The sequence below is a fragment of the Phodopus roborovskii genome, unplaced genomic scaffold, assembly GCF_943737965.1.
Source record: "Phodopus roborovskii unplaced genomic scaffold, PHOROB, whole genome shotgun sequence".
In the NCBI taxonomy this organism is placed as follows: Eukaryota; Metazoa; Chordata; class Mammalia; order Rodentia; family Cricetidae; genus Phodopus; species Phodopus roborovskii.
In genome coordinates, this window is record NW_026126540.1 from 9,642,069 (window position 1) to 9,930,426 (window position 288,358).

At 36.7% G+C, this 288,358-nt stretch overlaps 2 protein-coding genes across 2 annotated transcripts in view; both read right to left on the reverse strand.

The window, feature by feature from the left end:
• Nucleotides 1-111,477: 111,477 nt before the first annotated feature.
• Nucleotides 111,478-232,861, reverse strand: Zbbx (zinc finger B-box domain containing). The gene is made up of 21 exons (XM_051199271.1): nt 232,800-232,861; nt 230,570-230,659; nt 216,827-216,949; nt 213,261-213,374; nt 210,592-210,682; nt 204,035-204,083; nt 203,564-203,673; nt 200,584-200,679; nt 178,585-178,737; nt 175,445-175,619; nt 167,682-167,802; nt 157,786-157,895; nt 157,340-157,440; nt 156,283-156,362; nt 154,380-154,519; nt 150,032-150,339; nt 143,150-143,303; nt 139,250-139,366; nt 131,621-131,881; nt 113,269-113,404; nt 111,478-111,635 (listed from the first exon to the last, which is right to left on the reverse strand). The coding sequence occupies exons 3-21, from the start codon at nt 216,895-216,897 to the stop codon at nt 111,509-111,511; spliced, it is 2,514 nt and encodes an 837-aa protein (XP_051055228.1). The 5' UTR covers nt 216,898-216,949; nt 230,570-230,659; nt 232,800-232,861; the 3' UTR covers nt 111,478-111,508.
• Nucleotides 232,862-284,827: 51,966 nt separating this feature from the next.
• The window catches only part of Serpini2 (serpin family I member 2), a 33,621-nt gene continuing 30,090 nt past the window's right edge, over nt 284,828-288,358 (reverse strand). The window contains exon 8 of the mRNA XM_051199189.1: nt 284,828-284,904. Within this exon, the coding sequence (XP_051055146.1) occupies nt 284,828-284,904 (77 nt within the window). The remainder of the gene's footprint in view (nt 284,905-288,358) is intronic.

A 288,358-nucleotide genomic window follows, 5' to 3' on the forward strand; every position in this document is an offset into this window, starting at 1 on the left:
AAACCTGATCTCTTTTATTGCTTACTATAACATTTAAAACCCACTTAAAATTAATTTGAGACTCCTTTTCTAGAGGCTTGGACAATGGTTCACCCAGAAAATTCTTTGTATTTTTCATCTATGAAGGAAGACCTGAGTTCAATCCCCAGAATTCATGGATATATATATATATATATATATATATATATATATATATGTATATATGTATGTATGTATGTATGTATGTATGTATATATGTATATATGTATATATGTATATATGTATATATGTATATATGTATATATGTATATTTGTATATATGTATATATGTATATATATATGTTTTTTCTTTCATTGTTTTTATTTTAAAAATGTTTTCATGAAATATAGTTTGTTCCTATGTTCCTCCTCTAATTTACTTAGATGCCCCTCACCTCCATATCCACCAAACTGTATATTCTTTTTATAAACTATATTCTTTTTAAAGAAACAAGAAACACAAGCTTGCCTGGCTTAATGCTGTACAGGTTTGTGAACACTGTCACAGACTTTGTGTTCATATGTGCATTTATCTTGTCATGTCCATAAGACACTGTTTCCTTGGAATCATCCATAACCTCTGGCTATTATAATCATCTCTCCTCCTTTTCTGAGACTGGATGGGAGTGTTTTGATGATGATGTACTACTTAGGACTGAATGCTCCAAAATTTCTCACAGTCTTCACATTGTCCAATTATTGGTCACCATGTTAATTAATTACCATCTACAGCAAGAAGCACCTCTGATGTTGGTCGACTGAGGCACTGATCCATGGTCATAGCAGCAAAATATCATTAGGTAACACTGTATACCTATGTTTCTATAGCCAAATAATAACTTTATGTTTTCTCCTAGGTCAATGATCTACCCACTCTCAGGTTCTTGGTTACTTTATCAGTGTCAAGTATAAGTTCAAGATCATGTAGTGGTTCTTAAGTCAATTCAAACAGTGTTTTTGTTACTCCTAAAACATTTGTGCCACTAATGTAGTGCAGATACATATATACTAAAGGTTACCTTCCTCTTCTGGTAACATGTACATATATTTATATGTGATCATGTGTTTGCCATGCATACAGGATCCACATTTACATATCTATTTTATGATGAGGTCTTTCACTGGCCTAAAACTTATGGAGTAGATTTATGGCATATGCACATAAATCCATGCACACACACACACAAATCCTGTTCTAAGACTACAAAATAGTGAGTTCACATTTTATAGCTTATTTTAACATGTAAAATGGAAACAGGCAGATCATTCAGAAATTACTGTTGTGATTAGAATTGTGTTTTAAGCATTGTCATATATAATTATGAAAATCTGCCGTATTGTGTTGCTATATTCTTCAGCATGTCTGTTTCTCACAGTTGTGATATCCATTAAGACTTCCATTAATTCAATGAACATGATACTTCAGACACAAGACACAGAGAGAGGCCCCTGACCTGGAAATGATCTTAATGCTTTCTCTCTGAATACTAACTTTTATGATACTGCAAGCAAGCTTCATCCTACCAACAGCCTTACCTATATATAATTCGTGTGAATCACATTAACTGTTATCGTAACACCTTAACCCTAAGGACACAGTAGTTACATATATACCTATCATAACCAATGACTTTCTAATTTGACTTAAGACCCACTACTAGAGGGTATTGATAATCTGGCACATTACTCAGGGCTGATGAAATCATGGATCTTGAAGGAGAATCTACAACAACAACTACTACTACTACTACTATGTTACTAAACCAGCATAATCCCTAACTATATGCTAGGTATTTGTCCTCATACTCACTTCCCACAGATAAATGCAGTTCTCACTATTCATCAAGGAAACTTCTCTTTGCAATAGGTACAAATCATTACAGAAAAACACAAACAATCAAATGCCGAGTTATGAAGCCCAGAACCATCGGATACATCTATAAAATAACCTCTATATCTAATATTCAGAGAAGATTGCATAAAAATTGTACCAGTGAGAAGATCAGGAGTTTTCTATGAAACCATGTCTATTAGAAATGTCAGAAGCTGCATCCATTAAGCCTCACCAATATGAATATCCAAACATAAGATGAACAAAGAAAAGAACAATAGACATGCTAAAGTGAGTAGGTAAGCCCATGAATCCTCTAGCCTATACAGAGAAATAGTCACCTAAGGAATGTGCATTGCAATTGGTTATCCAGTCCTAAACATTCAGTTTTGAAAACCAACATCCAAATAATTTAGTACAGGTGAACAGGTTATATTTAGGAATATGTACATATGTTTTTATATATAAGTATATCAGTGGTTCTCAACCTTCCTGATGCTGTGACCCTTTTAAAAAGTTCCTCATATTGTGGTGAGCCACAACAATAAAATTATTATTGCTACTTCATAACTATAATTTGGCTGCTGTTATGAATTGTAATGTAAATATCTGTGATTCACAGTGGTATTAGAAGACCACTATGAAAAAGTTTATTTGACTTCCTAAGAAGTTACAATCCACAAGTTGAAAAACAATGACATATATGCTTATAACAATAATCAATGAAAAGAGAGGATGTGAATTGAAAAAATAACAAAGAGAGGTATTCAGGTATGTTTGGAGAAAAGAAAGGGAAGGGGGAAGACATAATTATACTATAATCTCAAAAATACACTATATAATAATAATTTATAAAATTAAAACATCCCAAACCTGCACATGCCTAACTTTTTTCCTCTTGGCTGTGTCCAGATCTCTTACTGAAATCTGTCTATCTTTAATTCCAATGGATAGATTCATTTGATTTTGTAGTCTTCTGATGGAAGATGTCATTCTGTAAATATGTTTCTCTTATTCACTAATGAATAAAACACTGTTGGAAAATAGGAAAGCAAGATAGGTAGGACTAGGAGACAAGGGCATTCTGTGAGATGTAGTAGACAGGAGTCAAGATGTAGGCCATGGGAGGAATAAGCAGTGCGGACCCTCTTTCCAGTAAGATAAGACCATGTGGAAACACTTAGATTAATATAAATAGGTTAGTAGTTATGACAGAGCTAGCCAATAAGAAGCTCTAGTCAATGGCCAACAGCTTTATAACTTAGAGACTCTCTGTATTTTATTTTGGGACTGATGCATCTCTGGAAGCAGGCTGGCAGGAAAATGCTCATAACAATCCTATTTGCTTTCTAACTGTGAGTTTGAGTTTGCAACCCTGCCTCTTGCTCAGGTTTGCACTTTCCTGAGTGTTTCTGGGGTCTGGTCTGGCATTTCTCCGATATAATGTCCTGCATTCTGGGTGTGCCAATCCTACCTCAGAGAATGGTGAAAGTGTGAGGCCCAAGCCGCCTTACAAAATTAGTTTATAAAGAAAATAAGGTGGCAAAAAAAGGAAGTCTGGAAACATATTTCCCATCTCCTACACTTCATGGAGAAGACCTACCAAAACCAGATGGGGCCACTGGCCCAATTGCAGAGTCAATCCAGATAGTCCAGGGTAATACATGATTTACCTACCCTACAGCTTACAACTTTGGTTGGATATTTGAGGCGCTGAAACATACGGTTTTGAAGTTGTACATAGAATTACATATAACAGATAAAACATGAGTACACAGGCTTTTACTGCACAAATGATACAAAAAATACAAAAACCTATGTGCAGGGGCTAGAATGAGATGCATAAGCAGTTAAGAGTACTTTATTAGAGAATCAAGGTTAAATTTTCTGCATCCACATCAAGATGTACAGCTTATAGGAGAAAATGTAGGTATGACTTATCAATGTAGACTCTCCACTATTACTTAACTTCTCAGTTGTTGCCATCCTTTTGTATCCCTGGAGGTTTCCCTAGTGGCAGATTTCTGATTAAGCCCATAACGGCTCCCTCTATTAAGGTATCTCTTTCCTTGTGCTCCTCTAAATAAGAGGCATGGCACACCTCACCTCAGAAGTCAGAACAATGAACTCTGAAGTAACATGAGTAGCCTGCAGCTGCAGATAAGTCAGCATGTTCCATGTGTCCTTAGAGGTGTTTGACCTGCCTAAAGACTCTGGCAGGTCTAGAGACCTCACTATCCAATCCAAGGTAATGTGCTTACCAATCACAGCTGATAGGGTTCCACTATGTAAGTGGCTGCTCAACTACATTAAAGCAGATGCTGCTTGTTCCCTGAAACCACCTCTGGAGTAGTTTCCCCTGCATCATTTACTGACCCTCAGGCATTGTTGTCTTGGCAAAGCACTCAAATGTGGGGCACATGAATATATAGGGTAAAGAAACCCCATGGAAGAAAAAAATCCAAAAAAACAAACAAAAAAAAACCAACCAAACAAACAAAAAAAAAAAAAAAAAAAAAAAAAAAAAAACAGGTCTCACAGCACAAGTGCATGGGTACATAAGTACATAGGGAAGTGGTAAAGCGCCTGCTAAGAAAGAAATGAATTCTGGATGGGGCCTGGGGTATGGAAGGTGGGAAGAGAAGGGGAAAAGGAGGGTATGTTGGAACTGTAATTGGTATGTAAAATGAGATAAGACAAATGCTGATAAAACCTTGGTTTTCTTTGATCCTGAGCTGTGGCCAAGAGCTTTGAATAATGCACACAAGGACAAGTTACAACTGGACATTCCTAGTCTGAATCTTTTTACCATACTATTATGGCTATAATGAGCTGTCTACAGTGGTATGGGTGTAGCTGAAGCACCTCAAGTTTTTTTTTTCTAGTAGCAGATAGAGAGGACAGTGTAAAAGAACAGGGAGGAAGTCATGATGGTGCTAATAGAAGTTCTTCTGGCAAGGAGGAGGAAGTCACAGTAAGGCATGTTCTATGTTCTTTAGATGCCTCCTTGAGCACTGTAGCTTAGAACATGTAGAATCTTACCCACCACCATATATAGATCCTTTTCATAGCTTTGTGGTAATCATGATGATTGCTGACTGAATGAACAACTTAAAGTTGCTTTACCCTTGAATTTAAATCCTACCATGCAAAGATTTTAGCATGATATAAGCATGACCTTAAACCATCCAGTAGTTGTGGACTGCTTGCCTAGATAGAGGGTGTCTGTCTCCATGTGTACATCAATTAATAGAGTCCATAGATTTGAATGCAAACACATTGGAGAATTATAAGCAGCTGGCCCAGGAATGTATGATGAGCCCTCAAGACTTTTTGATTTAGAAGGCACATTATTAGGACCAATGTGAACTTCGGGCTAAGAGAAAAAGCACTAAATGAGGAATTCCAGGAGGAAGGAGCATTCTCATAACCTACTGAGAAGTCCCCTGAACCTCCTCAGCATTTTGACCTAAGAACTTTGTAGGCCATGCTCTCTTCAGAGGACACAGCAACTTTCAAAGATTTAAGACCAAGACTAGCTGAGTATTTTACTAAATTTCTGGCCCAAGTACAGTTTCTTGGAGCAGAAAGTGCAACACACCCAGGCAGCTGACATACTACGCACCAGCTTGCTTATAATGGAGCCACATAGAGATACAGGGGGTAAGGTTCAATAAAGGATGCCCCTTTGGATGACTGGAGCCTGGCATGTCAAGGAACAAGGACTCAGACATGCTGCCACTGTCTTTGCATAGGCTTTCACAGCATCCCTAAAGTCTAATGTTCCAATATTGAACATCAGTTATTAAAACCTAAAAGAGGGGAAACACCAAGGGATATCCTCGCACTTCTCTTATTTACTCTTAATTTTCAAAATTTGTCTCAAGGCGATATATGTTCAAGGGCACAAAAACATTTCTCTAAAGAATATTATGAACTACCTCAAAACAATGTTCTGTCCAATGGAAAATTGAACATGTTACTGTGATTCCCATTAATCTCTGAGATCAAGCTGCAGGGAAGAGATCACACAAACAACTCAAAGAACAAACTGATAAATACAAAGGGGTGAATATAGGTCTGAATAAGCTCACTTTCAACAAATTATTAATAAGGCATTATTTAATTTATGTTTTTGTAAAAAGATGATATAGGAAATACAGCAGCTCATAAACATATAGCAACTCTGTCAAAGCCTACAAAGTTATCTCTAATGAACTGGAAAAATGTGATAACAGGTAAATGGCAATCACCAACCTCAATACTTACCATAGGGAGAGGCAGTAGCCCATCTGGATCCTGGCCCAGCTCTTCAGATCCTGGACAGTTGAGACCAGCAATGAAACAGATGAAACTAAGCAGATACAAAAGATGGCAGGAAGCAACTACCCTGCTCTTGTGTTTGTTTATACACTAGTCAAAATAATGCCAATGCTAAAATTATTGGGCATTGATACTTATTCCTCCCTTGTTATCAGGAATGTAGGGCAGAGGACACTTTACTAAGCTGTTAGATGTTTACTTATGATTCCAATCCTATTTCCTATTATAAGACCTATAAAAAAGAGATAATTCTAAAATTTGGAATGATACTTTTCCCCATGCCCAGAAACCTTCTTTACTTTCAAAACCCTTATAATCTATTTACCTAAGCTATTGTCTTTTTAGTTGCAATATATTAGTTGGCATACTTTGCTTTTCAAGAAGTCTTGATCTCAGGAAAACAAAATGATAAAAAGGGTGAAACTGTAGAAGAAAATGCAGGCATGACTGCATTGACACACCATACTTTGAAGTAGCATGAGTACCTGATAGCTGGTCTGCATTCACTGTGTCTCCTTTACTGTGCTTCTTCCACATAGAAACCCTGGTAGTGTGAGCACTCACTATTAAATCCAAGGTAATGTACTCAGGAATCACAGTTGATAGACTTCCTGTATATAAGTGGTGACTCAATGTGCAATAAAGTGGATGCTGTTCCATGAAACTGTCACCTGAGTAGTTTACCTCCACACCCTTTACTGACCCAAGGGCACTGCTATCTTAGCAGTGGATGCCCAGTAGCAACAAGTGTCTACAACTGCAGCTCTAAGGGATTGCCACTCTCTTCTAGACTCCACAAGAATCAAGCATGCTCATAGTGTGTAGATATACTAAACACTCAACACACAAAATATCATTTAAAATTATGCTTAGGTAATGTAGAAGCCATTCTCATCCTATTCCTCATGATACCCTTAGGTTGTTGAACCTCTTGTCCATTCCACTAGGATCCTTCCTTGGAATTTTGTCTTATTATATTATACTGTCCCTGGTTCTACAACATAATTGCTGTAGAACCAGAAGTAAGAGCTAAAGAGAGATGATCTCCACCTACGAACTGATGATCTTCTTGGAAATGTTAGAAATTGACTCTATTAGAAAGTCCCTGATATTTCACAAAAACAAACAAACAAAAATACAAAATAAAATCAGACACAAACAACAGTAGACATTGTGTAGGTCACTGCAGAACTAAAAGCTTTTGTTTGATATGTGTAATGGTTGTGCTTTATTCTGTGTTCATTTTACACTTAAAATATCTAATGACATATAGCTAGAAAGAACTAATGTACTAAGATATAGTTTGCAGATTCCATAGCTTAAACTTTGGAAGTAGTGTATCCTTTAATTCAAATGCTATAGGATGGATTACAGGAATCTTGAGCCAAATATGCAGGGACCCTGCCTTACCTTCATGTTCTGTTCAGTGAACAGAAAATAGAGTATGATAAGATTACATGAATATGTAAAATTAAGAACTATAAAGGAAAATTGCATAGAACTATTGACATAGCATAAGGAAAATTGATCTTCTGAGGTTATACAGAAAGGAAATAAGGGTAAATAACAATTTTCTGATATTTTAAAATGAAGTTGAAATTAAGGAGTAAGAATATTTATGGGTAGGAGACTTCCACAAAAGGTCAATTAGCTTGTGCCATATCACTTAAGGAATAATATGTCTTGGTGAAACTTAAAGAAAACTTCTGGGGTTCATCCTTGTTGATTGGCAGGTCCCAGAGAGGAGACAAGGAGTGGGCAAGGGAAGGATTGAGCCAGGCCATGGTGGTGCTGAGAATCTTGAAGTCAGAATGCTTCTTTATTTATACATAATTCAGTAAGCAATGGTACATTCATGTTCCAAGGCAGATATATTATGATTTTTGTTATCTGGACACGTGTTTCACCTTTTGTCTTGAACATCTGGTGTCATAAGTTTAGTGATCATTGATAAACCATGTCAGAACAGAGACTGAGTTATCTTTTCAATAGTTTTAATTCATCAACCTCATAACCCATATTTTAAGGATCTAGAGGTATATCACAGCCACTTCTCAGGCTGCCAGCTTTTGCTGCTTCAAGGACTGTATACATAAAGAAAATCTCCAGCCAGCCTGGGAAGATTGCCATGTCCACAGCAGTGTAGTATTAACTCTTAGTGGTCAGAGTACCCAGGAAAAATTTCCAGGACAAAGCTGCAGCAGATACTATTCAGTTTAAATTCTGGCATAATATAGTGTTTGAATTTTATATCTTCATAGAATTTATTATTACATCTAATCCTGGCATTCTTTTGTCTCTTGGTCTTAAGACATCACGGTGGCATTGCATGAGCTAGATTTTCTAAGAAGGAAGTGCCTGATACTTCATTCCTTAATCATGTTTCCACATTATTCTTTGCCCACCAATATAAATCTCTGTTTAGGGGAAAGGTAACTGCAGCTAATCTAACTTTATTTCTGTATATGCCACATAATTAGTGAGTGTGTAGTGGGAAGTGGCTTGTAATCTCATCTGTGGCAATTTCTAGCCCACCAAATTTTATTGACCTTTTTAAGTTTTCTTTGTTTTGATTATTTTGTTCCTGAGTGGGAGCAGGGGTAGATGTTTCAAAGAATATAGAAGAGGCTCATAAAGAGATCACTGGAGTCTTTATGTGTGTCGCAAGCTCCAAGGGAAGAAGATGATGGTATCTTATAAAAGCGGGAGGGGTAGTGTGTTCAGGACCTTCCTGGGGAAGCTGAGAGCAATACTCCTAAGGGGAGTCTTAAATGATTCATTAAAATTTTTACATATAAAATATCCCCAAGTTGTACCAATATTAAAAGCCCCTCCAATAATGCAGCATGTCAAGATCAAAGGCAAAAGTAGCATAGCAGCCATCATGTGGCTCAACACTGTTGGATCTTTGACAAGCAGCTGTGTTGGCTTTATACATTTATGGATATGGCTGACCCAGAACACTACAATACCTAGGACTGCAAAAGCAATGAAAGTATCTCTGTTGACCACCAGTGATGAACAAAAATGACTGATCTAGAAAGGACACTGTATGTGACACTGCTGCCTAAATATAGTTATTAAATACTTTTTTCTATTTTTATTTAAAATAGAAACAAGCTTGTTTTACATGTCAATCCCAGTTCCCTCTCCCTCCCCTCCTCCCCAGAACCTTGCAAACCCCCTATCCTATCCCCCTTTTTATTCCCAGGGAGGGTGAGGACTTCTTTGGGGATTCTTCAATGTCTATCATATCATTTGGAGAAGGTCCTAGGCCCTCCCCCATTTGCCTAGGCTGAGAGAGTATCCCTCTATGTGGGATGGGTTCCCAAAGTCCACTTTTACACTGGAGATAAATACCAGAGACCCCATAGATTGCCCAGTCCTCCTAATTGACACCCACATTCAGGGGTCTGAGTCAGTCCCATGCTGGTTTTCCAGATATCAGGCTGGATTCCATATACCAATCCTATCTAAATAGTGGCATCTTGCTTTGCCAGTGAACTTCATCTATTTAGCAGAGTAAATTATATCATCTAATTTAATTTGCCTCTAAGTGAAATAATTTTCCTCCATTTTATTAATTTTTTTCAGTCACATTAAAGTGGTTGTAGAATGCTTCATGTTTACTAGTTTATAACAAGTTATATTCCTATAGTTGTCATGACTCATCACTACCCACTGATTACTCATAAATTATTTGATGTATTGACAATAAATAAATCATTCATTGCAGAAGTTTTCATTATAGAGATACAAGGTGGCATAATAATAATATACTTATACATTTATTAGTTGCTGTCCTGAAGGTGGTACATTGTCAATATCACCTTCTTAAACTCTAGAATCTAAAGGAATAGGGATAATAATTCAATTAACTAAATTATCATGCAAGCAAATAAGTCAGTGGCTAAAGAGATGGTTCATTGATTAAGAGCATGTGCTGCTACATCTGAGGACCTAAGTTCATTTTCACCACCCAAGTCAGATGTCTTACAACCACATGTAATTGCAGCCTTAAGGGATCGAACACCCTCTTCAGGTCTCTGTGGGTACTTATACACATGTGGTGTACAAACAAACATATATTCAAGCATACACATATGGACATATAAATAAATTAATCAAAAATGATCAAGTCATATCAATTATAAGCATTTCCAGATATGAAAACCAAGTCTTCAAAAAAAAGTAGTTGATTGGGTATAGGGTAAAATATTTCTATGAATGAAACAGTCAATAAGAAAATCCTGAGGAGAGAAAACTGAAGGCAATTATCAAAAACCCAAAATCAAAGGGTTTGGAATGAAAAAAAGAGAAGTAAATGTGGAAAAGATGAGACAGAGCTGTGGATGGAGATGAAGGCAGAAGGAAAGACTACACAGGACTTGTATTCCAAGACAATAGGATTAAATGCACCCATAGGAAGCAGGGTAACAATGTCTGCTCCTTTGAACACTCCCTATCTTCATGTATAATATAGATAAGGAACAAAACTGATGCAGCGGAGCAGCTAAAGCATGGACTAGAGTAGTTATTACTGTGCTGAAACAATGAACAACGAAACTGTTGTGGTTGCTTAAGAATATGTATATCTTCTTATATTCAACAAAGAAACTATCAACAACTGACCTCTTAGGAAGTCAGGAAAGACTTCCTCAGCATGCCTTAGCTGGTCTACACTGGCACTCAGCCCAAAGAGGGCATTTCTATGAGGACAGATTTTCTCAGACAGTCTCAGCTGGAACTGTGTGCTTCAACCTGTGAGTGTTATCAACAGTGTGTTCAGTCTGTGGTTTTACTATCAAAGCTGTTCTTAGCCTTTGACTACTAAGTTGTTGCAGTTCTTCAAACAGACTTAAACTAATTACTTCTCACATATAAAACTATAATATACTTTAAAGACAAAATCTAGTTATTAGTCACTCGAATACTACTATGTTTATTGAATTCAATACAGAGAAATTTATAACAGGTCTTAAGGAAAAAAATACTGAGAAAGGTAAGAATAGTGTTAAAAGTAAGCTGGTAAAATTTGTACTTTGCTTATTAGATGTTTTAAATTATTTTTCCATATTTCAAAATAAGATGTAGTGGAATCTTTAAGTAGCTTGTATTATTTTGATGTATTTTTCTCTCCACTTTACAAATGTGATGAATTGCTATTTTTATCTGGTTATTTGGCTACTAAAGGAAGTTGTTGGCTTAAAAATATTAAAGTATCAGTAATATTCAAAAATGCATATTTTCTTCTCAAACTGTTACTGGGCAAATAATAATAATAATAGAAAATTTATTTGCTCAAACCACTTATACATTCTTCATAGAGCTTTGTGGACCTAGTAAAGATTCTGTCTCCATCTGGTTCTGTGACTTTGAGAAAACATGTCAATTGTATCAACATAGCTGATAGCTAAGTGGAAAAAGAGTATTATTCAGAACAGTAGCTTGCTTTTTGCCATGTGGAGCATGATAACATTTGATGACTCAAACAAAAGGCATCTTGAAATTCATGTGAATATCCAGTGTACATGATTTTGCTTTCTTTCCTGGTTTTATCTACTGGACATTCCAGTGTGATTACTTACTGAGTTTCTGACACTAGCCATTAGTGATGGCAAATCATTAATCAACTTAGTAAAGCCTGAGAAGAGGAAAGTCCCACTGAAGTGTTGTTTTATAATATTTACCTTTGGGAATAGATTTTGGGAATTTTCTTGACTGCTAATTGATGTAGGAGGGCACATCCCACTGTGGGCAGCACCACCCCTAGGTAAGTAGGACTGGGCTGAACATGAGCCAAGGATCGATCACTTAAGTGAGCAACATTCATTTATGATTTCTGCTTCAATTTTTACCTTGGGCTTATACCTTAGCTTCCCTGGATGATAGACTATAACTGGTAAGTGGAAGCAAACACTTTCCACTCCAGATTTCTATTGATCATTGTATTCAACCCAGAAACAGAAAGTAAAGTAGGACACATTTTGTGCCTCAGTCACTCAGGAACCATGTTTGTCCTTGCCATTTACTCAATAATTAAAAATTCTTTTATGTGTTGCTAAGAACAATTTTTATTCTGATTTTTTTCCTTTATTCCTTTGTTGTGTAATTTATTCCTCAATGATTTCTACCACATAATTCATTAAATGAAGTTCTAAATATATGAGCACAACATGCAAAATATCTCTACAAGAGGCATTTTCTCACAACACAGTTACTAGTCTCCAAAAAAGAGTTATTAAAGCTTACTTTTGTCATTAGAGAATCCAGTAGATGAAAGTATAAATCTCTATGAGTTCTAGACCATTAAATACAAATCACTTTGGTAGAGAATTGGCAGCCTGTTATTTTCTTTATCATGAGACAAGAGTATGTTTTTCTAAGATACTCCAAATGCACAACTGTTGAAAAATGTTTTGTAATTCATTTACTCAGGAAATCACAATTCAGATATAGCATCTGCTTTTTCATGAATTTTGGCTTTCCCCTTGTTTTATCCATCTGTATTGATTGAGGCTTAAGTCAATAAACTGCATAACCAGAGGTCTCACGGCCAGACAGTGTCTGGTCCAAGAATAAAATCCAAGAGCTCTCTTTATATGGAATGTATTTTTTACCTTTTTAAAAAGAGACATCTTTGAATTGTGTATTATTTCTGCACTGTCATTGTTAAAATATCACTTTGACAAAAGATTGCTGTCATAATAGCTATTATTTTAGAGCTTCTGCTACATGTTCAAGTAAGCATCTTTAATATTCAGCAGCATGGTTGTCTTTGGTAGGCAAGCATCCCATTTGGAAGAGGTTGCTATATAATCTACCATTCAAAATAATCTTCTGGCTGCTTGTTACTTTTGCAAAGTAATATGCTACCAGTAAACACAGGATTTTGAGGAAGAATCCTTAGGTTACAACCCAATCCTGTCACTCCATAGTTTTATTAATCGACCTGTATCTTGAACTCTGGCAAGCTTGTTTAATATTTGCAAAATATTTAAAATAAATTTTAAAACTATCCAACTCAAAGATTTCTGCACAATAACTGACATGAACACATTTGGCTATATGCAGACAGTAAGGGTCCTTAAAAAACATTAGCTTCATGGACTTGCTGCAAACTGTGGAAAAATAAATCACCAACTGAAGAACAAGTCCTACTTAAACAATTGGTATGGATTTAATACAGGACCATGAATATTTCCATCTTTGATTCCATGTGTATCATGCTTTCTTGTTTCTTACTTGCAGAGAAAAGAGCTAATTCCAAATAATATGTGGTTTCTTTCCCATGCCCTAGCATCCTTGCAATTAGATAGACTTTGCTATATGGTTCAGGGAAGGGGGGCTTTTGAAAAAGGCAGACATGATCTTAGATATTTCTAGATATAAAGATTTGAGGCCTGAAAATCAACATTTCACTGATTTTTTCTCTTACAATGTTAATCATCAAGTTTTATGTAGTAAATCATCCCACATTTAGCAGTTTAAAGCACTGCATATTTGTCTATGAACTTCTGAAGACATGAATCCCCATGAGGCACATTGCTCTACGTCATGGTTCTAGATAATGCTGTAGTAAAGGTATCAGTGGAGCCAGGAATCCTATCTGAAAGTTCATTTGTCAATAGATTAATTTATAATTCCACTTACAAATCTAGCAGCTAAATTCTATGTCTTAGAAGTTAAAACTTAATCTTCACTTTTTTTTCTGGTTCTTGGATAGAAGCCACCCTCCTTTATTGAACTTGAAAATAGCAACAAATATTATTAGTTTAATCTAGAGAGGAAAAAACAATACTTGAAACAACAAATCTTTAACTCTATTTCTATTTTGTTAAAAAAAAAGTCAAGTTACATTCAGTGGTATTTGATTAAGGCTAAGATCCATCTATCACTGAGAAGATGCTTTGAAAGTTTAATTAGTCTGTTTTTAAGTAGAATCATATCATTAAAAACATTAAATGGCCACACTTATTCTTTTAAAAACTTGGTTCATTTCATTAGCCTATTTGCTTGTTTTTTTTTTTTTTTTGATTTTTATTTCTTTATTCTTCATGTATTCTAAATATCACATAATTGTCTGATAAAAAAGGATTCAATATTCACTTACCAACAAACATATGAAAAAATGTTTACTATTATTATCTGTGAGGAAAAAACAAATAAAAACTATATCAGAATGAAATCATTAGGAAAATAAATGATGGTAAGGCAAGGGGAAGGAAACATTTATACACAGCTTATGGAATGTAACTCGTTAAGCCTGTATGGAACTCAGCATGGAGTTTGCCCCAAAAAGTAAAATGAGAAAAAATATTAACCATACAACCCAACATACTTCTGAATATTTATCTAACAGGTATTAATTCAATATATCAAAGAAATACTTGCATACTGATATTTATGGCAGTACTGTTCACAATGGCTAGATTATGGGATCAGCATACGTATCTGTCAACAGAGGAATAAATAAAGTCTCTTATAGATCAGTGATAAAATGCCATGCTCTTATAAATAAAGAAGAAAAAGTAATATAATTTGCATAAAATGCAAATAGAGATCATCATAGAAAACAAATTATGTCATGCTAAATTGGATATACATTGCATGTTTTCTCTTGTTTCTAGGTCCTAGGTCCTATATAGATACATGAATGTATGTATCCATAACTTTTTGGAAAGTAGAAATGAAACATTCTACAGGAAAAAAAGAGGACTAATTACAAGGATGGAGGAAGAGAAACTGAATGCTAGAGTATATAGAGTAAGAACATGATCAAAGTACATTATATGTGTGTACAAAAATGTCTTTGGAACAGCAAGATGGCTCAGCAGACCATGTCAATTACCTTGCAAGGCTGACAACATGAGTTCAATCACTTGGCCCTACATAGTAAAGAAGAAAACTGAATTCTCAAGTTGTCCTCTCACATACACACATTTTCCATACAGTATACACCCATACAAACAAAACAAACAAAAAATTAAACAAACAAATGTATCTATGTTTCTTAAATAGTAGAAATAGAAATTTTTAGCACCAAGATATGTTCTCTAGTGACTATTGCTCACTAAATAAAATAAGCTTCCCCTGACTGAAACTGAAAGAATCCTAGGTGTATAGATATAAATATTTAAATGAGAATATGACAACATGACTATTTGGTTGGTTGGTTTGGTCCTAGCTTGGTTTCTATTACTATGATAAAACACCGTGACCAAAAGCAATGTGGAAGGAAAGAGTCATTTCTCCTCACAGTTTGGTCTATCATTAAGAGATGTCAGGGCAAAAACTCAGAGAAGGGTCCTACAGTCAAGGTCAGAAGCAGAGACTGTAGAAGAAAGTTGCCTACTGGCTTGTTCTTCATAGATTTCTCAGTTTGATTATTTTAGATAATTTTCTGAGAGTTAACATCACAACCAAAGGGTGGGGCCCTATAGGTGTTTATGTAGGGAGATTTTATCCTGAAACCGATATTGGTACCATGAGTCAATTCTTCTTTGTTTGAAGATTCTGGATAGCCAACCTTTCTTCTTTAGATGTTTGCATGTCCGATGTCTTTTGACTTCTAGAAGATGGATATTTTCAGTTTTCCTGTAAAGATAAGAACAGAACACTCCCTAGACCTTTATGAGGTCTCCACAACTTGTGGGAATTACCTTGGTGGATGTCCTGTCACTTCTCCTCAGCAAGATATTTCACCTGTTCAATCAGATCTTAATGAACTTTGATGGTGTCCACAGCTTTTGTTCTCCTGTAGAAACAAAGGTGAAATGCCTATCCCAATATAACACATATCCTGGTTTCCATACTGAGGTCAACACACCCTTGAATTACACCAGCTGATTTAGCTCCATTTTTTCTATGGCCCAATGTCTTTCTGTTGTTGTTTTGCCTTTCTAACTAGTATTAAGAAAGTTTAAGGTTAGTAAAGCATTATGTAAGCTGGTTTTTTTGGGGGGGTGTCTTGATTCCCCTGCCTGTTTATAGAGCATACAGGTGGGAAAATTTCAAATTTACTACTTTACGAAGAAGTGTATCAGACACACTATGGTCTATGGGCTGATGATTAATGCTCCAACATCATCGAGGAACTTTGGGTGTCTGTCCAGAAATGAGATGTTCCTGTCAGAGTATATGTATTATCCTTCTGAGAACTTTGATGGAGTTGAAGACAGCTATTATGGTTATGATTTTCCTTGATTATGATAGATAAGTTACATATAAACCTTTTGACTCAAAAATGTAGGATACAAGATGTAATATTTGCTTTAATTTTTGCCAAATGTTAATGGAATAAATATTGTTAACTATAGTTCTTACTTGATAACTGTTTTTAATATATAATTTTACAATGTTAAAGTTAAAACCCATCTTTTATTTAGACAGAAAAGAGGAGATGATGGGGGATGAAGATTGAAGAATAAATCACTGTTTGGCTAATGAGGCATGAAGATAGGTGAGATGATGAGACAAGGAGAACTCTGAAAAAGGTAGGCAGAGGAAGACTGTGAAACAGATACTATATATACAAAGGTAGCAGGACTTGGCATTCTCCGATAAGCCAAGACCATGTGGAAATATATAGATTAATAAAAATTGCTTAATAATGAAGACAGAGCTAGCCAATATGAAGCCCTAGTAATCGGCCAATGGTGTAATAATTAATAAAAGTCTCTGTGTGTTCATTTAGGACTAAAACAGCACAGAGACCTGGCATGAAAAGAACCTCCACAACAGTCTTTTCTTATTTTCCTTTAATTTTTTTTTTCTTACATGTCAATTCCAGTTCCCTCTCCCTCCCTCCTTCTCTTCTTTCCTCTGACCTTCTCTACCCCTCACATACCACTCCCATCCCCCTACGCATATTCCACATGTATAGCTATGCTATCCAGGTGGGGTCATATACTTCTGTCAAGTCGTTTGAAGTAGGGACTAGAACTTCTCTACTGTCTCTAGGTTAAGAGAGTATCTCTCCATGGGGGATGTGTTAACAAGGTCCTTTTGTGCAACAGAGATACATCCTGGGTCCATTGTCTGAGGTTCCTTAGACTGTACAGTCCTTCTAGCTGAGACCCATATTCAGGGGGTCTGAGTCAGTCCCATGCTGGATTCTCAGCTATTAGCCTGGGGGGCCATTAGTTCCTCCTTGTTCAGATCAGCTGTCTCTATGTGTTTCTGCAATCTGGTCTTGTCCTCTCTCTCTGCATCTGGATTCTAGTTTGACTCAGTATTTAGTTATGGTTTCATGTGGAGCAGAGAAAAAGGTATATTCTTTTTTTGTTTGTATGGAATGTTCTATAGATGTCTGTTAAACCCAGTTGAGACATAACTTCTGTTAGTTCTTTTGTTTCTTTGTTGAGTTTCTGATTGTTAGTCCTGTCCAGTGGTGAAAGTGGTGTGCTGACTTCTCCCACTATACATGTGAGGTTTTATGTGAGGTTTGAGTTTTAGTAGCATTTCTTTTATGAATCTGGGTGCCTTGGTATTTGGGGGATAGGTGTTCAAATTGATACTTTGTGTTGATGGATTTCTCCTATGAGTCTTCATCTCATTTGATTGAAGTCTAACTTGTCAGATATTAGTATATCCATACCTGCTTGCTTCTTGGGTCCATTTGATTGGAAGATCTTTTCCCAGCCCTTTACCCTGAGGTAATGTCTCTCTTTGAAGATTAAATGTGTTTCTTGTGTTTCTTGTATGTAGTAGAAGGACGGATTCTGTCTTCCTATCCATTCTGTTAGCCTGTGTCTTTTTTTATGGGTGAGTTAAGACCATTAATGTTGAGGGAGAGTAAGGACCACTGATTGTTAATTCTTGTTTGTTTTAGGTTTGTTGTTGGCAGTGGTATTGTGAATATGTCTTCCTTTGCCCTGGGGTTCAGGTGAAGTGGGATTAACTGTTGTCTATGCCTTTGTGAGCATAATTAACTTCCTTGGGTTTGAGTTTTCCTTCCAAAACTTTCTGTAGGGCTGGATTTGTAGACACATAGTGTGAAAATCTGGCTTTGTCATTAATATCTCATTTTCTTCATCTATAGTGATTGAGAGTTTTGCTAGGTATAGTAGCCTGGGCTGGCATCTGTGGACTCTTAATACTTATAGAACGTCTATCGAGAACCTTCTGGCTGTGATGGTTTCCATGGAGAAGTCAGGTGTAATTTTGATAGGTCTGCCTTTATATGTTATCTGTCCTTTTTCCTTCGCTGCTCTTAATATTCTTTCTTTATTCTGTATGTTAGGTGTTTTGATTATTATATGTTGAGGGGTTTTTTTCCCTTTGGTCCAGTCTATTTGGTGTTTGGTATGCATCTTGTACTTTCATGGGCATGTCCTTCTTCAGATTGGGATAGTTTTCTTCAATGATTTTTGTTGAATATGTTTTCGGCACCTTTGAGCTGGGCTTCCTCACCTTCCTCTATGCCTATTATTCTTAGGTTTGTCCTTTTCAAGATGTCCCACACTTCCTGGATGTTTTGTGTTAAGGATTTGTTGGATTTATGATTTTCTTTGGTCAATGAATCTATTTTCTCTAGTTTATCTTCAGCGCCTGAGATTCTCTCTTCCATTTCTTGAATTCTGTTGGTTAATATTGTGTCTGTAATTCCCAGTTGTTTGCCCCGTTTTTCTATTTTCAGCATTCCTTTGGTTTGGGTTTCCTTTATTGTCTCTATATCAGTTTTCATGTCTTGAACCATTTCCTTCAGCAGTTGAATTGTTTTTCTTGAATTTCTGTACTTTATTTTCTTTAAGAAATTTGTTCATTTCTTCCAATTTTTTGTTTGTTTTTTTCTTCCAATTCTTTAAGGGATTTTCTCACATCTTCTTTGAGGGCCTCTATCATTTTTATGATGATAAATTTTAAGTTGTTCTCTTCTGCTTCATCTGCTTTGTTGTTTTCTGATCTAATTAGTGTAGATTACCTAGATTCTTGTTTTGTTAGGCTTATCATTCTGTTGTTAGGTGTTTTCTTGTATTGCCATCTTCCCATAGCTTCTTCCAGTAGGTGTTGATGGGGTCTCTCCCTCTCTCTATGGTACTTCCACGGTTGGCTTAGGTGGGTCAGAGGTTCGATGCCTGTAGCTCTGGGTGGTCCAAGCTCACTAGGAGGTCTCTCCACAGGCAGGGTCCTATCATTGGTGGTCAAAGATCAGGCTCCAGCAGAAGACTGGCAACAGGAGTCAAAGATCTTGAAGGCTGGGACTCAGGTTGTTCCTTAAGCTTATAGGCAGATGTAGCCTGGGTCTAGCACTCTCCAGATGAAGCTTCTTTGGCAGTGTCCCAGTAATGGGAGTCAAGGATCCAGCCTGCAGGAACTCAGAGTGGTCTGCAGAGTCCAGGCAGGTGGAAATTACGGGTAGTCCTGAATGGATAGGCAGTTCTAGTATGCTCCACAACAGTGTTTAATCAAGAAAATATCTTCGTAATTTGCCTACAGGACAATTTAGTTGAGACATCTTCTCAGTTAAGACTTCTGTTCCCAAATGAGTCTATATTGTATCAAGTTGACATAAACAAAAATAAAACCCACTAACCATCAAGCTCTATATTATGGCCTATGACTTCTCCAACCATGGGGTTTGGGCCATGATTGTACAATATATAAATTGCCTTCTTCAGGAGTATGCCTCGAATTTTAGTCAGAACGTGATTAGTTACTCCACATCTTGACATTATTGCATCAGTACGTACATATTGCCTGGCAGGTTGATACTGTAGCATGAGTATTCAACATAGGTAAGACCATTGATGTTTTTCTCCCAGAAGCCTCCATAAAGCCTTCTGGCACTATGAAAGATAGCCAAGAGAAGTTTCCTGTTGGTTTGAGATTACTTTCTTTATGCCTTGCAGACAAGGTGTGGTATCTGCAACAACAAGGTAGCCATGATAAGTTATGAAGGACAATGGTGATAGCCTAAGACATCTCTGAGCAGTAACTCTAAGGAAGGTATGTTATATCTGCTGCAAGTTTCATAGGATAGCCCATATCTTTTGTTTCCTACATTATCTACTTTTGCAAGCTAATTGTGATTTGAATTCTCTCTCTCTCTCTCTCTCTCTCTCTGTTGTAATTTGAAATTAACTTACTAACTAGTGTGATTTTTTGAAATTTTTTTCATATATAGTTTAAGTTGGCACACCCACTAGCCCCTGCCAACCTTTTTTCCCTTTATTTTTACCCTTTTATTTTATGTCACATGTATCCTACTAGCCATCTAACTAATTTTTTAAATTGTGCTGTGAGATAGCTTCCTCATGGAGTTTCATATATTCTTCCTTTGAGTGAGCTCTCCACTCTACCACATGTTCTACAAACTTACAGGTATCTTTTCCATGTACATCTTTTTAACACCATTATTCTACATCTCAATATTTCTTTTATCTGTAACTTGTACCCCATTCTTTTAATATGCTACCCAAAGCCAACAAAAGGCCCCATTCTAGTTTTCTGGCTTCTGCTTATGTTCCTGATTAAAGACACAAAATAACAGATTTGAAGCTAAGATTCACATGTTAGAGAAAAGAATACAGTGTCTATCTTTCTGTGACTGTTGCTTCCTTCACTCAGTACAATTTTCTGGCTCTATCTATTTAACTGTGAATTTCATGATTTCATTTTTTCTTTCAGGTAGGTAGCATTCCATCTGTTGATGGTCATCTAGGTTGATTCCATTTACAAGCTATTATGAATGGACCAGCATTTTGCATAGATGTGCAAGTGTCTTTGTAGAATACTAAAAGTTCTATTGGATATGTACCCACTATTTAGAGTTGACTGGTCAGAAAAAGACACTGGGAATAAAATACTATGTATATATAACATACAAGCACATCTATAGTAACCCCCTTGGGAGTGGGGGAAATGTGTAGAAGAAAAAATGGAAATAATTAAAAACCAAAGGATGAAAAAGGGATGATAACATGGCTACTTTAATCCTAAACTCACAGCAGCTGTTGTTTGAGAGAGAGAGAGAGAGAGAGAGAGAGAGAGAGAGAGAGAGAGAAAATACAAGATAAAAAGTAATCAAAAGCTAAAGAGAGGCAGATGATCTCTAGGCCCAACTCCTTCCTGAGGAGCTATTGCTAGTGAATAATAAATATAAAATAAAATTATAATGTCTCTGTGATATCATGTAATATGTACAATTAACATAAACCAATAAAATAAATCAAAAGTACATACTGAATGGCAATCACCTTGAAGATGAGATTCCTTTTCCTTAAAACTTTCTTTCATACTTAACTGTTTTTGGATTCAAAACTGCTGAAATGAGGGTTTATGATTTCCCTAACAATTCTTTAAAACTTAACAATGATGGACTGAGTACAACCAGTCCATAACATTCTTTCATATATGATGAGGTAAAAATAAACTAGAAATTAAAAGTTGCCTACTTTAATAAATAGTCACTGTTTGACAGTAACTATACAAAGAACTTTACAGGAGTTCTCTATATGTATTCTGAAGATAGCCGGTTCCCTGTTGTCTTCCAAATAGAAACTTCCAGAATGAGGGAGACTAAGTTACTTGCTAAAGGTAAAATATCTTTCTTAGGTGAGATTTTTTTTTGCCAGGCTTACCTGGAACTCAGACATTCAACTATCTCTTTCTCCTGAGTGCTGGGGACCAAAGGTGTGCACCACCTTGCTTGGCCTTTAAGTGAGATAATCATTATTCTCAGATTCTAGTGTCAATACTTAAATAATGTGTTATTTTTTTTACTAAAATGCATATTTTCAATTTGTAATCTTCCCAAACACTTAAAGTTCTAATAATTTTGTAAGTTACAGAAGATCACACTAAAGGGGGAAAAATGATATTCAACTAGGTGTGTTCTCACCTTCTTCACTGTCAATCTACCTTTTGTTTTCTCTAGCCCTCTGCTGGAGTGTTACCTACACATATGCTTAGTCTTGCCATTCATCTCTCAAGTACTTCCAATGTGTTTTTTAGAAAAAGGTCCATAAAGTCCTCACAAGTGTCCTATAGTGGTCAATTCTTACTGCCCCCACCTCAACTCAACCTCTTTGCCATCTTTCTCCTCATCCCTCCCCCACACATACACACACTGCAGAGCATCCCTGTACACCTTGCTGTCCCTTGAGCACTCTGCTCAGGGATTTTCAGCCTGATATTCCATCTTCATGATCCCCTTCCTTGATCTTCCAACTCTCTGAAGATTTTGCTTAAATACCATTTTCTCAATGAGACAGTCTCTAAGCCACCTCTAACTTTTCTTGACACCTGCATCTATTGCAGCCATTTCACATATCATATTTCATTTATTACCCATCTCTTTCTGTAAGAAGATCCATTCTATAAAAGATTATGTATGTCTATTTCATTTGATATTAAATTTCTAGTGCCTAGAACATTGTACTATAAGCATTAGGTGCTAAATCAACCCTTAAATAAAGAAGTTTAAATGAAAAGCTGCTAAGATCTTAATGTCCGTGATAATATTCTGATTTACGTTATTTTATCAACAAATAGGGAAAACATGCATTTGAACTATAAGTAAGAAGTTTATCTGAGAACATATACAAAAATGATAATAAATACAGGGTAATGCTAAATAAATAAAAATGACAAGAAGATTTCATACATATGTGCACATTCTAAAATTGTCATCAGGAAAGAGGTACAAGAACAACCACCAAGATTATCTCAAATGTAAAGTGCCAGAAATAGAGTAACTAATAAAGTTACCAACACAAAATGTCATGTTCAGAACAATGAAAACTACAGAATCTGGGCTTCATTGTTCTTGTCAGCTGAGAACTAGAGGAAATGAAGTAAAATTTAACTGGTGACACTGATGAACAAAGTGACAAGGAGACAGGGGAATAATAGCTCACAGTAATAAGTTATTCATGTTTGAATTCACATTCACTCTTTAGCAGCTTCACATTAAAATATGATGCAGAGAGATGAGGCAGTGAAATGGAGTCACGTAAGGCCTTTATGAGATTTTAACATGAAGCTCAGAGAAATCTGGAGACAGAAAGAAGAGTGATCCTTTCATAATTTGAATTTCTCAAGTTGCCAGAAATAGAAAAGAAGGCAAGCACACAGGGTGAACTGGGCTTGACAGAAGGTGATTGAAGAAGTTTTTGTTCCTTAAAACACTCACATACTTGCTTTTAACTACCATTCCTTAGCTTCCATACCAACCAATGTTCAGGAATGTGTCTTCTACCCTATTGGGAGGGCTTTTTTCCTCCTGTCTAGTTGAGAACCGAGGAAAGCCGTTTCTAAAGATTCCAGTAGTACAACGAAGGGAAGCATCCATCCTATTTTGGGAGGACTGCATGGCTTCTTGGCAGGCAAGGCAGTGAGTTAACACAGTGAGCACTTTGCAATAGCCTGTGACTTTTGTCCTGCCTTTAAGCTGATTAGCCCCTTGGGTGATTTTGGCTCCCAAAGTGGTATTTCTTTTGACAGCTTACTGTGGGGACAGATGTCTGGACAACAGATAAACTTCTTAGCCCTTACTTCTCTTTGGTTTCCCCTGACCTATCTTAAAAATGTCTTGCTGACTTTTAAGCATAAGGTCCTGGAATATAAGGTTTTCGAGATGTTCATTTTGGGACTAACCACCACTGGTCAACAGGAAGCAGGGACTGCACATTTGCCCCTCTCCCATCTCTCTGGTCTTGTGATAAACTCTTCAGAGTCCATCTCCACAATCTTAAATTTGCTGTAGCCTTTTTACATCTATAGCTCTTCTCCTTCCTCACCCTGTATTATTCAGACCTGAAAACAGAAGCATCTTACCTGTTCCTTCTTGATCTGAATTTGCCTTCAGCTTTAGTCTATAATTCCCTTTTACATATTCAAAGGCTCACTCAAATTAAGTGTTTGATTCCTGGTTCCTCCCAGTGAATAGCACGTTCTAGGCCTTGACTTGTGATTCACTAATGACACTCTATAATTGTATATAATCTCCTATTCAAAATTAATATTTTACAACTCTTAGTCATTGTGATATACAGATCATTTATCCTCACAATTTCATCAATTTTGATTTAGTAACAGTATTTCCTATATTTGTCAAATATAGAAATTTGTAATTTGCTAACAAAATTCACCTTCTAATGAGTATAGTGTCAAATTCCTATAATAGAACTCAAAAGACTGAGGGAGCAGTATATTGCAAGTTGGAGGTTTACATGCTTTAAACAAGGAGACTGTTCTATCTGAAGGACTGAAAGAAAATTATTGACAAACTAATCCAATCACAAGGTTCATTCTCATATTTCGTAGTCACTATTACTAGTAATCTGTTTCCTGATAAGCATTGTTGATGTACTATTCAAAGTCCAGAAACATATACCTTTCACTTTAATTATGATATATTTCATATATCATATATCTTTTATACAAAAACTTTCCAAGCAAATAAAAGTGTTGGTATTGCATAATGCTCCATTGTAAGTGGAAAAATCAAAACTGATTTGGGTATCCACCGTTAATATGAGAGTAATGTTATTTTGAAATAATCTTATACCTCTGGATTCAACACATCCCTCAAAAATATGTGCGTGCCCATGAGTGGCACTTATATAACACTTTGTCAATAAATATAAACAACAACTAGCAATTACTGAATATATATTATGTACTTAATTAAAATGAACTCATTGGAAAGTCTAGAAGTAACTGGTATACCTTAAAATTCCTTAGGCAGGAAATGTATTTGCGCAACACAAACAAAGGAATTTATTCTATGTATTTATTTTACCTTACTATTTTTAAGAAAGAAGTCTTTCAAGAAAGAATATATTTATATTTTATCTACTTATTATAAACAATATCTGTCACACACTGTGTTGTGTGATGCAAACTGATGTTTTATAAATTATGTTTTATAATTTATAAACCATATCAGATATATCAGATGAAATAGTTTTAAAATTCCCCTAGGATGCTGATATATTTTATACTGGTGGCATAATTAGATCTGGTCTAGGTAGTATCTGTATGAGTCCCATCTAGGGTCTAAGACTCAGTTTGGAGTACCATATTCCATGACAGATATCAATCATCTTTATAACTCAGGAGGGGAATAATTGGAATTTAAATTCTATATGTTAATAGACATCAACAACAAACAAAATAAGAAAAGGTGATGATTTGCTTCTCAGACAAGCCAAAAATCATGGAATTACCAAGGCAGGTGCTTTTAGGATGTGTTACTGTGACTAGGACAAGAGTTTTTCCCTTATATTTACATTATGTACATTCATGGAACTATGAAAAGGAAGGAGGAAGCATAGCTTCCATCTGTCTGTCAATCACTTTGAAAAAGAAATTGTAACATCATACAAACCAACAACATCTCTAATCTATCCCAACCCTGGGTACGATGGTAACCATGGACCTGCATAAATGACATTCATTCACACAAGGAAGTAGGAAGTAGCCATCCAGTACTATTTCAAATGAAATATAGTTATGTTTAAAAAGTTAAAGTCCATTTGTTTCTAGCTAGGAAAAAAATCTGATTATATATAATCACAGAATTTAACAACCTACCTACAATAGTCGTGGTGTTATACACAAGATAAATAAAAATAACTCATTTTATTTCCATTCTCCAGCTATTGTGAATAAGGTGGGAAAGAACATGTCTGACAAGTAACTGTATAAATGTAATTTGGAAACCAGAGAAGTACTAAGCCTTCCCTGTATGACCTTTCCCTTATAAATTATAAGAGACTAATCAAAATGTGCTTAATTAATACTCTGAGATGCACAGTATATACTTGAAGAAAGAAAAACAATTTAGAATGAACAAAACATGAAACCTACGACTACCAATTTGTATGTGCAAGTGTCCTGTAGTTAACTATCAGTATAGTACTGTACAGTCCATTCCTAGAATGTATTTTTCTTCCTATTATTTCAGATTCTCATCTTTACAATTAAGTTCCTAATTCTGCTGCTCCTCTCTGTGCTCAGCAATTCTTTACTGCCACAATTATCTACTAAGTCTCCTCAGCATATGGGGCTCATTTATTCACATCCACTGAAAGGATGGATTTAGGAACTGGTGATTATACCATAGTGATTTATAAAGGTCTTCTTAGAATTAGACCATTTTACATGTTCTAATTGCCAGTCCACTGTTAGGACACCTTCTTCTTAATGATAAGGGAGAGGAAATGCAAACATTCATTTATAAAGTTTCAATATCCAGCTTATTTTAGAAGTCGTAAATACTGACCATCACATTGACACACTACCCTTCACTTTACCAAACTGGCAAAGCTATTATGGTTTCTTCACTATTTGTTAATGCAGTTAACAATGCAATCATTAGGATTATACTCTTTTGTCATCATCTCTTAGAGCTAAAGTACCAAGCTTACTTTTCTCCTCCGTGTTGATGCATGCACTATCTACCAGCTTTAAAATGTTAGGAAAGCTCCTTATACATTTGCTATGACTTTTCATCACTTTCCTGTTAAAATACAGAAATGTGATCCATACTTCAGACAGTAACCCCCAACAAATATAGAACAATAAGGTTTAAATGAATGAGACATTTAAATGACACATGGAAAACTCATTATGAAAACTTCCTTTAAATGAGAAACATTTCTTTATATCTAATTAAAGTCTTTCAAAATGTGATTCCTGACACCATTTAATTTTCTCAAAACTCAAAGTAATTTTGTTCAATTTTAATTTTTTTTTAATAAAAACCCCTTGTTGAGAACCTACCACTGCTTTTGAGTTTTCTCTGTTAAAGTTAGTATCAGGACATGCAAGGATTTAGAACAGTTATTATTTTTGCTTATTCATGTGGGGACAGAGGCGATGGGAGATGTCATTCTGTGAATATGTTTCTCTTATTGGTTAATGAAAGATAAGTGGGACTAGGAGACGAGGTGGAGAAAGGAAGTAGTAGGGAGGAAAGTCAAGATGGAGGATGGAGAGAGAACACCAGTACCTCTCTCCCGTAAGATAAAACCATGTGGAAGTACTTAGATTAATAGAAATGGGTTAATATTTAAGACAGAGCTAGCTGATAAGAAATTAGTAACTGGCCAACAGCATTATATCAAATACAGTTTCTCTGTGTGTTATTTAGGGCTAGTACATCTGTGGGTCCAGGCTGGCGAAAAACCTTACTCATACATAATGGCGCCTTCAATGTGGCTAATAAGAATTTCCACTTAAACTTTAAGAAAAGCTTAAAAAGGGGTTTTAGAAACAAAAGAACAGAGACAAGCTAGGTTTCTTGGTAACAGATTTTTTCAGTTGTACTCTGTTTTGCTAGAGAAAAGCATAAATTTGCACAGTTCCTTTAAGGGAGGTTTCCTGACTCAGCATAGTGGCAAAAAAAACCTCAAGGCTTTTAAAGAGCTCAGCTAACAACTGAATGGTGTGTACGAGAACTGGCAATGGCAGTGACCACATTTCCAAGCCAGCAGCATGCTGTCAGATGGCTGCGCAGATCAAGGCAGTGAACAGAGCTCTCAGTTCTGGCGGTAAAGGTACCCACCACCATCTTTGATAGACAGAGGCTACTAAAGCTGTGGCTTTCATTTTAGCAATGTTGTTTACCAGATAAAAGACTCGTGGCCAGAAAAAGAAAGATGTACAGTAAAGATAGATTCAGGATTCAGGTACAATGTGGGTAGGCAAAATCCTATCAAATAGTACTTGGGGTGGAGGAGTTACTCTACTCTTTCTACCATGTGGCTCTGGGCAACAAATAGGTCAGCAGAATTGGAAGAAAACATCTTAACCAATTCAGTCATCTTGGTTTTTATGGTTTTATTTATTTTTGTTGTTGTTGCTGCTGCTGTTTTGTTTGTTTTCATATGAATTACTCAAAAATATGCTGCATGTTACATGGTGAGGGCAAAGTCCTATAACATGTTGCTTCAGATATTAAATACAAGTTTGGGGTTCTCCAAGCTATCTTTATTTCCTCCATGCTGACTGCAAATCCAGTGATTGCTACTACCTGTTGTGTTTCAAAAATGCCCTATAACAACTCACAGAGTTCAGCTAATCTCTATAATCCAAGACTTCATTTGTATTACTTAAAAGTATAGAAACTAAAGCCCCAAACAGAATGAGATACATTAAGTCTAAGGAGCTCCTATACCCAGGCTTTTAGTAGTCTTTCAGACCCTGTCCTGACCTACACATTCTTGACCTAACTGAATTTCCACCCTACCATATGTTTACTTATATCTGGGGATAGGATACTTGTGGGACAGCAGTTGTTCTTCCTATGGAAAGGCATCCATCTCATTTGCATAATCTGCCATGTGTCCTTTCAATAGTTATACCCTCATGTGTGTAACATAGAGCCTTTCAGGAATTATAAAGGTGTGACTGTCAGAATATTTTATGGATTTAGGTAAGTCTTTGATGAACTGTGATAAATTTCTGCAATATTCTTTATTTGATGTAGGCATGTCCAACACACAGCCAGAGGCTGCAAGAATCTCATATTAGCTGTGAACATGGCCCTCTACAAAATCTTAAACATACTTAAAATGTATGATTTTTCTTTTGCAACTCATTTGTGTGGTTCTTGAGTATGAACTTTGTAGGTGACAATATTATGTTGCAAGTGTTAGGCAAATCTAATAAAAGTTTTTTGTTTGTTTGAATATTTTCCTGTCTACCTATTTTTTTTTGAGAACCAGAGAAATAACCAGTGAATTACAGAATCATTGAGAATCTATTACTATTAAAAAATAACTAAAAATTAGTTATGTAATATTTCTCTGATTCATTTCAAATTTAAGAAATCTTGAGCCCATGAAGGAAAATATCAGCACAGTTTAGGGCAAGTATTAAAACAGGCTTGATGACTATTTTTCCTATATCACCCATGCCCAACAAGGAATACTTTAAACCAGAGTGAAAAAAATGAAGGACTCTGTTTTTCAATATTATTCATTAGTAGAGAAGTCACATATACAAGTGACACATTCCCTTCTACTGAGTTAGTCATAGCACTTTGCATTTTATATATGGGTGAAATGGAGGGTTTTCTTATTGCATTGGAAGACTTCTTAATTTGGTTTGTTATTTGTACTGTACTTCATTTATTTTCTTGCAAATATTTAACATGTCTACCTTAAATATAACAGCCCCTTTCTTAACTATCTTTCAGCCATTTTAGATTCCTCCATTGAGAATCCTCTGTACAGTTCTCTACCCCATTTTTAAATTGGATTATCTGGTGTTTTGGTAACTAGCTTTTTGAGTTCTTTCTGAGTTCTTCATATATTTTGGAAAACAGCACTTCCCTTTAACCCAGAGGAAAAGTCCTGAAGAAACATCATAAATAAAATGGTGTTAACAAAAATATCTAGAAAAAAGTTTCTATTCACAATGAAAATACAATTTTACAAAAAAGATACTTATATGAGCTTTTTTTTTTTCCAGAAGCAGTACGGATCTCTGTTATATGCATGCTGCATGATTCCATACAAGTGCATCCCATGTGTTAAGACAGGTACTAAAAACTCCAGAGCTTATTTTGACAAATGTTCCTAATAGCTACACTGAATGACTTTACAGGCATATTATTCTATATAATTCCAAGTATTAGAAACACAAAGAGTCAAAAGGTAAAATATGTTTTCCAATGAAATGCAAACATTTTGAAACCAGAGATAGATCATACAGACTTACACCTTGCTAATATATTGTGCTACCTATAAAAAATTAAGAAAAATAAACTTTGTTAAATGGGATTTCTCATAAATTCAGTTATATCTTTTTCTTACACATTAAAATTGAATATTGAAAGTACACAAAAATAGCCCTACTGATCATGAGGTCCCTCTTCTATCATGCAAGTAGCAATGGGTTTAAATGATATGCTGAACAGTGTTTTGGTATTATACATGTCATAGCTACCATAGCTAATACCTTTCTTTACTTATTTATGTAATTCTTTAAGCAAAGATAATTCCAAATAAAATCGTGAGTTCATATAAATTTGAAATTAACATAATACTCTGCACTCTCCTTTGAGTGCAATTTTTCTCATCTATATCAAACAGACTGCTCGTGATAGATAAGAGTAGTGATGTGTTTTTACATAAGCAGTATTTCTATACTCTCACTTTTAATGTTATTTTACATTCCACCCACACACAAAACACTGAATGTGGTACAAATTTATATATAAAATGTGTAAATGATAAGATTACTTGATGAATTCTGATAACAGAAGAAATAATCATCTAAATATGGTCAATCTCAATTGTTATGAGTATGCTTTCCACCAGCCTGGTCCCTCAGCCACACCATCCCCAAATAGCATACAGAGATATTGTATTAGATATAAAGTTATTGGCCAGTTACTAAATATTAACCCATTTCTATTAATCTAAATATTTCCATGTGGTCTTATCTTACCGGAGAGAGGGGCCAGCATTCTGTTTTCTCTGTCCTCCATGTTGAATTTTCTCCTACCTCTGCCCTAAACTTCCTTGTCTCCTTGTCTCACCTATCTTGCTTCCCTACTGGCCAACAGTGCTTTATTCACTAAACAATGTGAAAATGCATTTATAGAATGACATATCCCATCACTCAATAATCTCATATTATTTTTTTCAGGTAGATAAAACTTAGCATTTATAATGTAGTAAAGTTGTTCTGACTTTCTGGAAAGACATGAACTTCAGAATATAAAATTTAAGTTGGTGTTCTTATCTCTTACATTTAGAATGATTGTTTTGATGATATTCATTTTAGTTTATATTAAAACCATGTATCAAAACAAGCTTGTCCATTCAGGTCTTGCAAATCATAGTTCCCATTTAAAATGTAAGAAATGTACTTTTTAACAACTAAGAAGGGTAATGTGCAACAATAAATGTTGTCCAACACTTTGATCAGATATTTATCATATTTCTTCATAGTTATCCGTCATCAAAACAGCCTTGGATAAAGATGAAATATATGCTCAGTTCATGGCATTCACATTTGCCAGGAAACATGAAAACATTTGGTTCATTTATGTATCTTAATATACCATGTTTGAGATGATATTCATGATTTATTTCCTGTAGTGTCACTAAAGAAATATATATGTACATTTCTTGGTGATTAACTTACATTTTCCAACAAAAACTTTCAATTGCACATAAAAATAGGTAATTATATAACAGAAAATGTTTTGTCATGTTTCCAAGTCACTTTATATGTGCTATGTTGTTGCAACTGGGTCAGCTGGAATACTGATTTCTTTTATGTCCCTTTTTCTCATTTTCTTCCCTTTGAGTTTCTGAAATAATTATAGGATTTCTCCCTTCCCTTTCCTCCATATACCCATCCATGTTCACCCTCAAATTTATGGCCTATTTTTCCCTAATTATTATTGCACGCACATATGTGTATATGTGATTTTCTTTTGATTAAAAAGTAGTTTCATTTCTTTCATAAATTATTATAAGTAAATATGAAGGAGAAACACACCTGCAAATTTCCAAGTGAAACTGATAAGAAAATATTGAAGAAATGTTTATAAAGATAAGTTATGATCAGAAACAATTGATTTTGTGTAACATAAAATTTAAGCGGCTTTATAAAAAATTAGGCTAAAAATTACAATAATAGGAAACATCTGGCCTAAGAAGGAGTTTATGAGAGAATCTCAACTTTAAGATTCTTTACTTTCATGCTAAATTATCTACATTAAAAACATATCCATATGTTGCTTTTAAAAGAAGTAAAATAACACTAAATCTGCATAAAAATTTTCCATTATATTTCAACAGAATAAAAATTTAGAATTAGGACTAATGAAAATGACACAGCTGGAAATGTAGAGGGTAAGCCTAAAGTTCTGAGTTTAAGTCCCAGAATTCAGATAAAGGCAAAAGGAAAAAATGTTAACTTTTCCTTTGATATGTGTTAGGTACCCCCATCCAAACAGATGTAATCATTGTAATACAATATTTATTTTAAAAAAAATCAAATTAATGTGTAAATGTACCACATTTTCTCCATCCAATTTTTAGGTGAGGGGCATTAAAGTTGCTTCCTAGGTCTGGCTATTACAAATAATGCTGCTCTAAACATAGTTGAACAGATGTCCTTGTGTGAATTTGCATCTTTTGGGTATATGCGTAAGAGTGGAATTACTGGAGCTTGTGTTTGACTGATTCCAATTTTCCTGAAGAAACTCCATCCTGATTTTCAAAGTGGCTGTACAGATTTTCACACCCACCAGCAGTAGAGGAGTGTACCTCTTTCTCCACATCATCTCCAGCATAAACTGCAACTTGTGTTTTTTATTTTAGCCATTCTGACAGGAGTAAGATGGAATCTCAGAGCTGTTTGATTTGCTTTACCCTGGTGGCTAAGGATTTTGAGCATTTTCATAAGTGTCGTTCAGCCATTTTACATTCTTCTATTGAGAATTCCCTACTTAGTTCTATAGTCTACTTTTTAATTGGATTACTTGGAATTTTGGAAACTAGCTTTTTGAGTTCTTTGTATATTTTGGAGATCAACCCTCTGTAAGATGTGGAGTTGGTGAAGATCTTTCCGCAGTCTGTGGGCTGCCATGTTGTCTTGTTGGCTGTGTCCTTTGCCTTACAAAAGTTTTTCAATTTCAGGAGGTCCCATTAAATTTCTGATCTCAATTTTTGTGCTACTGGTGTTCTGTTCAGGAAGTAGCCTCCTATACAAATTCATTCAAGGGTGCCTCTAACTTTCTCTTCCAAAATGTACAGTGTGGCTGGATTTATGTTGAGGTCTTGAATGCCTGTCAACTGGAAAATGGATAAAGAAAATGATGTGGTACATTTACACAATGGAGTACTACTCAGCAGGGAAAACACTGGAATCTTGAAATTCAGGCAAATGGATGGAACTAGAAGGAACCATCCTGAGTGAGGTAACCCAGTCACAAAAAGACAAACATAGTATGTACTCACTCTTAAATGGTTTTTAGATATAGAGCAGAAGATTACTAGCCTACAATCCATACTGTCAGAAAAGCTAGGGAAACTAGAAAGACCCTAAAAGAGACATATATGGCCCCTTGGAGAAGAGAAAAGGGACAAGATCTTCCAAGGAAATTGGGAGCATGGGGGGAATGGAGCGGAAGTTAAGAGGAAGAGGAGGGGAGAGGTGGGCATTAAGAAGCAGAAAGATTGAGTCAAGGAAAGAATAGAGGACAACAAGAAAACAGGTAACATAATAGATGGAGACATGATAGGTTTTAAGAAGAATCTGGAACTAGGGAAATGTCCAGAGATCTACAAGGATGAACCCAAGTAAGAATCTAAGCAACACTGGAGAGGCTACTTCAAAAATGTCCTTCTCTGATAATGAGATCGATGACTGCCTTATATGCCATCCTAGAGCCTTCATCTAGTAGCTGATGGAAGCAGAAGCAGAAACCCACAGCTAAACACTAAGCTGAACTCCTGGAATCCGGTTGCAGGCAGGGAGGAGTGATGAGCAAAGGGGTCAAAACCAGGCTGGAGAAACCCACAGAAACTTCTGACCTGAACAAGGGGGAACTCATGCACTCTAGTCTGATAGGTGGGAAACAAGCACAGAACCAACCCAGATTCCATGGACATGGGTGTTAGGAGGACTGGAAAGTCTATAGGGCCTCTGGTAGTGGATCCGTATTCATCCTTAGAATATTAATGGACTTTGGGAGCCCATTTCACATAGAGTGAGACTCTCAGCCTAGACACATGAAGAGAGGGCCTGGACCCTGCTCCAAAGGATTTTGACAGACTTTGAAGACTCCCCATGGAAGACCTTACTCTCCCTGGGGAGCAGAAAGGTGATGGGATGGGGGTTGGTGGGAGGGGGGCCTGGAACTAGGTTTGACATGTAAAACAAGCTTGTTTCAAATTTAAATAAAAAAATTAAAACAGAATAAAATGTCAAACTATTTCAAAATAATAATTGAGCAACTACCAGAGAAAGTGGTGAAAACCATCTTATTCTGAGTTGAAACATTTTACAGTATTAAAATAAACCTAACCACCCTCTTCTCTTTCAACATCTTAAGATAAGGGAAGACCAAGTCCCAACTGTTCTTGACTGTTGTTTCTTTTGTTTTAAGCACAGTCAAGGAAATTTAATTTCTACTAACCCTCTCATGTGTCAATGACCTGATCATATATTAAAGTCTGCGTTAAATAAATTTAACACTTTCGTAGAAATAAATCAGAATTTTTTAGAGCTAACAAAACAATCTAATTATACTTTCTTTTTCATTGACTTTACTATTGGGAAATGAATCTAACTTTTCATGTGTTTATTGTGAATAAAATTTGAGAAGTTATGTGCAAGTCATTTGACATTTGAGAGATTACAAAGCAGTTTATTGCAAGTTATTCCATTTAATACTGTCCATTTTCTCTAGATAATTTGATCTCAACTATGTTATTATGTACAACTGACTAGAGCACATTAGATATGACTCAGTGTTGGTATGTATGATAAGGTCATGTATCAATTGTGTGTGTGTGTGTGAAAGAGAGAGAGACAGAGAGTGTGTGTGTGTGTGTGTGAGAGAGAGAGAGAGAGAGAGAGAGAGAGAGAGAGAGAGAGAGAGTGTAATATTGGCTGTGGTTAAAGATAGTATGGCTAGTAATCCTTTGCTCTATGTCCGAGTATGAGTGAGTACATACCATGTTTATCTTCCTCTGACTACATTACCTCGCTCAAGATGGTTTCTTCTAGTTTCATTCATTTGCATGGGAATTTTAAGATATCATTGTTTTTTTTTGTTGTTGTTGTTGTTGTTGTTTGGTTTGGTTTCATTTTGTTTTGTGTTGTTATTGTTGTTGTTTTCTTTTTTTGATTTTCGCTTTTTTTTTTCCATTGAGTATAATCCATTGTGTAAATGTACCACATTTTCTTTATCCATTCTTTGGTTAAGGGTGCATCTAGGTTGCATCTAGGTTCTGGCTTTTTACAAATAATGCTGCCATGCACATAGTTGAACAATGTACTTGTTGTATGTATGTGCATCCTTTGGGTATATGCCTAAGAGTAGAATTGCTGGATCTTGAAGTGGACTGATTTCCATTTTCCTGAGAAACCACCATAAAGGTTTCAAAAGCAGATATATGAGCTGCACTCCCAACATCAAGGGAAAAGCCTTCCCCTTTCTCCACATAGTATCCAGGATAAACTCTCATTGGTGTTTTTAATTTTAACCATTCTTACAAGATTACAATGGCATCTCAGAGTTTTTGTGGTTTGCATTTCCCTGATGGCTAAACCTACAATCCATACCTCCAGAAAAGCTAGGAAACAAAGAGGACTGTAAGAGAGACATACATGGTTCCTCAGAGAAGTGAAAATGGACAAGAGATCCTAAACTAATTGGAAGCACATGGGAGGGGAGAAGAGAATGAGGGAGGAGAACATAAGGGATCAGAAAAATTGAGTTTGGGATGAATAGAGGAGAGCAAGAAAAGAGATACCTTGGTAGAGGGAGCTATTATATGTTTAAAAAGAAATCTGGCATTAGGTAAATGTCCAGGGATCCATAAGGATGAACCCAACTAAAAATGTAAGCAATAGTGGAGATGCTACCTTAAATACCTCCCCTGATAATGAAATTGATGTCTACCTTAAATACCATCCTAGAATCTTCATCTAGTAGCTGATGGAAGCAGAAGAGATTCACAGCTCAGCACTGAGCTGAAAGAACACCTGGAATCCAGGTGTATAGAGGCTGGACTGATAAGCAAAGGGGTTAAGACTATGCTGGAGAAACCCACACAAACAGCTGACTTGAGCAAGTTGGAGCTTATGGACACCATGCAGACAGCTGGGGAACCAGCATAGGACCGAACTAAGCCCCCTGTACTTGGGTGACAGGAGTCCTGAGTAGTCTATGGAACCACTGATGGTGGAATCGGTATTTATTCCTAGTGCAAGAATGGACTTTTGGAGCCTATTCCTCCACGAAGGGACACTCTCTCATCCTAGATATGTGGGGGAAAGCCTAGGCCTTGCTCCAAATTATGTGACATATTTTGATGATCCCCCATGGAAGGGAGCACTCTACCTGGAGGGTGGGAGGAGGGGATTCATTGGTGGGGGGCACAGGAGGGTGGGATAGGGAACTGGGATTAATATGTAAAATAAGATTATTTCCGATTTAAATAAAAATAAAAAAATAAAATACACAACAAAAGAAAAAGATAATACTGTCAAATAGAATAATTTGAAAGTCAAATTTAAGAGAAAATGGGATAATCCTGACACTTTTGTCATATTCTGGAGGAAATCAGAAAAACTTGTGACATCATCTAGAGATTCAAAAAGTTTGAAAAAATATTATATCATTGTTCTCAACACTAAAACTGAGGTATCAAAAAAAATGTGTACTTCAATACCTTGGATACAATCTAATTTTAGTCTTAGAATATTATATAAAGCCTCAGCCCCCTCACCACAGGCATGCAGCTCAACTGGGCTTCATACTTACAGCTGACCATGTGGGAAGGGGCTCAGTTGAGCTAGAAGGCTTGAGAGCAAGAGGGTTTACCCTACTGCCCCTAATGCTCTCTGCATCTTTGAATATGAAGGCTCATCCCTTCTCATGCTCCAACACTTCATAGATGAGGTAGGTGCTGTGGTGGGCTAACTCACAGCCTGGGTTCAGGGTCTGGATGATAGCTGAGTGGGTCAAACAGCCAACTTTCCCTCATTGTCACTTCCCAGGTAATCTCTCTAGTACTGGCCTAGGCTAGCTCAGCTAATGAAGTCTGAAGCAAAGAGTTGGACCATTTCTCCTACTCTCAGACCCTAGAGTCTGGCTCATATTCACACCACCAGAACCAGCTGTACTATTTTGCTCAGGCCAGGTGCAGGGCCTTTTCTTCCAATTGTCCTAGGGGATATATGGTGTGAGAGAGTAGGGGATGGCCAGCTCTCCTGCTCTCCTGCCCTCAGGCCAGCATACCTTAATCATGGTCAACAGGGTCAACTCTAGTGTGCTACCAAACTGGGTGTGGTGCCTGTTCTCTTGAATGTTGTATCTGGTGAGGGTCAGGGCTCCCTCTCCACCCCTAGTGATTCTGAGAGTAGTTCTCTCAACTGATGCAGGTGAAAAGGGTTGGGGTAGAGAGCTTTCTCTCATTCATGCCACACAGGACCACAACAGTATATCCAAGAGGAACCCCAATGAGAGTCCATTATCCATAGTATAGCAGAAACCAAAAGCCATGACTCATTGCAATGAACACTTACAAAAGGGTAAACTGTCTGACTCATTGGGACACACTACAGCTTCCAGGATGAGATTCTCTTCCCCCTCCCTTTTTTTTTTTTTTTTTTTTTTTTTTTTTTTTTTTGGATTTGGTTTTTGGCTTTTCTTTTAAATTCTGTTTTGCTTTCAGAGGATGTTTGCAAGGGAAGAGGCTAGATTTCAAGGGCCATGGAGATAAGTAGAACCAGGATGCCTGATGTGAAATCCACAAAGAATTAATAAAAGTTAAAAGAATTAATAAAGAAAATAAAAGGTAAGAGTCACCAGGAAGCACAGGCTATTGTAAGGAATGCTGAACCATAGACCACTGTGGTTTAGTGCTCAGAAAGGACTATGTGATGGAAGATGTCATTCTGTATATGTTTCTCATACTGGTTAATGAATAAAGCACTGTTGGCCAATAGGAAAGCTAGATAGGCGGGACTAGGGGACAAGGAGGAAAGAGGAAGTAGGAAGGAGAATCAAGATGGGGAGCCTGGAGAGAACAGAACCACAATTCCTCCACTCTCGGTAAGACCACATGGAAATACATAGAAATGGGTTAATCCTTAAGACAGAGCTAGCCAATAAGAAACAAGTAACGGGCCAACAGAATTGTATCTAATACATAGTCTCTGTGTGTTAATTTGGGCTGGCATGGCAGTGGGACAAGACCAGCAGCGGGAGGAAAAATTCTACTCCTTGAAAATGGCACCCTCGTGGCTAATAAGAACCTTCACTTAAAATTTAACAAAAGCTCAAAAAAAGGGTTTTAGAAACAAAAGAACAGAGACAAGCAAGGTTTCTTGGTAACAGCATTTTTCTGGGTTGCACTCTGTTTTGTGTGAGACAAGCAAAAATTTCCACGGCTCCTTTAAGGGAAGATTCCTGACTCAGCATAAGCGGCAAAAAACTGCATGGCTATAAAAAAGCACTGCTAATAATTTATTGGTGTGTATGAGAGATGGCGATGGCAGTGACCACATCTCCAAGCTGGCAGCATGCCTGCTGGATGGCAGCATTGACCAGGGCAGTGACCACAGCTTTCACTGTGGGCAGTAAAAGTACATGCTGCCATCTTTGGTAAACCACAGCAGGAACAAATATGACTTTCATTTCAGCAATGTTGTTTTTTACCAGATAAAAGACTCGTGGCCAGAAAAAAAATAAAAATTTACAGTAAAGACAGATTCATATTAAGAAAAACCTCTAAAGGTTTACTGTGTGTTTTAAAAAATATGTAGGCTTGAAAAAAGAATAGTTTTAAAAAGACAGAGAACAGCTGGGTATGGCGGCACACGCCTTTAATCCCAGCACTTGAGAAGCAAGCAGATCTTGTGATTTCATAGTAAACCTTGTTTGCAGAGTAAATTCAGGACAGATAAAATTTACACAGAGATACTCTGTTTCAAAAAATGAAAAAATAGAAGAAAGAGAGTAATAATAAAGCCACTTAAAGATGGAAAGCTCAGAGAGAATCTGGATACTGTACAGTATTATATTGTCTTTGTATTGTTTGACTGCTGAGGAAACAACAACTGTTAAAGGAAATGCTGCTGGATTAATTCAAGTTCTATATTTTAAAAATGTTTTGACTCAAAAATTTAAGTCTAAGGACAAGTTACTTGGGAAAAGAATTTCTAATTTTGTTTCCACAGAAATTAAAATCTGTGGATTTTTCCCAGACTAATGTGGTTTGATCAAGCCAGACCCCCTGAAACAGCATTCCTGGTGATCCAACATTCAAAACAGCTTGAACAAGGCAGCCTTGCAGACTACAGCCAGGATTTCTGCATCTTCTTAGGATCCCCCATAACAGCGACCCCTACCAGCAGGAAGCAGTTTGGAAGGAATGACGCCCAAATTCCCAAATATTGTTTATACATGTTTGTTTTCATTTAAATGGGGTTGGTTATAAATGGTTAATGATCACAACCAATGTGTTTTCAAAGGTTAAAAGGGGATTATGGTATAGATATGAATACTTTGTTTTGGAATGGATTTTCATTTTATTGATACAAATTTAAGGTCAATTTTGTGATATATATATATATATCTCCTCTTGTTTAGGTATTGTGTTTATATAACTCATTTAGAAATGTAATATATAATGTAGTACAGATTATACATAATTACCTATGATAGTCAAAGCTTAGAGTTAAGTTAGGTTTTTCAAAATACACAGAGATGTATTTGAGATGGATAGGTATTCTTCAATCCTTTCAAAGAACTACAGAATATGGCATTTAAAATGGTTTAGGGTTTTTTTTCTTGACAGTGAGACATAACTGCTCCTGGCAATGCCACCTGCATCAGAAAGTAAGATGGTTATTAAACACGTTATGGAGTTTGCCTCCAATATGGCAAGTCTAGCCATTTGGACAAGATACTGCTCTTGTCTGGACTGTGCTATATAAACTGGACATGCAGGACACACAGAAAAGTGACTACTGATTCAAGATGGACATTGCTACAGAGTTCCTGCTTCATGGAAGAGTCTGCCAGACAGTCTACAGGACACAAAGAAAAGTGATTGACAAACTGCCAATACAAGAAGACAGTTTAAAGTTTCCCGCTTTGCTGAAGAGTCTGCCAAACACACTATGGCCTATGGGCTGAGGATGGAAGATTACAGAAGAACTTCAGGTGATTGACAGGCAAGATGTCTCTGTCATTTCTAGAGTTTATATATTTTCCTCATGTGGTCTTTGAGGGAGTTGAAGACAGATAATTATGGTTATAGTTTTCCTTAGTTAAAGAAAAGTTACATATAGGACTTTAGACTCACAAAGATAAAACAGATGATGGAATATTTTCTTCAAATCTTGCTAAATGTTAATGGACTAAATAGTGTTAACTGTGATTCTTATTTTATAACTGTTATGTGATATATTTTGCTATGTTAAGGTTAAAACCCTTCTTTTTATTTTAGACAGAAAAGAGGAGATGATGGGAGATGTCATTCTCTATATATGTTTCTCATACTGGTTAATGAATAAAGCACTGTTGGTCAATAGGATAGCTATATAGGCAGGACTAGGAGACAAGGAGGAAAGAAGAAGTAGGAAGGAGAGTCAAGATGGGGAGCCTGGAGAGAACAGAACCGCCATTCCTCCACTCTCGGTAAGACCACATGGAAATACATAGAAATGGGTTAATACTTAAGACAGAACTAGCCGATTAGAAACAAGTAATGGGCCAATAGAATTGTATCTAATACATAGTCTCTGTGTGTTAATTGGGGCTGGCGCGGCAGTGGGACAAGACCAGCAGTGGGAGGAAAAACCGTACTCCTTACAACTATGTGTTAAATGTTTGGTCTTCAGTCTGTAACATAACAGGGAAGCAGCAGAAATTTGAAGATATAAGACATCATTGGAAGCCATCCAGACTTGTGAAGAAATGCCAGTGACATGAATCTTGGAGCTCTGCTAACTTCTGTTTCTGTCTCTACTCAGTTCCTTTGAGGTGAGCATCTTCTTCTACCATGTGCTAAATATACCCTAAATATTTCCTAATATAAATACATGGATGTGTGTTTATATATCTGTTTCTCACTCTATCTAGATGACTTTAGATGACACTATGTAGGCAGAAATAATGATGAGTATGCTTCTATTGGAAGCAATTTTTGTGTATATAAAAAAGCAGAACATGAACATATGTTTACATATTTTATATGTTTTAAAATATAGAGAACATATTTTAATACATGAGTGTGGATAAAATGTTTCTCTATAATTATTGCTTAAGCCTCCCTGAAACATTTTTGCTTACCTTTATTCACCTAATAGAAATTTCAACAGTTTCACAATCCCACTCATATACTGGCATATAAATGTTATACAACAGAAAGTAACTTTACCTAATTTTATGTGATTTGGATTTCATCTATATTTCTGGTCAGGTTATTTCAATACTTTGTTTCTAATTTCATGTCTGCTGGAGATGTTGTCTCCTTTCATTGGCCCATAGACCATTTCAGATGGTAAATAATACAGACTCTTTTGTATACATATTGTCTTCCTAAATGATCTTTTCCAGATTTATGATAATTTGCCTTTAAAAATATCATTTACAGTAAATGGAAGCTAGTTACATAAATTATTCATTAACAACCAACATGGTGATCCCCACACAATAACAGTACTGAGATAGCTCAGGAAATATTGTTGAGGAAGCAATTGAAGGAAGGTAGAGATGAAAGGATAGAGGGGTAAGGGAAAGAAAGGGAGGGAGGAAAGAGGAAGAGGAAGAAAGTGGCAGGAAAGTGAAGAAGGAAATATTATATTTGAGTATCTGCACTTAAGTCTGAAGGCATTAGGATTGCCACTGTTTGTGTATGTTGCATAAAGGTAAAAGTGTTAAAGTAGAGAAGGTTTGCTGCAAAATTCCAAACTGCTCAGCTTAATTTCCATTGTATTTTCACTCTCCTCATCTTCTGTCATTGCATTATGACAGACATAAACATTCAAATTAGAACATTTTGCTTGCCAAGTGAAAATGCTAAAGAAACAAATGCACTTCTGGACTATGGTGTGAATAGTGAGCAGTCCATTTCTGACAAGGAATAACTAAACCATAGATCCACATCTTACATGTGGTCTCGCATGAGAATTCTAGTAAACAAAGATCTCTTCACAACCTTATCCCTGACAGAATAACTTGCAGGATAGTGCTGCCCCATCTGGGAGGTTCGGAGACTATCCTATTAATGCTAGATAATAGGCTGTGCATCAGAGCAAAGCTGAAATAATCCGGACCAAGGTGTGAAGTTATAAGTGGTACCACTATAAAGATTTTTAAGGAGGCTAGCACTGAAAACAGATTTCCACTCCCTGTGAAGGACAGAGCTCTATATCCTATCTTCACACTAAATTTCTCTGGGCAGTGACTTAGTAAATTGAAAGCAAACATTATTCAGAACATTATCTGTAAGTCATGCAAAATTTGGCAGTTCCAATTAGTATGTGAGTAATTCATTGAAAGGAGCCCCATGAATAGCCTGTCTAAAGACCATTAACAAGAGAACATCAATTCTTAAGAATGTAGAATCCATGCTGGCAACTGATTCAAATATCTATTAGAGGTAAGCATGAAACTGCCCAATATTTGTCATCAATATTTATGGAAACTTATAAATATCTTATGATTTCTGTTCCCTGAAGTTGAACAGGAACTTCCTCAGAAAACTCACTAATATTGTTAACAAATTTTCTTGTTATAAATGTGGATAAAAGGGTTATAAAAGTAAAGGTCAATCTTAAACATCTCAGCAGTAACATATTTTCTAAAGTTAAAGAAAAAAAAGCATCAGAATTATAAGGAAGAAGTCAAAAGAGAAAAAACACCTGATTGAAAGCTAAAATCAATGTTGCACAAGTCTATTCAGTGGAATTATCATTAAACAAGTAAGTGGAGAATAAACAATGAAGGTGAAATAAGAAAACACCTCACCCAAGTTTGAGTGTACAATATTTCCAGTATGTTCATTTTGATGTTCTGGTTCTGTAGCTGGTTATATTATTTGAGAATGTTCTGGAAACTTTGTAAAATGTGCCCAGCTCTAGGAAGTAGGCCTTGGGATACAGATTCTTTAAAGTATGTTATCCTTGTCAGCTTCCTGTCACTGTCTGTAGTGATGTACATAGCTGTCCCCCACCACAAGAAATTATCTTTTACTCAAGACAATCAACTAAATCCATGGATGTAAACCAAAATAAATCCTTTCTCCTAAGATGTTCTTTCAATTCCTTAGTGATATCACAGTGATAACTAATACAATGAGAAAATTGTCAACTCAGACTTTGGGGTGCATAATTGCATTAAAAATAATCAGAAATCAAAGCTTTGAGGAATGAATGGGTGTGGGGTGGGGGGCAGTGGTTGGATGGAAGGGAGGGGGAACTGAGATTGATATGTAAACTAAAAACAGATTGTTTTAAAAAATAAATTAATAAAGATATCAATATCAATTTGTAAATACAGTCTTTTAAAAATATACTTGAAAACAATTTTTTAATGCAATGGGGAACAGATAACTGAGTTATGAAATCTCCCTTAAAGGAGACTAACAAGTCCCTGATTGTCTCTGGCAAAACAGAGTCCAACCCAGAAAAATGGTGCTAGCAAGACCTTGCTTGTCTTTGTTCTTTTGTTTCTAAAACCCTTTTTTAAGCTTTTGTTAAATTTTAAGTGGAAGTTCTTATTAACCACATTGGGATGCCATATATTATGAGTAAGGATTCCCACCCCCACCTCACTGGTCAGGTAACATGCAAAGAGGCTGTATTAGATATAATTCTGTTGGCCAGGTACTTGTTTCTTATTGGCTAGCTCTGTCTTAAATATCAACCCATTTCAATTAATCTAAGTATTTCCATGTGGTTTCATCTTACCAGAGAGAGGGGCAGGTGTTCTATTCTCTCCAGTCTCTCCATGCTGACACCTCCTTGCTACAACCTCTCATCCTCCTTGTCTCCGAGTCCCACCTATTTTGCTTTCCTATTGGCCAACAATGCTTTATTCATTAACCAGTGTGAGAAACATATTTACAGAATGACATCTCCCATCACCATGGTGCCTAACAATTTTCAATTATCAACAAATGTTATAATTATTTCTTTCTGCCATCTGTATAAAAAAATCTCCACAACATAGTATATGCAGACTCACACTTAATATGATGATCATATTAGAACTAACACACATATAATTTCTTTTCCTATGCTTTTCTCTAAATACCTGCTATGGTGGACTGACAATTTCACTACATAGTCATTTCCTTTGCTCGTTGGTTGTTTGTTCTTGTGTTAGAATGCAGCACAAACAAGTTTGATTCTTGACCTGGTCTGTAAAAAAATGCCTAGGTAAACAAGACCACGGGGGTAGAGGTAAAAGTCACTAATGTCTGGATCATTATACAAGAATGATGAGGTTAGACAAGATCTACCTAGGTTGTTGCTGATGAAACTCCTTGATACAAAAAAAAAAAAAAATTTACAAGGCTATAGGTTGCTGTTTTGCTTTTATACTCACCTAATCTTTTACTTTTTCTTATTTTTTTCATATTTTACATATCCACCCCAGTTCCCTCTCCCTTACACCCTCCCATTCCCCCAAATCCCCCTCCCATCCCATGATCCACCTACTCCACAGAGAGGGCATTCTCCCAATCTTATCAAGGAGATCTATTACTTTAGAAGATAAACAGATTATATTGAATAAGTGGTGAAGAAAATGGAAAATATTATAGTTTTGGAGACAAAATATTTGAAACTAGTGACTAAAACAGCAAATAACCCTATTAAAAAGTGGGGTACAGAACTGAATAGAGAATTATCAATGGAGGAATCCAAAATGGCTGAACGACACTTAAGAAAGTGCTCAACATCCTTAGCCATCATGGAAATGCAAATCAAAACAACTCTGAGGCTGTTTATGATGCCACTGGCATTAGGTACAGGATCTATCCCTAATACATGAACTTGCTTTTTGGAGTCCATTTGCTATGAAGAGATATGTTGCTGAGCCTAGACAAGAGGGAGGGCCTTGCTCAGGCCTTATCATGATGATGGAGCAGAATTCATTGACTCTTTTTGGGAGTCTATACTCTCTCTGATGAGTGGATAGGGGGTGAGCAGAAAATAGGGTGGGCATAGTGGGATGAGAAGAGGAAGAGAGAACTGGAATTTGTATGTAAAATAAAAAAATAAAAAAGTTATTATATAAAAACAATAAAACAAGCAAACGGAAACTTGATGACTCCTTTTCTCCTCAGTATCTACTATGAAACTTAGCATTACATTTTAATTACAGTTTTGGTTAAAAATAAAGCTCATCAATGTCATTGTCTACAAATACATGACTAACTCTTCCTTGGACTCCAGCTATAAAAAAAAACTGATATAATTTTCTGTAAATTGGGGTATTGGGATTTTTCTTTTTAATATAGAATAAAACAAGAACATCAAAAACAATTAAGAACTTTTTTAATAAACAAGACATAAATGTGCCAAACTAGCATTTTCAAAAGAATATTTAAAAAGAAATTAAAGATGTGCAATTGTATTGAAACTATACATTTAGTCAGCAATAGCCCTTATTCAACTGTAAGTCAATAAAACAATTTTCTCTTCCTTGCAAATTGAATTAGTCGGATATTACAGAGTCACACCATCTGTTGTGACATTAACATTTTCAGTGTTTCTTAGAGAACATATTTACAAAATAGCAATATATGCTGTAAGACTGAAACCAATAATAATCATTGGATGAATGGATATTTCTGTGTATAATGGCCCAGAGAAAGCCCCAAGCCATCTTCACATGCATCAAAATATAAATCCATTGTTCCTAATATAAACTAATCAAAAGCTGTCACAACAGCAGTGCCATATGTCACCCCCAAACCCAAGTCTCTGCTTAAGGTTGAAACTCAGACATTTCATGAAATTTAATGAAATTGTCTTTGGAGACTGAAATAAACAAAGTAAGTACCTACATCGTAACACATAGGGCATGTGTGAAATCAGTGAAGCTGATTACTCTATTAATTATCAAAGTTACTATGATTGCTTAAAATTCTCCTGTATAATACCAATCATTTGTGTCACTGATGACTCTAAAAAGGAGGGTTGCTATCTTAACTTGCTTTTTTGCTACTGGGATAAAAAAAAAAAATCTGGAAAAAACTTTTAGGGTGAAAAGGTTGATTAGCACAGAGTTCCAAATTTCAGTGCACTGTGGCAAGGCATCACAGTGACAAGAGAGAGGAGGAGCTGACCACATTACATACATGAACAGGAACAAGGCCATGAACTAATGCATGTGCAAGTGTTCAGTTTGGTCTCTTCACTCACATAAAGTACAGGTTCTTTTGCATAAGAACCTTCTGATGTTCTATGGGGCCTCTAGAAGTGAAACAGAATTTATACCTAGTGTATGAATGGACATTGGGAGCCTATTCTCGATACAAGGATATTGCTGTTAAATAAGGATCAGGATAAACAAATAGGCTGAATAGATGTTTATTCAGGGAGAAATAACTTAAAACCTAGACAGATGAACACCAGCAAGTTCCACCGGATGCTCTCCTGTCCAAGTCCCACCAGCAAGAGGGCTTTTTCCAGCTCTTCCTCAGACCTCCTTCCACAGGTCACTTCTGCCCATGGCTCAACACCCCAATGGGCGTGGTCAGTGCCACAGAAGGACTATCTCACTACAATTCCCCTTTTAGTCTAAAGAAAAGATTTAGGCTTAAGACAAAACTATATACAAAACAGTGAATAACAAGTGTGCTCTAAGAAAAGGAAAATCGAGAACAAAATGACCTACATATCTAGTCCTAGGGTGAAGGCATAACGGAGTTTACAATAGAGTTGTCCTAAGCTGGAAAACGTAAGGCTAGTACCATATATCTAACTAGGAAGAGAGAATAATAGTTGTGATAATTGAATCTTCAACCTCATCAAGACCTGAGAAGGAAAATAACGATACTAGGGTAGACAGGAAGTGCGGATGGGCAACTTCCAAAAGGTGCAGCAAGGACAGAAACAGCAATCTACCTGGACAGTCACCCTAGTTCTCACAGCAATGTTGGTAAACCCAGTTTTGCCTAAGGCCAAGAAAACTTGACAGACCGCAACAACAGCAGGGCGGTAGAATGGCTGTCTTAACCTGACATGGCAAGGTCCAGCAGTCTTCTATATTTGTCTCCTGTAAGCACATAGGACCGCATGTCCAAATCAGCGGTAAAGGGGTCAAGGTGGGGGCAGTTCTTTTCCCAAGAGGCCATTAGCCAAAACAAGGATGGACTCCAGAAGGAGAAACAACAGTGTCCAACATATTTTCGGGTAAGTGCATGGTGCTGTCAGGAGCAACAGTATCTTATATCAACGGAGTACTAATATTAAAACATTTAAATGTCATGTTCTGCATGTCTATGAAGTGATTGAAGATTAAGCATCTGTATCTGACTAATCTCATAGGTACAGGAAACATGAGTGAAGATAATCTGTAATACTCAGGAACTTAGCTAAAAACTGATTAAAACTTCCCTGATTAAAGCAGTAACAAATACTTAAACAATATAACTAAATACATATACATACATATAAATACCTAAAATACAGGTAGAGTACAAATGTCAAGACAAGAAGTAGAACTATAAATGGAAGCATGATAAATATCCCAAATTGTATCAATATACAAAATGTCTTGAATACAAGGAAAGTATATATACACAGAATATGACAAGAATAAATGTGCATAAATTGTATCAATATGTGAAATGTCTTGAACATAAGTAAAAGTATACATACATAGAATATGGTAAAAGTAATGTGCATAAAACTTCATAAGTGGAAAGATTTCACACAATATAACAAAATATAAACTTAATTTTACATAGCTTACCACAACAAAGAATATATAACAATGTAAGCTGTAAAATACTAAAATACTATCTCATTCTTACTGAAATTCACAAGAAAATGGGCTAATCTACCTATATCCCATCTAAAACATACCTTTCCCAACCATTCCCTATTCCTGTCTAAAAGATAAACCCAAGTGTAAGCATCACCTTCCATACGCAATCCTAAATTACTAAAACCAACCCAAAGAAGATGACTATTATCCCAAAAATTCCAAGGGTAGAGAAAGGAGGCATCATTATCTTAAGGTGATGATTGCCCCAATGGATCCTGTAGGAAGAAAATTTTTAGCAACCAAATTTCTCAACAGAACTGGCTGTGACATATGTAGCTAGTCACTGTGTGGCAGAAAATGCTTGAATTCACTGTAGTTTTATTTGAAATTCTGGCCAGGGTGTAATAAGAATGTGCACCATTACAGCTAGCTAGTCATGAATTGTCTTGAGCAACACAGTCTCAAACCGGTTTTAGGGTGAAGTTTGTATTTCAGATGTATCAGGTTGAGTCAAGTGGAAACGAAGATGTGGGGCCCCATTTCTTTCCAGAGAGTTCAAAGACTGCTGTTAGGAATTCCTTGTGGAAAAGTTACACATCAATATTAAAGTAAAATTTTCAAGTTTTAATGTATGCATTAGGGAAAGACAACAATAAGCATTAAAACGTATGTGAAAAAATTAGGATTTCAGAGAGAAAACTGCATATAAGAAATTAGTCCCCAGATTTTGTTTTCTTCAGCCTTACACCAATTGGCTTCTTGATTTAAGGCACAAATCATAAATTTAATCTTAACAACATGCTTGAATTTAGAGAAGGAAAGCCAAATCCAACTCCAAAGCCAGCATTGGTTTACATGAATTGGGACTTCAGGAATACTAGATAGTAGAGAGAAATAGATTTCTGTATAGAAATAGTTTACTACAATTAAATATTTTTACCATATATCAGATTCTGCTTCATTAAGTGATTGTTCCTGAAGAGCTGTCTTTTCTTCTGTGGGTACCTATATGTTCAGTGTCTTTTGGCTGTTTGATGATAGGTTTTTTTCTGTTTTCCTGTAAGAAAAAGAACAGAACACTTCCCCTACATTTGACAGGTATCCACACACCTCATGGGACCTAATTTTTTGGATGAATTGTCATTTCTCTTCATTAAGATATTTCTCTTATTCAACTCGGATCTTGATTAACTTAGATGGTATCCATAGTTTTTCTTCTCCTGTAGATTCAAATGCAAATCCCCTACCCCAACGTAACACATATCCTGCTTTCCATCCTGAGGTCAATACATCCTTGAAGTACACTGGCTGATTTAGTTCAGATGTTTTTTCTATTGTCCAGTGTATTTCTGCAGCTGTTTTTCCTTTTTCATCAGCATTAAGAAAGTTTAATGTTAATAAAGCATTATGTAACCTGTGTTTGGGTGTCTTGGTTCCTCCTGCCTGTTTATGGAACATTTCTTTTAAAGTACGATTGGATCTCTCAACCACTGCTTGTCCTGTAGGATTATGTGCTATACCAGCTATGTGCTTTATGTTATAATACTCAAAAAACTGTTTCAATTTGCAGGAGACATATGCTGGAGCACTGTCAGTTTTTATTTGTGCAGGTATGCCCATAATGGCCATTACCTCTAATAGGTGTGTGATAACAGAATCAGGCTTTTCAGAGCTCAGAGCAGTGGCCCATTGAAACCCTGAAAATGTATCTATAGTGTGATGTACATATTTTAATTTTCCAAATTCTGCAAAATGAAACACATGCATTTGCCATATTTCATTCGTATTTATACCTTTAGGGTTATTGTCTGGTGGTAAAGGAGTTTGGTTATAGAATGAGCAAGTAGGACATTTCCTTACTATTTCCTTGGCTTGTTCCCAAGTGATAGAAAAATCCTTTTTTAAACCTTTGCTGTTCACGTGGTCTTTCTTATGAAACTCTGAGGCTTCTAGCACACTTCCTATCAATAACCGATCAATTTCATCATTGCCTTGTGCTAGAGGACCTGGCAGACCCTTATGGGATCTGATGTGTGTTATATATATATAGGATGAGTCGTCTTTCTAATACTGTATAAACAATGAATTTAATTCTGTATTGTCAGGAATAAATTCTGCAGTCTCAATGTGTAAAACGACTCTCTCTGCGTATTGAGAGTCAGTAACTATATTTAGGGGTTCTGTAAAATCCACAAGTACCATGAGAATGGTATACAATTCTGCCTTTTGTACAGAATTGTAAGAGCTTTGAACCACTTTGCTAATTTTTCCTGATTTATATACTGCCTTACCTGATTTGTTTGCATCAGTGTAGAATGTATGAACTCCAGAAATAGGTGTTTTTCTTATAATGCGTGGAAGGATCCAAATCATTTTCTTTTTTTTAAATATTTTTAATTTATTTTATATAACAAAGTCCATTTAAATGAAAACAAACATTTATAGACAATATTTGGGAATTTGGGCGTTGTTCTTTCCAAACTACTTCCTGCTGGTAAGGGGTGCTGTCATGGGGGATTCGAAGAAGATTCAGAAATCCTGGCTGTAGTATGTAGGGCTGCTTTGTCCAGCTGTTTTGAATATAGGATCACCTTGTAGTATTGTTTCAGGCGGTCTGGCTTGATAAACCACATTAGTCTGGAAGGAATCCATATCTTTTTATTTTCTGTGGAAAAAAAATAGAAATCCTTTTCCCCAGTAACTTGTCCTTGAACTTAAATTTTGGAATCAAAGCATTTTTTTTTTTAATTTTCTTTATGAATTTGATTCACTCAATTTTGAGATAGTTGTTGCTAATCATTCACAAAAAGTTACTCCTTATCTCTTTTTAGGGCCATTTTCAAGTTTTTCAAATCATGTCCCTCTACTCCAATAATTGTTTGCAGTTGAGAAATCTCTCCTAGTAATTTTTGAAGATCATTAAGAGTCTGGTAGTGATCTCTTCTGATCTGTACTTTTTGTGGTCTAATTTTCTATAGACCTATTTTTATATCCTAAGTAGTTGATAGACTCTCCTTTTTGTATTTTTTCAGGTGCAATTTGTAATACCCAGTGAGGTAAAACTTCCTTTACTTTCTCAAACATTTTTTCTAATATTTCTCCTTTAGAGTCAGCTAACAATACATCCTCCATGTAATGATAGATTATGGATTGTGGAAACTGTTTATGAATTATTTCTAGCAGTTTTTGTACAAAATATTGACCCAGGGTGGGGCTATTTAACATTCTCCGTGGCCAAACCTTCCATTGATATCTCTTTACCCGTTGAGAATTATTGTAATTAGGTACCATGAAGGCAAATTTCTCTTTATCTTTTTATTGAAAAGGTATAGTGAAGAAGTAGTCCTTTAAATAAATAACTATAATAGGCCATTCTTTGGGTATCAAAGAAGGCAAGGGCATTCCAGGCTTTAGAGAGACCATTGGCTGGATAACTTTATTGATGGCTCTCAAGTCTGTAAGCATCTCCATTTACCAGATTTCTTTTTGATCACAAATACAGGAGAATTCCAAAGGCTGGTTGATTCCTCGATGTGTCCAGCACATACCTGTTCCTGAACCAGGCTTTCTAAAGAGTCTAACTTCTCAGAGGTCATAGGCCATTGTCCTACCCAGACATGTTCCTCTGTTAGCCATTTTAAAGGTAGGGCTTTTGGCTCCTCTGTTTGTTCAGCACTTGTATTCTGTTTTTGTACAGCCTGAATATTTGGTATCTGTCTTGTATAGTACTTTATAATATTTTTTCCACAATCATGAGGTTGTTTTTGGTTCCTATCTAATACTGGAGGAATGTTAAACTGTGTATTCCATTGCTGTAATAGATCACGACCCCATAAATTTATCACTACATCAGCCACATATGGTCTCAACCTTCCTCTATGTCCTTCTGGTCCTATACATTCAATCCATCTCATGCTTTGTTTTACCTGAGACAGGGTTCCAATCCCTAAGAATTGAACATTTACCTCATGCAGGGGCCATCTTTGAGGCCAAGATTTATTAGATATGATAGTTATATCTGCCCCTGTGTCCAGTAAACTGTCAAACAGTCTATTATTCATCTTAACTATCAATCTAGGCCTATGACTATTTACAATGGTACGCCAAAACATACGTTTTTTTTATTTCCTTCTGTCATGTTTGATTCAACTTCCATCACTAGTTTGTCATCCAGAGCAGTATGAGTTTTTTTATAATAGGCACAGAATTTTCTAATTGTCCTGTGGGAAATTGTCTTCCACTGTGACTGGGAATGTTTGGACCACCTGTGACATGGGGGCCTTCGAGAGGCCCTCCAAGGAGTTTCCTGAAGGTAAAGGGTTTTCTTGCTTGTCCCTGGTTGATCTACACTCATTTGTTCAGTGTCTGCCTTTGTCACACCTTCTACATAACACAGGAGGCTGAGGCCTTCTGTTTGATTCATTCCTGGGAGTGTTATTTCTAGGGAAGCTTTGCCTACAATTTCCTTTTAGATGTCTTATCTTACCACAGTCATAACATCTGACATGTTGATATCTCTTCAAACCTTTTGAGATGGCTTCTCCTACCTAAGCTTCAGTCTTATTGTCATTATACTCAATGTTGCCTGTATATGGGACCCATTCATCCAAGGGTGATGATTGCATTTTTAAAGGCCAAAACACCTGTTTGCATTGAAGATTCGTATTCACATAAGCTAACGTTTCTATGAGTATTCACCTAGAATCTATGTCTGCTACCTCTAATTGTACTGCCCTAGATAATCTTTCTAGAAAGACACTAAAGTGTTCTCTAGGTCTTTGCCTTATCTTGGTATAGGGTTCTATCCTCTCTCCTAATTCATGAACCTTATCCCAAGCATTCAGAACTGCTGTACTGCATAGAGACAAGATATGTTCATCATAGGCAGCTTGGATTTCTGGGTCAGCATAAAGATGATCACCAAGAATTTTATCTTGGAGAGCTTTATAACCTTTCTTTAAGCCGTGAAGTTCAAGAGATTTTGCTTCCTCTCTCCATAAAGCCCTCCATTCTAATTGAGAGGAGTTTTCAAGGACAGCTGATATTAATTGATCCCAATCCTTAGGTGTTACCTTGTTATTCCTTGCCCAAGATTCTACTAATTGCTTCACATATGGTAAGTGCATGCCTTAAGAGACTACTGCTTCCTTTATACCTTTTAAATCTTTCATACGTATTGGTTCCCACTGATATGCAATGACACCTTTTGGGTGTTTTTTCATTGCTGGTTTTTCATTAATAGATACAGGGAAAGCCCCCCCTGACCCTAAATGTTGTGGAAAATTTTAAGTCTTTTTCATGCCCTGTTACCTGTAGTTCTTCTTCTGTTGTATGAGACTGAAGGTCTTCTAAAGCCTGAAATCTATTCACCATTGTTTCTTTGAGTGTCTGAACTTCTTGAATCAAATAACTTTCTAGAGACTTCATTGCATCAGTCAGTTTCTTACTCTCTCCAACTACAAATGATTCCATGTTTTTAATCTTCTCATCCTGAGATATTATCTGAATGGCATGTAAACTGCCTTCCAGAAACAATGTTCTATCTGCCAGCTTGCCATTATCCTCATACATGGAAGAGATTCTATCATCTAGTCTTTCTATCTGATGTTCCAGTTTTTAAAACTTATTAGTAGCTTCCACCAACCAGGAATGAGCTGTTTCTGCTAGTGTGTTAATGCATTGCATTGTTTCTGTTCTGGTTATTGAGGTATCTGACATGAAACAAATTCTGTTTTTTACTTGGTCATTTTCATGTTCCACGGTTTGTATTCTACCTTTCAGCTCTCCAATGCCATCTTCAATATTCTGAACCTTTCTTTCTATATTTTCTATGCTTTGAATTCTATCATTTTCAATGTTTCGAATCCTTGTCTCTAAGTCTCCTATGGTTTGTACAAGTTCCTTATTGTTTGCTGTAATCTCAAACCATTTCTTTAAGAATATCATGTTAATAATGAAAAGAGCATGTTGGTCCAGTCATAAGTTTCTTATGCTAAAATCCCTTCTATATATGAAGAAAAATAATTCCTAAAGTCCTGCATTGTAAAATTATCTGCCATAGTTATGGAACAATTGATCTCAGATATTATATCAGCTTAAATTGCAAAGGATGTTACAATTACCTTAGGTATAATTCTGCTATCCTGGAACTTTGATGCTTTTAGTTGTAGATCTCAGCTTGTGGTAGTTACGCCTGGAGGTGTACCACCAAATAGCATCCAGCCACAGAGGACCTGTCTGATCCTGGTTCTGCCCGGAAGTGTACTGCCAAATATCGTCCAGCAGCAGATGATCCTTCTGATTCCGGTCCCTGTAGAATAGCTCTTAACAAACTTTGGCAAGCAAAATTTTGTTAGACAAATGAGTAAAAGGAGTCTTGTGGGATTGCTGGAACCGCAGGGCTAAAGGCAGGAAAACGCACAAGCAGGGCTGGTGCCAAGCGGCTCTGTGCGAATGCAAAGTGCAATGCAGAAATGGGCCAAAAAGGAGAAGCAGTGAGTGCCTTCTCAGGCCCGCTTTGGTGGCAAAGATCTCCTTTGCAATAAGGAAGAGGCAAATGTCCCAAAGCTGTGGTGAGTCCACCGGGTTAGGCAAGGGACCCTGCCCCTTGGGGGTGGTGGGGGAGGGGAGCAGCATCTGCCACCTGGGTGAAACCCAGGTCCCCTAAAAATCCTAATCCCACTTCTGACACCAGATATTACTGTTAAATAAGGATCAGGATAAACAAATAGGCCGAATAGATGTTTATTCAGGGAGAAATAACTTACAACCTAGACAGATGAATACCAGCAAGTTCCACCGGATGCTCTCCTGTCCGAGGCCCACCAGAAAGAGAGCTTTTTCTGGCTCTTCATCAGACCTCCTTCCACAGGTCACTTCTGCCCATGGCTCCACCCCCCAATGGGCATGGTCAGTACACATGTATAATCTCTCACCTTAGACACACCACACAGAGGAGGGGCTAGGCCCTGCCCCACACGATATGGCAGACATCGATGAGCCCCCCACCATGGAAAGCCTCACACTTTCTATGGAGCAGAAGAGGGATGAGATGGGGTTTGGTGCAAGGGGTCATGGGAGGGTGGGAGGGAGAGGGAACTGGGATTGATACATGAAGTAAAATTACTTCTAATTTACATTTTAAAAATGCAAAAGAGAGAAACTTCTGCTGCAATTAACCAATCTCCCCACCTTCATGTAACCAAGATGATACCCCATAGACATATCCAGCAGCCCATCTCTCAGACAATTATAATTTTTGTGAAGTTGGCAATTACTACTAACCATCACCATTGACTTCCCACAACTGACTTAGCTATGACAGGTGTAACAGAGTCCAAAACACTAGCACAGAGTCAATAAACAGAAATTCAATCTTTAAACTGTGTTTTATTCAGAGAGCCAACAGTCTGAGAACACAGAAACTTACAATCCTGAAGACATGTCGCCCTGTCATCTGTAGCCAGCATATTATTTAGGTAGGAGAAGCAACGGCAGTCAGTCATTCCCAAGCCTAATCTTGCATCTCTGTTAAGGTAGTCTTTTTTGACTCTAAGATTTATGATATTTGTGATTTTTTCCTCCTCATCTTCTCTTTTAACAGATTTGGGGCGGGTGCTTCATAAACACCAAGTTCTTTGTGTATTGCACATGCATATTCGTTCCTGCAGATTGAAGTACAAGTGCATTCTGACAATATAACTAAATAGTCCCAAATGAAACTATTTCCTTATTGTCTGTGATATCATGAAGAAAATCATTAAAATAAAGTTTCTTAGTTTATCAAAATTTCAGATAATCCGTGAACTTATTTGACAACTCAGTTCTATTCCATCAAGCATCAGATATTACAATGATTATGAAATTAATGAACTAAATCTCTAGATCAAAAAAAGAAAATTTTAAGCAAACAAAACTAGTGATTATCTTGCAACTTTTCTATATAAAATTAAACATGCCAATTTGTTAGAATTAGAGGCAGTGTTTAAATATGAACCTGAGATGATCATATGTTATGAGTAGGTTTCCTGGACCCACCCCTGAGCCAGCCCCAATTAATACACAGAGACATTTGATTTCATTCTCTAGGCCAGTTACTAGTTTCTTATCAGCTAGTGTTGTCTTAAATATTAACCCATTTCTAGTAAACTTCCACATGGTCTTATCTTACCAGACAGGCTGGTATTATTCTCTCTCTGCCCTCCATCTTGGATCTCCCTACCACTTCCTCTCTTCTGCTAGTCTCCTCCTCCCACCTGTCTTGCTTTCCTATTGGCCAACAGTGCTTTATTCATTAACCAATAAGAGAAACACATTTACAGAATGGCATCCCCCATCATCTCCTCTTTTCTGTCTAAAATAAAAGGAATGGTTTTAACCTTAACATAGCAAAATATATAACAAAACAGTATGAAATAAGAATCAGAGTTAACAATATTAGTTCATTATCATTTAGCAAGATTTAAGAAAATATTCCATCATCTATACTATCTTTGTGAGTCTAAAGTATTATATGTAACTTATCTTTAATCCTAACTAAGGAAAACGATAACCATAACTATCTGTCTTTAACTCCTTCAAAGACCACAGAAGAATAATGTATAAACTCTAGAAATGAGTATATTTATAATATATTATATTATATAATTATATACATATAATTATATAATATAATATATTATAAATATAAAACTTCTGGTGACTGGTCAGTTGCCCGAAGTTCTTCTGTAATGTTCCATCTTCAGCCCATAGGCCATAGTGTGTCTGGTAGACTCCTTAGCAAAGCAGGAAACTTTAAACTGTCCCAACTATGTTGGAAGTTTTTCAGTCACTTTTTTTTCTGTGTCCTGCAGAATGTCTGACAGATTTATCCATGAAGCAGGAACCATGTAGCAATGTCTATCTTGTATCAGCAGTCACTTTTCTGTGAATCCTGCATGTCCAGTTTATACAGCATAAAGTCAAACAGTCCAGACAAGAGTAATATCTTGCCCAAAAGCTAGTCTTGCTGTATTGAAAGCAAACTTCCTAATATGTTTCTTCAATGTCCATCTTCCTTTCTGATGCAGATGGTGTTGCCAAAAGCATTTATGTCTCATTGCCAAGAAAAACCATAAACCATTTTAAATGTCATATTCTGTAGGCCTTTGAAAGGTTTGAAGAATATTTATCCATCTCAAATTATCGCTGTATATCTAGAAAACCTAACTAACTTAACTCTGAATTTTGACTATCATAGGTAAAAATCTGTAATCTGTGTTAAATTATACATTACATTTATAAATGAGATATATAAACACAATGCCTAAACAATAGGAGAAATAAACATATCACAAAGTTGACCTTAAGTTTGTATCAATAAAAGAAAACCTATTCCCAAACAAAGTCTATATTTCTATGCCATAATCCCTTTTTTATCTTTAAACAGATTGGTTGTGGTCATTAACCATTTATAACTAAGCCCATTTAAATGAAAACAAACATTTATAAATAATATTTTGGCGTTTGGGTGTCATTCTTTCCAAACTGCTTCCTGGTGGTAGGTGTAGGTGCTGTCATAGGGATCCTAAGAAGATACATAAATCCTGGCTGTAGTGTGCAAGGCTGCCTTGTCCCAGCTGTTTTAAATGTTGGACCACCTGTGATCCAGTTTCAGTGGGTCTTGCTTGATCAAACCATTTTAATCTGGAAGGAATCCATAGCTTTTCATTTTCTGTGGAAACAAAACTAGAAATCCTTTTCTCCAGTAACCTGTCCTTAGATTTAAATTTGGAAGTCAAAGCATTTTTAAAATATATAATTTGAATTAATCCAGCAGCATTTTTTTGACTTCTTCCTTTCCTATTTTTTTATTTACTTTATAACATTTCTTTTAACAGTTGTTGCTATTTCCTCAGAAGTAAAATAAAGATAACAAAACAGAATATATTATCCAAACTGTTTGTGCTTTCCATTATTATGAGGCTTCTTTACTCTATTTCTTTTATTTTTATTTTTTTTCATTTTGAGAGACAGGGTTTCTCTGTGTAACTTTTATCTGTCCTGGAATTAACTCTGTATACCTGGTTACTTTGAAATCACAGGGATCTGCTTGCTTCTGCTTCCCAAATGCTGGAAATAAAGGTGTGTTCCCCCACATCTAGCTACTCTCTTTTTAAAACCATTTTATCCTGTTTCTTTTTGTAACCCAAGCCTACATATATTTTAAAACATATATTTTAGAGGTTTTTCTTAATCTGAATTTGTCGTTACTGTAAATATTTATCTTTTTGTAACCAGGAGTGTTTTATTTGGTAAACAGCAACATTGTTAAAATGAAAGCCATAGCTGTATTAGCCAAGGTCTATCAAAGATGGCAGTGAGTACTTTTACCACCAGAAATGAGAGCTGCCCCCACCTTGACCACTGTTTTGGACATGGGATACTATGTGCTTGCAGGAGACAATCATAGAAGACTGCTGAAGCTTGCCAAGTCAGGGTAAGACAGCCTTTCTACCTCCCTGATTTTGTTGGGGTCTCTCAAGTACTCTCAGCCTTAGCCAAAACAGGGTGTACCAACGTTGCTTGAGAACTTGAGTGACTGTCCAGGTAGCCTGATGTTTCTGTCCTCACTGCACCTTTTGGAAGTTGCCCATCTGCACTTCCTGTCTACACTACTATTATTATTTTCCTTCTCAGGTCTTGATGAGGTTTAAGATCAAACTATCACAACTATTATTCTCTCTTCCAAGTTAGATATATTAGGTACTAGACTTAAGTTTTCCAGTTGAGGACAACTCTATTGTAAACTCTGTTACGCCTTCTCTCTAGGACTAGATATGTAGGTCATTTTGTTCTCAATTTTCTTTTTCTTAGAGCACATTTGTTATTCACTGTTTTGCATAAAGTTTTGTATCAAGATTTTGTATCTTGTTTTTAGACTAAAAGGGGAATTGTAGTGAGATATTCACTTTGTCTGCTTCTGTGGCACTGACCATACCAATTGTGGGGATGGAGCCAGGGGCAGAAGTGACCTATTGAACTAGGTCTGAGGAGGAGCCCAGGAAAGCTCTCTTGCTGGTAGGATGCGGAGAGGAGAACATCCTGTAGAATCTGCTGGTGTTCATCTATCTAGGTTGTAAGTTATTTCTCCCTGAATAAACATCTGTTTGGCCTATTTGTTTATCCTGATCTTTATTAAACCATGATAATTCTATGTTTTAGTTATTGTTTTGTGTAAATTGACTCCTAGCTAAATACATTCTATTGTCAGGAGGGTCTTTTTTCATATATTATTTCATAATTTCATGCAAATATACCATGTATTTTTGTACATATCAAGCCTCACTCTCCAAGTATCCCCAGACATTCTGCCACTCCTCCCAACTTCATATACTCTTTTTCTATAGCTCAATGACTTTTATCAGTGATGTTCTTGTGTGTCCAAATGTCTGTGTTTCCATGTGGTGCTAGTCTTAGCTACTGAATATTGAGCAAAGTGCCATGGTGACTTTCCTAGACAAAAATGACTATCTTTAACCCAGAATTCTGCCAAATTTTTTAATCTAGGGAATAGAACTTTGTATGCTTTTCTTCCATTCATACTGGATTTTTGACTGCTTGATATTGGTAGTGAAAGACCCCCAAGAGACCCCAAGAGTTTGGAGCCTGTCGGGGGGGGAGGCCCTTGCCCCTCAAGAGACGAGTTAGACCACTGGATGCAAGTGCAAGAGGTTATTTATTGTTTACACAGGTACCTGTGGACACTTCAGTCTTTCGGGGGACTGAGCGTGCCAAGGTTAAAACTCAGGCAGTTTATATAGGGTTGGGGTGGCAAGAAGCAGGCTTACAGAAGCAGAAGCATGGTTACAGGGATTTCATTGTTTCATCTAAATGTAGCAGTTGTAGTTAACCAAGTACAGTTGGTTATTCAGGTTGGGCACAAGGAATACAAAGAATTCAGTTATGACTCTCTCAGCATCCCAGATACTGTCCTGCTGACCTTGCTTTGGTCCAAGCTGCAGACCACAGATATCTGGTTGGCATTGGATGGGAGCAGCACCTGGTTCCCTCCTGTACTTTTCTCATAAGTTGACCTTGGCAAATTAGCAAAAGCAATTCAAACAGGCAATAAGCATAGTGGGGGTCTTTCAGTAGGTTTTGTGCAGCTGTGAGTTTGTGAACTCAAAGGCAGTGTCCTATCTTAGGTCTATAGAAACTCATTCTTTAAAGATTGACCAATTCCTATTCTCTGTATTAAACAATGTGTGTGCTAAAAGAAGCTTCTCAAATAATAGTTGAATTACATACTAAGCTATGTCTAGAGATTTATATTTAGAAGGAAGTTTGGTACTACATAACCTCATGAAAATAATAGTAATATATTTCCCTAGGGTTTATGAGCTTCTCAGCCTACAGTTCATGATCAGATTTGCAGTATTGGCTATGATTTCCATTTTGTAGATTGAGCCATAAATGCAATCAGAAAGTGGTTGTTTTCCTTCATACATTATCCTACTATAGCACTGATGGTTGTGTCTAGACAGGCTGTCATTATTGTTGCTCAGAGTCCATAGTTGCATTCTTAGTTGCGTAAAATTCTACCTGACTTTTCTTCCTCAGAAGTCAGTATAGTATTTTCTGACACTGTGAAAGCTAGACAACAGAGAGAACACTTCCCAATCAATTTGATCTTGAAGTCTCTATGTTCTGTGTCCCAAATATCTGTGCTTCCTTCAGCAAGAGGGACTGACTGTTCTAGTGGGGAAAAAAAAAGAGTAGTGACATTAGCCTACTTTTTGTCAGAGGTCTATGTGACCCCTGTCTGTTTCAAAAAATATATAAAAACTTTCTAATTTAGATAGAAATTCCAAAAATATATGAGCAACTCAAATGGACCCGTGTCTAAGGTCAGCATAATAAGTAGAGGTTGTGAGTAGGATAAAATCAATGTAGATGGTAAAATTATCTTCATTCATTCTCCTTCACCTATTTGATAATGTTATTGACAACAGAAGATGTTGGGTTATCAAAATTCTAAGCATATGCTAAAATGGTTTTATTATTTGCTTTATAAAGGAAACATGACTGAAAATCTTACATTGAAAAAAGCTGCACTTGGCTTTGTTTATTACCCATTCAGACTCTCTTCTGAAGATAAGTCATATATAAAATCAGACTGAACTGAAACAATATTTTTTTCTTGTTTTTATTTAACATATCTTCTTATTTTACATATCAATCCCAGGTCCATCTCCCTCCTACCCTCCCATGCCCCTGCACCGAACCCCTATTCCATCCTATATCCACTCCGCAGGATAGGTAAGCCCTTCCATGAGAGATCATCAAAGTCTGTCAAGTCTGCCTAGGCCCTACCCCATGTCCCTAGGCTAAGGAAGTATTCCTCCATAGGGAATGGGCTCCTAATGTCTGTTTGCACTGATTTCACTGCCAGAGGTCTAATAGACTATCCAGTCCTCCTAGCTGACAACCATATTCAGGTGGCCTGGTATGGTCCTATATTGGTTTCCCAGATCTCAGACTAGGGTCCATGAGTTCCCATTAGCTCAGGTCAGCTGTTTCTATGGGTTGACCTCTTTGCTCATCACTCCTCCCTGTCTGCAACTGGATTCCAGTAGTTTGGTTCAGTGCTTATCTGTTGGTGTCTGCTTCTGCTTCCATCAGGTACTGGATGAAGGTTTTGGGGTGTTTAAGGTAATACTCATTCACATTATAGGGGAAGGGAATTTTTAAAAGCCTCCCCGCTACTGCTTAAATTCCTAATTGTGGTATTTCCCTAGTGCCAGATTTCTCTTTAAACCTATAACAGCTCCCTCCATTAAGGTACTTCTTTTCTTACATTCCTCTATTCATCTCTCCATTCAATCTTCCCAATCTCTTATGTTTTCCTTCCCCATAGTTTCCATTCCTCTTTCTCTTACCTCATTTTCTCAATGTCCCCATGCTCCCAATTTGTTCAGGGGCCTTTGTCCATTTCCTCTTCATCAGGGAACCAAGTATATCTCTCTTACAGTCCTCCGTGTTTCCTAACTTCCCTGGAAGTATGGATTGTATTCTGCAAAATATTTGTTCTATGTTTAATATCTATATATGAGTGAATACATACCATTTTTGTCTTTCTGTGAATAGGTTACCTCACAATGATTTCTTCTAGTTCTATCCATTTGCCTGTGAAACTCAAGATTCTGTTGTTTTTTTTTTCCCCACTGAGCAGTACCCCATTATATAAATGTACCACATGTTCTGTATCAGTTCTACAGTTGAGAGGAACCAAGGTTGCTTCCAAGTTCTGGCTATTACAAATAATGCTGCTATGAACATAGTTGAGCAGATGTCCTTGTTGTATGAATGTTATGCATCCTGTGGGTATATGCCTGAGTGTGGAACTTGAGGTGACTGGTTCCCTTTTTCTAGAGGAACTGTCATACTGATTTCCAAAGTGGCTGGGAAAATAGTATTTTATGAAAAGTTCCAAAATGAGGGTGTTAATTATAAACTTCCTTAAAGTAACACAATTCCTGTATAGATTGTCATGCTTTGGAGACTTGTAGTGCAAAGCTTCATTGATTATGGTTGTGAGACAAATGGACATACTCATCTAGAAGAGAGAAATCTCATGAAGCCTCAGTCCTATAAAGGATACAAAATGGATACAAAAATGAAACAAAAAAGAATGCTGAGAGCAAGAGCAATACCAACTGGTTATCAAATACCAAATGTTCAGACCTGAAAACACATACATATAAATAACATTACACAGATTGCATTAGTTGTTTTTGTATATTTAAGAATACATATATAAAAACAACTACAAAAGGAGATCAAGGGCATCCAAATTGGAAAGGAAGAAGTCAAACTGTCTCTATTTGCAGATGATATGATAGTTTACATAAGCGACCCAATAAACTCTACCAGGGAACTCCTACAGCTGATAAACACCTTCAGCAAACTAGCAGGATACAAGATAAACTCAAAAAAATCAGTAGCCCTATTTTTTTCAGACGACAAAGAGGCAGAGAAAGAAATCAGAGAAACATCACCCTTTACAATAGCCACAAGCAACATAAAGTATCTTGGTGTAACGCTTACCAAACAAGTAAAAGATCTATATAATAAGAACTTTGTGACTCTAAAGAAAGAAATTAAAGAAGATACCAGAAAATGGAAAGACCTCCCATGCTCTTGGATAGGTAGGATAAACATAGTAAAAATGGCAATCTTACCAAAAGCAATCTACAGATTCAATGCAATCCCCATTAAAATCCCACCACAATTCTTCACCGACCTTGAAAGGATAATAATCAACTTTATATGGAAAAACAAAAGACCCAGGATAGCCAAAACAACCCTATACAATAAAAGAACATCAGGAGGCATCACCATTCCTGACTTTAAGCTCTACTACAGAGCTATAGTTCTGAAAACAGCCTGGTATTGGCATAAAAAGAGACAGGTAGACCAATGGAATCGAATTGAAAATCCTGATATTAATCCACGCACCTATGAACACCTGATTTTCGACAAAACAGCTAAAATTATACAATGGGGCAAAGACAGCATCTTCAACAAATGGTGCTGGCACAATTGGATGAGGGTGTGTAGAAGACTGCAGATAGACCCATGTCTGTCGCCATGCACAAAACTCAAGTCCAAATGGATCAAAGACCTCAACATCAATCCAGCCACATTGAACCTCTTAGAAGAGAAAGTAGGAGGTACCCTTGAACAAATTGGTATAGGAGACCACTTCTTGAACATAACTCCAGGGGCACAGACACTGAAAGAAACAATTAATAAATGGGACCTCTTCAAACTTAGAAGCTTCTGTAAGGCAAAGGACACAGTTGACAAGACCAAACAGCAGCCCACTGACTGGGAAAAGATTTTCACTAATCCTATATCCGACAAAGGGCTGATCTCCAAAATATACAAAGAACTCAAGAAACTAGTCAACAAAACACCAAATAACCCTATTAAAAAATGGGGTACAGAACTGAAGAAAGAATTCTCAATGGAGGAAATCAAAAAGGCTGAAAGACACTTAAGAAAATGCTCCACATCCTTAGCTATCAGGGAAATGCAAATCAAAACAACTTTGAGATACCATCTTACCCCTGCCAGAATGGCTAAAATTAGAAACACCAGTGATGACTTATGTTGGAGAGGATGTGGAGAAAGTGGAATACTCCTCCACTGCTGGTGGGAGTGCAAACTCATACAGCCACTTTGGAGATCAGTATGGCGGTTCCTCAGGAAAATGGGAATTAGTTTACCACAGGACCCGGCAATCCCCCTCTTAGGCATATACCCAAAGGATTCACATCAATGCAACAAAGACATCTGTTCAACTATGTTCATAGCAGCACTATTTGTAATAGCAAGAACCTGGAAGCAACCTAGATGCCCTTCAATTGAAGAATGGTTAATGAAGATGTGGCACATCTACACAATGGAATACTACTCTGCAGAAAAAAATAATGGTATCTTGAAATTCGCAGGCAAGTGGATGGCACTTGAAGAAACCATCCTGAATGAGGTAACCCAGTCACAAAAAGAGGAACACAGTATGTACTCACTCATATATGGATTTTAGACCTAGATCAAATGATCACCAGCCTATAATTCACATCACCAGAGGAACTAGGATACAAGTTGTATTCTAAGAGATTCATATAAAGTCCCTCACAGAACTGGGAAGGGACAAGTCCCCCAGACCTCAGGTATAGTGGGGGAGGACAGCTAATGGAGAGAGAAGTAGGAGAAAATGAGAGGGAGGAGAGGAAGTCATGTGCGACCAGGAGGATTGAGCCTGGTTAGGAATGGAAAATAGGAAAGAGAGAGAGAGACAGAGACAGAGAGAGAGAGAACATAAAAGAGGGAGCCAATATTGGTTTGAAGATAAAGTTGAACACAAAGAAAGGTCGAGGGAACTACAAGACTGCTCCCAACTAACAATCTCAGCTTCCGTGGAAAGGCTATCATAAATGCCCTTCCTGGAGAGTGAGATCAACAACTAACTTCTCCATGGAGCCCTCAACTAATGCCTGTTGAAAACAGGAACAAACACCCATACATAAACACTGAGTCAAACTAGAACCCAGAAGCAGATGGAGAGGACAAGACCATGCGGTAGAAGTACATAGAGACAGCTTACCTTAAGAAGGAGGAGCTAAGGGCCACTAGACTGATAGCTGGGAAGCCAACAGGGGTCTGACTCGGACCCCCCTGAATATGGGTCTCAGCCAGAAGGTCTGAGCAGTCTAAGAGACCTCAGACAGTGGAGCCAGGATGTATCCCTGGTGCACAAAAGGACTTTGCAAACATATCCCCCATGGAGGGATAACTGCCTTATTCTAGAGATAGGAGAGAAGCCCTAGTCCCTACTTCACAGGACCTGTCAGATCTACATGACCCCAACTGGATGGCATTCCCCTACATATTGTATTGTGGTGGGGGGTTGGGAGGGGAGGGTGTTTAGAGTACATGGGAGAGGGTAGAGAGGGAAAAAGGGAGGGAAGGAGGGAGGGAGGGCTTGGGGGGAGGGAGGGAGGGAGGGAGAGGGAACTGGGATCAACATGTAAAAAAAAAAAAAAAAAAAAAAAAAAAAACCGCTTTGACTCCAAAATTTAAGTTGAAGAACAAGTTACTGGGGAAAAGTATTTCTATTTTTGTTTCCACAGAAAATGAAAAGATGTGGATTCCTTCCAGACTAATGTGGTTTGATCACACCAGACCGCCTGAAACAGAGTACAAGCTGATCCTACATTCCAAACAGCTGGACAAAACAGCCCTACAGACTACAGCTAGGATATCTGAATCTTCTTCGAATCCCCCAAGACAGCACCCCTTACCAGCAGGAAGTAGTTTGGAAAGAACGACGCCCAAATTCCCAAATATTGTGTATAAATGTTTGTTTTCATTTAATTGGACTTTGTTATATAAAATTAAATAAAAAAATACTCTATATGCATAAAAAAAATAAAAACAACTACAGAAAAATATGCAAATAAATTTCAAATAGAATAGAATGGAGTATATGGGAGGGCTTGAAAGGAGAAAATTAAAGGGGGATGATGACATGTATATCATAATATCAAAAAATAAAAAAAATTGTAAATAACAAGCTATACAAATTCTTCAAATCTTGGCACACTTGTTATACTACTAAAAAAAATTGCATACTATTCTAGCATTATCAAAATAATGATGACATGAAGTAACATGGCCATGTAAAACCTGTACTTAATGGCCAGATGTAAGCAAGTTACATAGTTCCTGTTTCTATGCCTAAGATAGCTGTGTAAACAAAGAAAAATATTCACAGTAGTTTCAGAATACCACTTCAAAGAAAATAATTTTTTATTTGATTCATGATAAATTCTCAGATTTATTAGACAAGATTAAAGACATGATGTTACAAAAATTACTGTATATGTGAGAACATGAAAAATTTAGTCAGCGTTTTATAATATCATAATATATTTTAAAATACAAAAATAATATCACAGAATATAAATATATATGACAAAGCATGAAAAATATTTTTGAATACATCAAGATGACAATATATTGAAGTAGACTGTAAAATACAAAGCAGTTATATTAATGGGAAAAAAAACAAAATATAAGGTAGGATTGCCGAAAAGGTGACAATATTTAAAAAAAAATCATTCTAAATTTGAATTTATTCCATTTATAATATTTTTTCTTATTTTTACATATAAACCCCATTCTCTCTCCCACCCATCCACCATATCCCCCAACACAGACCTCACCCCACTCCATAGCCTATCCACTCCCCAGGGAGGGTGATGCCTTCAATGAAGGATCATCAAAGTCTTTCCAATCATTTGTGATTGAGCCTAGGCCCTCCTCTGTGTCTCTTGGATAAGGGAGTATACCCACCATGAGAAAGGAGCTCCTGGAGTCCATTCCTGTACTAGGGATACATCCTGGTTCCATTGTCAGAGGCACATTGTACATCCCAGGCCTCCAAACAGAGACCCACATTCAGGGTGTCTAGATTGGTTCTATGCTGGTTTCCCAGCTGTGAGTCTGAGGTCCATGCAGTCCCCTTGTTTGGGTTAGCTGATTCTGTGGTTTTTCCAGCCTGGATTTAACTCCTTTTCTCAGCCTTTCTCCCTCACTGCTACTGGATTCCAAGATTTCCTCTCAGAGTTTAACTCTGGGTGTCTGCTTCTGCTTCCATCAGCTGCTGGATGAAGGCTCTAGGGGGCACATAAGGTTTGCCATCAATCTCATTTTCAGAGAAGGGCATTTAAGGTAGCCTCTCCACTATTGCTTAGATTGTTACTTGAGATCATCCTGGTAGATCGCTGGACATTTCTCTAGGGGCAGATTTGTGTTAAAATCTATAATGGCTCCCTCTTATGCTATCTCTTTTCTTGCTCTTTTCTATTCTTTTCCCGACTCAATTTACCTGCTTCTTCATTTTCTGCTCTCCCCTTCACTTCTAACTTCTTCTCCGACCCCCTTGCCTATACCCTATTGCTCAGATCTCGTCCCTTTCCCCTTCTTTGAGGGACCATGTATGTCTGTCTCATGTTCCTCCTTTTTTCCTAGCTTGTCTGGCAGTGTGGATTGTAGGCTGGTGATCCATTGCTCTATGTTTAAAATCCATATATGAGTGAATACATACCATTTTCATCTTTTTGTGACTGGGTTACCTCACTCAGGATGGTTTCTCCTGGTTCCATCCATTTGCCTGTGATTTCAAGATTCTATTGTTTTGTTTTGTTTGTTTGTTTGTTTGTATTGTTTTGTTTTGTTTTCCCCACTGTAGTAATTCATTGGGTAAATGTATTACAATTTCCTTATTCATTCTTCAATCGACGGACATCTAGGTATTTTCCTCATTCTTGGTATTACAAATGATACTGTATGAACATAGTTGAACCGATGTCTTTGTTCAATGAATGTGCATCTTTTGGATATATGCCTAAGAGTGGAATTAGCACATTTTGTGGTAGACTGATTCCCATTTTCCTGAGGAGCCACCATACTGGTTTCCAAAGGGCCTGTACAAGTTGCACTCCCACCAATAGTGGAGGAGTGTCTCCTTTCCCCACATCCTCTCCAGCAAAAACTGTCTTTGGTGGTTTTTCTTTTAGCCATTCTGACATGAGTAAGATCTTATCTCAGAGTTGTTTTTATTTGCATTTCCCTGATGGCTAAGGATGTTGAACACTTTCTTAAGTGTCTTTTAGCCACTTTAGATTCCTCTATGGAGAATTCTCTATTCAGTTCTGTACCCCACTTTTTAAAGATTACTTGGTGCTTTGGAGAGTAGTTTCTTGAGTTCTTTGTATATTTTGGAGATCAATCCTCTATCAGAAATGGGGTTGGTGAAGATCTTTTCCCATTCTGTGTGCTGCCGTTTGGTCTTGTTGACTGTGTCCTTTGCCTTACAGAAGTGTCTCAGTTTCAAGAAGTCCCATTTATTAATTGTCTATTTCAGTGTCTGTGTCTGTGCAACTAGTGTTATGTTCAGAAAGTAGTCTCCTGTGCCGATTCCTTTATGGTTGACTCCCACTTTCTCTTCTAAAAGAAGTAATTTTTATACTTTTTTGTTGTTGTTTTTGTCAAATGTCCCATATATTATTCTCTTTAAAAATGTACTCTGTTTTAAATATCTTTTTAGTTTTTCTATATCAGAATTAGACTAGAATTTTTCCCAGTAATTAGTTCTGCCCTATTTTTCATATACCATTCTTAAGATCTTATTTTTAAATGTTGAATGTTTAACATTGTAACCACTAGGAAGTTTTCTAATCTCAGTTGTTTGAAATAAGCGCCTTCTGTTCTCAATTTCCCACTAAATAAAAATATTAATTGAAAAGTTTACAGAGTTACATTATAATTATAAAAAAATATAGACAAATGTAAGACACCAAAAAAGTTGTACAAAAAATCAAAGAAGCAAAAACATTTTTGAGATAAAACAATAGTTATGTAAGTAATAAAAGTATCTCAAGCTTTCTGAATGGAAATTTCAACAAATTTGTGCTAGGGTAGAATAGAAAAGCATATAAACTTGGGCAAAACACTAAAACGAGGAACATGGATTTGTATAGTCAGGTAAAATAACACTTTATAATATAGGAATCAGAGGATTTATGAAATTTTGGAAAGTAAATTCCATTCCCAATACTTTTTGAGTCTTATATTCTGTAGGATTTAAGCACTACTGTTTTTAAAAACATTACTTTATCAACAATCAACATAAATATCTTCTAAAGATGAAAATTATGTTTAACATCTCTTTATTCAGAGTTTACCTGAGTAATCTTTTCCTGGATGACTGGATATTGGAGACAGACAGACAGACAGACAGACAGACAGACACACACACACACACACACACACACACACACACACACACACTTGTTTTGCTGCCTTTTCACATTCACTTTTCACCAAAGTGTTAGTTTTCTTCCAGTGTGAGTACTGGGTCCAGAAACACATCTCTGTCCTTGATATACTTGCTATCCAACCTATAAATACCACATGCATTTCAGTATTATATCACACTACCTTGGAAATTCCTGTTGATTATCTGTGAATCAAATAGTTTTCAGATGCTTTCATTTTTCAGTCTTCTTTGAAGACATATGAAATTGTGTACATTTACTGTGCATAACATGATACTTTATAGTTCATGCACAGGACCAAATATAGTCAATAAATATCTACCACCATAGGGAGCTATTGTTATTATAGAAAGAACGTTAAATATCCATGTACTGATTTTCAAAAATACTACTTGTTTCTAAAATTATTTTGCACTTCAGTAAGCAATATAAATAAATAAATATATATATACATATATATATGTATATGTATATATATATGTATATGTATATATATATATTATCCCCAAAGAAATATAAGCATTCACCAAGTCTCCCAACCAAAAATAAAAAGCCCAACACAGGATTGTTTCAGTGCAGTATTCTACCAGAAATTCAAAGAAGAGCTAAGACCAATATTCCTCAAATTGTTCCACAACATAGAAGTACATGGGTCATTTACAAACTCTTTTACTGAGTCTACAATTGCCTTGGTACCCAAACCACACAAAGACACAACAAAGAAAGATAACTAAAGATCAATCTCCCTCATGAATATTGGGGCAAAAATACTCAGTAAAGTACCCTGCAAATCCAATCAAGTAACACATCTGAAAAGTTGCACACCATGATCAAGTAGCCTTCATTTCAGAGATGCATGGATGGTTGACCATAGGAAAGTCTGTCAATGTAATGCACCATATAAACAAACTGAAAAATAAAAACCACATGATACTCTCACTAGATGCTGAAAAAGCCTACAACAATTTCCAACACCCCTTCATGACAAAAGTTTTGAAGAGATCAAGGATAAAAGAAACATACTTAAAGAAAATAAAGGCAATAAACAGCAAGCCAACAGCCAAGATCAAACTGAATGGAAAGAAACTCAATTTGATTCCTCTAAAGTCAGGAACAATAAAAGGCTGTGCACAATCTCCATATCTCTTCAATATTGTACTTGACATTGTAGCTAGACCAATAAGACAACAAAAGGTATACAAATTAGTAAGTAAGATGAAAAACTTCCACCATTTGAAGATGATGATACGATAGTTTACATAAGTGAAAAAAATTCTACCTAGAAATTCCTACAGTAAAGTTGCAGGATACAAGGTTAACTAAACAAACAAACAAAAAAGGCAAAAAATCCATCAGTAGGTTCCTATATATAGATGATAAATAGGCTGTGGAAGAAATCACACAAATATAGCCACAAACAACATAAAATATCTTGGAGTAACTCTAACCAAACAAGTGAAAGACCTGTATGATGAAATCTTGAAGTCTTTAAAGAAGGAAAATAAACAAGATATTACAAAGCAGAAAGGTCTCCCATGATCTTGGGTAGGTAGGATCAGCATAGTAAAAGTAGCAATCTTACCAAAAGCAATCTATATATTCAATGCAATCCCCATCAAAATTACAGCACAATTCTTCACCTTGAAAGAACATAACTCAACTTTATAAGGGAAAAAGGAAAAATCTAGCATAGTCAAAAAAAAATCCTGTACAATAAAAGAACTTCTTGAGGCATTACCATTCCTGACTTCAAGTTCTACTATTGAGCTGTTGTAAAGAAAACAGCTTGATATTGGCACAAAATCAGACAGACCAAGGGACTCCAATAGAAGACTCTGATATTAATTCCATAAGCTTATGAACACCTGATATTTGACAAAGCTAAAATTATGTAGTGCAAAAAAGAAATCATCTGGTATAACTGGATGTTGACATGTAGAATATTGCAGATAGATCCATATCTATCCCCGTGCACAAAACTTAAGTACAAATGGATCAAAGATCTCGCTATAAGTCATGCCACACTGAGCCTATTAGCAGAGAAAGTTGGAGGAACCTTTGAAAATATTGACACAGGAGACCACTTCCTGAATATATCACCAGCATCACAACACTGAGCAACACAATATAAAAAAAATGGTACCTCCTAAAACTGAGAAGCTTCTACAAGGCAAAGGACACAGTCAACAAGACAAAATGGCAGCCCACAGAATGGGAAAACATCTTCATCCAATCCCACATCTGACAGATGGCTGATCTCAAAAATATACAAAGAACTCAAGAAGCTAGTCACCAAAACACCAAATAACCCAATTAAAAACTAAAAAGAAAGAAAGAAAGAAATGGGGCACAGATCTAGAGAGTTCTCAGTGGAGGAATCTCAAATGTCCAAAAGGCACTTAAGAAAATTTCAACATCCTTAGCCATCAGGGAAATGCAAATAAAAACAACTCTGAGATACCATCTTATACCTGTCAGAATGGCTAAAATCAAAAACACCAATGACAGTTTATGCTTGAGAGGATGGGAAGAAAGGTGACTGCTCCTCTAGTTCTATTGGTAGGGCAAATTTGTACAGCCACTTTCAAAATCAGTATGGTGGTTTCTCAGAAAAATGGAAATCAGTCTATCCCAAGACCCACTAATTCCACTCAGGCATATACCCAAAGGATGCACATTCACATAAGGACATCTGTTCATCTATGTCCATAAAAGCATTATCAGTAACACCGAGAACCTGGAAACAACCTATATGGCCCCTCATCCAAAGAATGGAAAGGAGGAAATGTGGTACATTTATACAGTGGAGTACTATTCAGTGGTTAAAAATGAATGACATCTTGAAATTTGCAGGCAAAATAATTTGAACTTAAAGAAACCATCCTGAGTGAGGTAACCCAGACACAGAAAGAAAAACATTGTATGTACTCACTAATAAGTGGGTACTATACATAGAGCAAGGGATAACCAGCCTAAAATCCACAACTCCAGAGAAGCTAGAAAACATGGAGGACTCTAGGAGAGACATACATGGACTCCCAGAGAAGAGGAAAGGGACACAAGCTCCTGAGTAAATAGGAATCACAGTGGGAGGGGAGGGATTGAGGAGAAAGAGGAGTGTATAAGTGGAGGAAGAGGAGAACATGAGGGATCATGAAGGTCCAATTGGGGGAAGAACAGAGGAGAGCAAGAAAAAAATATACCTTAATAGAGGGAGTGATTATAGGTGTAAAGAGAAATCTGGCACCAGGGAAATGTCCAGGGATTCACAAGGATGGCCCCAACTAATAATCTAAGCAATACTGGAGAGGCTACCTTAATGCCCTTCCCCTATAATGAGATTGATGACTACATGGTATCATAGAGCTTTCATCCAATAGCTTATGGAATCAGAAACAGAGATTCACAGCTTATCATTGAGCCAAACTCCTACAATCCATTTGTAGAGATGGAGGAATGATGAATAAAGGGATCAAGACCATGCTGGGGAAACCCACAGAAACAGTTGACATGAGTAAATGGGATCTCACAGACTCCAGAATAACCACTGCAGAACCAGCAGAAGACCAAAGCAGGCCCCCTGAATGTGAGTGTCAGTTGGGGGGACATGGATAGCCTTTGGGGCCTCTGGTGGTAGAAACAGTATTTATTCCCCACAACTAATAGAATGGAAGAGAAAACAAGATGTACCTTTCTGCTGCTTACAGGAAAGCGCTGAAACATTGAGGATAGAAATCACCTCAGGACAAAAGAATGGAAAAGGGTATTCTGAACATATGTACCTAAGAATCACCTGCAGTATCCATTTTAATATCTGGAAAAATGGATTTCAAATGGAAGTAAATCAAAAGATATTGGTAAAGACTACATTCTCATCAAAAGAAAAATCTATGAAGAAGACATTGTCATTCTTAACATTCATGCATCAAACAGAATGATGTAACATAAATGATACAAACCCAGAGGGAGACATTGCATGCTCAAACTGAAGATCAGAGAAGCAAAGCTGCCAAACTACCAGAAAGCTCTCACTTCTACCAATGCTCAGAGGGAATAGGTGATCCACTGAACCTCAGACTGCTCCAGAATGAACTGAACCTCACCAAATCTCAGACTGCTACTTGAGACTGCACTGAGCTCCTTTTATTCTTTCTAGTTCTTGGATTAAGGGCATGGGCTTTATTCCTATTTTAGACTGAATCACTGTCATGTAGCCTATGATTGCCTTGAACTCACAAAGGTCCATTTGTGGATCTGTCACTTGAGTCCTGGGATTAGAGGTGTGTGCCGTCATGGCTCAGCTTCTATGACCATGGATGGCTGTGAATTCTGATCCCCAGGCAAGGTTTATTAGATCATGAAAAATATATCACCACAGAAGGACACCCAAGTTCATAAAAGAAACACAGCTTAAATCACATGGTGGCACTCACAAAATGATAGCAGATGAATTCAACATCCCACCCTCTTCTAAAGAGATCATTTAGTCAAAAAACTAAACATATGAATGAGACAATTAACTTACATCATAAAATAAATTAATTAACCCAAACACATATTTACAGAGCATTCCTAGGCATCTTATGGAACTTTCTTCAAAGTCAACCACATACACAAACTCAGAGCCAGTCTCAACATATACAGAAATTGAAAGTGCATTTTGCTTTCTTTTGGACCACCATGGATTAGTTATATATAACAACAGAAATAATGGAAAACTAACAAATGAAGGGGAAGTAGAAAACTCAGTATTTGAAAATAAATAAGTCAATAAAGAAACTAAAACTTTATAAAATTAAATGAAAACAAAAATATATATTCCCTACCTTATGGGTCATAAGGAAGAAGTTCAAACTGGCAAATTCATAACAAAAAGTGACTACATAAAGAAAGTGGAGCAATCTCACACTAGTAACTTAATATCACACAGAAAATAATCTAGAACAAAAAGAAAAGAGTCACACCCCCCCAAAAAAAAAAGAGTATATGGAAAGAAATAATGAAACTCAGGCAGAAGTCAATAAAAGAGAACCAACCAAACAAAAACTTACTACAAAGAATCATTGAGAAAACAATTGGTTCTTTCAGATAAATCACTAACATTGGCAAACACCTGTCCAAATTAACTACTAATATGAAGAAAGAAAGGATTCTTACAAATGAAATTTGAGATGGAAATGGGGAAAGCTAGGAAATCCTTTGAGCCATAAGGAGATATTCTGAAACCATGAAATCTACCAAGTTGAAAATTGAAAAGCAATGAAAATTTTCTCAATATATACCACTTACAAAACTTAAATTAACATCAGATAAACAATTTAAATAGAGTGAGGATCCCTAGTGAATTAAAAGCAGTGATTAGAAGTCTACCAAGCAGAGAAAGCACAGGGCCAGATGCTGATAGCACAGAATTCTAGCCTAGCACAGTTTCAAATGAGAGTTTATGCCAATTATCTTCAAACTATCCAGAGACCACACTTACCCCAATACTTAAACCACATAAAGATCCAATAAAGAAACATATATGCAAATTTTCAATAAAACTTTTACAAACAGATTCCAACAAATAACCCAGGAGTTCATCCATCCAACTTGATCAATCAGACTTCATCCCAGAGATTCAGGGATGGTTTAACATACATTTATAAATAAATGTAACCCACCATACCATATTAACAATGTGAAAAGCAAAAACCACATTATCATCTCAATAGATGCAGAAAAGACATTTGACAAAATACAACACCCATTTTTAATAAAAGTTCTTAAGAGATTAGGGATACAAGAAACATATCCAAGCATAATAAAAGAAGTTTAAAGCAAGCCCATAGCCAACATAAACTTAAATGGAGAGAAACCTAAAATCAGGAAAATGATAAGGTGCACTCTCTCCATACCTAGTCAATATTAAACTTGATATCTTAACTAGAACAATAAAACTACTGAAGCAGATCAATGGTTATAAATTGGAAAGGATTATGTCAACATATCTTTTTTATAAATGATATGATAATTTGCATAAGTTTCCCTAAAATTAGGCTGCAAAACTCCTATAGCTGTAAATGCTTTCAGCAAAGTAACATAAAAGAAAATTAACTCAAAGTCTTTTTGTGCACCAGGGATACATCCTGGCTCCACTGTCTGAGGTCCCTTAGCCTGCTCAGTCCTTCTGGCTGAGACCCATATTCAGGGGGGCCTGAGTCAGTCCCATGCTGGCTTCCCAGCTATACGTCTAGTGGCAGTTAGCTCCTCCTTGTTCAGGTAAGCTGTCTCTATGTGCTTCTGCCAGATGGTATTGTCCTCTCCATCTGCTTCTGGGTTCTAGTTCGGCTCAGTGTTCATGTATGGGTGTTTGCTCCTATTTTCAACAGGCATTAGTTGAGGGCTCCAAGGAGATGTTAGTTGTTGATCTCACTCTCCAGGAATGGCATTTATGATAGCCTTTCCATGGAAGCTGAGATTGTTAGTTGGCAGCAGTCTTGTAGTTCTCTAGACCTTTCTTTGTGTTCAGTTTTATCTTCAAACCAATATTGGCTCCCTCTTTTATGTTCTCTCTCTCTGTCTGTGTGTGTGTCTCTCTCTCTTTCCTATCTTCTATTCCTAACCAGGCTCAATCTTCCTGGTCGCACATGTTTTCCTTTCCTCCCCCTCATTTTCTCCTACTTCTCTCTACATTTGCTGTCCTCCTCCACTTCACCTGAGCTCTGGGGGACTTGTCCCTTACCAGTTCTGTGAGAGACTTTATATTAATCTCTTAGAATACACCTTGTATCCTAGTTCCTCTGGTGATGTGAATTATAGGCTGGTGATCCTTTGATCTGGGTCTAAAATCCATATATGAGTGAGTACATACTGTGTTCCTCTTTTAGTGACTGGGTTACCTCATTCAGGGTGGTTTCTTCAAGTGCCATCCACTTGCCTGCGAATTTCAAGATACCATTATTTTTTTTCTGAAGAGTAGTATTCTGACTCCAAAATTTAAGTTGAAGGACAAGTTACTGGGGAAAAGGATTTCTATTTTTGTTTCCACAGAAAATGAAAAGATGTGGATTCCTTCCAGACTAATGTGGTTTGATCACGCCTGACTGCCTGAAACAGACTACAAGCTGATCCTACATTCAAAACAGCTGGACAAAACAGCCCTACAGACTACAGCCAGGATATCTGAATCTTCTTCGAATCCCCCCAAGACAGCGCCCCTTACCAGCAGGAAGTAGTTTGGAAAGAACGACGCCCAAATTCCCAAATATTGTGTATAAATGTTTGTTTTCATTTAATTGGACTTTGTTATATAAAATTAAATAAAATAAAAAAAGGAAAAAAAAAAGAAAATTAACTCTCCAAACCAGTAGCCTTCCTATTTGAAATTGAAAAACACATGAAGAAATCAGAGGAACAACACTTCAAAATAGCTGAAATACATAAAAAATATCTGTGGGAAATTCCAAAAAAAACAAAAGGGTTGTATGATAAAAATCTTAAGACATTAAAGAAGACATTATGAGGTTTTCTACAAACTCACCATATTGCTGAAGAAAACCCCACAGTTCACTGACCACAGAGAAGTCAAGCCAGTGACTACATAGAACCTTCCACTAGGTAGTAGAAGGAAGGTACTCTACAGACAACCATAGGAGAAAAGTAAATGCCAACCCATCTCCAAACCCTTTCACAACAGAGGTGTCCTGCATGCAAGATATACTAATGAAATGGTGGCACAAAGCTTATGGGAGTAATGAACCTGTATCTGATTTGATTTAAGGCCCACTACATGAGATGGAACACATATGCAACACTACTTGCTTGACCAAGAATCTGAGACTAGATAGCCCATTGACCCAGGGGAAAAACAAATGCTTCTGTTCTACAAAAGGAACACAGCAATAAAATTACTCCTATTGAAATTCTGCTATGTTCTTACATCAATGCCTTACATCACGAAAGTTTCCTCCTGTAGCAGATGAGAATAAGTACAGAGACACACAGCCAGATATTATGCAGAGTGTGAGAGACATTAGAATTTTCAACCTTACATGGGATGTCTCCATTAAATGCCTCCCCATTGGGCTCAATAAACCATGTGAAAAAGAGTTGGAAACAGTTTAAGAGCCAGAGGGAATCACAGACACCAAGAAAACAAGGCCATCATAGCACAGAAGAACAAAGGTACACACCAAGTTATGGAAACTCAAACAGCATGCCAAGGAAATACACCAGTCTGCACCAGTGGGAACACTAGAGATGAAAGGATATGTGAATACATGCCCCCATCCCTAACCTAGAAGCTATCTCCAATTGATAATTGATAATAACTTGCAAATAAAAATTAGTTTTGTTCAAGAGAGTCTCACTGAGGAAACGAAACTACCATTAAGTGTATGTAGTCTGCAAGTCCAGCAGTAAATGACCAACAGAAAAATTTAACAGCACCTTTGGCAATTTTTTTTTTTTTTTTGTCTCAGAATTTCACATCAGGATTTTCTCTCTTTTTTATTTTATTTTTATTTTAATTTTTGTTTTATATACTTATTTACTCACTTATATGGGATTTGTTTTGTTTTCTGCCCATATATGTTATAGCTTCCAATTTTGTATTTCTATGTGATTCCTGAATATGTGAATGAGGAGGTCTCCATTTCTACAACCATTTCTTGTGCTTTTTCTTGAGTTCTTTTCCTTGTGTTTGTTTAGTTATATTATTTGTTTGTTTTGTTTTCTTATGTTGTATTTATTTTATTAGTATCCCTTAAATGTCTGTTTGTTTTGGTTTCTGAAGAGAGACAGAAAAGAGTAAATCCAGACAGGAGGGGACATTTGGAGGAATTGGAAGATGTAGAGGAGAGGGAAACCATAAACAGAATATATTGTCTGAAAAACTCTATTTCAATTAAAAAGAAAAGTTTTATCTCATTTCTCTGGCTCTGTGTGTGTGTGTGGGTGGGGGGTGTATTGAAATATAAATTTCAAAACAACTGTCCTTTGAGAGTTATGGATAAAGTTCCATCCCATTTCCAGGACTTTGAGCATACTCTATGTTCTATGACTTATGCATGTGTCTTTTCTGTGTACTTCTCTCTTCATATGGCAGTCTGTGTCTTTTCTAAGGACATTATTCATTGGCTTTAATGCTTACATTCATATATACTGACCTTATTTGAAACTGATTACATCTGCTTACATATAGGAAATCCTTATTTTCAAATTAGAGTCATATTTACAGATTCTAGATAGCATAAATTAAAAAAAATGTGAGGGATGAGGACATATTTCAATGCAGACTTTTAGTTCAATTTAAATACAATTTAACTTTTAAAAAATGACTCAAATATTACATGAGACATACGCCTACTACATATTTTACTTGAAATTAAAATTTATTGTCCTGAGAAAGCATAACCCTCAAGGAAAATCCAAATTTTGGCATAACATTATTTGTTTATATAAGCCTGTTGAAGACTGGAAAAAAATCTGGAGCCTGAAATTAAGAAAAAGTGTGAAACCCTTGGAAGTGTCCTAGTACTTAAACTCAGAAACACCTTCTTTAAGTAACTGTCTGCATGCCCAATAAAACTTTCCTCCTCTTTCACCTCATTTATTCTTGGGAGTTAAGTCATCATTTGAGTTCTCCCTGGTAAATATTTATAGAATTACTCAAAATGTGCGGGAAAGTGAATAATGGTGGAAGAATAGAATTTAAATCACTTCATGACTTACTAAACAGGGTAGAGACCAAATGTTTGCTGAGCAACAGTGTGGTGATCACCAAATAACACAATAAAAGTAGGAAATAATTATTATCCAGTAATTTGTAAGATTTGGGTCAGATTTCATGAAGCAGGTTTGGAAGTGAGGATTGAAACTGGAAGTTGTTCTGGAGAAAATGAATGCTTTGCCCTAATGTTGTAGATGTTGTACAGATGTGCACCCTTTAAAAGATGAATGTGTCTCCTTAACTAATGGATTCCACAGTCTCTCTCTCTCTCTCTCTCTCTCTCTCTCTCTCTCTCTCTCTCTCTCTCTCTCTCTCTCTCTCTGTCTGTCTTTACTGTTGCATGTTTAAATAAAAATGTTCATTCCAAAGGATGTCAGTTCAGTAACTCAAGAAAGTTTCTTATGTTTATTTGTTTGTTTGTAAATGTTCTACAATGGATGACAAATCAATACATAGACTAAAAAGTATAGTGATTCAAATGCAGCTTAATTCTAGGTGCCCTTTATGTAACAGACCAAAGGTGATGAGTTAGACTGAGATTGCACTAGAAGTAGGCAAAGAAGGGAAATCAGCCTTGTGATCATCTATTACAAGTAATCTTTATCTGTATTCCTATCTGAGAATTGTTTATGAAAGAGGGTTATCATTAGTATAAGTCCCTTACAGTCTCCATTTCACAAACACCAAACTGTCTTTCTTGCTAATTATTTCTTATTGAACATTAAAAAGTTAGGGAGAAATTCCAAAATAATATCCACATGTTCCATATTTTTAATTAGTAAAGCAAAAAGGAAGATGGACTATCCATTGTTCTAAAAGATGATCAAATCTACTTATTTTAGGTTACTAATACAAATAAGTCAGGAACACATGAGGTAAATTGCACTTACCTAGAGGAATTACCTCACTTTTCATGTAAATTGCCTCAAAATGGTGTCTAAAATAACACTTTGAATGACTAAAAATAACAGTGTGAGTCAAGCTCCAGGAAATGTTGATTTAGATTGCCACTTGTTGTGTGTCTGCATTTCAAATAATGAAAGGGGGGAAACAATCACAAAATAGACAAAACAGCAATGTGAACTTTTGGGAGAAGTTCTTTGATGTGTGGAATGCTATTTAACAGGAAACATTCTTGTTCTCCATACGTGAGGGGAGGAGGTGAGTGGCAATTTTGACAACATATGCTAATGCTATCTTTGCCAAGGGGGAGGACTAGTGGCATATGCATAATCTGTTGACAAGGCCAAAACAGTTCTTACTGTTCTTCTTAGGTGGGGGCCTGTGACATGGGTTGGAATCAGCATCACCTTACAATTCTGATGATCAAGATCAATCTTATTACTGGGGATATCCAAAGTCGCCTAAATCTTAGCTTCAGACAAGGGCTTGAGGAAAATTTCTGTAGGAAATCCATGATCCTAAGATATCATGAATTTATTTAGTTTCAGTACAAGTGCATTCTTAATAAATACTACACCAGACAAAATTTTGGTAAGTCTTCACAGGTTTGTGAGGTTTTTCTCAAGATATAGATTCAGCTAGTTGAAAAATATCATTGAAGATATGTTGTAGGCTTTTTGTACACTGTGTGAAGATACATTGCTGTGATTGGTTTAATGAAGAACTGAACATTCAATAGCTAGGCAGTAGGTATATTTAGTTGGGAATTTTGGGGACACAGAAAGGAAACTGGAGATGAATCTTGGCTCAGAGATACCATTGAGATGTGGAAAAGTCAGACACACGGGATGGTAAAATCCATGTTAGAATGTAGATTAACAAAATATGGGTAAATTTAAGTTGTAAGAGCTAGTGGAGCAAGCCTAAGCTACTGGCTGAAGTTTCGTAATTAACCAGAAGTCAGTATTTGTGGACTGGTATTCCCAACAAGAAAGTAGAACTACAAAGATAGGCAACCACTTTTAAGGTTTAAGTGTTTTTCAACACTTTTAAGTGTTGTTTTTCAAATAACTTAGAAGGTTGAACTCACTGGCATGATCAAGTAATCACTATGGCATTCTATTTAAAGGTAATGCTGCCAATATTGAAGAATCCAAAGTCAAAATCAAAGCTAGTAAGTACCTTTTAGAGATCTTCATCATCACTTTAATAAAGCTCAAGTCAGTTCATAAGGAAAGTCCAGAAATGAAAGTAAGAAAAATGAAAATGATTCTTTGGAGCTCCATTTTAAATTATATCTTAATAGCTATTTTAAAATTTTGAGAAAGGATGTTCCTAATGGACAAGTTGACAGGCCTTAATCTGTCATAACACCATTGATGTGCCACTATGAAAAATGGTATTGGTTGTCATGGGAAAGGTTATGCCTGTATTAGTTTAAATCTACTGTGATCATGCTTATACCCCAAATAATCTTTCCCCAGCATCCTGATTCCAACATTATAAGAAACCCACAAATTCCTTAACTCTAAGTTTCAAAAGAGCCTCTACATATGAAAATGAAAGCTGAATGTCTTAAAATAGGGGATAATTAATTAAATTATGATGTTTCTATATAGTGGTATATTAACTTATGGAGGAGTTTTATTAATATGGATATATGATCTTGATCTGAAATTAAATGTGAGAAAAAAATATGATGACAATTGCATTAGTTTTCTAAGGCTGCTGAAGAAAATGGGGTTTTCACAATTGTGGAGAGTAGAAATTCAAAATATATGCATCAGTTCATCTGGTTTATGCTCAGACACCTCTAACTGGGGGGACAGGTGCCCCCTGATTGCTGTACCTTATGGACTGTCTTCTTTCTAGATAGATTCCAGTCAGATTAAAGAAGGGCCCTGCCTTAACAGGGCTTTCTTTTTGTCTCTCTAATAAAAATTTTGACTAAAAAGAGCTCTGTGAGGAAAGGGTTTATTTGGTTTCTGGGTTATATATAATCTATCATCAACAGAATCTAGGGTGGGAAATTGAGCAGGGACCTGGATACAGTCACTACAGAAGATTCTATAGAGCAAAGCTACTTACTATTTTGACTACATGACTTGCTCAGCCATCTACATAGCCCAGGCCTACCTGCCTAAGGATGGTACCATCAAGGGTGATCTGGTTGAAACTATAACAGTTAGCCATCAATATCATGTCCCAATGGATGCAATTCCTCAGATGAGATTTCAGTCTACCACATATGTCTTTTGTCAAATTGACAATAACTAACCAAAACTTAGGCTCATTTTAATTTATCCATATCTTAAAAAGAATACTAATCACAATTTAAAAATATCACCAAGTAGATATAATCTGATATACTAGGTGTTGTGATAGCCACATATAAATGTGACTTGGAAGAGTTTAGTTAGTTAATTGTAACAGTAATATACAGGCAGATATTTCTCTGACAATATATAAAAAGAGAGATCATGAAATATATTTAACAAATAAATGATGGATTAAAAAATATTTCATATAAGTAATACGATGACTTCCACACATGTATACTTCCATACATAGATTACATTAAATAATTATCTAAAGAAAAAAGAAGCAATACTATTTATAGCCATGAAAATTCAAAAATTATTGATAAAATACAGTCATGATAGAGAATTATTTAATCATATATATTAATTATTATATTTAAATTTTTGTTTTCTTTTTATTATAAATATTATTATTTTATTTTATATAACAAAGTCCAATTAAATGGTAACAAATATTTATACACAATATTCAGGAATTTGGGCATCGTTCTTTTTTTTATGCAAATAGAGTATTTTTTATTTAATTTTATATAACAAAGTCCAATTAAATGAAAACAAACATTTATACACAATATTTGGGAATTTGGGCGTCGTTCTTTCCAAACTACTTCCTGCTGGTAAGGGGCGCTGTCTTGGGGGATTCGAAGAAGATTCAGATATCCTAGCTGTAGTCTGTAGGGCTGTTTTGTCCAGCTGTTTGGAATGTAGGATCAGCTTGTACTCTGTTTCAGGCGGTCTGGTGTGATCAAACCACATTAGTCTGGAAGGAATCCACATCTTTTCATTTTCTGTGGAAACAAAAATAGAAATACTTTTCCGCAGTAACTTGTTCTTCAACTTAAATTTTGGAGTCAAAGCGTTTTGTTTTTTTTTTTTAATTTATTATTTTACATGTCGATCCCAGTTCCCTCTCCCTCCCTCCCTCCCTCCCCCCAAGGCCCCCCTCCCTCCTTCCCTCCCTTTTGCCCTCTCTACCCTCTCCCATGCACTCTAAACACCCTCCCCTCCCAACCCCCCACCACAATACCATATGTAGGGGAATGCCATCCAGTTGGCGTCATGTAGATCTGACAGGTCCTGTGAAGTAGGAACTAGGGCTTCTCTCCTATCTCTAGAATAAGGCAGTTATCCCTCCATGGGGGATATGTTTGCAAAGTCCTTTTGTGCACCGGGGATACATCCTGTCTCCACTGTCTGAGGTCTCTTAGACTGCTCAGACCTTCTGGCTGAGACCCATATTCAGGGGGGTCCGAGTCAGTCCCCTGTTGGCTTCCCAGTTATCAGTCTAGTGGCCCTTAGCTCCTCCTTCTTAAGGTAAGCTGTCTCTATGTACTTCTACCGCATGGTCTTGTCCTCTCCATCTGCTTCTGGGTTCTAGTTTGACTCAGTGTTTATGTATGGGTGTTTGCTCCTGTTTTCAACAGGCATTAGTTGGGGACTCCATGTAGAAGTTAGTTGTTGATCTCACTCTCCGGGAAGGGCATTTATGATAGCCTTTCCATGGAAGCTGAGATTGTTAGTTGGGAGCAGTCTTGTAGTTCCCTCGACCTTTCTTTGTGTTCAACTTTATCTTCAAACCAATATTGGCTCCCTCTTTTATGTTCTCTCTCTCTGTCTCTGTCTCTCTCTCTCTTTCCTATTTTCCATTCCTAACCAGGCACAATCCTCCTGGTCGCACATGCCTTCCTCTCCTTGGGCATCGTTCTTTCCAAACAACTTCCTGCTGGTACGGGGCACTGTCTTGGGGGATACGAAGAAGATTCATATATCCTGGCTGTAGTCTGTAGGGCTGTTTTGTCCAGCTGTTTTGTATGTAGGATCACCTTATACTCTCTTTCAGGCGGTCTGGCATTATCAAACCACATTATTCTGGAAGGAAACCACATCTTTTCATTTTCTGTGGAAACAAAAATGGAAATCCTTTTCCCCAGTAACTTGTCCTTCAACTTAAATTTTGGAGTCAAAGCTTTTTTTAAATTTAATTTATTATTTTACATGTTGATCCCAGTTCCCTCTCCTTCCCTTCCTCCATTCCTCCTTCCCTTCTCCCATCCTCCCTCCCTCCTTCCCTCCCTTTTACCCTCTCTGCCCTCTCACATGCAGTCTAACACCCTCCCTTCCCATCCCCCCACCCCAATTCCATATGTAGGGGAATGACATCCAGTTGGGGTCATGTAGGTCTCACAGGTCATGTGAAGTAGGGACTAGGGCTTCTCTCCTGTCTCTACGTTAAGGCAATTATCCCTCCATGGGGGATATGTTCCCAAAGTCCTTTTGTGCACCAGGGATACATCCTGGCTCCACTGTCTGAGGATCCTTAAACTGCTCAGTCCTTCTGGTTGAGACCCATATTCAGGGGGGCATGAGCCAGTCCCATGCTGGCTTGCCAGCTATCACTCTAGTGGCCTTTAGCTCCTCCTTGTTCAGGTAAGCTGTCTGTATGTGTTGCTGCCAGATGTTATTGTCCTCTCCATCTGCTTCTGGGTTCTAGTTCGACTCAGTGTTTATGTATGGGTGTTTGATCCTGTTTTCAATGGGCATTAGTTGAGGGCTCCATGGAGAAGTTAGTTGTTGATCTCACTCTCCAGGAAGGGCATTTATGATAGCCTTTCCACAGAAGCTCAAATTGTTAGTTGGCAGCAGTCTTGTAGTTCTCTTGACATTTCTTTGTGTTCAATTTTATCTTCAAACCAATATTGGCTCCCTATTTTATGTTCTCTCTCTGTCTGTGTCTCTCTCTCGCTCTCTTTCCTATCTTCTATTCCTAACCAGGCTAAATCTTCCTGGTCGCACATGTTTTCCTTTCCTCCCCCTCATTTTCTCCTACTTCTCTCTTCATTCGCTGCCCCCCCCACTTCACCTGAGCTCTGGGGGACTTGTCCCTTCCCAGTTCTGTGAGGGACTTTATATGAATCTCTTAGAGTACACCTTGTATCCTAGTTCCTCTGGTGATGTGAATTATAGGCTGGTGATCCTTTGATCTAGGTCTAAAATCCATATATGAGTGAGTACATACTGTGTTCCTCTTTTTGTGACTGGGTTACCTCATTCAAGATGGTTTCTTCAAGTGCCATCCACTTGCCTGCGAATTTCAAGATACCATTAGTTTTTTCTGCAGAATACTATTCCATTGTGTAGATGTGCCACATCTTCATTAACCATTCTTCAATTGAAGGGCATCTAGGTTGCTTCCAGGTTCTTGCTATTACAAATAGTGCTGCTATGAACATAGTTGAACAGATGTCTTTGTTGCATGGATGTGAATACTTTGGGTATATGCCTAAGAGGGGGATTGCCGGGTCCTATGGTAAACTAATTCCCATTTTCCTGAGGAACCGCCATACTGCTCTCAAAAATGGCTGTATGAGTTTGCACTCCGACCAGGAGTGGAGGAGTGTTCCACTTTCTCCACATCCTCTCCAACATAAGTCATCACTGGTGTTTCTAATTTTAGCCATTCTGGCAGGGGTAAGATGGTATCTCAAAGTTGTTTTGATTTGCATTTCCCTGATGGCTAAGGATGTGAAGGATTTTCTTAAGTGTCTTTCAGCCTTTTTGGTTTCCTTCATTGAGAATTCTTTCTTCAGTTCTGTATCCCATTTTTTAATAGGGTTATTTGGTGTTTTGTTGACTAGTTTCTTGAGTTCTTTGTGTATTTTGGAAATCAGCACTTTGTCGGATATAGGGTTGGTGAAAATCTTTTCCCAGTCTGTGGGCTGCCTTTTGGTCTTGTCGACTGTGTCCTTTGCCTTATGGAAGCTTCTAAGGTTGAAGAGGTCCCATTTATTAATTGTTTCTTTCAGTGTCTCTGCCCCTGGAGTTATGTTCAAGAAGCGGTCTCCTATAACAATTTGTTCAAGGGTACCTCCTACTTTCTCTTCTAAGAGGTTCAATGTGGCTGGATTGATGTTGAGGTCTTTGATCCATTTGGACTTGAGTTTTGTGCATGGCGACAGACATGGGTCTATCTGCAGTCTTCTATACACCCTTATCCAATAGTGCCAGCACCATTTGTTGAAGATGCTGTCCTTGCCCCATTATATAATTTTAGCTGTTTTGTTGAAAATCAGGTATTCATAGGTTGGTTTGCTGTATATTGCTCTTATTATGTTTAGGTATGTTCCTGTTATCCCTGACCTCTCCAAGACCTTTATCATGAAAGGGTGTTGAATTTTGTCAAAGCCTTTTTCTGCATCTGGGGAGATAATCATATGGTTTTTCTTTTTCTGTTTGTTTATATGGTGCATCACGTTGATTGATTTTCATATGTTAAACCATCCTTGCATTCCAGGGATGAAGCCTACTTGGTCATGGTGGATGTTTCTCTGACGTATTCTTGTATTCGGTTTGCCAGTATTTTATTGAGTATTCTTGCATCGATGTTCATCAGGGATATTGGTCTGTAGTTTTCTTTCTTAGTTGTATCTTTGTGAGGCTTGGGTACCAAGGTTATTGTGGCCTCATAAAAAGAGTTTGGCAATGAACCTTCTGTTTCTATCTTGTGGAACAGTTTGAGGAGTAGTGGTATTAGTTCTTCCTTGAATGTCTGGTAGAATTCTGCATTGAATCCATCTGGCCCTGGACTTTTTTTTGGTTGGAAGGCTTTCGATGACTGCTTCTTTTTCATTGCGGGTTATAGGTCTATTTAAGTTGTTTGTTCTTGATTTAATTTTGGTAAGTGATAGTTATCCAGAAACTTGTCCATTTCCTTTGAATTTTCAATTTTTTTGGAATACAGATTTTCAAAGTATGTCCTGAAAATTGTCTGGATTTCCTCTGTGTCTGTTGTTATGTTCCCCTTTTCATTTCTGATTTTGTTAATTTGTATGTTCTCTCTCTCTGCTTTTTCGTTAATTTGGATAAAGGTTTGTCTATCTTGTTGATTTTCTCAAAAAACAAACTCTTCGTTGCATCCATTTTTTTATTGCTTTCCTGGGTTCTATTTTGTTGATTTCAGCCCTCAAGTTGACTATTTCCTGGAGTCTACTCCTATGGGGTGAATTCGCTTCTCTCTGTTCTAAGGCTTTCCATTGTGCTGTTAATTCTTACCCTTCTGCTTCCTCTGCTTTGTTTTTGTGTTCCATTATTGTTGGTGTAGAGTCCCTAGATTCTGCTGGTGTCATGTTTGTCTTTCTGTTGTTAGGTGTTCTCTTGTATTGCCTTCTTTCCATAGCTTCTTCCAGTAGGTGTTGGTGGTGTCTCTCCCCCCCCTCTCTCTATGGTACTTCCCTGATGGGCTTATGTGGGTCTGAGATTCAATATCTGTAGCAATGTGTGGTCCAAGCTCACTAGGTGGTTTCTCTGCAGACAAGGATCCAGGGATGGGGTCAAGGATGAGGATCCAGAAGAAGATGCCAGCAGGTACTCACAATGGTCCTCTGGCCAATACCTCTGTCCAATATCTTTGGCCAATAGCTCTGGCCAATAGCTGGCAGAAGAGAACAAGGGCTGAGCTGGAACTTGAGAAGGTTTTGCAGTATAGTCGATCTCACTGGAAACTGGCGCTCTCCAGCGGAGACCTCATTCTTTGGCAGAGGCCAGGATTTGGGGGTCAAGGATCTTGCCTGCAGAAACTCCAAGTGGACCCACAGAGATAGGAGGATCTCTGGAAGGGACCCGGGACTCCAGCAGGGGACTGGAGGCGGGGTCAGAGACCAAGCCGGTAGAAATTATGTGTGGTCCCGTGTGGATAGTCAGGTCTCCTTTGTTCAGAGTTTCTCAGAGAAGTCTCCAAAGTAGGGTGGACTGTTGGCTCCACCCTCTGTCCCAGTGCTCAACGAGAGTGGCAGGACTGTGGGTGGGTAGGGCACAGGGTAGGGGGGTTAGGCTGGCAGTGGGGATGGGTGGGGGTGTACCAGAGCTCCAAGGGTGCTCTCGATGGGGACCGGAGACAGGAGCAGCAGGATCAGGGGCCCAATTTTTGTTTTCTTAACTATAAGGTATTTCAACAAAATTTTAGACCATAGCCCAAAATATCAGCAAGATCAGCACTTTTGTAGTTCATACAAGATTATTTGCCTTGTAACTTGGAAGAATTCAAATACCCCAGAAGTAAATTTCCAACTGGGAGTAGACTATGACTTAATTTTCTTTGTAATGTAATCTTTGCCATTTTTCTCTTACATAACACATGTTCATAAACTGAGTCAAAAGGCAAGACACTAAAATGCCTCAAAGTCTTTCCTCAGAAACAGGATAACAGAGTATACTGGGTTTGAGTTAAGGTACTTCTTTGAGCTCTGCATTAGATTTAATCACATACTTCATACTTATAATGCCAAGTTAGGAAAAACAAATCAAATTTCTTAATAGTTGTTCCAGGACCAAGGAGAGATTTATCTTTGGGAAAGTCAATGATGATAAAAAATTTAGGAAAAACAATTAACACTCACCTTACCCATACTTATAAATGCTTGGTCGATAGCTTAGGCTCATTTTTTAGCTAGCTCCTATAACTTTTTTTTCCTTTTTATTTAAATTTAAAACAAGCTAGTTTTACATGTCAATCCCAGTTCCCTCTCTCTCCTATCCTCCTATATTACCCCCACAAAACCCCTGCCCAGCTTCTTTCTGCTCACCCAGGAAGGGTGAGACCTTCCATGGGGAGTCTTGAAAGTCTGTCATTTGGAGCAGGCCCTAGGACCTCCCCCCATGTGTCTAGGATTAAGAAGTATGCCCCTATGTGGGATGTCCTCCCAAAGTCCATTCCTATGCTAGGGATAAATACTGATCCATTACTAGAGGAACCATAGACTTCCCAGTCCTTCTAACTTACACCCACATTCAGGGGATCTGGGTCAGTTCTGTGCTGGTTTCCCAGCTATCAGACTGGGGTGCATAGCTCCCCTTTGTTCAGGCCAGAAATTTCTGTCAGTTCCTCTAGCCTGGTCTTTACCCCTTTGCTCATCACTCCTCCCTCTCTGTAACTGGATTCCAGGAGTTTGACTAGTGCTTAGCAGTGGATGTCTGCTTCTGCTTCCATCAGCTACTAGATGAAGGCTCTAGGCTGGCATATAAAGTAGTCATCAATCTCATTATTGGGGAAAGGCATTTAAGGTAGACTCTCCAACATTGCTTTGATTGTTAGTTGGGGTTATCCTTGTAGATTTCTGGACATTTCCCTAGTTCCAGATTTCTCCTTAAATCTGCAATGGCTCCCTCTATTATGGTATCTCTTTCTTGTTCTCCTCTATCCTTTCCCTGTCTGTCTTCCTGTTCCTTCATGTCCACCTCTCCCCTCCTCTTCTCTCCTTCTCTTTCTCCCTCTCCCCTCCCTCCATGCTCCCCAATTTGCTCGGGAGATCTTGTCTTTTCCCCTTCTCCAGTGGACCATGTTTGTCTCTCTTAGGGTCATCCTTGTTTCCTAGCTTTTCTGGTGGTGTGAATTATTTATGTCATTAACTATCATGTAATTGAATATTATTTAGTGTTGCAAAAGCAGATCTTACCATTTGAACAAATGCACACATCCATATATTTTTGAAAATTTATTCACTGACAATTATAAATAATTCTGCAATGAATCTGAGAACAGAATTATCTCTTCAGGGTTGTGATTTATAGATTTCAATTAAAAAAAACTGAAGGGGAAGCAAATAAATAGAGGTGAAATTCAAGAATTAATGTTAAAATGTCCCCACTATCCAAAACAATATGCTGCATTCAATAAAATCATTATCAATTTTTCCATGACATATTAGGAAAAGATATTTTAAAATACAATAGTTCTATTAAGTACTCTGAATAGCTAAATAATCTAGTGAAGGAAAAACTAACATGGAGACATTATGCATCCCACTATCTAACTGCATTGTAACGCTGCAGTTGCCAAACAGCATGGTATGAACACTGAGTAGAACACAGAGACTAATGAAGCACACTGCACATATTAGAAACACACCTAAATACATGTACTAAGCTTATATTTGGTAAGACCATTGAAAAGGAAATGCAAAAACAAAACAAAAAAGTAAATATCTTCAGATGATTTTCAGAGAACTGGAAGTCTACATGCAAAGGGATACCGTAGGGCCTGATATTACACCAAATTGAACACTTAAAGTTTCTCTTTTTTGTTTTTCAATACAAGTCTTGCTTTGCAATAAAGGTTAACCTTGGGCTGATGATCATACTGCCCCTGATTCCTGAGTGCTGTGATTGTAGTCATTTGCCATCAAACAAACAAACAAATAAATAGCCTGTCGCAGGAAGAAAACACTGGGAAATATTCTGATATGTTAATTCCAAAAAATCAAGGAAAAAATGAATGGCCCGATTAAAATGAAAAAACAAAAACAAAAAAACATAAACCAAAAAAAAACCAAAAAACTGACACTTCATGTAACTATTGACCACTGAGATGGGATGGAAGGTTATGATATTTTCAAATGTGTTGCCTTAACTAGTATGTATCTGGTAATAAAGAATCATAATCATGGAATGGTTTCAATAGAAAGCTGATCTCCTTTGTCTTTGACACGAACCCATGTGACTATAGCTATGCAAAGGGAAGACCTACTTGAATTGTATGCTTCTTAAAATTTTGTAATGTGTTGTGAGTTTTGCTTTATGGCCTTACTTAGGCTGAGACCCCACCATCACCCAGCCCTTAAGCTCCTCACCCTCCCCAGATGCTGTCACCCTGCTTGAGCCACCCTTTATATATCCCACAAAGCCTTATATTATGGTACTCTCTTAAAGGCCAGGTCATTTGTTTTGTCATTTAAATGTTCTTTTAAAAAAAAAAAGCATAAAAAAGATGGATTTCATAGCAGCATTTTCTCATGCCTTGTTTTTGTTGGTCTGCCTCTTCCAACTGCCCAGATTTTTCTCGTTCATCTCTGCTAGTACCATCCTGCCTGCTTTTGTAGCACGGGGATGTTATTGCCCACTTTTATCTCTCTATCTTAATGACTCTTTTCTAATATACTCTTGTTTCATTAACTTATCAAATCCTCTAATGAATAAATAATAAACATATGCAAAAATAGAACTGGGGATTCCCTAAAGAATGTTTTTGTCTTTAAAGTATGAGTTTCATTAAATATAATGATTTTTCACTTTCATCTCTTTTTGGAAATGTCATGGATTTTACTTTGTTTATTGCTGTGTCAAGTTTTATTGTGTGCCTGTATCATGTTTGCTTTTATTCTTCATCTGCACAAGGTCTATTTCCTAACTGTTGTGAATAGAAAAGAAATAGGAAGGGATGTGGAGGTGTCTCTGTGGTGGGATGCAGAACCCATGGCTATATCTGCTCAGGATTATTGTATCCGTGTGCTCCATATTTATGTGTTTCTAGGAAACCTTCACTCTAATCCCACAATTGACACACCAATGCTCACTTATGTGTAAAATTGTAGGCATAGTGCTATAATACAGTATAGCCCCATGAGCATAATTTTGGCTTTGAATAGGGAAAAAAAGAACCATATTGTTTTGGAATAGACATTCCCAACTTTACATCCTTTTTTTAACAACTCACTATGTCCCAATAGTGTTGTCCTCTAACAGCAGGGATGAGAAACCCATGCATTGACCTTGCTAAGGTGGAACAGTGCTCCCCTCTGACAGCATGGATGTTAAACAATTCTCTGAAGCATAGTGAAACTTCTAGGATCCACAAATCCAAACAAAACAGACATTCCCTGCCCTAGCATCCCCCAGCTGTCAATAGCTCCTCAGTTATGCATGGAAATTTACATCTTTCTTCCCTAATGGTGGAATGGTGACTGACTTAATCTGGTACATGTCTTTTGCTGACAACTACAACTGATATGAGTTCATAACTCAGCCGAACCACTCCTGGACCTATGCCCAGAAGATTTTATTTCCTACCACAGAGCAACATGCACATCTATGTTTATCACTGCTATATTCACAATAGATAGACAATGGAAGCTGCCTAGATATCTGAGTGGGTAAATAAATAATAAAAACGTAATGGCTATATACAATGAAATTATACTTGACAGTAAAGAAAAATGAAATTGTGAAATTTGCAAGTAAATGAAAAAGTGTATCCTGGGTGAGGTGATTCCACTAACTTTTCCTCCATCAACTTCAGTGTGTCACCTCTATGGGTGACCTTCTCCTTCCCTAAGTGGTGTGAGAACTGCATCCTAGGCCCTGGATCATCTTTTCCTCTGCAGCTTCACCCCAAATTACCTTCAAACACAAGAATTTCTAAAATCTCCCTGATTTTTTCCGTCTCTTGTGAGTGAATGAAAATAGATTATAGAGTAACTTCAAACATTGAAGTGTTTCCTCTAATCCTTTCCCAGCAGAAGCTGAAGAGTTAAAGTGCTTCTTCAACTGATGAAAGTGTATCATCAGAACAATGAGTCAGCTGTGATTCAAGCTAAGTTCCTTCCCACACAAAGAGCTCTCCAGTCTGCTTCTGGCACTTGTGCATTATACTACACTAAGCATGTGCACAGTAAAATTCCATTCAACCAAAATCACAGCCATAATAAGGGCCCATTTCACATTAGCCTGGACTTAGAAAAGTGCTATTACTAGTTGATAAATCTTTACCAGGAAGACATCTTACACAAAAGAGTGACTTTTAAAAAAAAGCAAGAATGCTTCTGACTGAAAATTCGGTGAAAGGGTTCTCCCAGCTGCCCCACATCCTAAGAGGTTTTGGAATTCCAACTCTGTGCAGCACTGTTTGAAAAGCTTTGGCATGATGAATTTTGTTCTCCACTGAACTCCAATTTGCATATCATATGACAATGCAAAAAGTAAATATCTCAGTAACTGTTCAGCTGATGCTTCAGAACATGACCCCATCACTCATTTATTCTGGTTCCTGGTAATAATGGTTTTTTCAAAAATTTTAGAAGGCAAATAAGCTCATTGCTGTTATAGTGAATGACATGTACCTGCCACGTATAGCTGGCTTATGCCAGGGTGACATTAGAAACTTTATCTGCTCTGTTTTTTGTTTTCTTTCTTTCTTTTTAATTCTAATATTTTCTGCATCTCTAGGAAGAAACGTATCTCCTGAGCTAGACACACACACACACACACACACACACACACACACACACACACCTTCCAGAACATCTTTAGGTAGTCTTGTAATGTGAAAATTCAGAATATTTCCATCCTCAGGCTATAAACTGAGTAAATCAGAGCTAAATAATCAGCAATAATCATACAGATCCAGAGACATTTGCCACCCTCTGCAATTCGGTTGTTTCTACAGGTGCATTCTATAAGGAATGCTTTCTATTTCCACCCAACTAACTACTAAATATACAAATCCCAACTCATTTTAAGACCTAATTAAACATCATGCATTCTGTAAAGCTTTACTTAACATAAATACCACAAATATGATGGTATTCATTTTCATTAACCTTATTTACATGTTCATTCTCCCTATTTCACCACTAAAGGCAGAATTGAAATTTTATTCATTTTTGTTCCAAAGCCTACTTCAGGCCTTATCACATATGTTGTCAAAAATAGGTAACAATGGCAGTAGTTATAAATGAAGTACTTCCTAGAATTGTCTTGTAGGTAGGCATACTAAGACTACTTGATGATCAAATGCTACCTGACCTATTGTCAAGGACACAAAGGCTGAAATGCTTATACCACCCTGCTCATTAGAAATTTCCTCATGGGTTAGAATTCCACCCATTCTACTTTGAAAGAAGGGGGGATACTGTGAAGCTAAGAATATAAAACATTATCTTGTTTAACCAAAATTTGTTGATCAGATTTAACCATTTGATGCCTGAATTTCCTCACTTATCCTATGGGAACTAATAATACAGAACATTAGAGCCAGAAAATTATTATATATTATAGATGTTTAATGTGTTAGAAAATTACACAGGAAAGGCTTTCTGTCAGCCTCTGTCCCCATAGGTCTTCACAAAATTCACTTATTCAGTAATTATTCACTGAACACTCTCTGTGTGCCAGATGTATACTAATGAGATGGCTAGGAATAAGATAGCCTGTGCCACCATGAGGTTCATATTCTAATAAGTGATGTTTTTAAAAAGTGGACAAATGATTTCCAAAGCAAAATTTTAAAATGTGTTAATAACACATAGGAGTTTAAAGTAGAGATCTATTACTAGATAGATGTAGCCAGTGGAGATCTCTGAAACATGGATTGCAGATAACACATTGTATAAAACAAAAAAATATAAAAAAAATAAAAATAAAGTTCTTAAAGCTTAATCATTTGGGGCCAAAATATAGGAGCATGTCATTATTTCCAAATTAGGATGTGTTCATGAAAGGTATACAAAGAATGTGATCCTAAAGATAGGTGAAATCTCAACCACACCAGACTGGAAAAAGAGATTTAGTACCTACTACAATGCAAAGTCTATGTAGAATTTGTACTGGAAACTTTGGGATTTATTTCCATATTTTAAATGTAACTTGATACCTTTTGAGGTAAAGATGTTTGGCAAAGTGTTTGAAGAATAAAATTGGTTAGACAGGAAGGTTGATGGCAGTTTTCCCATTATAATTTAACAATTAGAGTGCACCTGGTCCTATGAGCAGTATGATTCAAAGATGATGCCTAGGTTACTCAATTCTAACAATAGACAAATGGCACTAAGTTTTATAAAATGGAATACTAAGGAATAGACAATTGATAATCAAAATCCATATTCTGGTGTTGCATATGCTAGTAAACTAATATATAGTCAAACACCAGTGTTTTAAAATTCCATACCTGAAGCTAAATGGAATAACATAGAAAAAAGTATAAAGCATAACTATACCAGAAGTAAATATTGCATAAGCAGAGCATATCAACATTCATAATACCTTTGTTATTTGTGTTTTGCATAGGCTTGTGGATACCATACTCTCCTGACTGGATTTTAACCTCTCTTGAATGTTTTTTTTAAAGTTGTTGAAATTTCAACAAAGATATTATGTATAGCAGATTATGCTGGAAACCTAAAAGTCTTCCTGAAAAACACAGAGGTCATTGAGGGGAAGGCTAGACTCAAGTAATGAGAGCACTTAACTTGTGTGGATCAAAAATAATTCATGAGATAAGAAAATAGGTCTGTGTCTACACAATCTATACAAGAATTTTACTAATTAGTGTAAACAGAAAAACAATTATATTGGAAAAAAGATAAAGATAATATGGACTGAAAAGTACTTGTAATGCTGGGCAGAACAGTATTCTCTCCCTTGTCTAGAAAGGACATTTGACAACTTACAGTAAGCCTCACTCACACACAGTAATTCTGCTTCAGTGAAGGATAATCCAAATCATGTTTATTTTAAAATACATGATTTTTCAAACCTGAGTTTTAACCTCATATATTTAAGACAGAAATAAAATGGTACAAACAGCATTTTAGTTTGACTAGCAGTATAGAAAAACAAACTAAGATTATTTTCCTAGGCAGCATTTTAAAATCTGAACAAGATTTAGTTCCACATTTCAGAGCAACAAGCACTACCTGTTGGAGACTCTACCATTAGCATGACGGTAGCCATTAGTTTTTGTTAATAAAAAAAAGTTTCATTCATTATGAAGCTTCAGTAAAATCATATGTATTAATGGTCAAAAAGCTACAGGCTGTCTTTTTTTTGAGATTAGTCAAAATTAAGCTGAGATTGAGTTTTTACTAGCTGTGTGACAACATTGCCTCTTGCATAACAGTGTAATGAAGTATGTATCAGTAATACCAAGTAAATGTATTTTTAATGATCTTATAATAATCCTAAAATCTTGAGAGAAGAGTGGTGCTGTCAAAATATAATTGTTTCAAACTTATAAACCATTTACCCCAAATGCAATACTTCTTGGCTGAAAAAAAAAATGTTTATAGTGGTAATTCTGTGGGAGCAGAGGAGACACAACCTTGGTAGAATGTTCTCTTACCATCACCTCTTATTTTAATCAAAAGCATCTGCTCATGGATTAGTTGCTCCTCCATTTAGAAGGAAATAGAGCCATTTCAAGAACCAATAAGAGCTTATCTGCATGAAATTAGATTGAGCTTCCTCCAGAACCTCCTGGCTCTAATACCAAGCAAGCAGAGGGACAGCACTTGCTATGTTAGCCACAAAGTCTTTGACTTGTGGAGAATTATTTGCCCAGAGAAGAATTAAATGTGAAGTTTAAGTTCATGGCTGACAAAGATAATTATTCCTAAATATTGAGATGTATCTGGATGATGACTTGATAAAGAAATTCAAAATGAAACTACTTCTTGCTTATTTCCAACCACAGATCATACGACTAGAGTGAAAATCATACCAAATCCCATGTGAGACAAGGAGTGACCATGAAGAGAGAAACAAACACTGTGTTCTTTGGTTGGCACTGGTTTAATAAAAATAATACAAATAGCATTAACTGAACTGTGCCCTACAATCAGAGAGATCCTGGTTTACCACCTACCTTTAGTAACCATTTTTGTTTTTTTACTATTCCATTCTTCACACCTACCATAACACTCATAACTCTAGCCTACAAAATTTCTCCTTTGATACTGAGCCCTTTCCTTCACTCTATAGAGAAGTCTATAATATAGGAGACATCACTATTTAAAAGCTGCCTTAAACCATCACTCTGGGACTGTTGATAGATACAGGTCATGATTTATAATAAATTGTTATTCCCTCTGCTAAGGGCTTCTTATTACAGATAAGCCAATTTATATATATATATATATATATATATATATATATATATATATATATATCTTTGTTAGGGTTACAATGACTCCCTTTTCGTTTAGGATTGTGGCCTAATTTTGAAGAGCAAACCTGTCATAATGGATAAAGTGAAGGCTATGAGTTAGTATGAGAAATGAACCCAAATAAATTAAACTTTGATCATAAGCAGAAACTAGGAGTGAAGAGAAAATGGAAAACACAGCCACTGAGACAAGAAACCACTCCTGGATGACCATGTGTCCATGGACATGATAGTCCTATGACAGAGATGCCTCAGACCCCAGGAATCTCCAATACCCCCTTGAAACCTGCCTGATTATCTGTAGTTCTTATTCTGTTTTTATTATCCATGCTTATTCTTTTCAGTATTTTCAGTGCAATTTGTGCTTGAAGAAATTGTATGTAATCTAAAAGTCATACAGGCACCTGCCTGAAGCTGGAAAAACTTAGATTTCAGTATATGCCAGTTGAATTGTGTTCTATCTGTCCTTCTTGGAATCTGAGGTTACAGTAAAAAGTGTAGGCTCAACTGCTTGCCTTAATAATTCCAGTTAGTGTGGATACCAGAATACCGGCATGAGAATGAGATCAGAGATCTTCTAGGAAGGTATCTCAAATTTGAATATAGAACTTTTTTTTCTTTTCAGTCTTTCAAAGGCTTCTTTCATAAAAATCAAATCCAAGTGTCTATGTGTTTCTTAAAAAAATCAGTTTTTTTCCCAGACATCTCACCAAATTGTGGAGTCCTAAATCTTCCAGAAGTTGGCTTAAACACAATCTCCCATTTTATATGTGTGATAGGAAGGTTTTAAGCTTTGCTTAAGAGGACATAGCAATGAAAATAATCTAGAACCATCTGGAAATCTTGGCTCTAGTACACTAATATACAAAGTTTTTACACAAAATTATTTTATATTTGTTCTCTGTGTGCACTTCTGAACATTTCCAAATAATGAGTTTCAAAATACCTTAATATTGTAATACTCATTTAAAACAAATATTTTATATCACAATATTTTTAACATTGTGCACTGGAAGTCTTTGCCAAGGCAGCTAGAATCTGGACATTAGGCCAAATTCTAACTTTTTAAAATATGTGGAATATATTTCCAAAAGGTTGAAGGTGACTAATTTAATCTTAAGAGTGATTAGGTTTCTCATGTATTGTGTACCATTATATAGACATCAAAATAATAGCGGTGTGGCTTATATAATAAACAAGTTGATTAATGCACAGCAGTGCCTCAAAATTGGACTTGTGTAAAGACTGGTTTCTATCACTTATTTTAATCTTCACTAGCTGCAATATTCACATGTTCAGAAAACAACCAGCTATAGAGAAATAATGGGGGTAGTGTCACAAGCATTGATGACACCACATGACCTTACTACCCTCTCTTTGTCCTCTCTAGTAACACAACCTTAGTTCTTTCCTGAGCTACATCAGTGTATGAAGTTCCAAGTCTGTTTCCTTAGAGTCTAATGTAGTTAAGTTCTTGTTAATAAGATGTCAGCATAGGTCTTGTAAGCAAAGAGCAATGACAGCCAACAGGTGCCAAATTGGGCATTTTGGGTATTTTCATTGACATTTTTCTGAAGCTTGAGACTAGAACAGTGATGGATGGAAATCTGCACTGTCTTGGATGACAAATGACATTCAGAATGAAAGCACCATGTAAGAGGTTGTTGCCATAGCAGTGCCTGACTACCTATTACTAGACTTAATTTCTATGTAAAGTAATATTATAACGGCTTAATACTTTGTAATTTGGTGTTTCTTATGAAATTATATCCAATTTCCACTTATCTAGCTGCAAGATATTCTTTGAGGGTTGTGGCAAAGGTCAAAGAAGGAAGCAAATATGATAAACATTCCTGAAAAATCATATGGGAAGAAAATCTCCTGTCTGAATTGCTTATGCTCATTTTTTAATTTCAGAACCATTAAGAATAAACAATACAAGATAGGAAGGGTGGCTCAATGGGTAAGAGCAGTTGCTATGAAAGCATAAATATCTGGATTTCAATTCCAAGTTAAAACAAGGCACTATTGTATCTGTAACCTCAGCACTGCAATGGGTAGAGAAAAGTCAATCCCTAGTAATCATTGGCCATCCAGCCTCCTTGAAATGGTGAGATCTAGATTCAGTAAGACTGTCTCAAGAGAATAAGGTGGAGAGGGATAGTCAGGATGATCAGCATCTTTCTCTGGCCTGAGCATGATGTGTACTCTCTCTCTCTCTCTCTCTCTCTCTCTCTCTCTCTCTCTCTCTCACACACACACACACACACACACACACACACACACAAGTAAAGTGTGAAATAGTGGGAAGTTAACCTTAAATGTCTCTTTCCTATTTATCTGAATTTATATGGCTGTTAATTGGAGCTAAGGGAAAAGGTCATTCTTTAAAGAAAATTTGTAAAATAATGTATGTAAAATAATATATGTATATTGTACTGGATAAAAGGCATGCACATGTCTCTTCCTTCTGCCACAAAAAAAAAAGAGCTTATACACCTTTCAGAACTGTTTGCATCACTGTGATTGTATATTATATGCGTTTGAGAAAAAGGGTTTATCAGTCAATTAATTCTTTTCATTTTAAAGATAACTGTCAACTAATGGAGACTGTTAAGGATATCCTCTCCATTTACATAACTATGGAAGACATTTGCATTACATGAGGAGGTTCTTTATTTCCTCAGGATTCATTTATGCCTGCTGGTTATTCCCCAGCTAAAGTCTTAATCTCGTTTGCAACATCATAATCATTTACCTAGTGAACAATCAATCTGTCACTAACAAAGAATAATGACTTTAGGTAAAGGATAAACTACAGGCACAGATGAACTCTGAGGAAATAAATGCTGTTTTCATGCAAATATGGCTGGTAAAATAACTAGGGATGGAAATTATGATGAAATAGAATATTCAATGAGAACAGGAATGGGGAAGTGTGCAAGCAACAGTTTAAAAATTTTCTTTTCTGAAAGTATGATACACAAAGTGTTTATAAACAACTGGAATAACATCAGTGTTTAAATTTTTTAACTTATAGATGATAAAAACATGTTAATATACAGAACAATGATTAATTTTTTTCTATAAAATAAAAGTAAATCTTGCACCCTGGATCATTTCATCTAATCCCTATACTTGATGAAAGTAGTTTGATGTTGATTTGCATGGCTTATTCATACCAATTTGGTCCTAGATTAACTCTGTAGTTTATGATGCTGAGCTTTAATTATGGAACTGACACAATCGTAAATTACCTGGAAAAGACTGTCTTCATCGGGTTGAATTGTAGGCGTACCTGTGGGGGATTATCCTAAGCAAGTAAGGTTCTAGACCACTGTGAACAGCACCTTTCCCTACACATGGGCTTCTCCTAAGAGTAGAAAAGTGAGCTTTGAACAGATAATCAAGCAAGTGAGCATGTATGTATGCATGTTTCTCTGCTTGTGATTACAGATGTGGTGTGACTAATTGAAGTTTCTGCTCTGAGTCCCCTATGATGACAGACTGAAATCAAGAAATGTCCATTGAAATAAACCTCTTTCCTGCCTAAGGTAGTTTTGTCAAGCTATTTTATCACAGGAACAGAAATTAAGGTATAACACTCACTAATCCACCATTTATTTGCTAAATATAAATTATTGAATTATGAACTCCTCAAAGGTGGTCATAACCAAGGCAGATCCCTTTTCAACTTCAAAGATAAAGATTCATTATTTTAATTTATTTTCACAATAAGCTTAATAACCCAAGGAAGCATCCTGTTTCTCTGTATATATACCTTATTTTAATATTTAATCACAGCATATTATTGTTTTCCTCTAAATATACTATACATATATTATACTCTTTCTTCTCAGAAGAAAGTAAGGGCTCAGATGGCTTATCATTCTCCGATGCCCTATGAGTCTGAAGGGCCATTTTCTAGTTGGAGCAGGCAGCAATGAACAAAACAAACATAATACATTCTCAAACATGCTCTACTATAGCTATTAAAATGGATAAGCTACTTTTAAAAAAAATATCTTCAAATCACATGGATTCATTAATGATTACAAATGGGAATATCATTTCTTTGTATGAGACGTCATAAAGAAGAAGTGAAAAATGTGATAGGGATTAAATATAGTGTTTCGAGAAGCTCTATGATAAGAACTAATGAGAACAAACATTCTCAAGCCTGCATGATTGAAGACTGCTTAAGGTCTCTTTGAAATCTCAATCAGAAAGAGATAACTGAGGTTTCTGAATGAGTGAATTACTTAGAATATCTAAGTGTCTATTATAAAGCCAATTCATAACTTTAGTTCATCCACAAATCTTTCTTTGTACCTCATATATTTTGCAGGATGTTAAGCAGCCTTCAGGTTTTTAGATACCACTGGCCTGTGCTTTGTATAGGACAGTGAGTGCAGTTCACCTCAGTGGCTTCATCATACTTAAACTCTTTAATAAAATTTAATAGTATTGTGTTTCCATTCTATGGATGGCCAGTGTGGTAAAGTAATTGCATGAGTACTATATTTCTATACTGTTAGGTTTCATTGTTAGGTTTAGTGTTTAGTGTTCAGGTTGTCCTTTTAGGCAAAATTAATTAATTAATTATTAGATAGATAGACAGAAGAACAGATAGATATCTTAATCAATGATGACCATGCAGTGAGGATAGGTCTCAGGTTGACAGTAGGAGAAAAATATTTACTTGCAAGGTTTTCTTGGGCAGGAGTGAACTTATACCAATAAGAACCAGGTTTAGTTAGCATGTGATCTAACTATGTAACTGAAGTAAGAAAATGGAAACTAACGCATTAGGCTTTGATGCAGGGTTCACTCTTTGTGGCTGGGAGTGGAACCTGGCTAATGCTTGTTACTGTGATGGTTTAAATAAGAAGTCCATATTCTTTACATTTGAATGTTTGTTCCCCAGTTTGTGACAATATTTGGAGTGGCTTAAATGTGGTCTTGTCAGAGAAACTATTCACAGCAGGCAGGCTCATACCATTTATTTTTGTCTCCCTTATCCTGATTGTAGTTCAAAATTTAAGTTGCAGCTCCAACTTTCATGTCTGATGATGTCCCACCAATAATGCCACTGTCTCTTTGTAGTCTCATAAGCCCACATAGATTCTTGCTTCTGTAAGTCACTTTGGCCATGATGTTTTACCAAATACACAGAAAAGTAATTAACATAGATCCATATGTTATGGTGGACTTAAGGCTGCCAAAGATCCCCATCCCAAGGAGGCAGAGGTGGTTGGGTATTAGGTGTGTTAGTGCCTAGCAGCCTTCTCTGCTTAGGGCTATTGGGTTCTCTAACTGATATGCTTGGTAGTAAAATTCCAAAACCCAGAATTCCTGTGAAATCATTGGTGAGGTTTTCAACAGGCACTGGAGGCATATTATGCTAATTTTAATATCCCTGTTATGGTTTATATTCCTCTGAAACATTCAGAATTAACTCATTTCTATAGTCAGAACTAGATGCAATCCTTGAAAATAATTTTATGATTAAGCTTTAAGGGAGGGAGAGGGAACTAGGATCTACATGTAAAATAAAAAATAAAGAAAAAAAGAAAAAAAATAAAATATACTTTAATAAAAAAGATTAAGCTTTAAAATTAGTATGTTGACTATGCTTTAGGCACAAAAAAACAGGACCTTGTTTATTGTTTAATTAGTCTAATAGCTATAGAATTAAGAAATATTTCTATTACTCAGTCACCAACTGATGACAGGAAGTGATGGAACTTAGTATGTAGGTTCTCCAAGGCAGACAGAGTAGGTTCTACAAGGCAGACACAGACAGTATGAAATAGGCTTTGAAACATACAATGCCTGTCTATTCCTATCTGCTACAGTGGAGTGAGGAACGCCCTCATACATTCTCTTCTCCATGAATATAAACATGAGTTTTCTATCAGGACAATGTCCTCCAAACCATGAGCCAAAATAAACTTCTACTATCTTAAGTTGTTTCTGTCAGGAACTTTGACCAGAAATAAATAAGTCAGAAGTTAAATGATAAACTCTGAGTTTTACATTATATACTTCAAATTTTGATCAAATCTGTATTTTTAATGGTTATTAGCTTAATTTTTATTTTGACTTATGTTTTATTTTGAGAAAGGGTGACACTCTATTGACCAACGTAGGCTATAACTCAGTATGGAGCCTAGGCTTACAAGAAGTATTATGTTATAAAGGTAATATATCTTAAAAAACCCATTACAATGTAGCATTTTAGCTACAGATATAACACAGTCACTTTCATGGAAGAAAAATTATGATTACCTTGTCCTAGTGCTCAGGGGCTATGGTAAATAACTAAAGAGAACAATATAACCATGTCTAGCTATATAGCAACAGCAACAGATATTGTAGAAAGAGGGAGGATGAACTTCTAGGACATTCACCTGGGACTGAAACCATTACTTCCTCTTGTTCTCTCCCTACTTTAAAAGATCTTGAGAGATGTAACATTATACAGTGTAGCAGCTAAATTAACTCCAGTGTGACCACCTTAGAGGCTTGTGAACAACTGTAAGCAATATGAGTCTATTAAGACAATTGCAGGAAGTGAATCCTGTTTAACTTATCGAAGAAATGCTGTCCACTAAAACCCTTTTGCCCTTTCCCAGGAATGTCTAAGTGTCACAAAAAGGTTAGCTAACTGCTTATTCTAGCTTCTAATGACTGTTTACAAAAGACCTGTGATACTAGCCCACATCTGCAGAAATACATGTCCTCAGGAATGAAATGAATTTTGCTTTTGCCAAAACATTGGATCTGACCAAGAGTTTGTGGTCACATGTGGCTTAAATGAAATTTGTTTGTTAAAACTTGATAGCCATGGTGGGATTTCCTGTGGTCTAGAATTGTGCAACAGTAGGACACAGGAAATAAGACTAAAATGAAGACCTCCATGATACAGTTTCCCTAAGGACTTCATCCATGATGGTGAGTGATGACTTTACTGTGATGATGATGCTTTCAGATCACAAATCATATAAGTAAATCATCATCCCCATTCTGCAGTTAATCCCATTAAACTTACTTGTTAACTAAGTGTTATTGGATGGAACTGTTTTTTTTTTGTTTGTTTGTTTGTTTTGTTTTGTTTTGTTTTGTTTTTGTCTTAACATTGGGACTCCACTGAGGAATACAGACATCTGTTCATGTAGCTCCAGGAAAAGTTAGTGCAGCATCTTCAAAAGCAGTACATAAAAGATTAACATATGGCTGACTACATGAAAGGAATAGTAGTGATACAACTCTCCAACATAAATAGAAACAATTTTACATTTCCTGAGAAAACCATAGAGTTGTACAAATCATATCTAGAGGAACAATTTTTTTCTTCATTAAAAATTACCTTTTTTGGCAAAGACTGGAAAGGACAGTCAAAAATCCTTAAGCCTGAGCTAACATGCTAAAAAGATGTATTTTGCTATGTTAAAAAATGAAGGGGCTTCTGTCTCTAGATTAAGGCAGTTATCCCTCCATGGGGGATATGTTCACAAAGTCCTTTTGTGCACCAGGGATACATCCTGGCTCTAGTCCCTACTTCACACAACCTGTCAGATCTTCATGACCCCAACTGGATGGCATTCCCCTACATATGGAATTGGGGTGGGGGGATGGAAGGGGAGGGTGGTTAGAGTGCATGTGAGAGGGCAGAGAGGTTAAAAGGGAGGGAAGGAGGGAGGGAGGATGGGAGAAGGGAAGGAGGAATGGAGGAAGGGAAGGAGAGGGAACTGGGATCAACATGTAAAATAATAAATTAAATTTAAAAAAATGCTTTGACTCCAAAATTTAAGTTGAAGGACAAGTTACTAGGGACAAGGATTTCTATTTTTGTTTCCACAGAAAATGAAAAGATGTGGATTCCTTCCAGACTAATGTGGTTTGATCACGCCAGACTGCCTGAAACAGAGTACAAGGTGATCCTACATTCAAAACAGCTGGACAAAGCAGCCTTACAGACTACAGCCAGGATTTCTGAATCTTCTTCGAATCCCCCATGACAGCGCCCCTTACCAGCAGGAAGTAGTTTGGAAAGAACGACACCCAAATTCCCAAATGTTGTGTATAAATGTTTGTTTTCATTTAATTGGACTTTGTTATATAAAATAAAATAAGTTAATAAAAAAATGAAGGGGCAAAACATATTTTGACTACAGATACTAAACCCCATATAACCAGTGGCAGCAGGAGAGATGCCAAATGTGATTTTACATAAACTATGATGATTGGAGGGATGACTCACCACTGTGTCTATGGAATTGTGAAAGCAGACATTTTTTTAAAGAAAAATAAAAATTATTGCTCAAGGAGATATCCAGCAGGCATTCACATTTCCCTCAGCTTCTCCAAATCCAGTCATCCCCCAGACCACTGACTTCCATAGCAGACCACCTAGTGAGACCTCTCCTCCTTCCCTGCTTTCATATCCAGAAGATCTTATCCTCCAACCTGCCCTCATAAGTATCCAGTTGTCCTAGCCCTCAATCATGGCAAGTGAACCTCTTAAAAGCATCAGCTAACCCTGTTGAGAAGCAAGTAGGCTAGTTAGGCTGGATGGCAAGCTTCCTTCCTGTCCTCCAAATGAAATGCCAAAAGCTTCATCTCCACATCTGTAGCAGACTTATTCCTGTGGTCTCTCCTCACTCTATATCCTATCCCATTGAAACATTTTTTTTTTGGAAAATCCAAGACCACCTCAATCCCACCCCAGCTTTCAGCCAATCTCCATTCTTAAAAATTGGTTCTGCATACACATTCTAACAAGAAACCTAATAGCCACACCTGGCATGAACTCAGAAGAATGTGTTTCCAGGAAATACATAGTGAACACAATCTCCTAAAAATGAGAGAAGGCAGCACGAACCAAAAAATATCAACCCAACAAAGACCAGAAAATATATTAACCCATAGAATGGCATTGATCTCCTATGCCAAGACTCCAGCAATAAATACACAACCAATAATAGCCAGGAAAATATGTCTTCTCTAGAGCACCACAATCCTTCTACAGAGGACCCTGAGAAATGGAACATAGCTGAAGCACAAGACAAGAACCTTAATGATAATACCTTTAAGAATATGACAGAAGTCCACAAAGAGTATTGAATAAATCCCTTGAATAAATCCCTTGAATATGAAAAGACAAACAAGCAGTGGAAAGAAATGAGTAAAAGAGTTCAAGACCAGGAAGTAGAAATAAATCAGTAAAGAATACCCAAACTGAAGGAAGATAGAAATAAAAATTTTAGGATTTTAAACAAGAGTATCAGTTGCAAGCATCACCAAGAGAATGCCAGAGATAGAAGAGAGAATCTCAGGCACTGATGATATAGAAGAAAATACAACTCTCTCAAAGAAAATGTTAAATACAAAACACAAAACATCCAGGAAATCTGAAACACTATGAAAAGACAAAATCTATGAATATCAGGATTAAAGGAAGGAGAAGAAATGCAGATCAAAGGCACAGACAATATTTTCAATAAAAAATAAGGAAGAAAATTTCCCTAACCTGAAAACCAAAATGTTTATCCAGAGAAAAGTATTATAGAAATCTTACAGACAAATCATGAAAGACATTCCCTCAGCACATAATAATCTATCCACTAAACTTACAGAAGAAGAATATTGAAAACTTCAAGGGAAAAAGATCAAGTAATGATATATAAAGGCAGACTAATTAGAATAATACCTGACTTTTCAAGGGACATGTCAAAATCCAGAAGGCCTACAAATGTTCTATAGACTCTAAGAGACTGAAGATGCCAGCCCAGATTACATCATGATCATGATAAATGGACAAAGACACTCCATGATAAGATCAAATTTAAGAAGTATATCTACAAATCCAGCTCTACAGAAGGCACTTAGAATAGAATAACCATATGTAAGAAAACACAAGGAATGAATAATCTTAGACCAGCATATTAAAAAAGGGAGAAAAAAATCCACTCCTCAGCAACAAGAGTAACAAAAATCAATATTCACTGCTGATTGATGACTCTATATTAATGATATCAATTTCTGAATAAAAATACAAACTAACAGAAATGAAAGTATACCTTAGCAAAAAAAAAACTAAAAAAGTACAGCTTAGCATCAAGGATAGATGTCACCTGAAGGGAAAATATAACCCAAGTAAATGAGTGCAAGAAACAAAGCAGTGTAGCAGCTTAATATATGGTTTAAAAAAAAAGACTTCAAACCAAAATTAATAAGAGATAGAGATTGGGTGGTGGTAGCCCATGCCTTTGATCCCAGCACTTGGGAGGCAGAGGCAGAAGGATCTCTGTGAGTTCAAGGTCAGCCTGGTCTAACAAGAGTAGTTCCAGGACAGCCTCCAAAACCACAGAGAAATTCTGTCTTGGGAGAGAGAGAGAGAGAGAGAGAGAGAGAGAGAGAGAGAGAGAGAGAGAGAGCATGCACTCATTAAAGGGAAATTCTTCCAAGACAATGTTGTAATTCTTAACATCTTTGCACCTCTAACACAAAGTCACCTAAGGTTATAGAAGAAACACTATTGCAGCTTAAATCACATATTGATCCTCTAACACTGACAGTGGGAGACCTTAATAAACCAATCCCACTGATAAGCAAGCCATCCATACAAAAATTAAGAGAAATACTGGGGCTAACATTGTGAATCCTACTATGTGTGTCATGAATCCTACTATGTGTGGCATGAATAATAAATGGTCCAGAGACAGATACTGGGGTTCAAGCTTCAAGCTGAAGATCACAGAAGCAAGTCAGCCAAGCCAGTAGATTTAATGTCTACCTCAGGCTGAAATAGCAATCTTGTTTCCAGGAATCCTCAGAGGGAAAAAGCACTGAATTCCTCTCTCCTCCCCCTTTTACTCCTGTTTTCCTCCCAGTTAAGTCATTTCTGTCTCCACCTCCCTAGTGCTGGGAGATTAAAGGGGTGTGATATGAAGTGCTGCGATCAAAGGCATTGGCTCTGTTACTCTTTTAGACTGATTCAATATCATGTATCTCTGGACGGCCTAGAACTCAAGAAGATCTGTTTAACTTTGTATGCTGGCTGTCCTGCTTCTATGGCAAACTAGTATGGATTCTTTGCTATTTTGGTCTGCAGGGGCTTTAATAACTCATAAACAATATATCACCACAACTATGGATATAAACAACAGAATGATTACAAACTCATGGAAACTGAACATCTCACACCTGAGTGAAAAAGTGGTCAAGATAGAAATTAAGAAACAAAAGAAAAAAAGATAAATAACATACCCAAACTTGAGGGACACAATAAGGGTACTTCAGAAAACAAGCTCATAGCACTGTGTCTATATTATATAGTCTGGAAAAATCTTACACTAGAAACTTAATGTCATACCTCAAAGCTCTAGAACACAAAGAAGAAGCCATACCCAAAAGCAGTTGATAGCAAGAAATAAATTTGTAGCTGAAATGAATAAGATAAAAACAAATAAACAATATAAATATAAAATCAATAAAATGAAGATATAACTATAAACACTGAGGATATCCACTGAATCATAAGGACATCCTCTAAATTCCTAAATTTAAAAAATTAGAGATGAAAATTAAAATGGAGACATAACTATAGACACTTTGGAAACCCAATGAATCATAGGGACATCCTCTAAAGTCCTGTACTCTACCAAATTGAGAATTTAAAAGAAATGAAAATTTTCTTGATACAAACCACCTACCAAAGTTAAATCAATATCAGATAAGCAATTTAAATAGACTCATAACCTCCAGGAATAATTAAAATCTATCAAACAAGAATATTCCAGGGCTAGATGATTTTAGGGCAACGTCTACCAGACTTTCATAGATGGATTAATGTCAGTACTCCTCAAATATTGCCCAAATTGTTTTTGAGGTCACAGTTACCCTGATCACTAAATTTCATAAAGTCCCAGAAAAGTAGAGAATTATAGAGCAATTTCTCTGATAAATATAGCTATAAAAATTCCCAATAAATTATTTTTTAAAAAATAAGCTGAATCCAATAACATGTCAAAAAGTGTCAACCAGTACACTACCCTTCATGTCTTTCCCTGCCATTTCTTCAAAACATTAATTGTAATATTATATAAGATCCACAACAGTCACAAATCTCAACATCTTGAACTAGGCAACACCAGAAATAGAAAATAGGTTATGTCTTCTTACATTAATGCCCACCTTTCAAACAGCCTACATTAGGGTTGTCTAGAGACAGTGTAAATATTATAGCTCTGAAGGGAATAATCCTGACTTATCAGGAAGTCATGTGATACATGGAGCTGTGAAGAGAAGGCCCTGTGTTGATCCTACCTATCTAAGAGCATGGAAGATCTTTCCATTTTCTGGTATCTTATTTCTTTCTTTAAAGACAAAAAGTTCTTGCTATATAGGTCTTTCACTTATTTGGTTAGCATTACTCCATGATATTTTATGTTGTTTGTGGTTATTGTAAAGGGTGATGTTTCTCTGATTTCTTTCTCAGCCCCTTTATCATCTGTATATAGTAGGGCTACTGACTTTTTTTTTAAGTTAATCTTGTACCCTGCCACTTTGCTGTAGGTGTTTATCAGCTGTAGAAGTTCCCTGGTAGAGTTTTTGTTTGTTTGTTTGTTTGTTTTTGTTTGTTTTTGGGGGGTCACTTATGTAAACTATCATAGCATCAACAAATAGTGAAAGTTTGATTTCTTCCTTTTCACTTTGTATCCCTTTGATTTCCTTTTGTTTTCTTATTGCTCTAGCTAGAACTTCAAGTACAATATTGAAGAGATATGGAGTGGGCAGCCTTGTCTTGTTCCTGATTTTAGAAGAATCACATTAAGTTTCTCTTCATTTAGTTTGATGTTGGCTGTTGGTTTATTGCATATTTCTTTTACTATATTTAGGTATGTTCTTGTTATCCCTGATCTTTCCAAGAGTTTTTCATGAAGGGGTGTTGGATTTTGACAAAGGCTTTGTCAGTATTTAGTGAGATGATCATATAGGGTATTTTTTTTTCATTTTCAGTTTGTTTATATGGTGGATTACATTGATAGATTTTCATATGTTCAAACACCCCAGCATCACTGGGATGAAGCTTACTTGGTCATGGTGGATGGTTTCTCTGATGTTTTCTTGGATTCGATTTGCCAGTATTTTATTGACTATTTTTGCATCAATGTTTCTGAGGGATATTGGTTTGTACTTCTCTTTCTTAGTTGTGTCTTTGTGTAGTTTGGGTACCAAGGTAATTGTAGCGTGGTAACAAAGAGTTTGGCAATGACCCTTCTGCTTCTATTGTATGGAACAATTAGAGTAGTATTGGTATTAGCTGTTCTTTAAATTTCTGGTAGAATTCTGTACTGAATCCATCTGGCTCTGAGCTGTTTTTGGTTGGGAGACTATTGATGACTTCTTCTATTTCAATAGGGGTTATAGGTCTATTTAAATTACTTATCTATTCTTGATTTAATTTTGGAAAGGGATATCTATCCAGAAAATTATCCATTTCCTTTAAATTTTTGAATTTTGTGGAGTACAGCTTTTCAACATATGACCTGGAGATTTTTTGGATTTCCTTAGTGTCTGTTGTTATAAGGGAAAAATTTCCTGACTCCTTGGAAAATCAGGAGATACCTGAAGCACAGGTGTGTGTGAATGGGTGATCTACCCACAATCCTGCTCCTCTCCAAGAGAAAACTGGTATAGCTGATCTCGGCTCTCCTCTCGTAAGTGAACATCCTTGTAGAACTACCCTACACAAAGAAACCATACAAGTGGTGGTGAAATTTCAAGTGTCTGTAGTGGGGAAGGAGGGGTGGAATCAGTTCACATAGTTGCACTGCTAAGTCCAAATTGTAGGTGGGACGGTTGGAGAAGCAAAGAAGAACTGGTAAGGCTTTACTCTGAATGCAGAATTCCATCTCCTTTAGAGAAAATTATTTATTCTTAAAGACATATGTTTAAGGCCCACCCACATTGTCCAGAATAATAAGCTTTACTCAGATCTTAGTGATGAAACTATTATTCTCATCAAAAATGGCCTCTCAGAAACATCTTTAATAATGTCTGAGCACTGCAGACTGGCCAAACTGGCACATGAAATCTATAAACTCATGGATCATCCCACCTAAGACTCTGAGGTCTCTTTTTAAAAACATACTGGCACTAAAACAAATATTGCAGCCACTTTATTTTAGATCTTACTTTTCCCCCTTTTCATTAACTTTAGAAGTTTCCATTTACAGGAACTGTAGAAGCTGCCATTATTCAGTGTAAAAAAAAAATAACAGATAAAAGCACTGCAATTTTAAACTTAATGGATGATGCTGTAATGACATGGTCATAGAGAATATACATTTTGACATAAGTATCAAATATAATTAAATAAGTAATATTAATTAGCTTAAACACAGTAAGTTCATTGACATAAATTTACCCATTAACAGTATCATCTGTAATATAGATGAGAGTTTGAAATATAATATGGCATCTTGGGTGAAAAGGACCATAAGCTTTTAACATCACTAATGCTTATTAGTTTTCAAACATCACGATACTAATAATCTCCAACACCTGGAAAAGTTAATCATTCAGTTGTTTGGTTTATTCTAGGTACAAAATGGAGAAGCAATGAACTGCTACACATTCTTCGTCCATGGTAATGTAATGACATGTTGCCTTTCAAGAAAATCTTCCTCTTCCTCATCAGTACTATAATCACCAAGTGATAGCAAAGACTGCATTTCAGTATTTCTTCCAGAAGAGCTGAAAATACATTAGAAGATCAATACACATCATATGGCAGCAAGTTTCCTCTTTCATTTGTCTTATGATCAATATTGTATATATTGTAGTCATTAGAAGCAGGCTGAATGGGGAAGTAAATTTTCATGCACCTAAGATATACTAAGTCTCCTCAACATGGAAAGGTCTCATCATCTTTCTTCTCCCAAGAAACAAAGCTACAATTGTACCAAAGGAGAGGATATTTATGGGCTCAAGTAGTGTCTTTCCCTGATGATTTAGAAGGTAATTCTAAAACCTGCAGAGCCTCAGGGTCATCGTTAAGAACATTCATCATGTGTTGGCTGCTTAAAAGAATCCCAATTAATAGACATTCAGATAAATCACTCCTTTGTGTATAGTAAATTAGGACTATATGGATAGTCACTCAAATAAACCAAAGCTAAAATTCAATGACACTAATTACTTGCCTGGTTTTTGTTCTTGTTTGTTTTGTTTGTTTGATTGTTTACTTTTTTATCTGCAGGGGTGTGTGAACTGCCCAAAGCTCTAAAAATGGATGTCTGCTATTTAGAAATAAACATTCCTGGGGAGAACAGAATTATCTGTATCATTCAGATAATTTGGTCCAAAGTTACCAAGATTTCCAGCTCATGTAAGCCAGTAAATATGAAAATGTTTACACTGTGATAGACAATATACCTTTACAAATTATTTTATCAAATCCACAGCAGGCTAAATCAGCAATGCATGAACTCATCTGAGAAAAAGTTGGGAAGAAAATTTAAGGGCCATGTGGTTATTGAGCAACCCTTTTAGTTGTAAATCCTGCTTTATGTCATACATCCCTCTATATTTTTTGTATTAAATTATTCTATGAAAAGACAGTGAGGACAAATATATATTTAGTTCATTTTTAACAACATTTTAGGGGGAAATAGTACTTTCATTATTTTTTTGAATTATTGTATGTATTGAAATGTAAAACATTCAATAGCTTAGGCAAAGGTTTTCACTTTCAGAAAGACTGAGTTACAAACTCTTAATTCCCTTTGAGTTGAGCATTAAGCTTCAAGCCAATACTAGGGAATATAATTAGAGAGACTTTTACTTGAATTTACTTTCTTACTTCAAAAGGTGGGAAACTCCTTTAAAACTGCCAGGATCACCAATAGACAAATCCATTACTTTGTTGAACACATGTCAATTTGACCTCTGTATCTCTTAAAGTGACCCCTATTTGCAAAGCAGAGTAAAATTGTGCAAACTAAAATGCTGGTAAATGTCCAGAATCAATTTTAAGGGGAAAATCTTTTCAGTAATCTAATCTTTAATTTTTATGTTGGGTAAGATTCTATTGAAATGTATCATATTAACTAATTCAAATAAGACATTCAGCATTATACCGGAGAACTATTATTTCCTCTGTTCCCTTTTAATGACATGTCTTCAAATTAAAGTAAAAAATTCTACAAGCTTTTTATTAAATCACAATACCAGGTCAGCAAAAGATCCAAACATTGTACCAAACTAAACATGGTCACAAATTTCACACAAGTGAGCAAGTTTTCTTATACAATGAAGAAAACTGATTGGAACTCATCTTATTTTTCTATATGCCACCTTTCTTTGGGAAGCTGTATGTTCTACTTACCTGATCTCTATTTCACTGGGATCACTATCACAAGACACCTCAAGGAGATCTTCAGACATCTGACTGACATTCAAAGAATGGTGGGTGAAGGCCTGTAACTCTTCTGAGGATAGACTCTGAAGTTTTTCTGAAGGCTCTGAAACATGTTATTCCATATATCACTAGCACATAAATTCAAGAAACATTGGAGCATCATATGGTGCTGGAGTTTACAAGAATGAATGACAAGCAACATAAAGATGGTCAACACAGATATGTCAACACCCAAAAATTTCTTAATGATTGCTGCATGGTGAAGTATGGTCTGAGACTGCAGGGAGCACAGGATGAGTACAGGGCTTAGTTAACATGTGCAAAGACCTGGGTCCAATAATTAGCACTAAAAGGAAAGAAGAGAAAAAAGAAAGAGGGAAAAAAGGGAAATAAACAAAGGCATGGTGTCAAATCACCCCTAATCATACTTATTTTTGCAATGTACATGCTACTTGTGAAAGATGTCAAATATCCTGACAATCCACAAAATTCCAAATGAAGTAATTCTCTGTAACATTAGATAATTATGCAGTTCTTCAATGTGTCTGCACATTAGATACTTTATTAATTGTGTGCCTGTTTGTTCTGCATTAATCTTTCTTTCCTGGCTTCTTCGCTTAGGGAAAAATAATTCTTTGTATTTGAATAAAGAAGATGGGCAGGTAAGCCTTAAGTCTTCTCCCTTTTCATACTTCTGTCTTATGGTATGAAAGCCTAGGTGTAGTGCTTAAAAATAAATGAATAATAAATAAACAAACAAAACAAAAATCATGATGGTTAGACAAATTTATCTTTATACAAACTACTCTAATTCAAAGTATGGAAATAAATATTCCTTATGAGAGCTCTCAATGTATTCTTTATGACATTGATTCAACTTTCTTTTTTTTTAATACAGTGTCTACGTAGTCTAAGTTTGCTCAATATTCAGTAAAGAATTACTTAGAACTTCACAAGCCCGTGAGTTACCATGTTCTGTTTATGAGGTACTACAGTTAGAATCCAGAGTTTTAAGTATGTTGTCACTCTGTTGTAGTGATATTTATGATTTATTAAAGCTTAACTTGGGGTTCAGAAAAGCAAAGTCAGTCACAAGCCAAAGAAGCCTGGCACACATCTTTAATTCCAGCAGCAAAAAGCTAGGAGGTGGTGGTACACGCCTTTAATACTTGGCCTCGGGATTAAGATATATACAGATCTATGTGAATCTTCCCAGATCTACACAAGAATGAATCAGTCTAAAAAAGAATTATAGCTCACACTTTTATTCCCAACACTAGGGAAGTATATAAGAGAGAAGCAAGGTCTTAGGGAGGCATTCATTCTCTAGTCACATTGAGGAAATGTTACAGTCTGAAGCTTGGTGAGAGCTCATAGAGACAGGACCAGCCCATTTATCCTGAGGAAGAGGTAAGAAGCTAGTGGCCAGCTGCTTTGCTTTTCTGATATTCAGCTTGAAGCTTGAACCACAATAACAGTCTCTGGGTCATGTATTAATTTGTGTAACACTCTACCAATGGAACTAAATCCCCAATACATTAAACCCATTAAGCCTTCTAAGTTATGGTAACATAGTATGATGACTACTTAGGCTATCATCCTCACTGGGTGCTATTCTCTTTCCTTCTACAAACATATAAAATAGTTAACTTCTTATTTGGAAGGAATAAACACTAAAAACACAGTACTCGCACACTAAACTTAAAAATATTTAGTTTTTCATAGTTAATAGTAACTTTCAGATCATGAGCAAGTATACACTGAAATTAATTACATTGTTCCCAATGAAAGACCTCAATATATTTACAGATTGAAACTTCCTTAAAATTATTTAGCTCGGTCATTTTCAAATTATGATATATTTAGATAATTTAAGTTTGAGATGAAGTTCTTCCCCCACAATCCCAAAGCAATCAGAAAGAGTCACCTAATCTCATTTATACTTGAGGACTGTTGATAAGATATATTAGGAACGAAACTCCTAAAAGTTTGGGTTATATTAAAAAGAAATACCACCACCCAGCCAAAGAAACTACTTTTACAACAAAACTAATCTCTGAGGATTTGATTTTTGAAAGTTGTTCTCTGACCTCTACACTTGTCATGTCATATTTGCCCCTCCTCTCCACATCATAAATATACCCAAGAACATACAATATATGAAGAAATATTGAAGACATTCTAAAGATAGAAATTTTCAAGAATGTCATTATCAAACTTTCTCAAGATGATTGGAAATATGCCTTTGGGTTAAGGACAGAGAACTTAATCCACAGGAATCTTGTCCAAAACAGAAACTAGAAGGAAATCTTGACAAGATAAGAAATTATAATTCACTGAGATGTGTTTACTACCATCTAGAATAGCCTGTGATTTAATAAAGCAACAAATAAATGATTAATCTTTTATTTCAGAGATGAATTAAATTCAAAATAACTAAAGCAGAAAAATATTCTTAATTGCCTAGTTTTTCATTTTCTAGTTTTCTTAAATATTAAGGAATATGTACAAAAATTAGATCAAACTGTTTCTGGTCTAAAAAGGATAATTGTTTATAGATAAGTAGGCAGTATTCTGATGAAAATATTTCTCTGAACACTTCCATACTGTTAAACTCAGAAACCTATATGCCTGTTTAACTACATTTTAAAGCATTATGCAAAGTATTAGGAATCTGGATTTATGAAGTTACAATATTACACAATCATTCCTTTTAACCTGTCCATCATTCTCTGTGTAGTTTTTTATCTCAGGTTTCAAACATTTCCTTTTGGAAGGAGGAGGTAATCTCAAAACCCAGAAGAAAGCTATAGGACTCAAGAAGAAGATCAGAATCTCACAAGACTCACAAAGTCTTTCCAAACTTTATATAAATAGTGCAGAATTTCTGTGGTGGGGTCTACCAGGGAGCAGAAGACTCCTCAGTGAAGCTCCCAGCAATCTGAGCAGTGAATTAAGTGGCAGAACATGGGTAAATATTCAGTCATACCGGAGTGGGCTTTACAATACATGAACAGTATCATTACTATAGTCTCTCACCTCTCTCTCGGGTGAATAGAAATAAACTCCCTAGTCAGAATGATGCCATCTCCTTATAGTCAATCTTATTTTTATACTTATGATACAAACATATTTAATATGACATTCATTATACTGAATAGTTTAAACTTAGTAAGGAAGAAAAAGTTACTAACAGCAAAAAGGCAGGATGGCAGAATTTGAACAAGTGTGGAATACGCAAAAAGCACAGATAATTTTCTAGCCTCTGTAATCTACAGTTGGTTTGCAACTATTAATGACCATAAGAGGATTGACTCCCTGATGTTTTGTTACTGCTAGATACTTGCAACATTAAAGAATACAGGAGTCCTTTGTCACATTTTTGCAACTACTGTGGTTGGAAATAGAAAGTACAGGTAGAATTACTTCCCTAACTGTTGTTATCTAGACCTCTGGCTACTGTCTGCATACTTGTTACATGTGTGGACACATTGAATCAGTGTGCATCTGGAGAAGATCCTAGTAAGGGTATTATATATATATACTTAAGGTTGGGAAGGACTACTTTAAGAATCCTAAGAGATCAGTTTTTCCCACAAGGATGCTAGACAGAGGATTTCACGAAGATGAAGACATGAATCCTTCATTGTACCCAAAAGGAAGATAAAAAAGATTTTGTTTCTTAAACAAGTTTTTCATTTCTTCTTATTTGTGTGTGTTAATACACATATACACACACCACTGCACAGGTAAAGGAAGTCAGAGAGAAACTTGGGGAATTCCACCTTGTGTCAAGAGGCTTTATACATGGAGACATGCTAGCCTCAAATAAGGTAATTATGTCAAATTGTGTGTGTGTGTGTGTGTGTGTGTGTGTGTGTGTGTGTATGCATGCATGTGTGCTTGCCTGCCTGTTTGTGTGTGTGTGTGTGTGTGTGTGTGTGTGTGTGTGTGTGTGTGTTACCTTGAGGAAGGCCAACTTTCCTGTGGGATCACAAACCACATATTTTATAAATATTTTCCTGTGGTACTGGAGATAGGTAAGGATACGAACATAGGAACGGATTGCCTTTGCCATTTCTTTATTGTAGACAGCAATGTGTAAAGACTGAAGCAGAGAACATAGTTAACATTTTGTAAGTAGACCCGAACTCCCTGGGTTGGCCCCTGATCCTGCTGCTCCTGTCTCCTGTCCCCATCGAGAGCACCCTTGGAGATCTGATACACCCCCACCCATTTCCACCGTGAGACTACCCCCGACCCTGTGCCCTACCATACCCATGGTACTGCAGCTCTGATTGAGCACTGGGAAAGAGGGTGGAGCCAACAGTCCACCCTACATTGGAGACTTCTCAGAGCAACTCTGAACAAAGGAGACCTGACTATCCATGTGGGACCACCAGTAATTTCCACCTGCTTGGTCTCTGACCCCATCTCCAGTCTTCTGCTGGAGTCCCGGGCCCCTCCCAGAGATCCGCCTATCTCTGTGGGAGCACTGTGAGTACCTTCTGGCATCTTCTACTGGATCCTCATCCTTGACACCATCCCTGGATCCTGTCTGCGGAGAAACCTCCTAGAGAGCTTGGACCACACAGAGCTACAGATATTGAATCTCAGACCCACCAGGGAAGTACCATAGATAGAGGGGGAGACCCCACCAAAACATAATGGAAGAAGCTATGGGAAGAAGACAATACAAGAAAACACCTAACAACAGAAAGACAAGCATGACACCACCAGAATCTAGGGAATCTACACCAACTAGAATGGAACACAACAACAAAGCAGAGGAAGCAGAAGGGAACAACTTAAAAATTACCATCACAAAAATGATAGAGGCCCACAAAGAAGATGTGAGAAAATCCCTTAAAGAAATGGAGGAAAAAGCAAACAAAAAAGTGGAAGAAATGAACAAATTCCTTAAGGAAAGTACAGAAAGCCTAGAAAAAACAATTAAACTGGTGAAGGAAACAGCTCAAGAGTTGAAAACTAAAATAAAGAAAATAAAGGCAACACAAACTGAAGGAATGCTGGAAATAAAAAACTGGGCAAAAAAATCGGCAACTACAAACACAAGCATAACCAACAGAATTCAAGAGATGGAAGAGAGAATCTCAGGCACAGAAGATAAACTAGAAGAAATATATTCATCGACCAAAGAAAATCATAAATCCAACAAATCCTTAACACAAAACATCCAGGAACTGTGGGACATCTTGAAAAGGACAAACCTAAGAATAACAGGCATAGAGGAAGGTGAGGAAGCCCAGCTCAAAGGTGCCGAAAATATATTCAACAAAATCATGGAGGAAAACTTTCCAAATCTGAAGAAAGATATGCCCATGAAAGTACAAGAAGCATACTGAACCCCAAATAGGCTGGACCAAAGAAAAAAGACCACTCGACATATAATAATCAAAACAACTAGCATACAGAATAAAGAAAGAATATTAAGAGCAGCGAAGGAAAAAGGACAGGTAACATATAAAGGCAGACCTATCAAAATTACACCTGACTTCTCCATGGAAACCCTCAAGGCCAGAAGGTCCTGGATAGATGTTCTAAAAGTATTAAGAGAACACGGATGCCAGCCTAGGCTACTATACCTAGCAAAACTCACAATTACTATACATGGAGAGAACAAGATATGACAAAACCAGATTTTCCCAATATGTATCTACAAATCCAGCCCTACAGAAAGTATTAGAAGGAAAACTCCAACGCAAGGAAGGTAATTATGCCCACAAAAATGTAGGCAACAGATAATCCAACTACACCAGAAACCAAGGGTAATGCAGAACTAACATATTCACAGTACCACTGCCATCAACAAACCTAAATCAAACAAGCATCAACAATCAATGGTCCTTACTCACCCTCAACATTAATGGTCTTAACTCACCTATAAAAAGACACAGGCTAACAGAATGGATACGAAGACAGAATCCATCTTTCTGCTGCATACAAGAAACACATCTAAGCTTCAAAGATAGACATTACCTCAGGGTAAAGGGTTGGGAAAAGATTTTCCAATCAAATGGAAATAAGAAGCAAGCAGGCGTAGCTATCCTAATATCTAACAAGCTAGACTTCAAACCAAAACTAGTCAAAAGAGATAAAGATGGTCATTTCATATTCATCACAGGAGAAATCCATCTACACAAAGTCTCAGTTCTGAACATCTATGCCCCTAATACAAAGTCACCCACATTCGTAAAAGAAACACTACTGAAACTCAAAGCTCATATAAAACCTCACACACTTATAGTAGGAGACTTCAATACACCACTCTCAGCACTAGACAGGACCACCAATCAGAAACTCAGCAAAGAAACAAAAGAATTAACAGAAGTTATGTCTCAATTGGGGTTAACAGACATCTATAAAACATTCCATCCAAAAACAAAAGAATATACCTTCTTCTCTGCTCCACATGGAACCTTCTCTAAAATCGACCACATACTAGGTGACATAACAAACCTCAACAGATACAAGAGAATAGGAATAGTCCCCTGTATCTTATCGGACCACCATGCTTTAAAATTGGAATTCAACAACAACACAAATAGCAGAAAACCTGCAAACTCATGGAAACTTAACAATGTGCAATTGCACCACTCCTGGGTCAAAGAAGAAATAAAGAAAGAAATTAAAGACTTTCTAATATTCAACGAGAATGAGGATACAACATACCCGAACTTATGGGACACCTTGAAAGCAGTGCTACGAGGGAAGTTCATTGCACTAAGTGCCCATATGAAGAAAACAGAGGATAGTCACATAAATGAATTAACAGCCCAACTGAAAACCTTAGAACAGAGAGAAGCGAATTCACCCCGCAGGAGCAGACGCCAGGAAATAATCAACTTGAGGGCTGAAATCAACAAAATAGAAACCAGGAAAACAATACAAAAAATTAATGCAACAAAGAGTTTGTTTTTTGAGAACATCAACAAGATAGAAAACCTTTATCCAAATTAACGAAAAAGCAGAGACAGAACATGCAAATTAACAAAATCAGAAACGAAATGGGGAACATAACAACAGACACAGAGGCAATCCAGTCAATTTTCAGGTCATACTTCGAAAATCTGTATTCCAAAAAAATTGAAAATTCAAAGGAAATGGACAAGTTTCTAGATAACTATCACTTACCAAAATTAAATCAAGAACAAACAACTTAAATAGACCTATAAACCGCAATGAAAAAGAAGCAGTCATCGAAAGCCTTCCAACCAAAAAAAGTCCAGGGCCAGATGGAGTCAATGCAGAATTCTACCAGACATTCAAGGAAGAACTAATACCACTACTCCTCAAACTGTTCCACAAGATAGAAACAGAAGGTTCATTGCCAAACTCTTTTTATGAAGCCACAATAAACTTGGTACCCAAGCCTCACAAAGATACAACTAAGAAAGAAAACTACAGACCAATATCCCTGATGAACATCAATGCAAAAATACTCAATAAAATACTGGAAAACCGAATTCAAGAATATGTCAGAGAACATCCACCATGACCAAGTAGGCTTCATCCCTGGAATGCGAGGATGGTTTAACATATGAAAATCTATCAATGTGATCCACCATATAAACAAACAGAAAAAGAAAAACCATATGATTATCTCCCCAGATGCAGAAAAAGGCTTTGACAAAATTCAACACCTTTTCATGATAAAAGTCTTGGAGAGGTCAGGGATCACAGGAACATACCTAAACATAATAAGAGCAATATACAGCAAACCAACTGCCAACATCAAACTGAATGGAGAGAAACTTAAGCCAATTCCTCTAAAATCAGGAACAAGACAAGGCTGCCCTCTCTCTCCATATCTCTTCAATATCGTACTAGATGTTCTAGCTAATGCTATAAGACAACAAAAGGATATCAAGGGGATCCAAATTGGAAAGGAAGATGTCAAATTGTCGCTATTTGGAGATGATATGATAGTTTACATAAGCGACCCAATAAACTCTACCAGGGAACTCCTATAGCTGATAAACACCTTCAGCAACCTAGCAGGATACAAGATAAACTCAAAAAAATCAGTAGCCCTACTTTTTTCAGACGACAAAGAGACAGAGAAGGAAATCAGAGAAACATCACCCATTACAATAGCCATAAGCAACATAAAGTATCTTGGTGAAACGCTTACAAACAAGTAAAAGACCTATATAATAAGAACTTTGTTTCTCTAAAGAAAGAAATTAAAGAAGATACCAGAAAATGGAAAGATCTCCCATGCTTTTGGATAGTTAGGATAAACATAGTAAAAATGGCAATCTTACCAAAAGCAATCTACAGATTCAATGCAATCCCTATTAAAATCCCACCACAATTCTTCACCGACCTTGAAAGGATAATAATCAACTTTATATGGAAAAACAAAAAACCCAGGAGCTCTTCTGCCGGCTATTGCCCAGAGGTGAGTCTGGGCCCAATTGGGGCTGCCTGTCCCCTTCAACCCCTTTTCCCCCCTCCCCCGCCTGAACTCCCTGGATTGGCCCCTGATCCTGCTGCTCCTGTCTCTGGTCCCCATTGAGAGCACCCTTGGAGCTCTGATACACCCTCACCCATCCCAACCTCCAGCCTACCCCCCCTACCCTGTGCCCTACCCCACCTACGGTCCTGCCACTCTGGTTGAGCACTGGGACAAAGGTTGGAGCCAACAGTCCACCCTACTTCAGAGACCTCTCAGAGCAACTCCGAACAAAGGAGACCTGACTATCCTCGTAGGACCACCTGTAATTTCCACTGGCTTGGTCCCTGACCCCGCCTCCAGTCCTCTGCTGGAGTCTCAGGCCCCTCCCAGATCCGCCTATCTCTGCAGGTCCACTCGGAGTTCCTGTAGCAAGATCCTTGACACCCATATCCAGGCCCCTGCCAAAGAACGAGGTCTCAGCTGGAGAGCGCCAGTTTTCAGTGAGATCCCACTACCCTGCAAAACCTTCTCAAGTTCAAGCTCAACCTTTGTCCTCTTCTGCCGGTCATTGGCCAGAGCTATTGGCAGGAGCTATTGGCCAGAGGACCACTGTGAGTACCTGCTGGCATCTTCTTCTGGATCCTCATCCTTGACCCCATCCCTGGATCCCTGTCTGCAGAGAAACCTCCTAGAGAGCTTGGACCACACAGAGCTACAGACATTGAATCTTTGATCCACATAAGCCCATCGGGGAAGAACCATAGAGAGAGGGAAGAGACACCACCAACACCTACTGGAAGAAACTATGGGAAGAAGGCAATACAAGAGAACACCTAACAACAGAAAGACAAACATGACACCACCAGAATCTAGGGAATCTACACCAACTAGAATGGAACACAACAACAAAGCAGAGGAAGCAGAAGGGTACGACTTAAAAATCACCATCATAAAAATGATAGAGGCCCTCAAAGAAGATATGAGAAAATCCCTTAAAGAAATGGAGGAAAAAACAAACAAAAAAGTGGAATAAATGAACAAATTCCTTAAGGAAAGTACAGAAAGCCAAGAAAAAACAATTAACCAGGTGAAGGAAACGGTTCAAGATTTGAAAACCGAAATTGAGAAAATAAAGGCAACACAAATGGAAGGAAAGCTGGAAATTGAAAAGCTGGGCAAAAAATCGGAAAACACGGGCACAAGCATAACCAATAGAATTCAAGAGATGGAAGAGAGAATCTCGGGCGCAGAAGATAAACTAGAAGAAATAGATTCGTCGAGCAAAGAAAACCATAAATCCAAAAATCCTTAACACACAACATCCAGGAAATGTGGGACACCATGAAAAGGCCAAACCTAAGAATAATAGGCATAGAGGAAGGTGAGGAAGCCCAGCTCAAAGGTGCTGAAAACATATTCAACAAAATCATCGAGGAAAACTTTCCAAATCTGTAGAAGGACATGCCCATGAAAGTACAAGAAGCATACTGAACACCAAATAGGCTGGACCAAAGAAAAAAGACCACTCGACATATAATAATCAAAACAACTAGCATACAGAATAAAGAAAGAATATTAAGAGCAGCGAAGGAAAAAGGACAGGTAACATATAAAGGCAGACCTATCAAAATTACACCTGAATTCTCCATGGAAACCCTCAAGGCCAGAAGGTATTGGATAGATGTTCTAAAAGTATTAAGAGAACACGGATGCCAGCCTAGGCTACTATATCCAGGAAAACTCTCAGTTAATATAGATGGAGAGAACAAGATATTCAATTACAAAACCAGATTTTCCCAATATGTATCTACAAATCCAGCCCTAGAGAAAGTATTGGAAGGAAAATTCCAACCCAAGGAAGGTAACTACACCCAGAAAAATGTAGGCAACAGATAATCCAACTACACCAGAAACCTAGGGTGAAGCAGAACAAATATATTTACAATACCACTGCCAACAACAAACCTAAACCAAACAAGCATCAACAATCAATGGACCTTACTCACCCTCAACATTAATGGTCTTAACTCACCTATAAAAAGACACAGGCTAACAGAATGGATACGAAGACAGAATCCATCTTTCTGCTGCATACAAGAAACACATCTAAGCTTCAAAGATAGACATTACCTCAGGGTAAAGGGTTGGGAAAAGATTTTCCAATCAAATGGAAATAAGAAGCAAGCAGGCGTAGCTATCCTAATATCTAACAAGCTAGACTTCAAACCAAAACTAGTCAAAAGAGATAAAGATGGTCATTTCATATTCATCACAGGAGAAATCCATCTACACAAAGTCTCAGTTCTGAACATCTATGCCCCTAATACAAAGTCACCCACATTCGTAAAAGAAACACTACTAAAACTCAAAGCTCATATAAAACCTCACACACTTATAGTAGGAGACTTCAATACAACACTCTCAACACTAGACAGGACCACAAATCAGAAACTCAACAAAGAAACAAAAGAATTAACAGAAGTTATGTCTCAACTGGGGCTAACAGACATCTATAGAACATTCCATCCAAAGACAAAAGAATATAACTTCTTCTCTGCTCCACATGGAACCTTCTCTAAAATCGAACACATACTAGAAGACATAACATACCTCAACAGATAAAAGAGAATAGGAATAGTCCCCTGTATCTTATCGGACCACCATGCTTTAAAATTGGAATTCAACAACAACACAAATAGCAGAAAACCTGCAAACTCATGGAAACTTAACAATGTGCAATTGCACCACTCCTGGGTCAAAGAAGAAATAAAGAAAGAAATTAAAGACTTTCTAATATTCAACGAGAATGAGGATACAACATACCCGAACTTATGGGACACCTTGAAAGCAGTGCTACGAGGGAAGTTCATTGCACTAAGTGCCCATATGAAGAAAACAGAGGATAGTCACATAAATGAATTAACAGCCCAACTGAAAACCTTAGAACAGAGAGAAGCGAATTCACCCGCAGGAGCAGACGCCAGGAAATAATCAACTTGAGGGCTGAAATCAACAAAATAGAAACCAGGAAAACAATACAAAAAATTAATGCAACAAAGAGTTTGTTTTTTGAGAACATCAACAAGATAGAAAACCTTTATCCAAATTAACGAAAAAGCAGAGACAGAACATGCAAATTAACAAAATCAGAAACGAAATGGGGAACATAACAACAGACACAGAGGCAATCCAGTCAATTTTCAGGTCATACTTCGAAAATCTGTATTCCAAAAAAATTGAAAATTCAAAGGAAATGGACAAGTTTCTAGATAACTATCACTTACCAAAATTAAATCAAGAACAAACAACTTAAATAGACCTATAAACCGCAATGAAAAAGAAGCAGTCATCGAAAGCCTTCCAACCAAAAAAAGTCCAGGGCCAGATGGAGTCAATGCAGAATTCTACCAGACATTCAAGGAAGAACTAATACCACTACTCCTCAAACTGTTCCACAAGATAGAAACAGAAGGTTCATTGCCAAACTCTTTTTATGAAGCCACAATAAACTTGGTACCCAAGCCTCACAAAGATACAACTAAGAAAGAAAACTACAGACCAATATCCCTGATGAATATCGATGCAAAAATACTCAATAAAATAATGGCAAACCGAATTCAAAAATACATCAGAGAAATCATCCACCATGATCAAGTAGGCTTCATACCTGGATTGCAGGGATGGTTTAACATACGAAAATCTCTCAACGTGATCCACCATATTAACAAACTGAAACAGAAAAACCATATGATTATCTCCCTAGATGGGGAAAAAGCCTTCGATAAAATTCAACACCCTTTCATGATAAAGGTATTAGAGAGGTCAGGGATAACAGGAACATACCTAAACATAATAAGAGCAATATACAGCAAACCAACTGCCAACATCAAACTGAATGGAGAGAAACTTAAGCCAATTCCTCTAAAATCAGGAACAAGACAAGGCTGTCCTCTCTCTCCATATATCTTCAATATCGTACTAGATGTTCTAGCTAATGCTATAAGACAACAAAAGGAGATCAAGGGCATCCAAATTGGAAAGGAAGAAGTCAAACTGTCTCTATTTGCAGATGATATGATAGTTTACATAAGCGACCCAATAAACTCTACCAGGGAACTCCTACAGCTGAAAAACACCTTCAGCAAACTAGCAGGACACAAGATAAACTCAAAAAAATCAGTAGCCCTATTTTTTTCAGACGACAAAGAGACAGAGAAGGAAATCAGAGAAACATCATCCTTTACAATAGCCACAAGCAACATAAAGTATCTTGGTGTAACGCTTACCAAACAAGTAAAAGATCTATATAATAAGAACTTTGTGACTCTAAAGAAAGAAATTAAAGAAGATACCAGAAAATGGAAAGATCTCCCATCCTCTTGGTTAGGTAGGATAAACATAGTAAAAATGGCAATCTTACCAAAAGCAATCTACAGATTCAATGCAAGCCCCATTAAAATCCCACCACAATTCTTCACCGAACTTGAAAGGATAATAATCAACTTTATATGGAAAAACAAAAGACCCAGGATAGCCAAAACAACCCTATACAATAAAAGAACTTCAGGAGGCATCACCATTCCTGACTTTAAGCTCTACTACAGAGCTATAGTTCTGAAAACAGTCTGGTATTGGCATAAAAATGGACAGGTAGACGAATGGAATCGATTGAAAATCCTGATATTAATCCACGCACATATGAACACCTGATTTTCGACAAAATAGCTAAAATTATGCAATGGGGCAAAGACAGCATTTTCAACAAATGGTGCTGGCACAATTGGATGAGGGTGTGTAGAAGACTGCAGATAGACCCATGTCTGTCGCCATGCACAAAACTCAAGTCCAAATGGATCAAAGACCTCAACATCAATCCAGCCACATTGAACCTCTTAGAAGAGAAAGTAGGAGGTACCCTTGAATAAATTGGTGTAGGAGACCGCTTCTTGAACATAACTCCAGGGGCACAGACACTGAAAGAAACAATTAATAAATGGGACCTCTTCAAACTTAGAAGCTTCTGTAAGGCAAAGGACACAGTTGACAAGACCAAACGGCAGCCCACTGACTGGGAAAAGATTTTCACTAATCCTATATCCGACAAAGGGCTGATTTCCAAAATATACAAAGAACTCAAGAAACTAGTCAACAAATCACCAAATAACCCTATTAAAAAATGGGGTACAGAACTGAAGAAAGAATTCTCAATGGAGGAAATCAAAAAGGCTGAAAGACACTTAAGAAAATGCTCCACATCCTTAGCTATCAGGGAAATGCAAATCAAAACAACTTTGAGATACCATCTTACCCCTGCCAGAATGGCTAAAATTAGAAACACCAGTGATGACTTATGTTGGAGAGGATGTGGAGAATGTGGAACACTCCTCCACTGTTGGTGGGAGTGCAAACTCATACATCCATTTTGGAGATCAGTATGGCGGTTCCTCAGGAAAATGGGAATTATTATACAACAGGACCCGGCAATCCCCCTCTTAGGCATATACCCAAAGGATTCACATCAATGCAACAAAGACATCTGTTCAACTATGTTCATAGCAGCACTATTTGTAATAGCAAGAACCTGGAAGTAACCTAGATGCCATTCAATTGAAGAATGGTTAATGAAGATGTGGCACATCTACACAATGGAATACTACTCTGCAGAAAAAAATAATGGTAACTTGAAATTCGCAGGCAAGTGGATGGCACTTGAAGAAACCATCCTGAATGAGGTAACCCAGTCACAAAAAGAGAAACATAGTATGTACTCACTCATATATGAATTTTAGAACTAGATCAAATGATCACCAGCCTATAATTCACATCACCAGAGGAACTAGGATACAAGTTGTATTCTAAGAGATTCATATAAGTCCCTCACAGAACTGGGAAGGGACAAGTCCCCCAGACCTCAGGTAAAGTGGGGGAGGACAGCTAATGGAGAGAGAAGTAGGAGAAAATGAGAGGGAGGAGAGGAAGGCATGTGCGACCAGGAGCATTGAGCCTGGTTAGGAATGGATAATAGGAAAGAGAGAGAGAGAGAGACAGAGAGAGAGACAGAGACAGAGAGAGAGAACATAAAAGAGGGAGCCAATATTGGTTTGAAGATAAAGTTGAACACAAAGAAAGGTCGAGGGAACTACAAGACTGCTCCCAACTCACAATCTCAGCACCTGTGGAAAGGCTATCATAAATGCCCTTCCCGGAGAGTGAGATCAACAACTAACTTCTCCATGGAGTCCTCAACTAATGCCTGTTGAAAACAGGAGCAAACACCCATACATAAACACTGAGTTGAACTAGAACCCAGAAGCAGATGGAGAGGACAAGACCATGCGGTAGAAGTACATAGAGACAGCTTACCTGAACAAGGAGGAGCTAAGGGCCACTAGACTGATAGCTGGGAAGCCAACAGGGGACTGACTCGGACCCCCCTGAATATGGGTCTCAGCCAGAAGGTCTGAGCAGTCTAAGAGACCTCAGACAGTGGAGCCAGGATGTATCCCTGGTGCACAAAAGGACTTTGCAAACATATCCCCCATGGAGGGATAACTGCCTTATTCTAGAGATAGGAGAGAAGCCCCAGTCCCTACTTCACAGGACCTGTCAGATCTACATGACCCCAACTGGATGGCATTCCCCTACATATGGTATTGTGGTGGCGGGTTGGGAGGGGAGGGTGTTTAGAGTGCATGGGAGAGGGTAGAGAGGGCAAAAGGGAGGGAAAGAGGGAGGGAGGGCTGGAGGGGAGGGAGGGAGGGAGGGAGGGAGAGAGAACTGGGATCGACATGTAAAATAATAAATTAAAAAAAAAAAAAAAAAAAAAAAAACGCTTTGACTCCAAAATTTAAGTTGAAGAACAAGTTACTGGGGAAAAGTATTTCTATTTTTGTTTCCACAGAAAATGAAAAGATGTGGATTCCTTCCAGACTAATGCGGTTTGATCACACCAGACCGCCTGAAACAGAGTACAAGCTGATCCTACATTCCAAACAGCTGGACAAAACAGCCCTACAGACTACAGCTAGGATATCTGAATCTTCTTCGAATCCCCCAAGACAGCGCCCCTTACCAGCAGGAAGTAGTTTGGAAAGAACGACGCCCAAATTCCCAAATATTGTGTATAAATGTTTGTTTTCATTTAATTGGACATTGTTATATAAAATTAAATAAAAATAAATAAATAAATAAATAAATAAATAAAACCAGGATAGCCAAAACAGCAATATACAATAAAAGAACTTCAGGAGGCATCACCATTCCTGACTTTAAGCTCTACTACAGAGCTATAGTTCTGAAAACAGCCTAGTATTGGCATAAAAATAGACAGGTAGACCAATGGAATCGAATTGAAAATCCTGATATTAACCCACACACCTATGAACACCTGATTTTCAACAAAACAGCTAAAATTATACAATGGGGAGAGGACAGCATCTTCAACAAATGGTGCTGGCACAATTGGATGAGGGTGTGTAGAAGACTGCAGATAGACCCATGTCTGTCGCCATGCACAAAACTCAAGTCCAAATGGATCAAAGACCTCAACATCAATCCAGCCACATTGAACCTCTTAGAAGAGAAAGTAGGAGGTACCATTGAAAAAATTGGTATAGGAGACTGCTTCCTGAACATAACTCCTGGGGCACAGACACTGAGAGAAACAATAAATTGGACCTCTTCAAACGTAGAAGCTTCTGTAAGGCAAAAGACACAGTAGACAAGAACAAATGGCAGCCCACTGACTGGGAAAAGATTTTCACCAATCCTATATCCAACAAAGGGCTGTTCTCCAAAATGTACTAAGAACTCAAGAAACTAGTCAACAATCCATCAAATAACCCTATTAAAAAATGGGGTACACAACTGAAGAAAGAATTCTCAATAGAGGAAATCAGGAAATCAAAAAGGCTGAAAGACACTTAAGAAAATGCTCCACATCCCTAGCTATCAGGGAAATGCAAATCAAAACTACTTTGAGATACCATCTTACTCCTGCCAGAATGGCTAAAATTAGAAACACCAGTGATGACTTATGTTGGAGAGGATGTGGAGAAAGGGGAACCCTCCTCCACTGCTGGTGGGAATGCAAACTCATACAGCCACTTTGGAGATCAGTATGGCGGTTCCTCAGGAAAATGGGAATTAGTTTACCACAGGACCCGGCAATCCAACTTTTAGGCATATACCCAAAGGATTCACATCCATGCAACAAAGACATCTGTTCAACTATGTTCATAGCATCACTATTTGTAATAGCAAGAACCTGGAAGCAACCTAGATGCCCCTCAATTGAAGAATGGATAATGAATATGTGGCACATCTACTCAATGGAATACTATTCTGCAGAAAAATATAATGGTATCTTGAAATTCGCAGACAAGTAGTTGGCACTTGAAGAAACCATCCTGAATGAGGTAACCCAGTCACAAAAAGAGGAACACAGTATGTACTCACTCATATATGGATTTTAGACCTAGAGCAAAGGATCACCAGCCTATAATTCACAACACCAGATGAACTAGGATACAAGGTGTATTCTAAGAGATTCATATAAAGTCCCTCACAGAACTGGTAATGGACAAGTACCCCAGAGCTCAGGGGAAGGTGGGGCAGCGAATGGAGTTTGAAGTAGGAGAAAACAAGGGGGAGGAAAGGAAAACATGTGCAACCAGGAAGATTTAGCCTGGTTAGGAATAGAAGACAGGAAAGAGAGAGAGAGAGACAGAGAGAGAGAGAGAGAGAGAGAGAGAGAGAGAGAGAAAGAACATAAAATAAGGAGCCAATATTGGTTTGAAGATAAAATTGAACACAAAGAAAGGTCTAGAGAACTACAAGACTGCTGCCAACTAACAATTTGAGCTTCTGTGGAAAGGCTACCATAAATGCCCTTCCTGGAGAGTGAGATCAACAACTTACTTATCCATGGAGCCCTTAACTAATGCCTGTTGGAAACAGAAGCAAACACCCATACATATACACTGAGTCGAATTAGAATCCAGAAGCAGAGGGGGAGGACAAGACTAGGTGGCAGAAACACATACAGACAGCTTACCTGAACAAGGAGTAGCTAACAGGCCACCAGACTGATAGCTGGGAAGCCAGCATGGGACTGACTCAGGCCCCCCCGAATATGGGTCTCAACCAGAAGCACTGAGCAGTCTAAGGGACCTCAGACAGTGGAGCCAGGATGTATCCCTGGTGCACAAAAGGACTTTGCGAAAACATCCCCCATGGAGGGATAACTGCCTTAATCTAGAGACAGGAGAGAAGCCTTAGTCCCTACTTCACATGACCTGTCAGACCTACATGGCTCCTATTGGATGACATTCCCCTATGTATGGAATTGTGATGTGGGGATGGGAGAGTGGTTAGAGTGAATGTGAGAGGGCAGAGATCGTAAAAGGGAGGGAAGAAAGGAGGGAGGAAAGGAGGGAGTGAGGGAGGTTGGAGGGAGGGAGGGAGAGAGCACTGGGATCGACATATAAAATAATAAATTAAATTAAAAAAATGCTTTGACTCCATAATTTAAGTTCAAGGACAAGTTATTGGGGAAAAAGTTTTCTATTTTTGTTTCCACAGAAAATGAAAAGATGTGGATTCCTTCCATACTAATGTGGTTTGATCAAGCCAGACCACCTGAAACAGAGTATGAGGTGATCCTACATTCAAAACAGCTGGACAAAGCAGCCTTGCAGACTACAGCCAGGATGTCTGAATCTTCTTCGAATCCCCCATAACAGTGCCCCTTACCAGCAGGAAGTAGTTTGGAAAGAACAACACCCAAATTCCCAGATATCGTCTATAAATGTTTGTTTTCATTTAAATGAACTTGGTTATATAAAATAAAAAGAAAAAAGAAAAAAAAAACATTTTGTAAATAAATCTACCATTTACCTGAAAGTTTTCTCAGCACTTTCAGTTCGTTCTCCAAACTGTCTAAAGCTTGTTGATCTGCAGTGTTATCTAACAGTGGCTGGTTCTGGTCAGTGACATCAATGTACTCAATTTCTGAGATTTCAGAAGCAGCTCTGGATAGAGAATGAGCAGCTGCTACACTCATTGATCGAGGACAAGAGGACAAAGGGCAGCTGGAATCTTTATGAGCCCAGCTGGACACAGGAAAGTTTGCTGTTGAAGGTCTCTGTGATTTCTGGCCTACAAGAAGAAAAGAAAGCAACCAACTGCTTTAAGATCCCAAGAATGCTCATGTATGTTTATTTGCAAATGCACACAAACATGCACACATGTTTATGGAGATTGTAGTTCTCCCCATCAGGAACACCATCTAAATAATTTGAGAGAAATTCTCCCATTGGCTTATGTTTACTATTTAGGGTTTAGTGTTTGGCCAGTGAGCCCAGTGTTGTTCTTATAGCCACCATCCCAGCACACACACACACACACACACACACACACACACACACACACACACACCCCATCATGCCTGTCATTTTTAGGTGGATTCTAGGGTGTCAAACTCAGGGTCTTTACTAACTAAACCATCCAATGTGACCTACCTCCCAGTGTGTCTTAACAATACAAATTACTACCAAGCATCCAATAATACTGGTGGTTTTGGAGTGTCATTTATTTTAGCCATCTGCAATTAATTAATCTCAAATTATAACCTCAATAACATAATGAACTCCTCTGAGCCATTTTTCAGCACTTGGGAAAAAGAGAACCTAATTTTCAGTGCATCTAAAGGAATGTATGAATCTGACCAGCCAGCTTCAGAACAGTATAGTATACTCTCTCCATTCTAGTCTATCAAAAGCTGACACTCTTACATGTTCCTTAAGTTATACAAAAGTACCACACTGTACCTTGAAAAGGGGAAATATAGAATAACAGGGTTTACTCCTAGAGAACTAATTAACTTATCAGAATTTTATTTATATATTCTTATATATGAAGACAAATAGGATAGTGTTAAGGGCTAGGGCAGTCCAGGGCTTTCCCTGAGGTCCTGATGTATGAAGAAGGAAATCAGTTCCTTGTCTAAAACAAGAAGGGACTCAGTTCCTAGTCTAAAACCAGACCCATGTTTAGCAATGCCAGAGATGGCCTGGGTCCAGTGCCTTAGGGGAGCTATAGTTTTGGATCCTGAGAACATAGCTCTTCCCATTTTATGATGGTAGTTTGAAGACTTTGTCCAAATCTTTGCTTTCCATGAAAACTGTATGATTTTATACTTCATAAACATGGTTGGTGTAAGTCATCAGATTGAGCAAGACCTCCTGGTCCCATCATTCTCATCTTCTTTATCATCACATCCCTGTTTTTCCCCCTTAAGAGTCTGTCACTGAAGAACAGCCTGCTACTCCAGGATAGGATATCATGTAAAAACACTAAATTAAAAAGAAAATGAGAGATCATGTGAGTTTTGTAAATCTGAATCCATTCTATGATGCTGCTTACTGGCCCTTTAATCTAGTAGTCCCAGAAAGACGGACCAAGTCAGGGTACTACTGTCTCCCACTGGTCAACCAGAGGTTTTTCTTGGTTCATTTTAGAGGTATCTCAGTTGATTTCTTCAATGTGCAAACATTTTGTTGCAAGACCAGGTGATGCTTTAAGTTCTATAGAGTATAAGTATTCCTAATTTTCTCTTTATTACAAAAGATTCTTTAACAAAAGCCATGGGAATTTTTAAGGAATAGACTCAAAGATTCACAGAACAGGTGCATTGCTCTTGTGTACTTTCTAATTTATTGAAGCATTTTCAAATCTAACATAAATAATGGAAAATTTAAGTTTGTAACCTCTTGAAACAAATGAACTTTTCATTAAAGTTTTGAGATAAGCAACTGGCATTGTTATTGAAATCACGATTGACTAAACAGATCCCAGCAACACGTCTCTATACAGAATTAAAGGGAAATTTATGGGTAAAAAGAAAGTCACTATGGAAGCTACCCTATATAAAATAATCAGTTTTTCTTCCCTTGTTCCTCACCTCTATTGGATGCAACATGTAAATAGCTAATTAAAACTTACTAAGGTAACACACAGAGGCTACTGATTTTAATGAACACTGGAGAAACCAACTTTAAAAATGATTTTGCTACACGCAATTATAAATAAAGTCTCTAACCCTTTAATGACTGTGTGCAAAAAAAGTTCTGAAGAAAGGTAATCAACAGACATATGTCTATATATTGATTCTTGTTAAAATGCCTTCAAGAATTATTTTGATGGCCAGAATTGAAAAGTGGTCTCTCATTTATAGAATGTGGAATGATTCAATATAATGTTCATGGCAGGAAGGAGCAAGCTACCCCCAAATCAGCATTGTGCCACACTCCAACTGCAGCAGTAATTCTTTATAAAAATCAAATGTCCTGGATCCCCGGGATACGAATTATTATTAAGGCCTGGATCTGACAAAAGCGACAACAACAACAGGATGAAGTGAAAAAACTCTCAAATAACTTGGATGCCCTTGAGAAAACTCAAGATAGGACTGCACTGGCTGGAGCTTCAGCAGCATCTGGTTACCACTGAATTTGAAGCTAATTGATACCAATTGAAAGAAAATGTGCCCAGGGGATAAATCACATATGCTTAACACAGAGCAAAAGCACAAACCATCTCCCCTGTTGGAAACACACTCCACTACAGTTTAAAGTCAAAACACAAAGATTTTATGTATTTGTTATTTCTTCATGTGCACATATTTTTCACTTTAGAATTTTACTCATGAGATTATTAATATCATTGTTATTGTTAAGATTCAACACAACATGAAATATGCCACTTATAACAATTCCAATTGAAGTCTTCGTCTTCATCCCCTACTAAAAATACACACACACACACACACACACACACATAGATACACACATAGACACACAAACAGACACACACAGACACACAAAGGAGACACAAATACAGACTCACTCATACACACACACACAGAGGACACACACACACACACACAGACTTTTGGATCAACTGGTGCAATCACTGGCAATCTAATGTCAGGAAATGGTTGATATTGATTGATTCCAGTCAGATCCTAGGAATAATAAATTCTCTTTGGTGAGCCTAAAATATAGATACTCTATGCTTACTAGAGAAACAAGGCTAAATATTGAAAAGACAAAACATGATAATATGAATGAACACAAAATTATTCATGATGTTATGACACATAAGTCAATCACCAAATAATATTTAATGTAATTGCTACTGCTAGTCCATTCATAACATAGAATTTGATGAAACACTGATTTGGGGGAACATTTTTCTTTCTGTACAGGTATATAGGGGCTAGGGGTCAATATAGAATTCCTTCTTCAATCATATTTTGAGACAGTATTTCTCACAGTGATTTAGCTTAGACTAGCTAGTCATACTAGCTCTAGGGATCACCTTGTCTCTAATTCTCTAGTGTCTGGATTACAGGCATACTCCATTGTCCCTGGCTTTTATATGTGCTCTGGATTAAATTCATGTCTCCTTGTAAGCATTCAAAGAAATCTGTCAACTGCTACCTTCTTGGGTAGCATCTTAGTAACAATATTTTATCAAAGGAACCAATACTTTAATCATGAACTAAGTTTGTAAAATTTTAGTACTTGTTACTACACTGCTTGTTTCTAGGAATTACTACTAAAAAATAGAAACATGTTTTCTAAGATTTCTAGGAACATATAAAGAACTCTAATTAAATGGCAAGATTTACTAGTGAAATGCTTAGCTAGGTTGCTAAGAAACTTATCTTACCTCACTGAATCAGACATCAGCTTGTGATGTGACATGATAACCCACATCTCACTTTCAAAATAGAGAATTAGACAGTATAATGTCTTAATTCCATCCAACTATGGGAACCTGTGAATTAATACTTAACCCAATTCAATGATAAAAACCATTTGATAACTCCTAAATCTGCCAAATCCTGTCAAAATCAAGATACTATAAAATGAATCAGACATTGTCCTTGATGTCAATTTCCACCAAAATACCTGAGCCAGTTTGCAGCACTGAAGATTCGCCCAAGTGTAAACAGGCTACTATTTGCTTTCTGACCAAGGTACGATACATGAGAAATATAAGTGCTGTCATACAATGTCTTCTAGGAAAAGGGAGAAAGTGGTGAAGGACTTGGGGAACAGCATTATGTAGGGTGGCCTCAAAGACCTCACTGAGGAGGCAGCATCTGCTCTGAGATTGAAAGCAATCACAAGAAGATCTAAGGATAGAGTGGGAGTTTACATGAATGAGAAAAGTACATTCAGAGGCTAAAAATAATTGTATGACCTGCCTTAGAGGAGAGAGGAGTTAGTGAAAGAACAGATTGGGAGGAGATACAGTGAGGAGAGATGGGGAAGCACTTCAGGTAAAAGTTATTCATGAAAACGAGTGTGGGGGACAACTAAGTGTCAAGATCTTTGCTCATGTTAAAATATAAACCCCATCAGTTATAAAATATATAAACAATTTTCTGATTGAAAATATAAACAATCTACTCACTAATTAATTATAGCTGGAGTGTTTTGCAAAGAGTAAAAGGGAAATTTGAGCACCAGTCAAAATTAAATACTGTTCTGACTGGTTTTGTGTATCAACCATATACAAAATAGAGTCATCAGAGAAGAAGGAGTCTCAGCTGAGGAAATTCCTGAATGAGATCCAGCTGTAAGGCATTTTCTGAGTTAGTGATCAATGTGGGAGGACCCAACCCAAGGTGGGTGGTACCATTCCTGGGATGGTGGTCCTGGATTCTCTAAAAAAAAAAAAAAAAAAAAAAAAAAAAACAGACTGAGCAAGCCAGTAAGCAGCAAGCATCCCTGGCCTTTGTATCAGCACCTGCCTCCATTTTCTTGTCCTGTTTGAGATCCTGTCCTCACTTTCATCAGGGATGAACAACAATGTTAAAGTGTAATCCTAATAAACTCTTTCCTCTAACCCTTGCTTTTTGGTCATAATATTTGGTTGCTGCAATGAAAACCCCTACTAAGACAGACACGTGCCAAGCACTCATTCAGAGAAATAAAAGTTTAAATTTGGGCTGCATTTGGGGAGATAAAGCAACATTTACAAATCAGTAGGTTGTAGCTAGTGCAAGTCAGGTTGACTTCTAGGTGTCCCAATGAAGGTGTCCTACATTACTGCATACAGACACAGGAAGTTTTAAGGAAGGTTGAATGTGGAAGAGACTTTCCTCTAAACATGTATCCTTCCTATAGTTTCTACATTCACACATATTAAAGACCTTTCAGGAATTAATATTCCTACATGCACTAGCATTAGTTCAGAATATAAAATCTCTGTAGCTTGCTTCACTTCCAAGAACATTTCATTTTATTTTAGGCCACTACCTCTGTCCAGAACCCATTTCCACACTTCCTAACTGGTCACTGTTATTGCTGTTTAAAGACTCAACTAAAATGTCATATATCTAGTTTATCATCTCTACTACAAAAAATAGCACACACACACACACCTCCCTTCTAGTTGATATACTACAGTTTAATTTGTATGCTCTTATATCTAGCAGTTTTCTTAAAAATCAGACTTTTGAAGAATCTATAGTAACACAACAGAAAAGGATTAACAAATGGAGATCATCAGGTCTCTTATTCTGTACATATCAGCATCTTTAATGATGAGATCAACAATCTTACATTATAACATGCTTTCTATTGACACTGACATCTGAGAATCTCTGGATGTACTCTAAGCCCCTGGATCACATTTCATTTTTATCTGCTGTGGCTGGCAGTGGCTGGCCTAGGACAGGCACTCCAAAGAAAGTTTTTCATAGTAAATTACTCACTGATGGATCTGCCCCAAATAGCTACATAAAAGCACTTAGCTGTTTACTTAGGAAGATTTGTCTTTGTAACATATTTCTCACAGAATGTGTTTAAACTTATTTTCAACAATACACAGTGACTTAAAACGCAGTTCCTTCTCCCTGCCCAGAAGGCAGAAAGCAGAATATTTGAGGCTGCCTTTTGAATTTGATGTGACAATAGGTATCTAATTATAGCTCCAAAAATTTCATCATAAATTGATGGTTTGATACTAAAAATTTTGTATCTGACAGAAAAACAACATAAATTCACATAAAAAGGTCTAAGCTAGCCAAAGACTTTAGGGCAAAAAGAGGTGTATAAATCTTATACATAAGGGCAAATCATATATAGTTAAATTTTTTGGTTTGTAAAGAGGCTTTAAACCAAAGCAAATAGCCCTTTTTGTCAATTATTCCTCCTAAGCTGAAATTTTCTGGAGATCAGGGAAAATGTCTATGCATTCTTTTATCACCAAACCCTCACAAGGTGTTATCATGCTACACACAACTGTGTGGAACTGACATTTTTTTCTTTTAGCTATATATTGCAACTTCATATGAAATACAGAAAAAAAGCAGATATACTTTTGCGTGTATGATAGAATAAGAGTAATATTCTAACCATACTGATGCTGAATACAGCAGGAAAATAACTATGACAGGTAGCCAACATATGTTTAACTGTGTACACAAAATACATGTATGAATAAATACAATCATAACCTTTCAAAATAAAGGAACCCAGTATAAAAAATATAAAACATTAGATTTAAGACCAAATGTTATTGATCCTGGTTCTAATATGCAATATCAATTGATGGGAGATGATTTCAAAAATGGGTATAGATAATCATAATACAATCTGGAGGTCTCCATCAAGTTCCTCGCCTCAGAGCTGAGAGAATCCAGTGGAAGGGGAGACAAAAAGACTGTAGGAGTCAGAGGAGATGGCATATAACAGGAGAACATGCCCCACTGAATCAACTAAGCAGGGTACACAGGGTTTCTCAAAGACTGAGTGGAAAGCACAGTGCCTGGAAGGGTCTGCACCAGGTCCTCTGCATGTATATTATGGTGGTTAGCTTGGTGTTTTGTGGAATGTGGGAGCAGGCAAGTCTTTGACTCTTTTGAGTGCTCTTAGGACTTCTTTCTTCCTATTGGGAGGCTTTGTTCAGCCTGGTTTGATGTGAAGGCTTTTGTTGTGTCTTACTGTATTTTGTTGTCTATTTTGTTGTTGGCACTTGAAGGCTTAATATTTTCTGAAGGAATATAGAGGGAGAGTGAATCTGGGGGAACTGGAGGTGGGATCTGGTAGGAGTAGAAGGTGTAGAAACTGTGATCCGAATGCAAGTATGAAAGAAAAATGTATTTTCAAGTAAAACAATGACTCAAGTAAAGCACATGAAATAAAGCATAAAAACATAGCAAAAAAGGTGAAGAATTTGTATGACTACACTACTCTTTGTGAGTTGCTCAAAACATACCTTATTTTTTAATATCATTCACTAATATGTTGCTAAGGAAAATAGCTAACAATATAGTTTATCTTTGAGAGAAATAGTGAGTGCATTTAATGTCTTGATTTTCTGCCTTCAGATTTTGGAGTGGGGTATAACTGCAAAAAATATTTCAGATGACTAGTAATTTGGTAAGAATCAAACAACTAAACAAAGGAAGGTAGCATCATGATACTGCTGCCTTCCCATTGACTGTACCTGTCTTTTGCTGTTGCATATTTGGAAGTGAATTTCCAGCACTCTGCAGATTGCACAAGGCAACTACACTAACAGCATGCTCACTTAAGCTGCTGCCTGGGATCCACACTTTGTCTTCTGAAACAGAAAAATTATAACATAATATAAAGTGTAAAATAAGGTAAGTTAATGTTCAGGGGACATAGTCTGTTAATGCCAGGAGATTGGAAAGAGGAATGTAAAGCACACTTCTTCATAAGATACAGCCATCACAATCATGAACTGACAAGAGCTTCATGGACTTGCAGTTGCCTAGCTGCCTACATCAAGTTGCCTGTGCTAGGTGTCCACAAGACTTCTCAGGTCAATAGTGAGTCATGCATGAAAGAGATGCTCAGGCATTCCTATCCATTCCTTGAAATCCACTGATCGATGCTGGGACAGTGTGAGTCATCCTTTAGTTGTGTGATCCCACAAAGCTTCCATGGATGGGCCTAACCAATAATCACAGAGATAGTTGTGTTATACTCAGTGAATCATAAATCAAAGTGAAAACAGTGAACTTGAAAAAGAAACTTGTAGAGAAGAAAGGTGTCCTTATTAGTTTTTTGTCAACCTGACACAATCTACAGTCACTTAGGAATAAGTACCCCTTATTGAGAAAATACTTCCATAAGATTGGACTAGGTCCTATGTGTCAAGCATTTTCTTGATTATTGATTGATGTGGGCACGCACAACCCACAGATGGGTAGTGCCAAACCTGAGTTTTTGGTCCTGAGTTGTGTAAGAAAGCAGGCCAACTAAGCCATGAGGAGCAAGCCAATAAGCAATATTCTTTCATGGCTTATGCTTTAGTTCCTGCCTCTAGGTCCTTGTTTTGAGTTCCTTCTTGATTTCTCAAGTGTGAAATGAAATATTTTCCTCCATAAGTTGATTTTAACCATGAGGTTTTATCACTCTAAGACAAGGAAGATCAATAGGGGTAGAAGAAAGATAAAATAGAGTATATGGTAAGAGTAATTAGAATGCATATATGATATTGTTAATGGTTAAATTAAATTTTTATCTCAACATTTTAGAAAAACCATGTAAATCCTTTGCTCATTCTTTTATTTCTACTATGTTCCCATATGATAGTAATCTGAATTAAGGAACATTTACAGAAAAGAGATATATTATGAAATTCAGTCTCAGTTCTAAAATACAGTTCATTAGGATCCTATGTTTTCATCATCCTCCCTGGGGAGCAGAAAGGGGGTGGGATGGGGGTTGGTAGGGAGGACAGGGGAGGACATGAGAGTGTGGAAACTGGGATTGACATATAAATCCAAGCTTGTTTCAAATTTAAATTTAAAAAAAGCATATAAATGATTGGACATACATTTGTGAAAATTAAAAAAAAATTCCTATGTCTTGACTATAAAAAAGAAGTATTATAAATGCCAAAGGTATACACAAATGTTTACAGAAATAAAATTTACTTTAAGAGTATATAACAATGTACATCAAGATACAATAGTTTATGAACAAAGACTTGTTGGTGTGTACCACTGGGATAGACCCCGGGGTTTTGCATGTGCTACAGAATGATATGTCAATCCCCAAATAAATGTGTTTAAACTTTTGAAGAGTTTGTCTACACTATGTGCCTCCTGAATCTCAGGGATCCTCCTGTCTCTACCTCTGACTGATGGTTTTAGTGGCCTGTGATACACCTGGAATTTTACACAAGTGCTAGGGGGATACAAACTCAGATCCTCACCTTTTAATGAGTGCAAGACTTAGTCTTACAAACAAAAGAAAACTCAAATACAACATCTGATACAATGTAAACTTAGTGATTCGGGGAAAAAAAATATTTTCCCTAAGATGAAAAATCCTGGGCCTGATGAATTTTATGAAGCATTTAAGAAAAATTAGGATCAGGACTATGAAGATTTGTTAGTCAGCAAAGTGCTTGTCACTAAAGGGTGAGGATCTGAGTTTGTATCCCAACACCTTAAAACCTAAAATAATCATCACTCAGAGGCAGTAACAAGAGGATCCCTGGCGACCAGAAGCCACCTCATCTAGTGAATCAGGAAGCTCCAGATTCAATGAGAGAATTGGTATAAAACAAAAAGAAGGACAATAAAGAAAGCACCTAATATTGACCTAGGTTTTCACATGTACGTAGATACCTGCACATGCCTACAATACATGCATCTGCTTCCATGAGCACAATTGCACACATACACAAACACACACACAAATAAAAATGAAAAGCTAAGAAAGTATAATCAATACCAATACCTCTCAAAATTTTTGCCAAAACTCAGGGAACATTAGTTAACTCAGTATCTGGTGCCTAGAGTTATGCAGCAATTTCTTCTTAATTAAAATATTCCCTGCATGAAGGATTGAGGAAGCTCACAACAATTAGGAAGTTACAAAACAAACAAACAGTTTGTCATGTCTGAGAAAGCTGAAATTTGCAAGATTCCTGAGTGCTCTTCCCAAAGGTTATAAAAGCAATAGACTACTTTAGGGGAACACAGACAGGCCAAGAAGCCAAGAGGGTATCCCTAGACTGTTAATTTGCCTGCATCATAGGGAAATTCCTGGGATTCAGTTTTTGCAGTTAATCACTCATGTTAGGGTGAGCGATTTAGTGATGGTAAGTCCATACAATGGCATATTAACAGCCTTAATAGTAAAGGATTGGTTTCCTTTATAAACACAATGTTTTAATGGTGATTTTCCAACTATGTACCCTAGAGTTTTAGAAGTTCGGGACATGCACAAAAGAACATAAACACATAGTGATATTCTAGGTTTATTTTTTATACCTTATTTTTAAAACATCATACATTTTTATACATGATAAAACTTGGAACACTGTGCTGAATGAAATATGCTGGTTCACTTATATGAATGAGTTAAGTGAAATAAGGGAATAATATAAGGATAAAGAAGAATGATACTAGCTGGAGGTTAACGAGAGAATAATGAGTTGCTTAATGAGAATAGAGTTTTGATCTAAAAAGATAAGATGTGTTCTAGAGACAATTGGTACTGGTGTTATATATCATTATAAAAGTAAATAGTACCACTAAGTTGTACACTTAAGAGTCAAAAGTAAATTTAAGTTACTTGTACAATACAATACAAAAATTTTTTAAAGAAAAAAACTACAGAAAAATTTTAGAAATTTATAAGTTAAAGATTTACTATTTTGTGACATTATAATGAGCAATGCTCTTAAATTCTTAGCATGATCTTCCTCCAATATTATTATTGTCTTTTCCTTACTTCCTGGTATTCCAAAATATGGAAGGTAACACAACATTGATACTTTCAGATAAAAAGAAAGTTTTAGGCACTGAATAGAATTTCCCAGTATTTTTTCTTGTTTTTTTAAGTATATTTTTCATATTTTGCATATCAATTCCAGTTCTCTCTCTCTCTCCTATCCTCCCATGCCCCCTCACGGCCTCTCCCCAATCTCATCTCCCACATACTCCCCAGGGAGGGTGAGGCCTTCCATGAGAGATCATCAAAATCTGTCAAGTCATTTGGGATAGAGTCTGACCCCCCCCCCAGTGTCTCTATGCTAAGGGAGTATCCCTCCATTGGAATTGTCTCCCGAAGTCAGTCTGTGCACGAGGACTATATCCTGGTTCCACTGTCAGAGGTCCCATAGACTACCCAGTCTTCTTAGCTCACACCCACGTTCAAGTAGCCTTGTTCCTATGTTGGTTTCACAGCTGTCACATTGGGGTCCATGAAGTACCACTTGCTCAGGTCAGCAGTTTGAGTGGGTTATCATAACATGGTCCCAGTATATTTATTTTTTAAATGGTGGCATTTTAAAACATTGAGTAAGGATATGACTAGGGTGGCTGGCCCAAAGGTAATCTAATTCCTGGTGGGAATTTACCTGTGAATGTTATCCTGGAACAGGAATGGCTGCCTCTTAGGCTTGGTGAAGGAGTGGAGCGGAGTCTTTCATTCTTATGAAGGGTAAAGAACTTCTCAAGACCTTGATACCGTTCATTTACTGGTTTTTTTCTGAGGGCTATATCTTGTAACAGCTAGAGAACAACATTTAACAGACTATTTATTAGCTCATTAAAACAAAGTCATACATTCATTCACTGAGCAACTTCCGATGGCCTTGATACCAGTTCTGATGTAGTAACTTTTACACTGTAATAAACAAAAGAATACAATACTTAGATCCAATTGGATGCAAGAAATGTAAAGCTTTAATTACAAGCTGAAAGTTGTCATTAATCCAAGAAGATTGAAAGTTTACGAAGTAATTTTTTTCTTTCTGTCCTCATTCATTTATTTTCTTCCCTTACTATGACAGATTTACACCTTCCTAATGTTGAACACTTTAGTACAGTTACTCATGTTGTGCTCACCCCAATAATAAAAATCATCCTTATTGCTACCTCATGACTGTAATTATGTAATTATCTTTTTTTATGCATTGCATTGTACAGTGCTATGCATTGTAATGTAAATATCTGAGATGCTCTCTCTGTGAAAAGGTCACTCAACCCCCAATGGGGGTCTTGGCACACTGATTGAGAACCACAGTTTTAATAGATCTTCACATAATTTATGCTGGAATGAGGAAACTCTTAATACACCTCTGAGTTAGTGCTTCTGCTTGTAAAAACAGTTTCCAAGATGAAATAAAATTCCAATGAATGAATCTGATGTGATGATGAACATGAAATTCAAGTTACTATGGCAGAAGCCATAGTGAGGGAAGTGCTGCTAACTGGCTTGATCCCCATGGCTTTCTCAGTCTACTCTCTTATAGAACACAAGACCACCAGCTTAAAAATATCCCTCCCCTATCAATCACTAACAAAATTCCTCACAGCCAGGTCATATGGAGATATTTTCTTAATTGAGGTCCCCTCCTTTAACATGACACTAGGCAGAACACATGGCAAAACACCAAATATGCATAAAATAAAAAAAATTAAAAAAATAAGAATCCTAAGAGGAAACAAGCAATTCATAAAACCTCTAGATAGATTTAAGATGCAGTGGTAGTAATTATGAATATTTAACAATTCCTGATTCAGTGTAATTAATGCTTAAATATACTTGATCCAAAAGGATACCACACAGTGATTCCTATAACTATAAAATATTACGTATGTATCACATCTCAACCTCCTAAAATAATGCTGGCAACCAGTATTATACGTAACTCAATTCAGAAATCCCAGGCTACTCTCCAGTACATTGTTCATGGCTGTCCCGGATATTGGTCATCCCTAAAGATGTTATATTTGAATTATACAATCATCAATCTAAAAAGTGTTTTTAAATTGTGAGTTTAGAGTTCAGACATTTTTTTCTGTTATTTGTTTCAAACTCACAGAGTTTCCTTCTGACAGTTTCAGAGCCAGAACAACCAAGGACCTCCTACTAGTTCATTTTCATCCTGAGTACAGCCCCAAAAACTTAATGCACAATTCAATACGAAGTTCTACTTTAGAAAAACTGAAGCTCAAGATGAACCACCTCACATTCAATTTGGCTATCAGAAAACATCACAGCCAAAATTACACCTGCTTCTTGAACTTAAATTCTGTTCTTGAACATAGTAGATGTCTACATGGTTTTGGTAAGATTAGTTCTACTTTGCCAAAGGGGAACTTATAGTCAGGTCAAGTATTTGCATTAGGGATAATAACTCATTTTTCAACTGAGAAGCATTAGCTCTTCTAATGTCAACTCTTGAAAAACACTCTCATTCTTGAATGTCTAGACTCCTTAGTGGTGCCTTTTTGTTATTCAAGTCCTTTGTACTTGTAATCCAACTCACTCCAGAGATGGGCCTAGTAATTCCTGAATGAAGGTGATCATTCAATCTCCTGGCTATTCAGGTTGAAGCTACTCCTAGCAGAAGACATTTTATGTGGAACAATTTGCACTGTTTTATTCCTTAGTGATTATACTGAAGTACATTCCATGTTGTTTACCTTGCTGGCAAACTCCTAGGGATAAAAGTTATTCTCTCACCTTGAAAATGTGAGGTCAAAAACAAGGTTCTTCACAGATGAACACTTTATAGCTCATGACATTGGCTTAGATTATTCCCTAGAAGATTATGGAAAGTCTCTGCCTACTTGAAAATAGCTATGGGATGATTAAAATAACAGGGTAATAGGTGCTTTGAAACAATCAGATGAATAACACTAAAAAACTCTCAGAAACCCAGTGTAAATTTGTTGAGCATATTTTTATAAAATATTGTATAGGTATAAAGCAATTTTGCTTAGTGATTATAAAATGTGACCACATTCTAAAGAGAGGTAACAAGAAGAATTCAAAAATGTAATTCATAATATTTGAAGGTTTATAACATTTAAAGGTTTAATCAAAAGTTTTGATATATATAATAAAACTTGGTCACACAAGTTAATACTAATAATTTAGTTAAATATTGTAGAACAGAAGGAAAAACAAAAATTTTATTGAGACCTTATAGATTGAGACAATAATGTCATTTTTTGGTATTAATATACATTATAATATATGCTTTTATCATTATTTTTCCTTCTAGTGGTACATCTACATGAATTTAATACAGACATTAAAAGTTTGCAAAAATGTCATTTTTCCTCTATGAATTCTTACATAGTTATATTTCAAAACTGTTATTTGGAGCTATCTTTAGTTATTATAGTTTTATTTCATCTTAGCTACAATATTATTTTAATTATGAGAGTATTCACAGACTTTACATTATTTTCAAAATGCCCTTTATTAGGGTAATAAAAATTGCACTTTATTAACTGCTTAATGAAAATATTTTAAATTTCTCTTTATTATATCTATTGAGTATCTGGGTTCTTCTTTGATTGACCTTTCATAAATAAGTGACTAGATTTGATTCATCATTATTTTCTGATTTCTGAGTTTATATCCAGAAAAAAAATGTTTTCCAAATTTCTTCATCAAAGGTATACTTGTCTTAGGAAGTAATTAAATAATTTAATCCCTATTTGTTTGCAAAAAGAGATTGAGTTATTAGATTTGAATATAAATTATTCAATGATTTATTAACATTGACCTGCAAATTTTTCATGCCTTTCCCCTTGCTTTGTTTTATGAAGGGAAAACTGTTTGCAGAAAACAGATGCAATTACTATTAGTTTAAATGCTTTAATTATGTCTTTATTATTTGTTACCTATCATGATAGAGCCCTCATCCAGTAATTCATGGAATCAGACAGAGATCCACAACCAAGAACCAGGCAGAGCTCCGGGAATCCAGGAGAAGAGAGGCAGAAGAGAACATAAGAGCAAGGGAGGCCAAAATCATGATGGACAAACAGAGACAGCTGAACCAAGTTCTTGGAAACTCATGAATTCTAGCCCGAAAGCTGTGGAGACTGCAGGGGACTGAACTAGAACCTCCATATGTGGAAGAGATTTGTGAGGACTGAACTATCAGAAGGAGCTCTGGCAGTAGACTATGATACAAACCTGGTACATGAGATGCCTTATTGGAGCCCATTCCTTACGGTGGGATGCCATGCTCAGCGGCAGTAGGAAGACCATGATACAATCCCAGTACATGAGCTAGATTACTGGAGCCCATTACCTATGGTGGGATGCCCTGCTCAGCCTTAATGCATGGGAGAGGGACCAGGACCTACTTCAACATAATGAGCCAGACTATAATGAGTCCTCATGGAAACTCTTACTTGTGAGGAGGAGTACAATGGGGGTATGCTACAGAGAGAGGTGAGGGACCTAGAAGGAGTGGGAGGGGGAGAACTGTGGTGGAAATATAAAATGAAATCAAAACGTAGAAAATGTATTTAAAAAATAGAATATCACATGTAAGGCAATTTGTGAAGAATGTTAATGGCATGCTAAATATTTTTTGTATTTTTTATTTAAATTTTAAACAAGCTTGTTTTACATATAAATCCTAGTTCCCACACCCTCCCATCCTCCCATTCCCTCCACCAACCCCTTCCCATTCCCTTTCTGCTCCCCAGGAAGGGTGAGGCCTTCCTTGGGGAGTCTTCAAAGTTTGTCATATCATTTGGAGCAGGGTCCAGGCCCTCCCCCATGTATCTAGGCTGAGAGAGTATCCCTCTATGTGGAATGTGCTCCCGAAATCCATTTGTATACGAGAAAAAAATACTGATCCACTACCAGAGGCCCCATAGACTGCCCAGTTCACCCAACTAACAGATCTAGGATGCATATCTGTTGAGTGTCTTCTGGTCTTCCCATGGAGGAAACATTTAAAAAAAAAAAAAAAAGAATGAGAGAACACCAAACTTACTGTTACAACAAACCCTGTCAAATATCAAAACTATTTCCCACAATAACAGCCTCGAGACATTCCCAAGGAAAAGTAAACATAACATGATCAACATTTGTACACTGCACCTCTTAATTTTAATACTTCTTGCACTGAGGATTAAGTTAACAAGATAGGAATTTTGGAAGAAACAAGTAAACCACAGAAAATGGCATCTGTCTCTTTAGGTTATTGAATTAATTCAAGCTAAATTTTCATAAGTCTCATTTATAGAAAATCTATTCCACTTTTCAAAGTCTTGAATTATTTGAATAATACATCAATATAATAGCAGTTTAGAATTATACCATATCTCACTATCAATACGCTATATACATTTTTGTACTTTTTCCCAGCCTGTTCATCCATAATTGTGTCTTACTAATAATCTTTTTATATTAATAACAACTTCTAGTGTTGTAACATTTCTTTATTATCATTTGTGTCTTTCTAAATACATTGACTTTAGCTTAATATTGAATTTTCATTACTTCAGTGCCAGACCTATGATTCATTGATTTTTGCTTTGTTTCTTTTATTCATGAATTATGTATGTTCTTTGCTCACCGTGGCTTTATACCATAATAAACTTATTCTTAAGTTTAAGAGTATTTTATGTTGTAAGTGTATTTAATGCACCTAAACCTTCAAAATTATTCTTTGTCTGGGTGTCAACAGTAACTGGAAGTCACTGTAGATCTTACTAAATATTCAAAGGCAACAAAATTAAACTTCACAATTGAAATATGACTCTAATAAATGTGTGTTGTTTTAATAGAATAATAAAAACATAATTTGTAAGCAGAACCAATGCATCTGTATACAATTTTTAGTAATTAGTTTTTCAACTTTACAGACTAGACCCTTTCTAATGAGAAAAAGGAGGCTGAGAAATGGATACAAATAGAGAAAGAAAATGGAGTAGTCTAAGATTTCAACCACCTGTAAAACTCTTATGGTGTCATGGATGCTGTCAAAAGTCACCACCCATTTTGCTCTGAGAGCTGGCTTTTTTATTCACAAATGCACAACATGGCAGAATGTCACCATCCATAAAAGATCCCATGACCCATTTTCCATTGAGCTTCTAGAAGGCTGGACAAGGTCAGATTCTCCCTATAGAACTAGAATTTCCTAAGTTCAGGATTCCTCCCCCCGTATGAATATATGTACCAAATCACCTTCACACTGATGCGTGTAAATTGGGAAGATGAATTCTTGCTTTTTTCTCTTTGTTGAAATGCACACCATAATCTTCTTTCTTCATTGGGGCAGTAGGAAGACAAGATCATTTGAAATGAGACATTATGTGGAAAATGTAATTTGTGGAAATGTCCTTCTGAAATAGACCTGGATTTACATCCCCCACATACATCAAGGCATTAATAGGAACGATCATCACTAGTGCATATATGGTTTGGAAATGGCAGGCAAGAATGTACATCCAATTGGGTAGGCTCATACAGACCTCTGAAAAATTATAGCTGCAAAGTTTCATTTCTTGTGTCAGATATTCTATTGACCTGACCCAGACATTCTGTGCTGATCAGTTTCTTTCATCTTGTTGCAACTTTGATTATTTCTCTTAGTATCAGACCAATTACACAGTATCTGAGATGTTTAAGAATATGGGATTTTGAAGAAGTTTCATTTCTAATTTCATATTTCAAAGGCACTACAAATTTTATAGGACAGTGTAAAAAAAAACTCCAGTCTGTACCAAACAGAATTAATATGAATTCAAGTTTCATTCCTCCACATGTTTTGGTTATTGTTTCTATTTAGGCTGCATAAACTGAATTTTGATAAATTTTAAGAGTTATGAAAGGGTTGACTAACCTAATTTGCAAGGCATTTACTATTAATAGTCACCACAACTACAGTAGACTTCTACTTTATGAATTGAGATTCCAAAACACTTTAAAATTGGCACTAGTGCAAGATTGAGCTATTGTGCTCCACAATTTCTTCTTTAGTGATATTCCTAAACTCATGACGTTGTTTACCTACATCATAGACAGCATTCTTTTTCTGTGTACCTGAGCTATTACTTCCAACAATAAATAGATTGATGCACATATATGTATATACAGATACAATGTATACACACACACATATATACATATATATATATATATATATATTATAGACTGCATTATACTCTATACCACATAAATGAATTTTATTTGAAAAAGTACCATTATTCTTGATATATGTATGTGGTGGTTCTTTAAGACCATTTTTCAAATAAAAGTGCTTGTTAAAATGACATTCATCTTATAAGAATTTGTCCTATATAAGCCCCTAATGTTTGTTTCCAAATGAGTCATGTTTAGATATCACAGTATAAGACAACACATTTTAATTTCAGTATAAAATAACATTTTAGTATATTCTATATCAAAACATCATTTTCTCAGAAACATTCTTATAAATTGTTAATTTAATATACATAGTAGGATTTACCAGAGGTGACTTTGTAATTTTTGAATCTTCCAAGTTTGGTCTCTCATTTGGATTGCTGCATTCCAAGGATATGCTGGTATCTTGAGATGAATTCTCCTCCAGGAAATATGTATCAAAATCTGCAGTTGGCAAGGAAACCTTGCTCCAAAATGGCATGCTGGAATCACCAGAATTTTGGTTGTTTCCTGGGTCTTTATTTTTTTCTGTTACATTTTGTTTCAAAGAGCTGGTTTCTCCTACTTGTTTGAATTCATGCGAATAGATATCAGACTCCATAGTATTGCCAAAATCTGTATTTGAAGATGCTGCTGTTGAAATCACATATTTAACAAGATATTAATACATTAAAAATAAATTGACTAAATTGTTAGCAAACCAAAAGTCCAGTGTTCAAATATTTTAATTTATAAAACTCATTTTATCAAAATTTATTTACAATTTTAAATATTTTACCTATTTGATCCAAATTGTGGAAGGATATAGAAAAGATAGTCAACTAGATTTAAAGCAGCAGTAGTGAGAGGAAGAGAGAAAAGAACACCTGCTGTACCAAAACATGAAATGAGCAAGATGGTATTAGTCATCACCTTGTTATGACTGCTCTGAGTGTCCTCATTTAGATCATTGGTTTTCACTGGGATGAACACTGGACTTATCACCACCCTTGTTTAAAACTGTCAGTGGACAGCCCAAACTCTACAGACAATGAAGTGGAACTCAAAACAGCATTTGTCATGTGCTCCCATCAAATACTCTATGCTGTAAGGGTCGAAGGAAATGCTGGTTGAAGATCCCAGACTCAAAAAGTATGCAAGAACAAAGAGCATTTATTAATATTCCAGCATGCAGGGATCAACACCTGTACAAAATGGTGACAACCCTGGAAGGAGTATGTATTGTAAAAGAGGGAATTATGATGATATATTTTTTATGATTTATTAAATGTTGCCTGCAGGTTCAGAAAGCAAAATTAGCCACAAGCCATAGACATTAGGCAGTGGGATACACATAGAGGTTAGGCAGTGGGATACACACCTTTAATCCCAGCAGCCATATAAGCAAGTCATAGAGCCAGGCAGTGGTGGCACACACCTTTAATCTCAGGACTCAAAGACAAGCAGACAGATCTCTGTTAGTCCAATGCCACACCAAGCTATACAAAATTGATCCAGTTCTAAAGAGAAACAGCTTAACACATGGGATCACATGCCTTTAGTCCCAGGATTGAGAGGTATAAAAATAAGAAACAGAGTAACTATTAGGCAGTCAGGCTCCTGAGGAGAGCAATGCAGTTTGGAGATGCAAAGTACACAATTACCCCTTCATTCCGAGCATTAGTGGAGGTAAGATCACTAGGGTTTGGCTTGCTTTGCTTTTCTGACCTTCAAGCAATCTTTAATAAATAATAAATATACATTTAATTGGCTGAGATTTAGTCTTACCATTTTGGACATACTTGCACATTCTAGATTTGTCCTTGAAACATTGTGGGGCTAACAGACCTTGTATGTGCTCCTCCCTTGTCCCTGAATGCAAGGGTATTGTGCATAAGTGGCCCTTTGTTGAGAGAGACACTTTTTATGCCCAATTCAGAGAACTGAAACACAAATTCATTTGTGGGAGTAGAAGAGTTTAACATTTTCAATATGATTAATGTGAATGCTGGGTAGTAAAGTACTAGAATATATTGAGGATTCAAAATACTTTAAGAATTCTTCTTCCAAGTTGTACTATAAACCATATCAAGCATTATTTGTATTGGATAGAGCTTATGATGTTCAACTATTACTTTATTTTCAAAACACGTACTTTTATTGGTGATAGATTATAAAAAATTTGGAGACTTTGACTAAGACTTCTCCAGTGTAAATTCTAAGTTATAGCCCCAAAGTGTTACTTTTTATTACCAAATATTTATATAATTTGGCAAATATATACAGCATAAGGAAATTCCCCTCCAAACTACTGTAATTAATAAAATAGGTAATATTATGAGACATTAAATGTGTAGATCAGATATTTGCTCTTAAAAGAAAGTCAGTAAGGTTACAAAAACAGTAAAAGATCAATAATAATGCTAGCTTATCTCTTATTCTTATAAGGATCCAAATATAAAAATATCTGATTTGTTAGGATAAAAGATACTGTTGTGCCTTGAAAAGTACACAGAAAAGTTCAATAATGTATTGCAAGACTGAAAGATACCACTGCTAAAGCTTTTCACAATGCTCTGTAATAAATACTGTTGGGAGTACAATAACAGAAGTCAGGCAATGAGAAAAAACATTTGGGAAAATATACCTGACAAACATTATCATCAAAAATATAGAAAGAACTCTTAAATTCTATAATAGAAAAGCAAACAACTAAAATGGGCAGAATGTGAAGAAATATCTTACTAAAATTACACAGAGGCTATATGAGTGCTTGCTAGTTTATACAAAGACCTAGTTTAAAATCCAAGCATCACACACACACACACACACACACACACACACACACACACACACACACACACACACACAGACAAAATCATATAAAGATGATAACTAAATTCCAGACATTATTAGGGAGCTGGAAATGAAACAAGAAAGAACTAGTGAATACTGGGGCAAAAGAAATTTTTTTTCCTGTGGAAATGTTAAATGTCCCAGTTACTTTGGTAGAAAGGTTTTGGTTTAAATATGAACTGTCATCCATACGCTCATGCATTTGGATATCTTGTCTGTCTCTCGCTTATTTGGAAAGTTATAAAACTTGAGGAAGGTAGAGCTTTATTGGAGGAAGTGCATTGCTAAGGGTGGGATTTGAAGTTTTATACTCTGGCCTAATATTTTGTTTTCATCTCTGTTCCCTGTATGTAGGTGATGATTCTGCATCACCGACTGCTAGGGATCCTGCTGTCATGTTTTTTTTTTTTTTTTTTTTTTTTTTTTGACACAATGGACTGCATATTTTCTGTAACTGTATTATAAAATGAACCTTGTATTTCCAACCATGTTTCAGCAAACATATTTTATCTCAGTAACAGACAGATAACTCGCACATCAGTTCTAGTAGATGTTATATTCATAATTGCCAAATAATGGTAACAGACTGTTCTTCCATAGTTAATTGGAAAACTAAATAAATTGAAGTTCATTCATATAGGGGAATAATATTTATTACTAATATCAATAGAGTCTTTTGGTGTGGAATGTTGATAAGGAGAAACTGTATATGAGAGTACAAATACTAGAGTGCTGTGTAATTTCTACCAAACTTTGAATTCTGCTAAGCTCTGATGTAGACCAAAAGCATCTCTAAGCAATAAACATGTTCAAATATCTTTGAAGTAATACACACATACTTATGTTCACAGTTTTCTCAAACACAAATGAAAGGTGGCTCTATCTTAGTAAGATAAAAACAACCAAACATGGGTCCAAGGCACCAAATTGCAATGCATTTATGTAGTTCATATGGGCCAAGCCAGTTGAAAAATGTTGGGAAAGGTAGAACTGGCAGGAAGCAGCTAGTTCTTCCCATTCTGCTAGCCACTCAGGTTATCCTCAGCTGTAAATTGATTATATTTTAAACAATGCTCCCAGGAACCACTCAAATTCTTTGGAAATACACCACCTGGATTCCTGACAATTTTAGCTTTAAAAAATATAGTGTTTAAAAAGAAGATTAAAAATCATTCAGTAACTGAATTGTAGATTAGTAAAGGAAAGTCAGGAAAAGATGATGGCATTTCAAGGTGATACAGTTTGAGGGGCAGATATGAAAATTGAATCTGACGATCAGGTCAGGGTACTTCAGTGTCTGTTAGATAATGACCTTAAATTTTAGACCAGGAAATTTCAAAATTTTCTATACAGCATTCAGATCTATGAAGTTAAAAAGAGCTAAAAGGAATGATCTCCCAGAAATAAAAACTGAGTGATTTGTTGGGCATAGAATTTATCTCATATAAATTTCACGTCATATGTAATTATAACAAGCTACTTAATTGTATGTGGAGGCAATGAGCTACTGATCATACTTTCAAGGCACTGAGACACTAACCAGACTTTTCATCATGAAAACTTCCTCTATATAAACTTTAAAATGCTAATTTACCGCTAATAAATTTTATAGAGCCCCACATTGATATTATTTGCTTGTAAATACAGCATTGTTATCTATTGATTAAAAGGATAATTATATATGTTCTCAATAAATTTTATTTTAAGTACCAATTTTCTGGATTTTTCATGCTCAGAATAATAAGCAAAATGTCCCTGGGCCACTATATAGATCTATTGTTCTTTCTAAATTACCAACATTCATTATTAAGATATAGTAAGCAAAAATACAATGTTACCTTTTAATTCATCTTTGTGGTATGTAGAGTGAGTTCTCAAACAAAGACTTAAGAGGTCTGATTTTCCCTTATTGAAAACAAGATGTTGATGGATGCTATTTTCACGTGGGAAACAATTCTGATAATCGGGAAATGTAGAACTTTCATGTTTAGGAACAAACACAAAGAACTATATGAAAGAAATAGTCTCTGAACATTCTGGTTAATTATTGCATAAGATTATAATATAATACTGGTTTTAGATTTTCTGTAGGCCAATTCTACACAATATAAGCTAAACTTTAATATGTACAAGAAATATATGTCATTATTTACAAAATTTTAATAGAAATTTTCTACTTAATAATATATTGATAATATTTGATTTAAAGCATCTTTCAATAATATTGAAGTTTGGTAGAATTACAATCACAGCATGTCATGAATACAGCTGTGCCCCATTTAGTGGTTAAAGTTAAAAGCAGTACAGAGTACTACATTATACTTGCCAACAATGGATACTATCTATATATACAGCTGTACTGTCACATTCACTATAGTCTAAGCAAAACCTGACTTTTATGGAAACTTATAATCATATTACTTAAGATTATATTTAATCAAAATGTCATCTTAGACGCTCATGATTCAAAAAAAGAGAGTATAATCCTGTGTGTACCTTCAAACCAATGCAGTAAGTCTAATGTCAAACCATAATAGGTAGTTTCCTTCATTACATCTAACCCTTTACATTGAGGTCAAAGAAGACATGGAATAACGTATATTAAGGAATAAAAATAGGGGGCAGTAAGATGACTCAGTGTATGAGGAAACTTGTTACCAAGTCTTATAGCTTGCATTCAGTCCCCAGATTCTAAATGGTAGAAGGAGAGAATTTACATATTTTTCTCTGATGTTCACATGCAATTATATACCAACATAGACATATACCGTACATAGACACTTAGATACACAGGGCAATTAATAAATAAATTACTGGATTTTTTTTAAAGGTAGCAAGCAGAAATATTTATCATTTCCTTAAGGAAACACAATAGGAGATATTAGCCACTCAGAGAGCTGTCTCCTGTCAAAACCTCCCTACTGACTACACCTCTGCTGTTCAGTATGTGAGACTCTATGTTCAGACAAAGAGCTGCCTGGAGTTTCAGGGTGTCACTTAGATTCAGACCTGCTGTCATACACTGGGAAGGGCAGAGCTGATCTTAATGAAGCAACAGTAGAGGAGGTACATAGCAGGAGCTCCATCCTTCTGTTGAGTCATATTGAGTATTTGTGATTAAATATCAGTTATTGTAGACTTCACAGAAAGTGGATAATATTTAACTTTACTAACATGGAAATGACAAAATAGCACAAAACAATTACAATGTGAACTACTATAATTCTTTTGCCAGTTACATATTAGGCTGTACCTAGGAAACAGTATTATACTAGAGGGGTTCCTGAACCTGGTCATTTATACAATTTCTTATTTTAGAGTTCTGAAGAAAGTACAGTCCAATAGGATTTTTAGAGAAAAGAATATTGATATAAACTATATCTGACTTGGAAAACTACTGCAAATGATAAAAATTACTAAATTCATAAGAATATATTAAGTAATAAAAATGTTAGACAAAATTGCAACTTTGTTATTTTACAAGTATGTAAAAATGTATAAAATCCTGCATGACATAAGTAAAATTAACATTAATAAACATTTCAGCACTATGAATTTCCCAATTAGAAGATGGTTGATATTTTCATGGCTCTATCTTAGTTGTTATTACTTTTTGCTATACTGTAAATCAAAAGAATCCTATGACCTCGTGTATGTTAGGTTCGGCAAACACTCTACCGTGGCCCTGCCCTTTGTGACTTCTGTTTAAAGAATAACCAAAATTAATGAGAAAAATCTTACCTTACTTGACTCTCTGCATTAGCTAATTGAACTCTGTAAGGCACGGCATCCCCTGGTTCTTCAAGTTCTGCTTCATGACTCTTATAAATTACATGTTACATAGTATTAGTATGCACAATTCAGTAGCCAGTTAATTGTTATAATAGTTCTTCCTACAAGTGACTCTCTAGCTATATCATACATGTTCCAGGGAAACCAAAATCAACTGTTCTTACTTGAGGATACTAAATTTATTCAATTGTCACATTTGTGGCCGATAATAGTAATACATGCAATAACTGTCAATCCCAGGAGATTATTGACTACCACTTTTCCGGTTTTCTTACTGTTATGTCTCCCACTTATTCAAAGAATCAAAATTTTAATGAATGGTGTGTGTGTGTGTGTGTGTGTGTGTGCATGCGGTGTGTGTTTCGCTTGACTAATATCTCCCATTTACTCAGAGAATAAATAAAGCATTAATTGAGCAAAGCGGTCACAGAACAACCAAGAGATGGGCTCTACATCCTTATAATTTTCTGAAACAGACATCCAAATAAGTAACTAGGGAGTCAAAATGCAGGGACTGGACTACATCTCAGTCATTTGGTTTGAGATAACTTGGCTGTCACTAATTCCACTGTAATTTCTAGGGATATGGTGACAATATTATTAAAATTCTATTACACCATAAATAGTATCTTTAACCTTAACACCAAATTATACTAATGATTTTGTAGAAACTACATTTATACCTAAATAAGATCCCATGTAATGAAACTGACCTTTTAGTGAAAGCCTGAGAAAACAAAGAACTAAAGAGACACCAAAACCTGTGCTCTATTAACTAACACAGCAGAATATTTGCTCACATCCCATAACACATGCCTCCAAGAAAGTGGCCATGGTAACTTACTCTCTGTAATAAACCTTATAGCTTTAAATTAACCAACAAACCGGAATCTAATCAGGAAACTCTCTGATGAATTTTTAATACAATCTTACTGATAATGCTAAGAAAACATCACTATTTTATACTTTTTATATTGAAGACTTTATATGATCATTATATACTTACACTATCCAGTTCTACTATTGTTAGTGATGGTGGAGGTCTCTTTATATTCACTTTTTCTACTGGCATAAAAAGAGGTGGGTATTGTACTTTAATCTCTTCAACTAGGAAGTAAAATTGGAAAACAATATTACTAAAGAACAGGCCTGATAATTTGCTGTATAGAAACAATACTGTCAAGAGTAAAAGAACAGTCTTCCATGAATCAACACAAAGATGGAAACACTAGCAAATTCTTCAGCTCAAGCAAAACATAAATTATTTTACATTGTCTTTTACATGAAGCTATTTCAGTGAAAGCAAGGTGTTATAGTAAATACAAGGAGATGGAGTTTCATAGTCTAGACCAAAAAGATACATGGACAAAAGCTAAATGCATGTGTTAATTAGTTCTTGTTTATATAATTTAAACAATAATTCTGAAATGATCTAGTTAAAGCTCAACTGACCATCACTATCAGCATCACTTTCATTTTGAGACCATTGTTCCTCCATAGTACCTTCAGAGGGATGTGGGGTCATACTTGGTAGTAAGCTCTGAAGTTGCTCCTGTGGAGTTCTACAAAACATCAAAGATGCAATTAAAAGAGAAAAACTTAAATAGAATTTATCCAGACAAGATGTTTACTTTTCAGCTTACCTGAAAAAGGAGGAGCTAACGGGCCACCAGACTGATAGCTGGGAAGCCAGCATGGGACTGACTCAGGCCACCCTGAATATGGGTCTCAGCCAGAAAGACTGAGCAGTCTAAGGGACCTCAGACAATGGAGCCAGGATGTATCCCTGGTGCACAAAAGGTCCTTGGGAACACATCCCCCAAGAAGGGATAACTGCCTTAATCTAGAGACAGGAGAGAAGCCCTAGTCCCTACTTCACATGACCTGTCAGATCTACATGACCCCAACTGGATGGCATTCCCCTACATATGGAATTGGGGTGGGGGGATGGGAGGGGAGGGTGGTTAGAGTGCAGGTGAGAGGGCAGAGAAGGTAAAAATGAGGGAAGGAGGGAAGGAGGAAGGGGGAAAGGGGAAAGGGGGAGGGAGGGAGAGGGAATTGGGATCGACATGTAAAATAATAAATTAAATAAAAAAATTGCTTTGACTCCAAAATTTAAGTTCAAGGACAAGTTACTGGAGAAAAGGATTTCTATTTTTGTTTCCACAGAAAATGAAAAGCTGTGGATTCCTTCCAGACTAATATGGTTTGATCAAGCCAGACCACCTGAAACAGAGTATGAGGTGATCCTACATTCAAAACAGCTGGACAAAGCAGCCTTACAGACTACAGCCAGGATTTCTGCATCTTCTTAGAATTCCCGTGAAAATGCCCTTTACCAGCAGGAAGTAGTTTGGAAAGAACAATGTCAAAATTCCTAAATATTGTCTATAAATGTTTGTTTTCATTTAAATGGACTTGGTTATATAAAATAAATATATTTAAAAAATAAAAAAAGATGTTTACTTTTGAAGTGGGTGAGAATTCAAAATTAATGATGAAATTTTGACTATAATAATAATTTGAAGACTATTGTGATTAACATACTTCAATATAATGAAAGTTTTAAATCAATTTCAAATCACCCAAGGAGTTTTTCAATCACATACTGTGTTTTGCTTAAGATGAAGACCAAAGCCATCATACAAGTCAGCATTGTATCAGAAGCCACATGGTGTCCAAAAAACATGCCATGCTGTTGACAAAGGTAATTTACAAGTATATGTTTTATCTCACACATCTGGCACTATGTTAATGAGTTCTGAGGCATCTGGGGGGTATTTATTAAAACTTTCAAGACACTATAAGAATGTGAGATGTAATGTCTGTGCATCTATTACATAATTAACATCTAGGATGGATTTAACCTGCTTCATATGGAAAACATAATGATTGGGGATTCTCAGAGTTCAAGAGTATGTATTTAATTCTGGATGATATTCAGAGACTTATGAGTGTTAAGGTGAGAAGAGAGTTCATTCCTTAGTCAAATATGAATAGGATCACTGGCCTCATAAATCATGCAAGCTCGCATGTTCACCATGAAAAAGACAAGGGTGTCTTACTGATATTGTTAATGCTAAGAGTTAATATTTGTCCATCTTTACCCTATTTTTGGTATACTCATCTAGTCGTTAGATTAAATAATCTCTACTATGATGGACATTTAAAAAGGTGAAATTTAGGGGAGAAAGTGAAGATCCTACTTAGTCTAAGACTTAAGAGAGAACACAGCAAGAGCAGAAATCTGAGCAACTTGCCTTCTCAATCACACATTCCTAGCCAAGTTCTCATTTTGCAGTACCTCATTTCCTACACCTAAATACACCAACTGTGTTTTCTAATCTATTTACAAATTGAAAAATTACAAAATATTTTGAATGACTGAGCTTTGATTTAAAAATTCTTTTTATGTTTTTTGTTTTTAATTTTTTTCTCATTTTACTCCCTCCCTCTCTCCCACCCTCCCATGACCCCTGACCACCAACCCATCCCACCCCCCCACACTCCACAGGTAGGGTGATTCCTTCCAAGAGGGGACATCAAAATTTGTCAAGTCATTTGAAATAGGGACTAGGCCTTCCCTCCTGCCTCTAGGTTAAGGGGTATCCACCCTTTTAAAAATTCTTTGATTTACTCCTCCCAATCAGAGTTTAGCTATGTGATTTTTATTTGCAGATGATATAATAGTAAACATCAGCAACCCAAAAAATTCTACAGTGAACTCCTATAGCTGATAAACACTTTTAAGGAAGTTGCTGAATTCAAGATTAACTAAAAAAATCAATAGCCCTCTTAAACATAAATGACAAGTGGTCTGAGGAAGAAACCATGGAAAAACTACCTTTCATATTAGCCCCAAATAATATAAATTACTTTGGGGCAATTCTAGCAAAACAATTGAAAGACCTGTGTGGCAAGGACTTCAAGTCTTTGAAGAAAGAAATTGGAGAAGCATCAAGTGATGGGATGATCTCGATGTTACTGGATCAGTCAAGAGGAATAACAATAAAAATAGCCATCTTACCAAAAGCATTCTACAGATTCAACACTATCCCCAGTATAATTCCAATACATTTATTTTACAGAAATTGAAAGAACAATCGTCAACTTTATATGGAAAAAACAAAAACTCAGCATAACTAAAACAATCTTGTACAATAATATAACTTCTGGAGATATCACCATCCTTGATCTCAAGCTCTACTTCAGAACTGTCATAATAAAAATAGTATGGTGTGAGCATAAAACAGACAGGTGGATTAATAGGACAGAAACAAACATGTAGACTTAAATCAACAGATCTATGAACAATTGATTTTCCACAAAGAAGCCAAAATTATACAATGGACAAAAAGAAAGCATCTTCAACAAGTGGTGCTGGCATAAATGGATATCAGCATGTAGAAGGCTTCAAATAGTTCCACATCTATTACCTTGCACAGAACTCAAATACAAGTGGATCAGATACCTCAACATAAATCCAGTTACACTGAACCTAATAGAAGAGAAAGTAGGAAATAGCCTTGAATATGAAACAACTTTCAGAGCAGAATACCAGTAGCACAGATACTAAGATCAACAGTTAATAAATTGGACCTCATCAAACTGAAAACCTTCAGTAAGGCAAAGGTTTCTGTCAATAGGACAAGACAGCAACCTTCAGAAATGGGAAAAGTTATTCACGAACCGCACAACTTATAGGAGATGATCTCCAAAATATATAATGAACACAAGAACCTAGTCATCAAAAAAAAGAATAATTCACTTTTAAAATGGGGTACAGATATACATAGAGAAGTATCAAAAGATGAATCTGAAATGGCTAAGAAACTCTTAAGAAATGTTCAACTTCCTTTGCCATTAGGGAAAAACATATCAAAACAACTGTGAGATACCATCCTGCACTTCAGAATTACTAAGATCAAAACATTAATGGCAGTTTATGCTGGAGAGAATGTGGAGCAAGGAGAAAACTTTTCCATTGCTGGTGGGAGTGAAAACTTGTATAGCCACTTTAGAAATCAATATGGAAATTTTATTTGTTTGTTTTTCAAAAAAAAATCAGAATCAATCTACCTCAAGATTCTGCTATTCCACGCTTGGCTCAGTTACAATGAAAGGATGCTCAATTATAATGAAAGGTCACTTGTTCGACTGTATTCATAGCATTTTTCTTTGTGATAGCCAGAATCTGAAAATGACCTAGATACCCTTAAACTGAGGAATAGGTAAAGAAAACGTGGTATATTCAAAAATAGTTTATGCTGGAGAGCATGTGCAGAATATGGAACACTTCTCCATTGCTGGTAGGAGTGCAAACTTATATAGGCACTGTTGAAATCAATATGGCGGTTCCTCTGGAAAATGGGAACCAGTCTACCTCAAGAACCAGCAATTTCAGTCTTAGGCATATACCCAAAGGATGCACATTCATACAAGAACATCTGTTCAACTATGTTCATAGCAGCATTATTTGTAATAGCCATATCCTGGAAGCAACCTAGATGCCCTCAACCAAAGAATGAATAAAGAAAACGGGGTACATTTACACAATGAAAAAGAAAAAGACAAATATGGTATGTACTAACTGATATATATATCAGTCATAGAGCAAAGGTTTATCAGCCTCCAATCCACACCTCCAGAGAGGCTAGGAAACAAAGAGGACATACATGATCCCCCAGTGAAGGGAATGTGATAAGGCCCCTCAACAAATTGGGAAGATGGGGGAGGGGAGGGAGGAGAGAGAGGAGGGAGAAAAAGTGGGGAAGGAGAACATGAGGGATCAGGAAGATTGTGTAGCCAGATGAATAGAGAAGAGCAAGAAAAAAGACACATCAATAGAGGGAGCCATTGTAGGTTTAAAGAGAAATCTTGCACTAGGGAATTGTATAGAGATCCACAAGGATGACCCCAATTAGGAATCTAAGCATTAATGGAGAGGCTACCATAAATGTTCTTCCACTATAATGAGAATGTTGACTAACTTAAGTGTCATCCTAGAAACTTCATCCAGTAGCTGTTGGAAACACAAGCAAAGATCTATAACTAAGCACTGAGCTAAACTCCTGGAATCCAGTTTGAGAGGAATGAGGGGTCAAGAACATGTGAGAAAACCAACAGAAACAGCTGACCCGAGCAAGTGGGATCCCAGTCTGACAGCTAGGGAACCAACATAGTACCAAACCAGGACCCCTGAATGTGGGTGTCAGCTATAAGGACTGTGCATACTAAGGGACCTCTGGCAGTGGAACCAGGAAGTATCCTTAGTGCACAAATGGACTTCGGGAGCCCATTCCCCATGGAGGTAGTACTCCCTTAGCCTAGAGTCACTGGGGAGGGCCTAGACCCTACCCCAAATGACTTGACAGATTTTGATGATCCCTCTTGCAAGGCCTCACCCTCCATGGGGAGTGGATGGGAAATGGGATGGCTATAAGTTGTGGCATGGGAGAATGGGAGAGAGAGGGAACTAAGATTGATATGTAAAATAAGTCTGCTTCTAATTTAAATATAATTTATTAATAAAAAAGGAAATGTGTTGTATTTATAAAGTATTATTCAACTGCTAAAAATAATGACATCAATAAATTTGAAGGCAAAGGGATGAAACTAGGAAAAAAATCCTTACTAACCCATAGCCATAAATATAAACATGTTTTATATTGACTTATCAGTGAATAATAGCTGTAAAATGATCATGTTACAATCCACAGTCAGAGAGAGGCTAGGTAAAGAGGTGGACTCAAGGACAGACACACAGATCTCCCTGGGAAGGGGAAATAGAAGAGATCTCATGGGTGGACCAGGAACTGGTGGCAATGGTAATATGAGGTATTAGGTTTGAGAGTGTGATGGAGGAGAGAATACTGAAAGAGATGCCTGAAAGTGTCTGAAGGGCCATTCACATTCAGATGGAAACATGATGCAAGGGTAACTCCAGGGATCTACAAAGATGATTGCTGCTGAGATTCCTAACAATACCAGATATGTACCCTTGAACTGGCTAGCTCTTGTTACCAACCAAGCCACATAAACTTTGACCTATAGTCTATCTTACCTATGAAATTTGCTAGGCTAAGGGTTGCACAGAGTTTGTGAGAATGGCAACCAATGACTTTCTAGCCTCAGGCTCATATTCAAAAGAATGAGTCCACCCCTGACACTGCCTGGAGTGCCAGACCCTAGAGACTAGATGACTCAAAGACCTAGGATAGAACCAAACATGATTGAAAACAAGTCAATGTAATGATGCCTAAAAATATTCTGCTATACTCATAGATTATTGATTATCCCAGTTGTCATCAGAGAGGCTTCATCCAATAACTGATGGAAACAGATGCAAAGACCCACAGCCAATTTAGGCTGAATTTAGAGAATACCACTGAAGAAAGAAAGGAAGGACTGTATGAGCCAGAGGGGTCAAAGATTATCACAAGAAAATCCTCAGAATCAACTACCCTGTGCTCATAAGACCTTAGAGTCTGAACCAATAACCAGGGATCTTACATGGGACCCACCTAGGCCCTCTACATAGACATATAGATTGGACTACTTGTGGGACACCTAACAATGGGAGGAGGGGCTATCCCCAACACTTTGTCTGGCTCTTGGGAACTTAACTTCATACTGGATTGCCTTGCCAACCTTAATAAAAGAAGAGGTGCTCAGTCTTATTGCAACTAGATATGCCATGTTTCATTGATATCTATGAGAGTCCTGTCCCTTTTCAAACAGAGGAGGAGTGGACTGGAACGAGGCTGAGGGGAGGTGGGCAAAGAATATTAAATAATATAATGTATCAAAGGGAAACTTGCATTTGGTCACCAGAAACTATTTCCTAGCTTGAAATTAGTCTAATGTACTAATAATTCTCTGCATGGACACATAGTACAAATAAGCTATTATCCAAGTACTTACTGAAGCAAAGCAACTTTGTTTATTTTCATCTTTATTTTATAAGAAAAGATGTACAGAATTCTGTGAGCATGATTAAAGAGCAGGCACACTACAAATTAATTCTGAATTCAGTATATTAAACTTGAGAGAACATACCAATAAAATTTAAGAGCTTTGCTCAACTCATGAATAGGCAAGTAGCTAATCAGACACCAAGCCTTGTCTTCTGTTATTCCCACCCTAGCACCTCCCACAAAACTGTGCCACAAAAATAACAGTAGTCACCTCCTCTTCTTCCTTTCTTCAAAATTTACAAAATTTTTATTAAAATATTTTTGTTCGTGCCTGTGTGTGTGTGTGTGTGTTGTATAAACAAGTATATGTATATGCATGCTCATAGTGTGGAGATGTGAGAAGGCTGGCCATTTTGTTGTACAGAGACTGCCTCAGGTCTTAAACTTGCTTAGTCTTGACCTTGCCCAGTATAGGCTAGCCTGTCTATCCAATGAAACCAAAAGATCTGCTTATCTTTGCCTCCATGGCTATAGAACTATTACTATACACAGAATTTTTTGTGTGAGTTCTGGGAATTAAATTTAACTTCTTTGGCTTATAGCACAAATACTTCATAAACTTATCTATCCCTCATACTCCTTTTTATATAAATCATTTAAATATAAAATATATCAATCCAAGAGCTTATGGATGAGAGTTCCTAGCCCTAGGAAAGTATCCACTGCTATTACTTTGCCTAATAGACATAATATTTATCTGCTTTCTAAAGACAGATCCCTCTACCCATAGTTTAATGCAACCTCCAATCCTCATCAGAAAAGCTTCTTTGTACAGTGAACAACACTTCAAAAAGACTTGGAAATCAGAAATGAACAAATCATGGAGAATAAGTGTTTGTAAGAGTGCTCAGTCATAAGTGGGATAACTACCACATGCTCTCTCTTCCCAAGGCTAAGTGACCAACATGGAAGAGGAGACAGAATCCAAGGAACAGTAGGAAGAAACAATGTCTTCTGATGATGGCAGTGCCATTATATAGATAAATACAGGGTAGCTGCTGTTGCTTATGTAAGGTGTGAATATGATCAAACCAGTCAACATGTCAGTTGTGAGAAAAGATGGCATGAGAAAGAGGTACAGGAGTCCCACCCTAGCTGAGGCACTATTGGATGTTGACAGCTTCTGGGAAATTTGAGTTGATTTTCTTTAGGGGTGTGGTCCCATGGTGACCATGCTTTAACAGATGCCCCAAACCCCAACACATACACTCACTGGGTCAGCACTAATTAAACAAAAACAAAAAAGAAAGAAAAAAAGAAAGAAAGAAAGGAAGGAAGGAAGAAAGAAAATAAGAAAGAAGGAAAGAAAAAGAAAATGAAATAACCCTTTTCCTTGAAAAACTCAAATACTTAAATGTTTAAGTGCAACAGAACTATAAAATCATCAATGACAGCAAAGTAGAATCATGATAAGATTTAGGAAGTAGTTGGAGGCAGAATACCACTCACAAGAAATATGTTTGAGAATATGCCAATGATGAAATGGGCTACCCAAAAACAGAGTTTTTTTTTTTTTTTAATGATGATGTAACACAGGCATTCGGATGACTTTTCACCTTCATTCTAGAGAGTTTTCCCAGCAGTATGTCCTTCAAAATATAAATCAAAGGACAGCATCAGAATACCCCTGTAACTCAAGAAGCATTGTGAAATCTGGTACTTAGCATCAGATCTACTAAAGAATGCCATTCTCCCCCATCCTCTGGAAAATTAGAAAGAGCAATTAACTGTAGGCCTCTCTGCTATCTCATAAATTGAGCTTATAACATGACAAGTCAAAAATTCTCTAAACTTATATGTTGTTCAAATTACCAATGATGATAACATCTACTTGTCTATAATGTTAGCTTCATTTTGCAAATTTGATTTTTAAACAAATTACAAAGCCATGTATCTGACCAATGCTCTTTAAATAAAATAAACTGATTCAAATCAATAAAAGTTTTGTGTAAAATGAAAATAATTATTATAATTATTTTAATTTAATATAAAAGACATGTTTTAGATTAATAGATTTTTAAAATATAGCCCCAAATATCTGTGTTAAATCATGGCAAAGTCTCTTTGTCTTTTCTTTTCCTTTTTGGTGGGAGCTTGGTTTTTCAGACAGGTATTTTGTGTAGCCCTGGCTGTCCTGGAACTCACTCTGCAGACCAGCCTGACTTTGAATTCATACAATTTCACAACTGTGCCTGCCAAGGCTTCACAAGTGTTGGGATTATATATATATATATATATATATTATATTATATATATATATATATATATTCTATATATTGATCCCAGTTCCCTCTCCCTCTCATGCCCTCCAAACCCCCTTCCATCCCATTACCACCCCCCCCCCACACACACACACACACTCCAAGGTATGGTGAGGCCTTCCAGGAGGAATCATCAAAATCGGTCAAAGTCCTTTGGAGTAGGGACTATACCCTCCCTCTTGCCTCTAGGCTAAGGGAGTATCCCTCCATGGGGAATGTGCTCCCAAAGTCCTTTCGTGCACCAGAGATACATCCTGGTTTTATTGTCAGAGGTCCCATAGACTGCCCAGGCCTTCTAACTGAGACCCATCTTCAGGGGGTCTGAGTCAGTCCAATTCTGGTTTCCCAGCTATCAGTCTGGGGATCCATGAGCTCCCCCTTGTTCAGGTCAACTGTCTTTGTAGGTTTCTGTAGCCTGGTCTTGTCCCCATTTTCTTATCACTCCTCCCTCTCTGCAACTGGATTCCAGTTTGGCTCACTGTTTAGCTGTGGGTGTCTGCTTCTGTTTCCATCAGCTCCTAGATGAGGGATCTATGATGAGATGTAAGTTAGTTCTCAACTCATTATTAGGGAAGGGCATATATGGTAGAATTTCCACTGTTGCTTAGAGTATTAGTTGGTGTCATCCTTGTAGGTCTCTGCACATTTCTCTAGAGTCAGTTTTTTTCTTCAAACCCATAATGGATCCCTCTATTATGGTATCTTTTATTTATTTATTTATTTATTTATTTATTTATTTTTTTAATTTGGTCTACTACTGGGATTAAAGGCCTGCACCACCAGTGCCTGACCAGCAAAGTTTTCTTAAAGTAAATTTGCATTTATTTCATGATTCTGCTATTATTCATAAATTTCATGCTTTTATTTGTGCCTTTCTCCAGATACATATCTTTTTATACTTTTCAATGTTAAAATATACCATAAATATTTTTACATATAAATATTAGTAGTTAAAATTGTTGCTAATATGTCAAAGCTTCATAGGTTATAATATATTTATATTTAATAAGAAGCAAATATAAACAAATTTCTTCCTAAACCCACTTCCCACAAGAAATACAAGTAACTTCTATTTCCAAACAAATATCAATATTAAAATTCTACAACATACCTTCTGTGTTTTTTAAGCCATAATTTTTCCATGTAGGACAGACTGTCTTCTGTAAATTCTATGTTAATTGGTTCAGACCAAATTTTCAAATTAGTTTGTACTTCACATTCTTCCACTGAGTCTATAAAAATAAACACTGTACATAATTAATGTAGCCATGCCTATGAATTAACATATCTTTTCTTTACATTATTAAGTATTCATGGAGATCAGTTCTTTGGTATCTATCCCAGTAAGTATATTTGCCACTATTATATTATGACATACGATATTAATGTAATATCAAGCCCTACATGTAAATAATACTAAAGGGCTTCTAAAGCATTAGAATAAATAAATGAGACCGTGCACAATATCTTCAAATCCTCTTGAAAGAAAAAAGATCTTATGAATTAAAAGCTTTTCAAAGCATCATTCTCTTAAATGAAACAGGTAAATAAATCCCTGTGCATCCCACACACACAGCATATACATATAATAACAACAAAGGTATATATTACTCAATAAATCAGAAGATAAAGGAGCTGATAAAAAAAATTCAGAGAAACATCACCTTTTAAAATTGCCACAAGAAACCTATATATAATATAAGAACTTTAAGCCTTTAAAGAAAGAAAGAAGATACCAGAAAATGGAAAGATCTCCCATGCTCTTGGATAGGTAGGATCAACATAGCAAAAATGCCAACCTTGCCAAAAGCAATTTACAGATTCAATGCAATCCCCATCAAAATACCAGCACAATTCTTTACAGACCTTAATAGAACAAAACTTTATATGGAAAAACAAAAGTCCCAGGGTAGCTAAAACAATTCTGTACAATAAAGGAACTTCTGGAGGCATCACCATCTCTGACTACAAGCTCTATCGTAGAGTTATAGTCCTGAAAACAGCTTAGGATTGTCACAAAAATAAACAGGAAGACCAATGGAATTGAATTGAAAATCCTGCTATTAACCCACACAACTACAAACTGATTTTTGACAAAGCAGCTAAAATTACACAATGGAAAAAAGAAAGCACCTTGAATAAACGGTGCTGGCATAATAGGATGCTGACTTGTAGAAGATTGCAGACAGATCCATATCTATAGCCATGCACACAACTTAAGTCCAAAAGAATTAAAGACCTCAATGTAAATCCAGCCACACTGAACATCTTAGAAGAGAAAGTGGAAAGTACCATTGAAGAATTGGTACAGGAGACCTCTTCTTGAACATAAAACCAGTAGCACATCCATTGAAATCAACAAGTAATAAATGGGACCTCATGAACTTGAAAACCTTCTGTAAAGCAAAGGACATAGTCAAGAATACAAAACAGCAGCTCAAAGAATGGGAAAACATATTCACCAACCCCACATATTACAGAGGACTAATCTCCAAAATATACAAAGAACTCAAGAAGCTAGTCACAAAAACACAAAATAATCAAATTAAAAAGTGGGGCACAGAACTGAGTAGAGAGTCTAAAATGGATGAAAGACACCTACATAAATGCTCAACATCCTTAGCCATCAGGGAAATGTAAATCAAAACAACTCTGAGATATCATCTTAAACCTGTCAGAATAGCTAAAATCAAAAACACTAATGACAGATTATGCTGGAGAAGATGTGGAGAAAGGAGAATACTCCTTCACTGCTGGTGGGAGTGCAAACTTGTACAGCCATTTTGGAAATCAATATGGCAGTTCCTCAGGAAAATGGGAATTAGTCTACCACAAGTTCCAGCAATTCCACTCTTGGGCATATACCCAAAATTTGCACATTCATACAGCAAGGAGATCTATTCAACTATGTACATAGCAGCATTATTTGTAATAGCAAGAAACTGGAAGCAACCTAAATGCTCCTCAACTGAAGAATGGATGGAGAAAATGTGGTACATTTACACAATGGAGTACTACTCAGTGGGGGAAAAATGAAATCTTTAAATTCTTAGGGAAATGGATGGAAATAGAAGAAACCATCCTGAATTAGGTAACCTAGTCACAAAAAGACAAACATGGTATGGACTAACTCATATATGTATTTTAGATATAGAAAAGAAAGGATTGCCAGCCTACAATCCACACCACCAGAAAATCTAGGAAACAAGGAGGACCCTAAGAGAGACATACATGGTCCCCTGGAGAAGGGGGAAGGGACAAGATCTCCAAAGCAAATTGTGAGCATGAGGGAAGGGGAGAGGGAGTTAGGAGGAAGAGAAGGGAGAGGTAGGCATGCGGGAGCAGGAAGAGTGAGTCAGGGAGAGAATAGAGGAGAGCAAGAAAAGAGATAACATAATAGAGGAGGCCATTATAACATTTAAGAGAATCTGGCACTAGAGAAATGTCTAGAGACCTACAAGGATGACCCCAAATAACAATCTAAGCAATACTGAAGAAGCAACCTTAAATGTCATTCCCCAATAATGAGATTGATGACTACCTTATATGCCATCCTAGAGCCCTCATTTAGTAGCTGATAGAAGCAGAAGCAACATCTACAAGTCAGTCAATACTGAGCCAAACTCCTGGAATCCAATTACAGAGAAGGAGGAGTGATGAGCAAAGGCATCCAGACCAGGCTGGAGAAACCCACAGAATATGCTGTGCTGAACAAGGGAGAGCTCATGAACTCCAGTCTGATAGCTGGGAAACCAGCATAGGACAGACCTAGACTCCTTGAATGTTGGTGTTAGTTAGGAGGTCTAGGCAATCTATGGGGCCTCTGGTAATGGATCAGTATTTATCCTTAGTACATAAATGGACTTTGGAAGCCCATCCCACATAGAGGGATACTCCCTCTGCAGAGACACATGGGGGAGGGCCTACGATCTTCTCCAAATGATATGACAGACTCTGAAGACTCCCCATGGAAGGCCTCACCCACTCTGGGGAGCAGAAAGAATATGGGATAGGGGTTGGTGAGGGGAAGAGAGGAGGATGGGTGGGTGTGGGAACTGGGATTGACATGTAAAATAAGCTTGTTTCATATTTAAATAATAAATAAAAAGATGATTTTTTATGCAAAAAAGTTGTATAGTACAACCACTTCTTATAATGTTTACACATTGATGGGAGATGTCATTATGTATATATGTTTCTTATACTGGTTAATGAATAAAGCGCTATTGGAAGGTAGGAAGGACTAGGAGACAAGGAGGAAAGATAAAGTAGGAAGAAAGAGCCAAGATGGAGAGTCTGGAGAGAGCAGTACGCGGCAGCTGGCTCCGGGTAAGACCACATGGAAATACATAGATTAACACAAATGGGTTAATACTTAAGACAGAGCTAGCCGATAAGAAAGTAGTAACTGGCCAACAGTATAATATCAAATACAGAGTCTCTGTGTGTTATTTGGGGCTGGCGCGGCAGCGGGACAAGACTGGCGGTGGGCGTTAAAAACTGTACTTCTTACAACAAATTATGTGTAATAGAAAATTAGTAATTCATAATGAATTTTATCTTATTCAGAATGAAAGAATAATCTATCCCCACGAACATTTGCCTTTGAAGTCGCATACATTTGAATGCTCTCATTTCTGAAACATCACAAACTAAAAAATCACTCAAAGGTATTTGAAAGTAATGACTCTCTGTGGAAAGGATGCTAACAATTCTGGGACTGGTAGCTTTTCCACCCTCCAGATACTGCCCCATTCTCTAGCTAGAAGAAAATCCTGGGGAAAAAAATATGAAAACCAAGGGGTAAAGATTTAGAACAAAATTTTTAGGTGTTCTAATGCTAAGCTGATCCTAACCTCAGATTTCAGACTTCAGTGGTTAGCATCCAGGAACAGCTAAATGGCAGTAGATGAATAAGCCAAAAGAATGGAGTTATTCAATTGCTATCCTCCAGAGAGTATTGTAGCATTGAGGAAAAGACAGAGAAGGAATTTTGAGAGCAAACCCTAGAATCAATCAAATGAGAGAAAAAAAGAAATAAGAATGTAAATTGTGAATATGAACATATGATGGGAGGGGCAGGGTGTGTGTGTGTGTGTGTGTGTGTGTGTGTGTGTGTGTGTGTGTGTGTGTGTCTTTGTGGGCACATTTGTGCGTAATGAAATTAAAGGAATTGAGGCAGAAAAGCTAGAGGTAGGAACAAGGAAAGGAATACTAAAGTTGGCTCTTTTTGTAGTCAAGAACTACTCTGCTTGAGAAATGGCTCCCGAGTCAGAAAAAGTGATAAGGAGTAGGGGATAAAGTAAGTGGCATGTGGTTCCCTTTTCTCCAAAATTCACCAGTAGCACAATCTCAGGAAATAAAGATGAGACCCAGCCTGGCTTCTTGTGCTTGACAGTATCTTTGATAACTGTGTCTTATGACAAACGTATATTTTCTAGGAAAGGGATCTTCAGTTAAGTAATTGTTAAGCAAGACACTTCTTCAGTTAAGTAATTGTTAAGCAAGACAGTATCTAAAATCATGTGTGCTAGTCAATTCAGGGGCTTACAGTTGTATGAGGTGTGGTTCATCAAAGAAAGGCCTCATGTGTTGTCACTTGGGCTTTGCTTACTTTGTTTCTGGCTCAGCAGTGTTCTTTTCTAGAAATTTGTCTACCGTTCATCTCATTCATATCATGGGCATTTTCCTTAACACACAGCACAAAAATCCTAGAGTAAATGGATGCCTGAAGCATTTGAGGAACACTCAGGAGACCAGAGTAGAGGAGACAAAATAAGCCAGTGGGAACATTGCAATGGAGGTCAGAGAGAAAAGGGCCTGAGTTCACATCAAAGCCCAGGGCCAGGAAAGCACTGAAAGGAGTCTGTGCGTGACTGAAATGAATCAAGGTAGAAATCAGTGACTGAAACAGCTGAAGAACCTGGAAGTTTAAAACACACTGATTAAACACAAGGATTCCTAATGTAATTTGTAAAAATGTATACATAAGCATAGTAATCATTTCTGTTATTGAAGCAAAATTGTAAGTACCTGAAAATATTAAGTGATGTTCATAAGGGGAACAACAAAAATCTCTCCTATACTTCATATGGAGTACAAATTGTTGTAGTTATTTTTTCTGGCTAGTTCATGTTTGTCTAGTTTAGTGGATGACATACATTACTGATAAGGTAGCTGCTCATATCCCTGGAAATATGTTCAGATTATACTTCAAGACAGTACAATAAAATGTATAATAGTATTTTTTGTCATGGCAAAAAGAAGAAATGCCCTACACAATCATCAATATTTAAACTGAGAAATAATAACACATTCACATACTTAGAGATTAGCACACATTGAAAATAGGTAAATTACGACATATGCATTTTCAGGCATGAAATGTGACACATGGTAAGAGCACAGAATTCGGCGGATGTAGCTACACTTTTCTCATAGTGAGATTAATGCCTTGATATGAGAGTTTCCTGGAAGTACTATGGTGATAAATATGCTTTCATAACACATACACTTTAGATCGAGTAAGCAAATCTGTATCTGAAATGTGTATTTTCTCATGAAGATAAATCACTACAGTCTTCATGATAGAAAAATGTTCTATATAACGATTCTTACTGTGAGACCCTTGTTTCCTACTCACCAAATCAGCCTCATGACAACCATCTAATGGCCAACCAGTGTCTATGTGTAGATTCAGAGAAACAAAGGTGCTGTAGACTACACAATGCTACAAAGTCTAAGAGAGATAATGTAAGTCTGGAATCAGACAGTGAAAGAATATCCTAAGCTCACCACATGAATTACACCACTATTTCTGATTATACTTGGTGACAGAAGTAGAAAAAAAATGTATTTACTGAGTCAAGAATCACCACACTAGAGCCTGTAGTCCAAATCTGACCAATAACTTTCCTATGACAGAATTTTTGTGTTTATAAGTACAAGGTTTTATAGCAACACAGTACACACAGTCATTCATGTGTTGTCTATGACCTTTTCTATACTCTAATCAAAAGGTTGACTAGCTGACCTTGCTTACAGCAAATGTTTATCATGTTCTGTAGTAGGTCAAGAGCATCTCTTCAGTTACAAATACTGTGGTGCCTTTTTCAGTAAAGATATAGAATCTAAAAAGCAACTGTGGTGAGTATGATAAACATTATGCTAGTGTAGTCAGCCTCTGAACATTGTCTTTTGTACTGAAAAAGTATTGATGACAAGATTGTTCATAATCTTCCAAAACATAGTTGCTTCAGGCATTTCATTTTAGCATATGAAAGCTTTGGAAAGGGAGAGGAAATTCTAGGAACTTCTCCTCACGTACTAATGTATCAAGTTTTGTATCACCTCTAAGACTTATAATGCAAGATTCTTTCAAGATTTATGTCTACGGCAATAAGTAAATATTTCCAATGCACCCAAATTGAAAAAAATTAAAACAAGGCTACATCTTTTACTTCATATGCAATAAACCATTATAAACTCAAAATTGGAATTTAAATGTGTCTGAAGTTCTAAGCATTGCTTTTACTTCATCGCATAGCCTAGTTACATTCTACTCATATACAGGTTGTCTTAGGGTTACTATTACTATGATGAACCAAAAGCATGTTGGAGAGGAAAAGGTTTATTGTGCTTTTACACTTTATTATTCAGCACTAAGGGAAGTCAGTATATGAACTCAAACAGGGCAGGAACCTGGAAACAGTAGCTGATGTACAGGCTATGAATAATGCTACTTAGTGCTTTTCTCCTTTGGCTTGCTTAGACTGTGTCTTATAGAACCAGCTTAGAGATGCTCCCCCAATCCCCTCCCCGACAATGGGCTGGACCTTCCTACATAAATAACTAATTTGGAAAAATCCCTATAGACTTGCCTTACATCCAAATATGATGGGGACATTTGCTCATCTGAGATTAGTTTCTCTCAAATAATTCAAGTTTGTGTCAAGTGGACACAAAAATTATCCAGTACAGTTTGTATGAATATATCATAAAGAAATCCATATTTTATAAGTAAACAAAAAATTGAAACTAAAATTTGTGAATGTATTTTTAAGTAAAAACATATACTGCAAATAAAAATATATTCTTTCTGTGAGGTTCACTGTGGTCATATATTCAACCTGCAAGCTATGGTTTATGGATTAGATACAAGCATTTGATCTCTCACTCTCTCAGTTCACAGTGCTGTTTTGGAGGCTGTGCAATTCGAGGAGGTTGAGTCCTCATTGGAAGAAGTTAATCTCCTGGAGGCATGCTGTGAAGTGTGTAGCAGTATTCTACTTCCTGTCTTGTCTCTGCTGCCTGTTCTATGGTGATGTAAGAAATAAGGAGTCCAGCCATCTTCTTCTGTGGCCTTGAAGCCACCTGCTGCTGTCTTCCCCTATCCTAATGGACTGAATCATCTCCAACTGTGAGCCAAAATAAATTGTTCCTCCTGTAGGTTGCTTTGTCAGAGATTTGGCTACACTGAAAAGAAATGTTACTGATCTAATGCATATAAAGAATCATTTGATTTCACGCTCCACAGACTCTCCCACCTGATATACTGTAACAGTAGATATAAAATAGAATTGTTTTCTAATGACTGTTTCCTGGCAGGAAAAGAAAAGCTGAGACTCCAATGCTGCATTCATCTCATGATCTGAATTTACATAGAAAATCAAGGTAAACATCATCCATGATCAATTCATGCTTTATAAATATTAAACAACTCACCACTTACTGCCTACTGTGTACACAAAGCTCCCTTGAGAAGCTGTAGCAAATTGTTCTTTATTGTCTTTATTCACTGCATTTGTATTGCCAGGAGTAGAAAGAAAGGAGATTTTTTATTTTGTTCTTTGAATATTTGAACAATGCCCATACCTGGTTTTGTTGCATGTATGTCCTGTTGCTTGTTTTCCTCCTGTTGTCCAGCTCGCCACTGAGTTAAGGCTTCCTGAAAGGACTTGGCAGAAGCTTCTTCATCAAAAGGCATTTCACACAAGGGCTTGTACTTTGGATTTGTACCTTCTCCCCCTTTTGCTGCTGTAGTTTCTACCTAACCAGTTAAGAATGTGACAAAGAGTGATTACTAAACTTCCTGCATCTTAAAAGAAAGACATGAAAAGCAGGTATATTTCATTCAGAAATATTTTTGTATAACACACATCTAAATGCTTTATTAATTTTTAAAACTTTATTGGTAGTTATGAATGGTCTCAGAAGTTAATAATGGAAGAGCATATACAACTGATGACTTTCTCCATGCTCTTCTATCTATGCTCTTTGCCCTCTATATCTGTTCCAGTTATGTATGCATTATCCATCCTTTCTCCTTTCCCATCCTGTTTTCTTTACAACCCTTCCACATTGGAGCAGTTTTTGTGTTTAAGAGTCAAATTCTCTATGTAGCCAAGACTGGTCTCAAATTTGAGATATCCCTACTTTGGCTTCCTGAGTTACAGAATTATAGGCATGCAATTATAGCAGTAATATGTATGCTTGTGTGAATTTATGTATTCTAATATGAATCTCGTGATGCCAGTGCACTTAAAACCTTTTGATTCTCTGAAATTCAGCATATCTGTCCTGACATGCAAAATGGCTAAAGTGCTTTCTTCTTCCTTGTCCTATAAAACTTCTCCTGTTTTCTCTATCATTTGCCTATTCCAGCTATACTCACAATCTTGGAGAAGTGAGAAACATCAGGTAGGTTTCCTCTTTAGGGCACTGTCCTAGTTGGGATTCCTTCCCACAGCTTTACCCAGGCATTTTCCTCATGCCATTCAATTTCTCAAATGTCTCTTTCCTAGAGAGTTCTCCCCTGAGGATAGTGAAGATTCCTAACTCCTAATACATAGACACTTGTTCAACCATGTTCATTGTTGCTCTGTTCAAACAGTAAGAAATTGGAAACAGCATAGATGTCCATCAATTAATGAATGAATAATGAAAATGTGAAACATTAATATTAATACAATGGACTATTACTCCATTGTTAAAAAAAACAAAAGAAACATGAAATTTGTAGGTAAATGGATGATGCTAGAAAAAAATCATTCTGAGTTAAATAACTCATATCCAAAAAAGACAAATACGATATGAAACTTTTACATGTGGATGCTGTCTTTGAAGCAATCAATAAGCATGGTACTCCCTATGCAACCACAGAGGCTAGACATGGAGTAAAGGACTAAGGGAGAGGGAAGGAAATCATAAGGTGTGGGAAGCAGAAATAGAGATGGGGTGTAGAGGATCTTGGAAGGGATGATAATGGAAAAACTATGATCAGAATATACTGTGTGAAAAGAAAAAAGACAAAAAGTCTATGATCTAGATAAAATAGTATGATGATTTTATTCTATATATCATATTACAATTTTAAGGCTGTAACTTATCCAGTGATGATTTATAGTACATCTTTGAATGGTCTATAAGAAAAATAAATACATGAAATGTGTCATTTTCTGGAAAAGTTCACACCCAGCTTCTGTTAAGGAAAGAGGTCATGCTGAAGTACAACACTTATGTACATAAATTTGAAGCTCAAGAGACTTCAGTTCAACCCAAGTGTAGCCATCAAGTAGCAAACCAATGTGACTAGCTAAGTAAACCACAATCTGTAACAGCTGGGAAAAAAATGAGTACCACATAGGGGAACGAGAATTACTATGTCAGTCAAATTAGAGTTTGTTTCTTGCTTAAAATGCAATAGAAAGGGATTCCTTCTCTGGAAATATCCCACTTTTGAGGGGCTTATTTTTTTTTCACTTTTCCTCAATCTGTTGTTTAAAAAATGATATGAATCAGGTATCTCTTTCTTGCTATCTTTCTCTACTTTTCCCTCGCCTCAATCTTCTTGATCCCTCATATACTCCTCTGCCTCTCTCCTTCCTTCCCATCTCCCCTTGTGCTGCCAATTCCCAGGAGATCTAGTCTCCTTCCCTTTTTCTAGATGTTGATGTATGTCTCTCTTAGGGTTCTCCTTGCTTCCTAGCTTCTCTGGGGTGGTGAATTGTAATCTGGAGATCCAAAGCTAAACACTGAGCTGAACTCCTGGATCCTAATTGTAGAGACAGAAGAAGGATGAGCAAAGGTGTCAAGACCATTCAGAGCAAACCCACAAAAAGCATCTGACCTGAGCAAATAGGGGTGCAAGTATAAGTCTGACAGTTGGAAAACCACCATAGGTCCCAAATAGGCCCCCTGAATGTAGGTGTCAGCTGGAAGACCAGGGTAGTCTATGGGACCTCTGGCAGTGGAACTAGTATTTATCCATAGTGCACTAATTGACTTTGGGAGCCCACTCCCTGTGAAGGATATTCTCTCAGCCTAGATATATGGGGGCACCTAGGCTCTGCCCCAAATTATGTGACAGATTTTGAAGATCCCCCATGGGAAGCCTCTCCCTCCCTGGGGAGTGAATAAAGAGTGGGATGGGGGCTGGGGGGGCATGGGAGGGAGAGGAAACTGGGATCAGTATGTAAAATAAGATTGTTTTTAATTTAAATTTAAAAAGAAAAAAGATATGAATCTATTACATATATCTATACATTTACAGAGGTGAGGGTGATGTGAAAATAAAAGTAGCACAATGTATGATCAGTAATCTGAATTACTGCCAGATGTTGTATTCATCTCCCTTTACACACTGATGAGAATGCTTGTCACCTTTGTATTTGGAGCATGTGAAAGTTCTAATTAATACAAAATTGTTATATGATATCCTAGCTTTTATTTTATAATGTTTCTCTCAAGCATTCCTACAATCCCTGATATGGTCAAAATGCTCAGAAAAATCAAATCTTCAATTTTTTTTCATTTAAACGAACAATTTTCAGAGGAATTAAAGTAATCTTAAGATAATTTCTACAGTCTAAATATATTCAACTACTAAAATAATTAAATAATAACTAGCAATATTGTAAGGTAATATCCCCAAATGTGCATCTCTGGCAAAGTATATGAATGGCTGTCACCATATATAGAAGAAGAAGTATACTACTTTGTTCACCTCAGTTTACCTCAGAGATCTTCTCCTGAAGAAGTGGAGCTTTGGGTTTCTGCTGACTTTTAGTGGATGCTTCTGTGGAAGTAATCACTTCATTGGGTGGATTTGCTTCTTTTATAAACTGATGAGCAACATCTAGCACATTGGATAAGATTTGAGACTTTGCCTATGAAAAAAATGAAAAGTGTTGTCAAGAAGCTTAATATGGGAGCCTAAGTAGTTTACAAACAATAAATCAAGTTTTCAGTGTTGTATGACTCATTAAATTCAATAAAATTTAACTTATATTTAAAATGGAAAACTCGAATTTTTGTTTTTATTATTTGAGATCATAATATAATTGTATTATCTCCCCATCCCCATTCTCCTTTCTAACCTTCCAGCACATTCCTCCTTATTCCCTTTCAAATACTTGCACATGGGGCTGGACAGATGGCTTAATTGTTAAGAGTACTGGCTGCTCTTCCAGAGGTCCTGTGTTCAATTCCCAGCACCCACATAGCAGCTCACAAACATCTGTAATGAGATCTGGTGCCCTCTTCTGGCCTGCAGGCAGACATGCAAGCAGAACACTGTATAGGTAATAAATAAATAAATCTTAAAAAAAAATACATGTACATACATTTACTTTCCCAAATACACCCTGGTCAGTCTGTATAGTGATACTGGATATACATTTTCAAGGCCCACGATTTAGTATTCGATGAACAATTGGTGTGCTGTTCCCTGGGGAAGTTGATTTCTTCCTTGCTTACCTGCAGTTCTTTGTATATGACTGAGGCCTAGTGAACTTGTCCTCCAAGCACTTTAACATATCTACTGTTATTTTCTTTGTCAAGCTCATTTTAGGCATTCATGTTTGTGAGAATTTATGGCTACAGCATTTAGCATTACTAGAAGAAACAATCCTCCCACAGCAAACTTTTTTTTTTTTTGTCCCCTATTTCTCGGGGCTAGAAGTTGTAGAAGTTGTCTTTTTATGTGTATTAATGAGAACTGAAAGATATACTTCCACATTTTGATTGGTTGTTAATTTTTGTAATGGTCCCTATCTCTTCCAAAGAAAAGTTTCCTTATTACAGTGTAAACTCTACACTTACCTGTAGGTAGAGGGTAGTGAACAAATACTTAAAATGTAGTTAGGGAAAATACTGGCTTAGTAACCTGTAAATTTTAGGTTCTCCTCCATAAGTTCACTAGTCTTCAGTAGTAAGGTAGTGTTCCAGTACCAGGAATGATTTCCTTTTTGTTTGGCAGGTCTTATGTTCAGTCAAAAAGCTATTGTTACTGCCAATATGTGGGAGAAAATACTACAAATTGTACCTTGTTGGAAGTTGTGGTTCATGGACAACACATAGCTTGGAAGAACTGCTTCCCTCCTTTGGAAGCTTGGATGGTCCCTTATTATGTCAATCACCCCAACAGTGGCAGCCATCTCATAGAAGTATTTGGAACTCATACTATTCTAAGCATGTTTAAAAGATTATGTTACAAAATCATTTTTGTTGTCATTTTAAGGATGAAGTAACTCAAGTTCAGAAAGTTAAAATAACTAACTAGCCTTTGGTCAAATAGTCAGTGGGAAGCAGAACAAGGAGGTGTGTAAACCTAAAGAATCACAGCCTTTCCACTATGCTGCCCTCAACTAGAACCCCATATTACTCTGTTACATGCACTTTCTACCAGTCTGGTCCCACAGCCATGTTAGCCCCAAACTCCTCTTGCCTCCTGCATTTCGACTCCTCTCTACCTCATCTCCCAGAATCCTGCTTGTCTCCTAGTCCCACCTATCTTGCTTCCCTATAGGCCAACAGTGCTTTATTCATTAACCAATAAGAGAAGCATATTTACAGAAGGACATCTCCCATCATTGCTTTATGCAGTCTGTGGCAAAAACAAAAACAAACAAATAAAAACAATCCAATCACCATATAAATCCCAACAAAATTTTTATAGGTCTTGAAAGGACAAGACTCATCTTCATATGTAAAAACAAAAAAATCCATGGTAGCTAAAGTACTCCTGTACAATAAAATAATTTCTAGGGGAATCACCATCCCTGATCTCAGGCTCTACTGCAGAACTATAGTAATAAAACCAGCATGGAATTGGCATAAAATTAGACAGGAGAATCAATGGGATCAAATCAACACATATATGAACCCTTGATTTTTGACAAAGAAGCCAAAGCTATACAATGGAAAAAAGAAAGTATCTTCCATAAATGGTGCTGCCCTAACTGGATACTGGCATGTAGAAAAATGCAAACAGATCTACATCTATCACCTTGTAAAAATCCCAATACCAGTGGGTCAAAGACATCAACATGAATCCAGTTACACTGGAACTGATAGAAGAGGAGGAAATATCTTTGAATACATTGGCATAGGAGACAACTTCATGAATAGAACACCATTAGCACCAACACTAAAAGTGACAATTAACAAATGGGACCTCCTGAAACTGAAAAGCTTCATTATGGTACAGGACACCATCAACAGGACAAACAGCAGCCTACAGAATGTGAAGATATATAAAGAAATTAGACTTGGAAAGACAAGTAGTCTAACTTAAAAATGGAGTACAAACCTAAATAGAGAATTCTCAACAAAAGATCCCAAAAGGCAGAGAAACATGAAAAATATACACTGTGATTCCATCTTATACCGGTCAGAATGGCTAAGATCAAAACCACTATTGACAGCCTATACTGGAGATGATGTTTAGCAAGGGAACATTCATCCATTTCTAATGGTAACGCAGACATGTACAACCACTTTGAAAATCAGTATGGTGGTTTTTCAGGACATTCAGAATCAATCTACCTCAAGACCCTTCAATACCACCCTTAGGCATATACCCAAAGGATACTCAATTTTACTAGAAGGACACTTACTAAACTATGTTCAGCAATTTCATGTGTAATAGCCAGTATCTGGAAACAATCTAAGAAGTCCTGAAACTGAAGAATGGATAAAGAAAATGTGGTTCTTTTCCATAATGGAGTATTACTCAGCTGTTAAAAACAATGACATCGGGAAATTGAAATACAAATTGTTAGAATGATGGGAGATGTTTTTCTGTATATATGTTTCTCTGATTGGTTGATGAATAAAGGACTTATTGGGAAGTAGCCAAGCAGGCAATAGGTGGGTTACCAGACCAGAGGAAGGCTGGAGAAAGGAAGGTAGAGAAGGCTGCCAAGAGATGCTATGCTGCCCAGGGAGTTACATGCAGAATTATAGGTAAACCAAATCCTCACTCATGAGTGGCTGTTAGCTGTAAAGGATAACCATACTGTCCACAAACTCAAAGAGGCTAAGTAACAAGGAAAGCTAAAGGGGGATGCATGAATCTCCCTAGGAAGTGGAAATAGAAGAGAGATCCTGGGTTGAGCAAGGGCATGGGTTGAGATGGAAACTTGAGGGATTGGATTGGGGGGACGTGGAGAAGGAGAATATTGAAAGAGATGACTGGAAGTTGGAACATTTCAGGGTAAGGTAGAAACTGGATTCATGGTAAACTCCCACAAATCTACAAGAACAACCCTAGCTAAGTTTGCTTACAAAAATGGACATTTAGCCTGAGCTGTCTATCTTCTGTGATTGAACTGGTATTCCAATTGTCATCAGAGAGCTTTCATCCAATAACTGATGGAAACAGATATGGAGACTCGTAGCCACACATTAGGCTGAAGAGGGGTAGGAAGGATTTTATGAGCCATATAACAAGTCAAGGGCATCACAATAAAATCCACAGAAACAACTAACTACATTCATAGAAACTTACAGAGTCTGAGCCAACATCCATGGAGCTTGCATGGGACAAACCTTAGGTCCCCTACATATATATGACAGTGATTTAGCTTGATCTACTTGTGGGACTCCTAACAATGGTAGCAGAGGTTGTGCCTAAGGCTTTGGCTGGCAATTGGAACCCTATTCCTCATAATGGGTTGCCTTGCCCAGTCTTAACACAAGGGGAGGTGCTCAGTCTTAACACCACTTGAAATGCTATGTTTTGTTAATATCCATGAAATGCCTTCTTCCTTATGGACAGAAGCAGGAAAGGAATGGATTGGGGGTAGGGGTGGAGTATAGGGAAGGTGAGGAATGGCTGGACAGGTGGGAGTGGTCAGAATGTGAAATGAATATATTTAATTAATTTTTGAAAATCCAGTTTAAGAAGGTAATAAGGATTACTGAGAGACAAAGGTGACTGGTTCACCACAGATCTCTGCTTGGCTCCATCTCAGTTATTGTCTCCTAATCTAAGAAAAAAAATAGATAATTTTTGTTTTTGATTTATATTAAACTGTTTGGTTTTTTTTGTATTTGACTAAGCATGCAAATATATATATATATATATGGTATAGAAATACATACCTAAAAAGTCTGTCTATTTAGAAGTACATATTTAAACTGGTGATGCAATTCACATTGTCTTTCATTTAAAGATACAACAGGTATCATCATAGATACTAAGTTGCCAATGAATAATGACATAAAGATGATTGTTTTATAATGAATTAATATATCTATTAGTTATAGTATTTTACCATAAATTACTGAATTGTTTTCAACTTGAGAAATAGTTCAATGATAATTTTCTTTATAACTTCTGAACAGGAAAATTTAAGTATAGCACTACTAACAGGTAGGAACAAAGTAAGGATACTAAGATTGTGTAAATTTACCTGTCCAAAAATACTCCATGTTAAGAAGGTTTAAATTCCAATAAAAACAGCCCTTAAAGACATGGTGAATCATTTGTTTCACGAGAGCCAAAGAATATGATTTACTGCCAGCATTTCTATGTTCCCCCACACCCTTCTCCCTATGGTGTGATGGTCAGATTTCATCTTGTAACTGTTCTAAATTCTCACCTCAACTTCTCTTCCCCTTAGAATGATATTATCTTTCAAATTACACTCAAGAAGCATTCATCACTCTGACAATGCAACATTAATCAAAGGAAAGAGAGCTAATATTTTGTAGTATTTTTGAATGTATGGCAGGCATATTGTAAAAGTTAAGGTCTAAGACTAAAAGTTTTTAGCTTAAAAAATAAGGCATGCTTGATGGCAGGCTCATTGCTTCAGAACCGTACCTTCCATTCTCACCTAAATCTTTCAATGTTCAGGAATAAATACTAATGGTCCCAATGACAAAACCATGGTTCCTTAAGTTCAAGCTCAAAAAAAGTTAATACATCTTTGTTGAAAACAGAAATGGGTATGCCTCCATTCCTGATATTTTTCATATGGTTTGATTTACTGACAAGAGTATCACAAAAAAACAAACAAACAAACAACAACAAAAAAAAACAATGTGATGCTGTCTTGAAACTATGGTCCTTTTGCCCCAGACTCCTGAATGTCACACACCACATCATCCACCTCTCCCTCCATAATGTTACAACTCTCTGGTTTTCCACTTACAAATTTTTAGAATTATTCATTGTAAACCATTACAAAATGATCATTATAAACATGGAAGAATGGTTTTGCTACACATAAGAGATATAGAAATAAGGCAATAGACAGAGAAAAAAATATTATAAAACAGGCCCAAAGGTTACTATAAATCCATTCATTTCAGTAATTAAAATATGTTGATCATTAGGAATTAGCATTAACTATACATTTTTCTGGAATAACAAGTTTTATACTAAATTTCCACGTGTGTGTGTATGTGTGTGTGTGTGTGTGTGTGTGTGTGTGTGTGTGTGTGTATTATGTACTAGTCTATATAACTTAATTTTTTAAACTTAAGTCTATCACAGGACCTGGCAATTCCACTCTTAGTCATATATCCAAATGATCCACATCCATGTAACAAAAACAATTATTCAACTATGTTCATAGCAGCATTATTTCTAAAAGCAAGAACCTGGAAGCAACCTAGTTGCCCCTTAACTGAAGAATGGATAAAGAAAATGTAGTACATTTACACAATGGAATACTACTCAGCAGAAAAAAAAAATAAAATAAACCACAATGGAATCTTGAGTTTCACAGGTAAATGGATGGAACTTGAAGAAACCATCCTGAGTAAGGTAACAGTCACAAAAATAGGAACATGGTATATACTCACTCATATATGGATTTTAGACATAATGCAAAGGATCACCAGCCTACAATTCATACCACCAGAGAAACTAGGATACAAGAAGGAACCTAAGAGATTCACAAAAGGTGCCTCACTTGAAGGGAAAAGGAACAAGAGCTCCTGAGCATATTGGGAGGGGAGGGCAGTGAGTACACAGAAAGTTAGGAGAAGTAAAAGGTAAGAATAGGAGAACATGTGGGACCAGGAAGATTGAGTCAGGGGATTAATAGACAAGAGCAAAAAAAAAAAAAAAAAAAAAAAAAAAAAGAGAGAGAGAGAGAGAGAGAGAGATACTATAACAGAGGAAGAATCCATTATAGGATTGAAGAGAAAACTGACTCTAGAGAAATGTCCAGAGACCTACAAGGATGACCCTAACTAACAATCTGAACAACAGTGGAGAAGCTACCTTAAATGCCCTTCCCTGATAATGGGATTGATAACTAACGTATATGCCATCCTAGAACCTTCATATAGTAACTGTTGGAAACAGTTACTAATAGCTAGGAAACCAGCATTGGACTGACTCAGATCCCCTGAACATGGGTCTCAGTTAGAAGGCCTGAGCAGTCTATGGGACCTCTGACAATGGAACCAGGATGCATTTCTGGTTCACAAAAGGACTTTGGGAACACATTCCCCATAGAGGGATTCGCCATTAGCCTAGAGACAGGAGGGAGAGCCTAGACTGTACTCCAAAGGACTTGACAGATTTTGGAGATACCTCCTGGAAGGCCTTACCCTCCCTGTGAACTGTATGGGAAATTGGATTAGAGGTCAAGTTGGGGGGGGGTGGAGATGGGAGGGAGAGAGAGGGAACTCGGATCAATATATAAGAATATTAAAATATATTTAAATAAAAAAGTAAAAATAAATAAAAATTATTTTAAAATAAAAATTTAAAAATACATAGATTTATACATCTTAAACAACTAAAAACATATGAAAAGGAAAGCATTATCTCCACTTTTTCATTACTAAAATATACCTCTATTCTTATAGCAAACTAGTATGCTCTTATGATGACTTTGCTCTTGCAAAGCAATGTATTAGAAAATTTTCCATCTAAAAATCTAAGCAATAGTGGAGAGGTTACCTTAACTGCCCTTAGCCTATAACGAGATTGGTGACTACCTTAATTGTCATCACAGAACCTTCAGTGATTCACAGCTAAACACTGCACCAAACTCCTGGAGTCCAGTTGTTATGCGGGAGAAGTGATAGTATGAGCAAAGGGATCAAGGCCACAATGGGGAAATCAACAGAAACAGCTGACCTGAGCCAGTGGGAGCTCACTGATTCCAGTCTGTCATCTAGGGAACCAGCATAAGCCTGAATTAGGCCCTCTGAATGCGGGTGTGAATTGTATGACTAGGGCAGTCTATGGGGCCTCTGGCAGTAGAAACATAATTTATCCCTAGTGCACAAATGGGCTTTTTGGAGTTCATTCCCTATGGAGAGATACCTTGCTCAGCCTAGATACTGGGGAAAGTGCCTTGGTCCTGCCCCTAAATGATGTGACAAACTTGTTGATACCATATGGGAGGTCTCTAAAGGGTGGATAGGGGTAGGGTAGAGAGGAGGTGGGGAAAGCATGAGGACTGAAGGGACAGGGAACTGGGATTGCTATGTAAAATACAATTGTTTTAAAAATAATTTTAAAAAAAATTTCCCTAAGCTATAGTAGGCTTCACTTTAACTGACTATGAGAGTTTATGGAGGTAATCGATAAATGATTGATCAAAAGATTCATCTAATAAATGCCCTTCCCTGATAATGAGAACTATGACTAACTTATCCACCATCATAGAGCCCTCATCTAGTAGCTGATGGAAATAGAAGAAGAAACCCACAGCTAAACACTCAGACTAACTGGAATCCAGATGCAGAAAGGGTAGAGAAGACCAAGCTACAGAAACCCACAGAGACAGGTGACCTGAACCAGGAGCAGCTAATGGGTCCCCAGTCTGATATCCAAGAAACCAACATTGGACCAACTCAGATCCCCTAAACATAGGTCTCAGTTAGAAGGCCTGGGCAGTCTAAGGGACCACTGACAGTGAAACCAGGATGCACAAAAGGTCTTTGGGAGCACATTTCCCATGGAGGGATAGTCCCTTAACCTAGAGGCAGGAGGGAACGCCTAGCCCCTACTCCAAATGACTTGACAGATTTTATTGACCCCTCCTGGAAGGCATCACCCACCCTGTGGAGTGGAGGGGGTAATGGGATGGGAGGGTGGTCCGGGGACATGGGAGGGAGGGAGAGAAGAGAAGGGAAGGAAGGAAAGGGGACTTGATATGTAAAATAAGAAAGAAAAAAATTAATAAAATACTTAAAAATAATTATTCAGTGCCAGCTAGGCCAAAATTTTCATGTACAAATACAGAGAAAGCCATATATGTAGAATGAAACATATTGCAATGTAGGGTCCTACTACAGAATCTTTATTTCGGGGCATAAAAAGAGATCTCAGCCAGGGAAGAGTCCATGTTATACAAGCATGAAGGCCCTAAGTCCAAGTCCTCTGAACCCATAGAAAAAGAGTGAGTCAAGACAGTGATAGTGCCAGAACCCCAACATCCTCCTCTATCCTCTGCACATGAGGGTGGGCATTTGTGTGCATAGTACACACACACACACACACACACACACACACACACACACACACACTCACACTGAAAGTTGAACAAGTAAAAAAGTTGTAAAAGACTGCATTTGGAAGATGTCTGCTCATCATATTCCTAAAAATATGTGGTAATTAAATAAGACATGCAACACTCCAATATGGAAAAACTTTTTGCACTAACCACAAACCAGATCATGGAAATATAACAATCATGTGCCTGAAGTTTACAGCATCTTTTACATGTCCCTTTCCTGTAAATGGCTAGCTGGTTTCTATCAGGTTTTATTAGTTGATGATTTATTCATTATTATTGATCCAATATACTAAGGAGATAGTCAAAAGGATCAAGAATTTGGTAATACAATATATTAATAATTCCAAATAAACCTAATGTGGAATTTATATATAAAATTATAGTACATATGAAATAAAACATGTTTCACCCATTGAAATGTTTTTTAGAATAAGACAAGATGGCATGTAAATGTTATTGTTCAAAACGTGATGAATTACCAAAAACATAAGCATCCAGTCTTAGGAAACCAAAAGGCATGATTTGTGTCCAAATAATTGTGCCTTTCAATTTTTATTGCATCAAGAATTTCTTCTTAAGGATCAATCATTAAAATGAGCCTGGATAACCGAAGCAATCAATGTAGGGTATTCACACCTGCAATCTTGCTACCTATTTGCAGTTGTGATGCCTTGTAATTATGTACTGTATTAATTATCTTAGCAAGTACTTACTGTTGTTTTCAGATAATATTATATGTATAATGAATGAATTCAGCTCAGTTAGCTGCTTTCAGTAATTACTCATATTTGAGCTACATGAAGAACAAATGATTTCATATTCAATTATTTGAATAACAGATTTTCAGACGTAGCAGAATAAATTCAATGAAGAAAGATCAAGAAATCTGTCATATTTGGGTTTTAAATATAGTATTTCTCTTGCATCACCACCGAACAATTTTATTCTGTAAAAAGCAGTGAGCATAAACTAATTCATCCAAAGCTACTGTAAAACTTGTCAAACCTCATGAAAAATCAGGAGACAATGTAGTTTGCATTTGCATATTATAAAGGATCCTGAAATATCCAGCACTGTGTGATCAAATGGAAATGAGATATTTGGTTGGGTATTGAAGATTCCCAAAATAATATTCTATTATCCAAATTTTCAAACAAGGGGGGTGTCTATTAATAGATATGTAATAAATCAAAATCTGAAATGTCTGTGAATCTGTAGAGCCCTAATACATCTTCTATGCATTTATTCACTGACACCTTTGTCTTTAGCTCCATGTTAGATGTCTTCCCCTCCAATGCACACAAATCAAGGGAATTGGGACACTTTTACAAGTAACAGATATGTTTATTGTCATAATTAAGGCGATGATAATTATTGCATATTTAAGCCAAAATCCATCAAATTTTATACATTAAATACATGAAGCCTTTATATTACAATTACACTTCAAGAAAACTACGAAAAATATTACTAAACAAAGATAAATTTACAGAACTCTTTGAACTCATAATTAACATTATGGTTTTATAAGTTTTAAATATAAATGGCAAAAGGATAAGTTTGAAATTCTAGAAGTAATTAATATGCGCTAATAAAACTTAATGTGCTTAGCCCAGTATACAAGCAGAAAAATGTTTGTAATGTCGTTTTATTTTATTATCTCCATAGCACTGCAAGTTTCTGAGATTGCTTATATAATTTTATCTTAAGGACTCTCTTGTTAAGCCAGGCAATAGTGATGCATGTATTTAATCTCAGCACTTAGTTCTGCAGGCAAATCTCTATGAGTTCTAGGCTAGAATATTCTACAGAATCAGTTCCAGGACAGCAAAGGCTACACAGAGAAATCCTGTCCTGAAAAATACAAAACAAAAATCCTCTCAGCACAAGTAAGAAAGAACATTATCTTCTTTTAAAATTAGTTCCTGGTTTCTCTATGTTAAACTATTTTACTGCAGGGATCCTCTGTACCACATTGGCTGTTCCATCATTTTAATCTTAGTATACCCCCTAAGCCACTCCTGTTCTTGCTCTTGAATGATAATTGAAGCCTTCTCTACTTTATCTTCTTCCTATATTTCCAGTTGTCTCCATTTCTCTTTCCAGAGCTTTTCTTAAAATGAAGATTGAAAATCATTTCAGATCTAATCTGAGTAGCTGTATATGGGTGTGAGTGCAGAGTAATAGAACCCTTGTGAATAAATAGTGCAATAATGTGCAATTGTAGTTCCAATGCTAGGGAAGCAAACAGACAGATCCGTGAAAGCTTCTGAGTTACCTAGTGTAATGACTAGGTAAGTAATGACTTTCATGGCTAATGAGAGACACTGTCTCAAAAATGTTGAAAGCCTCTTGAGGACTGACAACTAAGGATATCCAATAACCTCCACATACATGCACCAGCACACATACACACACATACATACAGAGACAAGGACACCACAGATGAAACTTCAAACTTCAGTGAACTACAATTTTTTAACAGTTATTTTTATTTTTATTTTACATATCAATCTCAGTTCCCTCTCGTTCCCTTTCCCCTCCCTCCCCTCTCTCTCCATCTCTCACTCTCTCTCCCCCTCACATGCACCCCGAACATCCTCACCTTCCATCCCCCCAACTCCACATGTAGGGTGATGCCATCCAGGAGGTGTCATCTAAATCTGTCAAGTCATTTGAAGTAGGGACTAAGACTTCTCTCCTGTCTCTAGGTTAAGGGAGTATCCCTCCATGGGGGGATGAGCATGCAAGATCCTTTTGTGCACCAGGAATACATCCTGGTTCCACTGTCTGAGTTCCCTTAGACTACTCAGGCCTTCTAGCTGAGACCCATGTTCAGGGAGTCTGAGACAGTCCCATGCTAGATTCCCAGCTATCAGTCTGAGAACTTATTAGCTCCTCCTTGTCCAGGTCAGCTGTCTCTATGTGTTTCTACAACCTGGTCTTGTACTCTCTCTCTGCATCTGGATTCTAGTTTGACTCAGTGTTTAGTTGTGGGTGTTTGCTTGTTTTCAGCAGGTACTAGATGAAGGCTCCATGATGGGGGATAAGTTATTCCTTGATCTCATTATCACGGAAGGGCATTTATGGTAGCCTTTCCACTGTTGCTCAAATTGTTAGTTGGAGTCAGTCTTGTAGGTCTCTAGACATTTCTTTAGGTTCATTTTTCTCTTCAAATATATAATGGCTCCCTTCTTTATGTTCTCTCCTCTCTCTCTCTCTCTCTCTCTCTCTCTCTCTCTCTCTCTCTCTCTCTCTCTCTCACTCTTCTTCTATTCCTACCCTGACTCAATCTTCCTAGTCCCACATGGTTTCCTCTCCTCTTCTTCTCTTTCTCCTAGTTGCCTCTCACCTCACTGCCTCCCCACTCCCCATGTGCTCTGCAGAACTTGTCCCTTCCCACTTCTGTGAGGGACCTTATATGAATCTCTTAGACTTCACCTTGTATCCTACTTCCTCTGGAGGTCTGGTGATCCTTTGCTCTAGGTCTAAAATCCATTTACGGGCAAGTACATACCATGTTCCTCTTTTTGTGACTGAGTTACCTCATTCAAGATGGTTTCTTCAAGTTCCATTCATATGCCTGCAAATTTCAAGATTCCATTGTTGTCTTCTGCTGAGTAGTAGTACTCCATTGTGTAAATGTGCCACATCTTCTTTATCCATTCTTCACTTGAGGAGCATCCAGGTTGCTTCACGATTCTTGCTATTACAAATAATGCTCCTGTGAACATAGTTGAGCACAAGTCTTTGTTGCATGGATGTGGATCATTTGTGTATATGCCTAAGAGGGGGATGGCCGGGTCCTGTGGTAAACTAATTCCCATTTTCCTGTGGAACCAACATACTGATCTCCAAAATAGCTGTAGAAGTTTGCACTCCTACCAGCAGTGGAGGAGTGTTCCCCTTTCTCCACATCCTCTCCAGCATAAATTGTCATTGGTGTTTCCAATTTTAGCCATTCTGGCAGGAGTAAGATGGTATCTCAAAGTTATTTTGATTTGCATTTCTCTGATAGCTAAGGATGTTGAACTCTTTCTTAACTGTCTTTTAGACTTTTTGACTTCCTCTATTGAGAATTCTTTCTACAGTTCTGTACCCAATTTTTTAATAGGGTTATTTGGTGTTTTGTTGATTAGTTTCTTAAGTTCTTTGTATATTTTGGAGATCAGTCCTCAGTCAGATGTAGGATTGTTGAAGATCTTTTCCCAGTCAGTGGGCTGCCATTTGTTCTCGTCTACTGTGTCTTTTGCCTTACAGAAGCTTCTAAGTTTGACGAGGTCCAATTTATTGTTTCTCTCAGTGTCTGTGCCCCAGGAGTTATGTTCAGGAAGCAGTCTCCTGTAAGGAGTATGGATTTTCCGCCCGCTGTTGTTGGTCTTGTCCTGCCGCCGCCGCCATGCCACCAGCCCCAAATAATACACAGAGACTCTGTATTTGATACAATACTGTTGGCCCGGTTACTTGTTACTTATCGGCTAGCTCTGCCTTTAATTATTAACCCATTTCTATGTATCTTCACATGGCCTTCTCTTACCGGGAGGCGGCTGGCGTCCAGCTCTCTCCAGACTCTCCATCTTGACTCCTCCTTCCTACTTCCTATTTCCTCCTTGTCTCCTAGTCCCTCCTATCTTCCTTTCCTATTGGCCAACAGTGCTTTATTATTAACCAGTATGAGAAACATATACAGAATGACATCTCCCATCATCTCCTCTTTTTTGTCTAAAATAACATGAAGGGTTTTAACCTTAACATAGCAAAATATATCACATAACAGTTATCAAATAATCACAGTTAACATTATTTAGTCCATTAACATTTAGCAAGATTTGAAGAAAATATTTCATCATCTATCCTATCTTTGTGTGTCTAAAGTAACTTATCTTTAATACTAAGGAAAACTATAACTATCTGTCTTCAACTCCTTTAAAGACCACAGAAGGATAATATATAAGCTCTAGAAATGACAGAGACATCTTGCCTTTTTAGTCACCCGAAGTTCTTTTGTAATCTTTTATCTTTAGCCCATAGGCCATAGTATGTCTGACAGACTCTCCAGTAAAGCAGAAAACTTTAAACTGTCTTCTTTATTGGCAGTTTGTCAGTCACTTTTCTCCGTGTCCTGCATACTGTCTCGAAGACTCTTCCATGAAGCAGGATCTCTGTAGCAATGTCCATCTTGAATCAGGAGTCACTTTCCTGTGGGTCCTGCATGTCCAGTTTATACATCACAAAGTCAAACAGTCCAGACAAGAGCAGTATCTTGTCCAAATGGCTAGTCTTGCCATATTGGAAGCAAACGTCATAATGCATTTCTTCGATGTCCATCTTTCTTTTTGGTGCAGGTGGTATTGCCAAGAGCAATTATGTCTCTCTGTCACAAAAACCCTAAACCACTTTAAATGTCATATTCTGTAGGTCTTTGAAAGGTTTGAAGAATTCCTATCCATCTCAAATACATCTCTGTGTATCTTGAAAAACCTAACTAACTTAACTCTAAGTTTTGACTATCATAGGTAATTATCTATAATCTGTACTACATTATATTTCTATATAAACACAATACCTAAACAAGAGGAGAAATACACATCTCACAAAATTGACATTAAATTGTATCAATAAATGAAAATCGATTCCAAAACAAAGTAATCATATCAATACCATAATTCCCTTTTTACCTTTAAAAATAATTGGCTGTGATCATTACCCATTTATAACCAAGTCCATTTACATGAAAACAAACATTTATAAACAATGTTTGGGAATTTGGGCGTCGTTCTTTCCAAACTACTTCCTGCTGACACGGGGCGCTGTCATGGGGGGATCCTGAGAAGATGGCAGTAGCAATAAAGTGTATATATGTGATTCTGGTAATAAAAATTGCAAGTTCAAGGCCAGACTTAGCTGCATTGAGGTATCCTGTCAACCCACTTCCACACACACATATACAAAAGTAAAGCAGAACCAACAAAGAAAACAAGTTTAAAAAACACTCAAATAGAACATTTCATGACATTATTCATAATAATCCCAAATGTGAAGGCAACACAGGTACCAATCAATGATGAATGAATGAATAAAATCTGCTAAAGCCATATTACAGAATGCTGCTGCTTGTACATGAAAACAAATGGAATAATGATGCACAAAAATTAAGTGCTTAAAACATCACACAAGTAAAATAAACTGATCCCTAATTATATACTGTTGCAAAACAGGCCAGTTAATAAGAGGTGGAAAGTAGAAGACTATTGGGAATAGGATGAAGTATGACTGTAAAAATGAAGAAACACTTTGAGCTGATACACATGTTCAACATTAATTTGATCAATAATCACACATATCAGCAAGAACATTAAAACCCATTGCACTATTCATCTTTCCTGAACATATCTATAGTATATGGGCTATATCTTCTCTTTAAAAAAATAATCCTATCAATTGTTCCCAGAAAATGATTTTATTGGTCTTCAGTCTATTTTTGAAATTCTGAATATATAATCAAACACTTAAATGGTATATTGACCAAGCATTCTTCCTGAATTAAACTGCCATACTTCCAATGCTCTCAATAAGCTGCTCTAGGCAACAATCAAGTCAGAAACAGGCATATTGGCTTGCCAGAAGGACAGTATCAGTGTTTGTTCTGGGAGATGCCCTGTGTAGGGATGTATAGAGAAGCATAACACAGTGTCTGGCTTACAGTTCCATGGAGCTGGTCTGCACTCCAGGAGTTCTAAAACCCCACAGGGGATGTACCAGTTACAAAGCTCTCTGTAGGAAGGGTGGTCTCATTTACCTGCCATCTGCAATTTCTCCTAATAAAATATAGCTTGCCTATTAGAGCTAATATTTACCGCAAATCACTTCATAGTTACTGCTTTTTACTTCTCTAACAAAGGACTACAAAGTTAACTGAAGGCCAAATTTTACACATAAGGGGGAAAACCTTCATCAATTTTTCATCTATACTTATTAACATAAGTTATATTCTTCATCCAGTTTTAGCTAATAAATTCTTTAGCTTTCATAATATGGAGAAAAATAAGTGTTTGCTACATAAAATATGGGTTTATGTTATTTAAGAAATTTAATCATATTATTACAGATCCATTCATACTTTCATTCTCTTAAAAATTGATTTAGAAGGGCCAGGTACAGGTACTGGGAATGCAGACATGAAGAAATCTGATACATTTCTTACCAGAGTTGGAGTTTTATCGGAAGACATGGAAGAGTGAAGAGCAAATAACAATGTAATTTTTAAAAGTCCATTTACTGAGTTGGCAAAAGTGATAATTGGATTAAAGGGCAATGAACTTAGTCCTACAGTATAGGAATAAACATTATTCATATCCAAGGAATAAAAAAAATATGCCAGTATGCAGTTGCTACATATATTTTAAGTATTTGACTTTTCCCTGAATTACAACAGTAATACTTATAAGTAGTCCAACTAATATTGTTTCGAGGATAATTTTTTAGTTTGACTGCAAGATTAAGTGAACATGTGATAATTCCCTTTGAAGGGTAATTTCTTGGTATCTACATCATTCTATCTTACCGATGAATTTAGGACAGTCATGACCCCTTTGTAGGACACTTATCAGATATCCTCTGTATCAGATATTTACATAATGATTCATATGTAGCAAAGTTACAATTAGGAAGTAGCAACAAAATAATTTTATGATTAGGGGTTATGATGTGGAGCTGTATTAAAGGGTCGCAGCATTAGCAAGGTTAGGACTCTGATCAAGTTCAACTCTGTTCCATTTTAGGTCCAATTGGGATGCATTGCAATTTAGAAATCCATCGATCAACCCTCAAGAAAAATTATACCCTCTAAAGGATTCCAGGAAGCAGCAATAAGTTGATTTGTCTTAAAATCCTTGGCACAATGGCAATTTTTGCTGTGTCAGAGCTCCAGCTGCAGTTCCTATTTACACCTTTGCATTTGAATACCGACTTCTCAGTTTCTATGAACAGACCTTTAACAACTCTGTCATTCCCTAAAACTAAGCCAGTAACAAGCTATGACTTTACTCTGCATTTCATATTGCCATGAACCAAGTTTTCCTCAAAAATAATTACACAATTTGTCTTCCAGAGTTTTAGTAGGGTGTTCAGAAAATAGTAACACTAGGCAAGAGAAGAAAGAAAAGCAGGGCAAGAAAAATGCTGAAGTCAATGCCAGCTACAAAAGGCAAGTTGCTTGGATTAGCATGATACATGGCAGACTGGGAAACTGATAAAGAATGATGCAATCTCTCATCGCTGCAGGCCTCTGTGCTTTTCCTCCTACTTTCTTTTGAAGAAGAGCATTTGGGACAAGAAAAAGGAAGTGGGATTTGTAATGGCCACTAGAATCAGACCAAATTGAAACAAAGAGGCTTTTTAAACTTTTGGGAGTTGGGGATGTTAGGCTAAGATCTTCAGGTCTCCTTTCAGAATCCATTGAAATGCAAATCCCATTTGTGAGATGTTGAGATTGTAGCACCAACTGAGATATTTACATGATGATTATGGTTAACCAACTGATGCATCAATGGTTTATGTTGGAAGTTTGTTCTGTCCCTGTAACCATGTGAAGGTCTGTACGACCTCAAATATCTTCAGTACCTCACCTACCACAAGGCCCCTTTTCCAAATGCAGGCCCTCAAGTGTAGGCATTCCAGCCTCCAAAACTGTGATCTGAATTAATATTTATTCCCTATAAATTATCCAGTTTGTGGTGTCTTGTGATATCAACAGAATGCAAATAAACCAGGATACCTCTTATAAATAACAGAAGTGGTAGACAATGTGGGAAAGAAAAATTTCTGGAGAGGGTTTCAATAATGCCCCATCAGCAGAAGGGTTCCAGTAAAAGACCAAAAAAGTAATGTTAATGATGGACTAACCAGGAAACCAATATCTGTTCCTTGGAATTTGCTAACTTCCTCTCACAAGGCCCTGAGATGACAAGAATTCACACTGCCCCTCCTTTCCTTTGAGTCAGCAGGTGGTAAATAGGGTCCTTAGGAAACAAAGAGATAGCTGTAACTCTGGTTTGCCCAGACAAAATTAATTAGCACACCCTGAGGCCCTAAGGTCTGTTGACCCTAATAGCAGATCATCCGGCCTTCATGGGTCATGTACTCAATGGACAGAGGGTCCCACACCCTCCCTAAGCTTGTGGATTTGCCTTTAAAAACACCTGGGCCCAGGGGAGGGGGCTTCTCTCTAGCCTGCATGCTGGAGGAGCCTTTTGTGCAAACATTTCCTGTTCATTAAAGCCTCTTGCGTTTTGCAGCAACTGGACAGGACATTGAGTTCTTGGGGTATGGAACGAACCTAGAAGACTCCTCATTCTGAGGGTTGTACACCAGCAGTCAGCAAACAGACCACCTATGCTGTAAATAAGAAAATCTGGGGGACATACACACAACACACCCATAATATGCATGTGGATAGCAAATGGCCCTTGTAGGACCATTCAAGTAATTATGATATTCTCCAAAATGTTTAATCATGTTATCAAAATATATCATTTAAACATTAATGAGACAGTAATAATTGAGCCTAAAATTTGGTAATGGACATTGTCAGTTTAAATATATAATTAGAAATATAATGAAGTTAATAAATATAAGTGTTATTCTAGTACTGAGATTAATTTACTCAGCAATTATTTCCCTGTAAGTGTATTCACACAAACATATATTCCTAATTACACCCACGTTTATGGAACACACCTTCCCTTGGAGAGAGTAGGCCTCATAAAAGACTATTTGAAATTCTGTCTGGATAGGGTCTTCTTTCATTCGTAACCTCCCAGCTTCTGAGGTTTCAGCTTTGCTCCATTCCAATTAAGAAAAGATACTTACTATAATCTATGTATTAATGATTTACTTAATCCACCCTCCCCTGTGTATGTCTTACTTCACAGTAGAATGCCTCTGTGTGTTTTCTGCAGGCTTCTATTCTCCCTGATTAGTGTTCTCCTGTGTTTGTTAAGAAGAAATATGAATGCTTGATATATTAAGACCTTATATTATTGACAATTTTTCTAATTAAAGAAATAGAACTTTTATGGTTTGCAATTGCTCCTGTGCCTTTAGACTTTATTCTGCACATGACATACGGGGCTTGAGAATCCTGAAATGTTTCAACCATTTCCAAGTATAAATCAATCATAAATCAAATAGACTACCTTTAAAAATTATATTAGTCAGCATGAAAATGGTAATAAACATCTTGATTTCCATTTTGTAGGGATTTTCTTAAGTAAAACCAGATAATGTCTTTAAAATGTATGTAATGACTGAATTGTAAGGCTTATTATTCTACAGACCAAAGATTTATGTGGCTTAATGGTATCAAATTTAGCTACATACTATAAAAACTACAAAAAGTGTTACATACTAAAGAATATAACAAATAAGTTAATTAGTCATTAACCTAGAATATGTTCTCCTTAGATAGCATTGTTATTTCTATAATGCTACTTTCCCATCACCTATCTACTCCACTTCTCAGGTTAGATATAAATTTAGTGGTCAATGAAATCTCATGAATGTAGTCATTACCCAAAGAAGATGAATATCAAACACAAAATCGTATTTCTAATGAATAAGGTCTACAAAGGAAAAGATATTCAAATTATATACCAATTGGTAGACAAGGACCAGAAAAGAAAAAAAAAAGAGGGGGTATGCAGAGGAAACAACAGGGGAGTAGAGAAGGAGAGAGAGAAGGAAGGAAGGAGTGGAGGGAGGGAGGGAGAGAGAGAAAAGGAGAGAGAATGACAGGTGGGCAGAAGGTAAGCCAGCAGGCAGGATTTTCAAGACTGGTCCCATGTCAGCTTCAGTATCAACAGTCTAAAGGACAATAGGTATGATAAGCCATAAACTCAGAAGAGGATGTGTTCTCAGTAGTAATTTGTCATCAATTTTATATACATCAAAAACCTCCAAGCAGTTGGGGTTGAATCTCATACTCTTTGATCAGTATACGACATGAAATTCATCCATGCTAACTTTTAGAGACACATGTGTCTCCTTAAAATTTCAAATTCCCAAGGAGCTTAAATATCATTTTACTACTTGTGGTTTGACATCCTTCCTTCTCTACAATCAAAACTAAGGAGTGCAATGGCAGCAGTATTTCACACACACACACACACACACACACACACACACAAAAAAAAAAAAAAAAAAAAAAAGAAAGAAAGAAAGAAAAGAAGAGAAAAGGAAGAAGAAAGAAAGAAAGAAAGAAAGAAAGAAAGAAAGAGAACATGATGAATGAAGTAATTGATGTTTATTGGCTTGATTTGGGCAGTATTTCTCAAGTACATGGAAACAGCAAATGAACTTGAACTTATGCTACTGATGTCTATAAATCATGTATTTTAAAAAATGAGAAAAATAGCCTACATATTTTTGTAAATACTATCTGCAAAAGCACTATGGAGATCACAGTAAATTTGCATTTCAAAATAAGTATATTGTAACTAAAATATATAATACCTAACATATACATAGTAAATGCTTTCTTGCTTTCTTGATCAATTCTACATTTAGAATTTCATAGGATTCTAATCTAGAAAGATCAGATTTATCTATGTCAAGTTATGGAATCCATTTCAATTATTTTGATAGGAAAATATGAAATAGAAAAAGGGTCAATGTTCAGAAATTACTCTGCAGTTTGAATTGGGTTTGGTAAGTATGATCTGACCTCCATTATATCTACAAATCTACAGAAAGTCATTTCACATCAAAGTCCTATGGAGAATGTGATGGGGGGGGGGAACAGAGGGGAAGTGGGAAGAGAAGACAAAGGTAAAGAAAAGTCAGTTTGGATACATCATGAAGCTTAGACCCTAAGGTTAAAGACTGAAGCTGAGGTTCACTCTCCCTTTTTCCTCCATTCTAAAGCAATATAATGTTGTAACTCACTGAGTGGTGATTAAAAACATGAAATGAATGAACAAACCATGTAGGAAGAACTTACAGTGAGGTCACTGAATATTTACCTTCCCTACTAGTTACATCTTAACAATTAGACTCCCTTTTGTAAAGGTTTATTTATAGTGGAGGTAGCTCATTGATTAGTGTGCTTGCCTTGGAAGCCTTAGACCTGAGTTCAATCTTCAGCATGCACATAAAAAGCCAGGCATGATGGAATACATTTGTAAATTGGGTACTGGAGCAGTGAAGAAAAAAAAGATTGCTAGGACTCCTTAGGCCAGACAGTATAGCCTAAGCAGTACACTTGGGTCCAAGGGAGAAACAAAGACACAGAAATAATGTTGAAGATATGAGGCAGGTCTATTAGATGTTTTGTGTTCCTCATCATTATGGGATCAGCATCTTTAGGAGTTACATCTATTTATATTGAGAGGACATGTAAAATCTCACAAACAAATGTCTTCAAATACAATTTTAATTATGTCTTTTACATTCTCTATAGCTTTTGAAATCTTTATTACATTGAGCCTTTGATTCTAATTGTTTCTGCATTCTTACCAGCAAGATTTTAGCAGCATTAATCTGTATAATGTCACTGCCTAGCATAGACCTAGCTTCCTAGAATGTACTCCAGAAATTATTCTTGAATAAATAGCTATAAAAGGATTTAAATTTATGACATATGAACTAACATTAAGTATAACTAGTGTAATGCCAACTCTATATCCAAACATTTATTTTTTTTTTCTAAGTATGAAAGTTTAAAGGAGTTTATCAGGGCTAAATCTGAGGTATTTTTACAAACCAATTAACAGATTTAACAGAATAAAAGGTCCTAGCCATATGGAAAGAAAAGGATGCCCCATGAGATGAGCTTATCTAAGTGATAATGTGTGAAGATAAATAAATGATTACATAACATGCAAGAAAACAAATTTCTATTCACAAACTAGCTAGAAATGATACTTAGGAAACCAACTGTTAATTTAAATTTTTGACAGGTGAAAATATGTTTATTCTTAATATTGTAAGGTCACAGAGAGCTGCATAATTTGAAGATTATAATCAAGCTAAGTGTTTGAGAGACTATATTTAAAAAGTTTAAATTGCAAAATAGTCTGGATTAAAGTTCCGTGAAATGATTTTAAGACACGTGTCAAAGCTGACTGCATATAGCAGGATTTTAGAAATTAATGAGATTTTTCCTGAAACTCAGATAATACGATATGTTTAAAGGCATTTATGCTGTAACATTTTAGGAATATACTCTTTCAAGAGTCCTACCTGTAAAAGAGTTGTTCTATGGAACTTTAGTGCCCCCTTCTGGTGCATTTTAGCAAAGCATCCTGAGCAATAATCTTCACCACATTCCAGGCATACCTTTAAAGATACACATACATATATATGAAAAGGACACAAAGACAGCTCAATTTCCAGAAAAAAACAATTGTACAAAGATGCTGACATCCTTGTATTTATTCCTCCAAATGTCATTGAAATGAAAAGGTGCTGAAATGCTAAAGTTTAACACTGAAGAACTATTTACTCTCAGAACAAATAAGTGTAATTAATAGCAGTGATAGTGTTGGATATTCATATTATATGCATGTATACATGCTTCATTTCTTAATAACCATAAAACAGGTAATGGCATCTGCTCAAACTCCTTGACCTGGTGTAAATAAATTAAACTCACATTTTTATAACATGTTTTATCTTTATGCCCATTAGCACTAATTGAGAACAATATATAATACCCCTTTCAAAAACATTCCACGTACTTCCATGAATGTATTCTTTTCTCGTGATTCTTAAAATATGGATTAGATAATGGTGTCAGAAATGTGTGCAAAGGAAACAAAAAAAAAGAACAATAGTGATGTTTCTGGCTACTAAGATGGTCACAGGCAAGTTTATCTTTCAGCTTCCCGATAGTACAGAATTGAACTGTGTAAAGTTAGGATATGTAATGTACTTGTACCCATGATGGTATTAGGAACTACTGCATCTAAAGAGAAGAAAGAAAATTATACTACGATTGAAGATGCTTTTATGCAGCCGTAACTTTGAACACCGTCACAGTGCAGTGTGCTGTAGTGTAAATAACTAAGAGCTTCACTTTGACTCAGGATGAGAACAATGACTGGAAACATGAAGAAGAAAGTATATGGAAGAACAGAAGGCATATCAGAGATCTATGTCAAGAAATAATTAATATTGCTTTCAATGGTCAATGGTGACTGAGTGAACGTCAGTGTTTACCATGGTTGGAGTCTTGAGCTTTGTGTCATACAATGTGGATGCTACAGTGGCAGAACTTGAGTCTCTGGAATACTTTCTTAAAAATTAATAAAATCTTCAACAATTCAGATATTTCAGATGATTGCGTTACCTGCTATTAATTCAACACCTCTTAAAAGGTGATTTAAAAACATAAATCTGGGATTTTCATTTAAGCAGAAAAAAGGAACACCTCTGTAAATTCTTTCTAAGAAGTCATAGCAAAAAGAATTCCTTACAATTTTAAGTACAAAATAAATACAGTTTCACAAATTTATATGATAGTATTATTATACTAATGACTATTTCAAAATGTATTCTGCCCAATTTTCTTGAACATACCTGCTAATATTTCTCTAAAGTTTTCACAAATCATTGGCAGTTTCTACCACATAATATGAATCAGGGAACTGAAAATCAGGTTCAGCATATAATTCTAAGCCAAGTATTTATTAACAGATGTTTAATGAAAGCAGCCCAACAGATATTTGTAGACTAGAAGATCAAAGCTACATTTGCCAAGTAAGCTCACATATTTTGTTATACAAGCATATTTGGATTTAAATTGGGTTAAAATGACTGCCAACTGGAAAATCTTTTTAGGCAGTTTGTGCAACTGGCAGCAACATACTAAACCACAGATAAGGATTTCATTTTGCTGCATAGTTTCCTCGATAAGAAAACACCAGAGTGCAATTTTAAAACTATCTGGTTGATTTGGCAAATTCCAGATCAGCTGTATTAGTTTTCAGAACTCCTTTCAATTAATTAAATCAACCACATATTCCAAATTAATATGTAACTTTCCTCTCTACTTGTAGCATAGAGAAATAGCCTAAAGCCACTGAAATGTCATTTGAGATTTTGGAAATACTGGGTTTTATCAATATTTTTAAATGCATAAAATCATAAGGAGACAAGTTAATGACAAAACCATTTTATATATTGTCTCCTTTGTATGTGTTAGATGCAATGGCGAGTGCTGCATCAAATTATAACCATCCGTAGCTTTGTAGCATAGGCCACAGGTGGGAAATCATTTATAGAACTCAGTGATTTACTAAAAGTCATGTACTTCATAGGGAAAGCTGACATGCCAAAGTCCAAATTGGAAACCACTTCCTCCTGTCTTGGTACAACATGCAGGATATGAAACTACTAAAAAGAAATATACAGGGAACGGTATCAGGTGTCCATCTTTTCAAACTCATTAGAGGACATTGTATTTACACAGAGATACTGTTGCATATGTGGGTGATGCTAGGCATGATGGAAAACAGAGAGGATGTAATTGTAAATGATGCTATTATGCAAGAATGAGGGGCTGATGCTCAGTGCATATGCAGAGATGTTAAACTTATCTTCCAGCACACAGAGTAACAGTAGCAAAAGGGACTACTGTGTGTTGTGGCATAGCTAACTGTGCTAAGATGTGTTACCATTGTTTATGCTGCCTCTGTTTACTAATTTAAGGATGTGTTGTTACATTTGGTTATACTGCCTTTGTTTAATTATAATGAGCTCCATTTTTTTTTTCACCTTGCCTGCCTAAGGCCCCTGCTTGGTTTTCAAAGAAAAAGCTGAGTAGTCAATAGCTACACAGATGGGGCTGTTGGGCAGAGAGTAAGTAGAAGGAGAAATCTGAGGCTTGAGAAGAAGGAGACAACACAAGGAAGAAAGATAGGGATATGCCCAGGCCAGAAGTCAGGCAGGAGCAGTCAGGGAGCCACACAGGAGAAGCAGTGAAAGACATACAGCAGGAAAGAAAGATAAAAAGCCCAGGGCAAAACAAAGATAACAGGTTAAGTTACAAGAGCAAGCAGGAAAGGAGCATAAGCTAAGGCCTAGCATTCATAACTAATATTAAGTCTCCTGGTTGGTGGCCCAAAAGAAAAAGCCTGCTATAATAGGGCTGTAGAAGTGTATTCAGGGGGAGAGGTATGTCCAAGGGGCCCTGATCAGTCTATTCTGTTTGCATACTTACAAGGAGAGCAGCTTTGTTCTCACACTGTCCACAAACTTTCTTTTTAACCTTGGGTTTTTCATTTCCAAAAGAATGAGCCATTTTGTAATTAACGAGTTGTTTTGCTGGTGCTAGAAGAAAAATAAATCAGGATAATCAATTTTAAGTACAGTGTATGCTTTCTTGGTTAAAAATATAATGTAACTACAAGCATTTCCAAACGCTTGCACAGCACTGAAGCATTAGCTGCATAATGATTGGATGTGGGTAAGTCTCATCTGTCAGTTCATTGTAGAAAAGGTAGCAACTGCTGCAAGCTGCCATGAATATGGGCAACATGTGCCTGCTTCTATCTGCTTTGCTTAGATCCCCTTGACCTGAACATACATCACTACATAATACTGAAATTCATACCTAAAATATGCAGAGACCCTGTCTGAATATATGTGATATATTGAGAGACTTATCTTTAGGATATAATACGCTGCTTACCTTCAATCTGTTCCTTTAGTAACTTTAATTTCACATTTCCAGCAGGGAGCTGCATTAACAAAATAAACATTATTTCTCTTATCCAAAGAAAGTGTAATTATAAACAAAATATTAGATAGCTGCACCATTTGGGTACATTTTGCATAAAATGTATTACTTGAGAATAATATAAAACTAAAAAATAGTTAAATGCATATGTAAACTTTGAATTTCATTAAAGAGAAAAATTAACAAATATTGTATATATAAGTCATTTTTTGTTGTGTTTTGTTCTCTCTAACTCGTGATCCTCCTGGTACTTCTTCTAAATGCTGACATTCAAAGAATGAGCTACCATGCCCAGTTTGTAAACCACACTTTACACAACATACCAGGAATATTTTTCTTATTACACAAAATTTCAGAAGCCCATTTTCATGTAAGTATGTAACTTGAACATAACAACAATGGCTATATGTGAGCATTAATTGACTTTAAACAAACACTAGCATTCAAATACTGTGCAGATATAGAAATCTCTTCCTCTTTCTGAAAAACATTGTCTGGTATTTGCACAAACTAAATCAACACTGAATTTTGACTGTACCACTCTGTTCACATAACCATAGAAGCCAATGACATTGTCTTATTTGTACAATTTAGAGGACCACATTTCAGCATTGTGGTCTTACCCATCCCATGTGTTATTTATGATCCCCGACTTTGCTATGTGACTGATAAAACATACTTGAAAATGCAAGAGCCAACACTGAGCTTTTCAATATAAACACTCCCTTGAAACCTTTGGATCTTAACATTGTAGGCAGCAAAAGAGACCTGCCAACTGAACACATTCGCCTAGGTCTTATTAAAACCACAATTTAAAGTACAAAATAAGCCCAGAGGATGATGTGCATTTACATAGACACTGTCAATTCATGCCCAGCTTTCAATTTGCAATTTGCATGCTCAATTGCCCAATTTGTACATGAAGATATGAGAACAATGGCTGTCTCTATATCTATAGCTGTACCAACTGCAGACATCTTTGAATATTTAGGCCTAATTATTCTCTATGGTTTTGCTTCAAAGATGCACTTATTGTTTGTATTCTTTGAAGTAGCTGTTCAGATGTTTTCTGTACCAAACACAGCAGAAAAGAAAATAGAATCGAAATAATCAACTTTTATATGACTCACACTTTCATTTTTTAAGTTGGCAGTGTTACACAAGTTATAGATAATTAAACCTCACCTTTTATACCTGAATTATCCAGTATGATTATCTTAATGACACAACTGAATTCTGAATTGCAATGTGATCAGCCTGGCTATGAACTCTGTATGAGTAGGTATGTCAGGAAAATAATGTTGCTATTAAGGAAAATTCATAATTTATTTTTATTACTGAGTAACACTTTTCTGTCCTATAAATGTATACATATTTACATCAAGTTATCTTAATTGCATAAAAATGTTTGAACAAGCTGCTAGTTTCAGTCTAATTTAATTTTGTCATTAAATCTGATTTTTATGTTTGAAAGCTGATTGGGTGATAAAGTAGGGTTAGCCAATGAATAGAAATGTACACACTCATGTTTCCATGATTCTGAGTATTGGAAACAAGAATTTCACTTGCTAATGCCATTGTCTTATTGCTGTGTCAGAAGGCATTGAACAAGAGCTTCTCAATACCAGGGCGGTTTAATTGGCTCTGCCATCTGCGATGTATGAGCAATTGGTATGGACCAAGCTATGGCCAGTAGGTAGTCTCTCAGACATAAAAAATACCCTCAACCTTCCACCAGTGCCTTCATGTGTCCAAAATTCCACCAGGGGCACTTTTTCAAAGATTTCCACCTCCTGAAATATTCCATCTCTGCTTATTATCAGTATCACCTAGGTACTTTATGGCCCATAAAACACTGTGTAAAAAAATAATCACTTAACTAATGGTACTTTGTATATATCCTAAAAGTGGTCACTACAAAGTTCATATTAACTGAAACACACTTTGGGGATCAAAGTTTCTCTAAAATAATATCTACAGAAACTAGCTCCCTTTTTAGGGTTTGGGTTTGTTACTCTTTTGTTTTTCTTTTGTTTGGGGCATTCTGATCTCCAGCTCACTATTTAGCTAAAGATGACCTTGAACTTCTGATCCCTGATCCACTTGCTCCAAGTGATGGAAGCCATCGTGTCATTTACAAGGTGCTGAGATCAAATCCAGGGCTTCCTGCATGCTAACTAAGCACTTTTGAACTGAGTCACTTTCCCAGACCAACCAGTTGCTGTTTCCCTCTTACTCACTGGCATAGAGGGGGGCAAATCTGCATCTTATACCCAGGATGCGGCTCCACCATCATCACTCAGCAAATTCACATCCACTAAGATTTCCCCTGCCTACTTATTGTCTATTATGTTCAGGTTCCTCTTTCACCTAAACATCAGAATCTACTCCATACTTCTCTTCATCCCATTTCAGGTCAGTAACTCTAAATACTTCAGTGCCCATGTATCTGACATCCGGCACTGAAGATCCTCCAGCACTCTGACAGCTGTGAACATCTAAATGCCTGAAACTTCCCCAGCATTGTGACCAAACCTTGCAGCTAGACATCATTCTAAATGGCCACACCTCACACCTTTCAGAGGTTCTTAGTGATAAATGTGATCACTATTATTTCTACTTTCAGCTCTCCCATTCTACCTACTATTGTGATGAAATAATGCTATGGGTTTTCCTGCAAAACCTTGCTGAGTAATCCCTGTGGTTACTTAGGATTTCTTAGGAGTAAGTTCAGTCATTTACTGCTGAACCCTAGTCCTGATTCCCACAGCTGCTACTCCAAACCTCCACTCTCAAGAATCCATGGTAGTACTGTTTCCTGTTTTTTCACCTGAGCAGGGGCCATCACATTCAACATGAAAATGTTGATGTCTCATTACAGTTTTCTGCAATAGTATACTGTATCCTCTGTCAAATCCAATCTCCATCTCTAGTATTTGCATTTATTTATACGTGTGTGTGTGTGCGCGCGCGCGTGCGTGTGCGTGTGCAAGTGTGTGTGTGTGTGTGTGTGTGTGTGTGTGTGTGTGTGTGTGTGTGTGTGTGTTGCTTGCCAGAGGAAATGCGTGCTCCCTTCCCCCGTGAAGGTTTTTTTAATGAACCACATTCTGAGTCCACAGCCCCAACCACTGGCACTGTCATTTGCTTCTTCAATTTCTCCCCTACTTGCATTCCCATTCCTCAGCCTTATAAGTGGCTGACTTGAGTCCACCAAACCCCAAACTAATTAACTCTTCTTTGACCCCATTGAACCTTTATGGGTTCTTGCTCTTGTGTTCACTACAGTAATTTGTGTTCATTGTATCCCATTCTTTCATGTTTAAATCCTTGAAATATACTTTTGCAATTATCTAATGGTAGCTCAGTAATTAAACTCCAGCCTTTGAATATTCTTATTTTCTGTATATAGACATAACAATTCAAGCTGGGATTATATAACATTTCTTACGCTGCTTAGAACTCTAAAAGTTATAAATGTCTTATGAATGTATATCAGAGGTTCAAAGTGGTTGACTTTCCTGAGACTGCAGAGATAGCTAAATAATAAAAGTGAAAATTTTTAATTTATAAGGCCAATACAGAGTTCCTCAGCCTCAGCCCAACTAACACTGAGAGGCTCTACAGTGCACTGTAGCAAGTTCAGCATCAACCTTGGTCCTGACACATTATAAATCACCACAAAAAAAAAAGCCAAACCGGAAACTTCTATTGACAGTAACAAGTGCAAAAATCTTCAGATATTGCAAAAGGTCTCTAGGGAAACAAAATTGCCACATTGCAAATCACTGCTCTAAATTGAGTTTGATGTCTTTATGGTACAATACATTGAATGGCATTTCTGTGTGTTCTGAAAAGGCTTTCTTCCCATTTAATCTTCTAAGAAATCCTAAATCTTTGGTGCCACACCTTCCCTTCTTTTATTTTCAGGCTCCCTTCACTGGAAAACTAGAAGATTACTTTAAAACAAGGTCAACAGCCTGCATGCAGAATTGTGGTCCTCGTGCTTGACATTGAGCAAATCAGTTTACTTCCCTGATGTGAAATTACTTCATCTGTGAAACTACAATTAGAAACTGACTCTTGGGAGAAATGTAAGTGCTTGATGAGATAAAAAGCCAACTAAGATAAGCTCTTGGCTGTAATTAAATATACTGGGTAAATGTTAAATTTTGAGAGCTACCAAACACCACACACAGGCTTTCCTACTGTTTTAGTTTTCACATCTCTCCTGTTCATGTAGATTCTTAAGGATACCTTTACTTAGTTTTACCTATCACACAAAAATTCAAACAAAAATCCTAAACTTACACGATAGAATTTTCTTCCTTCTCCCTTCAATCTCTCTTTTGCTATAAAGAAAGCCTGTACTATCTATTGTGCATTTGACTTCCTTTCTTTCCTCTTTCTTTTTTTCTTTTAGTGCAATATTTTTCTTTACATTTCTCCTGCTACCATTTTAATTCAGACTTCTTCCATATGACTTCTGTGGTGTTTTGATAGTCTTCTCCTGTTGCTATACCCCTACAACCTCTTATGCATCTGTGCCTACAGATCTTCAGAGCAGAAAGCAGAAGTAAATATCTCACAAAGTAACTGGGAAGTAGAAAAGGATCACTTATTTGTATTTTTGTTTATCTATCCTTTAATTTTCAACATTAATATTATAATGTTTGTGCTATAAATTGGTATGCGCATAAGTAAATGTTAAATATATACATAGCAAATCCATGTGCAATGTCTATTCATTTGTGCTGTATTTCATAGTCAAATAGCCACCCTACTTGCTTTATTGTCTATTAGTAACACGCAAATGGTCAATTGAAAAAGAAAAACAACATAAATCATTGTTCTAACCTTTGCAATCCCACTGGACAAGGCTTGTAAGGAAAGAGAAGACTACACAAGTGAAATGCATCAGAACACCTAAGACTAGATTGAGAAGCCTCTATCTCTGTCCTAGTCTCTCATATGGTAGATGCCTTCCATATTTCCCAAATCTATCCTCTTTTAAAATCTTGATATTTGTGAAAGCAAGGATTTTGATTTATTCTTCAAATACTTCCTTATAAAAACTCATTAAGTAAGCTGTCATTTCTCAAGTACACATTATTCATATACAAAATGTTTATTGTTAATAGTTTAGATTGACTTTTACCAAAAATATTTCATGTTTTGTCTAAATTAGACTAGAATTTCCTTGAAAAACTTGGAGTAAATCACTAAAAGTTCAAGACAGCACTTTACAAACGCCATTGCATGCAAGTTCATGATCACAAATTTGATGATCACAACCAGCATTTTTTGTTTTGTTGTGTTCTTTTCTTTTTGATTCGGTGTTTCACACCATTATTCAGGCTGGCCTAAAACTCATAGCAATCTCCCTGCTTCAACTTCTTGGGGCCTGAGATTACAAAAGTGAGCTTCCACGACTGTTCATTGCCAAAATATTTAACTCATTTACGGTAACATCTGAATTGCATCATGGGACAGCACTGTGAAAAGATAATAACTACTTAAAAATGGCTTATAAAATTTTAACCTCAGAATGAAAGAACCCTGACTCACAAAGGGGATGGCAGTGTAGAATGAAATGCTTTTTCTGAAGCCAAAAGTGCTGAATAAGATATTTGTTGGTGCCAAGTGACCCAATGAAAGTTTAATGATAGGTATATAAAAATAAAATGCTGTGCAAGTTAAAATTCACTAAGTCACAAATGTTATACTAAAGATATCCAGATTAAAAGCTTTCCTTATATAAAAATACCTACCTGCTTGCGATCAAAAACATGATGCAATGTTACATTTTACAGTACACAGTAAATCTGTAGCTTGGGAATTGCAATGCAGATTTTTCTCTTGAACATCTTTATCCATGATACTAAGAGTGTATGAGCAATTATTATTCAAGAAGAATACAATACTATTAAGGAAATAAGGAATAATATGAAATAAAGACTGATCTGTTCTATCATACAGTATCAAAGTTTACCACAGAGGACTAGCTCATTGTATTTTATATCCTTTAAACTTCAAATGAATGAAGACATTGTGTTTGGTATTTGGAGGAAGACAAAATGCAAAATTTTACCCTGAAAGTAATTTTTAAGAACTTTATGGCCTGGCAGTGGTGATGCACCACTTTAATCCCAGCACCCCAGAGGCATAAGCAGATGGATCTCTGTGAATTCAAGGCCAGCCTGATCTACAAAGCAAGTTCCAAGACATGCTCCAAAAGCTACAGAGAGAAACCCTGTTTCAAAACAACAAAAAACAAACAACAAAAACAACGAACAACAAAATAAAAACCTTCTGAAATACTTTATTTAAATAAAATATTCTGAATGAAAACCAAAGTATATCTGAGTAATTGAAACCACATAGTAACATTTTAGGTGAACCCAAAGTAAAGTTTCTAAAGCAAGAATAATGGATCCTTGATTATGAGAGAGAATGCAAAGCCTAAAAACATAATGCATGTCTTCTTGTTCAGAAAATGACTTCTTTCTTACCTTAGTAGCATTCCCTTTACTTTGTGACTTTATATGTGACTTGTTGCCAAATTTGCCCACACTTCCAGATTTCCAGTGATATCCACCTGACCTTCAATAGACATAAAACAAAATGTAATTACTGAAAACATTCCTCCTTTTAATGAAAACAAATACATTTCCTGTTTTCAGGAAACGAAAATTTGGATGTCAGTATGACAAACCAGTACAAACTGTGACTAATATGTCAACAATGCCCTAGTTTATCACCAGTATATCAGTTTAAATATGATTTCTCCATATTTGTGACTTTTGTGTAAAGATGACCAAAAGTGAAATGTTCAAACACAGAGGAATAACATAATTGTTTGGCATTTACAGTGACTGAATTTTACCAATTTATAGAAGATTTTGCAGATAGTCATAAATTTTTAAATTAGGTATTCACAAATTAAAAGGGAAAAAGAGAACAAATCAATACCACCTAATATACTGCAGGTCGGCCAGGTGATGGAGTTCTAAAGATTTCAAATGAGCTCCCACATCGGAAATAGCACAGAACAAAGAAGGTAGTTTTAATTTCACAGTTTTCAAAGTGGGGTTCATTGAGCCCCACAAAATAAACATTTTAAGGGTACAAAACTAAAAAAATCATGTTACATAAGAAAATTTGCCCAATGTCACACTAATAATAAATAATAAACCACAAACTAGAATCATGGGCCTCCCTTTTTCTGGTCAATGAGTAGCAAGTCTTCATTTTTTTTGGTGATACTATCTGTGAAACCTTAGGAGAAAATACTACCTCTCTTAAATCTCATTCAAGTTGGAGAATGTTCTAAAAGACATCTAATAAAGGCTCCACAGATAAAGAAAACTCGCTTCCAGGAATTCTGATTTTTTTTCAAATGAAAATTATAATTCATTAAAAATGCAAAATTAGAACTGGTAAGGTAGTCTGGTTAGTGGGGATGTTGATTTACAAACATGAGGACTTGAGTTTAATGCACAGAATTAAAAATAAAAAAAAGTCAGGCATGATTGTATACATCTGTAGTCCGAAGAGTAGGGAGGTGGACACAGGTGGATCTCTGGGGGCTCTCTGGAGGCTTGGTGTGTTCCAAGTATATGTCTCAAAAGGAACAAGTGATCCCCACTTGAAAACTGACACCAGGGTTGTCCTTTGACTTCTACATTTGAACACAAACACATATGCACATTCATATACACACACAAATATGAATCTACTCATACATACATATACTTACATCAAAAGAAAAAAGCAAAGTAAAAGGAAAACATCAGTGAAGGGGAAAGCAATGACTACTGGTCATTAATATTAAAACAGCAAGACACACCTAGTCTCTTCATGATAAACATTTGAAAAGCCTTGATGAAACCAATGTTCTACTTATTAAGAGAAATTTGTATAGATGCCATGTAAATTTCTTAAAGAATTGAATGATAAAAATGAATGTAACTGAAACTATAATAAATAGATTGGAAAATGTATCAATTATTAATGAAGTACTTCACTGAAATTGCATGATTACCACTTTGAAGATCAAACAGAGCTAAATTTAATATATGAGGATAATGGTGGTATTTAAAAAAATTAATTACATAAAAATGTATAGTCTATGGCTTTCTAGAAGATTGTAAATGTCTAAAGCCCATTTATAAGGCAATTTACCCATTCTAAGAACAATATAAAATAAGCATGCTTCTGAACTTAAAATGACATAGAGAGGAATTTGTCCAAAGATGATATGGTATAAAAGCAAAATACATGCTCAAATGCACAGGTCCATGGTGGTATTTATAATCACAAGGTACTGAAAAATTAAGCCACACCACAAAAAAATGAAAAAAAAAATGGTATAATTTGGTATGTATCCATGAGGCTTGAGCACTGACCAAAATATTATGATGTGAATTATGTTCCATAACTTATAGATTAAACAATTTATACACACACTTATTCCCACAAAGACTGGTACAAAGATGAATCATTTACAGGAAAAAGAATTTTAATCATTAAATAGTGCAAGAAAATGGACTGCTTTTTTATCTCATAACTATCAGTTCCTCTTGATGCATCAGATTTATTTGTCAGTGTTCTAATATTAAAATTAAATTAGCATAGGACAATTTATAAGCATAATATTAAGGAGATTTTATCAAAAAATTATCATCTATTGTTGTCTAAAAATATCTTAAATATTTCTGATGTAGTTTAAGGACACACTTGCTCCCTGAAAAATTACACTACACAGCAACACCCTAAACATCAACTTGAAATTCTGGTGTCTTGATTGCAATTATTTCATAGCATAGAATCAAGTTTTCATTGATTTCCTACACATTCCATGCCACAAGTCGCTGGGGACCTTCATATAGTAGGGAACTATGAAAAGAAAAAAAGCTAGTAAATTAGAAGAAGCAGAAACCCTGGTAAATGTAAAAAGTAGTGTGCTTCATGTAAGAGATACAGAAAACAAAAGGGAATTCAATATTCCTTATTCCTCAGTAACAGTAAGAGTCATCAGTCCACCAAATGTTTTTACTAAAATAACAAAAGTCATACAAAAACACTTTTATGTAATTAGGTTAAATTAATAGAACATTTAAATCAGAATAATATTAGGGAATATTATGCTTATTCTAAATTCTCTGAAGCTGTCACTCACTTGATTTCTTCCTTTCCCTTGTTCTGTATGGATTGGAATTCTCGTAATGTCTCTTCCATTCTTTGGTTCTCTAGTTCTAGCTGAATTTTCTCCATTTGAAGTTCCTGAGCATGTCTAAAGATACATGATTTGAATAGTTCTTTAGATGAAAAAATATTAAGCTTCAAGACAAGCAAATGTTATAGTAACTTCTGCTCTTAGACTGCAATTATCAGTAAGGCTTAACCAATGACTTAGTTCATCTGTTTTCTATGTACTTGTAGTATATTTTTTAAGTATTTGTTTGCTTTTAATATTTTTTTAAACAATGTGTCTCTTCAAATCTAAAAGCTTAAAAACATTATTTGCTTTAGATAGGAGCCATGCATTATATATACACAAATATCTGTGACAAATAGAAGAAAATTGTATTTTTTACATTAGCCTTTACTGTGTTATATAATTCATAGCATAGTACTTAAAACTACCATCATTCACCCAGTCGTCCATTTAACACAGGGCAAAGATGAAGATTAAGCCTGGGACCAGGTACCTGCTAGGTAAGCACTTTACCACTAAGTCATATCCTCAGCCCAAAATAAGTATTTTCTTTCTACATAAGCTTATTCTGTTGAACCAGCACCTTCAGCAAATATCTCTTTATGCAACACATAAAGAGCTCTGAGAGTGAATATCAGGACCAATTTGTGTCTCTTTGGAAGAAAGCTCCTACTAATATTTTGTTGTTGTTGTTTTGTGTGTGTGTGTGTGTGTGTGTGTGTGTGTGTGTGTGTGTGCGCACGCGCGCGCATGTGTTTGTATGTGTGTGTGTGTGTTTGTGTATGTTTGTGTGTGTGTTTGTATATGTTTGTGTATGTGTGTTTGTATGTGTGTGATTTTGTGTGTGTATGTGTGTGTGTGTGTATGTATTTGTTTGTGGGAGGATGCAAAAGAATGTATATGCATATCTTTCTGCCTACAGAAGGATAACCTATCATTCCTCAGGCACCACCCACATTTCTCTTTGTTCTTATTTATTTATTGCTTATTTATTTACTTATTGTCTTTCTTCCTTTTTCTTGAGACAATCTCTCACTGAGCTGTAACTCACTAAATAGACTCAAGTCCAGGAACCTGCATATGTCTGCTTTGTCCAGCACTGGGATTCTAAGCCTGTAAACCACATGCAATTTTTATTATCTGACTTCTCAGTATTGAACTCAGATCTTTATGCTTGCAACAGCTGAATCATCTCCATAGCCCTATGAGATTTTCTTCATAGTATTTGAGGCTCCACCCTCCAATAGATTTAGTTCCTGGCTTTTCTACAGCTAGAAACCAATGCAAATGTCTAGATTTCATTATCTATTATGAATTAAAACTTTCCCTACTTAGTTGGGCATATATGCTCTCATCCAAATGAGGAATAATGGAGATTAGAAAAAGATTTAATGTACAGTGGTGAAAATCCTTCAGTAAAAATCAAATGCACCAAGCTTTTGTCTATAGGTGGAAGCAACCCATGGTGGTATCTCAAAGTGACTGGCAAAGGGTCAAGAGGAACTGATTTTTAGTATGGAGGGAGTCACTTGTTACTTTAGTTACATCCAAAAGGTGAGGTTCATCTTATTCCAAACAAGAACAGCAAGACACATGCAGTCTGCAATTCAGAAGGGATACAGACAACCAGTAAATTCATAGAGGCATGCTGTGACTGTGCTGTACTGTACAAGCCCAATGACTTCAGAGAAGGACATTTTTGGTGGGTAAAGGAGAGCTAAGAGATGAAGGATTAGAGCATTTGTCTAATCAAAGGGAGGTGGTATGAGCAACAGTCGGAGAATTAAAAAAAAAAAGTATTGGCAGAGGAAAGAGAAGATATAGCATGTGAGTCAAGGAAGTTCCACTACAATTCATCAGATGTAAGATGAGAAGACATCAATAAGTAGGCCTGTTGTGAGTGGCTGATGGTCAGATCATAGAGAACCCTGGAGTGTGATCAGTACTTGGGAATTGCCTTCTATGAACAATGAGCATCATTTCAGGATTTCAAGACACTGGGCCAGACTTGTATTTACAAAGATCACTCTGCTGTCCCATGAAAATTCAAATATAAGACACACAGCTAAGCCTGTCTTACTCCTAATAAGTCAAACGGTAGTGACTATGATTATCTAAGGATAGACAATGTCAAGCAAGATTGGAGCATTTGATAAAAATAAGAAAATAGAATTAACTGAATCCATAGACTGATAAGACTAACCAAGGAAGACACAAAAGAGAAATCTAAAATAACCCTAGACAAGTGACTTGAGCAGCCAGGGTTATGCTACTGTGGTTTTATCCAACAACTACCAAAGAACATGTATTCTTCCTAAAGAACTCGAGTATCTGCCCACTTCTGTGCCCCTGGGCTTACATGTCATACCACATACCGCACATACCACACAACACTGTCACTGTAATTGTAAATCATCTTCACAACAAGCTACTCGAGAGAAAGATTCTGGTTTCTTTCCTTTATCCACAATTTGCTCTCAGAGTATGTATACCACTGACAGACATTTGTTCACTGAATAAGTTTGCAGGTATAGACACAGAGATGAAACAAAATATGCACATCCCTTCTTTGTTTCAACTAAATAAATAAATAAATAAATAAACAAACCACTCATAATTTGAGAGCTTTTATAAATACCAAAACAATAAATCTAAACATGGTAATATCCTGTATTTGAATAACATTTTTCAGTTTCTATAATGTTTTTATACCCAATGACTTAAAAGTGAAGAAAGTTTAATTTATGTAAAGCTCTGAAGAAACCAAATAATTATAGGCTATTGAGCTAAACTAGGAAACACAGAAACCAGAATCTTACATGGCTGACTATTAGTGATATTGAAGAAGATTTCCAGTGACTAGGTGACCTTCAAGGGGAACTGTGAGCACACCCCTTTAACACTCATGGAAAGTCAAAATACTGGGGATGCTCAGAATTGATGCCCATGACATCAGAAGTACTTGGCTTTGCCTAGTAGATTTCCAAGTTTATTTAGAACGTTCCTTTCCATTTCTGGAATGTTCAGCATAGTGTCCATGTTCAAAGATCTCTGACCCTAATTGACCCTATAATTTTAATTTAATTGTAATAACTTTTTAAGTCCTTAACACTGAATAAAGGTCACAAAATTTAACCTTCTCTTATACTGCTTCAATAGTTAATGGTGCCAACTTTCATTTATAACTTCACATGCAATTTTTGTTAAAAATAATCATTTTAGTTCAAAGAAAATTATTACACACTTCAAACTTATAAACTATATTATTAAAATGACTATCATTAAAGTTACAAAATAACTTTATCATTTTAATAATATAATGGTTCATAAATTTAAGTTCTATAATATGAAAATAGTATATAAATGTAATGTCTATAAACATGAAAACATGTCAATGTGACAAAATGGAAGTGAGAATTTATAAAATTTGACATTTACATTTTTCTTGTATAAAAAAGAACAATTCAATTTACAATGCATACAAACTTTAGCAACTATTTTACTTTAAAAACAATGTTTATACTTACTTCTTATATTTTAGTTTTACAGAATTTCCAGGTTTCCCCCAGGGAATAACTACAAAATCTTTGGTGTTCATGATTACTTGTCTCTGGATGTTGTCTTAAGATTATCACTGCTTCAGAAAACTTCTGGAAAATGACAAAAACAATAACCCCACAGTTAAAGCAGTTACAAGTTGTAAGCTACACATAAGTCAAGAAAACATCTTTGTTATTTTGCTTTGTTTGTGCAATGCTAGAGACCGATGCTCTGGCTTCAGAAATGCAAAGCACATGCTTGCAGAGCCCAACTCTCAAGAAAATCCCCAAATCAACATCTTCAGGATGAGAAAGCTCCATAGCCTGAACAGTTAACACAAACATTTATGTTTATTAAATATACAGTATGTATACTTATATATACTACAAGTACATATGTAGAACATTTGACAAAACTGAAATTTCACTGATATCTATGTAAATAACAGACTAGGACAAACATGATGGAAACATCTAAAATCTACTTCAAAGTCAATCTGGAGTTCATAAGAATTTAAAGTCACCCTAAGCAACATTGAAAGTCCCTGCATTTGAAAAGTAGAAATTGGAAAATATTTAATTGAAAGAAGAGAATTGGGATCAATATGTAAAATAGGATAAAATCTAGTCCTTACAATAAATAAAATATATTCTGGTACTTTATATGGTTAAGAGGTTACATTATTTGAAAAAGTAATGTATCTCATAGCAACATTTGGTCAAGAACAGAAGCTGTATTTGGCCACAGTCCCTTAAAACAATATCACTTATTGATGCCATAGCTATTATAGTTTGTATACCATGTTTTCACAGTGACCAATAAATATGCCTTTCTTGAAATGTATTCCCATTTTTCACAATGCATATCTCTTTTCTTCTTTATTTAAAAACTTTATTTTTTTTAATTTACATACCAACTGCAGTTCCCCTGGTCCCTCCACAACCTCCCACCATTCCACCCCCTCCCATGCATTCCTCAGAGCCGGTAAGGCCTTCATTAGAGAGTCGACAAAGTCTGGCATACTACATTGAAGCAGGACCAATCTCCTCCCTCCTACATCAAGGCTGAGCAAGGTATCTCACCACAGGAAATGGGCTCCAAAAAGCCAGTTCATGCCCCTGGGATAGGTCCTGGTGCCTCTGCTAGGGACACCTCACAACAGATCAAGTCACATACCTGTCACCCATATTCAGAGTGTCTAATTTGGTCCCCAGTTTTCAAAATTTTTTAAAAGATTTATTTGTTTGTTTGTTTATTATGCATACAATGTTCTGCCTGCCTGTATGCCTGCAGGCCAGAAGAGGGTACCATTTCCCATTACAAATAGTTGTGAGCCACCTAATTGTTGCTGGGATTTGAACTCAGGACCTTTAGAAGAGAAGTCAGTGCTCTTAAAGGATTAGCCATTTCTCCAGCCAAATGCATAATTCTTTTTCAGATATTTATTCCTAACTTAAAATAATAAACATGCTTAATATACTAAAGAATGAAAAGAACCCTTGAGCCCCAGTTCAAATATCATGTTTAAATATATAATTATTTATTTAACTCAAAAATTATGGTGTGTGATAATTGCCTAAACATATTCTGATAGTCTAACATATGTAAGAAACTTTAATGACACTTTGGCTAAAACTGAAAATTATATTATTTCAAAAACAATTTTCCAATGAAAAATAAAAACAGATATTTTCATTAACTCTAAGTTAATGAAAAAAGTAAATCATTCAGAGCACACAGTTTTCTGAGTCTCTCAAATACTCAGGATTTTAAAATAACTTGCTATGTAATGCTGAACTACAAATTCATATGTACCACTTACTACATTCCATTATCAACAAATTTGCTAGTATCTAGGACTAGAGAGTATCTTAATGAAAAAGTGAGGCCTGTCTTGCACCCACACATGGCATTTAACAGATGTGGTTGTGCACACACTCAGGTGGGAACAAGAAAATCAGAAGTTCAACAGCTATACAGTGAGTTCAATGCCAGAGACTGCTATAAGTTCCTATCTCAGAAGCTCTTTTAAAAAACCTCAAAGTGAACAGATATGTCTGTTGCAAGGATGTGCATCTTTGGAGTATATGTCTAAGAGTGGAATTGCTGGCTCCTGTGGTAGACTGATTTCCCATTTTCCTGAAGAACCGCCATACCCATCTCCAAAATGACTGTACAAGTTTGCACTCAAACCAGTAGTGTAGGAGTGTTCCTCTTTCTCCACACCCTCTCCTGCATGAGTTGTCATTGGTGTTTCTAATTTTAGCCATTCTGGCAGGAGTAAGGCAGCATCTCAGAGTTGCCTTGATTTGCCATTTCCCTGATAGCTAAGGGAATAAGCATACTTCATTCAGCCATTTTGGATTCCTCTATTAAGAATTCTCAATTCAGTTCTATATCCCACCTTTTAATTTGATTATTTGGTGTTTTGGTGACTAGCTTCTTGAGTTCTTTGTATATTTTGGAGATCAGCCCTCTGTCAGATGTGGTTTTGATAAAGATCTGTTCCCACTCTGTGGGATGCTGTTTTGTCTTGTTGACTGTGCAGTTGCAATAGCTAGAACATGGAAACAACCTAAATGCCCCACAACTGAAGATGGATAAAGAAAATGTGTACATTGTGTACATTTACACAATGAAGTACTATTCAGAGGGGGGGAAAACAAAACAAAACAAAGGAATCTTGAAATTCTCAGGCAAATGGATGGAACTAGAAGAAACCATCCTGAGTGAGGTAACCCAGTCACAAAAAGATGATCATGAGCCCTCATCTAGTAGCTAATGGAAACAGAAGCAGACACCCACAGCTAAACAAACACTAAGCAGAACTCCTGGAATCCAGTTTGTGAGAGGGAGGAGTGATGAGCAAAGGTGTCAAGACCAGGCTGCAGAAAACCCACAGAGACCTGAACAAGGGGGAACTCATGGACCCCAGACTGACAGCTGGGAAACCAGCAAAGGACAGGTCCAGACACCCTGAACGTGGGTCTCAAAAGGCCTGGGCAGTCTAAGGGACCTTTGGGTGGAACCAGGATGTATCCCTAGTGATTGAAAGGACTTTGGGAGCACATTCCCCATGGAGAGATACTCCCTTAGCCTAGAGACAGGAGGGAGGGCCTAGGCCCTAACCTAAATGACTTGACATATTTTGATAATACCTCCTGAAAGGCTCACCCTCCCTGGGGAGTGAGTAGGGAATGGTATGGGAGGGTGGGTTGGGGGAATGGGAGCATGGGAGGGAGAGAGAAACTGGGATTGATATATAAAATAAGAAAAGCAATAATAAAAATAAATAAATATATAAATCTCAAAGTGTTCATAGTCTTAAAATGTCTAGACTATTTAAAGCATGTCCAGGACCCCAGTAAATATGTACTGAGACTCTGATATATTCATAGCAATGTATTGAGAAATAAGAAGAGTCAAGGCCTAAGGAGATATATTTCTGAACTAGAATGGCTTAAATTCAAAAAACAGCATATAAATTTGTATATAAAAGCCATATAACAAAGGAGAAATAATAAGGGCCATAAAACTTATAAATAAGCAAGAATTCAGACCAACTAGCATTTAAGAGAAGTTTGGAAGCAGAAGGGCTTGTAAATCAGAATATCACTTGAATAACTATTCCATACTACAGGAAAAGAAACCAAGTTCTTGAATGAGACTATTGAGGTCCAGTTTGGATGATGATGGATAATGAGCAGAGTGTCTGAAGAGAGTACAGAGAGGCTGCAGCTTAGGAGCTGTTTTGGTTTGTTTGTTTGTTTTTTCTTCTCTCTCTCTCTCTCTCTCTCTGTGTGTGTGTATGTGTGTGTATGTGTGTGTGTGTGTGTGTGTGTGTGTGTGTGTTTGTGTGTGTGTGAGAAATCAAAACCAAGATCTTGGATGTGTGAGAAAAACAGCCAGTCTTAACACTGAACTTCAAATCCATCCCACTCAGGAGCATCCAAGGCCTACTTCAAGTGTGGAGAATTGAATCTTCAGCAAGAAATAAGTAATAAAAACTTTTAAGAGGAACAGAAAGGATAAATCTGGAAAGTTTGTTCAAAAAAATAAGGACAGCACCAATTCAGAAGTTTACATCCATGCATGGAAATGTATGCATTCAAGTCATTTGTCAGCTCTTTCCTCTGCAGAACTGTCTTGGAATCTCAACAGTATGACCACTCATGATAAAGATGATTCTCTTGAAGCCCTACAGAGTTAGTCACATATCCAACAAACCAGTAGGCCTATTTGATTCTATCTCAGTTTTAAAAAAAAAAATGCTCCAATGTTTGGGAGCCCAGGTTAATTGTTTCTGTGGGTTCCTTTGTAGTGACCTTAATTAATATTACCACCACCCCCCAGGCTCAGACAATCCTTCCTCCCTCTTTCAACAGGATTCTCTGAACTCAGTCCAGTGCTTGGCTGTGGACCTCTGCATCTGCCTCCATTAGTCACTAGATACAGGCTCTTTGGTGACAATTGGAGTAGTTACCAATCTGATTATAGAAGATGGCCAATGTAGGCTACCTATCCACTGTTGTTAGAGGTCTTAGCTGGATTGCCTTCTCTAGCCTTAATACAAGTGGAGGAGTGGTTCCTACCTCAAGTTGGCATGCTGTGTTGACACCCACAGGAGGCCTATCCCTTTCAGAACAGAAACAGAGGAGTGAATTGGGTAGTGAGAGACAGAGGGGAAGTGGAGTGAGGGAAGGGAAGGAGAAATGGGTGGGGAAACTATGGTCAGAAGGTAAAACAAATGGGTAAATTTAAAAAAATAATAATGTAAGAGAGTACTTGCAAACTATATGATTAAGGATCAGTGTTCGAGATATGAAAGAAAATCCATCCACTCAAAATCTAATAATTATATACAATTTAAAAATGAGCAAAATGTGAATAGACATTCTGAAAATAAGACATTCAAATACCCAACAAATACATAAGAAAAAGTCACTAAATGTGAAGAAAATAATTTGAATGTTTCAGTACAAAGATAAAATCACAAAATTCTGCCTGTTATATTACATAGTGAGTTTGTTTGATATTTCAATGAACAAAAATAATTCTAGCTGTTCCTCATGGCCCTATCACACGAATTCTAGCTATTCTACACAGCCCCTATATAGTAAACTGCACTGGACAAAACAAAACAAACAAGTTGTCTACCTCTCAGAGACTCTGAGTAGGGAAATCCCACAGAACAAGTATAATATTGTGGGATTGTGGGACTTCCTTACCAAAGAAAGCTTCTAGGAAAGGCATTTGACTCCCACTGAGGCACCAAGTCTTGTCTCTTAAAGTGTCATGGTATCTAAAGGTATCTCAGGAATGAAAAACAAATACCTGGAATCCTTTTGAGAAAAAAAGATACAGCATTTGCAAATGGAATGTTTATCTACCCTCCCACCTTTAAGAAACACCTCTGTGGGAAATACCTTAGTCTATTTTTATCAACTACAGGCTATAAAAGCTACCTTTTATATATCTCCAGGGACCACTTGAGAGATGGCTCAGTCCATAAAGTATTTGCTGAGTAGGCATGAGACCCTCCTTTTAGCTTTCCTGTACCTATGTGAAAGACAGTTACGGTTGTCTATAACACCAATGTCGGGGCTCAGGATGGAACTGAGACAAGAGCCACTGGCCAACTGGCTGAGCTGAAAGTTCAGTGAGAGACTTACTTCAAAAATATGAAGGGAGAGGGAACTGAGATCAATATGTAAAATAAAAAATAATAAATATAAAAAGATATGGTGGAGAGTTTCCAGTGAGATCCCACTACCCTGCAAAACCTTCTCAAGTTCCAGACCAGCCCTCACCCTCTTCCACCGGCTATTGGCCAGAGAGGTGAGTCTGGGCGCAATTGGGGCTGCCTGTCCCCTACAACCTCTTTTCCTCCCTCCCCCGCCTGAACTCCCTGGATTGGCCCCTGATCCTGCTGCTCCTGTCTCAGGTTCCCATCGAGAGCACCCTTGGAGCTCTGATACACCCCCATCCATCCCCACCTCCAGCCTACCCCCCCACCCTATGCCCTACCCCAACTACGGTCCTGCCGCTCTGGTTGAGCACTGGGACAGAGGGTGGAGCCAACAGTCCACCCTACTTCTCCGAGCAACTCTGAACAAAGGAGACCTGACTATCCACATGGGACCACCTGTAATTTCCACCGGCTTGGTCTCTGTCCCGACCTCCAGTCCTCTGGAGTCCCAGGCCCCTCCCAGAGATCCCCTTATCTCTGCGGGTCCACTCGGAGTTCCTGCGGGCAAGATCCTTGACCCCCAAATCCGGGCCCCTGCCAAAGAACAAGGTCTCAGTGGGAGAGCCCCAGTTTCCAGTGAGATCCCACTACCCTGCAAAACCTTCTCAAGTTCAAGCTCAGCCCTCGTCCTCTTCTGCCGGCTATTGGCCAGAGCTATTGACCAGAGGACCACTGTGAGTACCTGCTGGCATCTTCTTCTGGATCCTCATCCTTGACCCCATCCCTGGATCCCTGTCTGCGGAGAAACCTCCTAGAGAGCTTGGACCACAGAGAGCTACAGATATTGAATCTCAGATCCACATAAGCCCATCGGGAAAGCACCATAGAGAGAGGGAAGAGACACCACCAACACCTACTGGAAGAAACTATGGGAAGAAGGCAATACAAGAGATCACCTAACAACAGAAAGACAAACATGACACCACCAGAATCAAGGGAATCTACACCAACTAGAATGGAACACAACAACAAAGCAGAGGAAGCAGAAGTGTACGACTTAAAAATCACCATAATAAAAACGATAGAGGCCCTCAAAGAAGATGTGAGAAAATCCCTTAAAAAAATGGAGGAAAAAACAAACAAAAAAGTGGAAGAAATGAACAAATTCCTTAAGGAAAGTACAAAAAGCCAAGAAAAAACAATTAACCAGGTGAAGGAAACGGTTCAAGACTTGAAAACTGAAATTGAGAAAATAAAGGCAACACAAACGGAAGGAAGGCTGGAAATTGAAAAGCTGGGCAAAAAATCAGAAACCACGAACACAAGCATAACCAATAGAATTCAAGAGATGGAAGAGAGAATCTCAGGCACAGAAGATAAACTAGAAGAAATAGATTCATCGACCAAAGAAAATCATAAATCCAACAAATCCTTAACACAAAACATCCAGGAAATGTGGGACACCATGAAAAGGCCAAACCTAAGAATAATAGGCATAGAAGAAGGTGAGGAAGCCCAGCTCAAAGGTGCTGAAAACATATTCAACAAAATCAACAGGGAAAACTTTCCAAATCTGAAGAAGGACATGCCCATGAAAGTACAAGAAGCATACCGAACCCCAAATAGGCTGGACCAAAGAAAAAAGACCCCTCGACATATAATAATCAAAACACCTAGCATACAGAATAAAGAAAGAATATTAAGAGCAGCGAAGGAAAAAGGACAGGTAACATATAAAGGCAGACCTATCAAAATTACACCTGACTTCTCCATGGAAACCCTCAAGGTCAGAAGGTCCTGGATAGATGTTCTAAAAGTATTAAGAGAACATGGATGCCAGCCTAGGCTACTATATCCAGCAAAACTCTCAATCAATATAGATGGAGAGAACAAGATATTTAATGACAAAACCAGATTTTCCCAATATGTATCTACAAATCCAGCCCTACAGAAAGTATTGGAAGGAAAACTCCAACCCAAGGAAGGTAAGTATGTCCACAAAAATGTAGGCAACAAATAATCCAACTACACCAGAAACCTAGGGTGAAGCAGAACAAATATATTCACAATACCACTGCCAACAACAAACCAAAATCAAACAAGCATCAACAATCAATGGTCCTTACTCACCCTCAACATTAATGGTCTTAACTCACCTATAAAAAGACACAGGCTAACAGAATGGATACGAAGGCAGAATCCATCCTTCTGCTGCATACAAGAAACGCATCTTAGCTCCAAAGATAGACATTACCTCAGGGTAAAGGGTTGGGAAAAGATTTTCTAATCAAATGGAAATAAGAAGCAAGCAGCCATAGCTATCCTAATATCTAACAAGTTAGACTTCAAACCAAAATTAGTCAAAAGAGATGTAGACGGTCATTTCATATTCATTGCAGGAGAAATCCATCAACACAAAGTCTCAGTTGTGAACATCTATGCCCCTAATACAAAGTCACCCACCTTCGTAAAAGAAACACTACTAAAACTCAAAGCTCACACACTTATAGTGGGAGACTTCAATACACCACTCTCAACACTAGACAGGACCACAAATCAGAAACTCAGCAAAAAAACAAAAGAATTAACAGAAGTTATGTCTCAACTGGGGCTAACAGACATCTATAGAACATTCCATCCAAAGACAAAAGAATATACCTTCTTCTCTGCTCCACATGGAACCTTTGCTATAAAATCGACCACATACTAGGTGGCATAACAAACCTCAACAGATACAAGAGAATAGGAATAGCCCTGTATCTTATTGGACCACCATGCCTTAAAATTGGAACTCAACAACAACACAAATAGCAGAAAACCTGCAAACTCATGGAAAATGAACAATGTGCAATTGTACCACTCCTGGGTCAAAGAAGAAATAAAGAAAGAAATTAAGGACTTTCTAATATTCAACGAGAATGAGGATACAACATACCCGAACTTATGGGACACCTTGAAATCAGTGCTACGAGGGAAGTTCATTGCACTAAGTGCCCATATGAAGAAAACAGGATAGTCACATAAAAGAATTAACAGCCCAACTGAAAGCCTTAGAACAGAGAGAAGCAAATTCACCCTGCAGGAGTAGACACCAGGAAATAATCAACTTGAGGGCTGAAATCAACAAAATAGAAACCAGGAAAACAATACAAAAAATCAATGCAACAAAGAGTTGGTTTTTTGAGAAAATCAACAAGATAGACAAACCTTTATCCAAATCAACGAAAAAGCAGAGACAGAACATGCAAATTAACAAAATCAGAAACGAAATGGGGAACATAACAACAGACACAGAAGAAATCCGGACAATTTCCAGGTCATACTTTGAAAATCTGTATTCCACAAAAATTGAAAATTCAAAGGAAATGGACAAGTTTCTGGATAACTATCACTTACCAAAATTAAATCAAGAACAGACAAACAACTTAAATAGACCTATAACCCACAATGAAATATAAGCAGTCATCAAAAGCCTTCCAACGAAAAAAAGTCCAGGGCCAGTTGGATTCAGTGCAGAATTCCTCCAGACATGCAAGGAAGAACTAATACCACTACTCCTCAAACTATTCCACAAGATAGAAACAGAAGGTTTATTGCCAAACTCTTTTTATGAGGCCACAATAACTTTGGTACCCAAACTTCACAAAGACACAACTAAGAAAGAAAACTACAGACCAATATCCCTGATGAACATCGAGGCAAACATACTCAATAAAATACTGGCAAACCGAATTCAAGAATACATCAGAGAATTCATCCACCATGACCAAGTAGGCTTCATACCTGGAATGCAGGGATGGTTTAACATATGAAAATCTATCAACGTGATCCACCATATAAACAAACAGAAAAAGAAAAACCATATGATTATCTCCCTAGATGCGGAAAAAGCCTTCGACAAAATTCAACACCCTTTCATGATAAAGGTCTTGGAGAGGTCAGGGATAACAGGAACATACCTAAACATAATAAGAGCAATATACGGCAAACCAACTGCCAACATCAAACTGAATGGAGAGAAAATTAAGCCAACTCCTCTAAAATGAGGAACAAGACAAGGCTGTCCTCTCTCTCCATATCTCTTCAATATCGTACTAGAAGTTCTAGCTAATGCTATAAGACAACAAAAGGAGATCAAGGGCATCCAAATTGGAAAGGAAGAAGTCAAACTGTCTCTATTTGCAGATGATATGATAGTTTACAAAAGCGACCCAATAAACTCTACCAGGGAACTCCTACAGCTGATAAACACCTTCAGCAAACTAGCAGGATACAAGATAAACTAAAAAATAAATCAGTAACCTATTTTTTTTCAGACGACAAAGAGGCAGAGAAAGAAATCAGAGAAACATCACCCTTTACAATAGCCACAAGCAACATAAAGTATCTTGGTGTAACGCTTACCAAACAAGTAAAAGACCTATATAATAAGAACTTTGTGACTCTAAAGAAAGAAATTAAAGAAGATACCAGAAAATGGAAAGATCTCCCATGCTCTTGGTTAGGTAGGATAAACATAGTAAAAATGGCAATCTTACCAAAAGCAATCTGCAGATTCAATGTAATCCCTATTAAAATCCCACCACAATTCTTCACTGACCTTGAAAGGATAGTAATCAACTTTATATGGAAAAACAAAAGACTCAGGATAGCCAAAACAACCCTATACAATAAAAGAACATCAGGAGGCATCACCATTCCTGATTTTAAGCTCTACTACAGAGCTATAGTTCTGAAAACAGCCTGGTATTGGCATAAAAATAGAGGTAGACCAATGGAATCTAATTGAAAATCCTGATATTAATCCACACAACTATGAACACCCGATTTTCGACAAAACAGCTAAAATTATACAATGGGGCAAAGACAGCATCTTCAACAAATGGTGCTGGCACAATTGGATGAGGGTGTGTAGAAGACTGCAGATAGACCCATGTCTGTCGTCATGCACAAAACTCAAGTCCACATGGATCAAGACCTCAACATCAATCCAGCCACATTGAACCTCTTAGAGGAGAAAGTAGGGGGTACCCTTGAACAAATTGGTATAGGAGACTGCTCCTTGAACATAACTCCAGGGGCACAGGCACTGAAAGAAACAATTAATAAATGGGACCTCTTCAAACTTAGAAGCTTCTGTAAGGCAAAGGACACAGTTGACAAGACCAAACGGCTGCCCACTGACTGGGAAAAGATTTTCACTAATCCTATATCCGACAAAGGGCTGATCTCCAAAATACACAAAGAAGTCGGGAAACTAGTCAACAAAACACCAAATAACCCTATTAAAAAATGGGGTACAGAACTGAAGGAAGAATTCTCAATGGAGGAAATCAAAAAGGCTGAAAGACACTTAAGAAAATGCTCCACATCCTTAGCTATCAGGGAAATGCAAATCAAAACAACTTTGAGATACAATCTTACCCCTGCCAGAATGGCTAAAATTAGAAACACCAGTGATGACTTATGTTGGAGAGGATGTGGGAGTGCAAACTCATACAGCCATTTTGGAGATCAGTATGGCGGTTCCTCAGGAAAATGGGAATTAGTTTACCAAAGGACCCGGCAATCCAACTCTTAAGCATATACCCACATCCATGCAACAAAGACATCTATTCAACTATGTTCATAGCATCACTATTTGTAATAGCAAGAACCTTAATTGAAGAATGGATAATGAAGATGTGGCACAGCTACACAATGGAATACTACTCTGCAGAAAAAAATAATGATATCTTGAAATTCGCAGGCAAGTGGATGGCACTTGAAGAAACCATCCTGAATGAGGTAACCCAGTCACAAAAAGAGGAACACAGTATGTACTCACTCATATATGGATTTTAGAACTAGATCAAATGATCACCAGCTTATAATTCACATCACCAGAGGAACTAGGAGGATACAAGGTATATTCTAAGAGATTCATATAAAGTCCCTCACAGAACTGGGAAGGGAGAAGTCCCCCAGAGCTCAGGTGAAGTGGGGGAGGACAGTGAATGGAGAGAGAAGTTGGAGAAAATGAGGGGGAGGAGAGGAAGGCATGTGCGACCAGGAGGATTGAGCCTGGTTAGGAATGGAAGATAGGAAAGAGAGAGAGACACACACAGAGACAGAGAGAGAGAACATAAAAGAGGGAGCCAATATTGGTTTGAAGATAAAATTGAACACAAAGAATGGTCGAGAGAACTACAAGACTGCTCCCAACTAACAATCTCAGCTTTCATGGAAAGGCTATCATAAATGCCCTTCCTGGAGAGTGAGATCAACAACTAACTTCTCCATGGAGACCTCAACTAATGCCTGTTGAAAATAGGAGCAAACACCCATACATAAACACTGAGTCGAACTAGAACCCAGAAGCAGATGGAGAGGACAAGACCATGCGGTAGAAGCACATAGAGACAGCTTACCTGAACAAGGAGGAGCTAAGGGCCACTAGAGTGATAGTTGGGAAGCCAGCAGGGGTCTGACTCGGGCCCCCCTGAATATGGGTCTCAGCCAGAATGTCTGAGCAGTCTAAGAGACCTCAGACAGTGGAGCCAGGATGTATCCCTGGTGCACAAAAGGACTTTGCAAACATGTCCCCCATGGAGGGATAACTGCCTTATTCTAGAGACAGGAGAGAAGCCCTAGTCCCTACTTCACAGGACCTGTCACATCTACATGACCCCAACAGGATGGCATAATTTATTTATTTTTCCTAAAGGTCTGATTACTTGTGTATCTATTTTATATGTGTATGTCTCGGTGTGTATATGTATGAATGTATGTATGTACACCACATGTGTTCAGTGCTCACAAAAGCCTGAAGAGGTCATCCGATATCCCAGACCTGAAGTTACAGGTGACCATCAACCACCTCACATTATGTTGTTTACCTAGTTGGTTTGTTTGCATAATTTTCTGTCTTCTAGGAACAGTTTCCTGTAACATATATGCATCCAAGATGATACAGGATTTACTACTCCAGTCTGATAATGTTTCTAAAAATGTTGTCATTTTAGGAAAGAAATCAAATAACTTTGTTGCCATAGAATGGAGGAAGTAATGTATTTATAACATATGAAGCCCCCCAAAAAGGTGCTAAGAGATGGCCCAAATTTCCAAAGAACTTAGCACAATTCCAGTGGAAGAATGAGAAGTGGAAAAACTCTCTCCATCAGAACTGTCCAGGGATTAGAACTGAGAAATGATATTATAATACAAAAAAAAAAATGACACTCAAGAATGGTATTATTAAGATACAACAGAAACTCAAAACCTCACAATGGTTTAAGTACATTTACAATTTAGGACTATGCTAGTAGCTGTCCTTGACTGCACATGGCCAGAAGAGCATGAGTGAACACACCCTACCATAATTGAGAATATTCAGTGAGTTAGTTCATTCTTCCAATGACTCAGATAACTATATGTCATAAAATTTAAGACACAACCACTAAGGTTTTTTTTTATTCTTTTTTTTTTTTTTTTACTTTAGAACATATTTTTAAAGTTTCTAATCATTAGATTCTTTGGGGAGTTAAAGGCTTTGAGGTCTTGTTGGTGATAGTACATGGAAATCTGAGATTCACAAAAGAAATGTTAAATAAAAATTAAGTTAATTGGAAAACACATGCTTCAAAGTACTAAAATAATATTAACTTTAAATTTCAATACACCTCACATTAACACTTAATATCTGTTTGTCAAATCTTTAAAAACTTTAAGGTATAAAGTGATCATTCATGATCTTCAGCCTCAGATCCTGCATGTGAACAGCACATTAAGTAAATGCTCGACGTGTTTTCCCACTACAGGCCCTGACATCAGTCAGGCATTCCAACTTCAAGCCTTGGACAGCCTTTTATCCCCTCAGGATCTCTCATGAGGCAAGGATTAGCAGCACTAAACAGTACATATGCAGCCCAATATTTCATGCTCTGTGCCATTTCTTTTCTAAACAACTGGGGAAGTTTGTATTTAGATATCAAAGTAAGATAGCCTTTTAGGACACTTTCAAATTTAAAATAAGAAAAAATACTGAATTAAAGATACTTACATCTTACATTAGACCTGATTCAAAGTCAAAAGACCTTCTAAATAATGATGACTTTGTAGATGTACGCTCTTCTCTAGTTGCCTTTAAAATCTATGAAAAACTCTGGGAAAGAAACAATAATTATTAACTCAGTATCAAATAAAAACTTTAGATAATTATAAGCAACAATGAAATTGTTACAACTTTAAATTACAACTTTCAGAAACCAAGTCCTTTAATAATTTTTCAGCAACATTTGGTTTCATATGATCCACTGTTATTCTTTTTTCCAAGGTTTTAGATCATTAATCATCATTAGATCATTAAGCATGTGAAGTTGGTAAAAGAACCACAACTACACTTCTATTATTTGTTCTATTACTAAACCAGTCAGCTTCTCTTAAGACTTTAAATTTAATTACCTTTCTATACACTCAACACTATTAAGTCAAATTAATATTAATCTAAACAAGCCCAAGGCTTATTTAGTAAATAAGTAAATATCATTTCCTCTTTCCCAGTCATTACCCTTCATACATTAGATTACATATTTTATGCCTTTTACAGTGACATAACAGAAATACTACTGAATACATTTCTGGTGTTCAGTTGATTCTCAGTTCTCTCTGGCCAGCAAGAGGGCTTGGCATTTAGAAGTTCTTGCTCAAAATTCTTAGAGTCTAAATCCAAGCCTAGAAATGCACGTAGTAGAATGAGGGAACCTTCTCTTCTGGCCTCTCATGTAACACACACACACACACACACACACACACACACAAACACATACACACAAAGATTTTAAAGAGTTCTATATACATAATAAATAAGAACCAAGTACTCTGCCTGGCACTTAAAATTAAGCTTTTCTACTAGGCATCACCTTCTTTCTAGTCTCCTGTTCTATTTTTCCATTATTCTACTAGAGCAATATGAAGGCTAACTCTCTTACTGTTTCCTCCATCAAAAGAAAATTTACCCTTTGGAAACTGTGTATGAAGTTCACTTACTATTATCTCTATTTTTGCACAATTGCTCAAATACATGCTGTTTTCTAAGCTGTGGACATATTTGGGAGACATCTTTTCATGAATCTTTGCATTTTCATCAATTGTCACAGTTACTGCACATCTGACAGAGTGGGTAACAACATACTAAGTTACAAAAATTTCATTTCTCTACTACTTTTAACTAATTACACAATCTTATCTAGGGAGAAAAGTGTTAACTCTTCACCCACAACAAATGTTTGTGTTTTTACATATCTGCTACAAAATATGGATTAGCAATCAACACATTTATATCAAATATCTCTAAGTATAGTATGGAGTACAAAATAACAAAATGAACAGGTATGTATTACATGAATCTTCTCTGAATGTTTGTTCTGATGAAGAAAATAAAATTACATAAAAAGCAAACAAAGTAACTGGAGGAAATATTAAGTGTCCTGAAAGAAGGAAAGAGAGGAACTAATTCCAGGTAGCTCCTGTGTAAAACACCTGAAAATGTTATGGAGGTTAGAGCTAGCTTCTGTATAGCCTGTTAGGTTAAGCAATAAGATCAGAAAAGGAGGTGAGATTACCATAGGCAAAGAATTTGCAATCTTAATCCTACACAGCTTCACTTTCAAAAAGGATTTTAACATTACTTGCCAAATTCTCTCTTTATGTCTATTTTGGTTTCAAAATAAAACAAAAAGACTAAAACATCCACTACCTCAGATATTTCTGTAAGCAGGCACTCCTACTCTACCAGCTATTACTGGAGAGGAGTGGACTTCAAGAGAGAAGTGGCTAAATGAGACAGGCAGGAAGAGTGCTGCAAAGAAAAAACCTTGTGGGATGCTCTCCCCTGTAAGTACATGTTTCACAGGTCACCAATGACTTGAAAGGACAAAAGAGACTAACATTTGAAAAGAGAGAGCTTGGGGATGCTGTACCTGATGGAGGCTGGGCTTTCTCTATCTGGCTTAACGCTTGGTTCTTGTCTGCACTGACATTGACCAAAATCTTTTATTTAGAAACATGTAGCTCCTGAGCCAGAGCTGTGTCTGAAAGTTCCTAAGTCAGATATGGCAAGAGTCCAAATACCTCCTCGATGGACTGATTGGCCCTTCTTCAACCCAGCAAGGTCTCCTTTCTTACCTGCTGCTCCACGGACACCACCACCAAGACTCAGCTCATTGCCGGACTCTACCCCCAAGACCCTTCACACTTCACTCGCTGTGTGCCCACTTAGTCCTCTAACTCACCTGTGACCCTTGTTGCAGCAGCTGCTGCCACCGCCGCCTGAAGCTTCCGCCTTGGTCTCCTTGGTTACCGCGTTACATCGGTACCCATAGCAACCAGAATATTTGGGCTTGGTACTGCTGCTGTCCACCTGCAGAGGGAGGAAGAGAGTCTATGATGTGTGAGAGAATGGAAAGATCCTGGGGAAAGTGCAATGAAATTCAACAGGTGTGTGTTGGGGAGGTTGTTCAATCAGCCTCAACCTGGATTGAGCTACAATTACTGATTAACTGATCCGCTATAACACTGCAAGTACAGATCAAAGATTCCTCCATGTACCACGCACCTCATCTTCATAACAACCCAACTTATGTGTGAAAATTGGGCACAGAGAATTTAAGTAATTTACACCAAATTACAAAGCTGGCAAATAGCATGCCCACAAATTAACTCTAGCTGTCTAACTTTAGTAATCCCCTCAACCATGAATAATGTTACTGCTTTCACAGGGCTGCCAAGAAATCAGGACAAGAATCTAGCTCTCTTGGCAAGTCCAGAACTCCCTTGCTACCAAATATTTGATCCATGAGAATAAATATTTTAGACCTGTAGCATATGGATACACACAAAATTTACACACAGATAACTCATACATTCAAATGTTTTTTTTTTTAAGTTGATCTTCGACCATTTCATACTTTGTGCATCATAACACATTCTAATTAGCTCCCTCCTTTACAAACCCTTCTAGGGAGTGGTACAAATATTTTCTTTAGGTCTCAGTACTGCCATGTCATTTACTCTCAGTATGTTGAGCAACTGTGAGTCTTGGAATCCACTGCTGTTCACTGGAAATAGATTAAAGCTGAGAGTAGCATGTACTGATATAAACAGGTATTTACTAGGTAGTTTGGCACTACATCAATTTAGCTGACCATTAGTGAGCTCCCCCTACAGTTTATGAGTTTCCAAGCCATGTGTTTTATTGGGTTTACAGTACCAAGCATGGTTTGACTCCTGAGAAGCTGGTTTCAATCTTAATCAGAAAGTTGTTAGTTATCCCTGAAACAATCACACCACTAATATGCAGACAAAGTACACCTTGATGAGCATGTTGGTAATGACAATTACAGAGTTTAGACCTGAGTTAAGACTGTCCTTGCTTTTTCTTACTGCTAGCAGGCCTCTGAAAGCTAGCCAACAGGTAGGAAGCTTCCAACTTAGATTTGTTTATCTATATATCTATATCACTCAGTCAAGGTGTGTGATATCTGCAGCAATAGGATTGTGTTGATTTGAGTAAAAGTGCCCCCATAGGTTTGTAGGGAGTGGTATTATTAGGAGTTATGGCCTTATTGGAGTAGGTATGGCTTTTTTGGAAGAAGTGTGTAACTGGGGGTGGGCTTTCAGGTTTCAGATGCTCAAACAAGATCCAGTGTCTCTCCTTTATTACTGCTGCCTGCTGATCCACATTTAGAACTCTTGGCCCCTTCTCCAGCACCATATCGGCCTTCATGCCACCATTCTTCCTTCCATGGCAATAATGGACTGAACCTCTGACCTGTAAAACAGCCCCAATTAAATGCCATTTTTTTTAATAAGAGTTTCCATGGTGTCTCTTTACAGTGATAGAAACCTAAACTAAGACACGGATCTTATCAACCATCTGGGAACTCTTGACTGGCAATGCTAAAAAGAACACAGCCCACACCTGTCATTGTGGTTTGTGTTTAGTAACTCACAGCTGGAAGCAGCATCATCCAGACTTGTGTGTGCTCATAATCATTTACAATTTCATTTTATTGGATTATAAGATAATAGGCTTCCATATTGCTTCTCATGTACCTTTTGTTTTAGATTAGCACTCTCCTGAGCATACTTGTCCCCATTAGGCATTCTCTAATCATCTTCCTACTTAAACTTTTCTGTTTCCATTTCTCTTGGCTCCCAGATATACGCCAAGTTAACAGTACCAAACTGAAGATTGAAGGTAGGAACAATATATGAGAGAGCATATAGCCTTTGTCTGAACCTGGGTTACCTTATTGAGTATAATGGTTTCCCAGTCCCAATGCATCTTTTTCTTTTTCTTTTCTTTCTTTCTTTCTTTCTTTTTCTTTTTTTTTTCTTTTTTTGTTGTTGTTGTTTTGCAACTGAGTAAAACCCATCATGAATATGGACTGCATTTTGATTCTTCATCCATCAATGATTGAGGTCTAGGCTGTTTCTCTTGTCTAGCTGTTGTGAATGGAGTAGCAATAAACACTGGTGTGCAAGCATCTCTACAGTAAGTCTTTGAGTGCTTGGGTATATCCCAGAATGAATGACTTTGTAGCTCTATTTCTAGTTTTTGTTTGTTTTTGAGAAACTTCTAGACTACTTCCAAAGTGTCTGTACTACTCAAATATTTTTGTTCTGAGCAGAGATATCGCTGTAGTGATCTTATTTTGTTTTTGGTTTCTAAATAGTTTTTTTTTTAATTTTCATTAAACCTCTGTATTTATAGACTGCAGGTAGAAAATGTGATTGATTTTACAGTCAGTTTCCCTATAACCTTGTACAATTAGTTACACTACATTCATCATAGTATTAGACAAGTATTATTACCCTTTAATGTTACTATGGTAACCTCTGCACCAGTTCTCTTCTGTACAAGCTGGTCTCCATTTGAAAAGAATTCACTATTTTTTTCTCTCTGAAACTGGGTAAAAATACAAATATTCTGGTTGGAAGGGGGTATGCAACTAACTGGGTTTTGGAGTTGGATATACATGAATTTTAGGTATAATCCTTTAAAATGTATTTGCTATTTCACCATAATATATGGTAGAGGCTAAGTGATCTAACTTGTCAAATAACATGCTGGCACACCTAACCTTGTAGTGTATTAAATAAACCAAACAACACAAAGCACATTAAGTCTGTAGCTCTAAGCTAGACCCATAGATAGTACTTATAAACAGCAAAAATAGTGGTGTGTCATTGGTAATTGTTATTGCAGATTGAATGGCATGACTTCACCTAATCCTTCCTCTAAACCTGGTAAAATGATGGATTTTAAGTGGCCAGATAAAGCTTCTAAGTTTCTCATCCACAGTGTCCTTTCTATAACATTATGCTCTTCAAGTCACCAGCAAAGGTATTTTCAAAATTCATTTATTCGTTCCCTAGCTTGCTTTTACAAGTCTTCAACAAATGTTTGCTGATAGTCTACTATCCTGAGTACCAAAATATAAAAACACTAAGCCAGAAGACATAATATATATGCAAAGGGCCCTGTGCTTATTGCCTCAGTCTCTGTGAGTTCATATGAACTTTGATCATATTAATCTAGAAGCTGTTAGTGTTCCCTGTCCTTTCTCACTTTTACACTCTTTCTACCTCTTTTTCCCAGGGTTCCCTAACCCTAAGGGGAGGAATTTGAAGGAGACAAATATTTAGGATTTAGTGTTAAGCCTGTTTATTTTTTAACAAAAGAAGAAAAAAAGAAAAAGAGAATGAAAGGAAAGGAATGAGGACAATGGGAGGAAGAGAGGGAAGAAAGGAAGGAAAGGAAGAAGGAAACAAAGGAATGAAGGGAGAGACAAAGGGTCTGGATTTGGGGGACATCTACCAGACGTTTAACATAGAACACTATAATTAGAATATATTTTATTTTTTAAAACTCTAGTTTTAATAAAAGAAAAGAAAATAACAACAAATATAAAAATGAGCCAGGAATTTGAAAAAAGCAAGGAGCAGTGTATGGGAGGGTTTGAAGGGAAGAAAGTGGAGGGAGAGTTTATGTAATTATAATTTTAAAGAAAGATAAAAACATAAAAAGAAAGCCTTATGGTTCATTTTTTAAATTGTTCTCAAAATGATAAATTTTAGCTGTCACCATGACAGAATTCTTCAGCAAATAAATTTCTATAAGAAATTATTACTGATGTTCTATAAGTGGAGAAGAAACATTAGAACATATGTTCAGTTTCTGAAGTGCATATAATGCTTGCCAAGTTGAATAATATATATACAATCTTTTGAACATATGCACTTCTGTTTAACCAGCAATAGTCAATACTTGTTCTATGGCAAGCATCTCCTTAAGATGGATATGAAGAAGGAAAAGGACATTATTTACACTCTGGAAGAATCCAAATGAGAGTTCACATTTACTATGCCATGCATCAAATCTTGCAATTATGTGACACAGAAGCATTATATGATTATATGAAAGCATTAGTAGCATACAGTCAGATTTCTGGATAGTCAAAATAGTTTATATGTCAGATAGATAAGAGTAACAATCTGTACTAAGATCAAATTCAAAAGCACCTTACTCACAACAAAAATGTCCAATCATTCAAAATCTGAAAGATTTTCCTTACAGAAGCATACAAGGTTTTTGTTAATTTGTTTTTGTTTTATTTTGCTTTTGTTGTTTGTTTTGTTTTGTTTTGTGATGTCATGATACATATGTAAAAAAAAATGAAGAAACATGCAGCTTTAAAAAACATATTAGTCCAAATAGATATGGCCTAAGTCCACAATAAAGCAATGTGGAAGGCAGAGACCATACTAACAACACTGTAAACAATAAGCAAATCTTGAAGATTAAAGAAATATGGTTGGCCAGGAATTGCAACCAAAACTACTGGTCTCTGTATTTGATAGCTGCTTAACTGAGCATACAGTGCTGACTGCCGATCCAAGGATAAAAGGAAAGCAAGTTTACATACAGTGGTCACACTGAGGATGGGGAATGAATTTTACTTGACATAACTTAATTTTGTGGCATTAATAGGGAGTAATAAAAATAACATATAGGTCCAGTTAGATGGAAAATGGTGAGGGCTTGCAATATGAACTAAAGTGTCTTCAACATAAAGTTACTAAAGCTAAAATATTTGAAATTCTCATAAAAATCTTAAATGAGCAGGGCAGTGGAGGCTCATGACTTTAATCCCAGCACTCAGGAGGCAAAGGCAAGTAGATGTCTGTGAATTCAAGACCAGCCTGGTCTACAAGAGCTAGTTCCAGGACAGGCTCCAAAAACTACAGAGAAACCGCCTCAGAAAAAAACAAAACAAAATAAACAAACAAACAAACAAAACTCTTAAATGACTATGATGGCTACATCTGATGGGAGATGCCATTCTGTATATGTTTCTCATACTGGTTAATGAATAAAGCACTGTTGGCCAATAGGAAAGGAAGATATGACGGACTAGGAGACAAGGAGGAAATAGGAAGTAGTAAGCAGGAGTCAAGATGGAGAGTCTGGAGAAAGCAGAATGCCGGCCAGCTCCCCTGTAAGAGAAATACATAGATCAGCAGAAATGGGTTAATACTTAAGACAGAGCTAGCTGATAAGAAACTAGTACCTGGCCAACAGAATTATATCTAATACAGAGTCTCTGTGTGTTATGTGGGGCTGGCACGGCGGCGGGACAAGTCTGGCGGCAGGCAGAGAAAACCATACTCCTTACATTACATCATTAAGAAAGACATGTACCTTAACACACTAGTTTCAAGCCTGTCTTTATTCTAAAGACCTTACTATAAGTCACTCAGAAATATAGCTATCAATATTGCTAAATAGGTTACCAGTTAGGGGAAGCAGGTGCCATAAATGGCAAACTCCAATACTGATACACATGGCCATGACTTTCTCTTTAGTTGAGACTAAGATATTTTTATATAAAGGAACCTGAACCATATGCATAACTTCCCTTTCTATCATCTTGGTAAATTTATAGTTTTTCCAACACTAGGCACACCTAGAAATATTCTTGGGCACTTTCAGAAATGTCCTCTGTGACTTTGAGCCAAGCTTGCTCGAATGTGCTTCCTCACGTAGTATTTCGTAAGTGGATATGTTTGGGCTCCCTGAAGGAAGCATTTACTCCTTCTTTGCAGGATTCGGGTAATAAACCTGTCTCCATTATTTTATCTGTGGCTGTGTTTTTCAGCTTTGCCCTGCACAGCAATAGGAGAGCCTTTTGTATTTAGTTACAAATTCATTACTGTAATCTCCAACCCTCCTAAATATATCCTTGAGGGGTCAAAGAAAGAATCCAGGAGGAAAAAAGAAAATAAGCATGTCTTGTGAATGCATCAAGTGCCCTAAAGTAAAATTTTCAATTGTTTGTGTAAATGAATGCAGGGAACATAAAGCTATAATCTGTATGAAAGCATCTTCAGAAAAATCAGCTGCAAAGGCAAACACTTTTTTGAACATTATATCCTCAAATTTAATATAAACTTTTCATTCCTTACTTCCACTGAGGGACCTGTAAATATCTGCCATGAACACCAAAACTTTCACAGCCTGCTACAGATGGCAGCAAATCTGTCTGGGCTCTTGGTGGTTATACTGTGCTTTCTGGACGGGTATCCACATGCTACTGCTACTATTCAGAGTCTCAGATTCTTTCTTCTGAGCATGTGGAATTGAGTCTGGGAGAGACTGTTGAGCTAGCAAAGTTCTAACAAGTTAGAATACAGAGATTAAACAAAAAAATGGATAATAGGAAGAAAAGGAAGCAGAGGTGAAGGGGAGAAGGGAGACACAAGTGAAAGAATAATGTTTGTGGTAGCTTTCCCTAAAGATTCACTCATTCATTCCCGAGTCCTTAAATTCTTTTCTGTTTTTGTTTAATCTTTTGTTTAATCTCCCTTGCTCCCTCCAGTCCTCTCTCTCTCTCTCTCTCTCTCTCTCTCTCTCTCTCTCTCTCTCTCTCTCTCTCTCTGTCCCCCCCTCTACCTCTATGTATGTGTGTGAATGAGTGAGTGTGTGTGTATATGTGTGACCGCGGGTACCCCCAGATACTAGAAGAGGGAGTACAATGCCTTAGAGCTAGAATTATTATAGATAGTTGTGAGCTATATGACATGGTTGCTGATAATATAACTCTGACCCTCTACAAAAGCAGGAAGCCTAAGAATCACTGAAGGATTTCTTGACTCCATCTTGTCATCACTTTGTTACTTAAACTATAATATATTGGTTTTGGTTATGAAGAACAAAGAATCATATATAAAATGATCAAAAGGAGAATTATAAAATAATAGTAATGATTTATATAGGACAAGTTCAAGTGTAAATTCCTAGAAAATTTTATCAGAACATTAATCTATGACTATCATACTTTTAAATTAGGATGAAATTGCAATTTCATTTCGGCATGCTTCAAAGACATATCCTTAAAAATCTAAAATCTCCTTTTAAGCTAGTTTAATTTCTTAGTTTATTTGTTTTAAGTTTAGCTAAGCTATTTTTGCTGTATGCAATTATTTATAATTGGTGTAGCTTTGAGAAAAAGCTAATTTTAAAAAGGAAAAGGCTGGTATTTCAGAGGAAAAGTCATTCATTTCTGGTCCTTGCCAAGTTTTAATAAGTGTATCTTCCTGTCTGTTGGAGATTTATGCACTGCTAGCTATACTTCATTTGGAAAATTTGCATTTTTCTCTCATGCACTCAAGCTGGAAGGCACAAAACAAGAGTTACAAGGCATCTATGACATAAGATGTCTGACATTAATTTTCTTTCATCAGTTTTATTGTTCTACAGTTCTAGTACCCAAAGGTATATTTTTCATTAGCTTTTTGAGAAACATTTTATAACAATAGCCTTAGCTTCATGGTTTCTCCCAAAAAGAATTCATAGGAGTTGTCCTAACTCACTCTACTGAAGAACATATTAAAGTACCAGCTCTTATGCTGAGGGGATCACTACCCACACATGGCCCCACTCATATTAATTCAGAATACCTGTAAAGCATCTACCTTATTTTCTTTTCTGTTGCTGTGATAGAAAGTATATCCTGACAAAATTACTTCAGTGGATAAATGGTTTCTTTTGAATACAATTTAAGTCTACCATAGCAAGGAAATCAAAGCAGGAACTTGACATTCTCAGATGTATTCAGAGTCAACAGAGAATTATGCAAGTCCACTATTCCATCCACATTCTCCATTCCTATGCAATTTATGTCACTAACTCAGGGAATGATGCTAACCAACAATGGGCTCATCTTCCCCAATCAATTAATGAAATCAAGACAATTCACTACAGACATGCATGCACACAGGCCTTCTTGATCTAAACAACCCTTCATCTGAGACTCTCTTGCTAGGTGATTCTAAATTATGCCAAGATGATTATTATAATTAATCATCACTTAACATAGATGATTTTGGGTAGAGGAGAGATTGATTCAGATATTCATCAAATACTTATTAAATTCAACTATGTACCAAGTACTGAGATAATGTTTATGGTATCCATGAAAAGGATAATTATATTATGTACATGAAGAATACATGGTCTTGCTAAGGGATACAACCAAGTGCTCACAATAATTATTAGTAAACTGTGAGAACATAGAGAAAGAAAGAATACTAACTCAAGTGTTGGGGATTAAGAAATATTAAGCTTAAAAGAAACTCTATTTTACTTTATCCAGATGGTTTAGAAGAACAAGAATTGTTCAGTGTTGTGAAAGCAGTGAATATTCTGTGTATAGAAAACAAGATAACATTCCTATAGTGAATTAGAAAATGATAAATTTAGATTCCAGTATAATTCAATGGGATAGTGCATGTTTAGCATGTAAGAAGCACTTTGTGCAATGTCATATCCAATATATCTGAAACATTAGTCTTAGGAGAAGCAGATAAGAAGAGACTAGAAGAAATAAAGCATTGCCTGGACCAGCATGTCAATATTCAGTGACAAGTTCTGGATAGATGACCAGGGAATCAAACATAAGAATATAGAAAAACTTGGGATCAGTAGGCCTTTTACAAGTTATGTCTTATACCAGTCAATTGTGTTTAAAAAAGAGTCGCATGTTATATGCAGTTTTTTAGGGGAGAAATCAGACAGCATCAGCAGAAAGCTGTAATACAATGGGATGAAGCAAATAGAAAGCATGCAGAACACTAAGGGAATACTGGTTACTTCAAGTGTGCCACAGACTGAATACAAAGCAGTCTTGGTACTGGTAATGGTAGTCCCAAGAGTTTGGTTCTCAAAATTTGAAGCTGCATCTCCCCCAAAGCCATATTCCCCGGTCATTACTATCTCTGTCAAGTATATTTCTAGAGTTAGAGGAGGAATTGTGTTCCTTTCCCACATATAAGCACTTCAGGAAAAAGCTACCAAAGTCTGGATGTTATTGGTTTATAGAAGGAGCAATGCTGTTTCTCTATATATTAGGTTGTCAGGGAAAGCCTTAGATCATACTATCCCTTAGAAAATACACCCTTTGAAAAGAAGAAAGAAGGTCACTGTTGGAAAATGACAACTGCCTGCCCCAGGATGAAGACAGGATGAAGAAAAGAAGGCTGTAGGAAATTGAGTCATAATATAGATAGATGATTGATAGATAGATAGATAGGTAGATAGATAGATAGATTAGAATTATTCACTAGACTTTGAATAAATTAGGTGAAAGAGCAATGAAAAAGTGATCCTCAAGATTTGTAAGACTGATAATAGGACAAAATTATGCAAATTACACGAACATCTAGGTAACACCTCTTCATTTAACATTGAATGTCTACTCCACTGCAGGTATTGTTGTAGGAGACAGAACATCCACAAAATCAGTCAATGTCTTGTTTTCATTGATTTTTTTCCTTAATATGAAAGAAAGTTATGAAATACTAATGTCAAAATGAGGACCTTTCTAAGGAAATTGTGCATGCAATGAGCCCATGACTAACTGTGAACCAGTGCTGGGAAAGATTTGATATGTTTTCGGTAAAGGAGCATCACTTCCCTTAGATGGAAAGAATGAGTGTGACAAATAAAAAAAAAGGAAGTGAGACATGACAATACAGATGGAAGGTTAGCAGGAATGTAGATGTTTGATACTTTGAAACATGGGGCAAAGGAAACATAGGTAAGGACTTAAGTAAAGAACTCTAGTATCAACCTAGGAAATTAAAATTTAACTGCTTCTGCAAAACAAAGGAAACAACCATCTTTTTGAATGTATATTTTAGAGAATAAAGGCAAAGTTTTGTATGATACATACCTTCCGTGGATAGAAATAGCTATCAACTTGACTGGATTTAAGAACACCTTGAAAACCCATCTCTACGAATACCTGTGGGTATTTCTACAAAAGTTGAAATTTTTCTACCATCAAGTGAAGGGATAAAGAAAATAGATACATTTATGTCATGGAATTTTATTCAGCTAAAAAGAATGAAACTATGACATTTTCAAGAAAATGGAGGAATCAAATGATATTACAGTAAGTGGAATAAACAACATTGAGTCAAATATTATATTTTGATTTACAATTTTGAGTAATTAGCCTCACACATGCTAAACTTCACACATGTTAAGGAGGCATTCTATCAATGAGCTATATCCCCAGATAGATTTAAACTCAAACACAGAGAGTTTTAGACAATGATAAAGAGGCAAGAGAGTCAAAAGTGATAACTATCACTTAGCATAATTAAACCAAGAACACATAAGCAACTTAAATAGACCTATAACACCTAATGAAATAGAAGTAGTCAAAAGCCTCCCAACCAAAAAAAGCCCAGGGCCAGATGGCTTCTGTGCAGAATTCTACCATATTCAAAGAAGAGCTGATGCCAATGCTGCTGTAATTGATCCACACAATAGAAGCATAAGGTTCATTACCAAACTCTTTTTGTGAGGCTACAATTACCTTGGTGCCCAAGCCACACAAAGACACAACTAAAAGAACATTGATGCAAAAGTACTCAATAAAATACTGGCAAATTGAATCCAAGAACACATTAGAGAAATCATCCAACATGACCAAGTAGGCTTCATTCCTGGGATTCAGGGATGATTCAACATATGAAAATCTATCAATGTGATCCACCATATAAAAAAATGAAAAAAGAAAAACCACATGATCCTCTCATTAGATGCTGAAAAAGCCTTTGACAAAATTCAAAACACTTTCATGATAAAGGTCTTAGAGAGATCAGGGATAACAGGAACATACCTAAACATAAAACAGAATGGAGAGAAGCTTAAGGTGATTCCTCTAAAATCAGGAACAAGACAAGACTGCCCTCTCTCTTGATATCTCTTCAATATTGTACTTGAAGTTCTAGCTACAGCAATAAGACAACAAAAGGAGATCAAGGAGATACATTGGAAAGGAAGAAGTCAATCTTTCACTATTTGCAGATGATACAATAGTTTACATAAGCAACCCAAAAAAATTCTACCTGGGGACTCCTACAGCTGATAAACACCTTCAGTAAACTAGCAGAAAACAAGATAAACTCAAAAAATCAGTAGCCCTACTCTATATGGACGACAAAGGGGTTGAGAAAGAAATCAGAGAAACATCCCCTTTACAACAGCCACAAACAACATAAAGTATCTTGGGGTAAGGCTTACTAAACAAGTAAAAGACCTACATAGCAAGAACTTTGTGTCTTTAAAGAAAGAAATTAGATACCAGAAAATGGAAAGATCTCCCATGCTCTTGGATAGGTAGGATAAACACAGTAAAAATAGCAATCTCGCCAAAAGCAATCTACAGATTCAATGCAATTCCCATCAAAATTCCAGCAAAATTCTCCAATGACCTTGAAAGGATAATAATCAACTTTATATGGAAAAAGAAAAGACCAAGTATAGCCAAAACAACCCTGTACAATAAAGGAACTTCAAGAGGCATCACCATCCTCTACTTCGAGCTCTACTATATAGCTATAGTCCTTAAAACAGGTTGGTATTGGCATAAAAATAGACAGGTAGACCAATGGAATCGAATAAAAAATCCTGATATTAACCCACACATCTACAAACATCTGATTTTTGACAAAACAGCTAAAAGTATACAATGGGAGGAGGAAGGCATCTTCAACAAATGGTGTTGGCACAACTGGATGATAGTGTGTAGACAGACTCATGTCTATTGACATGCACAAAACTCAAGTCCAAATGGATCAAAGACCTTAACATAAATCCAGACACATTGAACTTCTTAGAAGAGAAAGTGGGAGGTACCCTAGAACAAATTGGTATAGGAGACCATTTCCTGAACAGTAGTATAGACACTGAGATCAACAATTAATAAATGGGACCTCCTCAAACTGAGAAGCTACTGTAAGGTGAAGGACACAATTGACAAGACCAAACAGCAGCCCACAGACTGGAAAAGATCTTCACTAATCCTACAACTGACAGAGGGCTGATCTCCAAAATATACAAAGAATTCAAGAAACTAGTCAACAAAACATCAAATAACCATATTTAAAAAATGAGGTTCAGAACTGAATTGAGAATTCTCAATAGAGGAAATCAAAAAAGGCTGAAAGACCCTTAAGAAAATGCTCAAAAACCTTAGCTATCAGAGAAATGTAAAGCAGGGCAACTCTGAGATACCACCTTACTCCTGCCAGAATGGCTAAAATTAGAAACACCAATGACAACTCATGCTGGAGAGGATGTGGAAAAGGGAAACATTCCTCCACTGCTGGTATGAGTGCAAACTTGTACAGCCATTTTGGAGATCGGTATGGCGATTCCTCAGGAAAATGGGAATCAGTCTACCACAAGACCAGGCAATCCCCTTCTTAGGCATATACAGAAATGATCCACATACATGCAACAAAAGACATGTGTTCAACTATGTTCATAGCAGCATTATTTGTAATAGCAAGACACTGGAAGCAACCTGGATGCCCCTCAACTGAAGAATGGATAAAGAAGATGTGGCATATTTAACACAATGGAGTACTACTCAACAGAAGAAAAAAAAAAAAAAACAATTGAATCTTGAAATTCACAGGCAAATGGATTAAACTTGAAGAAACCATCCTGAATGAGGTAACCCAGTCACAAAAAGAGGAACATGGCATGTACTCACTCATATATGGATTTTAGACCTAGAGCAAAGGATCACTAGCCTATAATTCACACTGCCAGAGAAACTAGGATAGAAGGAGGAATCTAAGAGATTCATACAAGGTCCTTCATTTAAGGGGAAAGGAACACGATCTCCTGAGCATTTTGGGAGTGTGGGGCCAGTGAGTGGAGAGGGAGCTAGGAGAAAGGGAAGGGGAGGAGAGGAAAGCATGTGTGACTATGAAGACTGAGTCGGGGGAGGAATATATGAAAGAACAAAAGAGGGAGAGAGAGAGACCATAAAAGATAGAGCCATTAAAAGTTTGAAGAGAAACCTGACTCTAGAGAAATGTCCAGAGACCTACAAAACTGACCCCAACTAACAATTTGAGCAACAGTGGAAAGGCTACCATAAATGCCCTTCCCTGATAATGAGATTGATGACTAACTTATCCACCATCTTAGAGCCTTCATCTAGTACCTGATGGAAGCAGACACCCACAGCTAAACACTGTGCCAAACTGGCTACTGAAACCCACAGAGACAGTTGACCTGAACAAGGAGGAGCCCCCCCCCCACCAGACTGATAGCTGGGAATCCAGCATGGGACTGACTCAGACCCCCTTGACATGGGTTTCAGTTAGATGGCCTGGGCAGTCTAGGGGACCTCTGAAAGTGGAACCAGGTGTATCCCTGGTGCACAAAAGTACTTTGGGAGCACATTCCCCATGTGTGGATACTCCCTTAACCTAGAGGCAGGAAGGAGGGCCTAGTTCCTGCTCCAAATGACTTGTCAGATTGATGATCCCTCCTGAAAGGCATCACCCTACCTGTAGAGTGGGGGAGGTGGGATGGGAGGGTGGTCTGGGGCTATGAGAAGGTGAGAGGGAGGGAGGGAGGAAGGAAGGGAGGAAAGAAGGATGAACTGGGATAGATATGTAAAATTAAAAAAATCTAAAATATAAAAGAATACAAATAAATTGATAACAGAAGGATATGAGACAGAGATACAAGAGAAAATAATGGGCTGTATGTGGCATGGCAGTAAAAGAGACAAGTTGTGGGTCTAGAGACATGGAGATACTAGAATGAGAACAAGATAGGAATGAATAAGAAAAATGTACAATAATTTATGTGTTTAAAACTTCTTACTAGATTGCTAACATATAATTGACTTAAAAATATTAAAAAGAAATATATTTGTGCAGCATTTTGGTTAATACTGGCAGTCACAAACAAGTTTTTAAAAAGAAAGTAATTTATATATTCATGAGAGTACAAAGATGACCAGAAGATATTGGAAATAAAAGGTCAACAGAAGTGCAGAAAAACTGGAGAGAGAGCTAATGCAATAATGCAGGCAAGATAATCACAAACTGATTACATTAAGGACTTAATCATTGTGTTGGTATACAGGACGGATATTTAACAAGATCCAAAGTAACAGTAGATGAAACAAGATTACCATTGACTTCTCTCTTAAGTGTAAGCAATCCAAACTAAATTGGGTGTTCAGAATAAAAGGAGCCTAAAATCTTTGTATTGTATTGCCTGCTGGATCATTCTTTACTTTCATTTAATGGTCTAAGCAAATTTATGCCTCTCTTGTCATTAAACTTGTCAAGTCCAACTAACTCAGAAAAGGAAGAAGAGAACAAAAATTGAAAGCATGTCTATTTGGGGTTTGTTTTGATTTGTGTGTGTGTGAGAGAGGGGGATGGCAAACAGACAGACAGAGAGATTTATGCAAGTCTAAGTATTCGTTTGGATGCCTGTAACATGTGTATACAGGGGCCAAAGGCCAAAGGTTTACTTTCCATTACTTCTTCAATCGTATTCCACTTTTTTTTTTGTTTGTTTGTTTGTTTAGAGAGTCTCTTGCTGAACCTGGAACTAGCTCACCAATTGGCTAGGTTGGCTGGCTAGTGAGCTCTTGGAAACTCCCTTTCTCTTATAGACATTCAATCTATAGGAGCTTTTTACTAGAATTCTTGGGACTTGAACTAAGAGCCTCATGTTTACATGACAAGCCATGTCCCCAGAACACTTGCTTGTTGTTGTTGTTGTTTCCTTGTTTTATTTTTAAAGTGATTTTGTGTGAAAATTATGTCTTAAAATTGGCATTTCTGACAATGGCCTAAGTTTGTTCCTAATAGACATTCTCCCTATTTCTTTTCTCCTCTCTCTATCAACCCCCTGAGAAAAAGAGGAAAAGCAAGAAGGATGAGGAGAGCAAGTAGGACGAGAAGATTGTAGCTCAGGTTCAGTGCATCATGACAGCAAAGAAGTGACACAATTGAGCAGCCAATTTTATGGCAACCAGGAAAAAGAGCAGAGCAATATTAACACATGGCCGGATTAACCTAAATTTCTAAGGGACACACCTCTGGGACCCAATGTCATTGAGTAGACACCACTTTATACAGGTTTCTGCTTAACAAAATTCTATTCAAATTTTAAGCAATATATAGATTAAACTAATTGTTGTATCTGATCTTTTTATGGTCTAATAACTTTTGGAATAACTCTCAGAAATATATCAGAGGTGGGGAATGTGATTTCTTTTCCTAATCCCTAGGCACTCTTTTAATTCAATGAAATCAACAAAATTAATCACCAAGAATCTACTCCTTGTCAACTTAAGACTCTAATGCATTGCCTTAAAACATAACATTCTAATCCTGGCTTTTAAAAGGCGCATATCTATGTTATGATCTAAAATGAATGCAGTCTGTCTCAAAAATTCTCTATAACCTTAATATTTCCAGCATTAATCAAATCTCAAATTCAAAGTGGTAAGTGTAAGGGAAACTCTTACTGTGTAAACCCCTGTATATACAAAAGAGATTGTCATACTTCTGAGGTACAATGGCACAGTTTAAGATTTCCCTTTCAATAGGAAATAGGAAAATATCAAGAAACAATAATACAAAATACATAACTGTTTCCTCCAACCTGCAACATTATCTCCAGGTGGGTTCATGAAGCTAAGGATTAAAGGCCTCAACACAAAACTTAAGCTTAGAGAAGTAGACATTATTCAACATTTGTGAATATAAAAGGACTTTCTAAATAGAACACTAGTAAATTAGGAAATAAGGAAAACAATTAAAAAAATGTTTTCTTGAAATTAAATTTTTGTACATAAAATAGGAAATTGTCAACTAAACAAAGAGGTAGCCAAAAGTACAGGATAAAATACTGACCACCTATACTATACATATAGCAGCAAATTAATATCTAGCATTTATAAAATATTTGAAAAACTAAACATGAAGAGAGTTCTCAAAACAATGTTAACTTTCAAGAGGTTTCTTATTAAAGAAAACTCTCTCAAATGACTTAAATTATGTGTCTGTGACAGATGAGGTCAGACAAATTTCTAGACCACTACCAGGTAAGCCCAGGACTGCACCTGGGATTCACCTCTGCTTAGCCATGTTGTACTGAAAGTTAAGAAAGATGAAATGTACATTTATATATAACTCTCTAATACCTCACTGAAGTCAGGAAACAATTAATTGAACTTCATCTTGATCCCCAGCACTGACAAAGAAGAGGACACAGAAGCATTGGAAAAGAGAAATCAAATGGAACTGAGAAAAAGAAGAGTTTGCCATCAACTCCAGCACATTTGAGTCCAACCTAGGATATTTAACAGTCTATCTAAAACCAACCAAAAAACAAAGCTAAATAAGCAAATAAATAGTTGTCACAGGGGCTAAAAACATGGTTTAATTGGTAAAGTGCTAGCTGTACAAGCACGGAAACCTGAATTCTAATCATGAACACTCATGTAAATGTCCAGGAATGACACCATGTGCCTGTAATCCCATCACTGGGGAGGCAGAAACAGGTGGATCACTGGAGTTCCTTGGCTAGCCAACCTAGCCAAATCAGTGATGTCTAGGTTCACTGAAAAACTCCAAAAAGTAAGGTACAGAAAAAAAATGAGAAAGACACATAATACACAATACTGGCCCCCTGACCTTCATACTAAATATAAGCATGGCCTTCATGTACACCCACATGCACACATACACAGCACTCAAAAACCAAAATTTGGATTGTAGCTGTGAATGTTAATAATTATTGTCAATACAACAGGCTCTGGAATCACTTAAAAGCAAACCTCTGTGAGTGACTAAACTAATTAGCATAATTGTGGTAGGTCTTCCTACCCTAAATGTGGGGAGTACTATTCCATGCTCTGGGGTCCCAAACTGAGTAAAAGGCAGAAAGCCAGCTGAACACAGTATTCATCACTGTCAGCTTCCTAACTCTGGACACAATGTGTTAACCATCCTCCTGCTCCCATTCCATGATTGACCATGTCCTCCCCTGCATTATAAATTGAAGTATCGAGAGGGGGTCATAAAGAAGGGAGGAAGAGAGTTTATAATATTAGGGGGCTACATGGGTAAAAGGACTGGCCCCCAACTCTGACAAACTGAATTCAATCCCTGGGACCCACATGGCAGAAGGAGAGAAGCAACTTCTAGAAATTATACTCTGACTTCCTCATGTACACACCATGGCACATGTACTTTCCCCCAAACACTAAATAAAAATTGTAATTTCAAATTTAAACATTCATTAGAAGATAAATAGTACAGTTTTTATACTTCTTTGCAGATCTTCCTTATTTAGCTTAGTAGTTTTGAAATTTGAATATCCATGTAACTTCATGTATTTTTTCCTTTGGTTGGTGGATATATGCTATGACTTATATTTACATTTTCCATTTACTGGTAGTTATTGTGTTCATAATTATCTATTATAAATAAAGCAACTGTTAATATTTATGATACCATCTCTGTATAATAATTATTTTCATTAGGAGTAAGAATTTTAATTTCTTTGGTGTAAGAAGAATTGTTTGGTCACATGGTAAATTTAGTCTCAACTTCATAAGTAATTGTCAAACTTTTAAAAGCATTCCCACAAGTATCTGGCCCATTTCTGCCATGGTTATGACATGGAAGTTACATTATTGTTTCAAGCTAAGTTCCAATCTTTATCATTGGACTACATCAGATTGCAAAGGAAGCTAGAAATACAGCCTGAATCTGGGGTGGTAGGTTCCAACTGCCAATGCAGACCTTTTAATCAAAAATAATGAGGGGAAAATATGAGTGATTACCTTGATTTGGAGTAGAAGTAAAACTGGACTCAAGATTCCATGTGAATATTAGTGTCAGTAACTGATCTGACATGTTAAGTTTGAGATGGCATCAAGGTGATGCTCATTGTGCCAATCTGGAAGTCAAAGAGTGAAGTAAAGTTGGAAATATAAACGTGAAATCATTAGCAGATATGATTTAAAGCTATGGAATGAAATCAACTGGGAGGCATGCAAGTTACAGTCGCCCTCCAATGTTTTCTCCAAGTATGACTAGAAGAATATGAGCATAATATGAAATAAAACTCCATTTCCTTTCCCCCTGCACTCTTGCAATATAGGAGAATATGAGGTTACATCCCATAGCCTCTTTTACAGAAAAATAAACCTTAACATTAAATTCTTAAAATTGAAATGTGAGTGACACAGTATCTCTGTCTGGATGCCTCCCTCCAAATCAGTCATATGTAAAAGGAAAACAACATGTATCTTAAAATCCTGTATTTGGCATTTATTCATTGAATAGCTCAAAGGTTGCTTTAGCTGATTCATGAAGCATGTCCAATCATTTCTTAGGCTCAACTAAACAGATCTCCACTGGAATTTATTTTGTTTATTTTAATTGAATTTATCACAATATTGTTTGTTGTTTTAGCATTACTTATTTTGGCTTCATTTTTCAAAACGTACTAAGTTGATTTGATTTCTAAACTCCTTTTATTATATTGCAAGACATTACTCAATATTTTCTTAGTGTATTTGTGATTATTTCCAGTTAATGACTCAGTGAATTATTGATTCTAAAATAAAAATTTTAAAATACCAAAGGTAATGTGGCTTTCTCTATTTCACTAAGGAGGAAACTGAAGTAGATATATTAAATTATTTCCCATAATAGCGCACCAAGTTAATGGAGAAGGTGGAAGTGAAATGCAATTATCTCACTTAAGGTTTTATTGAACTATTGGATTACAGGTCACAACCAATTACGAACATAACTCAAGAGCAAAAGCAGTGGTACTCTTTTATCATGCAGAAAGCTAAGCACTGCCTTGAGAACTTCATAAAGATTCTTGTAAAATGATATTTATTGACCCTTTGAGCTAAACTTATATAGATACAAAGGCAGAGATAGATAGGTAGAAAATACACAAAATATTTTCAAAACAGGAAATACATTACGCTAGTTCTCTTCCCATACCAAGATATATTTTCATCTGAATATATGTTCCTCCAGTTCTTTCTAAGTCCTAGACATTGATCACTTTTGACATGGCTGTGACTATTAAAGTTCAGAGGCATTAAGAAAATCCAAAATTGTGTTTCCCAACAAAAGTGAAATTCAGCAGAAATCCATGTGGTGGAGTTGTCCTCTAACTTAATACTTAAAGCTGTTTCTCAACATTTATCTTTTTGCTTCATTCTTCACCTTTTATACCTATAATCACTGTGCCCCACTTCTGCCTGAAGTCTTTAAAAGTGTTTTATTTCTTCTAGACATTGTTCAACAATTTTTACTTTAAGGGCTATTATGTCTCTTCTTACATCATATATAAAGTGCATATACACAGATGGCTTGTAGGACTTAATAATCCTTTCAAAGAACAGAGTAATGTGTTTTCTCCCAAATGTGCAGCTTAAGGAGATTAGAGAGAAAGTCATTATTGATTTGGAAAAGAGATTCCTTTGCCCTTTCAGCTCTCAAACTTGCTTTTTCTGTCCTGAGAAAGAAACTTGATCTTCTGATATTCCATCTCCATGGAGACACATGCTGATGTATTCAAGTCTGACCCCATGGGATCCTTCTAACAGGAGCTGTAGAAAGCTGCCTGAGTTTGAGATATACAGGGAAGCTAAGTCCACACAGGATTCTTCCTGCTTATAGAGTCTGGCTAATCACTCTCCAGCAGTAATGCTGACTTACATGTATATACATCAAGCATCTATCCTGAAGGTTCTGACTTAGTCTACTGGCAACCTCGGAACCTGCATCTAACAGCACTTAAGACAGTCTGATGATCAGAGGAACAGGACCTGACAAAAGACAGAAATGCAGCATGTTGATTACCTAGTTTTGAATAGGTTATTTCTCAGTCTCCAAGCATGAGAGCAATAGATAGGTTATAATTATCTCTTCTTCTGAAACATTCATTCCCCTGACAAATGGCTAAAAATAGATCTATAATGAGCCGGCTCTGCCACCCTTAGGGATATACCTGAAGGATCATGATAGTCAAAATATGGAATCAGCCTGAGTATCAGCAAAAGAATGGAAAAAATGGCGTGTGTATACAATAGAGTGTTAGTTGGCTATAAGGAAGTGAAACTGTATTGCTTTCAGGAAAGGGAGTCAAACTTAAGATTTATCCAGCAAAGTAAAATAGGTTTCAGGAAGACAGGTATCATATATAGACTGTGATACAAAATTAGAAAATGGACTTTTGGGAAGAAGAAGGAAACCAGGAGACAGTGACACATGGGACAAAAGAGACTAATAAAGGGATAACATGATCAAAGTATATTACATGGTATATGAAAATACACAATGAGAACAATGATTTGAACAACTAATAATACACTAATAGAAGAAGCACTTAAGGTTGAGATGTAGATTAGTTCATTTGGTAATTACCTAGCCTATGGGAAGCCCAGGATCTGATCTCCAGAATCATATAAAGTTAGATGCAATGCCACATGCCTCTAAACCCATGCCTCATTAGATAGAAGGATAAGACATTACGGTGAACCTCATCTACATAACAATTTCAAGGTCAGACTGGGATATAAGAGGAAAACAAGAGTGGGGTAGAGATAGGAAGGAAAGAGGGAAGGCAATGAGAAAGATGGGACAGAGATGAAGGAAGGAACAAAGGAAGGGACGGACATATTCTTTGATGTCTCAATGATAACAAGAGAATTGCAGCATGTTCAATATGAAAGATAAACATGTCTATTTTCAGAACACCAGATTCATTCAAAGGACTTATCAAAACTTCACTTTTATAATCCACATGAGATTTGTGGCATAAGAATTTCTAAAAGGCTTGAGATTACAGCTCTATCACAGTTGCCAAGGGCGGTATTATGAACGGGGAAACTGTTTTATAAGTATTTTATCCCAAATTCCTGTGCAGAGTACCACTCAGGTAAAAACATTAACTTTAATGTTAATTAATCTCATGCTTCCAAAGAGAAATATGTTTTATTACCAATATTTCACCCAGTAAATAGTAAGAAAGATAAGAATCCATGCATGAAATAGAAGCAAGCAGTATAACTGATAATATGTTTATATTTATTTACTTACTTGCTCAGTTTTGACAAAGGATGCATGCACTGTAGGCCTAGGTGGCCAGGAACTTGCCTATAAAGAAAAGGGTGCCTTCAGTTTCACTAAGATCTACCTGTTCATAACAGTGGAAAGGCTACCTTATATGCCCTTCCCTGACAATGAGATTGATAACTAACTTACAAGCCATCATAGAGCCCTCATCTAGTAGCTGATGGATACAGAAACAAACACCCATAGCTAAACACTGAGCTGAACTCCTGGAATCCAGTTGCAAAGATGGGGGAGTGATATTAAAAGGGGCCAAGACCAGGCTACAGAAACTCACAGAGACAGCTGACCTGAACAAGGGTGAGGCCATGGATCCCCCAGACTGATATCTGAGAAACCAGCATTATACAGACTTAGAGCCTCTGAAAGTGGGTCTCTCTTAGAAGGGCTGGACAGTCTAAGGGATCTCTGACAGTGGAACCAGGATGTATCCCTGGTGCAGGAAAGGATGTAGGGACACATTCCCCATAGAGGGATACTCCCTTAACCTAAAGGCAAGAGGGAAATCCTAGTCCCTACTCCAAGAGACTTGGCAGATTTGATGATCCTTCCTGGAAGGCCTCACCCTCTCTGTGGAGTTGGGGAGAATGGGATGAAGGGAGAAGGAGCTAGGATCAATATGTAAAATAAAAAAAATAATTAAATAAGAAAACCACAAAAAAGTGGTGGATATAACAAAATAAATCTACCTGCTCTTTATGACTAATATACACTTATGAGTGAGAATATACTATGTCTGCCTTTCTGGGTCTGTGTTACATCATTCAGGATTCTAGTTCCATCATTTGCCAACAAATTTCCCGATGCCATTATTTTTATCTGGTGAGTAATATTCTGTAATATTCCATTGTATAAAGTTATCACATTTTCTTTTCTTTCCTTTTTTTTTCTGAAATCTTACCTCATTTCTTGCTTTTTGCTTTTCTGACTTTATCTCCTATGGCCAATCTACAAATCATTCCCGTCATATCTGACAAAATATTTTTTTTCTTTACCCATTCTTTTGTTGAGGGGCACCTAGGTTGTTTCCAAGTTCTGTTCTGGATACTATGAATGAAGCTACTATAAGCACAGTTGTGCAAGTGTCCTTCTGGTAGGATGAGGCTTCATTTGGCTCATCGTCCAGTATAGGTATAGCTGGGTCTTGTGGTAGATTGATTCCCAATTTTCTGAGAAACCACCATATTGCTTTCCACAGTGGCTGTACAAGTTTGCCCTGTCACCACCCTCTCAAGCATGAGCTGCCAGTGATGACTGTGATCTTATTCATTCTGACATGCATGAGATGGCATCTCAGTATCATTTTGATTTACATTTCCCTGGTGGCTAAGACTGTTGAACATTTTTTTTTAAGTATTTCTTGGCTGTTTGAAATTCCTCTGTTGAGAATTTTCTTTTTAGTCCTGTATCCCATTTTTAACTACTTTATTTGGTTTGACCATGTCTAGTTCCTTGGGTTTGTTATATTTTGGATATTAGCCCTCTGTCACATGTGTGGTTGGTGAAAAATCTTTTACCATTCTGTAGGCTGCCTTTTTGCCCTCTTGAAAGTATTTTGTACTTTACAGACACTTTTCAGTTTCACAAGGTCCCACTTGTTAATTGTAGATCTTATTGCATGCAAGATTGGTGTCAGTTCAGGAATTTTAAAGGAAAACCTACATGTGGCTACTCAATGAAGACTCCAAAAGCTATAAGGAGTCCAAAAGATAGATATCTTGCAGACTCTTAGAGACCATGGATACCAGCACAGATTAAATTACCCAGAAGAACCACACTACAAGCCACAGACCCTGAGAAGCTAAGTAGCAAGGAAGTCTGGGGGTAGGGGATGGATTCACATATCTCACTGTGAAGGGGAATAGAATGGACATTGCCAGTAGATAGTGGGAGGGTCCTGAAAGGGGGAGTGTGGATGACAAAAGGAGGGGTCATATTGGGGGAGAATGAAGGGAAACATTATTGGGAGACATAACTGGAATCTGGGGACATCTCTGGGATGAGCTAGTAACTTGATGCAATGAAAACTCCTAGAAATCTATGAGGGTGACTCTAGCTAAGACTCCTGGCAATAGGAGATACAGAGCCTGAACCTGCCATCTTCTGTAACTTCTGACCTACAATTTGTTCTGCCTATAAGATGTGCTGGGGTAAAGGTGGTACACAGACCATGGGAGTGACCAACTAAAATTGGCACAGCTGGAGACTCATACAATGAAATCGAATTTACATTACTGAGAGCCAGGACTCAGAGGCAGGATATCCCGTATACCTAGGATAGAACCAAACATAAATGGAAAAAATAGTGTCAACAAAATGATTACTAGTGATATTATCTGCCATACTCATAGATGGGTGCCTAGCCCAATTGTCATCAGAGAGACTTCCCCAGCAAGTGGTGGAAACAGATGCAGAGACAAACAGCCAAACATTAGGCAGAGCCTGAGAATCCTAAGGAAGAGAGGGAAGAAGGATTGTAGGAGCCAATGCTGTCAAGAGCACCACAAGGAAATCCAAAGAACCAACTAACCTGGGCTCACAGTGGCTCACCGACACTGAACTGGCAACCAGGGAGCCTTCTTGAGACTGACCTAAGTCTTCTGCATATATTTAAAAATTGTATTACTTGACCTTAATATCAGACTCCTAACAGTGAAAGCAGGCGATATCTCTGATTTTGTTGCCTTCTTTTAGGACCCACCTTTCTTACTGGATTGCCTCATTCAGCCTTAATAGAAAAAGGAAGTGCCTAATATCTCTGCAACTTGATATACAATGGCTGGCTAATATCCATGGAAGGCTTGCCTGTATCTGAAGAGAAACAGTGGAGGAAGAATGGGTTGGGAAAAGTGGGGGTGTTTGGAGGAGACTTGGAAGTTGGGAGGGAGGAGAAACTGCTTGGGATGAAAAAACAAAAAACAAGTATTTGATAAAAACTTGTAAAAGAAGGTCTACCTGCTTGTACCTCCTGACATCTGTTATTAAAAGTATTTGTCACTATATCTAGCTGGTGATTTTTATGACCCACTTATGCTTTATTAATTCAAAGTAATTTTTATAAAATACTACTTAACAAGTAAACATATTCAATTCAAGGTTAATGGTTCAACTGGGTCTCATTATATTTCAATGTGTTTCCAAGGTGTTGACAATAAATATCAATATGGAAGCATCTTTTCGGGGTTGGGTTTTTTCATTGTGTAGCTTTGGAGCCTGTCCTGGAACTCACTCTGTACACCAGGCTGTCCTTGAACTCATAGAGATCCACCTGGCTCTACCTCCCAAGCACTGGGTTTAAAAGTGCAAAGCACCAACACCAGGCTGTAAGCATTTTTTTAAAGTATTGCTTTTAGATCAATCATTACCTTAGACATGGTATATAAAATATTAACTTGCTTGTTTTGCATTTTTTTCAGTTAGGGTCACTTGAGAAAGAGCACTGTCATGGTATTATTTCAAAATCCAATGTTCCCTAGTGAGATTTTCTACTACACTATCCAATTCATCCAAAGCACGTTTAATGAATCTGTCTTCTTTATATATGTTCTGCACCCTCTGGCAGTGAGTTGCTTTCTGGAAGACATTCTTCTTTGGTTTCCTGTAATCTTGATGAATCTTGATTTCCTCTTGATGAATATACACAGGCAGAAATGGAGTCCAGGTCTACATGATTGTAAGTCTGGATTTGGCTCATACCACTCTTGGTAGCAATACTCACTCTGAAGTATATCTGATAGAATAAAGTACAAATGCCAGAAATGTAGCCTGTGTGGCCACTCCTAGTGCATTAGGTCATTGGCATTGGTATATTATAGAAAGGAAAGAAAAAACTGTTTTAACAATGGACTTATATATTTGAGTAGAGCAAAGGAAAATACTAGAGTCAGAAGGGCTAGAACTACTATTTTATTATAGAAGTGATAGAGAAAAGCAAGCATAATGATAAAAATCATTTAAGAAGCAACTGTCTTGGTATGGAATAAGTATTTATTTCTTATGATGAAAACAAAGCAAAGATGCCAATAATCTTTCACAGAAGTATTTAAAGGTTTTTGTTCAAATATCTTGAGGTTTATTTTCCATTTACTTACATGTGTATCTCTATGTGTATAGATTTATAGGCATGTACTTGCCACACTATGCTTGCATAAATCAGAGGATTATTTGCAGAAGTCAGTTGCCTGCTTCTACCATATAGGTTCTAGAAATTAAAGTAATGTAAATAGTCATCATTGTAAGTGTGTTCACCTGCTATTTCACCTGCTCTATTTCATCAGTTCTTTTGAGAATTTTATATAATGTGTCTAATCACTTCACCTTCTCCCTCTATTTGACTCCTTTTCCTCAATTATCCAATTATGTTTTATTTTCTTAACCCATCAGGACACAAATATTTTTAGTTGTGTGGCCTTCTACTGCAATGTAGTTGACTTAACCAGGACACTCATAGATATAGTTCACCCTTACTCACCCAGCTTTCAAGAGTTCCAAGGCAAGGGGTGGGATTGTTATGTCCAACTGCAGTCTCCATGCTGGTATTTAGTCCAGCTTTGGCTTGGACTGGTCTTGTGCCTACTGTTTCAATCACTATATATTCATAACTTCATCTGCCCTGTTGTGTCTAGAAGACAGTCTTTCCTTATAGTCATCCAGTGCCACTGTGCTTGTCATAAACTCAGTCTGGCCCCTTTCCACAATGAACCGTGAGCCTTGGGAAAGGGAGGTGTAGTATGTATGCTCCATTAGGGCTGAGCAGTGTAGATGTTCCTATTTTCTATACCTTGAGCAGCTATGAGTCTCTGTTAATCACTATCTATGGCAAATAGAAGATTCTTCATTGAGGGTTGAGAGATGCATTAAACTATGGACATAGTCAGTAGGAGTTAGTTCAATACTATGTCAACTTAGCAAAGTAAGAGAAGTACGGTCTCCCCCTGAGCCTATGACCTTTCTAACCACATGTTCCTAGCCTAACATTGATGCTAGGTATGAGATTCATTTGGCAGAGCAGAACTTAAATCAAATAAGAATGTGGTTGGTTGTTACCATGATATTTAAGTCACTATTGTACCTGTGGGTATGAATTACTCAGTATGTCCTTATTAATAGCTTTTAGCATTGTTTGCTGGATAAGATTAATAATTACTTTTCTCCTCCTGCATGGTTGATAACACCATCCAGCTCTACGAAAGCTAATTATAATTAGTAGGGATGAAGCCTCCAGCTCAGTACCAGTAAACAAGAGTGCCAACTATTTAGGGGTCTATGTGAGATCACTGGCAAACAACACACACACACACACACACACACACACAAAAAAAAAAAAAAAAAAAAAAAAAAAAAACACTCGTGGCTCTGGGGTTTCTTTGTTAACTGGTGGCTTGGTGGCTGCTAGGGTCCTGGAGAAGTCCCTCAAAAGACTACCAAAAAGACTACCATCCATGTATACAATCAGCAACAGTGTTTATTTTGAGAATAACTTATTTTGAGAACGAAAGAATTACCTGCACTCAGGGGTGGCAAAATGCAGACAAGGAGAGAAGTTTCCAGGGTCCTTTTAAGCAAAATTGGGGGAATTCCATGGAGGGGAGATTAGTCTTGGGGATGATTACTGGGTTTAAAAACAAAGTTCATATGATTGGTAGGTGGCTCTAGTCATCAAGGATTTTCCAGTGGCAGGGCACAGAAAGCTATCTTTAGCTGGCAGGAGGCTGTGGCATACCTGCTGATTGGTTGCACCTGAGTTGTATTTTCCGAAGAATTGCTTACTAAACTCCAGCCACTTCCAATAAACTTAAATTAAGGACTAGTCCCTGGCAGGGTGTATTAGAAACCTGTTATGACTCTCGTCAGGCTCACTGGTCTTCTCTGTTGTGTCTAGTAAGAACATTGTTGTCCCATTATAGTAAATCTAAATTTTGATAGTTTATATATGTATGTAGATTTTATATATATATATATATATATATATATATAAAATTTTATAGAAATAGCTCTGTTTGTATGTCTGTGGAGGCCTAGAGACCATAAAATGAGTCAGATGTTTTGGAGTTGGAGTTATATTAGTTGTTTGTAACAAGTGCTCTTACCCACTGACACATCTCTCCCACACACCCCAATGGATGTCTTAATTATAAAATTTCCATGAAATACTATGAAAAAGAGGAAACTATTTGTGTTCCCATTTTTAAAAATGGGAGAGAAGTGTAGTATTCCTCTCCCACTTTTTCAATACTTAAAGATTTCTGCATCTTCTTAGAATCCCCCATGACAGCACCCCTTACCAGCAGGAAGTACTTTGGAAAGAACGACGCCCAAATTCCCAAATATTGTCTATAAATGTTTGTTTTCTTTTAAATGGACTTGATTATAAAATAAATAAATAAATACGTATGAATTGTATGAAACAGTAAATAAACTTGAATAAGATTTAAAAAAAAAAATCCTCACTACAGAATTACATCTGGTTAATACTGGAGAACAAAGACCAGGCAGAAAGCTCACTGATTTTTTCAAATGACAAGCATGGCATTGTTTGCATTTGCTTTTCCTTTCCTAATCAATAAAATCCTCATTGTTCCATTTATCATCATAAACAAATTGATTACTTGTGAGATATTGATTATGAATTACCTTATTCTGCATGAAGTTTTATTCCCAGGTTCCCTTTAGGTTCATTTACACCAAATGAACTGTTAAACTTTAATAAGGAAGCAGTACCTGGGATTAATGTTATCCAAGCAGCTACTGCATGGTTTGTTGGTATACCATGGTATCCTTCTAAACACACACACACAAAAAAAATCCATCAAGATGAACCCAACTAAGAATCTAAGCAAAAGTGGAGAGACTACCTTAAATGCCCTTACCCTACTCCCCTATAATGAGATTGATGACTATTTTAAATGCCATCATAGAACCTTCATGTAGTAGCTAATGGAAACAGAAGCAGAGATTCACAGCTAAGTACTGAGCCAAACTCCTAGAATCAATTGTAGAGAGGGAGGAGTGATGAGGAAAAGAGTCAAGACCATGCTGGGGGAACCCACAAAAACAGCAAGTTGGAGCTCATGAACTCCAGACTGACAGCTGGAGAACCAGAATAAGACTGAACCAGGCCCCCTGAACGTGGGTGTCAGTTGGGGAGCTTGGGCAGTCTATGGGGCCTCTTGTGGTGGAACCAGTATTTATCCCTGGTGCATGAATGGGCTTTGGGAGCCTATTCCTTATGGAAGGACTCAGCCTAGTACATTGGAGAGGGCCTAGGTCCTGGCCCAAATGATTTGACAGATGTTTATGATCTGCCATGGAGGTCTCACCCTCCCTGAGGGGTGGATGGGGGTGAGTGAGTTAGGAGGTTGGTGTAGGTATGGGAGAACAGGAGGGAGAGGAAACTAGGATTGTATGTAAAATAAGATTGTTTTTTAATAAAAAGTATACCTAACATTTTTCAATATGGACAAACATAAATACAGTTCCTTTCCCACTTTGTGAAAAAAGTTGTCATGTGTAGGTTATTTCCTTACTTTAACTTTTTTGGAACATTGCCTAGTATTATATATTAATGTTTCATTGCAAAATGTAACTTGTCAAAACAGAGTTGTGTTGACTAGCAAAAGTCATAGGGTACAAAATGTTTCTGCATTCCTAAAAAAAAAAAAAAAAAACATTGTGAGCATAGTAGTCAATAAATAAAAAGAAAATGCAGAGGATGACAAAAGTTATAAGACTAAGAAAAAACAAATCATCCTTAGAACTTTCCCTTGAAACAGCTTTGCCTTTCAAAAGGAAAAAAAAAATTGTCCTGCTCAGTCAACAGCCTTTGAGAGGAAAGAAATTTTATGTGATTTTTGAAATACTCAACAAGCTCACTGACAAATATATAGAGCTTAGCTATATAGATTAAATGTGCTTGCCTATAAAAATTAGCTTAATCACAGAAAATCACTAATTGCAGACAAGTAAAATCATGTAGAAGGGATGGAGACAACAGTGAGGCACATGCATACTTATACTAAAAAGAAAAATGCATAGTCTGTGGTATTCCTGTTTTTACTCGCACTTTTTTTTCTTGCTATATGGAGAGAAAATATGAATGAGCTCTAATTCTTGTTTAGTCACAGAACTTTTCAGTCAAGCATGAGGATAATGAATCTCTATAATGGGAAATTGATTGTAGGTTTTCAAACCCTCATTTTATTTATGTTTCAGAAACATGTAGATGTGTCAGGATTTCTTAGTGGAATCCTTTTTCTTTTCAATATTTCATCTCGTGAAAAGCAGATGATGACTATAACTGAAATGCAAATTTGTTTTGTCTTGAAGTAGCAGATATTGTCAACCTGCAACATAAAAAGAAATAGGGTTTTCTGAAGAGCCAGATAACCCAGTTAGTAACATATTTTCACTGTAAAAGATAACCAACCCATTCAAGTTAAAAGTCTGCATATGATTTTTGACCCTGGTGTGTTTTAATATGCTATCTGTATGCAGGCTGAATCTTATGTAGCTTTTCAGTGGGTACTCTACTCAATAGACTCAATACAATAGTGAGTGACTATAACATGGCTACAGTGGTAACAGTTGATTTGATGTTTACTGTTTAAGAATGTGTTTACATCTTGACTATAGGTGAAACCACGTAATCTCTTCTACATGGTGACGTTTGATTAGTAACTTTTTATAATAGGTATGTATGTAGTTTATGGTAGGAAATAATGAAACAGACTATTGTTTACATATGGTTTTGTTTCATGACATAATTGATTCAAGTGAGGGTTAGCAATGGGCAGATATCTACAATCTTCAATATCCCTTCATAGGAAACGATGAATATCTTTCACCAAAACAATCTGAAGGCAGAATATCATGGAGGAAATGCCATAGAGACCTGTTTGGGACACTTTGCAATACCTGGAAAGAACTGTTGGAAATGTCAAGTAAACCAATGGAATCTGTGGGATAAAAGTCCAGAGACACCCAGGAATGGTAATGAACACCTTTAATCCCAGCACTCAGGAGGCAGAGGCAAGTGGATCTCTATGAGTTTGAGTCCAGCCTGGTCTACAGAGTGAATTCCAGGACCGACTTCAAAGCTACATGGAGAAACCCTGTCTCAAAAAAATATATCCAGAAACTGGACATGCTAAATATGGTTACAGTGTTTGAAGTTATGGGAATAGATGAAGAGAAATATCAGAAGGGAAAAGAAAGAGAAAGAGAGAGAGAATGATTGTATCTAATGTCAAAGCTGACTGTGGAAGACAATACTGCACCAGAGACCAAAAAAGATACAAGAGAAAATGAAAGGGTACATTTTACAAACCAATCAGCAATGGGTATTAAAAAGACATTCATTACTTTCAATCAAGCTAAGTGGTGCAGAGATGTTAAAGACAAAACAAAAAATATTACTTCTGGTCAATAAAATTTTGCTCTTCAGAATTAGGATCATGACTGTGTTACATATAAAAGTGAATAAGGAGAGAGAGAGTGAGTGAGTGAGAAAGAGAGAGAGAGAGAGAGAGAGAGAGAGAGAGAGAGAGACCATGGAAGAATACATCAGTGTATTCTTACAGGGAGTTTGACTTTTAAGCTAAATAGAAACCCATAACCTGAAATTAGTCATTAAAGGATGCATTCCTGATACCCTGTTGCCACTTATCTTCTAAAAGCATGGCGTTTGAATTGTGAGAAGAATGCAGAAGTTTCTTAAGCAGCCAGTGTACTCTTTCAAAACAGAGATCACAGGTACTTTTCTTGACTATTTTAATACAATCTACAGGGCATCTTCAGAGATACTCAGTTTTTAGCCACACACTTTATGAGCAGCCCAGTCTGTGTGCATGGTGTAGGAGAGGCATTATCTGTTAAATGAAACAATAAACTTAGACACCTTACTTCTGGTTTTCATAATGAACATTGAGCAGGTTGGGCCCCACTTTCAGCAGTGATTACAATTAAAGATGTTTTCCAGGAAGCTGATAATTTTGGAAGTTGTACAAACTGATTAAAGTGGTCGAGAAATCTGTGTTAGTCCTATAAATGAACTTCTCTTTATGGACAATCCCTGGCTAGACTATGATGGGTAAATCCAGGAGAATATTTCAGAGTTCACAACTGATGAACATTCTTGGTTCTCTACTGAGACTGGTGGAAAGTCAGGAGAAGAGGAGGCACCAGGCAAAGCCTGGTCCTCATTGCATCTATAAATGAGAGAAAAATGGAAACCTTACAAGAGGGAAACTTTCACATATAAAAATTTGAAGTTGCAAGATAACAAGTTAATTAAAAAATAATTCATCTGTCTCCTACTATTTCTGAATGGCCTGCTTGCCTACAGACACAAGGACTAGAGAAATGTCTGTTACTTAAATTCCACCTCTAGCAAAGTCATATCATTTTGTTTACCCACTTTAAGTCCTTTCACAGGACAAAAAGCAGTCAATGCTCATTTAGTCTGCTGGGTGGCGCCAGATCATCACATAAGGGTAAGATCCCAGAAGAATGAAGTATTTCATTTTTTCTTTTCTTTCTTGTCTTTTTTGTTTGTTTGTTTGTTTGTTTGTTTTGTTTTGTTTTTAACTGTTATTATTTTTCATTTTATCCATTTTTTTTATCAAAACTTGTAACAAGGTTGTTTTATCATTCCCACCAAACCCCAGCCCATTCCTGTTCTGTTCCCCAGGGAGGGTGAGGCCTTCCATGGGGAGTCTTCAAAGTCTGTCATATCATTTGGGGCAGGGCCTAGGCCCTCCCTCATGCGTCTAGGCTGAGTCAGTATCCCTCTACGTGGAATGGGATCCCAAAGTCCATTCGTATACTAGGGATAAATGCTGATCTATTACTAGAGGCCCCATAGACTGCCCAGTCCTCCTAACACCCACATTCAGGAGGTCTGGGTCAGTCATTTGCTTGTTTCCCAGCTAGCAGACTGGGGTGTATGAGCTCCACCTTGTTCAGGTCAGGTGATTCTGTGAGTTTCTCCAGCCTGGTCTTGACCATAAAGTTTGAAATGTGTCACACACACACACACACACACACACACACACACATTGCATAGTCATGTATATGACTCTTGCTCTATATTTTAAATTTCTCTGACAATCAAGTAAGAATGCTAGAAAAAAAGTACTTAAAAAAATATTTGAACCTCTTAGAAGAGTAAATGGGAGTTACTCTTCAACAAATTGGTAAAGGAGACTGCCTCCTGAACATAACACCAGCAGCACAGACACTGAGATCAACAATAAATGGGACCTCCTGAATTTGATAAGCTTCTGTAAGGCAAAGGATAGTCAACAATACAAAATGGCATTCCACAGAATGGGAAATATTTGAAATATAAATGCATTGAAGCCTTTTTCTTCCATTAATAATAAAATATTTTCCATGAAGAAATTCCTCAAACTAATGCCCACATCTATGTTTTTACAGGTAAAAAGGAAGACTTATGTACAATATGATTGAAAAAACTGAATATAACCATTATACTTATTGAAGTACCTATAGTTAGCACTGAGTTGGTCTTGCCCTGTTGTGTCCCCAGCTTGTCCTAAGAATGTTGTTACACCCCTAGACAACCTACATCAATGTTTCCAAGTCTACCTTTGGCCATGATGTTATCCTCTAAGATTAACCTAAGCAACTGTAGATTCCCTCTAGATCCAACTCATAAGGAGACACAACCATCCTGCAGAGAAACCAATCTGCCCTTGTTTCATGGATACTTTTATCCTCCTTCTGTGTCCTATAATTGCAAGAACCCACAACATCATACTGGAGCAATTGCTATTTTGTTGACTGGACTGTTCAGAAAACTGTGGTGTTTTGAATGAGGCTGTGAGGGAAACTTCTGTTGTTTACTCAAGTCAATGATGGTAATCTCCCATAATAACAGAGGTTACTTAGGGAGGAGCTATGTATTTTGGAATTCTTAGCACTTATTTCTGGTATGTGACTTAATTGTCTCAAGAAAATGTATGTAAATGTGATAAGTGCAATTTCTAACGCAATAGTTTTGTAATAATAATAATAATGCTGTCCCGTATTTTTTATCATGCAAGTAAAGACATTTCCTAAGGATCCACAAATTGCATTAGGTTACATCATTTGAGACCTACATTTTAAAGAGTAGTAGTTTATTCCTTATCTAACTAGTACTGCTATTAACAGACCAGTGAATTCCATCTCCCAAGTTTGAATTTTTAACATAGCATGGAGTTCTAGTTGGTTAATGACTAAGAACACCTCTAGTACAAGATTTTTCACTCTATGACAACCAGCTGTATCTGCTATTCACACAGCACTAATGACTTTGAAGTCAAACGCACCCTCTTTCCACTTCCAGCAGAGTACAGCTTTCATGCAAGGCTAGGTGCACAAGCAATGTTCAAAGCCAGGAACAGAAAAATAACTTCTAAAACTAGGGCACCTGCTACCCCAGAAGGTGATCCATGGAAATGCTAAGCTTTATAAGCAGAAGCCTCTCCAAATAGCTAAATAGAACATCAAGCTTGAAAACAGAGCACACTTCCAATTCTTAACCTGGCTTCTACAATTTGACCTGCCAGAAAATGCGGCAGATCATTAATCGATTAGCAGTGAATTCTGACATTACTAATAAATACATTGATATCTGACCTCTGTTTTAATGTCAGATGTCATAAAATTGTATGAATGCAGAAATGTCCTAAGATGTAACACACAGCAAAAAGAAAGAGCATGTTGGAGCTGATCTCTCAAGTGAAGAATGATAAGAAACTCAGCTTTATTATCCTGTTGACACTGATGCTGTATAACAGAGATAACAGAGCTGGACTCAACCTGTTGCATGGTGTGAGGCTGTGCTTATGAAAGTTAGGGCACACAAAGACACCTATCTCAATGAAGGATCATCATTCTGTAAAGGGATTGCTTTAGAGAATTCTCTAGCATGCTTTAGGCACAGTAATTTCAGGTGCAATTGTGGATTTGGCCTTTTGGGTCATTACTTTTGGGGAGATTAGGGCTAATTGATTTCTGTGAGTTTCAGAACTTCCTGAGCTATTTTGAGTTGTTTACTTTTGTTCTTAAGGAGCTTCTCTGCTGTGCTTCATCCCTTCTCCTCTCAGAACTTCCTTGAAAATATCCAGTCCTAAAATACAGTGTTGTTTCCCCTCCCTTTTATGTCCTATGTCTTAAAATGTTTGTCTCTGATATGGAAGGATTTAACCTCAGAGGAAACTGCCATACAACATTAACAGCATTAATGCCTCCGAATCCTCCAGGAAATAGCTAATTTGAACAGAGGTGGATCTCTGTAAACACCTGGTAAGTTAAATAATTTTTCCCCTTTTCGAACAAATTATCTTTAAAATTAGATTTTTTGTCTTTATGTATCCATAAATGAAAAACACATTTAGAAAACTTTTTCCATTGAATCTCTGAGACTTTCCCTATGGCTATATTTTAGTCTTTCCTATCTTCCCTGTAGTCATGCACAAATATTTTATTGCTATCATTCCTTCCTCCCTGGTGTAAAAGAAGGGGGTCTGTAGCTACATCACTTGAAGCAGTTACCCACAGTGAAGAGATGTGCATTGCCTCTTCTCCAGTAGCTAGTGGCTTTGCAGATTCACAATTTCACTTTTTCCTTATTTTAAAATAATGTTTATCCTATGTCATTGAAGCTTATATAAACATATACAACTGTTGTGTAAACATTTGGATTCATGGACTATTTCTTTTTTAATATTGTTCTTTATTCTTCTTTCATATATTAAACCCAGACCAATGTATACCTTCCCTCCCATCCTTGCAGTCTCTTCCTGTCCTATTTCCCCTCTCCCCCAGGTCCATAAACCCTCTGTCCACACTCAGAAAAGAATAGTTACATCCATCATACAGGCATGACAAACTACAATAAGACAGACACATAATCTCACATCAAGGCTTCATGAGGCAACACAGTAGGAGGAGATGAGTCACACAAGGGAGCAAAAGAGCAAGATCCAGCCTGTCTCTACTGTTAGGAATCCCACAAGAATATCAAGCTACTCAGCCATAGCCTACATGCGGAGGACCTGGGTCAAGACCCCTACAGGCTCCCTGGTTTTGGCAAGCTCCTTTCAGTCCTGGTGACTTGATCCTGTGAGCCTTTGTTATGCTGGTGTCTCCCAGCCCTCTGATTCCTCCAAGCCTTCCCCTCACTCCTGGGTAAGACTCACTGACCACCTCCTTATGTTGGGCTTCAGACTCTGCATCTTCTCCCATCAGTTGCTGAATGAAGTCTCTCTGATCTCTTTAATGACAATTCTACAAAACTTCAGTCCCAGAACACTCTGCAGTCAGGACAAACTGTAACCCAAAGATTTTGTGGTTGAATTGGTACCCCAATCCATACACTTCAGGCCTTGCCTGGTTATAGTAGAGAGCTGGTTCTGGTTCGATGTCTCTTTGTTAGGGTTACTCTGTAGATTCCTTGGAGTTTACATTGCACTAAGTTTCCACCTCATCACTGAAATGCCTCCAAAGTCAGGGCTGTTTCTCCCAGTATTTCTTCTGACTCCCAATTAACCCCTCCTGCTCCTAACCTCACCCAACACCTGTCCAACTTCAACTCTGTTCTATTTTCCTTTCCAAGGGAGATCTTTGTATCAACCCTTAAAACCTGCTTGTTACATAGCCTCTCTAGGTCTTGGACCCTAGCATGATTTACTTCACAGCTATATCCAATTTTGAGTGAGTACCTACCATGTTTGTCTTTCTGGGTTTGAGTTAACTCACTAAAGATGATTTTTTTTCTTGTTTCATCTATTTGCCTGAAAATTTGCTTTGTTCTTAACAACTGAATAGTACTCAATTGATTTAACATATCACATTTTCTTCATACATACTTCAGTTGAAGGACATCTAGGTTTTTCTCACCTTGTGGCTATTATAAATAAAATTGATGTGAAAATAACTGAGCAAGCATCCTTTTGATTGCATAGAGAGTCCTTTTGTTATATGCCCAGAAGTAGTATGGCTAAATCCATATACCTATGGGAATCTGATTTTTTTATAAAGCAGTCAAAAATATACAAATAGGGGAAAAAGCATCTTCAACAAATTATGCTAGTGTAAGTGGGTATTAGTGTGTAGAAAAATGCAAATATGTCCATGTCTATCACCCTGCACAAACTCAAATCTAAGTAGATAAAAGACCTCACCATAAAACAAACTACACTGTATCTGATAGAAGACAAAGTAGAGAATTCATGGGGAATGTCATTTTGTATGCTGTTAATGAATGTTTCTCTTATTGGTTAATGAATTAAAAACACTGAATAGCCAGTAGCGAGGCAGGAAGTATAGGTAGGGCTACCAAATGAGTAGAAATCTGGGAAAAGGAAGATAGAGAGGAGCTACCAGGAAGACACCATGTAGCTACTGGGAAGATAGGATGCTGGGCATTCTCTGTATTATAGAAATGTATGTATTATAGAAATACATACATTAATAGTTATGGTTAATAACTAAGAGAAAGCTAGCCAAATAAGAAGCCTGACCCATTGACCAAACAGTTTATAATTAATATAAATCTCTGTGTTTATTTGGGGCTAGACAGCTGTGGGCCAGGTGGGACAGAAACTCCTTCTACAGAGAATATCACAGGAGACAACTTCCTGAACAGAACATCAATTGTACAAGCACTAAAAGCAACAAGTACTAAATGGGATCTCATGAAACTGAAAAGCTCTTGTAAGGCAAAGGACATCATCAATAGAATAAAATGGCATCCTACAGAATGGGAAAAATATCTTCACCAACCCCATATCTCACAGAAGGCTGATTTTCAAACATATAAAGCACTTAAGAATTTAGACATCAACAATTTAAATAAATCAATTTAAAAATGGGGTACAGATCTAAACAGAAACTTCTCAACAGAGAAATTTGAATGTCAAGAAACACTAAGAAATGTTCAATATCCTTAGCCATCAGGGAAATGTAAATCAAAATAGCACTGAGATTCCATCTTATACCTGTCAGAATGACAAAGATCAAAAACACAAGTGACAGCTTCATGCTGTCCAGAATGTGGAGCATGGAGAATTCTCTTTTTTGGCTGGCAGGAGTCCAAACTTGTACAGCCACTTTGGAAATTATTATTGTGTTTTCTCAGAAAATTGAGAATTGTGGGCTATTTCTATACTTGAAAGTTTGTGTATACTGTTTTTATGTAACTACTGTAATACAAAAATACCAAAAAGATAATGTTTCTACTTTGATTAGCGAAAAATGAGAAAAAAAGTCGCTGTGAACGCAAATACTTTTGTTATACTAAAAATAAGGGGATATAAACATATTTATGCTAATTAATTTTAAAATAGCAGTAATATATACTCTAAATACATAAATAAAGTCGCATTTTCAAAGTTAAAAAAATACCACACAGAAGAGTAATTATGTATTTAAATTTTTTTATCTCTCTAATTTCTCTTAAGTAGAAGATAGTCATGGCCTTTTATCTCATTCTGCATTATCTGTTGCTATGTGATATAGAATGATGCTAGTCATTTGTGAGAGCCCGAAGGATAAATGGGAAAAACAACTATGAAAATTATCACAAAGGCAGTTTGACTTCATAGGGTATCAAGTGCCCTAAGAGTTTCCATACAAAATTTTACAAGTATTGATTGACATTATAAAATCATATTGGCCTAATAATTAAAAATAAAAGAGGAATTAATATGTTTCTTAAAAATTACTTTGTTGCACATTTTAACAGGGCCAACTCAATTTTTACAATTGATGCATTTGATATCAAATATTTTGAAAGATAAATATTTCTATTTTAAATGTATTAATATAAAATACTTGGATCACAATTTAAAATTTTAAATATCTCTAAACAGTGTCCTATATAATGTGCTATTTTGAGTATTCATCATCATTTAGATTAATACAATGTTATCAACTGATTTTCCTTAAATGCTGTGGACTACCCACATTATTGCTTTCTGTATAAACTTGATAGTGTAACTGGACCATTATAGTATTTCTCAGATTTGGTGTGTCATTTCACAGCAAAACATCTGACAGAAACAACATAAAGCATAAAAAAAGGGAAAAAGAGTTTCTTTCAGCTCATCATGTTGGGAAAAGCATGGGAGAGTACACGGTGGTGGAAGTGTGTGCTGGCACTCCTCACATAGTGGCAGAGACTGGCAATGGAAGTAGATATACTTTTTAATGGCTCACCCATACTGGCTATGTCATCAAGCTTTACCCTACACAAAGACTCCATTATCTTCCTAAACACAGCCAGCATCAAGGGCCCAGCTTAAGACATGAAAGTATGAGGGATATTAAAGACTCAAACCATTTTGTTGGTATATTTTTTATTCCTAGTCTGCTGATTTAATGAATTTTGATCAAAGTACAGAATTACACAAACCACTAGTGAAAGTGAATGTGGGTCAAAATTTGGGATATTTGAGAAAGCCAGTGCACTTTAATTCACAAATTATCTTTAATGATCTCTAGTTAACTTAGCCAATTTCTCCTACAGTCTTTTGAAAAAGTACCAGAGCACACTGGTTTAAATATAGTCTACCTTTTGAAACATTCCATTCCATGCTAAATGCAGTGTTTATTGAGAGCATGATAATTGTTCTTTCCTCATGTTATGTTCATTCACATCTCTATGAGGAGAGAGAGGAGAATTTTCCAGAGAGGCCTTCTAATACAGGAAGTCATTGTGGAGGTCATGGAGGAAAAACAGGTTCTACCACTTCTATGAGTGCTATGTTTCCTTCTCTTCTTCCAGGGAGAAATACCAGAGTAGGCACAGGTGAGAAAATAAGCCTAAAGCTAAATAACTAAACATTTACTTTAATAAAAAGAAAATGGAAATTTGGTTAGTGGTTTCCAGAACTTCTCATTTAGATTAACCATTCACATGCCAGTCATATTTTACCCCTTTCATGTTATCATTTTTTGTTCATAATTGAAATTTTTATTTCTTATCTTGCAAGGATCAGCCTAGCAAACAAGTTGTTTCACTGGCTACTAAAAAAGCCCCCAATTCCCTTTTAAGGCAAATATCAAAATTCAGCATCCAACATATGATCAGTTAAAAGGAATTAGTTCCAAACTCAAAGAAAATAACTATGTGTATACTATATTATATACTATATATAATCAACTCAAAATTATCTTTAATAATATATATGATACAAATATAATCCTCAAATCAGTTAATAGTAATAGAGACATCAAAATGATAGTTAAATTGTGCTTGTCTCACAGACTTGAAAAAGATAAATTTCAAAGGTGTAAAGGAAGAAAGAGGACGTAGGAAGGAACTGGAAGGAATAGAAGGAGGGTAAACTGTATTCATATTACAGTGTATGAGAAAAGAATATGTTTAATAACAGACTAAAAATTAAAAATAATTAAATAAAGGAATAGGTCTTTACAAAATGAAATCTCCAAAACTGTAAGACAATAAATAATAGAATTAAATACAAGTTATACCCAACATAAAATATTAATAAGGTATAAGATATTATAATACAGAATTAACAATCCATAAAACAGGAAAAAGACATTTAAAAAATTAGGATCCTATGATAGGAGTCAACATAGTCCACTTATATGTAATTATAAAGCAGGAAAACCAGGTAGAGAAAAAAGATATTTGGGTATATAAATAAGATTTTGTGTTATGAACAAATATTAGAAATTTTCCTCAGTTCTTTATTTTGGTGGAGTATAGATTTGAGTACTCTGGCAGAGATTTGCTGTGATTTCTGCCAGCCACCTGTCTCTGCAAACTCAATATAATACTAAGTATTTGTCTTTCCCTGAATGCTAGGACTGATTGATATTGGTAAGCACTGTTGCTGTGTCCATGTAGAACATTTCAGAAACTGTTAAAAAAAGGGTAGTTTCCCCATTTCTGCTTCAATCTGACTTAGAAATAAGAATTTGACAGCAGCCACTTGTAAAACAACTAGTATTAAAGTAACAGCATAGGAAGAATTATTGTAGTTGATTCTGTACTATTTTAACACCGTTTATATTGTTATATTGTTATAACTGTCCTGAATTGACAACCCCCAGAGTTCTTTTACCTAACAAAGAGAAGAATTCCTGTCATTTCTTGAATCTCTTTGTCTAGGAAATTGGAGAGTCAAACTTTTGGGAGTTACTGTGGCATATAAAACCCATCATCTACTATACAATTATCTACATCCCCAATTTCTGCATTACTTAACAATAAAAAAGACAGGCACTCTTGCACTAATAACTTTAAGTCTTTACTTATTTGTCAATGAAGAAAAGGGGGGTCCTATTTAGATACAATACTGGAAATTATCCATAGCAGCATAACCACAATTTAAACCAATCTGTTTTCTATATCTCTAAACATAAATGGAAAACATAAACCATAAGGTGTATGTAGTTATTAGGCATAATTCAGTAAGCCAATCCATCATCCAACCAGCTTCAATGAATTTTTGGCTTTGAATAATAACCTATAATTTAAAAGCATGCAATCTTTATGCTTTATAAAATGTGTGTGTGTGGTGGTTTGAAAAAAAAAAAAGAAAGAAAGAAAGAAAGAAAACACATCCCCCAAAGAGAGTCACACTATTAAGGTGTGTGACCTGTGTATGGCCTTGCTAGAGGAAGTGTGTATGGTGGGGGAGGGCTTTGAGCTCTCTTGTCAAGCCTTGCTCAGTGTAAAAGATAGTTAATTTCCTTTTGCCTGAAAGATGTAGGACTCCTAGCTACTATTCCAGTACCATGTCTGCCTCCCACCATGATGATAATGGACTGAAGCTCTGAGACTATAAACAAACCACCACCATTAAATGTTTTCTTTATAAGGCTTATTTACAAAAACATTAAGACAGTGTCTCAGGTGACCTTCTCGTTTCAAAGCCCAGTCATCATGATGTCCATTTTTGACACTAAACTAAACTGAATTTTTTTCCTAACTTAAACAGAGCTTGTTTTGAACAACTTTAATCCAGTGACCCTTCATTGAGCACCTACCAGGTTATAAAATGTTGGTTCCTATGGTAAACTAGAAAACTAACAAGAATTTTTGGAGAGTAGGTTGAAAAAGCCAGAATCCATCTGAAGCTCATTCCAGTACAACCATCTCACACAATGAAACTTATGACATACGAGGAAAGTTTTGAGACTACCTTGATGACTTGTTTGACAGAAGTGATATTTAAATTTGGACATAGAGTAAATATGGCTTGTAGAAGTTCTACAGATATATTTGATTTAAAAAAAAAAAGAACTAGAAATATTTCTTGCCAATGTAAGCATCTTAAACAGTCACTGAACATGGAAGGTCAGAGGTGTGTTGGATGGCCAAGCACAGATGGGTGATGCATACAAATGCACAATGTAATTAGGAAAAGCTGTGGCCATTGACTAGAACCTTGCTTTTGCTTTTCCTGTATTAAAAGGTAGCTGTCTTTGTAAACTATTTATCACATTTCTTTTTATCCTTAACATAATATTTTCTTGTTGTTCTGTTTCTTTCTTGAATATCATGGCTTCTTTTCTATTTTGTTATTAGAAGATTCTGAGGATAGATTTTTTAAAAGGTCATAGAAGAGAATAAGTAAAGTATTATTCAGTGACTATTAAAGCATAAAACCAGACACCTAAAATAGCATTGCCTATAAAATTGTAGAAATATAAATCTTTGATTATAATTTACTTAATAGCTAATACGCATGTATAAGTAAGTACATGCCATATTTGTCTTCCCAGAGGGGTTAGATAAAGAGGAGTACTCTAAAGAGGGAAGCATGGATCTTCTTGGTAGGGGGAAATGAATTAAATTTTTGTGGGTAGATTGGATGCCTATGGGGACAGTAGTGGTAGGGATCAGTTCAGAGGAGGAAGCAGAGAGGGCAGGAGGAAGACAACTGATATATTTTGTAGCATGACTTCTAATAGGTCATAATAATGAAATCCCAGAGTCAAATACTGAGAAATAAGAGAGATAACGGAGCAAACTACGGCCACACCTTACCTCTCAAACTTCCCCGTTGAAAAGTGACTGAGTTCCTGTCTTCTTCTGTCTTATCATTTCCTCTCAAGGCAATCATCTCACTTCCTGTCTGTACAGACTTCCAGACCACTATCATTAGCTAGTAGCCAGCTCTGTTAGTACTCTAACAAATAAAGTATCACTAACAATATATATATATATATACAGGAATTTGGGGGAAGGTGTGGAAACCTAGTGTAGTGGAAACTCCCTGAAATCTATGATGGTGACTCTATTGAGGACTCCTAGTAATGGATGATATGGAGTCTGAAGTGGACATTTATTGTAGCCAGGCAAGGCTTCCAAGGTTGGAACTGGGTTGCATTTGGTTAAGTTGTTGGCTGAGAGGGTCTGTAGGAGACCTCTCAACATCTGAGTCTCTTGTTATAATAGAAGATTGCTCTCTGAAAACTGATGGCAGGATCCCATTACCAACTACAATATCTGCAGAGCTCATTGAATGCATAGAGATCAAACTGAAGAATTCACTCCTTCATTCTGTTCTCCTTGGAATGAGAAGGTAGGTACTCTGCTGCTATGGACACTAAACTAGCCACAGAATACTTGACCTACAGTTTGCCCTAACTGCAAGATGAGCTGGGGCAATGGTGGTGGCATAGAACTTGGTTTGACTTGAGGCATAATCCACAGAAAGGACCCCAAGCCCTTGCCCTAGGTTTCTAGGTCATTCAGTCTCTGGTTTCTGGCCATCAAGGCAGTATAGGGCATGGTCTCTATATGGACACATATGACTGGTTAAAAAAAAATAATTCCTAATGATGTTCTGCTATATTCATAGATTGGTACCTTGTTCTGTCATCATCTGAGTGGCTTTCTGTGAGTGCTTGCAGAGACTTACAGCCAGACATTATGTGGAATGAGAGTTTAAATTAGTGGTTTCCATTGGGTCTCTCACCTCAGAGATTAGGGAACCCTGAGGAAAATAAGGAGGAAGGATTGTAAAGTCAGATGGAACTGAGGACACCAGGAGAACAAGGCCACTGAATCAACTAAGCAGTGTTCATATGGGCTCACAGAAACTGAAGAGACAACAGACCAGCATGCTTTTGCACCAGGTCCTCTGATTATATGTTATGGACAGTAGCTTGGTGGTTTTTGTGAAACTCCTAATAGTAGAAGTTGGTGTGTCTCTGACTGTTTTGCCTACTCTTGGGACTCTTTTCCTGCTACTGGGTTGCCTTGTCCAACCTTGATATGAGGCTTTTGTCATGCATTATTGTATCTTGTTTTGTCCTGTTTGACTGTTGTCTCTTTTCCAAAGACAAAACAGAGGAGGACTTGATCTGGAGAAGAGGGGAATGTCAGGGAGGCTGGGAACAGTGGAGTGAGGGGAAACTGTGGTCAGGATGTATTATATAAAAGTAGAATCTATTTTTATTTTATTTTTTTGTAGAATCTATTTTTAATGAATAAATAAATAAATAGAAATAGAAATGCTAAGACTCCATAAAGAATATAGGGATTGGGTCTGAGACACTGTGCTTTGAGAAATCCACCAGATAATTTTGATGCTAAGTGTGAGAACTACTACTAACAAATGAGGGATAGTGTCATGTTAATCTTCACTGTCAACCTGACTAGATACAGAATCACCAGGAAATGCAGCTCTGGAAATGTCAGCGAGGGCATTTCCAGAAAGGTTTTAACTGAGCAGGTAATATGGACAGCACCATCCACTGAGCTGGGGTCCCAGACTGAGTACAGAGAGATTTGCAAAGCCAGCCATGCACTTCCTGTTTCCTGATGGAAGATGCAATGTGATCACCTGCCTCATCTCTTGGCACTTATACTTTCTGTACCACATATTCCCTACGATGATGGAATGTCCCCCACTTAAACTGTGGTCTAAAATTAAAGTCTGTGTGCCTTTAAGTTGCCTCTTATTAGATATTAGGTCATAAGATTGAGAAAAAAAATGATAGCGCCAATGGTTCAAAGTTTAAATACCAATTCTATCACTCACTAGATGTGGCCCTTCAGGAAAACTTCCTTAATCTTTCAGAATCAACTCTCTTATTTTTAAAGGTATGAATAATTCACAAAGATTATATAAGATATTATGTAACTCAGAAATAGTAACCTACCCCTAGACATGTTACTACTATTTATAAAATAGGGAACACTCCCATAAATATTCTTCTGAACACTTTCATGGATAAAAGAATACAAATAGTATGACATACATCATGTAAAATCAAACGATTCAGCTCTGATGTGTATATATAATAAAAAGAAAACTCTGTTTCAGTTTTTACAAGTGCCTGAGAAGAACATACACAAGCATGGTTTTTAATTTTAATTTCTTGTCCTGCATCTCAGTACATGCTTTTAAATAGTGTTAGCAAGACAATGTCATCATCTCACAACTTTTCTGTTTTCCATTTTTTTCTCTTGACAGAAAGGACATTATCGTCATAGAGATGAGCAATTTGCATGGAAAATGTTGTAGAATGCTATTCCTAAATATACCCTTAGAATTGGGGAGAGTGAAAAGAAAAAAAAATACACAAAGATTCCAGAATGTTCTCTTACTATGCCTCAAATATGAGGGCAACAAACACACACTAAATGCTACCTAAACCCAGAAACCTGGAACCATGCTGTGTATTTGCTGGTCTTAGTGAAATTCACAATATGGTGATACAGAAGACAGGATCAATAGATTCATATAATCACTCAGGGGCCCTGGCTGAAACATGTGTTTTTTTTTTTTTCTGCCATATGAGATTTCCATAGTCAGTCTCAATCTGAAATCCACTAACAGAATAGCTAAAAAAAAAAAAAAATGGAAACAAGCAAACTTGCTTTTCAGCCAGTGTAGCCATCATGTCTAGATTCCTATTTCACTGCTAGATACTGGTTCCATTTCTTAATCTCTAAGGGATATAATATGTAGTTTCTGGATGGATACTAGGACAGTATATGGTCTGTTTTATGTTTTTATAGGCAGAAATTTTATCAAAAACTTTGACATCTGAGATATATCTCTTCCTTTCTGGTCTGCCACCATTGCATTGATGGTTATGGTTTGTTATCCAACATGGAATATCTTATTAAAGGCACAAAAAGAGAACTAGAATTTGGCACATATAATCCCCCAAATAGCAATGAAAATGAAATCCTGCTCATACTACAGTTTGATCTAGGTATTCTTGTTTGGTGTTAGCCACTGCTTGGAGGTGTTGTATGAGGGACTGGAACCATCAAATATGTCATCTTTTAAATATGGCTAACAGGCTCACTTTGAGCAGTAGCATCAGGATGCAGAAAAAAAGCATTTAAAGCAGTGTGTTTGTTTCTTCATCATCTGGGCACACAGGGTACATTCTCACCTCTACTAGTATCTACAGCTAAGAACTGATAACAAGGCTTTGTGGGCTAAGTACAAGGCAGGTAAATAAGGTTCCTGGAAAAGTGACCACCAAAGCCTCCACACAGGGAAACACTTCACATAAAATATACTCATGAGCTGTCCATACCTATTGGAAAAAACAAACAATCAAAATTCTGTTAAAACAGCAAAAATGAAAAAAAAAAAAAATAAAGAGCTGGGGACATTACTCAAGGCTAGGGTACTCTAGCTTGCATAATGCCCTGAGTTTAACACCTAGCATTAAAGAGGCATTGCTAATAATTATTAAACCCCTAAGGAAATGATATAAACGTTCATAATGTGATAGAAAAAGATCCCAGTGGAAGGGATATTTTAGGATGTTATGTTTTATAGAAAAACACTGCTTATAACAATAATAACTTAAAGGCATTAATTCAAAGATGAGTCTCTGTCGAGAAGTACAAGGTTTGAATAAAAGTCTTTTGCTTTTATTTTTTTACATTTTTAAAATTTTATTTTACAAACTGACCAGTTTTCCTTCCCTTTACCCCCCCCCCACTCTCACCTATCCTGCTCCTCACCCACTCATCCTCAATGTCCATTCAGAAAGGGGCAGGCCTCCCATGGGCTTACACAAAACATGGTACATCAAGTTGAGGTAGGACTGAGCTACTCCCCCTGTATCAAGGTTGGGTAAAGTAATCCAGCATGGGGTACAGGTTCCCAAAAGCCACCTAAATGCCAGGGACATGTTCTGATCTGCTAGGAGACCTACAAACAAACAGACCAAGCTACAACTGTCATACACATCCAAAGGGCCAAGATCAGCCCCATGCATGCTCCCTAACTGTTGGTTCAGAGTCTATGTGCTCCCATGAGCTCAGGTCAGTTATCTCTGTGGGTTCCCCTGACATGGTCTTGATTCCCCTGGCTCATACAATCCCTCATCCCTCTTTTCAACAGGACTGCTCTCCAGCTTGGCCCAGTACTTGACTGTGGATCTCTGTATGTGCTCCCATCAGTTACTGGGTGAAGGTTCTCTAATGACAATTAGGGTATCACCATTCTGATTGCCATAGATGGCCAGTTCAGTTACCCTTTCCGCGCTTGCTAGGAGTCTTAGGTGGGGTCATCCTTGTGAGTTTCTGGGAGTTTCCCTGGAACCATGTTTCTTCATAACCATGAACTGGCAAAATTTCTTTAAGTATTCTGTACAGGTTAGGGTAATGAAGCCCAGATAATTGAAATGACAAGCCACGAAGCATAATGTTAAGCAGTGAAAAATGTCTCCTCATCCATTTCCTTCAATAGCATGCTGTTAGGATAGTCACCTAAAACATAAGAAGGCAGAAAAACCTAGATTTTTTTTTTTAAACCTCACATAAGCAGCCAGGGTAGGATGAGGGGAACAAGATATACAAGAGAAAGTGCTCTTAGCAAGCAAACAGATTAAGGCAGACCACCAAATGCAGGGAGCAGTCTCAGGCTGGCCCACACTTCTGGGTAATTCATAGAGTGAATTTCAACACTCTGGGGACACACCGTGAGGACTTCTTTTTAACAGGTTTAAACCACAGAATTCTGTTATCTGCCTACAGTTTTCTCTGTATCTGTCTATAAAGGTTTCCAGTTGTTTATCTAACTCAGGAGAATTTTAAAACCTTTCCCCCAATTAATTATTCCTTTACTGACCTCCTGCTTCCCAATGCCTGATCTCACAGACACCTTTAAAATCTGCCTTGAATTATAGCTCTCTGTAAAGTCAAATGGACTCAATTCCACAGTGTTCACGGGAATGCTCACAGTTCAATGGCTGTTTTGCCTTAAGGGAAATGTGATTTCAATAAATATGTGTGATATAAAGTTGGAACGATACTCCCTTAACCTAGAGGCAGGAGGGAGGGCCTAGCCCCTACTTCAAATGACTTGACAGATTTTGTTGACCCCTCCTGGAAGGCTCCACCCTCCTTGTGGAGTGGGGGGTGATTAGATGGGAGGGGGGAAGGGAGGAAGAGGGAACTGTAATCAATATGTAAAATAAGAAAAATATAAATACATTTTTATAAAAATATATATATATATATATATATATATATATATATATATGTGTGTGTGTGTGTGTGTGTGTGTGTGTGTGTGGTTTTACAAATCCCAAAACTTTCAAAAAGCTTTTTGGCATTGAAAATAATCTTCATATTCCTTTGATTTAATGAAATGGTATATAGTTTTTAAATATTTCAGATATTATAACTTCAATGGTATAAGGATAATTTCACTACTGAGTTCACTACAATTGAAAGGGATGATTGAATGCTAATGTGGGAAGTGAATTGACAACAGTGTTTCTGACTCTGTCAAATAGGGAATATGCAGCTTGAACCCATACCAGAAAGCTTGTCTCTCTTCCACAGCAGCTAAAAGTCTATTTTTAAGCAAATGATGCACCAGTAAAGAGATTGAATGAAACAAGTGACTAAGCACACTTCCATATAGCATAGTTAGGCGCAATAGTAGAGAATTAGAGGCAAACATTTAGCAAATTTTATTGAAAACAAGAAAATGCACTTTGTCTTTAAACTCATGTTCTTGAACTGAAAATTAGCTTCACCTAATTACAGCATCTCAATTATTAAAGCTTCTCTTATTTCCTAATCGCTGATTACATTAAGGCCATTTATCTTGCTAACTGAAGTCAGCTTTTTATTGCATTTGCCCCTTGTTTATTGTCTATTGGCAATCAGCAACAACACCTCAGCTCTCAGAGGCTAGAGACCTTGTTAGTTTGTACACAGGTGTATCACAGAGCCCAGAACTTTATTAACATTTGTGAAGTTAATGACTGAAGTCCTAGATCAGCTTAAAATATACAGCCTGGAAGAGGATTTGGACTCTAGAAGTACAAAGGAAATAGAGGTAAAACCATGTCTTTATAAAGACAAACAAATCAACTTCAATCTTAACTAAACACATATTCTTCCTGAAATATCAAAAGTGTATTTATTTTTTATTTTGGTTATCTATGCATGTGATGGTGTATATATGAGGGGTGTGTGTGTGTGTGTGTGTACATGTGTTGTGTATGTGTGTGTTTTCACAGGTATGTACACATGCCTGTCCATGCACAGGAGTCAAAAAGATGATCTCAGGTACCCTGCTCTACCACTCTTCAATTTAGTCCCTTGAGACAAGATTTCTCACTGAAACTAGAGCTGGTCTGGTGGTCACCAATTCCCCAGGATTCTCTTACATCCATCCCCACAGTGCTAGGATTACTTCACACCCTACACTTTTTATGGGGACTCTAGGACCTGAGCTCAGTTCCTCAAGTTGAGCATCAAAATACACCACACTATTGGAAGGGTTATTTTTTATCTAAAGGCAATTCAGAACAGACACAAGAAAAGCTCCCTGCTTCCCCTCTATTTACCTTAAAGTCAAAAAAATACATTTACAGAAGGAACTGTATCCTCTTGCTGACAGGAAGGACAAATGTTGATCACAGAAGACCACTTTCGACACATCCAGACTAGAGAAGACAACACAGATATCTGCATAATACACTTTATCTATTAGCCTTTATACACCATATACCTGTCTTCCTACATCATGCCATCCCTTCGAGATTCAAGACATTTCTCATTTTTCAATTTCCCACATACTTTATTGTTCTTTGTCAAAGACACTGTGTATCATATTTGAAATGTATTCCTTTCTCCTTGGGGTTTTCCTTTATGAGCATGCAATATATGTTAATATGCATGTTTATTTCTGGTCATTATTTTACTTTGATACGGACGTCTCAAGTAAAAAACTATGTAGGTCAGAGGGAAACTTGCCTGTCTCTTCCTACAAAACCTTCGTCTTTTAGAGTTATGAAACCAAATTTACACATTGTATTAATATTTTTATACCATTGACTATTTTCTGGAACTGCATTGGTTCCACTGAGAAGAAAAGTAATACTATTTTCTAAGATTCTGAGTACATTTAGCATAATGTACGTAGATTAACTATTTCAGTGCCTGGTACATAATTAGGGTTCAATGTGGGTAGCTATTATCATTAAGCTCTCTAACAAAAATGACCACAACAAATAAATGAAAATATATTTTCCACCATTAGCATAATAGTGTTAAAACCTGTAAAATATGAACCTTTATTGGAATTTAGCAATATTTTACTTCTAAGTTTTACATTAGATTTCAGAGCATGGTACTGACATGGTTAATTTTGTTTTTAATTTGACAAACCTGAGAAGAAGGAACCTCAGCTGAAGAACTGTCTCAATTTAATTTTGCTGTGACCATGTGTATGAGACAGTTTCTTTATTGCCACTTCATATACTAGGCTCCAGCCCACTGTAGACTGTGCTGTCCTTATGCAGGTTGCCCTGGGATATAAAAGGAAGCTATCTGAGAAAGCCAATAAGCATTGCTCCTTCATGGTTTCTCCTTTTGTTCCTGCATCCAGGTTCCTATTTTGATTTCCCTCAATGATGTATGGCATCTGTAGCGCAGAGTTTTCTCACAGCAATAGGCAAACATATGAGAACAGGAATCAGCCTTCTCCAAACCTACATAGGTGGTTTTTAAGGTGTTTTCATACTTGTGTGTCATCATACTTTGTTCCTATTAACTATCTCACTGGTCACCTTCCTTCTTGTTCTCTCTCTCTCTCTCTCTCTCTCTCTCTATATATATATATATATATATGTGTGTGTGTGTGTGTGTGTGTGTGTGTGTGGTGTCTGGTTTTTTTTTTATCCCATTATTATCTTCCCTTAAGAATCCAAGTCACAAAACTGGAAAGACAGGGACAATGGTTACAAGCACTTGCTGCTCTTCTAGATGGCCTAAGTTCAGTTTCCAGCAACCATATCAGAGACCATGTAATTCCAACTGCAAGGGTTAAAACTCCTTTTTCTGCCTTCTGTTGGCACACACACAGTACATATATGCATACAGACACACACATACAGACAGCTAATTAATTTTTAAAAAATATTTTAAAAAAGAAATCTAGCTGAGTATACAATAGATATACTTATACACCCATATTTATCACATCACAACACACAATTGCCAAGAAACAGAATCAGTCTAGATGTTCCTCAATAGATGAATAATGGTTTATATATACATTGAAAATTTAAATAGCCATAGAGGAGAATGAAATTATGTCACTTTCAGTAAAATTTATAGAACTGGAGGTTATCATGTTAAACATGATAAGCCAAATTCAGAAAGATGACTATCCATGTTTTCTCTCATGTGCAAAATCTAAATATATTATATATATATATATATAATATATATATGTATATATATAATATATATATATTGAAAATAGAAAAAGGACTATGTGAGGAGAGAAAGAGGTCAAAAGGTTGAGAGAAGGAAAGAGAAGGGCTATTTATGGAGGACAATCTTGGCTCTGATGCTACCTTAGCTAGGTATTCAAAAATTATGGAAGGTCATCCTCTCTAAACACATTAATTTGGTTGCCATTTTTGTCTAAGAAGTTAGAATCTTTATCAAAGTTCTCAGCATTTCTAATATATATATATATATATATATATATATATATATATGAAATCACTAGGAAATAATGATAAATTTCACTGATATTGAAGAGGACAGACATGTGGAATAAAAAAATTAGTAGAATACACACAACTCTTACACTGTCGCAAACCCTAGGTCTCTATATCACATGCTAGAGAGGTATCCACCAAATATACTGTTCCTTGATTGGATATCTTATGTATAATTTTGTGTGTATATATATATATATATATATATGTATCCATGTGTTTGAGGGTATACATGCATTTGGGCAAATACATGTGGAGACAGAGGAGCACCTAGTGAACTGTTCTACATACACTATCTAACTTTTCTGCAGTTGGTGAGACAAGGTTTCTCACTGGCTTAGTGCTCCATGATTAAGTTAACATGGCTTCCCTATGAGTCTCAGGGAAAAGCCTGCTTCCACCTCCTCAATAGAATATATAAGCATATCATTATATTTGGCTGTTTTTGTAACTTGGGTTCTTGGACTTGAACTTAGGTCCTCATGCTTGTAAGAAAGGCACTTTACTAACTGAACCCCATAAATTAGATTGGGATTATCTTCGAATTTTTGAACAATTTAGGATTTGTTTATATTTTATATATTTTCAGTGTTTAGAAGAACATAAAAAGATCTATAACTATATTTAGTTGTCATATAGGCACAATTTTAATCAGAAAAAATGTTTGAAAATTTTCAAAATAATGACATTGCATGTACCAACCATTCTCAAGCATTGTCTTGTATTTTTAGACCTTGATTTTTATTTACAGTGAATCTAAATCTCTCCCCTTCGTTGTTTGGATATCGGGATCTGTCACCCTTCCCATAAACAAAATTGATCCTATAAAAAGAAAAAAAGTGATTTAGAAATTTCTGGAGAAAAAGACAATAATTATTCTCATGGTTTAACAACTCTTCACCTATTCTTCTCTACAAGTGAAGTCTGATAGCAAGACACTCTCCTTTGTCTAAAACACTTGGATCATTATTAATCATTTTTGGTAGTTTGAGAAGTAAATAAAATGCCACAAGAGTTTGTCATGAAAAAATGCATTCATCTTGTTTTCCATAAGAGAGTTTTACTAAATATAGAACCCAACCAGGCAATCACAGCATAATAAAACTGAGATGAGATCAGTGCAGAAGGATTGGCAGCCATCTTTTTATGCACAGAATATTAACCTCAGGGTTAAAAGTGCAGTTTCGCAGACCTCCTTCAGCTCTGAATCAAAGCATCCTTCACAGTTAAAGACAATATTTTCATATCGCTAGTACTTTCAAATGCTCAGCAAAATGATATCAAACACATATGTAATTACCTGTTTCTGGCCATTCTATGTTCAGTGACATGGAACAAAGAACAAGAGGACAGACCAGGAATTAATGGTGCATTAAAAACTATTCACCTTGCATTCAGCTGGGAAAGGCAAGTGGAAGAGGGTCGATGACACCTGCCATAAACTTAATTGCAGGTATAATGACGGTTAATTTTAAGAAGTGGTAATATAAATTTTGCTTAAGTGAAAGCTAATTAATACAGTTAGCTATGTTTGAAATAATAGTAGGAAAGTCCTATGCTTAGTTACCTCCTTGCCATTCAATCAAAAGCCAGATATAAATTTGAAATAGAATGCAGAGGGGTGTATGGTAAGGTTTGGAGGGGGAAAAGGGAGGGAAGAAATACTGTAATTATATTACAATCTTAAAAAAATAGACAGTATTAAGAAGGTCAATAACATGGATGGAGGTATAATCTCCAACTGATGTTTTTCTTTATGTATTTCTCAAAATTATGTCCGAAAAAAAAGGAAAGGAAGGAAACACAAAGTTTTCTGATAGACAAGGATATACCTTTCCTAGGATGAATAATGCGTTTAGTTACAGTACCAGTGACTTGTATCTTCATAATGCTCTGACATAAAACACTTTTCAGAAATTGGCAGGAATTCTTTAAGCCACTTTTATAGGTAAAAACACCATTTAAAATTCCAACATGGTAGTGTACAATATTTCACAAAATTTGTCTCAGGGTTTCCCATCTGCTCATTCGCCAGAGAGAAGCATACTTTGAATTGAGTCTTTTTTTTTTTTTTTTTTAACATATCGATCCCAGTTCCTTCTCCCTACCTCCCTCCCTCCCTTCCTTCCTCTCTCCCTCCCTCTTTCCTTCTCTCCCCCCTCATGCACCCTGACAACCCTCCCCTCCAACCCCCCCCCCACTCCACATATAGGGTGATGCCTTCCAGGAGGGGTCATCTAAATCTGTCAAGTCATGTGAAGTAGGGACTAGGATTTCTCTCCTGTCTCTAGGTTAAGGCAGTATCCTCCATGGGGGATGTGCCCACAAGGTCCTTTTGTGCACCAGGAATACATCCTGGTTCCACTCTCTGAGGTCCCTTAGACTGCTCAGGCCTTTCTAGCTAAGACCCATGTTCAGAGGGTCTGAGTCAGTCCCATGCTAGATTCCCAGCTATCAGTCTGGGGGCACATTAGCTCCTCCTTGTTTAGGTCAGCTGGTCTATGTGTTTCTACAGTGTGGTCTTGTCCTCCCTCTCTGCATCTGGATTCTAGTTCGGCTCAGTGTTTAGTTGTGGGTGTTTGCTTCTGTTTCCAACAGGTACGAGATGAGGGTTCCATGATGGTGGATAAGTTAGTCATTGATCTCATTATCATTTATGGTAGCCTTTCCACTGTTGCTCAAATTGCTAGTTGGAGTCAGTGTTGTAGGTCTCTGGACATTTCTTTAGGTTCAGTTTTCTCTTCAGTCTTATAATGGTTCCCTTTTTATGTCTCTCTCTCTCTCTCTCTCTCTCTCTCTCTCTCTCTCTCTCTCTCTTTCCCTCTCTCTTTTCTGTCTTATATTCCTCCCCTGACTAAATCTTCATCCCTAATCCCACGTGCTTTCCTCTCCTCCCCTTCTTGAATTGAGTCTTTTCCAGCCACTCCTCTGGTCACTACTAAGTTCTGAGGGCTAGTGAGGATGAATGGAAGGACAGGGCAGGAACAACAGTTAATGCCGTTTACCTTTTCTCTCCTTCTTATACAGATGTCCCCTACATTTAACTACAATGTCTACTCCAGCTCTGCAACAGATAGAAGCAATTGATATCTCCTAATATTAAAGCCCACATCATTGCCAAAACATATGGTTAGATTCCAAGATTTGTTCATAAATATTCCTGTTGCTTATTCTTTCATCTCAAGTCTAAAGTTCTAAATATTATAATTTTGTATGGGAAGCACTGTCAGTTTGGCAAATGTAACTGACTACTTTGTCAGAAAGGCACATTTCATTTACCATCCTTGTCAATTTTTGTCTGGAAGTCTATAGAGCTGGTATGCTCCCTCAGCTTAAGGAAACAACTGAGCTCTTTATTTCCCATAATCTTAACAGCTGCATATAAATACACTGCAATATACAGCTCCCTTAGTATGAAAATCCAAATACCATATACATTTTTCCAAAAGGAATATTTTATAAAAATAAATAAATAAAATTGAAATCCATGGAAAAATTGATTGTACTAGCCTAAAGTTATCTGCCTGCATACTTGACAAACTGTCAGCTGAATATACATATTTTTGGTAAAGCTAAAAGATATTTCATTATTTTCTAAGTAAACCTGATATTCTCATTTATGGGAGAAAAATTAATCACCAAAGGGATACTGCTTTATAATAATGGCCCTCCCTAATTTTTTAAAGAGTAGTATGTGTGTGTGTGTGTGTGTGTGTCTGCACATATATATGTGTACCATGTGTGTGTGGTATGTGTTTAGAGGCCAGAAGAGTGTGTGTGATTCCCTGGAATAGGATTAAAGAGAATTGTGAGTCACCATGTTTATGCTGGGAACTGAACCCAGCTTTTCTTCAAGAATATTAACTGCTTTTTATTACAGAAATATCTCTTCAACCCCTTTTTCTAAATTTTCTGTCACAATTCACATCTTCAAATAGATGATATTTCATTTATATTGAGCAGAACTTTAAAGGAGTAACCCTGATTTAGAAGAAATTGTTGCTAAGGACTAATTGTTAAACATCACAAGTGAACAAGCAGATGGATCATTTTGAGTTTTAAATTTTCACTGCTGTAATACAGGATGCAATTACATGCCTTAGAAGAAAATCATCAATTAGGGAAATAGGATCAAGTATACCATTCTAAATGTCATTTACTTATATATTGAGGCCCAGTGACTCATTTCTTTCTCTTCTCCATATTCAATAATTATATATGCTAATAATAAAAAAAATGATTGTTCACTGGTTAAAGATATCTTGATCAAGCAGTA

Coding starts and splice junctions, on each gene's coding strand:
- Zbbx (XM_051199271.1), bottom strand. CDS start 216,897: ATGAACACCAAAGATTTTGTAGTTATTCCCTGGGGGAAACCTGGAAAT. Junction 203,674..204,034: donor ACTAAAGGAACAGATTGAAG/GTAAGCAGCGTA, acceptor TTTTTCTTCTAG/CACCAGCAAAACAACTCGTT. Junction 157,441..157,785: donor AAGTGATGCTGATAGTGATG/GTCAGTTGAGCT, acceptor TTTACTTCCTAG/TTGAAGAGATTAAAGTACAA.